The following is a 243,793-nucleotide window of genomic DNA, read 5'->3' on the forward strand; positions in this document are numbered from 1 at the left end:
AACACGCGTTGCAACTTCTTATCTTGTGCCCGTTTTTTATTTTGACAGCGAATGCGCACCTGCGGACCACTTATGTGCAGCCCTGGTTATTTAGCTCGTCATATTGCAGCCACAGAAATTATTTTGTCCATGAAACCATAAAGCTGCCCTTTCTTTTGCCTCATAGTCTGATTTGTCATAACTTTTCCGTTTTGTGGTAAGCTTTTCTTTGGCTGTCACTTCTTCACCCTGACCTGTCTTATTTGGCTCAGCAGAACTAAAATATAAATCCTGCTGCTTTTACACACGCACTCACATAAGCTCAGCGATTCTCTGCGCGATCAACCTCTCACATGTTTAAGCTTGCTGCGGGAGATTTCACTTGTCATGTTTGCATAGTAAGCTAACGATTGATAAGACAATGTCAGAGGAATTGGTGCACAAATTATCATCACTCACCAATCAGTGCTGTCGCTCTCTATACACAGTTCACGCGATTGCAAAGTGAAAGCAAAAAACAAGCGCAAATTCAAACGCGATTTCAATATGTCACATATTGACAGTGGCTCACCGATGCCAATGACATAATTACCCAGCTACATTTCCGAAAGAATGCAAAAGCATTGACATATATTTTTCCTTCCTACGATAGGCCGACGGGCAGGGCAGAGATAGATTTTGGTAGCCCGACTGGAGAAATCGCTAGCCCCAGGACGTCGGGCTAGCGATTTTGCGAGCCCTGTATCTGATTGAGGAATCACTCATCTTTGGAAAAGAGAGTTTATTACAGAGAAATGTCTCTTTCCAAAATAAAAGCTATACTATCCGCTTCTTCTGGGCTATATTCTCAGCAGCATATTAAACATATCAGGTCCCCATAAGGAGAATCATGTGCTAACGGCTGTCTAAATGACTCGGGTAAAGTTTGTAGCATGCGTGCTTGTTGTTTTTGTCTTTGCACTAAGATGATGTCGGTGTAAATGTGCAGTCATATTCGTTGTGTTCCCACTAGTGCTGTCAGCGTAAATCTCGTTGAAATGACGTTAACGCCACAACACGGCAAATCTCCGTTAACGAGCTACGGCGGATGGCCTGTGCATGGGGCTGGACGGCCAACACGTTAATGAGCTAACTGCGCTAACACACTAGCTCCCACCCATGTAATTGAGCATTGCGTGGCACATCCAACATACTGTTTTACTTTAGTCCATGACGCGCTTACCTTCAGGGTCATACGTCACATGAAAACCAAAATAGTTCCAAACGCCAGATCTCAATGAGGGTGGGGGAGGTTCAATTTGCCATGTTGCAAGGAGAGCTTAACTTCTGTCTCGCTAGCTTGCCCTGCGCCCAGTGAATCTGCCTACTCCGCCTAGGCTGCACTGTGGAGCGCAGATCCATTGAGCGCTCAACACAGACAGCATCGTCAGAAGGAAAGTTGATAAAATAAATTAAAAATTTTGTATTGTTCGATACATATGCGTACCGAACCGAAAGCACTGTATCGAACGGTTCAATATCGATACGAATATCGTTGCGCCCCTAATATATATATATATATATATATATATATATATATATATATATATATATATATATATATATATATACTTTATATATATGAATGAAAATAAGGGAAGCACAGTAGGCCCTCTCTGAAGGACATTTTCGCAAAACCAAATCAGGCGGTGTATCCTCAAGAAGATGGAAAAATGATTAATTTTTTCCATGTGGAGGCTGGGCTGCTAGATTTAGAAGAACAGCCACCAGTTAATCAGTGTCACAGCTTGAGCACCATGACTGCAGCACAGAGCTGGTTATATAATGTATGACTGTGGGATTCCCAGCAGCTCTGCCTCCTCCACTCAGCAGTCTGAGAGGAGAGGTGGGGGGCTGCAGAATGGATGGCAGCCAAGGGAGGAGGGCATTGATATTTATGATTGTGGTCATGAGTGTGAAGGCCTCAGATTGGCCAGCAGCTCCTCTACTCTTCAATAATCCAATAATTACAAGCAGCATCGTAATAGGGGATCCCTCTGCTGCCGCTGCAGCCAGGCTTAGCAAATCGATAATGCACCGCATGTTTGTACAGAAACTGAGGGCACAACATTGAAAAATTACTTTTAAGAGACTGAAGAGCAACACATCTCTCTAGGAAGACTGTCCCCGTTAACTCTGGATGACCCACAGAAAACACTGCCTGTTTTTTTCCCCAGCAGAAGCTGAGTTAAAATAACTGCTGACTGTGAGATCTGTGCAGAAAGTAAATGTCAGCTGGTTGGACTCAAGTACCAAGGCTTCATTTTCCCATTCCCTTGAAGTCTTTCGTTGAACCTGCTGTACCTCAACTCCTTCTGCTGTTTGTTCTCATGCAAACACAAACTGACCTCAGACAACAACTTGTGAGTTCTCTCGATACTTTATGACGCCCCGTCTGTGGTACTCAACTTCAAAACCACTGGTTTCGGGTGATAAAATGCATTTTTTTTTTATCTTGGCTCATAAATATAGTTAATTTCCTTTAAAAGATAGCAATTTCCTTCTCTTTTCCGTCCTGCTTTCTTCACATACTGCAGCTTGTCTTTACCTTCATAGCTTTTTTTTTTCTTTTCTTACGCTAGCACAAACTCCTGGCTGGGAGCAAAATGCAGAAGAACTTCTAAAAACAGTTTTTTATGAGGGAAATATTGCCTTATATCATACTCATATTATACAAACAATCTGTTAATCATATTTATCTGCATGTTAATCTGCAGCCTCTTTCTTCGAATGCCTGATGACCCACGCATTTGATTTGGAAAACATTCAAAATGCCTTTCGTGACGTAACCTTCCCATTTTATCCGTGCTTGTGGACACTAGGAGTACACTGCCTTGTGGCTCCCCCTGTGGCCCTGTGGTCCTTTTACTCTGCTGAGTTTACTTGACTGCTTAAATGGTGAGATTGGGAGTTTATTTTTATCCATGAAAATTAGAGAAAAATGGAGAGTAAAATTTAACATATCACATTACCTCAGTGTCTATAACAATATCTCTGCACACATATGTTGCACCTTTTGCCATGAAGGCATGTAGAAACCAAAAACAAGACTCTGGTTTCAACAGCAAACAGCCCAGAGTATGAAGGGATTTACTGATGACGAGCAAGAGTTGGGTCAGTGACTTCTAAATGTCGGAGTGTCAGTGACTGTCGTGACCGAACCATCTAAGAAACACAACCTTTAGAGATGACAAGTTTGGAATTTCCTGGAGTCATATTTCTGCTATTTTAGAACGGGGCACTGAAAGTAACTTTCCAGTGCTGAAAATCACTATAGGCTGTATATCAAATCTGGAAACATTGTCAGATATACCCTTAATGCTTCAATAGAAATTATGGGAGGCAGATGCTGGTGATCAAATGTAACCATATATCACCTCTATAAAAGCAAAAGTTTTGGCAGTTTTTAGGTGCGGTGCATTCAGGTGTGTTAACACAAAGCCACAATCTTCCCAGGACTGGATTCACCCCAAGGTCAGAGAAACTACTACTACAGCACAATCACAACAAGACAAATATGGCTTATTTTTAAAGTTTTTCCAGGAAAAGCCTTTTGTCCCTAAAAAGTAAGGAGGCCCACAAGGGACATGAGAGAAAAAAAAATTAAGATGAACTTCGCAAAAGTTGAATTCCAACAATGGCGGCAACTACTTAGTTGTAATATTAGTCTTTCTGGGTCACAAAATAAACTTTTAAGATATTTTGAAGCGTGAATGTAGCTGTGTAAACGTCAAATATCTGCTCGATTTACAAGACATCACATATTTACAAAAGTGCTCCGACATTTTCGGAGACGTCTGACACCCACCATCTCGAAGCTAACGGGAGGTCGAGACCTACTATAGCCGGGGGGATCACCGCTCTCCTGGCACATCGTGCCTCGACCTCCCGGTCGGCTTTTTTTTCTCCCATGTCCCTTGCGAAGCTCCGTAAAAAACAACATCATGTCATGGTTTGCAAAATTACACTTTAAACCTCAAGACTTCTTAAACAATGATCTTTGGACAGATTAGATCAAAGTGGAGATGACTGGTCATAATGCACAGTGTCATGTTTGATAAAAATCCAAACACAGTATATCAGCACAAACTATGCAAACTATCAAGCACTGTGGTAGAGACTCAATGATTCTGGCTTGTTTTGCAAACAAAAAATAACATTTTTAAAAACGTAATCGACCTCTGTTGGAGTGGACATTACTTTGAGTTTGAGTCCTTAAAAAATGCAAAAACATATCCGCTGTACACTCTGAGTGGGAAAAAAACTGCTTTCTACAGCAAATAATTAAACTTCAAATCTGAGCAAGCACCTGGTACGCTGCCACGGGAATGTGAAATTCACAGACAAACCCTGGGATCTCCCCGCTGACATGACCGCTGCGGCCACCGTGCTCCACAGGCCTCACTCCTGCTAAACAGGTGAAAATAGATTTAAGAGTGACAGGACTTAGTGCCACTGAATCTCTGATTTTATTTATTTTTTGCTGTGTTTTACTTGCATCTATTATGAGTGAGTGTAAACACAAAACATTATTTTATTTTATATGCTGGAATATGCAGAAAATAAGTTTAAATGTTAAACAAATTTCTTCCAGTCAGAAAATGTTGCATGTAATTTAATTTTTGCTTGATACAATTTTGCAAAAGTTAAAACTAATAAAACAAGTTTTAAAGAGAGACTTTTTCATTGGATTCAATTTTTATGATGGATTATGTATAAAAAATAGAACTGGCCTGAAAGGTCTATTGCTATATTATGAATGCAGGTTATCACGTTTTTAAAAAGTAAAAGTAATAAAGTAACTAGTTACCTTTCAAATAATCATAAAGCAACAGTAAAGTAATGGATCACTTTCTTTGAGAAGTAATCAATAATTAGTAACTAATTACTATTTTCAAGTAACTTGACCAACACTGCATATGTCACAACAGAGCCAGAAGCCAGTTGAGTCTAATAACATATTAAATGCCGTGCTGAGGCTGTTATTTTTACATCCTGCTGTAACCAGGTTTTTGTCAGCCAGAGTAAATCAATTTGTTGATCAATTATTAATTCATGTACTAACAGAGACTTAGAAGAGAGAAACCTGCTGATTTCCTGATTTTTCTGTTTTTTTTTCTGGGCACTGACACAGTTGCTAAGGGGCCAGATTTGGGGGATAACAAGAGGAGAGAAGCTGCAGAGAGGCAGGTAAGACTGCAGCTCTGCTTCCTGGTCCCAACTCTGGATAATCATGTTTTGGGAGGGTTTAATCAATTTGGCCAGATTTCCAAAGTGGGTCTCCTAATAAGACCCGTTTTTCTCCTCAGAAAGTGTCCCAAATATATATAAAGCTCACACCTTTTTTTGAACACCACCCAGACGGCCAGCAATTTTAGGAGAACATGCAGCCAAACATGTCACTCCTGGTCCAAAGGCAGGAGGCAAAGGCACAATGCAGTCCAGTTCACTTACTGGAATTACTCCTAGCAGGCAGCTATCAGCACACGGATCAATCATAGAGGCCACACATAAACGTTAGAAACTATAATAAAACCCAAATGGGTGATTTATAAATATATACTATGAATTTAAATTTCACCCCAGTGCAGTGATTCAGGATAAAGCTATAAAGGCTAACACTGCTTTTTGAAACATGAAATAATCATGAACTTTAAACGTGTCCTTGCTGAAAAAAGTAATCACATTACTGTAGCATATTCCTAAGTCATTTATTGCTGTCCAACACTGGTAATGACAATAATCCAGGGTCGGGCGGTACAACGTTTCCTCTGGATTCAAACCTGCTTGGGGTCTTCCTCTGCTGACTTTGGATGTTCTTGCATGTCTGTGGATTTTCTTCACGTTCTGAGGCTGAAAGTCTAAAGACAAGCAGGAAAGAGAAACTTTGACCCGTTTAGGGAACATGTTCTTGATTTGACAATGGGTCAGAATGTTTGCAGTGTTCAAACCATCCTCGGTAGACATCAAGAAGTCTGAACAGATGGAAATTACATATATAAGTAGTAATAACACAGAGGTATCACCAAAAAGCTTCATCTCTAATCCACCAGTTTGACCTCCTTGACGTCTTTTATATCTTTCTTGATCATCTTACTCGCCTTCTTAATGACCCATTTCTCTTTTCTCACCCTCTCTTCCTCTCTCTCGCTGACCTGCTCCCTGAAATCACAGCTCAGTCTGTTTTATTAGGTCCAGGCAAAGAACATAAACTATGGATTTTACAGCCTTCTTTCCTCTTGTTGTTTGTGTCAGTATGAATGGGCAACAGGAGCAGGTTGAATATTTATAGCTGCCTTGAGTCTCACAGCAAAACAAAACAAACAAGGCTCCATCCTGAACAACAGTGTGTGTGTGTGAAAAACAAGAAAGACCCATTTTTATCTTTTGTTGTGTTGTTTATTGAGTAGCTGCCAAATTCACACATCCAGCCCATTTAAAGGCCGTCAAAAGTGCAGTTTGTTTCATTTTTGTTTACATTCATCTTGATTTCCTCGTATACATATGCGTCATCTAAAACCATGCTAATCATCAAATGGCCAATAAAAAGAAAGAAAATAAAGACTGTTTCTGACTGTTTACTTTGCAACAAATTCAAACTTGTTAAAAACCTTTGAAGATTTAGTAAAAATATTGACAGAATTTTAAACAACGACTTCATGTCTGAGGAGATATTAAGTGAAGTTGAACTATGACTGGGCCGTACTTTTATGCTAAATTAAAGTGAGTCAACTAATCGACTCACACTCCGGTTCACAGTCGAGGTCTACAAAAGGTCTGAAGCTAAAGGTAAAAAATTTGAACAAATGGTGGTGGGACTAAAAACGAATCCTGAAACTTAAAGGAGCACTTAGCAAGTTCTAGATATAAAATTCTTGCTAACAACATGCTGTTACGGTATCTGGGTCTTGTGACCCAGTGTTTTTGTTTTGATTATCAATATTCTTTGACTTAGTGTTTCTAATGGTTTAGTCTTTTGTATTTCTAGCTCCTCAAATTATCTTTAGGAACTCTTGGGCTACGTCCACACGTACCCGGGTATTTTTGAAAACGCAGATTTTTCTATGCGTTTGCACCTTTCGTCCACACGTAAACGGCGTTTTTGGTCACTCAAAATGAAGATTTTTAAAAACTCCGGCCAGGGTGGATATTTTTGAAAACTCCGTTTTTGCATTTACGTGTGGACTAGAAAAACAGAGAAAACGCAGCGTCAAAGGTGTGCGCATTTTTTGACATCACACTGTGCGCCACGTTATTGTTTCGGTGAAATGAATTTCTACAATACTGTTACTGTTAATTGTACTCTCTGCAGTGTTTAAATGCTTACATATACACACACAGTTACTGTCCCTCCACACATACGACTCGGTTCTGCTTCTATGCCTCAGCTTTGTTTACTTTTTCCCACTGAGGCTTCTAGTCTTCTGATTGGCCAACATTTCTGCACGGTTAGGAATATATCGCCACCTGTTGCTTTGGCATGTTCATAGCAGCGTTTTCCTTCATTTCTGCCTTTACGTGTGGACGGGATTATTTTTTAGAACGAAAACGGAAAATCTCCGTTTTCAAAAATACCCGTGTACGTGTGGAAGTAGCCTTGGTTTTTAGTTCTTAGGCTTTGTTACGGTGACTTCCCTGTCTTTCTTGTGTCTTGTTGACTGAGTTATGTTTTCATGTCTGTTCTTTCCCGGTCCCCACGTCCAGTACGTGTCTCAGCGTGTGTCTTATGTTTCCTTTTACGTTGATAGTTCCTCTTCTTGTGTTAGTGTTTTCTGTTTTGCTTCCTCCCGGTCTCGTTTCCCTCCCGGTCCTCATCCCCTTGTTAACCTCTTGTATTTATTGTCTGTGTCTTCCTCTGTTCGGTGTTGTGGTCTCCCTCAGCCCTCTCTGTGTGTTCTGCCTGCATACCTATCCGTTCATTTTATTGTGTATTCCTAGTTTAGTTAGTTTTGGTATATCTGGTATTCAGCAATAAAGCTGCCTTCTGAGTTTACTTTCGCCTCCTTGAGTCTGCATTTTGGGTCCTCCATTCCTGCACACACAGCGCCTGACACATGAAAAGCTGTTGAAATGCAGCCAGCCTTATCTGACTTTCCATGAGCAAGCTGAACATTGGCGAAAATAGTGATGAGACATCTGCAAGACAGTCCTGCAGTAAAATGTATATTATAGCACATACCCCTGGATGTACTCAGTCATGAGTCTTTTACAAAACTTAGAGGCCAGCTTATGCCTGTCCATCAGCATAATGGCAACAAAACTGACTTGGATGTGTCCAATGTTCTTCTGCACTCAGCCATCTTCAGATGTCTGCAGACACTTCTTTTATGCAGTTATTTTGAAGTATTATTGATATGACTATGCTGGACATAGGAACTGTGTGTATCTGATTACAAAAAAATAGATGACCTTATCAGGCGAATTACAGCTAGGGTATTTGTGGTTGTTGATTTGTAACATTACCTGATGCAGTAATTTGCAAATGGAAGTTAAGTTAATAAAAAAAAATACCCTTCAGTTTCTATGAATATATATCAAAGGAACAAAGACCAGAGTTGGATTAAATATCAGAACCCAAACAAACCTGCAATGAATTGAAGGCCGTGTTCAATCTGACACAGGTTTTCCCTGATAGTAAATTTCCTCTTCCAGAAATTAGTCCACACTTTGACAGACTCACATGTCATGCACATCTCATTTGTCTTTTAACCAGTCCAACCAACAAGCAACATTTCACAATCATCATTTTTTCAACTTTTTGGACCTCTATTCATTCCAATGAGCACCACTCACTGTTCTAAGGTCAAGATACTCTATAGATATTTTATCTACTTTCTGACCAGTTTACCACTGGTCAGATGACAACACTTCACTGGCACTGGTTAGTTAAATATGAATTAATTATGAACGCTTCTCTGTGCTTGTTGAACTAAACCCTCTCCGACCCTGATGCTCTTTTAAACGTGCATCCCGATTTAGCTAAAGCTTTCAAACCTCAGTTCATCTCTCTGATGTATTTAGACTGAATGCATCCATTTAGAAAGGAAAAAGCAGCCAGGAATACACTCGCTCTGAACTCAGACACACAAACAGCAGCTGATGGACACAACAGCCCAGAATGACTCTCTGCTGGGAGCAGTTTCCTCTCAGCATCACGAATCAATGTGGATTAGAGGAGCTGAGCTGACACATGCAGCAGCACGCAGCGCATAAGCATAAGCATGTGCACTAACAAGGGACGGGGTGTGTGTGTCTGTGTGTGTGTGTGTGTATGTGTATTTGGGGAAGGGTGGGTTATGAAGTGACTGCAGGACTTTGTTGAAGCTAGATGCTGCAATGGACACATGAATAAGTACTGCACCACTCTTTGTAGCACACAGAGAGGCAGGAATCCCCAGCTGAAGCTGTGACAGGATGCAGGCTTTTTTCAGTGTTAGTGCAATACTGTTCTGTAGTCTGTTAGGATTAAATTTGCTCTTAGTACCAAAGCAGCTGTAAAAAATAAGAATGGCAAACCTGAAACAAGTTATTAAAATATGATATAAACCTCCTGCTCTGTTCTTTAGAGCTGCCTTGGCTCCACTGGATGACTTGAGATTTATTGTCAGTTTAAAATTGCAGGATTTCCGTCACTGGTGCCAAATCCAAATGTTTCATAATGCTACTGCTCAGATTAACTGGTCACCATAGTCTGTATATAAAAGATGGGAAGCCACTGTGTCTGTTATTTGGAGCCATAAGTGACAATGTTTGAATGTGGGGGAGAATTAAAGCTTCAGTCACACAGGCCTAGAAGCCAGTCAGCAACCCACTAAAACCTCTGGTCTCTGAGGAAAAATGTGTATCCCACTAAAACCTCCATGGAATTACTTTGGTTGTGAGCAGGTTGCTGCATTTGCCCATAATTGACGTGGAAGATGCTGACTGGTCTGCAAACACTCACTGCTGTTTTTGCACTATATAAATAAAAATTTAACTAATTTGAAAGGATCCTCTCGTAACCACACACCAATCAGTTGGGGAATACATGTTTTACCAAGGCATCACTAACTTTGGCCTATGTGACTGGAGCTTTAGCAGTCGATTTAAAAAAAAGATTTAACTAACAACCAGGCTTTAGTCAGACATAAATGCTTTTGATTAAAACATCTTTTCACAAGATTGAGCATGTAACAAACCCAAACCTATATCTCCAAAAACTTCAACACACATTCTTTTGTTTAATACATTTGCCTACAATCTCATAGCATTTATTTAAGAAAGAATTTTACCAAAGTCTATTGGACTATCTTTTAAGGTAGAAAATAAGACGCAGCTTCAACCAAGTAGATTTATGTATGTGACAAGTCGGAAGTAGTTGAGGAGTATTTAGAGCTCAATTTAGGATGATTTGTCAGATTTTTGCACTACATGCCCATCCATTAATGCATTCGTACTCGTGCTTTTATCTTTCTGTTGATGAATTTTGAAAGATGGTGGGTGGAAAATGCACATGGCAGCATGTTTGCCCAGTGTAATAAAGTATTTAAACATTACATGTGCTCGCCACTGATAGACAGTATTTAAGATGACGAAGATGGCGCGAGGAGGAGGTAGACGAGGTCAGACAGATTCACCAGACTGGAATGAAAATGACAAGTTTTACACTTTTTACTTTTTCAATGTAAATTACAAAATGGTTTTCATAAAATTGAAACTATGAAAGAATTTCATGATTAACAGGTTAAGATCCTGCACGTTAACGGCATGCGGACTGGTTCTTTTACAATGTTTTTCTACTCCACATAAGCACTAAAGACCTTTCTTCGACACCTAGGTACTTTCTGTGTAACACTCACACTTCAAAGAGAAACTCTAGGCTCAGTATCTTACACAAAGGCATTTAGGCACGCAGACGGGAGACCGAGAAGGCAAGGATTGAACCGCCATCCTGTAGGTGACCTATAGCCACCCTGTGGGATGCTCAGCAAGAAGAAGGAAAACCGGTCTCTCTTTCTCACACGCACAGGAAGCCTCAGGAAAGCCCTTCGAAGCTGCCAGCTGATCCATCTGAGAGCAAAGTCAGCAGTTTTCAGTTCTTCTTTTTGCTCTGACCTGAAAACAGCTGAAGTCTTTGTTTTCACAAACCAGAGAGGTCTGGATGAAAAGAAGAACCAGCAAAAGTCACATTTGAGCTGCGTGAACAATTTGCGGAAATTTGTGAAAAGTCATCAAAAAGAGGATCTCGGTTCCTCTTCATACATTTCCACTTTAAAACATGCTCATTTTCATCTCCCGGATTTTGTTCTTGTATTTTGCTAGAGTAGCTTTGCATGATTCACAGTTCACAATAATCCTCATTTATCTTATAATTTGCTTTGGTGAAGCCCCTCGGTTGATCCGCTGTTTCAGCTCCTCTCCCTTTAAACCAGGCGGTCTGAGCCACAGGCGAGTGGAGTTAGTGTGCCTGAGTTGATTGTATTAATAATATCCTATTTGTGTGACATCATTAAAATGAATAAAAAAAACTGTAAGCAGAGTGCTTAGAGCAGTCTAAGGCTTGATATTATAGTTTATTAAGATTATTTGCACATACACTGACCTTGAAAACTTTGGCCATGTTTAATATGAGCCTTCGGTAGTGTGACCTAGTTCATGGTCACACTAACGAACGATGAACTTGTCATGTACTGTGTGCAGGCTGGAATAGTGGACCCAAAAGTGCAGACTCACGCTCCACAGATGGGCTTTGGGTGGTTTCTGGGGTTGATACTGGAGGTTCATCGGTTGTGTGTTGAGGTGATTCAGCAGGTAAGGAGTGTGATGTTAAAATCCCTCTTATCTCTGGAACAACACAGTCCATGATCACTTCTGGTCTTCCCTCTGGAACTGGTGGAGATATAACTGGGGATTTCTCAACAGTTTGTCTCTATGGTAACAGGTGGTCAACATGTATTGTGCATGTTTTCTGTCCCTCTTGTATCATATAAGTAACACTTCCCATTTTCTTCAGAATTGTTCCATGAGTCAATTTTTTTTGTCTCCCCCGAGGTTTTGGATACGGACAGCCTCTCCTTCCGAAAAAACACGTACAGGTGGAGTTCTGTGATGTTGGTGTCGCTTCTGCTCAGACAGTTTCTGTTTAATGTGTCTGGTGAGTTCAGGCTTGAGCAGGCTGAAACGAGTCCGGATCTGACGTTTCAGTGACAACTCTGCTGGTGTACTGTGATACATGATAAGGAAGTTTGCCAATCGACGACTGAGTGACAATGTGGCCTTACCATCTGCTTCCAGCACATTCTTCATCAGGGATGGTTTCAGGATTTCACCTCTCTGCTGCTCCATTTGATTCAGGATGAAGCTGTGTGTCTGATCCCATTTAACTCCAAGAACTGACTGAATTCTTTTGACACAATTTGAGGTCCAATGTCTGAAACAAGCTCTTCTGGGAGTCCATATACAGCAAATAACCCTCTTAAAACCTCAGTGGTATTGTTTGAAGTAATGTATGACATAAGAAACACTTCCAACCATTTTGAATGCCTGTCTATGACAACTAAAAAATACTGCTTGTCTTTTTCAGGAAAATCAATGTGAATCCATTGCCAAACTCTCCCAGGCCACTTCCACAGATGGAGTGGTGCAACTGCTGGCGACTTCTGTACAGCCTGACAGATTGAGCAGCTTTGAACTAGTTCCTGTATGTCACCATCACAGCCTGGCCACCACAGGTAACTGTGGGCGAGAGCTTTCATAGGATGTCTGGATGTTCATGATGCAGGTCTTCCATTACTTTCTGTTGGTAAACTGGTGGAATGATAACTCGTTGTCCCCAAAGAATACATCCTTGTTCTGATGACAAGTCTTGTCTGCGTATAAAATAAGGCTTATCTTGCTTATAACTCAGCCACCCATTCATAGTGTAGCTCCAGACTTTGCTGAAAACTGGATCTTCATGGTTGCTTTCTCAGTGTCTTTAGCTACTATTGGTGGCTCTTCCCCATGTGAGAAATAGAAGATACTCCCCTCCTCTGCAGTATTGTCCGGTGAGAAGTCGAAGGTCTCTTTATACATGTCCGCTTCTCGATGGCAGTGAATGGCATATAACAACAACACAAGCTGAACACGTTCAACATGAGGAATTTATGACACAATCTGGGCATAACATGGAAAGATGGAGAGAGTTGTCAGAACAAGATTACCAACCATGTACACCATCCTCAAACAAAGACTTCGCTGGCTTGGACATGTCGGAAGAATGGACGATGGAGGCATCCCAAAAGACCATTTCTATGGAGAAATGAAAAAAGGGAATGTCCCCAGCTGAGGTTTATGGATGTGCGTTAACGAGACATGAAGAGCACCAAATACCCACTGACCGCTGGGAGGAAACTGCCTTGGACCATGGATCATGGAAGGCTGAAAGTGGGTGAGCTCTTAAACAAAACGAGGAGGAGACATCAGAAAAGACAACAGCAAAGAGGAGTAGCAGTACATAAACAAAGAACAGCACAATCGATCGATTTTAAGGTTCTGGTATCGGAAACTCCAGGTTGAAGGGTCATTTTTGAAGAGCAATTTGTCTGAATAGCCCACACAAGTTGATTTTTAATTTGGTCACAAACCCTGGATGGAGAAATTTAATTACATTTAATTTCAGCCATAGTGATTGGGCAGAGGTGGCCCTCACTGTGTGTGACCCTGTTCTCAAGATCTACAAACATCAGTATACGAAGGGAAAAAGCAAAAAAAGTAAACACCATTATCTGATTCTTCACACCCACATTAAAGCCCTCAGGTTTTCACCGGTGGAGATACAAATTTGTCTATAAAGAGGAAGAATAGGGTGGGGGGAAAGAATGATGGAGAAAGAAATGGGACCAGAGGGAGGTGACAGAGGGAAGAGATGAATGAAATGTGCTGGAAGAGTTATGGCTGCCAGTCAGCACTGCAGGCTGCAGTCGCTGAGCACGGGGGTGAAACATGCAGATTCATTTCCAAGAAATGCGTCAGTCTGTGGAAATGTTTCTGCAAAATTATGCTCTGTTTGCATTATTACTCCCCCGTGCTTTCTGACGGTACCAATATCATCGCGACTGCCGAAGCGTTACCAATTTAGGCGGTGACCTTGCATCTGTTCCATAATACTCTTCCCCTGGTGGTTGTAAAGAAGGTCCACAGCTCATTCGTCTCAGTGTTGTTAAATTAGACATGAAGGTAATAACTTCTTCTTCAGTTGCTGTCCTCAGGCGTAGGGCTCCCCTGTTTTTATTCCGTGTGTGCTCCTTAAAAAGTCTCATCTGCTTCGGCTGATATATCTTTACTCATTTATTTATTTTAAGTAAATAAATTAAACCACTGAAACTTCAAATCATCAGAATGACTTCAATTTCTAATATAAGTGAAAAAAAACAACTGTTTCTAAAAAAAAAAAAAAATCTTTCCTTTGTTGTCGTTTTTTCTCTGTTATATTAGCAAAAAAAGAACGGATTATAAGGAGTGATGCTTTAAATGTTTTCAGAAAGAACCTTAAAACTCAGGGTTGATGGTCTGCTTTGTCAATTTCTAGACACAAAATGATCTTACTTGTTGACTTACACAGATCAATACAATGTGGCAAATTACTCTCTATCCCAAGACTCAGTCTGTCTGTCCTGAAATGTGACATTTGGAAAACAGTGTTATAAATTTGCAGCTGTCTCCTAGATTCAGCTGCAAAGTCAAGAAATTAAGGAACTGCTCTGCCTTGTCCTACTAACGTATTTAACATACACAAACTACTGGGGATTTACTGCAAGAAGCAAATATAATAGCAAAAAATTATAATGACAGCAAACCTTATTTCTAAGTGTTATTTGTAAAGGATATATTATATGTTCCATATTGACAAGTCTGCCAGGATGCTTTGGGTGAAGTAAATTTCATTATTGGACCATTAGCAGGAAAATTAATGTGAATGTCCATGGTCCTGCCTGTTTTTTGTGACCAAGTGGACACCTTCATGGAGAATTTACATTACATTGCACCAACGACGCATGATCCCCAGGAGGTGCACTTCAAGCAGATGTCAAAGAAGTAGCTCTAACAGGCCACTGTGTCTCTAGCTCCAGCAGACTCCAGCAGGGGAGGGGGGGGATTTTCACCCACACGAGACGTGTTCCCATGCAGTCCTCCAATATCCTGACTGTGTGTCGCTAGAAGTGGATGACATAAGCAGCTGCTGAATGTCGACTGGTTGATAAATGAGTTGCAATAGAGAAGAGCGATGGCAGAGTTCACCGGGAACAGGGGAACCACAAAGAATATTCAAAGCTTTAAAAAAGTGCAGCGGACAGCAAATGTGCTACCTTGACAGGAAACACATTTCTGCCACTTGTTGTTATGTTTCGGGGTGGGTTCAAGGTTTTCATTTTCCCTTTTTTCCCCATACTCGTTTCTTTTTCTGGACAGGTGGAGAAGTGGGCTTAAGTTTTCCTTAGTTTGGCCTCAGGTGTAGCCTCTGCTGGTGGCTGTTCACACCTGCGCTGAATCCACTCATTTACCTGAGTAATTAGTGGCTGCAAGGATGTCGGATCTCTGCCTGATCATTTCAGTTACATGCACTCTGTCTCGGAGTAACTCTGCTTACCTGTTCACACAGCGCTTCACTGGAATCCTGCTTGCCAATCTGGGAATCCTCACACTACTTCCATTCGGCCCTTGGCCAGGATTAGTGCACCTCTCCTCTCGCAGATTCCTCTCTTCTGCTGGTGGTTGCCCAAGCACGTTTTCACCCAGTTCAATAAACCTTCTAAACTGGTGCCGGTGTACCAAGTCTAGCTTGTGAGTCTGAACCATGTATTTTGTATCCATTTATCTATAATAAATATGATATTGTTCTTTCAGTCACTACACACAGTTCCCTACCAAGGAGCCAATAAACTGACAGTTGACAAACATCACAGTACAGCATCCACATCACTATCAAAACCACATTCTGTCTGTCTCCTGCTCTACTCTTCCCTCACTCGTGAACAAACCCTATGATACTTCAACTTCCATTTCGGGCAGCAACTCCACCCTTCCCCAGCTGAGAACCACGGCTTCAGACTTTGAGGTGCTAATTCTCATCCCAATCACTTCACACTTGGCTACAAACTTCCTCAGCTATGGATTGATGAAGCCAACAGAGCTGCATCATCTGGGATAAACAGAGACGAGATCCGGAGACCATGAAATGCTCCACCTACAGACTCTTGCCTAGAAATTCCGTCCATACACATTATGAGTAGAATTGGTGATAAACAGCAGATCTTGTGGAGAACTACACCCGCCTGAACAAGCTTGACTTACTGCTGGCAACATGAGCTAAGCTCTTACTATGACTGCACAGGGAACAGATACAACTGAAACACCTGCAGGCATTTAGAGCACATCTCATGGTTTGCTCAGGGCATGCTGGGATGTGACAGGAGGCGCAAACAGTCGCTGCCTTCCTCTTTGTGTTTCAGAAGCAAAGGTGACACCTTTATTGAGTAATCTTATGGTTGAGCGTTGGAAAGTCACACCAGCAGATGAAGGTCTCGCTCACTCCCAGCAGGGTCATTCCAGCTCAAATTGAGGCTTGCAATGCAGCTGTATCTGTGCTCTCCTCTGCTCATCTGTGCAGCTACCATTGATTGTACTGCTGTCTGTCATGACCACAACACTGTTGCAAAGGAGATTTTCTTTAATTTCACAGTGTTATTGTCCTGGTGAAATAAGAAGAGAAACGAAAATGACACAATAGGGACAGGAATCACAGGCAAACTCTCTGGGTGGAGAGTGAGAGATGCATCATATTGTCGTAGTATTGAGTTTTTGTTTTAGCTTCATTTCCTTTTTTATTTTAGTAACTGCTTTTTCTCGTGTGTCTCCTGTTGCTTTACTTCCTGCCTTTGTCTTAACAACCCCATCTCACTGACAACTGTGTTGAATTGGTGGCACCAGTGTTCCCAGCTGTGTATATGTACTACTTGTCTTAGGCCATGTCCACACTAATATGTTTTCGTTTGAAAATGCGTCTTTTTCTCCCCGTTTTGGCCTTCCATCCAGACTGAGACGGTGTTTTCGGTCAAGGAAAGTGCAGCGTTTTGAAAACGCTCTCCAAAGCAGATACATTTGAAAACGGCGTTTTCGCATCGCAGTGTGGACAGCGAACCCGGAGCCTTTTCGAAAACGATGACACATTTTAGTCATGTGATGCAGTTATGCAACCAATTAAACTAAGAGAGAGGAGGGCATTATACAGCAGTTGTTTTGTTTGCGCTCAATTTTCACTGTTACTCGCAGCAACAACTCCACCTCATTGTTAGTCATTTAAAAAACTTGGTGCTTTTCCTCGACATTTTGCTGCGATGTTTCAAAGAGCCGGAAAGTAAATAAACGGCAGACAGAAATGAGGCAGGTCGAACTGCCTTGCGTTTCACGCATGCGCAGTACTGGAACATAAGTGTTTTCTGCCATTTCAATGTGGGCGCACAACTCTGTGAAAGCAACTGAGACCAATAGTGTGGACGCGGAGTGTTTTCAGACGAGTAGTAGCTAGTCATAGCCTTATACTTCTCACTGGTCAGACGGTCTTGTCCCATGAAAGTCAAGCTTTCAACCAATTTTGGGTTTTGTTCTTTTCCTGCCCCTTTCTCTCCTTAGATAAGGGATTTGTAGTTTGTTCTTGCTGCCTTGTACATCCTGAATTAGTGTTTTTTAAATAAATGCTTCTATAAACAACCATCAACTATCAACGACTGTATGTTTCATTTCATAAACAGTACAGAAAAAAAGGGGATCACTACTATCTGGAGATGCTTTGACTAGCTGGGCTACCTGATGATGATGGGCTTCCCGAATAATGAACCTCAGACATGAGATGTGAGATGTATTTCTTTTTTGGCTACAGAAGTATGAGATACTATGAACTATCAACTATACTTACATTTCCAACTTCATAATTTTATTCTTGGATTGTACTGAGGTAGCTTTGCTGATTCACAGATCAGAATAATCCTTATTTATGCTATAATAGGCCTTAGTAAAGCCCCTCAGTTCATCTACTGTCATCTTCTCACAGTAAGAGGGTTATGACAGAAAATGGGGGAACGCATAATACGTGCACTTTCCATCTTTACACTGACAGGGTGTAGGAAGAACCTGCTGTGAAAGGGGGGAAAACAGAGCTGCGAGTGATGAAATGTTTAGGAATTTCTATATGGACATTATTAAGACATTATTAAGATGTGTAACAAAAGATGAGAATATGTTCTTGAGCCATAGGCTTAGGCTGATATCACAATAATAAAAGACTGACATAAAAACCACAAGAGGTGTGTGTGTGTCTCATTTAAGGGAATATTTAACCCATTATCTTCCTTCAACACCATCAGTGTCGTGTTGTGCCAAAGTCAGATCAAACTTTACCCACTTTGTGTCATTACTGAAACGGTGATTTGTAATGATTGTTAAAGGCACAAAGACTGACAATAGATTTTGTCTTGTAATATGGAGGACTAGTAAATGAAGACAATGTTTCATTTTTAGGTGGTGGTGGAAAGATATTTGCTGAAGAAGAGCCACTGAACAACAATAACAAAACAAGAAGAAATCACAGTTAAAGAAGCTTTGTTACGACAGCATTGAGACACAGAGGGTTTTTCATTTTAATTGTACTTTCTGAGACATGCAGACTGATTTGGAGCTATTCATTTTTTTTGCTTTATGAATTTCTGAATGGATTTGCTCATCACAGGTGAAAGATTTTTCTTTAGTAGGGATGTAGCATTGGTCAGCACTGTTTGTAACTAAAAAGGCTTAAAAATGAACAAAGAGCACAACTTGTTATCCCAGAATAACGAGATTAAGTTTTGATCCCAGGTTTAGAAGCTGAAGCGACAGCTGCTGACCCGCCTGTTAAGACTCTTCTGAGGTACATTCTTATTTTTCACACGTGATTAATTTCAGTCACCTTGGCGGTTGTGTGTGTTTCTGCTCTCTCCTTTGCTTCCCTCTGTGTTTTGTCACTAGAAAAACCTTCATTCCTGGTCATCTATTATTGATCAGCTTCAGCGGTTAATTATAAATGACTGTGTCCCTTTGAGAGCACTAATGAATCCTACTTCACATGGCGTATTCCCACTGGCTAACAACCTTCCCAACTAGAGATAGACAGTGAGTTTATAAAAAAAGGAAGGCTATTTTTACGTTTTTACAATGCACGCATCACAGAGGAAGAAATGCCAATTTATTACCAAGGTTGCAATTTTGAGAAAAAAGAAAGCTTACTGCTAAAATAAGCTAAATGAATGTTGATGCTGTTCACTCATAGATGAGCAACATTAAGAGTTTCAGAACTGAAAACAACACCCAGACTGAGGACATGTTGAGTTATCCTTTCATCCTTTGCACTGAATTTCCACCAAATCGGCTCATAGGGAACACTCAATGAGTCACTGTAATAAACATGGAACCTTCCCTCATTTGAACAAGCTTTTTGTCGCCCATCACATTGCAGCTACATCCTGACAGAGCTGATTGAAAGAGCAGCTGGGTTTTTTAAGAACCATGGTCTGCTTTTTCTAAGTCCTTATAAATTCTGCTTCACATATTTTCCCCTCTGACTTCATAATGTTTGCCATCAAGGTCAAGGAAAAGTAATTAAAAAACAGTTTTCGGCATCTGTTCAAATACAGCCATCTCATTTTTCTTGACCCCCCCCTTCTCTGGAGTTGTCTATGTCTTTGTTGCTCATCATGTAATCAACCACCTGCTGTATATATATGGCCTGTCATCCCCTGCTTAGCAAATTATCAGTCAGCCTGCTGTGGTGGACAGCACTGAGGCTATTCTCTTCTATTTTTTTTCTTGTTAAACTCTGCACCGAACTCATTACTCACTTCCTTTGTGCTGCAGACCTCTAGAAAGTGTCAGCTAGCATCCTCTGATTTTTGGCAACCTGTTTCCTCAGCTTCTTTTCTACCTGCCATTCTCCGCTGTCAGCTAAAAACCCCGCCTGCCACGCTCCACCAACGACTCCAGTGTCTACCTCTCATCTCCTCTTCAACCTTCTCCTCTACCTTTGCACGCTAAACTTGGAAGGAAACAAAGGTTGATTATTTTCTTACAGAAAAGTTAAGTGTTTTGAATTTGAGTCACCAGTTTGTTTCTCATTACCCACACTGTATATGGATGCGACACTTCCTACATTGACTGTAAATATTTTCAGTGTATCAGAATCACTGGAAATTGGGACGTTGGGATGTTTTGTCTTGGGAAGTTTTCACAATAGCCAGTCTTCAAATAAAAGCTGGTTTTCAAAGGCCATTTTGCTTTAACTCTTTGCTCTTTTGAAGTCTATTGGGGTAACCTTTTTTTTTTCCCTTGTGCCCGTCCCGTTTGGCTCTTTTGCCATCAGAATTGTTGTCTAAAGGCAAAGAAAGATGCCCAACGGATTTACTTTACCAAATTGACCATCCCAGCCTTGCCGTAATGGTCCATTTGATTCACCTTTTATTGTTTATTTTATTTTCACTTACTGAATACGGGACAGACTTGATGGGGGAAAGAAGGGGAGAAAGAAAGAGGGAAAGAGAAACAGCTGAGAAGAGGGACGGGGGAGAAGGGCAAAAGACAAAAACCAACAGAATGGGCAGAAAAAAAAAGAAAAAAAATGCATATATCGATCACCTGGATCACCTGTTGAGAAAGAAAAAAGAAAACAAGCAGAAGAGAACAAGAGTAATAGAATAAACAACATCACAATGATATATGGGAATATGACAGTAAATACTAAATATTAAACATTATTGTGCGGCACATAAGATCAACAGAACACAGTGTGCTTTGAGGTAGGAGCCAAAAAGGGTGTAGTTTGTGGGTGTGATCACCCGTGTGTACGCCTGTGAGCATGGACGCGCTTGGTTTTTTTTTGTTTTTTTTAAAAGGTTCCTTCATGTAATGATCTATTGGGGTAACCTTTGTTTCTTTCTTCTAAACTGAGTGGTTTCTGTCATATTTCAGGCCTGCTTCAAGAACAAAATGACTGAGCGTGCACCAGAGGTTAGTGAGGGTGGTCTCTGCTTATATAGCTTACTAGGGCTACTTTTGGAAAAACGCAGACCTTATTCTAATATTTGTGAAACCATGTTTTTATTTATATACAGAATTTTTTTTTAAAATTTCCTGCAAAGATTTCAAAATAAGATGTTGAACAGAAACTGTCCATAGACTGTATATAAAAGATAGCTCAAAATTGAAGCCAGTGGGGAAGTGCTTTAAACCTGCAGTGCTTTTTTTAAACAGCCAGCAGGAGGCGACTCCTGGTTGTTAAAAAAGCTGTATTGAATACAAAATAATGTTCAGTTAGTGAATTAGGGAGACCAATCAGAATTCAAAAGGTAAATAAAGTTTGGTATACTTAAGAGATGGTCAGCTACCATATGAGAGTTTAACCACTTCTTTCTTGTCACATCTAGTTTCAAAAACGGTTAGGTGCTTAACTCAAGGCATCACAAAGGCATCACTAATGGGGTGATGCCACTGTGACTATGCCAGTGGTACTTTTAAAGTCTACAGGGGGGATTGCAGCTATTGAGCTGCTGGTATGCCTTTATAGTGTTGTTCTCAGGCAAGAAACCCCATTTTTGGTTTTTACAATGTTTCTTATAATTTGTTTTGTTTTTTTGTTGGTGGTGGGTTTTTTTTTAATGTAATGACACAGCAGTCTCACACCTGTCTAAAGCATTTAGCATTTATTAAACTCTGGCTTTCTCTCCTATAGTTTACCCTTTGCCCTGTCTCTCTTTGCTCTCTACTTTTTCCCCCATCACCAACTTTCTTCTTGTTAAAAGGGAGTTTTCCTTCCCATTGTCACCAATTGTTTGCTCATAGATGGTATGATTGTTGGAGTTTCTAATATTCTAGGGTGTTGACCTGACAATATAAAGCACCTTGAGGTGACTGTTGTGTGATTTGCTTCTATATAACCATAATTTATTCATCATCACTGCAACCTAAAAATAAAAATAAGCATTTAATTATGAACACTCTTAATTTATCTGAAACTCATATATTTTTAAATTCACATTTCCTAAAAGTAAAAAAGTACTCCAAACTTAATAGTTTGTCCTGTGCAAATGAACAGTTTGTCTGGAGGAGAATTACGGCTGAAATATAAGAATGCAAATTTCTAGATCTGTCTTGTGAGCTCTCTGTTTATGCCTCACATCCAGGCAGGTCACCATGGAAACACTTCATGCAACTTTCATGTTGCTAAAAAAACAGTTTATTTTGCACTAAAGTAGACTACAATTTATTTATTTATGAACTGAATAAAGTGTAGGCTATAGCCGTCCTTGGGTCAATACTGTGAAAAGATGCATACAAATGACGAGAGTTGATTCAGAAAAGGAGGATGAAAAGCCAAGCTGTAGGGTCATGTTGTTTCATATGATCTTCCTGTTTATCCCAATTTTCTCATTGTAGATGTAAACTTAAGCAGTAAAACAATGGCCTACAAGAGTTCTTTAAAACACGAAGCCGTGGGCTGTGGAAGACAATGATGCATAAATTTGTACCCTGACAGTATCTGGTATATATGCAGAGTTGGTCATTTGGATAAACTGGCCCTATAAACAGCCCAAAGGAAGAGACCTATGTGTATTCTGTAAAGCTTGAAGTCCCACAGGAAAACAATGATACTTCAATTAATTAATTAATTACCAGGATACCCGTTGCCATGTTTTGTTAGTTACTAAAGTTTAGAGAGGCTACACTTGTTACGATGTATCCTCTGGACAGAGGAAAGAAGACAAGGAGACAAGGTTATGTAATGCAAGCCACTCTTTAAAGGAAGAAGCTGGCAAAGAAAAAGTGGGATAGTCTGAAGAAAGCAGCCAGGAGTCCTGGGAGGTTTGACATACATCAAAATAAGAAGTGAAAATGCATGTGAGTTATGTGAGGCTCGACACCAATGAAAGAGAAAAGGACTTGTCTTGATTGGATGGCAGAAAAATCGACCTTGAAATGATGTGCAGCAGGGTGATTAATGTTAGACAGAAATCAAAATGTACTATCGAGTGAACAGAGTGTCGAGGAGATTGAAGGAGTACTTTTACTTCTCGAAGCTCATGAGAGTGACAGATGAGGACTGATGAAGTGAAAGTTAATGAATCAGGAAGTGCAGAAGATCAGTTAGTTGAAGGTGTGAGTGGGACTACACCAGGGATCAACTTTAGGTCCCTTCTTGTTTGTAGCAGTGACGGAAAAGCCGGTAGATCTTTTGTTTGTTTGTTTTGCTATTTATTAAGGAAGGAACTTTTAGATGCAGTTCACCTGCTGTGCATTGTTGTTGTATGTCTTCCATGTATTTATGTCCTCCACTTGATCAATTTCTTGAACTTTGTTCCAAGAATTACTGCACACAGTGCTTGGATATGTGGTGTTTACAGTTAATACACTTTTAGAATCACCCTATTGTTTGCAAAACTGCAATTTAATATTTGACAAATTGTACTATCTTAATGTGTTTTTGCACTGAATTCTTAGTCCAATTAGTACTAATTGGCTTGAAAACAACAGCAAGAAAAACACAAAAGAATTTCGAGGGCATTACTATATCTATTTGATAACACACACACACACACACACACACACACACACACACACACACACACACACACACACACACACACACACACACACACACACACACTGGATTAAATACTTATTTTTACTTGATCTTTGTCAAAATCAAATTGAAAAAACAATAAAAAATCATGCCACAGAGGTTTATTATATGGAATTAACATCAAATAGCTAAAGCATGAGCAGAACATGATTCTGGTGATTCTAACTTTACAGAGAAAAAAAAGTAAAAATGTTTGGTTATTCTTCACAAGAAAGGGGGAAAAACATGAAAATCAGCAGTAAAGGCCTAGTTGTTGTCTAAGTTAAAGTTTTCTTGTGGGGCAGATCTTTGAAAGAAGTGAATTTCCAGCTGAAGGTCAGCTCTTACTGCAGTTCTGACATGTAAAAGTAGTTATTTAGGTTGTATTTCATAAGTGTCACACGGTGGAAAGGGACAAGTTATCTAGGGTTTTTTACTATGCATGTTTTGCTGTGTTTTACCTTTTTAATGTTTTAATATTGTACAGTTTTTTAATTCAGGGCATTCCCTTGGCTGCTCCACTGCTCCGTCTGTTTTTGAGGAGGGTTCCCCTCCTGTAGTACACCTGTGTTAATTCACAATCTCGGTTACATAAGTGGTGTTGTCGACAGGATGCGGAGGTGCAGTTGGTGATAGCTGGGGGAATAGCAAATATGATGATGTCTGTGTATTCCAGTGCCCCAGTATTACTGTGGTTTAAAGGGATAGGCCAAATAAGAAGATGGAGGATTAACTGTTTGGAGTTTTAGCCAAGGGCCCCCTGAGCAAATGGGTATGGACAGTGTGCGCAGGTATGAGTGTTGGTCACAAGAAGAGTAAATGAGGAACTTCCGACTTAGGTTGTCATGGGAGGTCAGCTGCAGGGTTGCGGGATCTGGGGTAATGGTTTGCTGCTAGGCAGCAGTGCTTGGGATTAAGCACAAAGCCCAGGTTAGGCCTGGAAGTATCCCCACAGTACCAGTTAGGTGCAGTTTAGGACCTTATGGCTTCCGGGTAGCTATGCTATGGGGACGTGAAAGGGATCGCTCGTTGTGGCATTTGACTGTATGGCGCACTTTGTTATATTTTCGCTTGGGGGTAGAAAAAGGAACCGGACTCCAAGAAGGCTGCATGACTGGAAGCTGGGCCTTAGCAGGGACTGCTAATCTTTCAGTGTGGGGGGATGTCACGGGGTGGAAAGGGACAAGTTATCTAGGGTTTTTTACTATGCATGTTTTGCTGTGTTTTACCTTTTTAATATTTTAATATTGTACAGTTTTTTTAATTCGGGGCATTCCCTTGGCTGCTCCACTGCTCCGTCCGTTTTTGAGGAGGGTTTCCCTCCTGTAGTACACCTGTGTTAATTCACAATCTTCTTCACCTCAGTTACATAAGCATTGCAGGGTGACAGAAAGTAGATTGGGATCCTTGTGGTTTGATTGTGCATCGTGGCTACCGCCTCAGGGCTTTGGTAGTGTGGAAATTGTGCTGTCTAACTCAATATAGAAGAGTGAACAGAAAGCAGAGCGCTGGTTTCCTTCAGCTATCTTCCTGCTTTTACAAGGTATTTACATTACATAAAGCCACATAAATAACCCAATGCATTATTTGTGATTTTGTCTTTAATATTTCAGAAGTTATTTGGTAAAATAAAAAGGAAAGGATTGTGGTGTAAATGGTGCCTGGCTATGTCAGTTGATATTTAAACTAGCTGAGACATTAGAGGTAGAATTATAAAACAAAGCATTTATTAAAGTGATGGAACTCGATAAGGACAACACACAACAATATACAACTCTTCATCTGGGAGTTAAATCGATTTCCTGGAAACAAAAGCTGTTTTCTAGCAGTGTTCTACCAATCTCAAACCTCCACCTGGGGAAAGAAGCTGGTGGTTGGTGGAGGAATATTTCACAAGTGATGTTTGTCCAAAAGGATTCTTCAAACTTGGAAAACATATACGAGTCTAAAAAAAATGTCTGTATAAATAGACATAAAATAAGATAATGGCCTGAAGAACAAACAAACTTTATTTTAGTGTTCTGTCTTGTAAAGTCATCGCCTCTGTGTCCAGTGTTTCCCTGTTGTGTTACTTCCTGTTTTATTTTGTCTCCTATTTCCTGTGTCACGCTTTAAATTTTACTTCATCCCAGTCATTGTTTTGATTACTTTCAGCCGAGTCTTGCTGCCCACCTGTGTCTAATTCCCTTGATTAAGGCTACTTCATTATTGAATATTTAAGCCGTGGCTTCCTTTGAGTAAATTTTATATAATAATTATATTTATATAAACCTCTTATTGACTATCTAATTACCAGCAGTGTCTTTCCTGTCTGTTTTAGATCCTGGTTTCTTCTGTCTGTAGATTTTGTAACAGTTTTGACAGGTTGGGCCTAAGAGCTTAAACAACATGTTTCAAATCGTGCAGCTTTTATTTTGAAGGGGAAGGGCCAGTTTGTGTCGCACTTTCTCAAATTTCACTCCCACGCTGTGGTGGCATATTGCACTCTTCAGTTTCGCAACAGTTTAAGAAATAGTAGACGAGTGTTTGTAGTCAAGTCAGCATTTCCCATGCTGCATATCTCTTTGTGACCAGTTTCACCTACCAAATGCCAGTGACCTCCAGGAAGTTAAAATTGCTTTTATAAATCATGAATTGTGTTGATGTCGTTCAACACACAATTTAATCATTTTGGAAAGGTTGAAATTATAATTTGATCACATTGTTTTGTTGAAGTAAAGCAGTGTTCTGGTTTTTGCCTTCATTATTTTGGTCATAAGAGAACAGTGCTTTGAAATTTTGATTTAGCATTTCATTTAACCTCGTCTCTTCAGGTGAAAGCATAACACCAGGATTTAATTTGATCTTCATTAGTACCCATTAAATTCTCTTCTCTGATGGAAACTCATGATTGGAGTGGTGCAAACCGAAGTCAGGAGAGTTTAACATAAATTTTAACTTTAATACATTTGCAGCCATGAAAAAGAAATTATGGCGTGCAGAATAAGTATGTCTAGAAGGGCACTTCTCTCCTGCTGTTTCACTGCTTCTTCTTCTTCATTTCCACCCTCCTCCACTCCCTCCTTCCTCACCCCCTCGGCTCCCTTGATCTCTCTTTAGTCTGTCTTTCCTTCATCCAGAGAGAATCATTAAAGCGCTCAGATATGATAGTTGGGATACATCAGAGGGAAGCTGTACCCCCACGTTGTGCTGCTTCACCTCCTCTTTTCAACTGATCCAGTGTCTTTTCTAATCTTATTAACATTTGACATTTACATTTCGTCTTTCTGCCCCAAAAATGAGCTCTTACTCTGTGCAGCACCTCATCATCTCACTTTCTGAAATAGGCACTTGCAGGTCCAAGAATATAACAAAAACCTAATAAACTTTTAATTCCAGCGTGAATGACTGCTTTCATTTTTACTAAGCTTTCATTTTCAGTGTTTTGCTGTTTTTGGTTGCATCGTAAAATATTTAATTTTTCAAGTTTGGAGTTTGGAAAATATTTTACACTACCTTGGTTCAACATACACTCACTGGCTACTTTTTAAGGCATTCCTGTTCAGCTGCTTGTTAACACACTTCAATGTTTTCTTGGCACTCTTTAGGCCAGTTACGACATTAGCGGCCCCATGAGCTTCTGAGACCTTGATCACTGCAGCTGGCCTATATGATCCTCGCATTTAATGTGTGGCTTTTATTCAAACTGTGAAGCACTTTGTAATTCTGTTTTTAAAAGTGCTATAAAAATAGTAATTATTATTATTACTAACTGAACATCATTTATAAGCCACAGCCTGCCTGAATATTTTTGCTGACCATGTCATAAATGACCACAGTGTACCCATCTTCTAATTACTGCTTCCAGCAGGATAAAAAGCCATGTCACAAAGCTCCGATCAATGGATTTCCATCCATTAGTGCACCTCTGGGATGCAGAGAAACCACAAGACAACATAGATGGGCAGCAGCTGCCATGTCAGATTTTCTGAGGAATGTCTTTTAAATCTATGCCACAAAGAATTGAGGCAGTTCTGAAGGCAAAAGGGAATTCAATGGGTACTTGAAAGGTGCACCTAATCAACTATCTGAGTGCATGCCAGTAGATATCCAAAGGGCATGCTTTCATGTTTGAATCTGAGACTGTCATAATGTTAGACTGGCCAGACCCATGAAGCAGACTTGACATGCAGAGACTTAACTAAGTGAGCTTTATTGCAAGGACAATGATCAAATGGGGGTTTATGACCAGACCAGAGAACAAGAATCACTTCAGTGTGAGAGGGATCACAGGAGCTCTGCCAGAGGAGAGAATTGGAGTTAATTAACTGCCCACAATGTGCATAATGATGGTTGGCATAAATAGAAGTAAGGCAGCTCGAGTTATCACCAGACTGTAGTTAAGTTGATTCTTTAGCGAGCAGATTCCAAGCAAGGCTCTTAAGTGAGCAGCTATAAAGGGCAGAGGGAGAAAAAGGTAAGAACAAACAAGACTTCGAACTGTGAAGAGCCTAAGAGCTGCCATAACAACAGGAGCGGTCAGGCAGGGAACTGTGGCACCACCTGTCCGTCTTATACTCAATGCTTGATGAATCAGTTTGCCCACAGGTGAGGAGGGCTCGACCCACACCAAGAGACGCTGCCCTCAGTCGGAGACCACAGATGAGACCAGCAAGTCCACTTGAGAAAACAGAGGAAGTAGAGAAAAGAAAAGGAAATAGAAACAAACAACTCAAACCCTCCCAGGGCTGCTGAATCATAACTGAGAGATTATGTCTCGATGAAAGTACCACTTCTGTTCAAGACATCCATTAATAAATCTACTCTATGATCCATATCCCATCCAATTTCCCATCTGTTACCACCTTTTTATTCATGTGTCTGTGGGTTTTTAAAATTTGTTTTTATTATCTATCCGTTACATTTTCCCCATTAATGTATAACCCCCCCCCCCCCCCCCCCCCAAAATTACACATTAACCGTCCGTCTTTCTAATTGTAGTCCTTCCATTCAGTTATTCATGCACTTCAACATTCTGATAGCAGCTGGTAAAATATGTGGATTAACTAACAAGTCCTGGAAGTCACTGTGTCCCAAACCTTACCTCCAAAACACCCCTTTTAAAATGTAAAAATATATTCTAGCCCCCAACTCTCCTAGTCGCTTAATCTGCCTGATAAGTAGGATTTACACGAGTAAGCAGCATCATAAATATGCAGGTTAATGACTTATGACAAGTATTTGGAGGCAGCACAGAGAAATTACACTGGCAGTTCACCGCCCTGCCCTTTGGCCTTGACAAGACTTTAATACATGCTGCGAGATATACAAATGCAAATGATAGCAGCATTCGGGGCCACCACCGCTCCACCTTTTTATACCTGTTTCTGAAAATGTACTGACTATATATTAAGCTCACTGCTATAAATAAATAAGTTATTTATTTACTGATAAATTTAAACTTGAACGGTTTTAAGCTTATGTTAGGGTTTCCTCTTTCCTACTATCTCCTGTATTTGAACAGTCAGCATGTTTTCATCCCTGAGGCATCAGTTGGTGCCATTTTGTCAAACTGTTGGTGCAGCTCAAGTTGTGCTTTAGTGTCTGCACCTTGTCACACTGGGATATGATATTAGTGAGAGTGATGGGTAACTTCCAACTTGTCAATGAGCAGGTGTACTGCTGTAAAGGATTGTGTTTCAACCAAAACCATGAGCTTAGGGTGGCTGTAGGTCCAGAGGTAGAGTAAGTGATTTTAGCAGTCAGAAGGCTGGGGGTTCGATCCCTGGCTTCTCTATTCTGTATGTGGAAGATGCAAACCCCAAGTTGCTTTCTGTATTCACTGGAGTGTGAATGTTTGATAAAAAAGCACTTAAGCATGGAAAAAATGTGGCATGTTATGTAAAGTGCTGGACAAGAACCAATTCATTTACCATTTTTTCCTAAAACTACATTTTTTAGTGACTCAATCTGTGAGTGGAAATAAAAAATTAAAAACGAGGGAGGAAAAACACAAACAATGTGCAGAACACAAAGGTCTCAGAGGGATGAACCAGAGTCTTCGCTCAAATTAAGCTGCTATCACCAAACCTTAAATAAAATAAAAAAAACTTCATGGTACTGCATTTTAGTCCATTTGCATGAGTGTTTGGCTAAACAGATTAAAGGACTTTGGGTATGCAACCTACTCAGAGATGTTGACTGTTTGAAATCTTAGCTTGAAAGAGAAAAGGAGTAATGCCAAAGTTTAAAAAAAAAAACCCCAGACAGAAACACACAAATATCATTACAGATGATGGCTGCACTTGAAAGTTTTCATTATTTTTTAACATTTGTTTTTCCTTCACAAAACTTATTTTGCATATTACAACATTTATGTTCTCTGCAGCAGCGTCTGACCTAAAGGACCAAATGCAAATAAGATTAGCCCACAGAAAAGAGGGATGTACTATGTCACCATATTTTAGTGAGCCATGTCAAGCTCAAAGTCAGAGTTTTCTGTGTTGAGCAAGTGGATCTTCTTTTGCCTGGTTAAATCACCATGGTAACTTAATTCATAACCCGATAAGGAGCAGGTTTAAAGTCGACTAGAAACACCACGTTTTCACTAATTCTTTTATTTAGAGCATGTTTTAAGTACATTATAGATTTTATGTAGTAGGAATACATTTTATAAGTTGCCACATTGTCACAGGAATGTGTATGTGATTCAGAAAACATATAAATGCTTAGCTTGAGTCCGCTTTGCACTGCTAGAACCGTAGCAGACGTAATATAAACATTAAAATGTTTATATTACGTCTCCGTATGATAAATCCGAAGATTGAGGGTTTCTGCAGCATTAGTCTCTTGTCTCATTTGCAAAAGTGTTGATTTTACTGTTATATTTCTTATGTTCTTTAGAGATTTTCATCAACAGTTTATTTCATCCTCATCATCATATTTCTAGATTAGGAGGCACTGGTAGGGATCCTTTTGTGAGTCACATGACCCACAAAACACTCATTTTTATGCCTGCCTCAACAGAGGAATTTATTATCATCGTCATGATACCCACGTACGGGGTAACTCTCTGAATAAAAGACAAACATCAACTCAGCACACTCTGACTGTCTGTGGAAACAGGCAAACACTAAAGAGGACAGAAGCCTATAAGTGTGTTGACTCAGCAGGGATAACTGAATGAGATAAATGAGAAAAGGGCTCTTTTGGGGGGGGTTCCCACTGCATTATGTTCCTGTATGAACTGACATCCAGTGCGTGATTTTGCACAGACCTTTATATAAATAAGGTCACTTCCGACATATAATAATGCAACAAGGTTTAAAGTGGTGTATAGAAATTCATCACGATGCAGTAAATGCAATGTTTGAACTTATTAAAACTATAAAAAAACAGCAACATGATAAATAATTTTTCACCAGCATTTCCACAGTCTTCCAGCTGATCAGCACATCATATTTCCAAAGGCCAAAATCCTTTTTTAAACCAATATTTAATAAGAAAACCTGAATAAAACAAAAAGCTCTACAAATATTCTCTTATTTAATCCATTTTAGATGTTAGTATCTCTCAGGGTACTCAGGGAAGTACCTGCTTTCCTAGAGGTTAGTTATGCTTTAGTTGGTGTACAGATTAATGTCAACATAGGCCATTTAATTTTAGTCTTTATGATGCCTTTGGGTTTTTACACACCTGAGTCCCTTACAAGCCTTTTGTCCACCTTGTGTTGCTCCACTGTGTTCAGACTCTGAGGTAATAAAGCTGTGTGTTGATGATAAATAGCTATGTTGTCTTACTGTTTTTTTTTTTTTTTACATAGAAAACAGATCAGAAATCAATGAGGGAATCAATATCAAATTGCACCTATAAGCACAACTGATAATGGCACTAGAGTTGATCCCATCAGGGTGGTCAAAAGCTGAAGAGGCTGACTGACTAAAAAAGATGGTATCGAGTTACAGCTCACCAATTCGGCCACAGAGCTACCACCGTGAAAGCAACATCCAATGAGGCAATAAAGAGAGGCTGCCGTTCAACATTTGTCAAGTGTAATGCAGTTTAGAACAAATGCAGAAGATCCACACTTGCAGGGAAATCTGATGAAACGTCTCTCTCTCTCTCTCTCTCCCCCCGAGCTGCTACCAGCTGTGTATCATGTTCCTGAGAGTGAGTCATCACAGACATTGTAGAGGAAATTATTACAGTCATCTGCAAAGACTTAAAAAAAAACCCCAACTTTGTTATAAAGCATTGAAGTAAGTGCAGTGCCACTACTTCTGTTCAATCTATTCTGAATTTCATTTCTAGACCCAGCAAACTTCTGCAGAGATCTTTCAAAAATGTCTAAAAGGCACAAAACCAACCGATTTTCCCTTAAAGGAAAAATAACAAAGCACAGAAAGAGAAGTGAAGACAAACAGCAACAAATAAATAAATACCAACATTGTATTTCCCCCAAAAGGCTCCATATGTGCATCGGAGCTATTGATTCTTTTGAGATAAATGGCATTTATCATTTAGCTCCAATGTACATAAGAAATGTGTATTTTAATATTTGAAATTTATATAGTGGTTTTTTCCCCCACAGACAGCAGATATAAAGCACTTTGGGAAAGTCAATATAAAAACAATAAATCTTAAAAAGAGATACAAAGTAAAATTTAAAAATTCAGGAAAAAATTAATTCAGCTTGTTTAGAAGCAACAAAAAAACCCACAATAAATAAAATAGGGTTAACGGTAATTTCATTCATTTATCCATTTTCCGCAGCTTGCAAAAATCTGAGTCGCAAGGGTAGCAAATCTCTCTTTTCTGCAGCCACCTCCTTCAGCTTTTCCATGGGAACCCAAGGGGCTCCCTGGGCAGTTTGGAGACATAATTTCTCCAGCTTGCCCTGGTTGTACCCTGAAGTCTGAGCAGGACATGCCTGAAACATTTCACTTAGGAGGCACACAGGAGCAAGATTCACAAACCACCTCAGTTGTTTCCCTCATGCAGCCCACTGAGGTGGCGGTTCAGGAATCTGGCAGTAAGGGAACCAGCTGAGATGTGTTGAGAAGTTTAGAACTTATCCATCTGTCAGTCTCCCACTCTATCCTCCTTTCATTGATGACACCACCCTAAGATAACTGCTGCAGCTGGGGGTAACTCTTCTCCTACCCAGTGCTACTTCTAATTCCTGCTGCTTCACACTCAGTTACAAACTGCTCCATTGTGAGCTGGAAATCATGGATCAGTGACCGAAAAGGAGCTCATCATTTGCAAAAGGTTAAAACATTATTCTGAGGCCTAATTCTGAGGTGTATACCTCAGACTATGCCTAGAAATCCCTTTCACAGTTAAGAACAGAATTGTGTCAACAAGCATGAAACAAGACTAATTACTTAATATAAAACAAGTTCTCAGTTAGGGCTCACAGATACTGAATGGCCTTCAACAACAGGCCCAATCCCCCACACTCCCAGAACACAATCAACAGGACATAATTGATATGTCCTGTTGATTATCAAGGATATTGATTATCCTGGAAAGGTTGCTGTTGTCCATGGCCTGGACAATCACAATCCTGAATCTGAGGTTCCACCAATCGATGGTCTCTCCTCTTCTTCAGCACCTCTCCTTTCATACAATTAAAGTGAAACAAAAAAAAAGAATAATAATTGGAGAAATTTGTTTCTGACAAAATACTAAATAAATAAATAATAAATAATAATAAAATATAAAATTAAGCACAGCTGTTGTGCCGGACAGAGCGAGCAAGCAAGAAAGGAGTGGTTTGGTTTCAGGTCCCCCCCCCCCGCTGGTTTCATCTCTCCTCACTTCCTTTTAGCATGTACAGAACTCTTCCTCATTTTCATTCTGTCTTCAGCTCCATGCCGTTAGCTCTCTCCCTCTCTCTTAGTCATTGTCTCTCTGTTTTACTCACCCAAGGCTACTCTCTCACCCCCTGTCTCTCTGACAGATAATCAACGAGCCAGCAGCCATTGGGGAAGAGGCTTCAGCTTTAGCTGCATGGATTTCCAATTGGGCTGTCGACCCGGTAAAGGGTGGGGAGGGGAGACACCACTGGAGCGTTCTACGGAGTACAAAATGTACCGCTGTGTGTGTCTGTGTACCCATCCCAACATCCACAGTGTTTTAGGACCTGCTAACAACACAAACACTGACACACGTCAGAGGTTTGTGTGTGACAGAGTTGTTAATTGTCAAGTCCCTGCATGATATTTAATGTGATAAATGTGAGTATTAATGTTGGATTCAGTGTCATTATTCTTCCAGCAAAAGATGTGTAGAAGGTAATTTAAACTAGACACCTATTGTTTATAATCAGGGTGGGCCTGTAAAGCAAAGATTACTACTAAAGTGCACAAATAAATCTTCAAAAGCAGTTCGGAAGTCATCACATGATTTATCCATAGATAAATATAAAAGATGGATATAGCTTCCAGCTCGGAAAACCTGGAGTCTTTCTAATAGGACAGCAGGTGGTGAATCCCCCTCGAATACAGACATGTTCATTTTTGTAAATTATTGTCCCAGTAAGAAAAGACAGTGACGCACGGAATGCATCGCTTCTTGAAGATTGACAAATTTCAGCCAAGTTGTGGCTAAAAAAATGAAGAAGTGCCAAAAGAATAGCAGTTCCTCTATTTCACTTGAATCTGACAGCAAAAAAAAGTAATTCCCCAATGCTTGCCTTTTAAAAGGTCCAAATTTACAACAGAAATAAACATGTTTATGGCCAACAAACAGTTTTGGTCTCCATAGCTACAACTCTACAGGGGGTGTACTTTGTTGATGGCACCTCTTTGGATTTTATGAAGGAACTGTAAGCTCTAGCTAATCACCGTTTGCTAAGCCTCATCCCTTCAAGCCACCGAAATGGAGCTTTTAAACCTCTGTTTGTGGTGCATTTTGGGAAATTTTAATGGGATTATCTGACTGCCCAAGAAGTTTGTGTTTCAGATGATGGTACTTTATTGATTTATTTTGTTGTTGCTTGGGCACTAATCACTCGGCACCTGTCTGTGTGCAAAGGCTACTTTTATAGACTCAAATGCTAAAAAGTTCAGAAGTTTTAATTAACTATTTGTCAAGCTGGATGAAAAGGATGAGGGCAAATATGCACTTAGAACCGATAAGGGACTGTTAGTTTGTAAATGTGCAACAGATACTGTGAAGAGTTAAGTATTTAGCAGGTACTAAGCGCAGAGAAGCAAATGACTGGTGTTTTGAGCCAGTAAATATTTCACAGGTTCTGAGAGCCAGTTAGTGTGCAACAGGTACTTGGGCTGGTACGCTAATCTGTGTTTGGGTCTCAGGTTGGGAGTTCAAGAATGAGCGGACGACGCTTCATGCACGTATCTAAACACCAAGATAGCAAAGGGCGATGTCACAGTGGCTACGTGAGTTTAAGCATGTTTACGTTTAAGCCCAGTTTCATGCACTCAAGCTGGAATCAAATTCATTCCTATTATTATTTTTGAGTCTTTACTCTACATTAAAAAGCGCTTTGAAATGACTATTATTGTGATTTGGTGCTATATATATAAAAAAAAAAATGAAATTGATAACCGAAACACACAAATATCCTGCTGTTGGCACAACACCTATTTAAGAAAGAGACGGATTTAGTACAATTTTGTTAAAGAGTGTAGATGCAAAAAAAAAAAGGGAAGAGAAAGAGAAAGGAAGAAATCTGTTCCGGTTTTATCCTTGTTGATAAATGCACAACAAACGGAAAACACCACACCAAATGCTGCCAAAACAATCACTTCCTAAATTATCCATATTGCCTCAGCAAACAGGTCATTCCTCATAATCAGCACTAAATTCCTCTTCAGTCATCTCAGACTCCACAGCTGAGCATCTGACAGATTGAAAAATTCATGCAGTGAAACTCTTCACGGAGTACAAGAGAAAAACATCAAAAGGAAGTTTCTTGTGTTGCCAAAACAGTTTAAGACCGTGTTTCTAAAACCAAGGTAGTGGTGGGAGAAGTTAGTGTAAGCTTGTTTTTTCACTGTTCGTGTGTGATATCCGTCTGTTTTTACGTTAGATTCAGCTAAGACTCTTCATTTGCAACAACTAACATGTTCATCACCATGGCTGTTCACTGGACCGATGTTCATATATGTCTCTGTTTCCATAAACACACATAGCCCCCTCGAACATGTATTATTACGGAGACATAATGAATGAATTGCTACAAATTTACACACAGCAGTACAATATCTGTATAAAATATCTTCACCTGTGGAAGATTATTCTCTGTTATTTAGTTTTAGCATTTCCGTGATTGGAACTTGAAAAAGAGAGCAAGACGGAGCTGGAGACACATCTCATAAGCCAGGATAAAGCACCGTGTGTATGTGTGCTACAGTAATAACAAACTGAGCTTTTCCTACCGATGCCCAGAAATTCCATATAAATCATTTGCTTCCTCTGTTTGAAGTTGTTTAAATAACAGCGATGATTTGTTTCAGTTACACCTGCCGGACATTTAACCAGACAGCTGCAGTCAATTAAAACTGATTAGTGTGCTGAGTGACAAGTGCTGCTATTTCCTGCAGGCCTTTTATTTATTAATTCAGTCATAGGTTCACTGTGCTTCTGCCTGCAGATAACAGCGAGAAGCTGACGTTTGGTGACAGAAATATGAGGTTTAATTGGTAGTTTTATTTTTTCAGTGCATCTGTAAAGGATAAGCATCGTGCCTCCTGCCTCCTTTTATGATACCTCTACGATTACATGTGAACTGTAATGTTTTATTTGACTGGGGCCTGTGCTACACGATTGATGCTAGGGTAACTGAAACCAAATAAGTGAACCATTATATCTGGCATAGCTTACCCTAACACTGAGAATCAGGATAATCAACTCAATAAATCAACACAGGGTCAGTCTAGCTGCAAGAGCATTCACATGAAAGGGGCAGTGTTGGCAGCATCTGACCAGTCACAAACATGGATATTAGAAAAATATGAGCAGTTTAAACACATAATAAAGGCTGAAAGCAACACAGCTGCTGCGGACAAAGCAGCAGAGGTTTAGTGTTAGACTGCATGTGTGCTTTCAGTGCTCTTTACATGCCAACTGTATAATATCACAAATTCCATTAATTCAATGTGTTGTTTAGATGTGCATGAGCTACTTCTGCTCTTATTTTTTCATCTGCAACCCTGGTGCTGTTAAACTAAGAGGAGGGGTGAACAAATATAACACCAAGAATCAGACTGGTAAGTTGCAAATTTCACACAATGTTCAGATAGTGCAAGGCATAGGCCTTCTGTTTTACTTTTCTCTCACTATGGAGGCTTATAGATGAATATAAAACTGCTTTAAAATTGCTTTCATCCAACAGGAAAATAAGCAAGGAATAAAGTTGCTTCTCTTCCAACTTTTTGGCATAATGCAGATACTTTAAGGCACACCTGAAAAACCTAAGACCCTCTAACTACCTGTGCACTGAGCCTCAAAGGATCATCAAAGAATCGTAAGGAGTTGGTGACTGTGCACGTGTTAATCTCCAATCTCAATGATATGGTAGCCTTGAGAAATCAACAGAATGCAACTTACGAAAATACCAGAAAATACACAAATGCTACAAAAGCACACAAAAAACAAATAAACCAAAAAGAAACAACCCACTAATAAACAATAACTTGACAGACAATCTAATAGCAAACATGTATCAACAGTATTATTTGAATCATGCAATTACAACACCTACAACGTGTCTTTGTCCTGCCTTTCTCTCTTCACTCTGATGGCCGCCGCTCCCTGAGCCTGGCTCTGCTGGAGGTTTCTTCCTGTTAAGAAGGAGTTTGTCCTTCCCACTGTTGCCAAAGTGCTTTCTCATAGGGGGTCATATAATTGTTGGGGTTTTCTCTGTATTATTGTAGGGTCTTTACATTACAATATAAAACACCTTGAGGCAACCACTGTTGTGATTTGGCGCTACATAAATCAAATTGAAAAATCAGAGTGAAAATTAAACATTACCTTGCGTTTTTTTTCCACTCACAACTTTTTTAAGCGTGTCTCAGTGCAGTCTGTCACCTGTTCACTTTCTGTCACCTGTTTGCAGCTGTTCCATTGTGTTATTGTGTCCCCAAAAACACTTCCATTACGTTTTTGTGAGATATTGTTTTATTCAACTTCTGTTGTGTCTTGCATGCATTTGCAGCTTTTTTCTATTTGTTGGTGTTATCTTAAGTTGAAGTCCATTTGACCTTTCAGAGCCGCCGTACAACAGCTTCCTGTGATGACCATCAAAATATTGAAAACCCAGAATTAAACTTGAACTTATGTAACTAGCTGCCTACTATTGCTTTATCATACAGGCCTCTGCTGAATATTTAGATGAAATTAAAATGTGCTTCTGTATGTAAATACTCCTGTTAACAACTGCATGTCAGGTCTGTCAGGTTTTGTTGAATATAAAATGAACCCAAACCTGAATAGAAACAGTGCAGAGGCTGATAAAGAGGGAAGACACAGTGCCGTGTTAAAGGCAGTGACAACATGATTGTGATTGATCGTGGCACTGGGACTTAACAGGCATGTTACCGGGCAGATGTGGTTGGATGTGGATCAGCTGCCCCTTGTGAGACCTGAGCAGGACTTAAGGTCATCCTTCACTGTGTCTAAGTTGTCTACATGACGTGTTGCTGTTTTAAAGTTGCTGAATGTAAGAAGATGCTGAGTCAGCCCCCCGTTAGTGTTTTAGTGTGCTCCTCAGGCCTGATAGAGGTCGAAGGCTGTCTAATGTATGACATGTCAACACCTTCGTCATATTTTGTTAAGTGTGATGAGCCGGCTCACAGCTCCTTCACATAGCTGACGGTGCACCTCAGAATGTCTGAAAGCATAAAGTCAAAAAGGACAAAGAGCAGCCAATAAGATGACTGTAGGATTTCTTCTTTTGTGCAACTTTTTACCTCCAAGAAAACAAAACAAATTGATATTCTAGTTGTTACACAGACCTTGAAGAAAGCCTTGAGTGTATAATATTTCTGCTTGCCATGCAGCTGAGGGAGTTAGGTAATATCCAGTGTGGTTTCACAGAGGTTTGTACAGGTTAGTGCAACCTGTTGCTCCGGGTAAAAATCCACTGTGGAAAAACTCTTACAGGTTACAGATCATTGGCTATATCAACAATAAGTGAACAAACCCATATGTACACTCTGGAAACTTTAATGAGCGTGCAATGAGCAAGAAATAAACCATAAATGTTTGTAGTATTGACCGAGGCACGCTGAGCCCAGAACGTCAGTCTAGATCACTTAATTTAGTTGTTTTGCCTCCATACATTCATGTCTGTGGTAATCTTTATCCAAAAATAAACCACATTTAGTCACTTTTAAATGCACATATCTGGAAATGGTGTAATAGTGTAAACATAAGGCATATGTTGTTCAAAATACCCACACTGGTGTTATACAGTACATCAATTTCTATAATATAACCTTGATTAAATCTTATTTGATTCTGCCAGGCTGAAAATCTGACAGAAGTCTGAACACTTTCTAGTCATTTCTGATCATCACAATGTCTGTTACACTTCAATAAATAAAACCCCAATTAACTGATTTTCAAAAGAAAAAAAGTAATTTCATTAAAGCGCTGGTGATTTTCTTTGCCTCTAACAAAAACCTCTTTGAGTGGTGACAAAGTTTCTCTATGCAGTAAAAACCCTGCCCTGGCACACTAGCAAAACAGCTTTAAAGACCTAACAAAGGATTAAATTAAAACTTTTGATTGCTGGCAGTTTTTGTTACTAAGGGCTTTGTTTTGATGCAGCACACAGCGGGCGAACTGGCATTTCCCCAGGATGCACTGAGACTATTTTTTCCATTTCTGTCGCCCACCTGCCTGGAGCAGGCCATCAGCTTAGCACCTGTTTTGTGATATTTTTTGTCGCTTTCCATTGTGAAAGCACATCCATACAAACCCTTGTTTCAGTTCCACCTTCAATATATGTTCTTAAATCAACAAATCACACAAAAAGTAAAGCTTTATTTATTCTAGCTTTTCAGCTCAGAGAGAAAGACTCTGGATAAAATCATTCTTGCCCACTTGGTGGTCTGGCAGGTTGTTTACAACCTTCTCTGCACATGAAACTTGTTGACCATCATGAAGTATTCAACACAATCCAAAGAGTTCTGCCAGAGGAGAAAGGAAATGTTGTGCCCAAGGTGAGGATTTGATTTGGTTTGCAGGATTTGAGACTTGATTCTGGATTTTGACCGTACTCACTGGAAGCGATTTGTGGCAACATGGTGACCAGAGACCATAGAGAGTGAAAGATATTTTGTCAAATAACTGCTAGCTGTCCTCTCAGCTTCACCCTGCTGTCAGCTCCCCAGGCTGGTGATAGATCCTTTGGGCATTATTGATCTGGGCAGCATCATCACCCACACTGAACAACATGTTCACCAAAGGTCAGTGAAAGGTCACAGAGTCAGCTGTCAACCCTGAATACTTTCACATTTTATTGACTTCAACTCTCTGCTCTCACCGTTTCCACCCGCTGGTACACATTCAGATTGCCACCTGTACCGTTGTAAAGACAGCACACAGAGCAAACAACTCAATTCAAATTATGCTAAATCACAACAGCAGGTGCCTCAAGGCACTGTATCTAATAAGGTAAAGACCCTACAAAACTACAGTAATAAAGAGAAACAGTCCCCTTCAAATTGCTATTGATAAGTGTTTTTTACTTTTTGTTTTGTGGATTTTTTTTGGTGTAACCAAGTCAAACTGTTTGACTTTCACTTATCCTGTAACTGCAGATGTAGTGATGCTGAACTGCTGTATTCAGTATTCTTAAGGACAAGCTAGAAAGCAAAAACATGTGTTTAGATTGGAGGACTAACTAATTCATATGCATGTGGTATAACACAGCAATGCTAAATCCCAGAGGCAAAACAGTGAATGTATATTTTTATTCTGGAGCAGAGCTTTGATAAATTCACTCGCAGTAGCACTGAACTCTGTTGCAGAATAGGAGACGGCTGTTTCAGCTCGAGGGGATGAAGTAGCAGCATCATCATCCGGACGACTTCAGACTCCTGAGACAGGAAAGAAAGAAAAAAAAGCAAACGGCTGTAGAGACTTCCAGGCAAAAATGTTGTTCATAAACAAGCAAACAGCATAATCAGGCCAGCTCCCTGGGTCGGTACACAGCCAAAGCGCTTAAGTGGTTGGAAAGTGTAAAATAATTATTCATGAGTGCTTCCCTGGAAGCAGGTGAGTGTATTTGGATGGATGCTCAGAAAAACAGAATTCACATTCAATTGTTCCAGCAGAAGCAACGGAGTCAAACGCTCTGACGCCTGGTGAAATATTTATCATCCCATAAGAGGAGATGCAGCACACTAACTTTTAAAATGACAATAAAAACTGTGTATCAGCCCAGAAGACAACCTTCCCAACAGTTAATACATATTAAGTACCAAGACCTTTGATAGACTTTTAAAGATGAAACTACACAAAGAGGTTTTTTTCCTAAATGAGGGAAGTATTATTATTTGTCTCAGGCAGAATAAAACAGCATGTCAACTTTAGCCTCATAACAAACCTTAAGTTTATCCTCATCTGTGGGTCAGTAAATAAAAACATATGCTATACATATGTACTTTGTTTAGGTTCTCTAGTTCTGTCCATATAATCATTATAATCATTATATATTATACATTATAATCACTACCTATGTGAATGGTTGAGTGTGTCCAAAATTTTGACTGCTACTGTTTATTTGCAATATTTGTATGATGTAAATACACATCACACAAATATTGTCTAATACAGATATTTTAAGTTAAAACACACTGATTCTGACATTATACGAGGAACCAAATAACTTGGTTCCTTGTATAACTTGTATAACCATTCCCATGTTATTACGGTGTATCCATATAAATGGCCCACCCTGTATATCCAGATGTGATGATTGAAGCCATACCTGTGACCTCACCACTCACTTTTATGCTCAGTCAGTTTTAAGTGTTGGTTCGAGTCAGTGTTGGCAGTAGCATGTTACAGTAGATGACTGACAAGAGCTGTTCCTGTCCTTCAGCTCTCCAAACATCCTGCACACATGCTAAGTCTCTTGTGGGTTTTTCTGTTCCCATAGTTCCAAGCAAAACCAACACGGCTGCTTGTTTGCAAACTTCCTCAAATGTTATATGTTTGAGGCAAGAATAAGCCACATGGTTTTTTATTCAAACTTTAGTTTAGACCAACAGTCTGAACCACTAAAGTTTCCAGGGTTGCTGTCGTACTGGATTTGCATGAAGTACCCTGGACTTTAAGTTAATGGAAATGAGAAGCTGCCAAAGCACAACATAACACAATGCAGCACAACCACAGTGCATCACAGAAAAGGTTACATAGACCAGTGGTATCCAAATGGTGTGCTGTGAGGCAATACAGGAACCATGGTAACATCAGAAATATATACAACTAGAGAAAAAGTTATCATTGACTTGTGAATTTACTGCATCACTACTATAAAAGTCCTTAAAAAAAACTGCAGTTGAAGGGAACCCAGTCTGATTATGTAGCTGCAAGATATGGGAAATTATGAGACTGTGACACATCAAAAGGCTTGACTGACACTGAGGGGGTTAATAATTACGGGAAGAACTGATCACTTTCTTTTGCAGAACAACCCAAAATTAACCACCATTGTGCCAGAGCACATAGAGAGAAAAGAAAAGAGCACAGAAACTGCACCAATGGCAACATGTGCATTTGCTGGATTGTGGAAAAGTGTCCAATAAGGTGATGGAGAGAACGTAAATGCTGCTCAAAATAAACTGCAGATGGCATCCTTCACATTAGGTCCACATGCTACAAACAGTGTATCAAAAGCAACTTCAACTGACAAACAAAAGAGAAAGCAACTACATGTCCGAAGATATGGAGACTATTTTGCACAGATATACAGTGGGGCAAAAAAGTATTTAGTCAGCCACCGATTGTGCAAGTTCCCCCACTTAAAATGATGACAGAGGTCAGTAATTTGCACCAGAGGTACACTTCAACTGTGAGAGACAGAATGTGAAAAAAAAATCCATGAATTCACATGGTAGGATTTGTAAAGAATTTATTCGTAAATTAGGGTGGAAAATAAGTATTTGGTCACCTCAAACAAGGAAAATCTCTGGCTCTCACAGACCTGTAACGTCTTCTGTAAGAAGCTTTTCTGTCCCCCACTCGTTACCTGTATGAATGGCACCTGTTTAAACTCATCATCTGTATAAAAGACACCTGTCCACAGCCTCAAACAGTCAGACTCCAAACTCCGCCATGGCCAAGACCAAAGAGCTTTCGAAGGACACCAGGAAAAGTATTGTAGACCTGCACCAGACTGGGAAGAGTGAATCTACAATAGGCAAGCAGCTTGGTGTGAAAAACCAACTGTGGGAGCAATCATCAGAAAATGGAAGACATACAAGACCACTGATAATCTCCCTCGATCTGGGGCTCCACGCAAGATCTCATCCCGTGGGGTCAAAATGATCATGAGAACGGTGAGCAAAGATCCCAGAACCACACGGGGGGACCTGGTGAATGACCTGCAGAGAGCTGGGACCAAAGTAACAAAGGTCACCATCAGTAACACACTACAACGGCAGGGAATCAAATCCCGCAGTGCCAGACGTGTTCCGCTGCTGAAGCCAGTGCATGTCCAGGCCCGTCTGAAGTTTGCCAGAGAGCACATGGATGATACAGCAGAGGATTGGGAGAATGTCATGTGGTCAGATGAAACCAAAGTAGAACTTTTTGGTATAAACTCAACTCGTCGTGTTTGGAGGAAGAAGAATACTGAGTTGCATCCCAAGAACACCATACCTACTGTGAAGCATGGGGGTGGAAACATCATGCTATGGGGCTGTTTTTCTGCCAAGGGGACAGGACGACTGATCCGTGTTAAGGACAGAATGAATGGGGCCATGTATCGTGAGATTTTGAGCCAAAACCTCCTTCCATCAGTGAGAACTTTGAAGATGAAACGAGGCTGGGTCTTCCAACATGACAATGATCCAAAACACACCACCCAGGCAACAAAGGAGTGGCTCCGTAAGAAGCATTTGAAAGTCCTGGAGTGGCCTAGCCAGTCTCCAGACCTCAACCCCATAGAAAATCTGTGGCGGGAGTTGAAAGTCCGTGTTGCTCGGCGACAGCCCCAAAACATCACTGCTCTCGAGAAGATCTGCATGGAGGAATGGGCCAAAATACCAGCTACTGTGTGTGCAAACCTGGTAAAGACCTATAGTAAACGTTTGACCTCTGTTATTGCCAACAAAGGTTATGTTACAAAGTATTGAGTTGTATTTTTGTTATTGACCAAATACTTATTTTCCACCCTGATTTACGAATAAATTCTTTACAAATCCTACCATGTGGATTCATGGATTTTTTTTTTCACATTCTGTCTCTCACAGTTGAAGTGTACCTCTGGTGCAAATTACTGACCTCTGTCATCATTTTAGGTGGGGGAACTTGCACAATCGGTGGCTGACTAAATACTTTTTTGCCCCACTGTAAATGCAGGTGTGCGTTAAAATGTTGGCATGCCCTCTGACGTGTCTTCAGCAGAAAAAGTTTGAAAACCACTGACAACGAATGGAAACATGCAAATAACCGATCCCATGGACGTGTGCCAGTCTGCTAATGAGAAATGATGTAATAAAATGCTGTAAAACCTAGCTACACAGACGTTGCTCTGGTTAAATGATAGTTAACTGAAATGCAAACTTGTAACAACAGTTCATGCCTACTAGAGATCATCTTTGTATTTGCCCTCCAGCAGAATTGTATACAGATGTATACAGATATCTATCCTTCTCCACTTGTTATTATTGTGAATTGTTATAAATTTTGATGAAATAAATCCACAGAAAAGCATCATCAAAATTTGCATGTTTCCATTCTGTTTTTATATTTAACCTTCATTCTACTCTCAAATCCTCAAAACACCACTCGCTTGGAGCTGAAAGAATAAAAACTAAAACTAACTTATGTTGTGTTATATCTAAATATTAATTTCATGGAATTATAATTATAATCCATCAGATGTTCCCGTTTGTTAATGAAAGAGCGTGCCATTGCAAGGAGGTTTGATCATGGAGATTCCAGGAGTTACTCTAGGGAAGCTGGACAGAAGGTCCTCAACCCATCAGCAGGATTTGTATTTGCTCCTTTATGCAAGGAGGAACAGGATGAGCACTGCTACAACATAATTTCCAGCAGGTCACTGGTGTGAATGTTTCTGACCAAACAATCAGAAACAGACTTCATGAGGGTAGTCTGAGGACCCAACGTCCTCTAGTTTGCCATAAAATAACAGAATTGGAAGGTCCATCACTGGCACCTTGTGGTTTTCCCAGATGAGAGCAGGTTCACCCTGTGACATGAAAGGATCTGGAGAAGCCGTGAAGAACGTTATGCTGCCTGCAACATTGTTTAGCATGGCCATTTCAATGGGTCAGTGATGGTCTGGGGAGGCAGACAGATCCCTGCCGGCTACCCAACGACACCCTGACTGCCATTAGGTATCAGGAGGAAATCCTTGGACTCATTGTCAGACCCTACACTGGTGCACTGAGTCGTGGGTTCTACTGACTGGTCTGCATGTTCGTCTGAATGAAATCCAACAGAACACCTTTAGGACATTTTGTTTTGGTCCATCTAACGCCGCAGGGTTGCACCTGAGACTCTCCTGGAGCTCAGCGATGCCTTGGTGTAGATCTGAGAGAAGATCCCAAATTCAGTCCCGCGTAGGTTGATAATTTTCATTTTAATAAAACAATGTCCTTTTGTTCCAAACACATTACCCAGTCCATATCAGTATAGATATCCAGCATTACTTTTTTGTTCTTACCTAGATCTGGTGTGTTTTCATGGCATTCCTTTAATGTTTTTTGGGGGCAGTGTAATTTTTTCTTCTTTGTAAAATCCGCCACTTTGCTGTCAGCAAACCTGTATGTGATTGGTCAGACATCGCCAGGGCCATCCTTTTCATGTGGACTCATTTGCATTCAGACTGATAAACCCTGAGTTTGTTTACTGAGTCACTGAGCATCTTGACCTGACTGCCGATGCTGAGGTTAGCAAAGCGAGCTGAACCAAACCATAAAAGTATGAAAGCTAAACATTTCATTAATACTGACTATAAAGATCCATAATGCTGTGGGAAGCTGTAGATTCAGGAGATAATTCTCTGCAGAGAGAAGCACAACCACCGCTCTCAGAGTCTCCTTTTGTGTCATCTTGTTGTTAACACACTGTCATTTGAGGCATTGTTATACAAATATTAATTGCAGCTTGGATTTTTTATTTTCTTGACACTTGGTGTCGTTTAATAAATAACTAATCAACTGAAGAGGGAGTGTGTGCATATCTGCAGTGAAAAGCAGGGCTTGTGGTGTTTTTTTCTTGGGTCACAGCCCAGAAACCGTACAACACAATGAGTCATGCTGGGTCACATATTTTAGCTGTTTCCTAACATTTAATTAAATTTTCAGCAGTGATTAAGTCCCATCACTAGTTATGAGTACAGCTCGTTACACTGAGGGGGCACTTTTAATCTGGGTAGGAGAGGCCGGCAAACAGTCCCGTTCTAAACATAGAGAGGAATTTGGGTGATTGAGGGACACCTGGACCAGAAAACAAAAACCAGCCAAGTGTCACAGCACCATCAGTCACTGTTGGGCTGAATTTAACGGTTGTAAAAGGCAAAAGGTATTTCCAGGCAATACCTTCTTAATGTTCTGGTCTTTTGAAGAAATGTGACAGCATGCAAGGTAGTTACCTAGGTGCATGTCACTGAAAGCATTTTATCTGAGAATTTTATATAAAGTGTAAGTGGAGGTTCAGTATAAAAAAAAAAACACCTTTCAAAATGAGTCTAATGCTGAGATCACGGTTGTGATAATTGGTTGCTGTGACACATGACAGACATGCCGCTCACTGACCAGTAAGAGTGTGTTGTCTTTCATCATCTGTTTCATGAGGATGGTCCTCCTTTCCATTTCTTACATCCTCAGTTCTCTCCTTACATCTCAGTCCCTCCCACCATAGTGTTGTTTATGTGATTATATAAATTATGGAATGAAAAATTAAACTGCTGGGGATAAAAGTGGTTTATATTTAGCTGGAGATATTCCATGCTATGAGAGTTAAGCTGCACCATTAAAATCGGCCATGGTGCTCACTGGGTTCACCACGTGGAGTCCACGAATTAATGAGTGATGTCATGATGATTAAAATCGATAAGTGTAACCAGAAACCTCTCTATTGTGTCGGTTATGAAGAGAAGATGCCGTGACACGCTGCGGTCTCCATGGAATTGATCCCTGTTTATTCTGACAATGGTAAATGAGAAACATCTCCACATAAAGAAACTGCCCACTTCAGCTCCTACACAAAGTCAGTAGGTTTCGAGGTCCTCACGATGTAGTATGAGACGCGTGAGGCAAAACAGATTTGGTGTAATTACATCAAAGGATTATTAATGACCTGGTTATTCTAGTTTTGCTGACGAATACAGAGTTTTCTGTTGTTTAATAGTAAAGACTCAAAGCTTTTAATGTAAAACTGGAAGTGATCTCTTTAGATTATCAATAAATTATCAGCACAGGCAGAGCAAACAAAGTACATTCAGGATTACAGTGGCTTGTCATTGGGGTTTGCACCGTTGGCAGGGGCTACTTTTTGCAGGGTTGTGCTTGACTTGCTGATTTGCTGATTAGACAGTGGGGCCTTACTAGTCGACACCACACAAACATTCATGTTTTATTAACACCAGCTGGTACAACACCAGTCGACTATGGTCCGTTATTATTAATCCATTAAGATGTTAGGACATCGCCCAGCATTGCCTGTGGCTGTAGCCCTGATAGACGGCTGCACAACTCAAAAACTATCAAGGTGGAACTAAGACAGATAACAGCTCTGTGAACCAGTTTTTCAATACAATATGTACATAGTATTGAGTCTGCACAGCCAAGTGGTAACAAGCAAGTTAACAATAATCTTGTGTGTAGACAGTAATTGTGCAATGCTACTGCAAAGTCATGATTATTTCAGCAGCGTTTACAGTTTGACTTGATGATCAAATAATGAGATTAAAGGAATCAAATGGCTCTTAACTCATTCACTGCCATTGACGTCTATAGCCGTCAATTGCAGTGAATGAGTCAATGGGTTTAACTCATTCACTGCCATTGACGTCTATAGCCGTCAATTGCAGTGAATGAGTCAATGGGTTTAACTCATTCACTGCCAATGGCTGGTAGTGAATGAGTTAAATTGTGTTTTATTACTTTTAGATTCCACTCATATCCTGTTTAGATAACCAGTAAATTAGTCACCAGTAACATCCTTATTATTTATACACATTTATATGCCTCAATCTGGAACCTCTGGTCACAGTTTTGTGAAAGTATAAAAGTGGACTGTTAATAACAAGCTGTAAAATAAGGTATCCAAAAATGTATTTTGGGGTCCTATCCTGCCTGCCTAACACAGGGCACCATGACAGTTAGAGATGGATGTCAGTAAGGCTCCCTTAGTGCACTGTCATTTTGCCTTCCTGATACTCTGACTGACAGGATCTAAACCGAGTGTGCAATCAGACCTGTAGCCATCGCATCAGTTTAGATCCGCTGAGTGCTTCAGTTCCCCAGGTGAGTCTACGGCTGTTTTTGATCAGTTTGTCCTTTCACTCTGAAACTCTGATCGTCCTTATGTAACCACACAGCTTTGTGTTGTTGCCATGGTGTCGATATCTAACACTCTGCTGCAGCGCCTACATGATTTAGGTGGCACAGTCACATCTGAATCAAACGCACACAGGCACACACAAACGAGCGCACACACTTCATTACAGTGGGAGAAGAAAGAAAACAGTATTTAGTATCTGCCTCTGTGAGCTGACTGTATCTTCTTTTAGACGTATCTATACACTGTGTTCATCCAAAGAGATGTATACATGCTGTATATGTGCATACATACAGTTTATGCTTCATGTATTTCTTTAGAAGACATAGAAGTATATATAAGAGCAGTCTGTGCATGCTCTTCTGCAACTATTCCATCTAAAATCGATAGTAACTCATGCTCTGAAGCCCGGTCTAGAACTGCATCCATGCATTTTAGTCACAAAAAGACAGGCAGCATTCAAACTGTGAAAAATATGCAGTTCCTCTAATGTCCACTTGAAGCAGGCTCTAAAAGTAGTTCATGTGTAGCGTGTTTATTGGATAAATCTGGATAAATAAATTTATGTTTGAGAGTGAAATTCTAGTATTGGATTAACTGGATTGGTGATACCTGTGTCTCTGTGTTGTAATCATAAAATGTATGAAGGCAGTTTGGTAACCAAGCTTGCCCAAATATGATAACTTGTGGTTCCAAAGCCAAAATGGCTGCAGCCAGGATGCTTAAATGCTGATTACAGCCTAGCTTAGTGTTTTATATACAGTCTATAGTGCCATAACAAAAAGCTGATACAAACACAGCATCCTCCAGATGATTAACATCTGCCATAACAGAACTGATGCTGAGGTTGTTTTGTTAGAGGGTTATGGGAAAACTTTTATTTTGTCATCTGAGTTTTTACAAAATCTTTTGCTTTGTGTGTGTCATAGCAGCTTAGTTTGCTCCGGATGTTGCATGTAGTTAAGACTGGGTCATACCTGCTTTTATGACTGATAAATGAAGGAATCCTACTTAAATATTATTATATTTAGCTGGCTGTTGTTCTGTTGTGCTGCCTGCTAGGCTAATCAGAGTGTTACAGCTTATCAGCAAAGTTACTTCACCTTTCAGGAAACAAATCTTGTGAAACAGTCTCTCTGTCATGAGAATATGTCACTGTCAGATTCGTCTGGGAACACTAGTGGATACAGACACTAGAAACCAGGACATGGTTTCTCAGAAGAGATACATCTGCTGATTTTTAAAAATGTATTCAAATGTAAGTGGGCTGAGTTTGACTTCATGGCCTAACTCCATGGTTAATTAGAATTGGTAATATATGCATTTGTATTTATACTATATTTATATAGCACTTTTCTACATGAACTGAGCACTCAAAGTGGTCACTTAGGACATTTTTACACCTATACTTCATTTACTCTGGTCTGATAATGTTCTGCTCTGCTGCTCTAGAGTTCAACCAGGCTGAAACCACCTCTGAAAGGTCTTGGTGCAATTGTTTTGGCCCACATTCAGTTACAAATGATTAGCACCAGTTACAATTTAATAGACTAAACGCTGGAAACGCCTCAATGGGATAGGTGCAACGTGTTTCAGTATCTTAGCACACTTCAATATTTGGATTAGAGAAGCCTGGGATAACTCACAAGGATAACTAAGCATGTGATTTAAAGCTCAGGTACCTTTTTATTTACAAGTTTTTATGTAAACTTGAATTTTCCTTGATTTTTGAGTTTCAGATTCACTCTTTGCATATAGTGTCTGGTTTCAATAGACCAAAAATTCCTCTGAACATTAGTCCATAAACCAGTGGGTGACATCACTGATGTTTTGCATTTTGAGGCATGATTTTCACTTGTGTAATTGGGAAATGTTTTATCCACACGGCGTTTTTATTTTTCTGTAAAACCTATAAAGAAGCATTTTCTGTTTCTGGAGCTGATTTTTTTTAACCTGTTTTGTTCTTTAGTGGTTCTATAGTTTAAAAAGCTTTTAAAAAATCCCATTTGACAGCCCTGTTTCTAAATCTGCTGCATTGCTACTGCAGGTATGAAGTCAGACTTCCTCATCACTGTGTCACCGACATAATTCCAGCTTCCGCAGGAAATAAATAAAACATCTAGGCTGGATCCTTGTTGTCTGCAGACAAACCGGGAAACCGAGTGAAGAACCATTTTTTTTGCTTTCTTTGACGTCAGTGAGTGAAGTCAGCTTCAATTACTTAGTAATTACACTGGTGTGGTCATTAGCAATATATGGAGATGTACTCACAGAAGCTGCAATACAAAGATGCACAAACATACAGTTAAACCAATCAGCAACACTCAGGTTCAGTGAACTCTGTCTCTTCTGCAGCTCAGGACCTGTTTTCATTGAAGAGCAGCATCCAGTTTGCTAATTAATGCACTCTGCTCTCATTCCCACCAACCTCCCAAGTGTTGGGAATGTGTAATTAGAAATTACCATCTGTGTTGAAGCTCAGATCAGTTCTGAGGTCACCCACACATGAATCCATTGATTTTACATTATGAAGACTTGCTTTGGTTGCGTTATTACAGGGCTTATCCTGCTAGCTTGGGAGGCTCTCCAGGGACGGCTGTGACGTGCAAAATGAGCTAGCTAATCTGCACGTCTACCCACAGAAAGAGTTTTATTTAAGAGACTGTTCAGGTTTGAGGCTTAGATCCTTGCTGGCAGGTTCAAGTGAGGTTTGCAATGTTTAACTCAGGCTGATGAAGACAGTTTGTCCTCCTGCTGCCCTCTCTGCTGCTGACAGGAGGACTGCTTTGAGCAGAGAGACTGAAATCACTGCTAGACCTCACATGTCATTAACATCTTGCATTTTATGTAGATTTTCCAAAAGAAGCCTGTAAACCCCGGGAACTATAGCTGTTACTCCCCTCGAGTCGTAATAAAGCTCAACTTGTTCCTTGTGTTTTAACTGACATTTATTTCGGACAGGAGGATTCTTCGACATGCCTTAACATGTAATGATGTCCAACCACAGCCGATACAATGCCGTCAGAACTAAAAAGAAATACAAACTTAAATGAATATTCTTAATAAAGCCCCTAAGCATTATATATGGCGAAACATTCCAACAAAACAATCAATAAAATACACATTACACCTCACACTGCGGTAATTGCACTAGAATATCACGCAACACTAGCATATTTACATACAACGAAAATAAACAAAAGAAAACATTTACCTCATTGGCCTCACTCAAAGGGAATAAAACTTTAATCCTTACATCGTGGGGAGGTCCAAAAAAGGCACTCTTTTATTTATCTTACTATTTACTATCTTACTGTGGACGTGCAAACCTCGTGGCTCGTCTCAATTAGCTTGCTGAGTGCGCCAGCCAAAAATACCCTCTTAGCAACAACAGACGGAACTATAGAAAAGGTTCCTATCTAATTGCACAATTAGTAAAAATAACACATTTAAACATATAAATCCAATGAACAAAACATGAATTACTATTGATTTATTTCTTAATATTTCAACTACTAATTGTTTCAACCTTACATATCTAATAAAATGAACTTAAATGCGAGAGTTGCCTATGACGGCAGCTACACTCCCACCAAATCACTTGTGATTTCCACCTATGAACTTATGAAATGTAAACTAATCTGCTTCTAATAGTGTCACAGTCTTGTGTATAGGTCTGTCAAGTAGAACTGGTTTACTCAGTCTCTTTCCATGGTCATCTAACAATGAGTCACTCATTAACAGTTGTACTTTGCGTATACATCCATCTTCACTCGGGTGTATGGCAACAACTTTGGCCAACTTCCAGTCGTTTCTTGATGCTTGGTCATCTTGTACGATCACTATGTCATTGATCTTTGCATTTCTGTTTGTTTTGTGCCACTTTTGTCTTTGTTGTAGGCTCAATAAGTACTCTTTCTTCCATCTGTGCCAAAATTCATTGGCCAAGTACTGGACTCTACGCCATCTTTTGCGAAGATACAAATCTTCCTTTACAAAGTCTCCTGGTGGTGGCAGTATTACTGACGACTTCATGGTCAACAGAAGATTAGGTGTAAGTGGCTGAGGTCCAGTAGGATCGTTGAGTAAATGTGGGGTGATAGGTCTGCTGTTAACTATCGCCATCACTTCATAAAGATAGGTTCTTAGAGATGAACTGTCCAATGATCTGGATGACTGATCCAGAATGGTTGTCAATACACTTCGGATCGTACGAATTTGCCTTTCCCAGGCTCCACCCATATGACTGGCAGAGGGAGGATTCATCACAAACTCACAGCCTAGCTGTTTCAAACTTTCCTGATCCATTTCCTTTACTGCTTCCAGAAACTCACGTCTGGCTCCAACAAAATTGGTGCCTTGATCTGATTGCAACTGACGTACATTCCCACGCAAAGCGATGAAAGAACGCAGTGAGTTTAGAAAAGCGTCGGTTGACATATCATCAAGTAGCTCTATGTGCACCGCACGAGAGCATAGACAGGTAAACAGAAGCCCGTAACGCTTCAGTTCTTTTCTTCCTTCTTTAATGTAGAATGGGCCGAAACAATCCATCCCACAATACGTGAAGGGAGGGGTGGTCTCCATTCTCTCACTTGGTAGGTTTGCCATCTTTTGCTCTTCTCCTCGACGTCTGAATTTCCTGCACTTAATACAGTTGTAGATAAAGGATGATACTGCTTGACTGCATCCTAGTATCCATATTCCGTTCGATCTCAGCTCATTTATCGTCATGCCCCGTCCTTGATGTTTCACCCGCTGATGATAGTGATCAATCAGTAACTTTGCGATATGGCAAGTCTTTGGTAAGATGACCGGGTGCTTGACGTGTGGCTGCAATGTAGAACGCTCTAATCTACCTCCCACTCTAAGAACACCCTTCTCATCCAGGAAGGGATCGAGTCGATAGAGTCTATTTGTTCTGTCCTTGGGTAGATCCTTTCGCATTTGAAGTGCCTTGATTTCCTTGCAGAAGATTGATCTTTGTACAATGGATATGACTTTAAGCTCGGCTTCTTTCCTTTCTTCAAGGTTAGTGGCTTTATTGCTTCTCCTTTCCAAGCCCTTAAACTCTTTCACAAATCTGAGAAGTCTTGCCATAGCTTTGACCAACCTTGACCAACTGGAGAATTTCAGAAAACGTTCTGCCAAAGAATTTGTTTCTGTAGTTGTATGGAGTACAACAACTTTGCGTACTTCTGGATCCTCTGCATCAAGTTTCCCCACCGTGACTTCTTCGTGGGGAAGTTTCTCTTGCCAAAGAAAACTTGGACCACTAAACCAGTTGGAGGTAATGAGGTCTTTGGCCTTCAGTCCGCGTGAGGCATGGTCTGCTGGATTGAGATCTGATACCACAAACTTCCATTGCATCGGTTGAGTGCTTTCCTTAATACGCTGAATGCGATTTGCAACGAAAACATGGAAACGTCTCGCATCGTTGTTGATATATCCCAAGACAACTTGAGAATCTGTCCAGAAGAATTCTTGAATCAGAATCAGATCAGAATCAGAAACTTTATTGTCATTGTCATGAGAACAACGAAATTAAGAATGGTCCCCGATCATTGCATCATCCCTAGCAATATCAAAATATAAATAAAACAATAAAATTCAATAAATAAAATAGATAGAATACTTAAAATACTAATAAGATATAACAGTAAAACATTCACATACATTCCCACACACATGCTTCAGACCGTGCATAGATTAACACAAGAGTGGCGTGATGGACATTTTTTTGTAGTATTCAGATGTGTTATTGCAGTTGGATAACAGCTGTGTTTGAGTCTATTAGTCCTTGCTCTGATTGCCCTGTACCGTCTGCCTGAGGGCAACAGTTCGAACAGGGAGTGGCCAGGATGTGAGGTGTCTTTTATGATGTTTTGGGCCTTTTTAAAACAGTGGGCGTTGTGTAGAACTTCCAGTGTGGGGAGAGGGCAGCCAGTGATCTTTTGGGCGGTGTTAATGATCCCTTGGAGTGCTTTCCTCTGAGCCCCTGTGCAGCTAGTGTACCAGATGCATATGCAGTAAGTTAGAACACTCTCAATGGTGGCTCTGTAGAAGGACACCAGCAGTCTCTGTGTGATGTTATTCCTCCTGAGAATTCTCAGGAAGTACAGTCTCTGTTGGGCCTTTTTCAGCAGCTCGGAGGTGTTCACACTCCAGGAAAGGTTCTCCTCTATATTGACTCCCAGGAAGCGGAAGCTTGCCACCCTTTCTACACAGTCCCCATTTATGAATAGTGGTTGGATCTCTGCCTTTTTCCTTCTGAAGTCTATTATGAGTTCTTTGGTTTTTGAAGTGTTGAGGAGGAGGTTATTGGCCTTACACCATGACGTCAGCTGCTCCACCTCGTCTCTGTACGTAGACTCGTCTCCCTTGGAAATGAGCCCCACCACTGTGGTGTCATCTGCAAATTTCACAAAGATGTTGCTGTGGTGGCGAGGAGTGCAGTCGTGTGTGTAGAGAGAGTAGAGCAGTGGACTGAGCACACAGCCCTGGGGTGAGCCAGTGCTGAGACTCAGGGCTGAGGATGTGTGATGGCCAACTCTGACTCTCTGTCTACGGCCCGAGAGGAAGCTATTGATCCACATGCAGGTGCTGTATGGAAGCCCCAGGTCTTGTAGCTTGGCCACCAGTTTGTGTGGAAGGATGGTGTTAAAAGCTGAGCAGTAATCCACGAAGAGCATCCGCACATAGCTACCATGCTCTTCCAGGTGAGTTAATGCAGCATGGAGTGCTGTGGCTACAGCGTCTTCCGTGGATCGGTTTGCTCTGTAGGCAAACTGGTGTGGATCCAGGCTGCGGGGCAGGGCTGCTGTGATGTGTCTGCGGACCAGCTTCTCAAAGCATTTCATTACCACTGGGGTGAGTGCCACCGGTCTGTAGTCATTCAGGCCGGTGATGTGGGGCTTCTTAGGCAAGGGGACTATGGTGGAGGACTTCAGGCAGAGTGGGACAGTCGCCTGTGCGAGGGATTTGTTGAAAATCCTGGTGAAGATCCCAGCCAGCTGTCCTGCACAATCCCTCAATATTCGACCTGGCACACCATCAGGACCCGCCGCCTTCCTCGGGTTAACAGCCTGCAGCATGCGCCTCACCTCGTGCTCTTCCAGGGTGAGGGTGGTGCTGCTATGGGTGGCGTGTTGCTGCTGTGGCTTCAATACCTCCGGTACCCTGGTCTCAAAGCGGGCAAAGAAGATATTCAGCTCCTCTGCCAGCTCCAGGTCACCGTCCGCAGCTCCGAGATTGATCTTATAGTTGGTTAGGTGCTGGATGCCTTGCCACACCTGCCGGCTGGTATTACTCTTCAAATGGTCCTCGATCCTCCTCCTATAGTCCCCCTTTGCCTCTCTGATGCCTCTCTTCAGGTTGGATCGGGCTGTGGTGTAGTAATCCCTGTTGCCAGACCTGAACGCAATGTTCCTCTCCTTCAGCAGCTGCCTGACCTCCCGGGTCATTGAGCATCTTCTAGCTCCAACTCTGCTTTGAGCATGTCACTAATCCGCACTGCTACAACTGCTGCAGACAGCTCCAATCTTGGCACCGTAGTAACCTTCGTGGGTGCTACTCTGGACTTGGCAAAGACAAGAGCGCAGTGGACTTGTCCTGCTTCACTGACAGCTCTCAGGTACGTACAAACACCATACCCTGAAACACTTGCGTCTGAGAAATGGTGAAGCTCGTACTTCTGAACTGTTTGAAAATCTTTTGGCACGTAACATCTGTCAATTTTGACATCTGCTAGATTTTTTAGATCCAACAACCAGGACTCCCACCGTGACTTCAGATCGCTTGTGAGTGGTTCGTCCCAATCTGCTTTCTCACGACACATTTGCTGTAGTATCTGCTTCCCAAGTAGAACAAAAGGTGCCACAAAGCCAAGTGGATCGTAAATAGAGGCTACTGTGGACAACACTCCTCTTCTGGAAAGTGGCTGCTCGTTCACAACTACTCGAAACTGGAAATGATCCGAGTCGATGCACCATTTGACACCTAGGGCTCTTTCAATTTGTTGCTCGCCCAGTGACAAGTCCTTTCTTACTGTTTCTGCACAATCTTCTTCCGGTAGCGAATTAAGCACTTGCTTACTGTTTGAAACAAACTTGTGAAGTCGCAAGCCTCCTGTGCTGCAAAGTTCCTTTGCTTCCTTCACCAAACGAATTGCCTCTTCTTCTGAGTGGAAACTGATAAGACCATCGTCCACATAAAAATTTCGCTCAATGAATCTTATGGTAGCTTCACTGAACTTGCCTTGACCTTGTGCAGCAATATACTTGAGACCAAAGTTCGCACAGGCAGGGGAAGAAGCAGCTCCAAACAAGTGTACGCGCATGCGATAGACAGATGGAGTAGAGTTGAAGTCTCCATTGTCCCACCACAAGAAGCGAAAGTAATTTTGATCTACTTCTCTGACTCTGAATTGATGAAACATGCGCTCAATGTCGCACATCACTGCAACCGGACCTTTCCGAAATCGGCACAGGACCCCCACTAGAGAGTTGGTTAACTCTGGCCCTGTAAGCAGGTAGTCGTTCAAGGACACCCCTCTGTACTTTGCTGAACAATCAAACACCACTCTTATTTTGCCAGGCTTTTGAGGATGATACACTCCATGGTGTGGAATGTACCAGGCAGGGCCTTTGTCCAGGTCTACAGAGGGAACTCTTTCTGCATCACCACGCTCTATAGTCTCTCTCATGAACTCTGTGTAGTCTTTGTGGTATTGCTTGTCCTTCTCAAATCTTCTCTTCAAATTTTTGAGTATGTGTTCTGCACAGCTCCGGTTGTTTGCCAGACTTGGTCTGTCTTCCTTAAATGGCAAAGGTAACTCACAGTGTCCATCTGCTTTCATCTTCACTCCTTCTTCCATTATGGAGATGAACCTTAAATCTTCTTGTGAGAAGTGTGAATCTTCCACCTTTCTTTCATTGAAGTCGGACTCGAGCACTTTAATTACATCTGCAGATGTGACCACCTCTTTGACTTGTGTGCGACAGACGTATTGCACTTCTTTGACCAACTGCTCAGCTGACTGATTGGGTGTCACTTCCTTGACAATGATCTTGTGGCTACATCCTATGGCATCCCCATAGTCAACACATGGATTAGCTCCTCCAACTATTGTCCAGCCAAGGTCTGTTCTTTGGGCAAAAGGTTCATTATCTTTTCCCGCCACAACTTCTCTGGGTACCAACACTTGTGAACAATTGTAACCAATGAGCAGGCCTACGTCACATTCAATCAGTGGAGCGATTTCTTCAGCCAGGTGCTCTAAGTGTGGCCACGCTCTTGCTGTCCTTTGTGTGGGAATATGACTCAAATTCGCAGGAATAAACTCTCTTGTGTATGTCACAGGAAGAGGAATTCTCCTTGAAGAAGAGAAACCTCTGACCTGTAACCCAGACAGCCTTTGACTTGGTACTAAACTGTCTTTAGAAGACATTGTCGAGAGCTTTAACTGCACACATTCCTTCTCTGCATCCAGAGCATCTGCCTTTTCCTTCAAGACGAATGTCGTGTCACTTTGGCTATCAAGAAGAGCATAGAGAAGAATCTCATGTTCAGGATTGCTTGTTGTGGATAACCAAACTGGAATGATTGTAGATGTGAGATTACTTCTGTCACTTTGAATCACACGGTTTGATATTGCTTCACTTGGTGCTTCCTTGGGTTTGGTTTCTCTACTCTCTTTATTGCCTTCCATCTCTTTCATTTGTGGTTCCTTGTCACTTTCCTTTTCTTTCCTTTTCTTTGAGGTCTTGTCTCGTTCCTCATGCAAACATGTCGGGTGTTTCCCTTTACATGTGTCACACATCTTTCTCTTTTCACATTTCTTTGATTGGTGTCCAAAGCCTAGACATCCAAAGCACAGTCCCTTAGTTTGCACAAACTTGACTCTTTCACTCAAGACCTTGTCCATAAACTTCCTACATGTGTGAATGCTATGATTTGGGTTTTCACAAAACACATTTTTTTGTGTTGGACGTCTCTTCTGCAGCACTCACTAGCACCTTTGCTCCAACACTTCTTGTCTTGAAAGATTTCATTTTCTCTGAGTCACCTGCTTTGAGTGCATGAAGCGATGTTACTGGATTGCACGCAATCTTGGCTTCTCTCGCAATGAAGTCAACAAAGTGGCTAAATGTTGGAAAAGAACCATCTTGTTCTTCAATTTCAATGACCTTTCGATTCCATCTTGCTGACAACCAATCAGGTAGCTTGCTTAGCATTCTCTGATTCTCATTGCAGTCATTCAAAACTTCAAGACCTTTAACCTGAAGCATGGCCGCTTCACATCCTCTGAGAAAATCTGAAAATTCTCGAAGTTCAACGCTATCCTTGTTCCCAATCCTTGGCCATGATGTCAACTTATCTCTGAAAGCTTTGGTGATTACAAATGAACTTCCATATCTTTCCTCCAAAATGTTCCATGCTGAGTAATAAGCACGCTCTGTTCCCAACAGAAAATAACTCTCAACAGCCTTTCTCGCCGGTCCTCCAACATACTTGTGAAGATAGTAAATCTTTTCATTCACTGGGATGTTCTTTCTGTCTATCAGCATTTGAAATGACATTTTCCAATCCTTGTACTTGAGAGGATCTCCGTTGAAGACTGTAGGTTCTGGTACTGGTAGGCGACTTATGTGAATGGACTCAGCTAGAGCTTGGGCCAATGTTGTGGTACTATCTTCCTGTTTGCTTTCTCTTGGTTGTGACCTTAAGTTGGCTTGTGGCATATCAAACGGCTCTGCATTTGCATTAAGTTGCGAATGTGCAAACTGATTCATCGGTTTAGCTGTGACATTTCTCCGTTTGCTCCTTTCGTGCAGAAGGTCTGATATTTCTTCATCTGAGCTTCCTTCGTCATTGTACACTTTCAAACGTGCTTTAGCAGCATTCATTCTCTTTACTGTTTCTAGCCTTTCAAGCTCTCTTCGCTTTTGCTCTAAGGCCTTCTGTTTCTCAGCATTCTCTGCTTCAAGGATTTCAAGTGCCTTTCTTTCACTTTCCAGTTCCTCCATAATCTTCAGAGTTGCTTCAGTAGCCGCAAGCTCTGCAGCTGCTTCTTGCCTCTTTACAGACAACTTACTTGAGCTTCTTGATTGCCTGCTATTCGAACCTTTGGATCTTTGAGAGGCGGCAGAATTGAATGCTGATCCTATATCACTCCAGTGAACCAATCTCTCAGAAAGTTCTTCGTCTTCTTCTGCTGCTAATTTTTCTTGAGCTAGCTTTATCATCTTTTGAGAAACCGCATCACAGGTGTCCACTCTGCGGCGAGTGTCTGCATCAGGAGTTTCATGATTGCGCAGTTCATCATAAACTTGTTTCACTTCTGCCGAGGTATGTTCAACTCGGCCGATAAGCTCTTTAAGTTTTGCACTAACAGGTTCTTCAAGTGCCCTTTTGCCTTGTTTTGCAACAACTTTCCACATTTCATAACTGACTTTGAAGCGAGCTTGAAGCTTGTTCACCTTTTCATCATGTAGTGCTTGGCCCCTTTCAGTGAACTTCTTAACTCTTTGACTTTTCCTCAAACTTCCTTCTTTAGTAGCTTTACTTGTGCATGGTTCTGGCAAACTTTCTTGCTCTTCAAAAGCTTCTTGCTGCTCCACAGCTTCAGTGTCACAGCCTTCTTGCTCCATGTCACAGACAGTCAAAGGTATTGTACTACACTCAAGTCACCTAGGTCAACTTAAATACGTGAATAGTCACCTTATGAAGCACCTAGGACCTTAAATTGCTTTACTTTAAAGAGTCAACTTAAACATATGTCACAAACTCTTAAACCAAAATAGTAAATTGCTCTTCACTTGTAGTAAAACAGAAAATAACCTTCAATGTCAAACAAAATACTATAATGTGACCTTTAAATATCTAATGCAGTCTTAAAAATAAGCAAACCCTTATAATCAACTTAAACGTACCTTAATTACAGTTACTTAGCATAAACAACAATAACATGAGCTTAAACTTTTACTCCAAACCACCACACTTCCACTTTCATTGCTTGACGGAGTCCCTTTAAGATGAGCTAAAGAAATCTACTCTCCACATTTAACTTGTATAAACGTGTTACTTCTTTGTAGCTTAACCAAGCTGCACCGCTGGACTCTGGTTGCTTTATGAGATGTCTGTGTGTGTGTTTGAGCGTCTTTGATGCTTGAGAGAGACGCGAGCTTAATCACGTGACCCGGCGCGCTGTCGGCTCGGCTCGGCTCAGCTCCGCTCCCACTCGGCTCAGCTCCGCTCCCGCTCGGCTCCGCTGCGGCAGACCTCTTTCTCCTTCTCTCTCCTCCAGCACGAAGCAGGCTGAGTTCTGACTGTTACTCCCCTCGAGTCGTAATAAAGCTCAACTTGTTCCTTGTGTTTTAACTGACATTTATTTCGGACAGGAGGATTCTTCGACATGCCTTAACATGTAATGATGTCCAACCACAGCCGATACAATGCCGTCAGAACTAAAAAGAAATACAAACTTAAATGAATATTCTTAATAAAGCCCCTAAGCATTATATATGGCGAAACATTCCAACAAAACAATCAATAAAATACACATTACACCTCACACTGCGGTAATTGCACTAGAATATCACGCAACACTAGCATATTTACATACAACGAAAATAAACAAAAGAAAACATTTACCTCATTGGCCTCACTCAAAGGGAATAAAACTTTAATCCTTACATCGTGGGGAGGTCCAAAAAAGGCACTCTTTTATTTATCTTACTATTTACTATCTTACTGTGGACGTGCAAACCTCGTGGCTCGTCTCAATTAGCTTGCTGAGTGTGCCAGCCAAAAATACCCTCTTAGCAACAACAGACGGAACTATAGAAAAGGTTCCTATCTAATTGCACAATTAGTAAAAATAACACATTTAAACATATAAATCCAATGAACAAAACATGAATTACTATTGATTTATTTCTTAATATTTCAACTACTAATTGTTTCAACCTTACATATCTAATAAAATGAACTTAAATGCGAGAGTTGCCTATGACGGCAGCTACAATAGCAATAGCATTAGCCTCATTACATGTTTGACTTTTGTTTCAATTGTTCTTTTTGAGCCAGTTCCAAATTTTGAGACATTTAAAGCAGCATCGTGTAACCTAAGCAGCAGAATTCCCCTAAATACATGCTAGACCTTTGAATGTGGCATTGACATTATTGGAGTTGTTTATTTAATCTGCGTGGGGTCATAATGTTCTTGCTCTTCTCATTAGATTCTAGTGTAATTGCTGATTACGCACCTCCAAGTCTGAGGGTGAGGTGCTCAGGTGGAAATAATGGATTGCTTTACTTGTGATTAGAACTCAGCTGAAAGAACTAGATTGCTGATGCTAGGAGAAACAAGCAGAGGCAAAGCCGCATCTGTGAGAGTTAAAAATGTCTACAAAAATGTCGGGTTGAGAAAGCCAATCAGCTGATATTCTCTCAAAGACTGTCCTGATGCTGCTGACAACCAGAAATAGAGGAAAGGCTTATTGTTGTGTGTGGTCATCATTCAACTTCACTGTCATAATAAGACTCCTGGTATGTTCTGAAAATATATTCCTGTAACTTTGTTTTAGCTATCACTTACAACCCTCTCCCTCCTCCCACTGGCTTTTGTAATTATTTATGATTTTTCCAATGTGGGATAAAACTCCACTGTGCTTGGCCGGAATATTCCATGACAGACAGGATGAGGAGAGCACAGAGTACAGCCACTGCCCCTTAACATGAAAAGGAGGAGATGGCTCGAATCAGGATGCCTTTCATTAGAGTTATTGCAGGCATTTCCTCGTAGTATGAATACTATGAGATTTTTGGGATCTTACAAGAGGAAATGGAAAATGTTGCCGGGGAGAGGGACAGCTAGACTACCATGCTTAGCCTGCAGGAAACCATAGACACTATGAAAGATAGGAGGTAGTTAACATGAAAACAGCCATTGGTTCAAGAAGTCCTGTTATAAAGCATCAAGATGAGCATTTTCGCCATCTTGGTGCTTTAAAACTGGATGTGACGAGTGAAGTGTGCATGTGACTAACAGTTAATGCTGACTGGCTGATCACTTGTGATTGACTTTAGCCAGCAGACACTGACCAATGAGGATATCCTTGATAATTGTCCGTTTTGAAGCTGAGAATCACCAAAATTTACAAAATGGAGTCGAGGTTTTATGACTAGTCGATGTGACTGAGCTTATAAGCTCAACAGGAAAGTGTTTTGTTTTTTATTATTTTGGTTAAGGGGTTTTTCCAAGATAATTTCTACCAAGCTGTATAGGCAGAGATCACCCTCATTAACTTCCAATCCACACAGTCATTTTGTTCTTGAAGCAGACCTGAAGTGTCATAGAAACTCTTCAGTTCAGGAAAGAGAATAAAGGGTTACCCCAAGTAGATACAGGTGATAGGAAGGCATGAAAACTACTGTTGTGCTCAAACAGGCACCCTTGTAAATAAAGCACACAGAAGACATCTGCAGTGAGCACATATAAATCTTTTGTAATTATGTGACTTCTTTTGGTGCTTCCGTGAATATACTAAACCCTGCAACACTAAACCTTTACCTATACTGTTCATCAGCTGCTCTGAGCCATTATTAGTCCAGTCTTTTATTAGTGGGTTGGGTGCACAGTGAGCTTAGGGATAATTGTGAGCTTTGTGGGTGTTGGTTTGGGAGCAGGTTTGCTGTCTGGATTCATACAAGAGTCTGAAGGAGAGCTAAACTTGCTATGTTACATATATGTTCCTTCTCGTTGTTCTCAGCATGCAGATAACTGTGCTTTGAGACTCTACATGATCGATCAATGTAGACCCAGTGTGTAGACTCAGATAAGTAGTTAAGTTCATTTTTAGTCTAGTTTCTATAGCTTCTGCATGAGTTACATTTTTGCAGAGGTATATGTCAGCTGCGGTGGCAGTTGTGGTGTAGCTCCAGAGGCTCCTGGGATCTGCCTCTGTGCTGTTACCTCCTAATGCACAAGTATAAATCTAGCTCTGCACTGTTTGAATTTGTACTTTGGGAAGAAAGTGAAAAATCAAGAAAACATCCTGAACAGCTGAACTGGTTCTGCAGAGAAGCAGACTGTGTGCGTGTGCAGTGCTTCCTCTGTGTGGGTTGGTAACTGTGTGCGTGTGTCACTGACTGCGTGGGTTGAATGTCAAATGAATACATCTCATTGACATGTACAAAGTGCTATTTCGTCTGCTGTTGTGATATATGAACTGTACTACATGGTCAGAGTGTGCGTGTGTGTGTCTAAGCGTGTGTGTTTGTGTGTGCGTGTGGGAGCTGAGGTTGGGCTGCTGTTTGAAGTGAGCGATGGGGTGCAGCGCTGCAGCTGCTGTTTGCATGCTAATGCTGCGGCAGAGCTGGAGGACGTGGGAGAGGAGGGGAAAAGGCCAGAGCACGCCCCCACAAACACACATACACGCACAATCACAACCTGCCATTTCACACCTTTCCTGGTGGAGAATCAGAACAGGCTGGATGTGTTGATGTGTTGCTGCCTCGCTGCAGAGAATCAGGAGGATCAAACCCACAAACACAGACTAATCAAAAGCTCTGTCAGCCATCGTTGGACTGGTGTTACAGGTCTCCTGCAGATTAGAAAATTGTGTTTTTGCAGCATGTCGGAGTCGTTTGGGAGGTAGCACACTGCAGACTTTCTTCCTGGGCATCTTCGACAGAGAGGGAAGACTCGGTCATTTCAATTATTTGCAAAAAAAAATCAGAAAACAAATCAAAAATTTACCTCAAGGAGGTTTAAGCTCTGTCTGATATTTGTATATAACACATAATTGCAACAGAGCTGAATATTAAACAAGATGAGAATAAAAAGCGTTCAAATGCGAATCATAATGTTCCTGATTTCTACAGTGAGGCTTAATGGCAGACATGAAGCCTCAGTGTGAGGAAATCCTCATTACCAGTTTCTGCTCCCATAAAAGAAACACAAGTCCAAGAGAGAAATGTCAGCAGTAATGGCCTGAGTCTGAGCACAGAGGCATAAGCCGATCAAACTATCTGAAATGCTACTGTGAAAAACATTATGTAGCTGAATGCTGAGAACTCAGAGAAATAGAGATATTTTAATTCTCAACGTAGCTCAAGTTTGAGGCAGTGTGTTTGAAGCATTTATTTATAAGAACAAAATCTTTGCGTATGTACAGTGCATTCAGCTTTTTCTGACTTCAGCTTGTGCTAATGAATGAGATCATTCACTAAATAAAATGTGGACGGTGACAAACCCACTGAAGTGGCTCACCTTCATCCTTCTCTTCATCATGCAGACACTAGCCCAATTCCAGTCCATTCTCTACAATGAGTGTGACAAATGAGTGTAGCTTTGTGTGGCGTCACACTTGCAGCTGCAGAAGGGTTTCTTTATTAAATGAGAATAGAAGAATAGAAAAGAGGACTGTATCCTCTTGAGGATATTCAAGGGTGCAAGGGAAACCAGGGTGTCCTGTTGTGGGCGCTCCACAAGTTGGGGATCAGTCGCGTTGACAGTTCCTACACAACTGCAGTGAGAGTTTGGTTTGCATTCCCGGCAATATGTTAGACTTGTTCTTGGTGGGTGTTGTACTCTGCCAGGGCATGGATCCAGCAGACTCAATGGAGAGGCTAAGGAGAGGGAGGTGACTAATAAAGTTTATAAACTGTGTGACTTGTGGTGGGAGAAGTCTGAGGAAGTGTTGCGTAGCGCCGTGGAGAGGCAGCTGCAGGAAACGCTTCTTAATTTTCCCTGGCTGGTGGACTCTCTCAACCCAGTCGCCACGGACTTCCTGCTCTCCACCCTCCACCTCCACTCTCCAACTCAGGCTACTCACCAGCCTGGACAGCCGGTAGATTCACAGCCTGACATGCCAGCCCCATCGTCTACACGGAAACGATGTTCCGGGAATCCGGCTGCGGTGAGGAGCCGGATTCCCGGACATCTCTACAGCCGGCTGTTAAGGATAATTTTTCATTTCCCACACCATCTGTTTTTGTGTTTGCAGTGGATGGTGACGCTGCTGTAAGCCAGCCGTTAGTGCAGGTAGCATTACCTCAGTCAGAGGTCTCCACACCACTCCCTGCTTCACCATCTGCAGCGGATGTGCCACCATCGTCTCGTCTGCCTGCAGCCACCACTCTGCCATCTTCTCCACCACCTACTGCTATAGAGCCACCCAGAAGTGTTCAGCCTGAGCTGGAGGAGCTCAGCGAGCCAGAGGAGTGCACGCTCCCCGCAGAGGAGTTTAGCGAGCTGGAGGAGCCAGCGCTGCCCATGGAGGAGCTCAGCGGGCCGGAGGAGCCAGCGCTGCCTGCGGAGGAGCTCAATGAGCCAGAGGAGCAGCGCTGCCTGCGGAGGAGCTCAACGAGCCAGAGGAGCCAGCGCTCCCCGCGGAGGAGTTTAGTGAGCTGGAGGAGCCAGCGCTGCCCATGGAAGAGCTCAGTGACTCGGAGGAGCCCGCACTGCCCGCAGAAGAGGTCTGCAACACTGCCGCCACCGAACCCGTGGCACGCCCCCGGAACTGTTTCACCGCTGCTGCCGGACCCATGGCCACCCGACGGAGCTGCAGCGCCGCCACCACTGGACCCGTGGCAGGCCGCCAGAGCCGCGACACCGTCGCAGCCACTGCAGCCGAGGTAAGCCACCTGAACTCTTTTTGTTATAGTTATCGGCCGCTGCTGGATGCATGGTCTGACTTGGGACTGTGAGCTGGAAAGGTGAGCATGACCAACTGGAACATGGAGCAGGCCCCAGAGATGTTGCAGAGATGAAATTTCTTAGATGGCTTGGGAATGAGAGAAGAGCTGCATGAGGTGGCAGGGGAACATCTCTGGTTTGAACGCTGGCCCATGATCCAGATCCAGATAAGCAGCAGAAGACGGATGGGTGGATGAATGGATGGATACAAATACTTCTGTCCTTTCTTGGGAAACAGACACTTACCAATAAGCCTCTATTTCTATCTATACTTCTCTAAAGGATAGAGTAAAATCATCTAAATTTTTATTAGATGTCAAACTATTATATTTCTGTTTAATGTATTTATTAACAACATTTCTGAAATGTTCCCATCTTAATTCCTCTGTTCTTTCTTGTTCATTGTAACTCAATAACTTATGAGATGACATATATCAACAATATAATAAAAAAGGTTGAGACACTTCTCGATTTAATTTAATTTATTACTGGAAAGGCTGTGAAATAATCAAATGGAACTCATATTTTAAGTGTATGGACTTTCCTCCATGTCAGATGGTGCTTCACCATCACAGAGTGTGGTTAATAAACTTGCATTGGTGCAGAGCCTGTGCTGGAGGGCTTTATAATATAGTGCCAGTGACAAGTAGTTGCTTTGAAGTGGCACCTAAAGTGGCAGAACCTCCATGAGAATGCTCAAGAAAAGTGAGGGCTGGACTGGAATTTTTTCCATACTGTGGGTTTCACTTTAACAACACTATTAAGGATGACACTGAGTCCTGGAGTTCACCTGGACACTCACATTGGCATTATCTGCACACTTTAAGAAAAAGCCATTACTCAACTAGTTTAAAGCAGAGGAAAACGCGGCTTAAATACAGAAGGGAGTAATGAGGGAATGGGAAACAGGGGGGAAACACAGCTGGGACTAATATGACACAACAAGACCGGGAGGAAGCAAAACTGAATACACTGAACACGGGAAAAGGAACTCTCAAAGTAAAACAGGAAATACATGAATATACACAGAGATGCAGACTTAACAAGGAGACACGGCTAGCTGGGGAGACACAGGAGATGAATGAACACAGAGACACATGTAACTCAACAAAAAACAAGGAACACAAGAACAGCCCAGAGAACACACAGAGACTAAACACAGGCTGAGGTAAACACAAAAGGAGGGAGAACGAAGATCACTGAGAACTAAAAACCAAAACCATGAACAACAATAATCAAAGAATATAATTCCAGAGTCTGAAACACAAATACTGGTGACAACATGATTCCTTGGTGTGGTACGGCAGGCCATAGGTAATGTCTTAATGTCAGTAAGAACATTTAAATATGTAAGATGATTCAGAACATTGAATGATTTAATCTAACATCATGAAAGTTGGTCACCTGCAACTTGTCAGGGTTTTGGGGTCTTCACACAGGATGCAATATTGCTTTGTTCAGGCCATTGTTCAAGGGAGACAGAGAGGATAGCAAAATATTCAGACTATGCAAATCCCCCTGTCCGAGGTTTCGGACAGGAACACATGATAAGATGATATTGCTGACCTATAAAATGCTACATGACATTGAAAACACATGCTTTATATTGGAACTGGTTATTGGAATATGTCTAAGAAAGACTTTTCCTCCTTGGGTCTGAATAATAACTCCAACTTATGCTGAATAACTCAGACACACAATGTCATGTATGTTGTTTTCATGTTTTGTTCCTTGCCTCCTGCTCGCTGGATCCTTTGTTTCTATCTGCATGTGTGTGTCATATAGCAGTCAGTCTTTAAATTTGTGCAGTTTGTAAAATCACATTTAGGGCTTGGGTTGAGTGTTGTTTTGAAGAAAAAAAAATTCTAAAGAAGTCAATTTTAAGAAACAAGAAAATGTTGCAGTTTAAATTAAGCCTCACACGTTCATTTTGACATTACAGTTTCTGTCTTTCCAAAGCAGGGGAAAAATACTCTGTCCTATGATGATCCCATCTAGATTGGCTGCTGGTGATCTAGTGGATGTCAACAGGTTAACAATTTGCAGCACAATGCTTTCGCATGCAAAATAAAGGGGATTCATGTTCTCAAGTCATCCAGTGGACCTGAGTGAAACCTTTAGTGGGTTGGCTCTGGCCTGTGGACCGTTTGTTTGACACCCCTGCTGTATGTGGTGCCAGTGTGAACGAGTGTGTGATTCCACTTGTCACATTTCCAGTATTGTGGGCTGAGTGCCTCATGGGAGTCTTCTGTGGTAGTTATTTTGCCAGTTAAGGCAAACTAAGTGATGTATACCATTCGTATAAAGGTGGTGGAACTGTAATTTACTGAAGTTCTGCTGAAAAGCTGAGATCAGTCTATCATTAGTGATGTGTGATACTGCATATTTAAATATGTAAATATGGGACAGTATCGCCGATACCGATCCTTTTCAATAAATAAGGTGGATGCGTCATTGAATTGCTAAATCGCAATTAATTTTCATGACCTTAAGTGTTTTTTGTAATGTTTCCTTTTTTATTATTAAATAGTAAAAACTCAGGACATAATTAGGACAAAGTCTATAATTAAATAGAAAATACTTTATTATTGTGGCGGACGTGGACTCACCTGCACGTCATCCACAATCACGCCTTGCCGGCCTGTGCACTGCTTGTGTTGTTGTTGTTTTTGGTGGTGATATGTATGGCTGGCAGCGGGAGAGCTGCAGCCGTTGAATGTACTGTTACAGCAACCGTGTGATTATTGTAAGGTGGACAGCGCGCAGGACGGACTGGCTGGGGGTGAGTTGGAGGCTGGCGTGCCAGCGGGACCTGCCAAGCTGGAGACAGAGGTCGAGGTGCGCGAGGGTCCTTACACGCCCGAGGGCGGCGTACTGTCCGGTCTGGCCTCTCTTCCAACAGAGGCTGGTATGTTGCTCCGGCTCACTTCCACGCCTGCTGTGCCACCGCTGCTTGCCACATGGGTGGCCCCCGGACCAGCTCCGGGGCTGCTGCCTGAGGCGCGGACAGCCCCCGGATCCATCTTGTCAACCAGCGCTGGTTGTCAAGTTAGGCTGCCAATGGTGCACGAGGCGGGCAAGATCCATTCAGACTCCAACTTGCAGGTGTCATCAGAGAACAGGCGGGAAAGAGCATCGGGTTTGACGATTCTAGAACTAGGGCGACAGGATCCATTAAAGTTAAAGTGTCCAAAAAACAAAGACCAACAAGCCTGGCAAGCATTTAATCTTTTAGCTGAATATAACGATTTTTATGGTCTGTCCAAATGATCAAAGGTTGCTCGGTTCCCTGTAGCTAGTGGCACTGAGGTGAACAGTTTAGTTTGGAAAAGGATACTTTGGATTCTGCAGACCAGTCAAATGGAACTTTAGGTGAGGTGAGTTCAGTGAGCGGTGTGGCTACCTTGTTTAGTTACAGACGAAGCAGCGACACTGCCGAATCTGAGGAAGCGTTGTCAGTTTTTCCGTAAGGTTGGGGTGGGCCAATCAATGACGGCACAATTTTGACTGGGTCCGTGTAGCCCAGAAACGAAACAGCTAGGGAGTGAAACTCCCACTACTTAGCCTTCATGTAGAGATGATTCTCCAAAAGCTGCTGCAACACACTGCGGACATAAACACGGTGTTCTAACAGGAACAGAAAAAATCAAAACCGTGTATACATCAAAATGTTGTCAAGGTAGATAAACACATTTAGGAAGCATCTTAACATGTCATAAGCTTAAGCTTTGTGAAGCTCAGTGGAGAGGTTCAAAGGCAGAGTTAATGAAAGGCAGTGGTTATTTATTTTTGACTCTGACTTCATTAAGCCTGCAATATTCTATACACGGTCTGATTGTATCTTTTTTTGCCACAAAAAACCCCTTAGCTCCTACTGGGGAGGAGGACGAGCAGGTGACTCCTGCAGGCAGTGACTCATGGATGTACTTTCCATTGCCTCCCTTTCCTGCTGTGACAGATTGTATAAATGGCTGGAGGGAAGAAGAAGGTCGGCAGCCTGTCCAGAGAGGACAGCGCCATGTTTTTACTATCTCCTATAATCTTGATACTCCTCTGACACAGATTAGAGGTCTGCCGTAGCAGGAGGTGCAGGATCCGAGTTAGTGGGGCCTGAGGGGAGTGCAGATTGAAGACGGTTTCTGGGAAAGCTGTGGAGGCCTGGGCTGTCTGAGCTGAAGTGGGAGATAAAGATGGCATGAATTTCTTGGAGAACAGAAAACATCTTGTCCCGAGTGTTGCTAATGGCTTGACAGTGTTGATCTAGGTATTGTAGCACTTACTCATGTACACCAATCACTGCGCCCTGTTTCTTAATTGCAGAGCAAATTGGGTGTGCTGGGTCCATGTATGGCCAGATCATACTGTCAGAAAGGGCTGAGAGGCCAGTGCGAGAATGAACCCAAAAGTATACTCAGTGCAGGAAGGGTTCAAATTTAAACTGATTTTATTTAAAAAAAAGAATTGTTGCAGATAAAGTGAGGCACTGAAGGAGTTTCACAGGGACAGGCTCCACTGCAATGGGAAGAGAGAGGTATTATTACCAGAAATGATTGCTTTAAGTGGGTCTTGCAACAACAGAGTGAAAGGAGATGACTCACTTGGCAGGCAGGCGAGAAAGATTATCGAGGGACGGGAGATTCTCTGGGGAAGACGGTAAGGTGAGCGGCAGGTGAGGTGGGATGTCCACTCACGATTTCGGTGAGCTGTGGATGATTACGGAGAGCAGGACAGCAGGCAGGTAAGTTTTCCATTTATTCCACAGGAGGTGCAGTCGTGACTGGGAGGTGAATTTAGTTTGGCAGCAGCGGGAGCAAAACGCCAGTTTCAGAGAAATTCAGGTAGGTACAGAGGTAGGTGAGGAATGAACCCGAGGAGAAGGCAGCTGGAGAAGGCCCACGAGATTACGGAAAAGGAAACACTTGAATGAACGAAACGTGTTAGCTGACGATCTGGTGGAGAGTGATGGTCTGCACCAGTCCTGAAAGCTACCACGCTGAATACTGGTGACAAGCTACAGGTGGAGAGAGGCAGCCAAGTAGCTCATGAACTCCAGAAGTCAGCACCACCACATCACCAACACCAGGATCATGACAGTACCACTTTGATAGCTTATAAAAAATTCTGTGACTGAGCAGCAAGACATAACTAGTGATATTCAGTAGTTATGTGAACACATAAAACAGGACTGCAAAATAAAAGAATAAAATTATTGATTATTAAACAGAATTAAATTAAATTAAATAAATACCAAGCGAATGTGTGTGGTATATGTGCAAGAATAAAAATTATTCACAAAAGATTCATTATGAATAAATAATTTAACACTGTTCGTGGCCTCAGTCCAGTTTTTTCTTCCTTGTAGATATTCCAACCCTCAGTCTAACAGACAAATAACTCAAAGAAAGAATAGATAGAAAACTATAAGATCTAATCAGACTTATGACTGCTGGAGAGATGTTCCAGGCAAAGCTGAATACATGCTTTCTTCCTTCTGAATGCATGAATGAATCTAAAAATTAAAAGAAAAAAAGCAGCTCTCTTCTCTTCTGTCCTGGATCAGGCCACTTAGCACAAAATGTCTGTGCACAGTTATGGCTCTGACTTCTCAGCCCACTCATTATGATACATAACAAAGTTATCCACCTTTAATCAGCTGCTCATGCATCTGATGGCTTCTGAAATAAAGGAGTCCTTCATCTACTGATCACTACATATATGTTATATACATATTTTTTCCGTCAAGACCAAAGACCGCCACCTCCAAAGAGAATCAGAAGAAGAGAACAGGTGTGCAATATGCCATGTGTTCTCTGGATAGACACTGTAATGTTGCACGACTTGTTTATGAATGTACAGTTGCAGAAAAGAGAGAAACAAACACCTACTTTGTTCTAAAGAGTAGTTTTTGATTTGACTGATTTTATTCATACATTTTATTTCATTTTTTGTCATGCATAAAACAATATGCACAGAGGCAGCCAGAGTAGAATCACAATTTACAAGTACTGTAAAAATAATACATAATACAAGAAAAAATAGCTTTAGAAATAAAGGTGGGTAATTTATAAACTCTGAACATTCTCCCACATTTCATTTCCAACTTATCTATTTAACATAACACAGCCTGTCTGGGTAATTTTGACAGAGGATTCATCTTCAGTTGTGCAACTAAAAACCGTGACTTCTTGCCAGAAACCTTCTAGATGAATCCAAAATAGTATTAGCGATATTCTGTGTTGAACTCTTAGCTTTATGGTTTAATATCCCTCATTATAGTGTGCAGAGGCCTTCACTAAGGGACATATCTGAGGCGGTGCTTATTCTGGGATGTGAAAAACCGCAGGTTAAAAAGGCTGGATGGTGGTAATTAGTCTTTGTGGGATGGCATAATTAACTGCTAAAATAACCCCCAAAAGATTTAATGACTTAAATATGTAAAAACTGTAAAGGTTTATATTGTTCATGTCATTCAAATGATGGATGAAGCTGCAGAAAGACCGTAGAGTGTGTGGTCTATTTCTTCTAGATGTATACACGGTACATCTGAGAAAGAGAGGGAAGCTTCCCTGAGTTGAAAGCCAGAATGATGTTAATGGTGTCAGCGAGCAACCCCTCCCACCTGGACAGCAATAATGACAAGGTTGGACTTCAGGTCAGGGACCACCAGGAGAGCTCCAAGCCACGAGGGAAACCTCACGCTGCTGTGGGGACTCCTCTGCCTTGTTATCCATCTCCTCATAACCAGCTGCAGGAGCCATGCTGCTAGACTCCCTGAGTAGGTTACAGAGATCAATGTTTAATGTTGCCTCGTATGGATCCCCTCCCGACCTTTCACCCCAGCTGTCAAGGCAATATTTCTTCTTGATCAACTGTGGAAACAACTAAAGACGCAACACTGCATGCATTTAAAATTTGTCATTAAAATAAATGTAAAGTGTAGGCTTGGTTCTACTGAAGTCAATCATAAAATATTAAACAGCCCACCACACAGAACTTTTTTTTAAAAATATTAAATTATGAATAACTGACAATTTATCAGTGAATACAAACAAAGCTAAATAACTCCAAAAACACAGATAAAAGAGTCATTTTGACATTTGTTCTTTTTATTTTTTATGTTTGAAGACCCCAGAGGACCTAATATGCAGACATAACAGGGACTTGCAAGTGGGTGGATAAACAAAAAACTTTAATCTAAAACTTAGTGATAACAAAGGGCATTGTACGGTGTGACACGAAACTCAATAAACAAATAAAATTGAAAAGGCTACAGGAATTAACCAAGAGGGGAGGGAGCCCGGAGAAAGAAAACAAGGACAACTCAGGAACAGAAAGGAAATGATGCAGAAAATCAGGAGGTCTCCAGATAACAGGGAATTTTGAACCAGGAACGTTTTCGATGTGAGACGGCAGATCTCTTTATATAAACAATGAATGAACAATGAAACAGCCTTAGAGGCACAAATCTTCAGGATATCAAATATTTATCATTTAAGACAACACCTTACAGGCAAAAATGTGTTAATTCCACGCACACGCATATTTAAACTGTAATACTAGTTGTTAGAGCCAATCTATAGAGAAATATTTTTGATACTGTTTCAGTTATTTTTACATGTTTAATTTTGTATGATATGTTGTTAGAGAATAAATGCTGCGTGTTTAATTTGTGTCGGGTAAGAAAACATTACAGCGCATGTGTTGTAGCAGGTTAGAGTGAGCCAGGACGGCAATGGAAGTGTGCGCTGTAGCAGCAAATAGTTTTTTGACCGTGACATCTTTTGTTTGTATGTACGAGTCAGAAATAAATCTGAACAGCTCACATTAAGAAGTGGAAGAATTATTTTTTCGAAGCTTGGGACAGAAATTCGCCACTACATAAAAGTCAAAAAACTAGCGAGTAACGGAGGAATGTTTTCCGCGGTGGAGCCACCGACTGAGACATAGAAAAGTCACCGGATCGTCGGCATAAGGACGCCTACATACAACAACACGGCGAACAGCTAAGTAAAAAGTGTTTTGTCAGATGCATCTTACCTGTGGAAGTAGCATAAAGGAGTTTGTGCAGTACACCACCCGACAGCTGTGCCGAAGAAAATCATTACGGCTTAGCGGTGTTATATGATTACAATGGCGGACGACATTAATGACAGTGTGGGTGTAGTTACGCGTGATGGCAGCCAGAGGGCGATGACAGACAAAGGTCTGGAGTTCAAACTGCATCAGCTCACAAAGGTGAGAAGAGGCAAATTAGGACAAGTGACAGCACAAGAAGATGAAACTGAGCGACTTTTGAGCCATGAAATTCTGCCGGCTGTAAATGATGTGAGAGAGGCACTGAAAGTTTACAAGAAGTTGTATGAAGAGTTTCAAGAATGCAATTATGCAGTGTTGCTGTGTATTAAAGATGAGGAGGAAAAGGAGGCTGACCAACAACTTTGGTTTCAGCCAATGTCAGAACGATGTTTGCAGTTCATTAATAGAGTTAATACATGGATTGAAATACAAACATGTGATCAAGAGATAACTCCCATGGACAGTGCATCCAGAGTGTCAAAAACATCTAGAGTGTCAAACAAGTCTAAAGTATCCAACACGTCAAGGGTGTCGACAGCATCGTCGGAGCGCGTCAAGGAAGAAGCTAACAGAGCAGCTCTGATGGCACGAGCAGCGTCTCTGAAAGAAAAACAGGCTCTAGAGTTAAAAGAAGCAGAAATTAAAGCTGCAAAGGAAAGACTGGAAATTGAAACAGCCATTGCAGTGTCTACTGCCAAAGTGAAAGTGTATGAGGAATGTGAAGGGGTTAAGTCTCAAGTGAGTGAAACCAGACTTACGGTAATGCCACGTCGTGACCTCCTGAAGATGAATAACGAAAATGGTCATGGCAACGTAAAACACACACCAGGGAAGCCAACAGAGATAGAGAGGTCTGCCTCTTGGAGGAATCCTGGTGATCCAAGTACTGCAGCAGGGGCCATGCCTAAGACACATAGAACTCCACTGCAGGGGCCGAGCCAACGCCAAGATGGTGTCTCACTTCAGGAGACCAGACCAAGTGAGCTTTATCAAGTTATGCAGAAACAGGCAGATATCACAGAGATGCTTGTAAAGAACCAACAGCTGGCTCGGTTACCACAAAGGGATGTGCCAGTGTTCCACGGAGATCCTTTGGAATACAGGTCGTTTATGAGGGCATTCATGCACGCTATTGACACCAGAGCTGATAGCAATTCAGACAAGCTATATTTTCTGGAGCAGTATACTCGAGGCGAGCCTCGTGATCTTGTGAGGAGTTGTCAGCATATGCCTGAACATCGGGGGTATGAAAGGGCTTTGCAGCTGCTTCAAGATAAATATGGAAATGAGTTACAGATTGCTGGCACGCTAATTGAGAAGGCATCGAAGTGGCCACAAATTAAGGCTGAAGATGGAAAGGCGTTGAGCACATTCTCTGTATTCCTGGTGAGCTGTCGTAATGCTATGGAGGATGTGGACTATATGGAAGAGATGGACAACCCTGCAACTATGAGGGTCATCATTTCCAAGTTGCCATTTAAAATAAGAGAGCGCTGGAGAGTCCATGCATATGATATCCAGGAGCGGCGCTGCAACAGAGCAAGATTCACAGAGCTGGTGGCCTTCGTTGAACGCCAAGCAAAGATCATGTCCGACCCACTCTTTGGCGATCTTGAAACAGCAGTGTCAGACAAGGTTATAAAAAAGCCACAGCAAGGAAATAAGTTGAAGAAAGACATTAGACATGGGAGCAGCTTTGCTATCAAGGTTAACCAAGGTTCAGAAATGGACAAAAGAAGCAGAGTGAGTAAGAACCAGAGTGACCTTTCACTCAACTGCGCCTTCACAAGACCTTGCATGTTCTGTGGGAAACTTCATACACTGCAAGAGTGTTACAATATTAGAGAGGAGACTCATAAGGATAGAGTGGACTACTTGAAGAAAAACGGACTTTGCTTTGGATGCCTGCTAAAGGGTCACATGAGCAGAGATTGCAAAAAGAAGATGGTGTGCGAGGTTTGTTCACTCAAGCATCCAAGTTTGTTGCACTTCTCAAGTTATGAGGAAGAGAAGCCTCCCGATGAGGTCAATATGGGTAGCACTGCTAAAGGCCCAGCAGGGTTGTCTGAAGAAAAGGAGACAAGTACCTGTACTGGGGCTGGAGGCAGCTGCGTGCTTGCCATTGTACCTGTAAGGGTGAAGTCCTGCAAGAGTGACAAGGCTGTGGAGGTTTACGCTTTCATTGACCCAGGTAGCTCTGCATCGTTCTGCACCAAAGCCTTGGCAAGGCAGCTGAAGGTGCAAGGCAGACGAACCGAGCTAACGTTGAGGACCATTAATTCCAAAAGTCGAGAGGAGAGTTATGTGCTCACAGAATTGGAAGTCAGCAGTCTGGCAGACAACAACTTTATCGCACTGTCAAAGGTCTTCACACAGAAAAGTATTCCTGTTTCCAGAGAGAACATCCCACTCCAGAAAGAGGTTGACAAGTGGCCGTACCTACGCGAAGTGAGGTTGCCTCATATTGAGGCTGAAGTGGAGCTTCTCATTGGAACTAAAGAATACACCATATTGGAGCCATGGAAGGTGATCCCAAGTGAGGACAATGTTCCATATGCCGTAAAGACAGCACTTGGATGGATTCTGAATGGACCACTCAGAGAAACGGATACTGCAGCCAATGATGTACAACCATGTGCTATTGTGAACAGAATAGCCATCGACAACGTGGAACAACTGCTTGTACGACAGTATAACCACGACTTTCCAGAGCGTCACTGTGATGATAAAGCAGGAATGTCTCAAGAGGACCACCACTTTATGGAGTCTGTGTCAAGCTCTACTCGTCTCACTGATGGACACTATTCCATAAGTCTTCCTACGAAGAAGTCGTGCGTTCAGATGCCGAACAATCGAAGTGCAGTGTTACAGCGTGCACTGAGCCTTCAGCGCAAGCTGAAGAGGAATCCTGCACTCCATGAAGAATACACTGCCTTCATGAGTGACATGTTGAGCAAGGGATATGCCGTTGAGGTTCCAACAACACAGTTAAACCGCAAGGATGGAAAACAGTGGTATATTCCCCACCATGGGGTATACCATCCACAAAAAAAGAAGCTGAGGGTGGTCTTTGACTGCGCTGCCAGCTACCAAGGAGTTTCACTGAATAGTGAACTTCAAGGGCCAGATTTAACAAACTCATTGATCGGAGTGCTGACACGGTTCAGGCAAGAGTCTATAGCCTTTACAGCAGATATTGAAGCAATGTACCATCAGGTGTGTGTCCCGGATGACGATGCTGACCTGCAGCGCTTTCTGTGGTGGCCAGCAGGGGACCTCAATCGAGACATTGCTGAGTACAGGATGATGGTGCATATCTTCGGTGCGGCGACTTCTCCCAGTTGTGCCAACTATGCACTGCGAAGAACAGCAGAGGAGAACCGCAGCAAATCATCACCTGAAGCTGTAAGCACAGTTCTGGAAAATTTTTATGTTGACGACTGCTTGAAGTCTGTTGCCACGGAAACTCAAGGTATGGAGTTATACACAGACCTCACTGAATTGTGTTCTGGTGGAGGATTTCACCTAACGAAATGGACAAGCAACAGTCGTGCCTTGCTCTCATTCATCCCTGAGCATGAGAGAGCCAAAGATGTCAGAGACCTGAACTTGAACCATGACCTGCTGCCTATGGAACGTGCTTTAGGAGTTCTATGGTGCCCTGAGTCTGACGCATTCAAGTTCAGGATTAACATCAAAGAAAGACCTGTGACGAGACGTGGAATACTTTCCGTCACCAGCTCCATCTACGACCCACTGGGATTCCTTTCCCCAGGAACTCTCCCCGCAAAAGTGATCTTGCAGCAGTTATGCAGGGAGGGTCTTGCTTGGGATGATGAGATCCCAGAACAGCTCAGTCATAAGTGGAACAAGTGGTTACAAGAGCTGTGCCAGCTGTCAGAGGTAACCGTACCCAGGTGTGTGAGACCATTGGACTTCGGTCCTGTCGCAACAGCACAGCTCCACCATTTTTCTGATGGGAGCGAAAGTGGATATGGAACAGCATCATACTTGAGGATGACCAGCAATGACGGACGGGTTCACTGTACGTTAATGATGGGAAAATCCCGTGTGGCGCCCCTGAAGCAAACCACTATTCCACGAATAGAGTTGACTGCAGCTATGGTTGCTGCAAAGACAGACAAAATGTTAAGAACGGAGCTTCAGATGAATCTTCTTGAATCTACATTCTGGACTGACAGCACAACTGTGTTGAAGTATATTGAAAATGAAAACCTTCGCTTCAAGACATTCGTGGCCAATCGCGTTGCGGTCATTAGAGAGCTAACAAATCCCCAGCAGTGGAGGTACGTTGGTACAGCAATCAATCCAGCTGATTGTGCATCCAGAGGGCTTGCACCATCTAAGCTCATGAAGAATCTAAGCTGGTTCCACGGCCCAGCTTTCCTGAAAACCCCAGAAAGACAGTGGCCAGAAAGACCTGACAAGGAAAGGATTGATAAAGATGACAGCGAAGTGAGGCATGCAACCATGGTACATCTCACAAATGCAGCTGAGAATGTTCACACGTTGAACAAGCTGATCAATCACTATTCCAGCTGGCATCGAGTGAAGAGAGCTGTGGCATGGATGATCAAACTCAAAGACTTACTGCTACGACGATGTGAAAAAAGGAAAGAGACGTACGTTAAACAGAAAGAACAAGACAACGAATCAATGCAGACAACACTTACCCTGAAAGATCTGGTGCAAGCTGAGACAGAGATCATCAAGTTCTGTCAAAGTCAACAATTCCAAGAAGAGATCACCATGTTAAAGAAAGGCAAGTGTGTGACAAAGACTAGTCACTTGAGGAAACTTGATCCCGTGATGCAGGACGGAGTTTTGAGAGTTGGTGGTCGCCTCGCAGCTGCTGGGATGCCAGAACATGTGAAGCACCCAGTCATTATCCCAAAGGGCTCACATATCACCACACTGATCTTGCAGGATATACATGAGAAGATTGGGCACTGTGGAAGACTGTATATGCTTTCACGGCTGCGACAGAAGTATTGGATTCCATCCGCTAACTCAGAAGTGAGGAAGTTTCTGTCAAGGTGCGTAATCTGCAGGAAAACTAGAGGCAAACCACTGGAACAGAAGATGGCAGATTTGCCAGAGGATAGGCTTCTACCTGATGAACCCCCCTTTTCTAATGTTGGGGTGGATTACTTTGGACCGTTTAATGTGAAGCATGGCCGCAGCACAGTAAAAAGGTATGGTGTGGTGTTTACCTGCCTTACAACAAGAGCAGTGCACATTGAAATCGCGCACACTTTGGACACTGATTCATGTCTGAACGCCATCAGACGCTTTGTGTGTAGAAGAGGTCAGGTATCTGTCATGTGTTCAGATAATGGCACCAACCTAGTTGCTGCTGAACGGGAGTTACGCGAAGCCATTCAAGAGTGGAATCAGTCAAAGATTCTAGATTGTCTCATGCAAAAGGGAATCCAGTGGGTATTTAACCCACCCGCTGGTTCTCACTTTGGAGGGATATGGGAAAGGCAGATCAGAACCGTGAGGAAGGTCCTGAGGTCTATACTGAAGGAACAGTTGGTCAATGATGAAGGTTTACTGACACTAATGTGTGAAGTGGAGTCAGTACTAAATGACAGACCGCTGACTACAGTAACAGATGATCCAACAGACCTGGAACCACTGACGCCTAACCACTTGCTACTAATGAAGAAAAAGCCGGGTTTGCCTCCTGGACTTTTCAGAAAGGAAGACTCATACTCCCGCCGCCGTTGGAAGCAAGTGCAATATCTTGCTGACTTGTTTTGGAAGAGGTGGGTGCGCGAGTATTTGCCTATGCTTCAAGAGCGTCAAAAGTGGATTCAGGTCAGAAGAAATGTAACTGTGGGGGACATTGTAATGGTGGTCGACGAGTCAGCGCCAAGAAGCTCGTGGATGTTGGGGAGAGTTCTTCGTGTCATTCCAGATGCTAAGGGTCTGGTGCGGCGTGTGATCATCAAGACAAAGACTAACACCTTAGAAAGACCCATTGACAAGCTATGCTTGATCTGTGAGAATGTCATGTAACTTGGAATGAGAAAATACAGTATATGTTCTGATCGGTTACAGGTTTTGTGAAAGATAATTTGAATGACCATGTGTGATACAGGAAGTGTTAATGTTATTTGGCTCTTTTGTAAGTGTTCGCTAATTGTCAGTCTTCACGCCCTCCAATTAGGGGGCTGGAAATGTTAGAGCCAATCTATAGAGAAATATTTTTGATACTGTTTCAGTTATTGTTACATGTTTAATTTTGTATGATATGTTGTTAGAGAATAAATGCTGCGTGTTTAATTTGTGTCGGGTAAGAAAACATTACAGCGCATGTGTTGTAGCAGGTTAGAGTGAGCCAGGACGGCAATGGAAGTGTGCGCTGTAGCAGCAAATAGTTTTTTGACCGTGACATCTTTTGTTTGTATGTACGAGTCAGAAATAAATCTGAACAGCTCACATTAAGAAGTGGAAGAATTATTTTTTCGAAGCTTGGGACAGAAATTCGCCACTACACTAGTACTAGTTTTGAACTAGTAGTCATTTTAAATTGCTCTGACTTCTGTACTTCTCCTTTATTTTTAAAAAAATAATTTTTGCTGTTCTGATTCTAGTACCCTCTAAAATGTCTGACGGTCATTTATTCCGCCACTTTGCTGAAATATCACAGCTATTACATGGATTGCAGTGACATTTTATCCAGATTTAATGGCGAAAAGAAGATCAGCGCTCATAACTTAGATTTTCCCCTGACTTTATCTCTGCTGTCACCAAATGCTCTCAACAAGATTGGGTTGTTTGCATGAAGCTTGGCACACAAATTTGTGTCTTCATCGGAATAGACAGCAATCATTTTGATGGCTCCTCAGCTTTTTATCTTGTGCGATTATTAAAGTCTTGTTAGCTAAATTTGGCACATTAATGTGCAGAACTGTGTTTGGAAGCTGTTATTGGTTGATCCAGACTGTGGATGATGCAATGATTTAAACAGTTCGATATGCCTGGGTCACTTTTACCTAATTTCCTCTCATTAGAGATGGTACTGTATATATTGTATGAGATTAAAGCAAAGCTGTCACAGTTCTGGGTCCTTGTAATGTAGTCCTTGTTTTTCTACTTTCCACATCCTGTTTGTGTCACCTGAACTTCCAGTTTGTGTCTTCCCTCCCTTTTAACCTCCACTTGTGTCTGATTTCCCTTTTTTTACGATTATCTGGCCTGTCCACATTGCTTTCACCTAAATAGTAAATGGACTTGTTCTTATTCTTATTGTTCTTGCACTCAAAGTTTTTTCAGAGCAACTCAGGGTTTAGGATCTTGCTCAAAGGATACTTTCAAAGGAATACTCAAAGGAAAACTATCAACATTTCAGTCAGTAGATGACCTGCTCCACATGTTGAGCAGCAGCCACTTGCGTTCAGTCGCCTCTGTGTGTAGACAGTCTATATATTCTTGCTGCTCCCCTGGTCTTTTGGGTTTAAGTAAGCCAACTGCCATGGTCCCCATGTGCTCTCGGGTTCAGACCTGCTGTCTTCAGTCTCTTCCTCTCTGATGTGTGAATGTGTGCATGGGTGTATCTATACTACACAAGTATGATCTTGTCCTGATGTGCCCGCCCACCTGCTGGCTTTCTATAAAAATTTGCCTGCCCCACTCTCGCCCACAAAGAAATACTTGCCTGAACTCAAATCCGTAGACCGTGCTAACACTTGCCTGCACTCAAGTATGTGAAGGAACGCTTATCTACGTCTGTGCTGCTGTAAACCAAAGGAAACCCACCTGAGACCTTTCCTTAAAATGCAGTAGTTACTTACCTGAACCAGCAACACGTGGGCACAAAGCACTTTTTCCAGCACGTTTTGCCCTTGAAACCTTCGCACAAACTGACACCAGTAAGGTTTTTTGTTTATTTTGCCTGTCTCACTTACTGCTAGATAAAATGCAAATACAATTTCACCCTGAAAGACTACACCAATTGTTTTTGGATATGATATTAACCACTCAGCAAGCCAAATTATTTGTTAGACAAATCCTTTAAAAATTTACTAAAAAGCAAAAACAAAGCCAGGCAAAACTTGTCAAAGTTGGTTTTGGTTTTTGAGTTGTCTTTGTAAATTAAAGTGAAAAGCCTTAATGCTACTGGCAGTTGCATCAGTTTGATGAAGGTGAATACAGTCCCCATATTTCAAGATTCTCACCAAAGCTCTGACTGACAGAAACATTCATTCAAGGAACTGCACTGTTGGTTTAATGCCGCAGCTCTTAAATACCTGAACAGAAACAAAACATTGACTGAAATCTCATCTGTTTGGATGGCATGTCAGACAGCTTTGTAAAACCTGTCTCACCCACACCTTTTAGATGTCAGCAACTATCTGTCTTGCACATTATCTGTAGCTGGCAAGAAGCTGACAGGCAATATTCACACTTTCTTTCTGCAGAGATCGGTTGGCACTGTACTGATTTAGCCCCATATTTTTGTTTTTTACAAAGCCCACTAAGTTCTATAAAGTAATGTTATTTGGCATGTGGGATCAAGTAATTTTTTTTGCTCAAATAAGTGATATTTCAGTCTTGTGAGAACAAATGAATTATCTTGTGTGCTCAAGCTATTTATCTTGAGAAGGAAATTTTCTACAGAATCAGGATATGGTTTAGCAAAAATTCTCAAGACTAATGCAAAACACTATGTAGACAGACAGGTCACGTAGAAACCACACATAAAAATAGGAGGTAAAGTAAATATAAGTAAATATAATATATTTGAGCTTCTTTGAATTTTCTGCTATCTGTTTCAGCAAAGGTTAGGTTACTCTTAGATCTTACATTTACATTGGCCATATGGGGGCCACTAAAAATATTGGGGTGTCACACCAAAAACAGAATATTCAGTTTTATTATACTGTCACCAAATACTTTGAAATCCATAATAATCTGTTTTATTTGATTGATTGATTGATTGATTGATTGATTGATTGATTGATTGATTGAGATTCACACCTGAAGAGTCTGTTTCTTAAACTATGCACAAGAAAGGAATCCTGCCTTCCACCAATGGTTATAAAGCCCCTATGAATGACTTCAAAGGTGTACTTAAGTTTCTTTAGATGGAATGGGCAAAAAAGACCCATCATCATGGCAATAGCACTTGGGACATCAGACAGGATTACTGCCTCCTCAAGGACTACCAACACAGTGATGATGTTTTCTATTTCTTTCAACATTACAATGCCAACGCAACTTTAATCCCCTTGATGAACATGTCTTCATTATCTTAGGAATATAAAAGAATTCAAATAAAGAAAAAGTATCATGTAACATCCTTACTTTACCGGGGCGGTCGTGGCTCAAGAGTTGGGAGGTCGCCTTGTAATCGGAAGGTTGCCGGTTCGAGCCCCGGCTTGGACAGTCTCGGTCGTTGTGTCCTTGGGCAAGACACTTCACCCGTTGCCTACTGGTGGTGGTCAGAGGGCCCGGTGGCGCCAGTGTCCGGCAGCCTCGCCTCTGTCAGTGCGCCCCAGGGTGGCTGTGGCTACACTGTAGCTTGCCATCGCCAGTGTGTGAATGGGTGTGTGAATGGGTGTGTGAATGGGTGTGTGAATGGGGTGGCTGTAGCTCAGGTGGCAGAGCAGGTCAGCCACTAATCAGAAAGTCGGTGGTTCGATCCCAGGCTGCCTCCTGGCTGCATGCCAAATATCCTTGGGCAAGATACTAACCCCATGTTTGCCTACTGGTGGTGGTCAGAGGGCCCGGTGGCGCCTGTGTCCGGCAGCCTCGCCTCTGTCAGTGCGCCCCAGGGCAGCTGTGGCTACAATGTAGCTTGCCATCGCCGGTGTGTGAATGGGTGTGTGAATGGGTGAATGACTGAATGTAGTGTGAAGCGCTTTGGGGTCCTTAGGGACTAGAAAAGCGCTATACAAATGCAGGCCATTTACCATTTACCATTTTTTCAGAATAAAGCATCCACCCAAGCTGCAACTCCATTTCTTACAGTGATCATATTTAAAAATTTAAAATGATAAGTCACAGAGCATTTCTCTAATTGCACAATGTGAACAACAATTTACATAAGTGATTCCATAATTTTGTATTTTTGTCTAAAGAAGAATTTGAAGGTTATTTTTTTTTTATGTGCTAAATGTTAGAACAGTGCTAGTTACATTAAACTTAAATATTGATCTTAGCCCCAAAGATCCATATTTGGACAGAATCAGAATGTGCTTCCTTAATGGAAACAGTTCATTGTTTTTTCCACACATTCACAATAGTATGAAAAAATAGCATCTAGACATGGTCGGACAGGATGCATATCTGGCACTGAATGAAAACATCTACGTTGATCTTCATCCAATATTCCACTGACTCCGAGCCAATGCCCTTAAATCTCTTCTCCAGTCTACAGAAGCCCCATGATGACAGGGCCAGGTAAGATCTGGTTTCTCGATATTCTGTCACGGGCTGGGTCTCTGATCCAGCATTTTTGAGTTAATATTGTGAGCTTCTCATGCTAGGTTGTGATATTTAGTTCTTATGTTGTCATGTCTACGTCTCCCTGTTTCCTGTTTTATTTTGAAAGAGTCTTGTGTTCTTTGTTCATTAGTTTCACTTCCCCCGTGGTGTCATTATGTTTATTTCAGTCAGCTGTTTCCCCATGTGTTCCCACTTCCCCTGATCACTTCCTGTGTGTATTTAAGTCCTCTGTCTAGCTTTGTTCATTGTCAGGCCTTAGTTTTCTCACATTCATAGTTCTCTTCTAGTTCACAGTTAACAATTCATAGCTAATAGTTCGTGTTTTCCAGTTTTGTAATTTTGTTAATCAGTCACAATTAAAGGCTCTTTTTTTGTTGAAAACCTGCAGTTCCTCTCTCAGCGTCTGCTTCTGGGTCCTGTTTCCAAACACACCAACAAACTCTGTCGTAACATATTCAAATAAAAGTTAAGCAATTGCGTAACTTAATTGGTGAGTCAAATGAGTGTATACAGAGGAGACGTGTCCAGATGAAACATTTTATACAACGCTCCAAAAAAGCTGGTAAAATGTAGGCACAGTTGGAAAATCTGAAACCTCCCACACATTATTTTTACTTCCATCTTAATTTTAGAGGAAAACAAACTTTAAATACATCACAAAAAAATACCTTCATGCACAAGAAATGCTCTCAGCCTCTTAAGTGTGGTAATCAGGGTCTTTTTGTAACACCTTTATGAACTTACCTCAATGTCCTTTTCCCTTGTTCTCAGTGCCTCCCTGCTGGTTAAAAAGTGATTTTCTTATATTCCAAACCAACCTGTGTCTACTGAGCTGGTCAGCTTCCTCATAAAGCCTGCTTTGAAACATTCACATCGCTTCCCTGCTTGCCTGCTCACTATCCATCATCCTCCTTCCCAGGGAGAAAACCGGTGGATGAACCCCACCCACCCCTGAAGATGCAAAAAAAAAAAAACCCTATTGTCCCTCACAGCTCCCCTGGGTCCCTCAGTTACCAGTCCCCACCTAGCATTCAGTAAATACTTTACTATTTTACAAGTTGCCTTTCATTGTCTTGCATTCTGCGTTTTGAAATGAAATGAGATTAGTGTTTCAGTGTTTAGTTTTGAATTTCTGGCGTGGAAACGCAATCCTGTCTTACTCATTTTGGCATCAAGGTAACACAAGCTTTCCTCTGTAAAAGTAGAAAATGCTCTGCAGTTCTGAGTTCCACAATATATTTTGGGTACAGAATTACATGATTTTCAAGTGCAATATCACCACAACACCATCAATTAGCAGTGGTGGCAATCTCAGCAGTGTTCAGTTCACATGGTCTTAACAGACCAATGCTCTTTTCACAGATTGTCACAAACCAGACTTGAAAGAATCTAACCACGGTTTGTACAATCAGTGGTATAAATCAGTGTATGGGTGAAGAAATGATACATGCGATGTTGTTTAGTTGAAAAACCCAAACCAAAGCACAACCAGAATCCAAAAAGATGTGTCAGGGAGGAAAACCACAGCACAGCTCTGAGGGTTTTTATGGAGCACTTTAATGAGCCAGGTCTTGCCAGCGTCACTGACCAGAAACAAGCCACACAGCTCATCAGTGCCTTCAAATTTCATAAATCATCACAGTACAGAAGTAGTGTTAGTGAGGGTCACAAATGACCTACTTATGGCCTGACAGTAGGTCCATCTCTGTGCTAGCTGTCCTGCCAGACCTCAGTGCAGTGTTTAACATTGTTGACCAAAATACTTTCTTACAAAGTTTAGAGCAGATATTAAATGTACTGGGCTGAGTGAATTAAATCTATCTAATAGATCAAAATTTGTTCATGTAAATGGGGAGTCTTCTTCACATACTAAAGTTAATTATGGAGTTCCACAGGGTTCTCTGCTAGGACCAATTTTGTTTACATTATACATGCTTCCCTTCAGTAGTATCATTTAAGGGCATAGCAAACATTTTTATTGCTATGCAGATGATACTCAGCTTTATCTACTCAAGAAGCCAGATGAAATAGCAATTTGTTAAGCTGCAGAAATGTCTAATTTCCCGCTTCTGAATTCAAATAAGACTGACATTATTGTATTCTGCTCTTAATATCCCAGAAATAAGGTGTCTATCAAAAGCTACAACATAAACTGGAGCCCAACACCAGTCAGACACAGGATTGTGAAAGTAATACTCTATACCTGTTTAGATCATCAATCAAAATGCCAGTTTCAAAAACATCACTGATTATTTCCTGGTTTATCAATTCAGAAATAAAGATGCAAGCCTTTCCTGAATTTTGTCATTGGTTTCATGGTGCATGGTGCTCCATGTCAGAATTATTTAACATCACTGTCAGTATTTTTTCCCTGCAAATGAACAGCTATTTCACATTCTACCAATTCTTCAGTTTCTTTTTCTTGAAATCTTTTAAAGTACAATACGGACGAAAACAACTTTTCTGTGACATAAAACTGGGGTAAATGTGTGATTTAAAAGGACACAGATTAGAACAGCAAGTAACAGTTTCCCTATTCCTCAGATATTTACCTTGATGGACAAAACAGTTTAGTAATTTAATCCAACCGGCTCGATAAAGTCGCTCAATGGGCATTTTAGTTCTTCATCTATGACACGGTGATCTCTTAAATGGACACAGAGAGCTTTCCTTAGATTTGAATGCTGCAGACAGTCTGGTGTGTGTGCAGGGTGGTGGACAGTTTTTTCAGTAATGTCTGTGAATGTTTTTATAATGTTTAACGATTCCCACAAAAACAGTTCAAAGTTTCCAAGTCCTCCTCATTCAAAAAACACAAACAAGTGTGGTCATATAGACCTGGGAAAATAACTGAATGAAAAACCTTCAGCTATAAATGCTATTATAACCATGATGATGTAAACATACTGCACTGCTACTGTTGATGAATAACTTGCTGGTAGTATATCTATTTATTTTATGTCACCTCCATGTGATCATCAATAGCCCTATACTACTACTTAAGACGTGCCTTGACACTATAACCTTCATATCATTTATTCTACAGAGCAATTGAACTAAGCTATAATCGAGTAATATGAAAAATACACAAAACCTAATTTACCATTTCATTTCTATGAAAACATAAAAATACAAAAGATCCAGCACCAAGTTTTGTCACACAAACATAAAACAAGAAAGAAAATATAAACAATGTTATTTTTATTGCAGCACAAGGGATGAAGTTTGCCAAATTATGCAACAAATCAGTGAAACAACTCTGGGGATATTGCAGTATACCATGCCAAAATCAGTTTCTTCTATCACGTTAGCTCTTTTATTATGGAAACTTACACAGTTTGATCATATTGACTGCAAGAATTCAAACACATATTAAAAATAAAGCTATTTTTCTTAACTGTCAAGTATTTCAGAGAGAAATATATTTCTACTTTTTAGAAGACGCATGTATAACCTGCAACCATGCATGACATATTACCTGATGTATTTGTCAAACATACACAAAAGGAAACTGAGTGTGATTTTGTGTGAACAGGTTATGAGGGAAATTACTACCTAACATTACCTGGTTAGTGGCAGTTCAGTGTGTATCTCATGCTGGCAAGGTCATCAAAACTAATTTAAGGCTAGTCAATAGACCATGTGTAGAGTGCACTGTTGATGGCTACAGTAAATAACAACTGAAGTGATTACGTGTGGGAAAACAGACAGGTTTATTACAACACTTAATCTGCTTTTAATTTGGTCCGTGCGCCATAAAAAAGGGTGTCGGGATCATCTTATGTAACGGTTGACTAGTATTAACATAGCTGAAACAAACTTTTTAGTAAAGTTTGCAGTCTCAAGAAAACCACAGTTTATACCTCAGCAAACTCAAAACGCGTTTCAGCTTTTGTATCTTTTTTCCTTGTAGTTCTAACCAGTTTTACTCGCCTTGAAAACAGCTTCCAGTGGTGATGATGATGAAATGTCCACGTAATGTGAGCATGCCCTTAACCACCAGTTGTTCATGATGCACCTCGATGACAGTCATGGAAATGTAATGCCATTCTGGTCATTTTTGTGTACGTTTTTGATTTTAGCTGTACATGAATTTTCAAGTTAACATTTGCATACTTGAGACATTTTAAACTTGTAATTCTGTCACGGCTGGGGCAGCAGTCGTGTGGTGTTGTGAAGAAGAACCCAAAGTGCAGGCACTTGCTGTGATGCACGGGAGCTTTATTGTGGACGGTGAAAATAACAAAAGCGAGGACAGAACTAAACATAAACCTAAACTGGGGAAACTAATAACAAACCAAACCCAAAACCATAACTCATGGAATAACACACAGGGAAACATGTGGAGATGACACAGGGGATGACACAGGGGATGACGAGCAGGGGATGGAGAGCTGGAATGAAGAGCAGAGAGACGCAGTGATTACCAAGTAACACAGACAGCATGACGACGAGCAGAGGCAAACACACACTATAAATACACACCAGGTAATGAGGAAATGACATGCAGGGGTGGACACAGCTGAAGCTAATGTGCATAACAAGACACAGACCTTCAAAGTAAAACAGGAAATTCACAGACTGTTTTACACAGACTCAGAGACACGAACAGAACACCGGGAGAGGACACAGGTAGGGATAACAGAAACACTAAACACAAGACCCAAACTCTAAGAACTAATACAAAAACAGAAGAAACTAGAAAATGATAACAATAAACTCAAAACACTGGGTCAGCGACCCAGGACCATGACAAATTCCATGTTATAACAATAACTTTGGTAATCTATTGTTATCCTGACATGCTAAATTACATGTTACAGTGGAAAAACAACAGAAAAGAAGATCATGAAGGTAGGGTTGGGTATTGAATTTTTTTTAGAGTGTCATCTGAATTAGAACAAAGTTACACGAAATAAGGCGATGCCAAATTTAGGCACCAGAGCATATCTGGTTTAGCAGAGTGTTAGACAATGAGACAATATGACGTGTGCTTTCAATGCACTGAGGAGCAACAAGTACACACAGGTCAAAGGTGTGGTTATACTTTTCAAAACTCTATGGAGCGTTTGTAGTACAAAATGTAGAGCAGATCTAATCTGAGGAAACACCTGATCAAACGCAAAACATATCTAAAAGTTGAAGTGTGCAATGACTTTTGATAGCCTGAAAGCCAAGTCCACTAAAAAAACCTGCAGCTGACTGGATAATGACGATGGAACTTTTAGTGGGACATTTTCAGGTAATTAATCAGGTAACTTTGGATGTACTGGCATTAATTCAACCATGAAAGATATCTCAGATGCAAAAGTATTTCTTTATAGTTTACATTTTTTACAAAATCTCCTCAAAATAAGCCAGGAAGTTCCTGGACAGAAAGACCAGAAACACAGATAACAAAAGGAAAGCACAGAAGTCACGTGAAGAAAATAACACTTGAAACTATTAAAAGCTAATGGATACCACAGGGCACGAAACGAACGAGTCTCTAACGACCTCAAATGCACACCGTCATCATATAGTGGAGAGAAGGCTGCTAATAAAATTTTATTTTACCCCAGTGAAATTGTTGCTGCCTTTGCATCTCGACTTGTCATCAGGAGGAATCATTTTCCGCGCATACTAAACAGCCGTATAGCAGATGACTGGAGAAATTTTTATAGTAAATCATCTTGTGTGTAAAATGAAATATTTAAGTGGCTTCTTTCCATATTGTTAGAGGTGCATATGAATTTATATTGTATTACAACATGCATAATTTGTGTGCATTAGATTAAAAAATTATTTTTCCCAGGGGAAGTTTAGCAGCTTCAGAAGATCTCTCGCCTTAAAATAGAGACAGAGATCTTCTGAAAATGAGAGGCATTATTCATGTTTTTAGAAAAATATGATGCCTCCACCTTCCTCCCCCTCACTATGATAGCTGACTTTTCACTCTGAATGACTGTGAATATATTTGATTTCCAGTGTAGTCAAATTGTATGTCTTAAAAACTTCTTCTGAGAGACATTAACACAGCCCATCGGCTACTCTTGATTGAAGAATTTGTCATCCTGGCCCATACAGACGCAGCAACAAAATACTTTTCATCCTTAGTCCAGAGGAAAATGAGTGGGGAGAAAAAAAGTTATATTTCATTGAAAGGGTCTGTAGGCGCAGCTCTACGCCTGTCAGTTGAAATGGAAATCATTTCACCAGTTAAAGGCACACAGACTCCAGTTTGCTCGTACTGATCACACCCTCCCTGTGTCTCTCTGAGTCTCTTCGGTTTAGTTTCTTCACATATAGAACTGAATCTGTGTATATCATGTTACCAGGAGGCTCAGGAGAAAAAGCAGGACGGCTTTTGTGATAAAAATAATGCAGATTACGTGAGGAGGTAGCCATGGATACAACATCCAGTCACCCTTGTCAGTGCATATATGGAGAGATTTATGTGTTTCCACCTCAAGTAGTTGTCTAAATGCTGTGTGTTGTCAGATAGCTGCCGTGTAGGTGGATCCTGACCCTAGGAAGTCACAGCGTTACATAAGCCTGATGGATTTGAATCACAGCTTCCATTTCATAATTAACATTAATACTGAAAAGTTTCTCTGGAAGACTGCGTCTCATTCCAGCAGGACTGCTGATCCGCGATTTCATGGTATCAATGGTTTCTGATGGGTTCCTGCTGTTTTCACAGAAAACTCCCACATACGACACCTCATAAAACCCTCCAGCTGAAGTGTAAACATGTTAGTTTAAAAGCCGAACACGTTCGAGTGGAATATAAAAGGACAATTCAGCTTTTTTCATTTTTTTTAAACAACCTGTTTGATCCTTTGTTCATTCTCAAAGGTGAAAGATAAAATTGTGAATCATTTCACTCATTAAATTGTAGTTTATTAATTTTTTACTAAGCAAAGATTTTATTCAGAGACCTGTAAAACCACTGATTATTAGGGATGGGAAGTGATGTGAAGAATTTACCCTTTCTAATTCCGTTATCGATTCTCTTATTGATTATCTTATCTCATTGTGTTCCCACTGGCTCTGCTTTAGGATCACCACCTATCACTAAGCAGCATATCAAAGACATTGCATCTGTGCAAATTAAGTGCATGTTGCTTGGTCACATTTTTTTAAATGTTAGATATATTTCCCCTCTTTTGGTGTCATTATGCAAACAAAGGAATCTATTACATAAATACACACGAGAAAGTAATTTGTTACACTAATGTTACTTTAAAAATGTTTTCCGTAAAATGACCTGAAACACATTGTTTCGTGATTACCATTAAATAATATAAACCTAAAGGCTACAGTCCCACACATCAACACAAATCCCTGTCCTAATGCGGACACACATGATCCTTCTCTTTCATATTTAGGTATGAACAAAAACCTGATGACACAAAGCAAAGATGAAAGCGATCGCTACTTTAGAAACGTGAACAGGTAAGAACGAAGGCTGCAACCTGACTGCTCATCCCTTTGTTACCTGTGTGAAGTTCAGGGTCTGGTTGCTGGCCTGGAGTCAGCACTCACTCAGCTTTAACATCACTCTGGGTTCTTGGCTAGCTTGGCGTTAGCATGCTATCTGCACGAGCACTTGCAAAGAGTTGTGTTAGCTGCTTAAAAATGGAGCTGTTAGGCAGGAGGAAAAGTAGAAGACCACAGAAAAGATTCAGTGATGTAGTGAAGGAGGTGTGCAGAAGGTTGGTGTGGCAGAGGCGGAAGCTAGAGGTGGAGGCAGATGTGGCGTCCACTAAAGGGAGCGGCTGAAAGAAAAGAAAGAAAAAAGCAAAGGGAATAGTAATATGACTCAAATTATATCTGTAAATGAAAGAAACAATGTCTAGGCTTTCACAGAGGATAGGAATGTCAGAATAAACTTGTTCATTCTGTGCAAATGCAAACATAAACAAAATTAAATAGCTATTTATTTTGGTATTTAGATCATTCAGGTAGGCACATTCAGGGCTGATTCATGTTTCTTTTTGCCTGTGGATTAGTCAAAGGTGCTGCTGTTCTCTCCCACTCATTGAGCACAGTCAATCTAGAAACCTGCGAGGAGGATGAGTGTTGATTTCTTCAAGGGACAAAAGTTAAATGTCCCACTAAGGCTGCCGGTTTATTTCTATTTATTAAAGGAAAAGAAAGCTGCTCAAGGAAACTTAAAAGTAACTGAAAGTACAAGTAAATAAAAAAGTTTGTATATCTTCCCCGGGTTGTGTCCTGAGGGGGCTGTGGTGGAGTTTTGAAAGCAGAATTTGATATGCTCTGTAGAATTTACTTTAAAGCTTTAGGAATTTATTGTTTTGCAGATTTGAAAATACAAATCTTGTTAAGCTGAATACATCCCCCAGGCAATTCTGTGATCCTTTTTACTTCTGGTGACCACCAGAGTACTATGACACCACCATGATTCAGAGGTTTTCACATCAATTTCTAAACCTGAATCATGCATGGCCGTCATGTGGGCACCTAAGATTTTCTTCTTCTTCTGAGTACCTTGGAAAGCAACGCTACAAGGAGCAAAATAAAATGTGTTTCTGGAACTGTATCTGTACAGAAAGTTTAAACAGAAAATATTATGAAGAGAAAACTGCTATTATAAGTCTTAGCAACTTAGCTAAGGTGAGGAGAGTTAATCTGGAATAAGTGATAAAGCTATGTGCTTAATGTAAACAGCTTTTTATTTGTTGTAATACAGCCGAGAGATTTTGTCTAGTGAATACTTTTACTTTGTGTATATTTTCATGTTTAAAACTTTAATTCAGCAATATCATTTGAAGAAGCTGAACATTATTAATTGAAATACAGAGTTTGGGTAGTAAACTTGAGTAATGCTCCCTACATGTTTCTCCAATTATTATATATATAGGCCGCCGCCTTCTTTCAGCTGCTCATTTTAGGGGTTGCCACAGCAGATCGCCTGCTTCCATCTATCCCTAGCACCCTCCTTTGTCACACCAACCCTCTGCATGTCCTTCTCTGTGGTCTTTCTCTTTTCCTTTTTCTTGGCAGCTCCATATTTAACATCCTTTGCCCACTATCCCTCCTCTGCAAATGTCCAAACCCTCTCTACCTTCCTTCTCTAATTTAGTCTCCAAATTGCTCAACCTGAGCTGTCCCTGAAAGTAAGACGATGGGACACGCACTAATTTCAGATACTGAGGAGTAACCAGACATTTGCACAAACACTGCATTAAATGCCACACGATTTATCCTCTGAGGATGCTGAAGATCTGAAACTAACTGTATTTTCAAACAGGATGCACAAGTTTAATTCTGAAGCACTGAGTCTTGCAGTTATAAATAAACACAAAGTATAAAGTTACATTTCCATGAAATTCACCACAGCTGCAGGACTGCAGTAACTCTGAGCCGCAGGTGGAATCAGTCTTTTGTATCTGTGAAACTGCAGGGCAGAAGCACCAATAACACACCACACAGTGATGTATGACGCTATTACACTACAGACAACAAGATCAGTCAGAAGCCTGCTTCAGTCTGTGCCGCACTTCTTTTTTTTTTTTAAACAACAGCTTTCAGTGATTTCTACCATTAATACATTTTTAATTAGATCATCAATTTATGGTAAACAATATTCTGGTTATATTGTTAGTGGCTGTGGAATGAGTCAGAGCAACAATTTTAAATTCCAGTTAATCATAAGCTGACGTAATGGACGAAAAGATTAAAAAGCAAATTTAATATGTTTAATGTAATCTGAGTCATAAAGAATGAGCACGGCTGGGTAGACTGCACCGGTCAGACAGGAATCCTCTGACTGAGAAAATGTCCAGGACACAATCTGCATTCCTGGCTGCTGTTCCATTGAGGCTGGCTGAAACACATAAATCCTATAAAACGGATACTCAGATATGTCGAGGCTATGTTGAGGCTGTCAAAAGGACATTTTGGGAAATTACAAGTATCCCTTCTGCTTTGCCTCTTCGTGTGTTTGTATTACTCATCTTGTGTGGACATAAATTTGTTTATATGGTCACATTGTGGGGACACATCTCCCATTGTAAAGCAAAAGTTAAGTTCCTATAAAGTAAGCCATTGAATTATGGGGTGAAGGTTTGGTTTAAGGTCAGGGTAAGGTTTAGGCAAGTAGGGGATATGGTTGTGGTAAATCTCCAGGAAATCAATACAAGTCAATGAAATGTCCTCTGAAGTGTCATAAACACAACTTTGTGTGTGTGTGTGTGTGTGAGTGTGTGTGTGAGAGCTCCTGCTGCCTTTGCAGCCATGAGCAGATGGAGAGGTGACTTTCTTGCCCTGAACTGAGTCTCTTGGGATGCTCTCCCTCCAGGCTGTGGACAAGCTCCAGCAACTAAATAGATGCCTTGAATGGTTTAGGTTATGGATCAGGGCCCCCGCTTAAAAAACATTTGCAAACTAAAATATGCTAAATTGCAAAGTAAGTCAGTTGCAGGTACAGTACTCTCATTGCGATTCTTTTGACTGCGCATCACTCTCAGCACATCCTTTTGGATGTGACTATGATATGAATGAAGTCGTCTGACACCCCTCAGAGCTTTCCGTAAGTCTTAAAAAATTTTCATGAATCAGTTTATATATTCACATGTCTCTGAGTCAAATCAAAAGTAAACACAGAAAGAAGTTCCCACCATTAGAGGGCATACAGCAGGCGTAGTGTGAGCAGCATGTAAGCAGAGCAGCAGCTTCACTTCTTCATCTGTTTCTACACAGGAGGCGTTCAGGCACAGTTTAGAAGAGCCCAAAAACATGTTGACTGCGGCAGTAGTGCATGAAAAAGCAGGAAATGGATTCATTCACACTGTTTGTTCAGATTTTATGCCTTTAAAAAAACACAACAACAAAAAAAACAATTATAGTGCATGTTTTCATTTTGAATGCACAGTTTTTTCCATATCTTGGAAAAGGTCTGTAACTACATTTTAAAAGTGCTGTACAAATAAATGCACTATTATTAAAGCAAAAATATATGAAAAGAATATATATGATTAAACTAGGAGGATATGTTCTGTCAGATGGACACGAGCCAAACAGCTGTCTGTTCATCAACACATCTGTTTTCTTTAGCTTGTTTCGGTCCTCATCTCAGAAGGATAGTTAAGGAAACAATGTGGAGAGCCTGGTTAACCCCCGTAGTGCATTTCATAAGTGCAAAGTTAGTGTAACCCATAGTCAGAACAGCCCACAATTATGAGCATAAGATTCAGCTTGAAAAGCCTCTAATTTCCTTTTTAAGACTCTCAGGGTTTGTGGAAGAGCAATTCAGAAAGCACTTAAGCACTTAGACGACCTTGAGTATAGGGATGGGTTCCAGGAGGTTATTTTAAATTATTAAATAACCTAAATACCTGAATTTGTTAAGCTCAAATGATAACAAATCTCTTATTAAAGTTCAAATTTCTTTTTGCTGTGTTTTTTTTAACCACAGGACACGGCAATGTAAGCAGCATCTCTCTTTTGTCTTTTGTTTTTTGCCATTGATGAATGTTTTTGTTTCAAGACTGCCACTACTGACTTCACCATCATCTCCAGCTATTTAAAACTCAACCTGATGAAAAAGAGGTTGATCTGATACAAGGTTATCATGTCACAAATCAACCCAAAGTTTTAACAAAATGAACAGCATGTTGACCGTAAGAGGCTTGTACTATAAATTTAGCTTAAAGCCAGAGGCAGTCAAGAGGACACTGAGGACATAAAGACCCTGTCAGATTCAATGAGTCCATTGAAACATCCCTCTATATTTCAGAACACTGAATTTCCAGAACCTTATCAGCTTAATTGTGTTCGGTGTAGTCCACACCAATGCAATTACTGCATCGAGAATGAGAAACACAATGTAACGTCAGAGATGAATGGATGCTCCCACTGCTACAAAAGGATCCACTGGACATGGTTTAGGTGTCTGACCAGGATGATGCCTACAGGCAGCTTGGTCATGCTTAACTGGGAAAAGACCCTGGAGCAGAACCAAGACATGCTGAAGAGATTATGTCTCTTTTCTGACATGATAATGCCTTGCTTTCCCCAGAGGAGTGCGAGGCAGTACAATCAAGCTGTGCTTGTCAATATGTCAATATCATGTCAATATGGATCAAAAATCTCTGAGGATTGTTCACAGCACCTTGTTGAAGGGCCAGAGTTGTCTGTATTTTCTGAGGCGGGTGAAGTCTTTTAACATGTGTGCAATGCACAGGATTTTTTTACTGTTGTGGCCAGCGCCATCCTCTATGCTGTTGCATGCTGGGGCAGCAGGCTGAGGGTCGCAGACGCCAACAAACTCAATAAACTGATCCACAAGACCAGTAATGTTGTGGGAATGGAGCTGGACTGGCTTAAGGAGGTGTCGGAGACGCGGATATTGTCCAAGATATGGACAATACTGGATAAAGCCTCCCACCCACTCCATGAGGTGCTGGCCAGTCACAGAAGCATGTTCAGTGAGAGACTGAGATTACCCAAATGCACCACTGAACGACACACCCTGTACAACTCTTCCATCTAATGCACACTACAAAGTACAATAGTTACACCCTTTTACTTATGCTCTACAGTAAAATAACAAATAACAAGTTTTACAGTTTAGAGTAAAATGTCAATCATGTATATTTCACCTTTGTAATATTCTGGATATTTATAATTGAACTATTTGTATATATTAGAGCTATTTCTTATTTGATTTTGTTCAGTCGGGTACTGACTGTTTTGGAGCAACTATAACCACATAATTTTCTTAGGAGTGAATAAAGTATTCTGATTCTGAACACTGACCTTTCAAAATAGGCTAACACCCTCAAAATCTCACCAGGACTACATCCATCAGAATCAGAATCAGAATCAGAATGGGTTTATTGCCAGATGTTGAGGTTTACAACATTAGGAAATTGCTGCGGTGCTTCAGTGCAGACAATAAGAATTAAAGTGCTATGTAGAAAGAAAGATAGATAGAAAGATATGTGCATGAGATATACATGAGATATATACATGAGAATAAGAATTATGAGTGCTACGTAGAAAGATATATACATGAGTGCAGGTGGTGATCAGTGCCAAACATGAAATGATGCAGTGACACAGCGTAGGGTCATGTGTTAGTGGCGGGGACAATCATGTGGTTATTGTTCATGTGTCCAACAGCAGAGGGGAAGAAACTGTTCTTGTGGCGAGAGGTTCTGGTGCGAATGGACCGGAGCCTCCTGCCTGAGGGGAGCAGGTCAAACAGACTGTGTCCAGGGTGAGAAGGGTCAGCTGAGATCCGGGCTGCACGCCGCAGTGTCCTGGAGGTGTACAGGTCCTGCAGAGATGGGAGTCTGCAGCCAATCACCTTCTCAGCAGAGCGCACAACACGCTGCAGTCTCTGTTTGTCCCTGATAACATGCAATATTATGAGGGAGAAAGAAAAAGAATCCGTGTGCATGTATGTGGACCTGGGTCTGTATGCCACGGACTGTGAGTGGCAGAATGCATCCTACAGGTAAGAGTGACAGTCGCAGCTGGTCTGTGGATTCTGAAAGGTCTGTCAACTCACTCCCCTTTGATACAAAACCACAGTTAAGCTGACTGTTCGTGAGAGGACAAATTGACCCCTAGTTCACCAGGAAGGGGGGGAACCAAAAACCAACAGATACAAACTTGTCCTACAAGTTTTAATACTTTGTTTTTATTAACTAATCACTAAAATATCATCTTAACCCTCTTGTACCCTGCATCCCTTGTTACACCAGCATTTTACATGTCATCTCTCTCTCTCTTTGTCTTCAGCCAACAGTAGCACAGTTTTCAGCAGCATCCAGTTGGCAAACAGCACCAGAGGTGGTTGCTGGTAACCTGGGCCCCCGCTGATCCAGTATGGAGTTCTTCATGATTCGCGTGTTTTGTTTGGGAACAGGACTAGAGGTACAGTGGATTGTGGCCCACCCATAGCTAGGTTACAACAATATTATCTACAATCGATAAGTAAATGTCAGGATTACCTGTTTTTTGACGTTATAGATGGACCACACAAAAAAATCAGAGCCTAATACTTATCGTATTTACAGATGCTGGACTTCCGATTAAAAGTTCTTCTTCCGCCTGTCCTGCCACTGCAGGATATATTGACCTTAGAATCACGGGTGTGTTGTGACAACAGTATGGTACAGAGGGGAGGTAAAGGACTGCAATGAATCAAGCAGGTAAGTCTTGACAAGGCACATTATTTCTATTTTAGTTATAGTTGAGGGGTCGGGTCTAACATCAACACTGACATGTTACAAGGTGTAATGAGCACCAGTATTATCAGACAATGTTTGAATTTATGGGGAGAATCTGAAGTCTGAAGTTCACTGCAAAAACTTTCAATTTCATATCCACATTTTAAAAAGTAAATAAATAAATAAAAATACTACCCCCTTTTGCAAGTATGTTTTCCTTTTATGACACTCCAACAGTCTGAACCAACAGTGTCCAGCTTTGATTTATGGAGAGCTAACAGCAGGACGATCAGTGGCAGTTTGACTTCCAGTAAAACACTCCACTCACTGATATCACTTATTGAGATTTATTAAATAAAAATCTGCGCCTTTTTTTTTAAGTTTTAAAAACATTTTGAGACAACCCGCTCCAAGCCCTTTGAGTTTACTAAACTGAGGTGTGACCTGTTGTATCAACTACATCCACCATGAACTCTGCGTCCTGACACAAAGCTCAGTAACTTGTACTGTAGTTACAACAAGAAGACACTTCTGAGTTTGGGCAACATGAAAATATCTATCTTCAACACCACAGTATCTTAAGAGGAGGGGGTCTTTATTGGCCCACTGATACATAAATGTAGAGCATAATCTGATAGCATTGTTTTGTTGCAGTGACATAACGATCCAGACCATACCAACAGAGATCAGCAAAGAAATTCACTAAATGATGGATTTCCAGTCCTATAAGCACATGTATTTAGCTCTCAACTCTAAAGGTACGAGGTAGGTGCTATTCCTATCCAGAGCTCCTTGCTGCTATACTTTGGAACCACTTCACTTTCACTATGGAGCAACTTCTATGACAAATTGACTCGACTTTAGTACTGAGAATCAGCCGTGGTCATTAAAGTTCTCTTCCCAAACCTAAATAGTGTTTTTCAGCAAAAGAGTCCAGAGTGACCATGCCAAAAACAGGGATGCCTCCAGAATCCCCGCCCCCATCCAGGTGGTGGCAGATCAGCTCAGGGGAGTGACCAGGAGCAACCCTGTTGTTGTTTGTTTATTTATTTATACATTTGCAGGGTTGTGCAAAGACAGTTCACTGAAACATCCTAAGAGATCTGAGGGACACCATATGTTGTAAATAAACTAAACTGTTGCTCCTGCCAGTTATCTATTTTGACCATGCTGAAAAGATGAAAGGGTGGAGTGTTAAGGTGCTGGCTAATTCTAGCAAATGAAGTAAGCATCTATTAACTGTATGGATGCAAAGCACAAACACGGACTGGATTGCATCAGTGCAAGAACATGAATGGATGAACAGATGGGGAAGAATAATGACAGCTGCCAATAAACAATAATATAAGAGAACTTATTGTAATTTTGGACTTTATTAAAGTAAAATGATAAAAGCGGATCGACTGAGCTAACTGTCAAACTGTTAATGCTAAGATAAAAAATTCTGATATAAAGAAATTTGGATATGCATTCTAAGTACATTGGCATCCATTACTGGTGCATATTATTGTGCTATATGTGCATTGTGGTGTGTGGATTTTATTGTATATTCCATATCTGCCATGTTAAAGCTTTGTAATTTGATGCTATTAACTGTTTTGAGTGTCTTATACTATATCATGCTATCTTTTCCCCAAATCGTTTCTGGCATCAACACCAGAATAGAAGGATAAGGTCACCCCCTCCAAATGCTGATAATGTTAAGTTCAGAATTTTGCTTTTACTTTTTTATTATACTGTACATGCATTGCACTCTAAAGAATCCTTGTAAAATGACATGCCATGTTACTTTTTTGTCATTTTACTTCAGCCAACATAAAAGAAATATTAAACTGGTATTATTATTAATTCATTATAATATTTTTAACATAATGGTGATGAATCTGGTTGGAGGACTCCTTGTGAATTTTTGAGCCTCAAACAGACTCTGTAATAGCTACTGCTCACCAGCAGTTCATTCATCTGTCTGTGGTCAGCCAGATGACACTAGTTGCTGCTAGTCGCTTCCAGTCTGGACGCCTGTTATACCAACGCTGCGAATGGCCTTTTCAATTCTTGTTGACATGAAACACAAAGAAATCTCTGAAACTGTAAGATGTGGCATGTGTTAGTTTACAGCTTGTTTCTACAGCCCACCAAATCAACATTCAAGATCAATGCCTAATTACTAATTGACATAATAAGCTTATTATTTATGTTAGAATGAATACATAATGTCATAATATTATTAGATGTCTTCCTATATTTTTCCACAGAGTATTGAAGTCAAATATTACTAAATGGTATGCTCATAAACTTCTTGGAAAAAACAAAACCAGGCTGTTTTCCATTTTTTACAATGTGCTTTTCCTGACTATACTAACAATCACATTATATCATATCCTGTCAATTAGACCCACCCACCCAAAAGTCTTTATAACCCCACCCTTGACCCCCTAACCATTGGAATTAAAACAAAGTGGGTCCTCTAAGTTAAACGTTTGTGAATTTATGTTATTAAGATTTAATGTTAAAAGAACTGGATGGATGGATGGTTTAAATATGCACATAACATCAAATGTTCTGTTAACCAATGGAATCCATTTTTATTCAAATATTTAAAAGAAACTCATCTGGATCTGCACCAAAATGCTCCTTAAATCCCCTCTCCACCAAGTGTGATGAAATATCTGCTTGGCAGTCATTCGTATAATCTTGCTGACAAAGAGACAAACAACTTGCAATGATCCTTTGCCTTGGAGATGGAACAAAAAACAATACAAAATATAAGTCAGACAAATTCAAAAATTCAAATAAAAAAAAAACCAGTTTCCTTGTAAATATGCTATTTGAAAATTGCTTACTTGAATGTACAACTTATTTGCTGAGTTTTAAAATACAGTATATTGATATCTCCAACAATAACTGGAAGGAAACTGTGTAGTGCAAAGGTTATACGGTGTTTCAAGTGTAAATTGAGACTAATAAAACCAACGTCTCACAAATGCACACAGTAAGAATGAGATAGGGACTGGTGAGGACTTTGAACATTTCTGCAGCTCTCTTTCATCTGCAGTCAGTTTTTTATCTAAAGTGAGGCAGTGTAATGTGCTGTTAAATGGCAGCTTTAACCACCTCTCTGCCTCTCTGTCATTAGCATAGCGTAGGAGGAAGAGCTGATTGAGTGGCCAGTTGGCAGTCAGAGAGAAATTTCTTTTCAGAATCTTTGTTCAAGTTCTGCATTTGCACGAGTAAAATAAATAAATAAATCACCATCTCATCAACATCCACCTCCACCTCTGATTTATAATGATGTGGTCTCTGATTTTTTTTTTCATATCTCCATATTAAACAGATGTGCACAGGAGCTTGGAGGCTTAAATAAATCATTTTCAGGGAAGAACTTCAATAGATTTTACCCAGAACTAAACACAACAAAGAGAATGAAACCCAACCAAACCCCCATAATAAAGGAACAGATGACGCAAGAACAATTCAGTAGACTGCTATTTCAAGCAGACCCTTTGTTGATTGTTGGAGATTCAATTAAATTCAAGACAGATTAAATTTAATGTCTTTTAACTGAACATAAATCAAAAGAAGTGCCCAACCAGAGGGTCAAGACTCCTCTTGGAAGTCCCCAAATAAATCTGAGTAAAAAAAATATAACTACTACTCAATAATATTGGCTTTTTCTAATTTTTATTTCATTCACCAATTCATCTTGTACTTGTACTATGTCTGGGTCTCAGGGACAGATGTCCAGACCTCCCTCTTCCAAGATGGTCATACCCAAAACACCTCACCAAAGAGGTACCTTTGTCATGTTTTAATGTTTAATTTTACTTTAAAAATATTCATAATAATAAAAAGTACCATCCATCTACCAACCTGTCCAGTTCAAGGTCACAGGAGGGCTATCACAGTCATGGGTTGAGAGGTGGACAGGTTGCTAATGTGTTGCAGCATCCACTTTCTTATTGTTTGTATTTACTACAAGGTAACAAAACTCAGGAACTTAATGTAACACTTCTATCCATCCATTCTCTTCCGCTTATTCTTGTCAGGGTGAAAAAATTATGAAACTTAATTGATGTTAAAATAAATGTCCTGAGAAAGGTTTTAAAGTATTTTACCATGGATCTTCTTTGTCTTCAGCACAGTGGTTAGATCATGGTTACAAGGGTGGAGTTGTTTAGACTCTTGGGTGTGTCCAACAGATGGACACAATATGATGTAATCTGATAACTGTGGTTCAATTCACTTCAGTTTTATTTGTATAGTACCAAATCACAAAAACAGTTTCCTCAAGAATGTCCTTTACAAGTTACAAGTTAAAACCCTACAATAATAATAAAGAGAAAACAGAAAACCTCAACAATCAGATCATGTCCTATGAGCAAGTGTTTTGGTGAGAGTGGAAAGGAAAAACTCCCTTTTAACAGGAAAAAAAAACAGGAAGAAACCTCCAGAAGAACAAGGCTCAGAGCAGTCATCTAATGCAGTTTCCCAACCACTGTGTGTGAAATGATCAGGTGTGCTGTGGAAGATTATCTGGTTCCACCTGATTAGTACTCGCGATTGTGAGTAACGCACAGAACAATTACATTCTCTTCCACTAGAGGGCAGTACAGCTACCTGCTCTAATTAAATGGGTTGCCAATCGCCCGTAAAACAGAAGAAGACGAAGAAGAAATTACATACTAGTCATGCTGTTGGAAGTCGCAGCATGAAATAGCAATAGATAAATATTTGAAAAGAAAAAGTAGTCAATCTGAACTGGGTCCTGCAGAAAGTTCCGACCCAGATGAAGGCCCTAGCATGAGTAGTGGTCAGAAGAAAGCAAAAAATATATATTGTGGACCAGTGTTGGTCAAGTTACTTGAAAAAAGTAATTAGTTACTAAAGTTTTTCCTTTATTGAAAAAAATTAATCCCGTTACTTTACTGATTACTTATTTTCAAAAGTAATTAGTTACTTTTCAAAAACATGATACACAACCTGAATACATAAAAAAGCAATAGACCTTTCAGGCCAATTCTATTTTTTATGCATAATCCATCATATAAAATTGAATCAAATGGAAAGCCTTTTTCTAAAAATTGTTTTATTAGTTTTAATATTATAATTTTTTTTAACGTCATTGTCATGAGACACTCTCACAAACAAAATCATGACAGTTTAGTAACGCAGTAACACAGCGTGCTTACAGGAAAGTAAAAGTAATCTAATGTCTTTTTTTACAATAGTAATCCCTTACATTACTCATTACTTGAAAAAGTAATCGGATTACAGTAACGTGTTACTTGTAATGCACTACTGCCCATTTCTGTTGTGGACAAACCGAGTCAATTTCACTATACCTGGTGCATGGGGAAAAATTATCAATATGCTTTTTGTGACATTTTTGTTTGGTGGTGTGCCGTGTGATTTTTCTAACGTGAAATAGCTCCAAAAGGTTGGGAAACACTGATTGAGAGTGACAGGATGGACAGGATAAAGACTAGCTGTGGAAGATAGCCAGAGATTAATAATAAATAATGATTAAATGCAATGTGGAAAAGGTGATTGAAGAAGAAACACTTAAATAAGTTTTTAAATATTTCCATAAATGGTAAATGGCAAATACTATTCAATGCCTAACTAAAGAAAATACAGAAAACATCCAGTTTAACATCACAGGAGGGCTGGAGCCTCTCCCAGCTGTCACTGAGGAAGAGGCTGGATACACTCTGGACAGGCTGCCAGTCAGTTGGTAGGCATAATGGGTAAATGATAAATTTTATCAGATTATATCAATCACTTTTATAATTTTATATTAAAAAAATATGATTTTCATCTTTGAATTGTACTTTACCTTTAAAACACTTTTTAAAGTAAAAAGATTACAATTTTATTAATTAATAATAAGATCTCAGATTTAATCTAGAATTTTCAAAAAAGAAAAAAAAGTTTTACATTACAACTGGTGTTTTCCATTAATTTCCCCCCAACCTTTGTGACAAAATAAGCGAATACAAAAAAAGAGGTAAAGGGGGGTAATTCATGAAGAAACTTAAAAATATTCTGAGTTTATCCTGAAACTTTAGCCTTGAATTATTTTGGAATTGATATGATGGCTTCAAATGCACACCAGTATAGTGATTATTTAATATGACTTTTGTTGTGGATTTTGCCTCAAACTATACTTCTTCTAAAAAAAGGGGGAAAAAAAATCATATTTTGGCTTTATTATTTTTTGATTCAAATTATTACTGTTTAGTAACAATTTTTTTTATTTTATTTATATATTTATTTATTTTTTACCAAAATAGACTTTTTGGTAAAAATTTGACTTTTTCTTGAATCAGGGCAGGGTTTTCTGAAAACGTGAAGTAACTATGGCTTTAGTCTTTAAAAAGCTTTATCTCAAAATTAGTCTGACAACAGTTTTTCTAAACGTACTATCTCTAAACGATTTGTTTGGCTGAAAAGAGACTCCATACATCGCTCCGGGATAGATCCAGATCTGGATTTTTTTTCTCTCCCCCCCCCCCCCCCCCCCCCCCCTTGAGTTTCCAGACTGCATCTGTGGCCCGGGCTGTTCTCGAGAGCAGGGCTCTGTTTCTGCCTTGTTACCTAATTAATTCATAGATCCACCTTAAAAACAGGGCAATCCCGGTCTGGTCCCTCCCCCCTGCTCGCCACCACAAGCTCACCTCCTTCTCTTTCAGTTTCCCAGCTTGGCAGGAAAAGATCTGATCCGGACTTTTGGTGTTTCCTCTGGTCTGGTTGAGTGTGCCGGACCCCCCCTCCAGTTCCACCCACCGCTAAGCAACACAAACACACCACCAGTCCTCATTTTCTGGATCTGCTCTTTGTTAACAGAGCCTTTTCCCTCCTCTGCTTTTATTCCAGGAGAGGGAGAGAGTGAGTGAGCGAGAGAAAAAGAGAGGGAGAGAGGGTGAGTTTATCTTCTCCTTTTAAAGGATTCGTTTCTGACTGAATCTGGATCTGGTTTGTTTTCCTTGCTCGGGGCTGCCGCCACCACTGCAGGAACAGAGCTGGTGCCCCTACTGATGTATTTAAAAACGGTTTAAACGTCAGGAACGGTTCAAGGTTTTATCCACCAACCACCACCCGGCCTGTCAGTCATTTTTTTCGCCACTGCAGTTTTCAAGTTGGAGCTCTGCTGGGAAATGGACAAACCCCTCTAAACTAAAGACGCTTCCCAACCGTTCCGACTCAGCCACAGGACGTGATTTGGACGAAGATCCACGGAGTGGAGGTAACGTCTAATCTCAGTGTTTTTTTTTGCTTCTTAATTAAACTTAACTCACCACGAGTCTGTACAATCTTTCAATTCACTTGTGGCTGAAAGCCAAGAAAGGCTCGCTTAGTCTGTCGGAGACCGTGAAAGTGACATTTTGCTGTGTTTTAAGGGGTCTGTCGTGCCCCCCCCCCAAGTTGTCCGCACTGCTCAGCATCCGGGTAACGTTCATAACTGCCGTTTCTTTACCTTGACACCCAATTATTAGCAACTACAGGGAGATTTTTGGGATTTTCCACAGGTGTGAACGCACAATTATCCCAGTCCGACGCACTTTAATACGCATCTTGGCGTATTTTCCTCCCTAATAGCAACAGTGTCTCTCAGAAACCCCGAGTTACGGTTTCTGTCTCTTTCACCTCGCCAAACGTCCCGGCTGTTAGCTAGGTTACAGCCCCGATACGTGCCGTTCCCTCCCTGCAGTCAACGCAGTCGGGTCTTCATTCATAATGCGGACTTTAAAATCCAACTTAAAACGCTTTTCGACAAACTAAAATACCCATAAAGCATACACTGTGATATTGTGCAATAGTTTCTAATCAGACACCTGTAAAATTTACAGACGATGACTCACTTTTGGTGAAAAAAAACAACTTTTGAACTGGATACGCACTGCTAGTTAGTTTGCCGCCTGCCAAAGTAAGGAGCCTGCTGGTAAAAGTTGTTATTTTATTCTGAATATTACATTTTTACGTGTCATTGGGGTATGCCGAATTGAAGGGTTGTTTCTAAAAGGTCTGTAAATTGTTATTAATGGCTACAAAATTGCGTTTTCACAAACCCAACAAGGAGATGTAGATCAAAAAGAGCAGATTCTTAATGGCGCTCTGGTGCCAGGTCTCCCCGGGCGACAGCGAGGCACGTATCTGCTGGTGCATTGGCTGCGAGGCAGGAATCAGACCGCCCGCGGATGTCTCCGGGCGCCTGGAAACAATTTGTTAACAGTCTCTGGCTTGAGTGTGTTGCTTTCCGAGTGATATTTCCAGTGGTAACCGGAAAAGGCGCCTTTTACCATCAGAAAAAACACAGGACCTGTGGTAAGTTGGTTAAAAACAGCTCTCTGAGCAGCGAGCGTTGGTTGCTGCGGTTGTTTGTCCCTGTTGTGATATTAATTGTGTATATTTCTGTATCACTGTGGTGTCCTCACACTGTTGACACGAATGTGGCGCCTTCAGGATGAGCTTGTTAAGCTTGTTGGAGTGGTTCCCCCATATTTAGCACTCGCACTGTAAATACTACTTCTGCGTTTTCAAGGCTGCCGGTATTGAACAAGGGTGGAAAAATCGTTACCGACTGCGCTTTATTTTAATTAAGGAAGGACCATCCTTACGTCATCGGCTTATTTGGGCGGATGAGGAGGAGCAGCAGCAGTTCTGCTTCTTTTTCCTCTCTTCTCATTTCATCCATCTCCACCTTCTCCTCCTCCTCCCCTCTGTAGCTGGGTGTGTCCTGCCTTATTGCGTTAGAAAGGAGGGGGGGATCCCGCATCTTGGCTCATGAGGTGACTCCTCCTCAGCTTGTGACCTCCAAAAGAGGGCATTGCTCCTTCTGATTTCTGCTGCTGCAAATTATCGGAACATAGAGGGTTTTTGCAAAATGAAATTAGTAGAAAGGGAAACTTTGAAGACTCTTTGCTGAAAAGGGTTGAATTATAAGTATGACAGCAATGACTTTGCTATTTGCTTGATTCTAAAGGGAACATGGCTAGTTTTTTGTATTCCACCGAAGTCTGTACAGTTTATCTAGGTTTGGAATGAAATCTGACTATGTGGCTTCCAACCATTATGATAACACCAAGCAAACATTTCAAATTTGAATAACCGTTGTCTCTCAATTCTGGTTAAAGATTTTAACTAGTCCTCCATTCACAAGCACAGCAGGTAGCACTGCCTATTTGGTTTGGCATATTTTGACACCAGATGCTCTTCCTGGCAACCTTGAAAGGTTTTGTGTCTCCCCCCTAGGGCTAGAGAAGGGATCATTTTCTTGTCAGGCAAATGCATTGAGCCACTTTTTTAAGGTCTCGCTTTTGTTTAAACAAGGTTTTGAAAATGACAGTTGAACAAGGGTCGTCTGTTGGACGTACCTCCTTATCACCTAGATGTTCTGGTTGGACTTTCTAACAAATTAAGTCTCTGATAAGGAACTGTTGTATATTATCCTTTTATTTATGGACTACAACAACATAACAAATTTAAAAAAAAAATACTATGAGGGAAACTCAAACTCCTGACCTTTTGACACTGCCAAACTGCCTACTGGCTGTCTTTTCTAGTCAACATCTAGCCTTGGATCAAGCATGGCTCCAAAATAAAGGTTGTGCCAATGTTGGAGACAAACATTTACTGTCTGCTAGGCTTAGTCAAAGGAGCTTGCAAAGAAAGGCGTCTGGACTTCTTTAAATTACTTGAAGACGTTTCACCTCTCATCTGAGAAGCTTCTTCAGTTCTAAGGTCAAATGGTGGAGAGTCCCAGATATATACCTAGTGGGAGTAACCCCCCACAGAGGGACAATAGGACCCCCTAATGATCCTCTAATCGCCTGAGCCAAGGTGTGAAACTGGGTGTGGGTCCCAATCAGCCGGAGTTTCGGGTGAGTTCATTGTGAAACCTGGCCCCACCTTATCATGCGAATTCCTGAGATCAGATGGCCCAGGATGTGAGTGGGCGTTAAGGCGTCTGGGAAGGGATCTCAAAACTGGATTATAGATGGAAGAGAGTTGGTGTCGTAAACCACCGCCTCTGTTCAAAGATGGTCGCTCACAGTGGACATAGATGGCTTCTTTCACTCCTCTTTCAAACCATCTGTCCTCTCTGTCCAAAATGTGAACATTGGCATCCTAGAAAGAGTGTCCTTTATCCTTAAGATGCAGATGGACTGCTGAGTCTTGTCCTGTGGAGGTGGCTCTTCTGTGTTGTGCCATGCGCTTGTGAAGTGGCTGTTTGGTCTCTCCAATGTAGAGGTCTGAGCATTCCTTGCTGCACTGTACCGCATACACCACATTGTTAAGTCTGTGTTTTGGCGTTTTGTCTTTCGGGTGAACCAGTTTTTGTCTGAGCGTGTTGCTGGGTCTGAAATGCACCGGGATGTCATGCTTGGAGAAAACTCTCCTGTGTTTTTCTGATACACCGGCTACATAGGGGATGACAATGTTGTTGCGTCTGTCCTTCTTATCCTCCCTCGCTGGTGTCTGGTCTTCTTTTCTGTGCCTCTTTGCTGACTTTAAGAACGCCCATTTAGGATAGAAGCATGTTTTGAGGGCTTCCTTTACATGTGTGTGTTCCTTCTCTCTGGCTGATTGGGACCCACACCCAGTTTCACACCTTGGCTCAGGCGATTAGAGGATCATCAGGGGGTCCTTTTGTCCCTCTGTGGGGGGTTACTCCCACTAGGTTTATATCTGGGACTCTCCACCATTTGACCTTAGAACTGAAGAAGCTTCTCGGATGAGAGGGGAAACGTCTTCAAGTAATTTAAAGAAGTCCAGACGCCTTTCTTTGCAAGCTCCTTTGACTACGATGACCTGGATGACTGAGAACCTTCACAGACATATCTGCTAGGCTTACTTTTTCTTGCCTGGGTGTCTTTGTTAGACGTTACAGCAAAGTAAAGTTTATGTTAAACCACTGTTTTATGTTGGTGTCTTGGTTGATATGTGGTTCCAGAATGAAAGTTGAAGACAAAATTTTGCCATCTCTTGCGTGTTATCTTATCAACATCATCTGGACATCCCTGTTGGAAACCCAGCAAACATGGTCAAAAAGCTAAGCTGGTGGTAAACTGGTGATTCTAAATTGTTTGTAGGTGTTAAATGAATGGTAGCATGAATAGTTGTCTGTCTCTGTGTCAGCCTGGAGGCAGGGTCCAGGAAGTACCCATCTTCTTGCCTTTCTTGTGATGGACTCTAGCCCTCCCCGCAACCCTGAATTGGATAAGCAGAAGAAAATGGATGAATGGTCAAGAGAGAGGTCAAGAGTTTGAGTCGGATTTATGGCGTGTTTTCAAGACTAGACATCAAGAAAAGATGGACAGCCAATGGTTATTCAATGTCAAAATGTTTTGGGAAGTCGATGAAAGAATTGTTTTATATTAATCTTAATTGAGTAGAAGAAAATGTGACAGAAAACGTTATAATTCAAGATGAGCATAAGAATGCCAGGAAAAACTCCTAAGGACACCCCTGTGTTCACATCATAGGGTCTATAAGGACCCCTTCAATTCACCATACAACAGATGAGACAGGATTCACGCCTAGTTATACATAAGTGGCTTAAAAGTAATGATGATATTTTTAAAAATGGCCATCTGGTAATACTACTCTATATCTATGGAGTAGATGTTATGCAGGTACCTTTTTACAGTCATTTGGTAATCAAATTAGTTGCAAGTCAGTGAATTAGTTGACTAACTAACAAAACATGTTCATTGAATGTCTTCACTGGATAGATCAATGCTATTTCCATGTATAACAATGGTCGTATTAGACCATCTCGTACAGTTTACAGGATTATTTAGATTTCTCATTAAGTGGTTCAAATGAAGTGGTCCTGCCACACCTATGTTGGTGCATCTTGATGTTATTTGTTGCTAAACCTTAACAGCAGCATCACTGATTTTTGCCGCTGAAGGTTAACGCTGTATTTTTGGATAAATAAATTATGAGGTTAAATGGGCGCTGTTTCAGGCAAGGTGGCCTACATCTGATCGAACTAGAACTGAACAGATTAGTTGATTGATCGCTTATATCACTCTAAACTGCTTTGGGTGTCAAGCTGCAGGCTAGACAAATCACCCCAGGCTGTGATTAAACTGTGATGGACATTTTCACTGTTTTCTCACATTATCTATACTCATCAGTTAATTGGGAAACAAATGAACCTCGTTTTCATAATTTTACGATAATTTTAGAAATGTGTCAGGTATGTGAGAGACAGGCAACCTGTTCTGGTAAGTCCAGTGGCAGTTTTATGTGTAAATTGGACTGTTGCCTTTATTGTAGTGGCAGATTGGTTGTAAAGCACTTGGCTGAAACTGTTCTGACTATGATTTCAGTATCTGATGATACTGACGTGTCATGGATTTACTTTAGTGCTTCCCACACACAGATCTTACCTGCAGGACTGGCCAAGAAAATAAAATGATCTGTCTTCACTTTTTGTACCTGAAGATTGCACCGTTAGGCTGACCATCACTCAATCCACATAACACCAAACTCCCTCTCTTCTCCTGGGAATTGGGACCCACAAGAAGGCAAACCTATGGTGCAGGAACAGTTATTTATAGTGGAAAAGTTTTTAATGACCAAAAACTCTGCTCAAGAAAAGAGATTTCTATTGAATTAGCTGATGCAGCATCTCACCCCAGTCAAAAGGTTTTTACATTTTATCTTTTTTCTTTAGTACATTACATTATTTCATTATCAGCATACATCAGATACGACTTGCTGGGTTTTTCCTGCGTATAAAGTATTTTGTCCTTCCGCCACAGAAAACTCTGAGATACAGAAAAATCCAACATGGTGATGTTTTTGAGGCAGAATTAAAATCCATTTCTTTGCGTCTTTGAAACCCTTTTCCTCATGTTTTTTCTGTTTTACAAACTAAGTGTCATCTTAGTAATGTCACAGCTGTTCAGGCTTTTGCTAAGTTCATGTAAAATAAAGGCATTCGTCTAATTTTTATTTCAGCTACAGTTGTGGCTTGCAGTGACTATTAAAACAAGATAATCTATATAAAACAAATTAAGATATAATTAAAATCCAATTTTAAAAGAAGAAGTAGAAAAAATATGTGCAGTTTTTTCAAAGTCTTAGAATAATTATTTTTAAATAACCATCATCTCAATAATTACCAGAGTAATTATTAGGGGTGCAACGATACTCGTATCGATATTGAACCGATCGATACAGTGCTTTCGGTTCGGTACACATATTTATCAAACAATACAACATTTTTTATTTATTTTATCAACTTTTCTTCTGACGATGTTGTCTGTGTTGAGCGCTCAGTGGATCTGCGTTCGACTACTCCGCCTAGGCTGCACTGTCGAGTGCAGATCCACTGAGCGCAGTGCAAGCTAGCAAGACAGAAGCTAAGCTCGTTGCAACATGGCAACTACCTCAACGCTACCCGAAATTGAACCTCCCCCACTCTCATTCAGATCTGGCGTTTGGAACTATCTTGGTTTTCATGTGAAGCATGACCCTGATGGTAAGCGCGTCATGGACAAAAGTAAAACAGTATGTCGGATGTGCCACGCAATGCTCAATTTGTGGGAACTAGTGCGGTAGCGCAGTTAGCTTGTTAACGTGTTGACGCCGTCCAGCCCCAAGCACGGGGCGATCCGCGGTAACTTGTTAACGGAGATTTGCCGTGTTGTGGCGTTAATGTCATTTTAACGAGATTAACGCTGACAGCACTAGTGGGAACACAACGAATATGATAGCCCATTTACTCCGACATCATACTAGTGCAAAGACAAGTGGAAGCAGACAAAACCAACAAGCACACATGCTACAAACTTTACCCGAGTCATTTAGACAGCCGTTAGCACGTGATTCTCCTTATGGGGACCTGATATGTTTATATGCTGCTGAGAATATAGCCCAGAAGAAGCGTATAGTATAGCTTTTATTTTGGAAAGAGCCATTTCTCTGTAATAAACTCGCTTTTGTATTGTTGTATCGTTGCACCCCTAGTAATTATGATTGTTTTTCTTCTCCCTTAATGGAGCAGGCCTCATACTGCGCTGCTATTTATTTGGTGATGCATTTTAAGAGCAGATCACATTCAAAATTAGGACCTTTGTTGCCCAGCCTTATTTAAATAATCTCCTGAATAGATTTCTTGGTTATAACGGTGTATTACAGAGCCATGTAATGGGTGCTACTGCAGCAGGGGGTGTATATCTCTTGCCTTTCTGTAACAGACAGGTGGAGCCAGTTGTGCTCTAAAGCAATACAAAGTAGCTATATTACATGCAGTTGAAGTGATGTTAATAAAATTGTCTAAAAATAAAGTACGTTGTAAATTCCAGCTCTCATGCTGATCATTATTATCTCACCAACCTCGACCTCGTCCCCACTGAAGACACACGGTCACGCCTACCTGCAGACAGTCGAGTGTTCTGTATCTGTCTCAAGCTGCTGCCGTCGTCCTGATGACCACAAGAGACGACGTATGCTGACTCAGTGCGTCTGTCATTTGAACGGCCTGCATGAGGCTCTAGCTCCTTTAGCCTAAGAAGAATTAACCAAGGCTGTGGTCAAAAAGTCCAAAAAGTAACCCCGTGTCTTTGTCTAATCACTTTTCCTTGACCTTGATGCCGTTTTCCATCAATGCGAGAGAGAATTTAAGGACTTGGGAAATGGGAACCACAATGCACAAAAGATTCATAAGATTTAGCTTCAGAATACACAGGATTTACAGGTGGGTTTAACATGGCTGAAGGTGAAGGTTCAAAACACATCCTAGCTTATACAAAAACACACTAATATTTATTGAACAACACCATCAACATAACATTGACAACGCTGTTTACGGATTGTTCGCAGGCATATTCTTTGCTAAAAGTGGTAATAAAAAAAGCAGTATAGGTATTCAAAGAATTTAACCAGCTTTTTTTATGGCCACGCAGATGCTTTCCGGTCGTGTCAGTCAGTTAAAAGCATGTTATAGATTCCATGTCTGTGAGTCTGCTTGGCTCTGGTTGAGTCAGAGGGATATGAATTTCATAATCAGGCCTGATTTAAACTTCTGCAGTGATTTACTTGTAGAGCCTAAAATGTAACCGATTTAAGTGGCCGCCGTTGCTGTCAACATTTCTCGTGCGAGGTGCATTGTGTTAATTACCGTGTGGTTGTGTCCCTATGTTTTATGTGGGGTACCAGCTGATAGAAACAAATAAAATGCTGCAATGCTGGTATATTCCCTTGTATCCATTTTGATAGTTTCAGCAATCTCCCTCCATGAATTTAGATTTTTTTTTTTTTTAAATTATTACTCCTTATATTTAAATTGATGAAGGGTATTCTTAAAATGAAAAACTGCAGTGTAAGAGTAGCTGGATATATACAGGCTGTGAGTTGTGAGCTGTGTCGACGCCACAGTTTGCGGTTACAACTTAGCTAGATTCCCCACTGAAGCATAAATGTCCAGTCAGATGGCAACTCAGAAGCGGAGACTTCACATTACAATGTAGCAACTAGTCAGACTTCTAAGAAGTATAACAGCACTGCCTACCCATCCGTGTCTGCAGCAGAGTGTAATTGCTCCTTCCATAACAGTTCTTAAGAAGACTATTTAACAGCACCACATGCAGCACATAGCTGGTATCTTTGTTGTGAAAAATTAAATTGTTATTAACATTAATAGTTCAGGGGCAGGCTGAAGGTTTCATCATTCAATTAATGTTTGTTTTAGGTTGGATATTGAATATCAGACAGTAAATGTAAAGAGGTGTGACTCGTATAGTGGCCGGATATATATTTATATTAATTTTAACCAATGTCCGTTCTGTATGGAAGAGCGGCTCTAGCATGTGTTTTTATTTTTGTTCCATTTGGTAGATTGCTGTAAATCAGCGCTTCTCCACCAAGTGGACGGAAAAGAGGAGCTGGTGCTTCATTCTGCGTCTGTGTAGTTGTTGAAGTACCAAGTAAAACTGCCATACATGTTGTTGTGTGGTACATGCTGTCTCACTGTGTGTATTCAGCTCTGCTTTCAAAATGGTGACTCGATAAAAAGCCCTCGCCCTAAGATTCTACATGTACTGTTTTTACTTATTAAATTGCAGCACTGCATAGGAAGCGTCTGTTTGTTGCAGTCTCATCTGATTCTGTTTTCAGTCTGTAGACACTGGCTTAGCAGCCATTTTTGCAGTAAAAGTGAAAAACAATTGTGGCTCTTACTTCACTTAAATGCAAGCTGTTCCTTGGCTGCTGTGGGCATTAAAACAAGAGGCGTGACGCAGATGTACATCGAGACATTCGTGCTGGTTTTTATCCATATGCCTTTTTCGTTGCAAGTGTTGACATCTCAGGCTGACCTGCTACACTGACAATGAGACTGCAAACAAGTGTGTTGTTGTGATCTCACTGAGTCAGACCTTCAGACCCCAGATGGAGTCTAAACCATCTGGGACTTGATTTACAGATCGATGTGATCTGAGTCACCCCGAGGCAAAACCGCTTCCTCCCTTACTGCCGAACTTTGAACCGCTGGGTGTTCATTCTTCTGTATGTTAAAGTTGCTGTTTGTGCTGAAAATACTTTTTAAAAATGTATTGCCTTTTTTATTACATTTTCTTAGCGGAGCTCCGCTTCCTTTCAGCTTCCTTTCAAGTATTAAAATAATACAAATATATATCTCATCTCATCTTTTGACTCTGTTTGGAAATTATTTGAACAAACTAACTCTTTTATTGCTTTCAGGTTGTTTTTATCTTGGAGCTTTTATTTTCTTGTCTGACATTTTATAGTGTTTAGACTTTTTATTGTAAAATGTAATTTCAGCTTTTTACCATTGACACTGGTACGAAGTTTGTGATGATCTGTTCTTCAAAAGAAAGGCTCTTTTATGGGTAAAATCCATTATCGTGTGTGTGTGTGTGTGTGTGTTTTATATAATGACAATTGGTTGATTCCAAAACAACTATCAATCTAAAGACATCAACTCTGGGATATTATCATTGTCATTTTTCTCATTTTTGATACAGGAAATCATTCTATCACATTAAAGTACTTTACTGCACATAAATTAAGAAAATGCAATAATTTACATATTGCTGTTTTGCTGTTACAAGGAGACATATAAAGGCATCAGTCTATTGTTAAAAAAAAAAAAAAAGTATAGCAACATCTTCAAAGGTGGACATGTTTATACTGTCACTGTCATGACACCATCCACCTCACAACCTGTGGAGATTCATGCTCATGTAGCAGTCGGTATCATCCATGCCTGTTGCATCCAAAAACACCATCCATTACACTTGTATGGACGTGGTTTTAAGATTTAGTGAAATGTGGAAACCCCTCTGCAGGCGGAGTCCCTGCCTGTAAGACAGACCCTGCAGCGCTCACTTTGTCTCTTATGTAAGTTCACATCAAAAATTAATGAATGCAGTGCAGCTTTGAGAAGCTCAGGCCTATATTTAAGATATGCATGCTCTCTGCTCTGCAGAGCCTCAGTGATTGTGGTTATAATAGAGCCATTGGCCTTTATCATTTTTTCATATCCCTGCTGGCAAAAAAAAGAGGTCATCCCACTGTAATAAAGAACTGCTGAACTATGACTGCATGCTATCCATTTTATTCAATTGTAAAATATTTAAGCAGGAAATCCTCACTCAGGCAGCAGTACCCATGAGCTGCAGATACAAAATACGCCACGAATTGGAGGTTAACAAACTGAAATTATGAATAACATGAGAGCTGAAGCCCTTGAAAAGGGCTCAAATGTTCTTTTTTTGTTTCTAGTGTGTCTCACAAAGGGAGTCTTTGTGGTTGACTTGCATGCTCATGGTTGGGGTTAGTGTAATATTTGCATTAGCTCACATTTTTATTTGAAATTGAATCAAATAACAAGATACACTCAAATGTACCAAAAAGTGCATTTCATCTCATGAACTCTTGAGGCTGGTTCCAAAAGTGATTCAATCCCCATAGACTCCTGTGTTTCCCAGCTTTGAAAAGAACATGTTGATGAATTCATTAAACTGAATTTCAACACCAAGTTTATTAGGGTTGCCACGATTAGTCGACTAGTCACGATTACGTCGACTATCAAAATCGTCGATCACAAATTTAATAGTCGACGCCTCATTTAAAGCCTTGTGAGATCCTGAAAGACAGGAATAAGTAGTAGGATTTCAGAGTGTAATAACGGACTGAAAAAGAAGATGGCAGCACTGACTGCACAAGGATGCCAGCTGCCGTTAAACCCCGAAGAAGAAGAAGCAACTCCGGTATCGTAGCTGTGTCCAAATTCAGGAACCGCATCCTTCGGAGGCAGCATTTGAAGCCTGTCCAAATTCGAAGACTTCTGCAAATGCAGCCGACAAACGCATCCTACTTTTCCCCTGATTTGAAGGATGGGTCGGGCGTATGACCAAACCTATCCCAGAATTCATTGCACAGCTCAGCCAATTCCTGTTTCCAACAATGGCGGTAGCTACTTAGTTTTAATATTACTTTTATTACTCTTTCTAGGTCACAAAATAAACTTTTAACATGTTTTCAGGAAATAATGTAGCTGTGTAAAGTTCAAATATCTGTTCGGTTCGGTCACATATTTGTAAAAGTGCTGCGACGTATTCGGAGACATATGTTAGGATAGCTAGCCGGGGTTCAAGGCTCACTAGAGCCGGTGAGAACAGTGGACTCCCGGTAAGTCGTTTTCAAACCCCCTGCGGTCTTTCGCTACTCAGGTTAAACATGATATATATATAAGTCACTTAGATAACTTAAAAATGTTATTGTTTGGCTTTTTCAGTCTTTTATTTGTTCCTAAGTAAATCTGTTTGGCTGAGATCAAAGTTCGTTTTCACACAGCTGAATAAACGTCAAACAGAAAACTGATTAAACAGAAGTGTGAGATAGTAGAGAATTTACTCCAGTGTCCTGTTATATTTTAGATAGCAAGGAGCAGACGGCTGAGTTTATTAAACTCCACTGAGACAATCTGCAAAATTCATTAAAAGTTTAAACTATCATTTTTGGTTTATTTTTCGTTAGCACATACCTTAAACACTTCAAGCTGTAAGCTAATGATAGTTATATAAGCGCAGACGCATGCTGATGCAATAAACTACGTTTTACATCCAGTGGATGCATGATCTGATTAGTCAACTAATTGCAAAAATAATCGGTGACTAGTCGACTATCAAAATTAATTGTTTGCCTCACCCTAATATTTATGGTGTAGGTGGCTTTTGAGTAATTTTAATGAAAACCTCTGATGATCCAAGAAGTTAGTGCTCTATGTTTATTGCAATATTTTATCAGTCTGCTATTTAGCACTAATTAACAAGTATGTGTCTGCACATTGTATCCATATGGTTTATGGATACAGCTTGTAAACCACGTCTTCTATTTTTAGCTGATAATTTTTGCACTCAAAGCTTTTTTTCCAAATTTGGTCACTTTTGGCTCCAAAAACAAAATAGTGGTGCCCAAAACTAACATTGGGGAATGCACTTTGAAAAGTGCACTAACCAGTGAGCTACATGCGTTTTTGTTTTTTGTTTTTTTTCTTTTAATCATTTAAATGTTTTCTGATCTGCTCCAAGATATACTGGACAAGCTCATTTCAAGGTCTGCAGGTTGCGTGAGCATTTTTTTTTTTTTTTTTTTTTTTTTTACTTTCTAAAAATAATATCAAATGGATTAGAAAACATTTGGTTTCTTTAAGAAAAAACTGTTTGAATTCTGGAGGCACTGAAATACAAAGTTGAGATCCACTGCAAGTAATTTAATGGCGAAAACCCCCCAAAAAGTAGGCTAAATAAAATGTACGTTATGCAGAATCTATCATGAGCCTCACATTGGTGATAATTTGGTCTTTGTTTCAATCCAACTCACTTGCACCAGCAGCATGTGCAAGACATGGAAATATCAGACCTGTTCTTGTATGTTCAAGTGCAGGTAACCATAGCAACAGTACTGAAGCTTAAGGCTTCTTAGCGTTAGACTGGTGAAACTAGTCCAGTGGTAGAGATGACGGATTAAAGTGACTACAAACACTCTTCAAAGCATGAAGGAGGATTCAGCACAGTCGACCTTTGTTCCTCTGATCAGCGAACATGACAGAAGACGCAATAATGGACTCACAGTTGTCCAGAGAGAGCAAAAGCATGCAGCATTTTTCTTCTGAGGGCCAGACTGAATTGGATATAATAAATGAAGCGCCACACATTAAATGACTAAACAGACACATGAACACATACAGTCCTGAAATATGTTAAAATCCCCACGTTTTTGCAGACATAACAAAAACGTGGGGATTTTACACCTGGTAAAAAAAAAATCAAGAATTTTCAGTAAGAAACCTTTTTCAGTGTCTACAATTCATATCGATGCTTAATGTGTTTAAGGATAATTTTATTCATAATTATGATTTAATTAAAATTAATTTTTTAGCCTCTGTTTTAAATTTTGTAGGTAACTCAGATTTTCAATACGTTGCAGTACCACCACAGGCATCACTGAGCTTAGCGTATGTTTACTATTTAATAACTCTTTTTTTGGGGGCGGGGAGATACAATGTCTTCCACATGCTATATTACTAGTCAGCCAAATATATTTTTCATTTAATTTTTTTTTTTTTAACATCCATGATCAGTTTACTATTGGACAATCCCTTCTGTTATATTGAATGTTCATTCACTAGCTAGCTAGCTCCCATCTTGTGTTTACCCGTAGAGTTATCAGGTCACAGCTGTGGTGGTACCAAGACTCTCATCCCATGGTTCAACAGACTCTAGCTCCCAATATCTTGGACTGCAGTCCTTGTTTTTTCTTGGATATCGATTGTGACCAACTAACAAGGGTCATTCTTACCTGAACCTGCAGCATGCAGAGAACTGGTTGGCTATACAGAGGTCACCGAGGGCAGGAATTACAGCTGCAAACTGGAGTTCAAGGCATTAGAGTTTGCCTGCCAGATGAAACGTTGCAAAAAGACAGCTGATACCTGTTATTTATTATCACAAAGTATTGTATTTATTAATGTGTTTTGAAGGCTTGGGTGTACCTGCTTTTGCATGCTCCCTGCCCCAAGCTAAAACTTTTTACATTTTTTTTTATTTTGGGGACGTGTTAAATTCTCCCTTCAGGATGTCAGGGGGCCGGCATCTGGTCCACAGACCATATTTTGGCCATGTGTGAGTCTAGTATTGGATGGGAGTCTGCCTCCACCTCACTGCAGTGGGTTCACTGTCCACCTGCTTTATAGAAATATCCACACAGATGACATGGAGGCGTCAGCAGGATTGATGATTGTAACTGGACCGTCTGAGAGTGTCCTCCTGACACACACTTACATAACGCCTGCGTGTGGATGTGTGAGTGTGTGTGCTGCTTGGCAGGTGTTTAGTGGGTGGAGATGTGGGTGTTTGTGCATTTATGATAGACAGGAAGGTTTGAGCAGCAGGAGGAAAATTCAGAAACAGCATTTTTGTCAACACTCTTGAAATGAGCTCAACCAAAGAGTCAGTCTCAGTAGTTGGCAGAGTTCCTGAGATGTGATGAGCATTGCTATTTTATCAAATCTGCTCATCCAATGTAATTATGCTCAGCTTTCATCACTTTAAAGTAACTAAAGTTATGAGTCAAATATTGAATTCGGATCGGTAATCACCTTTGTGCGTTACAGTTTATATTAGTGCCATAATAAACATCGGCAGCCTGTAGCCTGAACCAGAAAATTAGATGAGCAGGAGATGATATGAAGTGTTGATTAAATATGAATCAGATTCAAATAATGGAGGTCCTGATTCACACTGTGAAGCTGATAAGAAATTTATATTATACCCTTAGAAGTTAAACTGGGTGGTTCTCCTGATATTTATCTGATACGAAACAGCGCTCAGTGTCAGAGTCATGTTTCTGTTTGGCTGTAGAGACCGTTTTCACTGGACAACAACCAAAACTGTAATTTTAGCTGTTATGGAATCAACATTAATTATCTGCTGCTTGTTGAAGCTGCTGCTTTTGATGTTTGTCATGTTAATCAACAACCTCAGCGAGGGTCACAGCAGCTAAAATTAAGATGCCGCTACCTGCTGTGCATGCTTTTATTTTCTAATACTTTAGTAATAAAAACATAATGATTGGTGATAAAAGGTTCATTTAAAGTCTGGAGTCAGAGCTGTTAGCTGCTAACAAATGCAGGATATATTTCACTAAACTCTTTTATGTGATGAACTTCCGGCAGCCTGGATAGTTAGAGGTTTTCATTGACAGTATGTGAGTAGAAGACTACTAATCGAGGCCATGATCGCTCCTCCAGTGACCTGGATTTTATTTTTCCTACATCATCCCTCACTGTGCATAATGCACAAAAACTCAAAGTTAAACTAACACTTAGACTGTCAATAATCTGTTTGTTAACCATTAATAATTTGCTTTGCTGCAGACGTGAGTGAGGGAACGTTTTCAATTTGAGTTGGGGATGATCATAGTGACTAATTAACAAGTTGAGTTTTTTTTTCTTTTTTAAGAAAAAAGTAAGAAAGAAGCAAAACTAGAAATTTAGCTGCATCTCAATTTTTTTTTCTTGACATGCTCCATGCAGTAGATTTTTTTTTTTTAGAATTAAATAACAGCTCCATCTGTGCACAATCTGAGGTGACAAATTAAATTCAAGATAAAAATAAAGGACTTTGTGTCTTTGGAGGTAAACTGTTGATTATCAGCCTAATTAAAAGTTACAAAAGGCACTGCATTTTCTGTATTATAAGCAGCAAAGATTCCCACCAACATCGAGCTTTGTCCTGGTTTCCAAGTCCTAGTGCACACAAAACAGCTGTAATCACACCAACATACAGCAGAATGAGACGTGGTTTAGAAGCAACATCGAAGAAGAAGTTGCAGTATAAATAAGGATTTCTTTTGCTGACTCATTCAGTCTGTCCCTTACTCCTGAAAGACTGGGGATTGTACTGTGGGTTTATGGCAAAAATATTTGTAGGCAGTCAGTCTAATTATTTCCAATCTACATTATGTGGCGACAATGATTAGATTCAATCTGGGTAATAAATAATTTTAATTGTCTGCCACCAGCTTTTACCTTTCTCTGCTGTTTGCCGCACCGGTGATCCATTTGAATTCCAATTCCTTTTCATTGTTCGTTATTTATTCATTATTCTGACAGTGCTCATGGTTTGAGTTTGCTTTTTATCATGTTTTGTAAGCTGAAATTCAGAAAGCAGCACATACTCGTATTTTTTCTGGCTCTGGGACATGAAAATGTTGTCCTTCCACCCACAAAGGCTGTGATTGGCTATTTGTTTTTCCATCCATGGAAACGCTTATCGATTAGCACAAAAAGAGACCTGTTGGAAGCACTGAAAAAAAAAATCAGATATGTGGACAATGACTCAGTGGTTCAGATCAGGCTGCCGTTTGGCATACAGTGGGGCAAAAAAGTATTTAGTCAGCCACCGATTGTGCACGTTCACCCACTTAAAATGATGACAGAGATCAGTAATTTGCACCAGAGGTACACTTCAACTGTGAGAGACAGAATGTGAAAAAAAAATCCATGAATCCACATGGTAGGATTTGTAAAGAATTTATTCGTAAATTAGGGTGGAAAATAAGTATTTGGTCACCTCAAACAAGGAAAATCTCTGGCTCTCACAGACCTGTAACGTCTTCTGTAAGAAGCTTTTCTGTCCCCCACTCGTTACCTGTATGAATGGCACCTGTTTGAACTCATCATCTGTATAAAAGACACCTGTCCACAGCCTCAAACAGTCAGACTCCAAACTCCACCATGGCCAAGACCAAAGAGCTTTCGAAGGACACCAGGAAAAGTATTGTAGACCTGCACCAGACTGGGAAGAGTGAATCTACAATAGGCAAGCAGCTTGGTGTGAAAAAATCAACTGTGGGAGCAATCATCAGAAAATGGAAGACATACAAAACCACTGATAATCTCCCTCGATCTGGGGCTCCACGCAAGATCTCATCCCGTGGGGTCAAAATGATCATGAGAACGGTGAGCAAAGATCCCAGAACCACACGGGGGGACCTGGTGAATGACCTGCAGAGAGCTGGGACCAAAGTAACAAAGGTCACCATCAGTAACACACTACAACGGCAGGGAATCAAATCCCGCAGTGCCAGACGTGTTCCGCTGCTGAAGCCAGTGCATGTCCAGGCCCGTCTGAAGTTTGCCAGAGAGCACATGGATGATACAGCAGAGGATTGGGAGAATGTCATGTGGTCAGATGAAACCAAAGTAGAACTTTTTGGTATAAACTCAACTCGTCGTGTTTGGAGGAAGAAGAATACTGAGTTGCATCCCAAGAACACCATACTTACTGTGAAGCATGGGGGTGGGAACATCATGCTATGGGGCTGTTTTTCTGCCAAGGGGACAGGACGACTGATCCGTGTTAAGGACAGAATGAATGGGGCCATGTATCGTGAGATTTTGAGCCAGAACCTCCTTCCATCAGTGAGAACTTTGAAGATGAAACGAGGCTGGGTCTTCCAACATGACAATGATCCAAAACACACCACCCAGGCAACAAAGGAGTGGCTCCGTAAGAAGCATTTGAAAGTCCTGGAGTGGCCTAGCCAGTCTCCAGACCTCAACCCCATAGAAAATCTGTGGCGGGAGTTGAAAGTCCGTGTTGCTCGGCGACAGCCCCAAAACATCACTGCTCTCGAGAAGATCTGCATGGAGGAATGGGCCAAAATACCAGCTACTGTGTGTGCAAACCTGGTAAAGACCTATAGTAAACGTTTGACCTCTGTTATTGCCAACAAAGGTTATGTTACAAAGTATTGAGTTGTATTTTTGTTATTGACCAAATACTTATTTTCCACCCTGATTTACGAATAAATTCTTTACAAATCCTACCATGTGGATTCATGGATTTTTTTTTCACATTCTGTCTCTCACAGTTGAAGTGTACCTCTGGTGCAAATTACTGACCTCTGTCATCATTTTAGGTGGGGGAACTTGCACAATCGGTGGCTGACTAAATACTTTTTTGCCCCACTGTATGTAGCTACGATAATGCTGGCCCACATGTAGCTGTTTGACATTGACGTACTGTACACGTGTGTACTAAATGTTTGTGTCTCTCACAGGATATATACAATTTTAAAAAGAAATCTTAGCAAATCTAATGCACATTTATCTGTCTTGGTGCTCTCAGTTTAACATTTCTCACCTCACAAAGGTGAAGCTGCCGCTAAGACACACTCAGGCGTGTGTGTGTGTGTGTGTGTGTGTGTGTGTGTGTGTGTGTGTGTGTGTGTGTGTGTGTGTGTGTGTGTGTGTGTGTGTGTGTGTGTGTGTGTGTGTTAATCCTGATGAAGCCATTGTTGCAGAGAGGTGTTGAAGCTTGTTGTGAATGTGATGAGCTGCAGTGAGCCAGGCTGTGTGAGTCTGTGTGACTGTATTAGCATAGATGGATAAGTGTGAGTGTGTTTTATTTTTTTTGCTCTGTGGGTTGTTACAGTTGATGTCAGGTGATGCTGGATAACTATGCTGTTGCTATGAGGATAAGTTATATTCACAACAGTTAGTTCATTTAGTAGAAAATTATACACCAACTATTTGAATTATGCTCTTTTTTTTCTTCTTCTTTTTAAATTTTCAATCAGAAACGGCAAAAATGTTTCTGTTTTAAAATGTGAGAATTTGCTGCTTTTCCATGTCTACCTTAGAGCAACTTGAATATTTCAGATTTTGGACTGTTGTTCAGACAGAAAATGAAATTTTGCTGGCGCTGCTTTGTGCTCTAGAGAATTCCGGTTGCCAGTTCTCAGTTTTGTAATCTTTTGTAGACGAGACACTTGTTGCAAAAATAATCAGCAAATTAATTGATGATAAGAGCAATCTGAGACCTCCGTTAAGAATGAAAATTCCCTTAACAGAAGGAATCAAGATCCAGAAGGATATTTGGATCAAGACTAGTTTTGGATATTTTTCTTGAAAATCAAGACAATTCTTCCAATATCCTGAGGTGATATATAGTTTTGAACCTGTCTCACAATGGTAAAAAATAAAGGAAAACCGAATAACCCTAAAAAACAAACAAACAACAGAAGGCAGCACTATATTAATGAATCTAAACATGAATGACTATAATGAATCTGTGCCTTTCATGACTTTTGACTAATGTAACTTTGCTAACAAAAAGACAAGCACAATAGTCACCTAACCCTAGTTGCAAATATAAATACACTTTTATATACGTTTTCTGGATATCACAGAGATTTTATAGATCTAAAATAGAGATTAAAATGGAGCTTATTTGCTGTAAATGACCTTCTTCAGTCCTATTGCTCCTAATTCAGAGAACTCAGACAGCTGTAAAAGCTGCTCGTGCATCCTCTTCCTGTGTGCTCACTATTTAAAAAAGGTTAAACCATCATCGACTCTGGCAGAGTGATAAGAAAGGCCGACTCTCCAGCTGGAGTGGCTACAGTCCTGTTTACACCGGTTCCAATAGAGGCAGGTACAAGAGCCACTCCCTTCCCGAAAGCTCCATAACGCTCACCTTTAGATGTTGTATATTAAACAGACTGCGGTAATCTGACTCAGCTCCTTGGCTGAGCGGCTGTGTAATTCAGGTTGGTGTCTGTGAAGAGTGTGCAGCCCACTCTTGTGTTTGGGTGTGCATATATTCAAGAGGGGCAGCCTACTTGGCAGCCCTCTGCTACATGTTACCAACTGATAAAGACGAGGGAATAAAAAGACCGAAGCCACAGGAGAAAGTGTCTGTCCAAGACCAGAGAGGTTTGAACCAGCTAAAAAGAACTCCAAGTGAAATGACTCAGAGGTAAATATTTTAATCTGTTTAGTTGTGTTTTTCCTGAAATTTGTATTTGCTCTTATTCCCAAAGGGAAATCATCAGGATGGGCAGAAATGGCTGGAAATAGGAGGAATTTGAACAGGCTTCTGTTAAGGATGGTGACGCAGAGTCATTGCCTTAAAAATATGCAGAACAATAGTGCTTTTGTGCATACCATAGATGGTATAAAAGGGGGATGTGGCTTTACTTTGGGAAAAGTAAAGCCAGTGAAATCTGATTTTTATTTTTTTTTTAAATTGACAGCATTGGGCGACTCCTCTGGTTTCTAAAAGACTTACTGTTTTATAGAAATCTATGGGGAATACGCTGTTGGCTCCCCTGACCTTTAACCCCAGTAAACGCTTTCCTGATGCTCATTTGTTTGAAGTACAGTTCTGTAGGTTATATTGCATTGGTTAGGAAAAGGAAAGCAAGAAAATAGCCTTCTGGGTCTTCAAGGCCAAACCAACAAACAGACCCCCACCCACACCTATCCACTTTTTCTAGAAAGAAGAGAAACACCGAGCTGTAGGTTTAAAAAAAAAACAAAACAAAACAAAGCAAAGCAAAACTATAAAACCTAGGCTCCCTGGCTAGCCACAAAAGAGGAGAGAAAGTGTTTAAATACTGTCAGAAAACTCCCACCAAGCTTGCAGCCAGATTTATTCAAACACAAAAGAAAGCATACTGAGGTTTTACAGGTTTGCCACAAGTCTGTTTCAAAGGACAGATTTCTAGTGAAACTAAACACGACTAATCCTAGCAACCATACAACAGAGAGCCCAAATGGCAAGAAGCGCTTTGTCGGGGGCTAGATGTGCACTTCCACTACTGACCAGAATGCTGTTCAGCTGCAGCACGTAGAGAGAGAGGGAGAAAATCTCTGTTTCAATAAAAGGCTAAAGAGATGCAAGGGATATAACAATGTCTCACACAACAGTCCACATTCTGCTTGACTTGGAAAATGCTGAACCTCTGTATAAGTCTGTAGAAAACCCACAGGATTTTTCCACTCAGGTGGCTGAAACAAAGTGTGCGTGACGACCAGGTTTGAGGTGAAGGTGATGTGGGTGTGGGCCTGGTTTTTTTAAGTGACACCCAAACACACACATAATGTTTAACACTGAAAAATATTTTTATACGCAACTTTTCTGTAGTAAAACATCATCATGCATTTGTGACAAAGTGTGTGGAAGTCAGTCATACAACATAGTTTGAGGTAGGCATCAGACTCTTCCTCCATCTCCTTCTCTCTTAATTATTATTGTCATTTATTTTATTTTTTTTCAATCTGGTACTTCATGACTTCAGAGGAGCTTCTTAAAATTTCAGATGTATAGGAAGATTCTGTTCTCAGAGACGGTCCGAAAAAAAGGCACCAGTCAGAGGAGGAAGTGAGCAGATGGAGGGCACATGGAGAGCCAACAGGAAGTGAAGGCTCGGTGGTTTCCTCATGTTGTGTTGGCAACAGTCAAAATTTCACTTCCCTCTACTTACACTCCCAACAGGTGCTGTTTCTGTGTGTCTGTTTCCTTCCTTTATTTGACATGTTGCTTTTTGACCTCAGAAACTTTTTTTAAAATTCAAAACAGTGTTGGTGTTGGTGCTTGAACCATTTTATTTTTCTCCATAAAATGAGCAGAGGTGGAGTATATTTCTTTCTTTTTCCCCCCACCACCAGACTTCTGTCTTTCTCTGTCATCTAATCCTTTGAAGCTCCACTGGAGGCTGAGTACTGTAAAAGATTTGGTGGAAATATCAGTGTAACCTACATAGTTCCTTATCAGATTTGTTCTCACATGAATGCAGTTGGAGCATCGGCTGCATCATTTTAAAGACTCACAGAGAAGAACAATAAGGTTTTTGGCCATTAGCATGATATATGTTGCCATATTTTGTTAATTATGTGGTTTGTTCCCCTTGGAAAAAAACACCTCATTAACCACTGGATAATTTTACAGAATTTTAACATATGAGTCATCTTATTGCAGAGCGAGTTTTACAGTTAAAGGGTACTTTGAACACTGCTGGTGTCAGTACCATTGTTTAATGGGCCAGCAACCTCCATTTTATTATTTGTTTTAATGAAGGCATTGTTAGGGATGCATTAAGGCAGCCCCGGGCCACGGACCGGTACCGGTCTGTGAATCGTTTGGTACCGGGCCGCGAGAGTTGAGGCTCGGGTGTGAAATGTATGGTTTTCAGGGTTTTTATCGGTTTTTAGCGTTATTTTGTTATCGTTTTTATCATTAACTCGGTTTTCCTGGGTCTTTTCACGTGTGTTATGAATAAATCTTCTTTTTTTCGGTACCGGTACTAGTTTTATTTTGCTGTATTTATCCGCGACACCTTAAAGGCCGGTTTGTGAAAATATTGTCGGGCATAAACCGGTCCGTGGCGCAAAAAAGGTTGGGGACCGCTGCATTAAGGTATGTTTGTGGCAACATTTAAATTGATTGACATCAAATGAACGCATTTCACATCATATATGGTAAATTTAGATCAATATTGTGCGCACTGTTTATGTTTTTAACCTTCAAGTGACCATTTGGAGTCCAGCTCATATTTATGTGCTGCTGCAATATTTTTTAATATTTGTTACTCATTATGTTCACATTTCTACCGGAAATGGCCCGCTAATGTGGCAAGGATAAAGCTAAACTGTGCTGGAAATGTTTTATGTTTACTTTTTGAACTTTGATTTTGATATCATTTTCCACTTCTTATCACTACTTTGCAATTGTTTGCAGTGATCCATGGGTAAAAGACCTTTCAAGGATATTTGAACAACGTTTGCAGCCCAATTACCCAAAGACTATGTCCCTGCAGTGCATCCCAGCTAATCCAGCCAAGTGTGGCAAAAAGATTAGTGTTTTATACAAGAGGTGTCCAACCCTGCCTTAAATAAACAGAGCCTTCTTTTATACCTTAAATTTAGTGAATGTATAACCTCAGCACAGCATATCCGATGTGTGGGATGAGATGGGGGTCACTATAGTTTAGGCGGTGTGGCCATGGTCTGTTTTTACATGAGCTGTTTTAGGATGTGGGTGGACTGCACTGTTCTGTGGGGGAATCCCTGCCAGTAGTCAGTTCAGTTCATGTTCAGACTGCAGACGCTGCAAAGAGTCCCCGCTGTGGTTTGTTTTCTATCCTCCTGTCAATGTGTTGTTGAGCTGACCGGGAGCTCTGCCAGCAGGGAACTCTGCTACGTACACATCTCCTCTGCCTACCAGGTGGGAATCCCACTCAGGCCTCATTCCTGTTCCCGGTCTGTGACTGGTGCAGAGGATCGGTGGAATGCTATGTTTGTTTTGGAGAGCTGGGCGTAGCTCTCACAATCAGCACGCAGGCATTCATCACAGCGTGCACGCACAGACATGCAGGGCTCCGATCTGAACGCACACACTGCCATCACAGCCAAGATGCTCCAAACTGGGACAAGATGAAATCTGTTAAAACATAAAACACATCAGAGAGGAACAGGGACCCGCTCGCTCCTCTGCTGTTTGGGAAAGCAGAATAAATAAGTAAATAAATTCAAAGGCTGAATTTATTCTCAGCTGTTCCATTTCTGTTTCTTCATCTCCGGCTGTTGTTAACAACTCGGTGACTTTCTGACTCTGAGGACCAGAAACTGCTCTGGAGGTCTGGTCCAGTGACCTGCCGGTGCGTTTTTGTGTTTTCCACAGTTTGACTCTGAGTCCACTGAGCGAGGCCTTTGGGCTCAGCTGTGTAAGATCATGTGCTCAATAAAACCGAAGTGGCTTTTCATTTCAAAGTTCACCAGGAAAAAAAAAACAAAAACAGGAGAGGCACAGAACATTGTCCACACAGAACATTCTGTGCATGCTTTCATGTGACTCTGTGTCATATTCTTGGATTCTGCTTTCACACACAGAATCTTCAAAATGGAGGAATTTAGCCTTTTCAACACTATGGGGGGAAAAAAGTGGATGAGTCCGTAGAACTGGTTGTAAATTAACTGCAGAGTTGGTGGTTTCATCTGTAGCTCCTCACGCCTAGAGGCTGAAGTGTCCTTGAACATGATACTAATCACATACAAGTTTCCTGGTCTGTGTGTGTGTTGGTAGTGAAATAAATTTAATTATCTTTGCATTCAAGTGCGTTTGGCTTTGGAAATGTTTACGTGGCAATAACAGATGAACTTGAAGTAGCTGGCAGCTGATACGGAGTTATTTGAAGTACACATACTGATGGGAGTTCCACTGAAGGTGGTGCGCATATGATTAGCTGAATAACTGGTTAGTTGCCAGGCAAAAGAACACTATCCTGAGACTAGTGAATTAAACACACTTGGAGGCCTGTGATAATTCTGACACTGAGTGTTGTACAGATGGCAACGCCTTTGTGAAGCAGGCAAGTTTTAGTGAAAGCAGATTCAAAAACGGCAGCAGAATAATGCATTTTTCATTCATGATTTAAATGATGATCTCTGGTGATTTTTTTTTATTTTTCTTTTTTTTTTTTTTTTTTTTTTTTACCTGCACTGATATCAGTGCGTGTGTGTCATTAACTTACTTAATAGGTATTTTGGTTTTGAGTGTCTTTGAACTGGTTCTCCAACTTTTTTTTCCCCCTTTCTGCAAATTCATAAATTTCTGTACACTCAGTCCACATTCATTTGATAGGAGCCACCATATAAAGTCATAAAGTCAAAATGACAAGGGGAACACAATTTGTGTGTAGTTTTTGCCACACTTAGTATTTGTTTGTTTTTTGTTTTTATTGAATTGTTTCATGTTTTTTTTACTTGTTTGTCCAAAGATTATTGCTAAATTAGTTTTTTAATAATGAAAGTTAATTTAGAGGCCTAAGCTCTACACAGGGTAACAGGTTCACTCAGTACCAAACCACACCCATAACTGTAAGACCAGTACTTGTGATTAGATGAACTTGAATCCTGTTTAGATTAAGCAATCCAGGCACAAGAGTGTCAGGATAGTGCTGAGGTCCAATGCACAGTTTGCAGTACTAAATGGAACTTTGGGGGGGAATGCGAAATGGGAGCAGTCAGTGTACTTTCAATACAAGCGTGAGGACATCATTCAATAGAGTCCTTGTTGTCTCGGATGAAGGAACAAATATGTCTGAGTGGCCCTAATCAGTAATGTATGTGCATGGGAAATGGTGTTAGCTGATTTTCTTGATTCAGTGATGCAGGTCTGTACTATGATGGCCGTTTGGTTCAGGTATGCACCCTGAGTCATATCCACGACTATGATCATGTATTCATTCTTTATTCATTCATTGATGCAAACATGCATATTAATACATGCATTAGGCATTTAAGCGGATTTCATAACAGCCTGACAGAGAAAAGTCAACATTCTTTGGCTTTTACAGTTTAAAGCAATCTATCAAGACTGTCAAAGTTAATTGAGTGCGTCAGTGCAATAGCATTAAGGCTGACTATTTATTATTTGTCAGATTTTTGTCATTATCTTCTTCTTATTATTATTATTCTCCTTCTTCTGCCTAAAATTCAGATCCATGGATCTTTTAGCTTTTGGGAAACTCGAAAATAACTTTTATCAGGATATTAACATAAACAATTAAAATCTGTTTCTAGTTTCCAGCTGTCTACATTTTCCTTACAATATTTGCTGCAATCTCTGCAAACCTATTTTACACAGAAATAGGGACACTGGCACATTCATAATTTTTTCAGGAATTTTCTAGTGGATTTTAAGCACTTTGTTTCCTTCTGCTTACTCTATCTAACTCAGTCTGGCCCTCTGAGGAAAAAATGTTGCCAACACTGCCGTGGATACTTGTCCTGAACACTCGAGACAGAAACATGTTTCCTTGGTCACATTCCTCTTGTGAATTTGACCCTGTCACACATTCAGCTGCTCACCGATTGGACTGTTAGATACACTCCTCCCATCCACTGGTATGAATGGCAGCTTGTGTTTTCTGTGTTCAGACACTCTCCACTCTGTCAGCCTGAACAGTTATTTTTCACAAAACCCAGGAATGTTTGGTGTCACATTGTCCAGCTGGTTTTCAGCCCAACAAACAGCAGACTGTGAGGATTTTTTTTTTTCCGCTCTGCTCTCAGTCACAAGATGCTCCACCAACAGTCATCTGAGGCTGAGTAATGTGCTGCTTCACTGATGAGGGCTGAAAGAGGCTGATGGGTTTGTTATAGAATAGGGGGGGGAAAAGTATGATTAAATGTAGGGCTGTTCGATATAACGATATATATCGGATGACGATATAAAAACGTCTATCGTTTCATTTTACGCTATCGTTTGTTTCGTGGTGTCGCAAAATAAACTTTACGGCAATTTTTTTTTTTCATGGTTTTGATGGTCACTGTAGTGGCTACAGTATATTAATTTCTTAAAGTTCTCTCTTTCTCTTATATTTAATATAACCACACTACGGACGGACAAGCGCCTGTTTTTATGCGCTGTCGTTAGAAACAACGACGGTAAAACCATCACATGTCCTCTTGTTTATTTTCCACATAAACCTTTCACAATAAAGCTCAAGATCATGTGGAGACTTTTCAAAATAAACGGAATCACGTGAAAAAGTATGCAGAGTATTGACGGATGAGAAGCAAAAAAGAGCCGTCAGGTGCTAAAAAATAAACCTTAGACTCAAACGTTAGAACAGGCTTTTCCCCGCAGCACGCCGTGTAATAAATACTCACAAAGAAAACGGCGGCTGTTACAACCTATGTCTAAAAATGTGTAGTTTCATGCATCGGTTAAAACACTCGACTCCAGCTACACGACGCCCAGCTGGAAACACTTCACCTACCCGAGATTCACAGAATTTACAGAAAATATAAATTTTTTTGTGATTTATATCGTTATCGGGACGATAGATGTTTTATATCGGGATATGAGATTCTGGTCATATTGCACAGCCCTAATTAAATGCTTGGACCCCAGAATTTGCTTTTTGCTTTTATTGTGTTGAAATATTGCAAAACTGTTGCCCAGTTTTTGGAGATATCGGCTGTAGAGATGTCTGCCTTTCTCTATAATATACTGGGATCAGATGGCGCTTTATTTGCAGAAAGGGGGAAAAAAAACATGTTCACAGTTCATATAGGAACTCATTTCTTTCTATCAGACTACACCCACCAAATGTAATGCTGTGAAGAACAACGCCTCCATTTACTCGTGAAGAGAGACTCGTGACAGAATACCATAAATGCTTTAAGACACTAAACTGTGCCCCTCAGCTGCCTCTCGAACATGTTTCTCACCCCGTGGATGGACTCCAGCTCTGTCATCTTGTGCTGTAGCTGGCGACTAAAGTCCTTGTTTTGCTCTGAGCTCAGTGTAGTGGTCCCAGCTCTCCACCTACTCCAGGTTGTGGCGAAAGTGGCCCCTCCAGCTCCAGTTCCGGGAGGCTCTCTAGCATACTACCGTCGCCAAATTGGAGTATGTCTGACAGTGGGATAAGGCACAACAAAAACAACCTGAGCAACCTGCAGAGAACCATTAGACAGGAGGGAACTTTTTTTGCTTTGGTGTGAATTACAGAGAAGAAAGTAGGTCATTTTGATTTGGGGATGAAGCTGTTAAGCTGTTTTTAAACATGAACTCGAGTACTGAGTTGCCAAACAACAAGTTTTCCTCTGACTTGTTGTTTCCAAATTTTCCCCACAGCTGATAACATCACTGTTAGGTCCAGTCCAGAAGTAAACAAGCTGGCTGCTAACAAAACTGTTCCATGAATACCACTAAAAAAAAACCAATCTAAGTGGAGGCAAACATCCCTGTGAGGGGGCTGAAATCTCTTAAAACAAAGGGTTGGTTTCACATCTATGGGCTTTATATTCCCATCAGACGCCTGATGTCAGCAGGGTTCGACTGAAGTGCCCGTTTAGTCCACATTGACTCCAGCCTCAAAGTTAACATCAGACATTTTGCTGGACAAAAATAGTTTAACAGTAAGTTCCACGAGGAATAAACGGAAAGAAAAATGTATTGTTTTTATTGACTGAGTGATTGATTTTTTTATTTCCCAGCCCACAGCAGCTCTATATGCCCACAACCACACTGGAAAGCGCAGTCTGAAACTAAAGGCCTTAATGCATTAGTGTTGTGTATACGTTTTCTGCGTTTGGGATTTATACATGCTGCCTGTGGAAATTATACTTGTTATGCTCTTCAATTTGAGACACTTTGCTTTGGAGAGACATGTTTTTACACACTCTTAACTCATCTGCATTATTAAGATCATTCTCCCATTAGATAAAATAGGTAAAGTTTTATAAACTTTTGATTTAACAGACTGTCTGTGTTGCAACTGTGACCTACAGTATGGTCATGAGATCTTGGAAATGAACTAAAGAATAAGACTGATTACAAGCGATTGAAATGAGCTTCTCCTAGAAGGTAGCTGGGCTGGCCTTAGAGAGAGACGTTGGAATAGGGCTGCTGCTCCTCCGTGTTGCAAGGAGCCAGTCAAGGTGGTTTGGCCTGGGAATACCTCAGGATCTCATAAGGAACTGGAAGAAGTTGTAGGGGAGAAGGATGACTGGAACATCCTCCCCAGCATGCTGCCACCACAAATCAACTTTGGATAAGTGGAAGATATTGATTACACAAATGGAAGTTACACAATTGAATAGAGAGGAGACTGTGTTGTTGTCGGTACTCTGATGTGGTATTTAAATCAATATTTATGCTTAAATGCAACTCTTTTCTGTGTCTTCTAATTGAAATTTGTCGCTTGCAAGGTGCTTTTGAACTCCATAGTCACTGGGGAATAACTACATCCTCGGGATGTGTGGGGTTTTTTTCTATTTGGGTTTGCATTGCCAATAGGAACAGTACTGTGACATCCTGGAGATATGAAAAAGTTCCTATGATGTAAAAGGTTACTGACCCAAGTTGTAAAAATCTGCAGTGCTGCTCAGTTTCCCTGCAAGAAAGTGTTACCATTAATTTTAATATCCTCTTTTTCTTATAAAGGAAGCTGCATTTGCATTATTGTGATGCAAAAACCCCTGCACAAGATGCTTTGATAAGACTGGTGTGAGTCTCAACTGTTGTCTGGTCTGCTGGCTCTTCAGTCGTGCATGTTATGAGAAATTGAAACTGGCCCCTATTTTAAAAGAGACAGTGGACACTGGAAGACTGATAAACTAGGGTTGTGTCGATGGAGGATGATCAAAGGCTACGTTCACACTGCAGGCGAAAGCGCATCAAATCCGATTTTTTTGACCCTATGCGACCCATATCCGATCATGGTATGACAGTGTGAACGGCACAAATCTGATATTTTCAAATCCAATCTGGGTCACTTTCGTATGTGGTACTGAATCCGATACATATCCGATGTTTCAGAAAGCAACTGCTGTGTGAACGGTCAAGTCGCATTAAATCCATCTTTTACGTCACTGACACGAGACAGACGCCACAGACGCCAAGCTCCTTTGACTACGATGACCTGGATGACTGAGAACCTTCACATACAAGACAGACGCCAATTATCAGCGCCAAAGAAGCGCCCGAGAAGACATCGCGAACGCTTCCTGGCCATCCGGTGAAACTGCTGGGAAGACAACGTTGGAGAAACGTGAACATTTTATTTGTACTGCATAACCTGCAGATTCTGACAGAAATCTGCAACTATCCTTTGAAGCACCGCTCCTCTAAAACAGCAATAAGGATCATTATTAGGTTATCTACATTATTATGTAAATAACAAAATAACTTAAAGCAAAAATTGGAAAACATGAAGTCCGAAGTCTTTATATTAAGGGCCATCAGTCAAACAATATAGTTTGCTCTGGGTCTAAACAGAGCGCGTTGTGTGTGACGTCTTCTTTTGCGCATGCGGGCCGCTTTGAGCGTTCACACTAGAGCGCGTTTGCTGTCGCATTTTATTTGTAGTGTGAACACGCAGACAAAAAAATCTGATTTGATCAAAAAATCGGAATTGAGCATTAAGACCTGCAGTGTGAACGTAGCCTAAAGGTCAGATGATCGTTAGAGGGGATTCAAGGGGATTTTTTTTCCAACTCATCTTCTTGTCAGCGTATTAATTGAATGTCATCATTATAATTAGATTGATAATAAATCTAATCAGCCACGCTAGTTTCATGTTAGCATGCTGGCATGTAACCGACATGGTTATGTGCAAGTTAATGCTCGCAACTCTTCACACTTTGAAATGAATGTATGTGTATCTGGAGCGAATATACTCATTTCTCATCATAGAGTAAGGAAAAACTTTAACTTGTGTTTAAAACTTAGTGGCCTCTTTTCATTCTTTTTCACAGGGCTTTGTGTTTGCTGGTGAAAAGAATCCGCTGTGGAGGAAACCAGCGAAGGACAAACAGGTGGGACACATTAACCCTCTCGAGGCAGGCGTTGCAGATTTGCAACAGTTAAAAACTAACAACCTGATTACCCCACATACATATTTTATGAGTTTGTTTTTTTTTTTTACTCAGAAGTACCACTGCAGGACTTGGTTGTGCATTAGCAACAAAAAGTTTAATTTGAGCCTGAGATGGTTGAAAGGAGACTGTGAGGGAGTCAAAAAGAGCCAAACAAATATGATGGCCTGGTATCTTTTTAGCTGTTTAACTGAATCTGGGTGGAGCACATAAGTTGATATTTCAGGGAAATGGTTGAGAATTCGACACACGTGTCAGGATGGGCATGCATACTCTTTTGTAATGGTTGTTACAAAGAAGTGTTTTGTTAGCCATTTGAAAATTGATGATAACAAGTCATTTTTTAAGCATCAATTAGATTTGCACTTTTTGAATGATATTAGAGTCTCATCATCGTTGGCTGCATAGAAATCCTGAGCCTTAGGAGTAATATTTTTACATTATTTTCAGACACTGGTGCTTATATTTTTCCACAATAGCTCCATCGTGTCTGGTGTTTTTTAAATTCTTGTTTACATGTTTGTTTGTTTGTTTTTTGTCTAAACTGAGGCCAAGTTGGGCATTTAAATTCCCCATTGTTCAAAAACGTGCACATAAAAAAAAAAAAAAAAAGAGTATGTTTCCCTAAACTGAAAAATTGTGGCCATTTAGAAAATTCAATGCCTTAAGTTAAAGATTCAAAAGTGAGAAGCATAAAAACATTAGCTGTGGTATCCAATGATTATGGTATGTAGTCTTTGTCAACATACTTGAAGTAGGAAGTAAACACTCAAAAGATCTTGTAAACACTCTTACACTCTCCGCAGTGTTGTATTGTGTGTTTGTGTGTGCGTGTGTGTGTTAAGGGTAAAGGTTAGTCATGATGTACTTTTGACTTTTGGAATACCCAAATGGAAAACATTTTTAAAAGGAAAACTGTGATGTCAAAATGAAAACATGACACTTCACTTGAAAGGCAACATCTTTCTGTTTCTGAGAATTTGACCATTTTCCATGTGGGGAAAATAAAAACTAACCTTAACCCAAGACCAATCACCAATGACCTGGCAGGTGTTAAAATCTTAACCGCGCAGTGTTAAACTCATCCAGTGATTATCTCACTTATTAGCAATGACACTGGAGTTAATAAATGTCTGTTGGACTACAGAGAAGATCTCCCAGCCCAAATAGAAACGGAGAATAACTGGCAGCATTGAGAAGCTGTAACACTGGTGTCAATGAATTTTAGTGAAGAAGAGACATCATCATGTGTGTTGGCTCGGCTGCCTTAAGAGGTCTACTCAGCTGGCTATTAGCCGCATTCAGTGGTGATGATGACTAAGAGCTGAGTGCAGGCTCTTATGGGGTTTTGCTGTGTTTCTGTGTTAATATGCAGTCAGCTATGCGAGTGATGGCCTGAAAATGAGACTGATGGAAGTTTGTGAAACAAAGTAGGAAGGAAAGAAAGTGATTGCGGTGCTAACATTTCCCTCTTGATAAGCAACAGATATACAGTGACTTGTAGCTGTAGCTGTTTATCCAGAACAGGAAGCTGCTGTCGTCGCGGAGTGTTCTAATTGCGGTGGGTTTGTAGGCTTTTGGCCTCTCGATATGTTTTAAAAGAGTGTGTATGTGTTGAGACTGACACAGAACTGATCTCTGTAGTTTGAAACCATCGAGATTAGGTGCTTCACACAGCTGTTTGTGAATGACTTGCACATTAGAGGCTAGTACTTCATGTATACATGTGAAGCAGCCCAGTGAGTCAGACAGGCTTTCACTGACATATTCATTTATTCATGTGTTTATTCATTCAGGTGCTGCATGTTCTCGTATGCATTCAACCTGCTTCAATTTTTCTGCTGACAAAGATTTCTCCATTTTTAAACATTTGCATTTTCTGTTGGCTGAATTTTATTTTTCAGAAAGATGCAAAGAAACTGAATTACATTCAGAGTAGACCCAGCTGTTAAAAGAAGAAAGAAATATTTCAAGATCCACTAAGGTTTTGTTTGTTTGTTTTTTAACAAATGTTTCATCTACTGAAGCATAGGCATATATTAATGAATATAACAGGGAAAGACATACACTGTATTGCCAAAGGGATTCACTCACCTATCCATGTAATTGAATTCAGGTCTTCCAGTCACTTCCATGTCCACAGGTGTATAAAAATCAAGCACCTAGGCATGCAGACCGCTTCTACAAATATTTGTGAAAGAACGGGTTGTTCTCAGGAATTCCAGCGTGATACAGTGATAGGATTCCAAATACGTGACGAGTCCAGTTGTGAAATATTCCAAATTCAACTGTTAGTGGTATTATAACAAAGTGGAAGTTATTAGGAATGATAGAAACTCAGCTACAAAGTGGTAGGCAATATAAAACCGCAGAGCAGGGTCAGCGGATGCTGACGAGCATAGTGCACAGAGGTCAGCAACTTTCTGTAGATCTCTACAGACCTCCAAACTTCATGTTGCCTTCAGATTAGATCAAGAACAGTCGGTAGAGAGCTTCGTGGAATGGGTTTTCATGGCCAAGCAGCTGTATCCAAGCCTTACATCACCAAGCACAATCCAAAGCTTTGGTTGCAGTGGTGCTTTAGACCACTGCATCTGTCTGAGCTAATTGGAGGGTCTTCACTGCATCCTTTTACTAAGTTCCAGTGAATGGAGCTCTTAATACTTCAGCATACCAAGGCATTTTGGATAGTTTCATGCTCCTAACTTTGAAGGATGTTTGAGGATGGCCCCTTCGTGTTCCAATGTGACTGTGCACCAGTCCACAAAGCAAGGGCCATAAAGACATGGATGAGTGAGTTTGCTGTGAAAGAAATTGACTGGCCTGCACAGAGTCCCGACTTCAACACGACAAAACACCTTTGGGATGAATTAGAGCGGAGACTAGAGAGGACATCTTGACCAGTATCAGTGTCTGACCTCACAAATGCGATTCTGGAAGCCCATAGACATGTACTCGTAAAACTTGTGAAAACTTTTCCCAGGAGAGTTGATGCTGTTATAGCTGCAAATGGTGGGTTGACATCATTTAAACCCTATGGATTAAAAATGGGATGTCACTCAAGTTCATATGCATGTGAAGGCAGGCGAGCGAGTACTTTTAGCCTTATAGTGTGTATCTCTGTCAGTCATAGCATATCCAAATGTTGGCTTTAGTAGAGTCAGACTTATTACCAAGTCTCTACAAAACTTGTATTAAATCACAAGTATATAGTGCATATGCAGTAATTTATTGCTCACTTAACACAATAACTGCATCTCAACTAATATAAACTAAGTGGTACTATTTAAAACAGGAAATGTGCTTTATTAGCAAGGCTCCTTCCGATTGTCAAACACATCAATCTTCATAATTTAGTCTGTTATAAAATATTACATTTTGGCACCAAATCACAACAAAAGTCACCTCAAGGCACTTTATTTTGTACTGTAAAGACCTTACAATAATAAAGAGAGAACCCAAGCAATCAAACGACTCCCTATAAGCAAGCACTGGCGACAGTGGGAAGAAAAAAACCTCCCTTTTAACAGGAAGAAACCTCTGGCAGAACCAGGCTCAGGGAGGGGCGACACTCTGCCAAGACAGGTCGAGGGTGAGAAAGACATTTGCTGTTAAAGGCAAACTCAAAATAAGCCCTAGATAAGGTTGTTTTTTTTCCCAATACGGAGAGCGCATCTGATTTCAGAGGTTTTTGGTAATCGTTGCTTTAGAAAATCCTAAAAACACAAATAAAAGAAAGATGTATTGGGGTTCAATTAAATTTGCATTTGGTTGTCCAAAGAAAGATCTGCAAAACTGCTGCCCAGAGTGAGCTCAGCTTTTTAGAGAGGGGATAAAGTGCACAGTTGTGAAGGAAAGGGTTGCACTGGAGAACGAGACCACCAATATTAGTTTTATCTTTAATATCTTGTTTTCTAATTGTAATTGGAAAAATAACTGACACGAGGAGTTGAATTTTAAGTGGAGTGATAATGGCAGTTTTCTCATATCCAAGCGTGTTAAATGATGCGCTTCGACATGTGTGATGTCTCTCGTCAGGATGTTTGTTGTCTGCCGCTGTCGTATTTTTAGCTGCTTCTTCTTCTTCATTTACCTCTTGAGGAAAATGCTGCCATGTCCCGCTCGGTGCGACCTGCTTATCAACGTGCTGCAGACAACAGCTGTTATCTAACATGTTGGAGATGCACTCCATGTCTCATTGGCATGCCTTGGCTTTCACTCTCACACATCAACATAGACTCATGCACTTTGTGATGTTCTTTAAGAAGGAGAAACATGTTTTTTTTTTTTTAGGGGTGGGAGGGGGGGGGTTCATCTTTATTGAACATTAATATCAACAGTGAAAGAGAAAGAGAATCTATATCCACTGCATAGCTTATACAAATCAGTTATTCCGGCTGGCTTTTTCTTGGATACAAATCTTTCAAAAATGGTCCCCAAACTCTCAGTCTTTGAGAATATATGTAATTCTTTGTAGCGGAAAGTGTGGAACATTTGGCCTGTGAGATTTTGCCCTCAAAACAATACAATTAGCATTTAAGAGATGGAGATTCATCAGCAGTTTGTTTATTTGTTTTTAATTTAATTCTGTCCCTCTGGCTGCCAAACAAAAGCTCTGGTTCAAGACTCATTTCCTTTCTGTATATTTTTATTATATTGGTTTAACTTGGCCCAAATCACAGATGTTCTGATTAAGCAGTTATAGCGTATTCACAGTCCAAGTGTGAATCACAGCACAGACTGATTTCCACTTTATTTTCTCTTTCTAATTGTTATTTAAAGTTTTTTATGCACCCTTTTTCCTCTTCTTGTGGAATCTCATCAGTCACGGACCACACAACTCCACATTTATCTGGGAATTCTCCACATTCCGCTCTCGCACTTTTGTTCGAATATTGTGGTAACTTTAACATATCTGCTTCCAAATCTAAATGATGCGTTGCTCTTAAGGTTTTTAATGCTTTCTTACATAAAAGGATGCTGTGGTTCCAGTAGGGACTCCATGAAATATTCATGTTCCTAATGTAAGGATGTGTGTAACATTTCCCAGAATCTGTAAAACATACCTCTTTCAAAAAGGAGAAACTGTAAACAGTCACACCATCACACTGGTTATCTCTGTGGTTTTACTTGCGGACTAAAGGTTAAACGAGACACAATGTCCTGGGAAGGGTTATTATGGGTCAGAATCTGGCAACCTCATGATTTGATTACATTTAGATTCTTTTGAATCACATTGATCCAGATTTGATTTAATGATGATGATTTTGGCTCCACTGGGGTCTCAGCCTCGGGATTTTGCTCACCTAATTTAATCAACGAGTGGCACAAAATATTGTACATATTGCTCTGAATTACCAGAGAAATAAACTGGAATTGAACCCACACTGTATTTTCACACTTTTGTAGCTTGTTAATATATTACAATATGTGTTAATAGGATTATATACATTTCAATCGGCCTAATTTTGATTATATTTTAGCTTGTTTTAAAAAAAACATTCAAATGTGAAAATGAATTGGTTTAACAGAGTACTATCAGTACTTTGTCCTGTGATTGTCAGAGTCAGAACAGCTGTGTGGCGTGACGTGAGGAGAGAGATGGGTATTTAAACACTTTGATTTGATGTAATTTGTTAGTATTTTGGTTTTTAAACATACCTCTGTGACGTTGTGGCGAGCTGTGCAGGAGGTAAAAACGTGTGGGCTGTTAAGTGTTGTTTGTTTGTTTGTTTTTGTTTTGTTTTGTTGAATAGTTCTTGACAAGCGGCATCTAGGTCTTTTACTGTCTATCACAAGGCTAACATGGAGAGACAGATAATCATTCAACCTTGCAATCACACTTGCAGCCAATTTAGAAATACCAGTTAGCCCATTATGTGTGTCTGTGGAGTCTGGAGAGAACCCACACAGGCACAGGGAGAGCATCCAAACATCCCAGCTGGTGAATGTGAACCGGTTGTAGCTTGCTATGAAGTGACCACTGCTCCAACTTTATTGTTTTCACAGTTTTTTAGCTCTCTCTAATAAGAAATGTACATATAGATTAATACAATCAATAAATGGCTTTGCAATGCTATTATAAACAAATATAATGTGTCAGTAACATGCATATAAGTAGCTCTTTGTAAATTCACCCTTTCTAAGGCCTTATAATGGCCTTATATACCCATTACCTATTTAGGACCGAACCCATAACAAAAACTCATGCTTAAAAATGATGTTTAAGAGATGGATCACAGATGATGATCGGCCTCTGAAACAGAGCACTCAGGCAGCAAACACATTCAGCCATCACGCGGGCTTCAGATGACATTAATATTCATAGAATAAAAGTGTGTGTGTGTGTGTGTGTGTGTGTGTGTGTGTGTGTGTGTGTTTGCGTGTGTGTGTGTGCCTGTGCCTGTGCCTGTGCCTGATGGGATAGTACCTTTCTCATTACTGGCGGTGCTGTGGTAAGATGCCCGGCTACTTTAGCTACCAGACAAAAGCAGTTTCAACCTAATCCTCATTCAGTGATTTCATTTCCTCTTTAAGCACTAAATGGAAAAACAAAGACGAGAGAAAGGAAAATAAAACCAGGATTTTCTGTAAGAACTGCTCTCTGTAGACCTCACCATCACCATCCCGCCGGTTCAGTCAAGCGGTGTTTGATCAAAGCCTGAGAGGACTTTTGGTTCGGGCCTACAGCTGTTAGCATGCAGCCCAGAGAGGGTCAGCTGTCTGTGACCCCAGCTGCAGGTACTGTCATCTGTATGGAGCCGCCCTGTGGAGCTTGTTAGCTGTCTGAGCTAATTGGAGGGTCTTCACTGCACAGATGCTGACGCACTTCAAAGGAGTTCCCCTTCAAAGAGCAGACAGGTCAGAGAGGGAATAGAAGGAGGATATGAATAAATGCATGATTTCATTTCTCATTTCAGAGTGGAGAACCTGGAGTTTCTTTGTATAAATAATTTTCTGTTGGCTTTGGTAAATTTGTCAACATTTCCAATCTGCATTGTGTTTGCATCAACAAGCTTGTGCAGCCATAATTCTTTTGCTGTGGCAGCCTCTATATTTTCTGGAAAGACTTCCCAACAGGTTAGTGAATGGGTTCTGTGACTTTCATCAGGCCTGGCTCTTCATCTTGGGAAGACATTAAGAGAGCCAAAAGAGAATATAACCCCCACTCAAGACAATGCCTGTAACTCCACCAGATGTACCAGAGCACGTTTCAAAACTTGTCTCGAAGAAAATCTGTTTGGGGATAAAGGACTGAATTTGGTTTCCAAAATGAAAGAAACTGTGCAGGCTAAACACTCAGCTTCTGAAATGTTTGCGGCGTGAGTTGAAGCCTTGGAACAAAACTGTATGAGACGCCACATCAAATGGAAGCACTCGAAGGGTTTGGATGGGGCTGAGGAAGACCAGTATCATCTTTATTTTTACTTATCTAGGTATCTGGAAAAGCTTCCCAAAACAACAGAATAATCTTTGTCTAACGCATGAAATGTAATTTTATAGTTAATACGTAAAACAGTTTCACATATCTCTTTCTGATGTTTGAAATAATCAAACACTTCAAATTCAAATTTTATTTGTCACTGAGTAAACAGGTTTCACTCAGAGTTTCTTTGAAGCAAAGTTTGAGAATCATTTACCTGACGCACAAGGCTACAGGCCACAACCCCAACTAGAAAAAGGCACTACTGGGTACTCAACTAAAGCCATGAACTGTTGTGGATTTTATCCACCTATTAAAGAAGTGACATTCATTTGACTACACTATATGGAGTATATTTTGATATTTTCCCCACCTTACTCGCTTTTTTGTTACAAATACGTGATTCTGTTACACTCCATCAGACTCCAATGACAGACACCAAGTAACATAGTTTGAGGTATTTTCTGACTGTGGTGTCTCATTGAGTTAGTTCAGATCCTAACACATAGTGAGCTTGCAACTCGTTTCCTGAGATGTAAAAATCAGTATTTATGTCAACGTCTCACATGAGACAGGGGAAAGCCATTTCTTCATGGGCAGGCCTTTGACCACAGGGTGTTGGAACAGGTCAAACTATAAACTGCTGACACAAAGCTAAGAAAGAACATGGTGCTTTATTTAATTCTCTACTTCAAAATTCAAATGCATCACTTTTCAAAGCTTACAGAAGCTCCTTTGTCTTCTGTAAGGTGATTTTCATCCAAACGAACCCAAAAACATGCTCTAATTATGAGAAGGATTTGATTAAAGTCTCGGGTATGACTGCGTTGCTCAACGGTGAATGCGGTGTAGAAAGAGGTGCAGAAGAGGTGCAGAAAAGCTACTGGGCTGTAGAGGACTGTTGTCGTCCTCCCAAATTTCTCTTTTTGCCAAGATATCCCCACTCCTGTAATATCACTCTGGTAAGCTGTGATACATGAGTGATTATGCATTTTTATACGGTAAGCAGAGCCTTGAGCTGCTGGCCCAAAATCAAATTACATGTTATACATTTACAGTATTTGCCCCCAAGTTCAAGATGAGTCATCTAAATCTTGTAGTGTTTCACAGAAAGAGGAAGAAAAATAGGATAATGTAATTTGAAAAAACTATAAATACCCATGAATCCACCATTACCAGGAAACCATTGATATACTATCTCTATGATAGTATATCAATGGTTCCCTGGAAAGCCTTCAGCTGATGCAGAATGCTGCAGTGGGCGTACCGACAGGGACTACACCCCCCCCCCCCCCCCCCCCCCCCCCCCCCCAATGTTGGCTTATCTTCATTGGCTTCCTGTGAAATCTAGAATCAAATTCAAAATACTTCTCACATTTTGAATAATCAGGCCCCATCTTGCTACAAAAGCCCCACTTTACTCTTAGACTGCTGGTTTACATGTGGTTCCTAAAGTATTTAAAAGTAGAATGGGAGGCAGAGCCTTCAGCTTTCAGGCTCCTCTTCTGTGGAACCAGCTCCCAGTTTGGATTTAGGAGACAGACACACTATCACTACTTTCAATATTAGGCTAGAACTTTCCTTTTTGCTAAAGCTTATCCGGTTGTTCAGTCTGACGTCACTAGTCGTGTCTGGACCTAAACTCCGCTGCAGGTCAATATCAAACGATCACTATGGCATTACTGAGAGTTGAAAAACTGTCTAAAGTCTTTCATCTTTAATAAAATGATCAGCGTTCTGCTCTACCAGGTGTAACAATTGAGTTTAACATCCAGGCATCCATGAAAACAGAATTTATGACATTTAACGGAGTTAGAAGTTAGCAGGGAGTTAGCTCGCTAGCTTCTATCTAAATACAACATAGCATGTCCTGACTGCAGGGTTTTGGACACAAATTAAAACGTACAGCTCTGTTATCACTTCCAGCATAAATGAAGACAGAAAACTAAACAGCAGTGACGTTTGTAGGGTTACTGAAGTTGGGCTAGCTGGTATATAATGATGTGCTACGTGACCGCTAGCGACACAGCTATGTTAGCATAATATAAACAAGCTAACTTTTTTCCCACTCGATAAAAGTTAACGTGAGTGTTCTCGGTGGTCAGGAACAAATGTAATCACATGGCAGGATGCTGTAAAAGGACCAAACTTCAGCTAGGAGAACAACTGAGATAATCCATCCACAATACGAGGTTAGTCATTCATATACTGCTGCATGTGTTGGGCTGTAGTTACTTCCTAAGGTTTTAAAAACTGAGCTTAAATAAATGATTAGCGGTAATAAAAGCCGAGGGAGGTCAACAGTGATCACTGACTGTTTTAGGAGCTTTTTGAGATTAAATAGAAGAAAATACAAAACATTAAACATGTTAACAACACAAAAGCCATATTAAACGCAGACTACTTTAGGCCCGGAAGTAGGATTCGTCACGTCATCACTTAACAATTGGATAGTTAGGGCTGGATCAGGTGACCCTGACCCCTCCCTTAGTCATAGGCCTGATGGTGCACTGAGTGTTTCTCTTTTCATCACTCTGTATTTAATGATTAGTTACTATCAATCTCTGGCTTCCTTCCACAGTGTGTCTTTTGTCCTGTCCTGTCCCAAACCCCTAAGAGCCCTTCAGTGAGCCTGGTACTTCCTGTTAAAAGGGAATAATTTTCACCTTTCTGTAATGGAGGCAGTACCTTTTAAGTAAACACCTAAATAACCGATAGTTAGGATTGTAAAACTAACATTTTCTGCATCTGCATTTAGCACGACACCTGTAATTTGGTCATTGTAGTTTGCTCCATGCAAGAAAGCAAGAAAAGTCTCTTCTAGCTCCCCACTATGAATCGGGTCCTTTGATATCTACTATTGCAATGAGTTTAAATCTCATTTATTATATTGTATTTGTACAGTTGCAAATATGAAGTATGGTTGAGACAAAATCCAAAAGTGCATGAGTGTGCTGTTTGGGAATGTAAGGGTTTGTATCCACCTAAGCATTTCTTACCAGCTGAAAACAGCAGACATTTTAGCCAATGAAATAAATAAATAAAATGACAAATAAACAACTGAAAATGATACAACAGGGAGCTGAATTGGTCAAAATCTAAATTTTGATGTAAGATTTTATGGCTGAAACATCTGGAAACAAAGATGTGGGCTGAAGTTGATAAAAGATTCTTTTTTTTTTTTTGGTCCAAGTGTCTGGATACGTTTATGAAAACCAAACTAAGAATCAAATCTGTTGGATCAGAAATGGCTGTGGCGGCCCAGAGGGGCAATATTGTGTCATGCAAAGGACAAACATTAAAGGGGCAGTGCTCTAAATCTTTCAGCTGTGCGGCGTGTTTTTAAATTTTACAGCCTGTTTCCCTTCATCTGCGGCAACAATGGAGGCCTTTATCAACCTGCTTCTCAGGCAGTCACACCTGGGGACTGACAAGCAGCAGCAGCAGTGTCTGATGTTTCCCTCCCCTCCTCAGTGTTTTTGGGTTATGATCAGCGTGGATCAGGATTCAAGTGATGAACAGCTTCAGAGCCTTAGGCTGTAAACAGGATTACTAAATCTCTGGATGCTCTCCAGATGTTGCTGCTTTGTTTGTTTCAGAACTGTCTTCTCCTCTGTGTCATTCTTTGGGCTTAAAAAAAAGGACAATAAGGTCATGTCCTCTTTAATGCTGTGTCTCTTGTCCCTTCTTATTACTTTCTCTGTGACAATTTGCCTAATCTAAGTGCAGGAAATAATGGATTCATTTACACACAGCATGCTTATTATCTCACACAAGTGTCAGGCTGCAGCTAATGAATAATTTCAGTTGTCATATTTGATTAGCTCGCTTAATTCCTTTTAGGATTATTCAATTGACAATTTAATCTATAGAATACTGTGCATTTTCAAAGAAAAGTTGACATTTTCAAATGTTTAAAACAATAAAACGTTTTTCATTCCAGTTGAGGAAGAACAAAACAAACAACAGAACCAGTAATTTTCTGATTGATTGACTTAGCAGTAATCTTTTGGCAGGAATGCTTAAAATCAAAGCGATGGTCCAAGAACACACCAGTATGCTTCAGTGGAAAATAAACTTGACAATTGTCCACGTAACAATGAAAGGAAATGGCATGTTTCCAGAAAATATTACCAAGTGGCAGCAGGTACAAAGAGAAAAGGAAAGGTCCAAGAACATAGCCTTGCGGTACCCCCAGGGGAGGGCAGCAGGCACAGAAAATTCTAGTATTATTTTGGTCTTTTACCTTAGCATTAATTAGCCAATATGTGTGTTTGTGATTCCACAGTTGTTATCTGATCACAGCCAAACACAAGACTTTTGACTGCAAGAAAACAACACAGCCATAGCTAGAATGCTAATCCTGAGGATTTAAAATGCCACTGGTTAATGTTATGGTAGCAATATTATTGTTCTGTGGCTTTAATACATGCACTGCAGCCCTGACATTCTCAAGGCATTACCCAACAAAGGTGCATATCAGAGCTCAAACATCCAGGTGCAGTTTGACTGGATATAAGCTGCTCTTTAAACTGCCAGTGTGCCTGCACAAAATCCATGTGGCGTTGGAATGCTCCGGTGTGCGAGCATTCCCTCTTGCATGCTGTCGTGGTACCTCCCTCGCCTAAAACATCTGAAGTGGACTACTTCCTACTGTGTGCTACATCTGTGAAAAGACAACTGTGGAAATAATCCTGATGTGATTCTCCAGGAGGATCCTGTGTGAAAATGGTGAACAGTTTGTTGTTATTCATACAGTTAATGGAGGATTCAAGTCTTTCTATACCAAGGCTTCAGGAGACATTAAGGACGAAGCTCAGCTCAGCTAAGACAATCAGACTTTTCCACATCATCACCAATCACTGATCGACCGAGAGCCTGATTATTCAGGATTTTCTGAGGGTCACAAATTTTAGTCTGCTGCCACTCAGTTTTAGAAGTTTCACAGTCTAATTTCCCTTATGGCGGCTGTTACAAGATTAATATAAATTGTAGTGAGCTTTTCAATATAACTGAATTGGATTGTACCTGAAGCTGTAGTCTTGAGACTTGTGTGATATAAAACTGCACTCAGCTGCAGAACAGATTGTAATTTATTTTTATTTCCTTTATCAAACCTTCTGTTCGCAGTACAATTTCTGCCCTTCTTCCAAAGATATCTGGTCCTAATAAAATGTATGGTTGACTGGGGGCTTCCTCCTGATGTACAACGCAGCTTAAGGTGCAGACTAAAACACATATAACCAAAAATATATGATCAATAAAATCTTACAGTGGCTATTTGGGATTTTTTATTTTTTATTTTTTTTAAAGGTCAGCCTGCAAGCTGTACGAGATGGGGATCTCTGATGCAGTTAGAGGCGGCTCATTTTCAAGTATGCTATGGATCAAGCTGAAAAGCTAATGATTTATGTGAAAGATAAAGTTCTTGTTAGGCTGAAGGGAACTTGGGCTTTTTGTCCTTTTTAGATTCTATTTTGTGCAACTCCCAAACCTACTGATACAAGGGGAAAAAACTTTGCAACAGGAAATTTATTTTTAACTTTAAGTCTCCATAGCAGCTTCCAAAAAGGCACGAAAATATCAAAGAGTGGAAATAATGACACTATTATGCAACAGTTGCTCATGTGGATGTGCTTGTTGGTGCTTTCAGCCTGTGTGGTCATGAAGTTTGGACTATATTTACAGATGTCACATGGGCCCCTGTAGCCATTTAGATGGGGAGGAGAAGACCTTCAGACAATGTCATCATAGCAATAGCAATGTCTGATATTGTATAGTTATTCCTAAAGGCTCAGTTTGAGACAGGAAAAACCTGGAATAATAAAATGATGTTGGGTTTAAATGTCTGTCACTTATTTGTGGCACTCAGTAGATTAAATTCTTTTACCACAGGACCACAGTCTGCACACTACCAGCTCTGTTAAAGTTTGCCTGTAGATCTTTTAACAGAGCTGGTAGTGTGTCAGAGGCAGACTTGACGTCTTACAAATGAAGAATTTTATGTTTTTGTTTTCCAACCAATTGAAATAGGAAAGTTTGAGATCTCTTCTGGTTATTTTTGTGTTGCTTCTTTCTGAAATTGCATGTTATAATCTTCAGAGTTGATTACCAACATGCCTGATTACACTCTCTCTGGCCTATCCATGACAGCAAAGAGGTTTCCACTTGATCCAAAATGAGCCCTCTGTAAATCTATGGGGTCTCATATTTCATCGCCCTGATGGATTGGATTGTCTAGGATTGCACTGACTCTTTTCTAGAGTTAATAAAAACACTTTTCAACACTAGAGCCCCTAGTTTGGTTCTTTTGGCACAGATGACAGCTGTAGCTCAGGAGGTAGAGGGGCTTGTCTACTAATGGGTCGATTGTTTGATCCTATATATTGAGAAGTCCTCGGATGAGATAGTGAGTCTCAGATTTTCCATGCTGTGTCCATTGATTTTGAGTATGTACATAATGGATTAAAAGCAATTAAAGCGCCAAAGATAAAAGTGCTCTATAAATATGACACCGCCTCCGTTTCCCGTGCAGTTTAAGACCATCTCCAAAGATTGTAAACACAAGATAATTGGGGTAAGAAGATTCTTGTTTTCCCTTTATTTTTCTATTTTTTCCCTTTACCTTTTTTGCCCCTGACTAAAAGCCCAGAGTCATTCTTTAGGTGTAAAGAGAAACCTCGTTTAACAAGATCTATCTAGCGGAAGTAAAACTCTCAAAGTTTTCATAGATGATGATGTACAAAGACTTTTCGTTGCTGCAGCTGACTGTCTCCAGATCACTTAAGGTCTGTTTCCTGGTCTGCTTTTGGCGAAACACAGCAACTGCCAGCATGCGTTTCCAGTGGTTGCCCTGCTGCTACAGTGCAGGTCAGTTCATCTGTGATGGAGGTGATGTGGGCAGAAACCCCAGGCTCTCTTTGCCACCTTCTTCACCCCAAAAATCACCACCCCCACCCCTTTCCTTCATTTATGCATTGGTTTATTTGTTTTTCATATTATTTATTTGTTTTAAACGTCATGGGAGTCATCTGTAAAAAATCTGAATGAATTAGCCTACTATCTTGGCTGTTGCTTCACCACGTCAGCAATCCTTAATAGGTGATACTTGAGACATGTGTGACAGGTTGTAGACTTTGCAGTTTTGGGAAAGCTGGGCCCATTTTCACCCATTTAAGAGTAAATCTTAGCAGGTATCATAGCGGAGTGAGTGTGGCCTGTAGTGTGAAGTTGCTTGGAGTTCTCAGCAGGAGTAGAAATTATATATTATATATCTTATATATTAATATGAATCCATCCACCATATTTGCTGTTTCAAATGAAGGACAGTGATATTTCTAAATCCTGCTTTTTATCTCTTTGCACAGTCACTCCTAGATAAACAATCAGCTGACTACCTAAACTGTGGTTATGGTTGACAGATTTGTCATTGTTCATGCAGACAGAGACGTCAGCAGCTCGGTATCCATTTATACTCTCACAGCATCTCAGTGCGGTTTATTCTAGTCCCATCTTCGAAAATAGAAGTCAATATAGGAAGCAAAGCAATGGCTAAGGTTTCTTCACTGTTTTATGTAGAACATCTCATCTTTTCCAACTGCTGCAACAAACTCATCTGGGAATTTCTGTGCTTCTGCGTTGTGATAGAACTTGTGAAATCTTGTAGAGACAGATTCCTGCTGTTAGGCATCTTGGTTACAAAGAATGGAAGGCGCAAGGCAACTTGGCAGTATCGTCATGAACAATAAGTACCCGATAACCTGAAAATATTAAAATTGGCCATTTTTGACTTTTAGACACATTGTTCTCCTAAGTCCTGATCACAAACATGTAAACTGACAGACATCAAAACTATTCACATATTTTTCATAAAAGGCTCTTTTACTTCCAAAACATAGGTTTATAGATTCAGGTTTCGTAGATCTGACTGGTTAATGGCAGTTTTCTGCTCTGTGATGGGAAGATTAAATTAAAGGGTTTAAGTTGATGAGCCTCAGTTTGTGCTGACTGCCTTAAAGTTTGAAGGGTTAATTGCACAGCCTGAAATAAACAGACAAACGGGAAGCTGGCACTGCTTGCACACATGTCTTGCTTCCTGTGATCATGAGTCATTTACAAACCAGTGAATGAGTGTGCTTGTGTGACTTTGAGCCTTGGGAGCTTTTTTTTTTTTTTTTTTTGCAGTGGAAAACTGTAAGATGAATCTTGCTAATTGTCCATATAGTGTCGCTGTGTGAGAACATCATTAACAGACACAAAGGCAATGTGTGTGGGTGTGTGTCTGTTTGTGGCTCCCTCCAAAGATGTTTTAGCTTTCCGCCCCAAAGAAAAGTCACCAGAGTTGTAACAAAATATGTTTCTCATATTTTACGTTAATTATCATTCATACAACCATCAAACTGATAGAAACAAGAATATGCATATAAATATGGGCATATTCCTCATGTTTTAAATAATTTGACAAGGTCAGTGCATGTACAGCATAACTTGTACATACCCTGACCTTATTATTTGTAACTCTGGGCATATTTAATATGAAATTTACCACTATAACAGTGTATATGTTACATAAAAGAGGGGACAAATAGTAATAGTGATAGAATAGAATATAAATATACATGTACTGTTCAGTAAGGTAACACAGAAAACACATTTGTGTGCACTGTAAGGGACCCAAATATTTTTAGCTGCATAGTCACCCAGTAAAAGCCTATTTTGTGCTTTAAAAAAAACACCCCCCTGGTGGGTGGGTGGGTGTGTGTGTGTGTGTGTTAGCCATGCTGAGGGGCCATAAATCTATAGACACACTGTGGGGACTCCGACATGGGGTATGATTTGGGTAAGCCTCAACATAATTAATGCAAGTCCTTCCATTGTGAAGTGATGGAAACATGACTGTGTGTTTGTGTGTTCTTGTGTATATGTGACGTTTCTGTTCTCTGCAGTATGGGGATTTCCTTTTTCCACTCTGGTCACATGACTGCAGATATGGGTGTGGTCTCCTGCATTCCTGGCCTCTTGCTTTGCTCTCCTTAGGCCATCTGGCATCCTGCGACACACTCTCTCTCTCTCTTACTTACACACACACACACACACACACACACACACACACACACACACACACACTGTCGTCTAGACTCAACTCACACTAGCTCAGAGTAACGTGTCCTGCATGTGGAAAAGCCTGTATGAAGTCACTGACATGATTCAGGACTCAGGACTGTATGTGTGTGGGGTGTGTGTGTTTGCATGTGATTGGTTGTTGAGCGAACCAAGAATCAACTTCTTCTTTGTGTGGTGGGTGTGGGCAGCAGTGAGGTTGAATAGTGTGTGTGTGTGTGTGTGTGTGTGTGTGTGTGTGTGTGTGTGTGTGTGTGTGTGTGTGTGTGTGTGTGTGTGTGGAGGAGGGCGGTGCAGGCTTCTCCTTTAGTATGCAGAGCAGGTGTGTCTGCAGAGGCAGAGAACCGAGATGGAGGAAAAGGAGGGAGGATAACAGCAGCTGAACAGCAGACCGGTCTGATGGAAGATAATGAAAAGAGAGAGATGAATGAAACTGTTTTTATGACCTGTTATTGTGTGTGTTTCACTGCGTGTTTGGAGGAGAGAGAGAGAGACAGAGAAATTTTAAAATTTACATTCAAATCAAATTTCCTTATGCCAGCAGCCTTCTCATAGCAGGCAAAATAATATAAGTGACAGCAGCTGGACTGTGGCTGAAACATCAAATAAAAGATCAAAGTATTTAGGAAACAGTTTGTGATTAAATATTCTAAAGACAGGAAGAGAAGAACTGTCTGACAGGCTGAGCTGTGATGAGGTATTGATCCTGTTTCCTGGTCCAAGCGTCTCCACCATATGAGGAACCCCCCCCCCCCCCCCCCCCCCCCCCCCCCACACACACACACACACACACACACACATACGCACACAAAATCCCCAAAAAAACTGTAGAGGCATATGATTCTCGGTCCCTACAGTTTTGTGTTTGCACTATTCGTGTGCAGCAAGGCTTCAATTTAAGTTTTAAAAACTCGTGGTGCACACTTGAGCCTCCAGCCTCATGCTTTTTCCAAATATTGATTTTTGACGCTTCAGAAAAGAGTCACTCTTAGGCCGTCTAAGATTTCAGTGTGGACTTTAAACGCAGGACCAGGGTTTCTTTTTTTTAGTGATCAATCCAAAGCACACAGCATCGATTTAATGGCTGTCCTCGTGTTGTGAATGGACCCGTCTCATATGTTCTCTCGGCTGAAGTTTAATCCATTAGGAGCGTTTTCTTCCTGCCATGTGTGATGGCATTCCTGTGCCCATCAGGGACCCCATTATTTTATTTTTTAAAATAATTTAGCCATCATCAGTACATCTCGTGTAGTGATCGGTTTATATTATTAGCCTAGCTCTGTAGCTAGCGACCTGGTAACAGATCATTAAATGTCAACAAGGCCAGGGGTGTGAAACACATTTTACTTCACGGGCCGCATACAGCTCAATTTAAACTCACAGGAGCCAGTCAGTAAAGCCATATATTCTAAAAAAGGAAAGAAAACTCAAATTTTTTTCATTTTTATTGTAACTCTATAAATGCATGACAAGTGTTGAGAAAAACAAATGTGTTTTTATGGCTTCAAGAAAAGTTGTTCTAAATGTATAAATATGTGGAAAGTTCCAGAAATGTTCACTCCTACGTAAAAAATGCTGGAATTGATATGTCACACCAGAAATAAATAAATAAAGCTGATTTGGACCTGCTGGCAGGTCTGTCACGGCTCCTGGGCCACATGTTTGACCCCTTCAACTAGCACAGCTTCACCGACCCTCCAAACATTTTTATAGCTGCTGATGACAGTGAAGCTTTTGATAAGAAGCTGAGTGATTTACAACATTAAGAGTTACAGTTGCTAGCTTCTGGAGTTTACATTTACAGCCCTCTGTGTTACTTCCTGTCCTCCACCCGTGTGTTTAGCCTTGCTGCATGATTGCATTTCCTGAGATAAATTGTGGTCTGCCTGCAGCTTAGCTTAACTTTCAAAATAAAATGTAAGCAGGGTTCCTTCCTGTCTTAGCTTTGGCCTTTGGTGGGTTAATTTGTGTAAAGGGAAGCATTAAGTCTAATTAACAAATCTGACTGCTTTTTCCTGTTATTTTCACTTCACTGCTGATGATTTCAGACCTCCGGGCCATGCCAAAAATTTCTCTAAGCAGGAAAAACACTGTAAACATCAGCATCATTTTGTCTAAGGCCAAAGAGTAGCGCACAATGACTTCATTAAACTGCAATGAAAAACATTTTTCAGACGAGTGTGTTAAAGTATTATGATTGATTGGTTTTATTTCTATCTATAGGCTCAGAAACTAGATGTGCAAAAAGCTGTAAACAGAAAGGCACAGTCCTGTAAGATAATCAATATCAAAAGAGTTAATGGCATTGGCTGAGACAGAGCAGGCTGAAAACAGACTTTACTATAGAGCCCTGCTTCTGAATGGATATGCTTATCAGCCTTTGTCACAGCCTTTAGCCATATCCTCTATCATTCTCTGACATGTGATATGTCCTTTTTCTAGTTACCTGCTTGATCTTTGACCTTATATATTATAATATTCTTGGTAATAAACAACCTATAATGATACATTTTCTAATCTGTGTTCTAGCTATTTCATCCCCAGCAGCCTGAATGGGACCTGGCAGCAGATCGAATCAAGCATAAAACATTTGTGTATTTTCTGCATCACCAGCTGAATGTCACTTCATGTGATTTTGTAACTTGTACTGTAACTTTATTGCGCAACTTCCTTCTCTAGTGTTATATGGCTCAATGGGCTAAGAATATAAAAAAAAACCCCAACATTTTTCTTCTGCAGAGAATCCGTTTCGCTCACGGAACGTACAGAAAACGAAAAAAAAACCATCAGTGAAAATGTGGGAAAAACAAAACTCTGAACATAACTGGCTTCAGATCAGGTTATAATGAGCATCAGCTGCTTTGATAATTAACCAGGTAAAAGAGATGCAAACGTGACGATGTCTGTCAGTTTATCCTTTACCTGACTTTGATTAATGGCGGCATTTCAGAGTGACCCCAAACGCCTCATTAATGCTAGGGGTCAGTTTTCTGAATTTGAGGTGACTTGTTTTATTTGTATCAGTTAATTAAGTACGTTTCAGAAAATGGTGATACTTGGTGGAGCTCAGATTGAGCAAATGTCTTCCACGCGTCCAACAAACACAGTTCAGCATCTGCACTGCAGAAGTCTGCAGTCCCGCCAATAATTTATTCAGGAGTCGCGCTGTCTAGATAATTGTGTCATCTTGACGGTGTTTCTGACGTTTTAGGTGCCTTTTTGAACATTTTAACACAACTCTATTGTGTTAATGTCCCGCAGGTTTCTTTATAATAACAATGTGATGTCAGTGCGTGAGTCATTGTGCACCTTGGTTTTGTTTAGTTTAACCAAATGCAGTTAGAACTGCCAAAACATGAATCCAATCCTCTCTGAGGCAGAGTGTGTCTGCAAACTGTTTACATGTGAAAAGACGTGCCTACATGTTTATGTTTTCAGTTGTTTTCCAAAACGTTCTCAGAAATGGGCTCCAAAGCGAGACTCGTTTATGAGAATATTTATTCATAACCAGCTCTGCAGTCTTTCAACTGCCCTCAGTTTTTGAATAATACTTACCAAGTTATAAACACGGCGCTTTCTCCATCTCCACATGATGTGAAAGTGGGATGCCTCGCTTCTGTAACAATTGGGTTCTTGTACTATAAAGTGTTTTAAGGCTTCTTCAAACCACACATATAATCCAAAATAGTTTTTTTTTTTTTCGCTTTCCACACACACAAGCTTATGCTATCGCACATGCATATAAGTTGAGTGGCTGGCAACATGGCAACTACAGCATAATTTAATCTGCAGTAAGAAATAGATAAGACAGACAAAGAACAGACACACTGCCTCTCATGCACGGAAACTGGTTGTCTTAATGCCACGTTGATGCTCCATCTATATTTAGATGTCTGCTCAAAACCTCTTGGGACTTTCTTATCTTCTCTTTGTCAAATATTGAAACACGAAAATGTTGGATTATTTCAGCTGACAGCATTCCCACTGCATTTCCAGAGGAAATGTTTAGTAAAGGTTCTCCACCAAACACTGGATGTTAACACCTTTTAAACCTTTAACTTTCAATGGGAATCGGCCCATTACTGTGGCAAGGAAAGCTGCCTGGAAATGAATGCATGTTCTCTCTCTTTTTTTTTTTTGTCTTGCAGTGAATCAGGGCTCACAAACATACAGAACAGGTTTCAGAGATATCCTGCGGCTGCGTTCAGTATGCAGACAGACATACTATAGGCATGCCGCTGTCATGCATATATGAACAATGTTTGTTGCCCAGTCTCTCAGATACTATCTTTCTATGAATGATCTCTGTGTAGATGAACAACTTGCAAGGGCATGTGCAGTTTTAGCAATACTCTCACGAACACATCACCTGTTTCCAGTGTAGCATTTGGTCATAATTTGGTTACTACCAACAGGTGACGTCTTGGAAACTTTGCTCTGTGGTTTCAAGATCACCAGGCCTTCTGCAGTGTTGCAGAACAACATAAAAACTAACATATCTGTGACATCATATCTAAGTCTGGGTAATGCTATATCGAGTCATCAAAAGTAACATTTTTAGAACGTAAAAATAACGCATTAACATCATTGTTTCTTTTAACAGTGCTGCCGGGTGTTCTTGGCCTCACGTTAAGACTAAAATCTGAATAGTACTTGCATAATGAAAGTAATTCTTTGGCCTTTGTACTCAGTCAAAACTTAACTTGTTAACACCTGCAGTTCTGCATTTAAGGCAAAAATCATAACAATTATAACTTGAAAACTTGGAAAGACGACTTAACACTTTTCCGTTTTTAATCAAATCCATGACGTAGTTTGGATGTCTAGGAAAGTCATCTTTCAACTAGTTCTTGCCCAGTGGGTAAATTTCCGCCTAAATAACCTGCTTTTCCTTTAGTGTTGATGTGAGTGTCATTAGATCACTAACTCTTGCTTACAGTTTTTAATAACTAGCTTCCACCTAAAAAGATTTAAAAATGTACACTATACTCAGTAGTCTAAATTAAGTGTGCGTTTTCTGTCTGTGTGTATTTATACTTCTATATTGTAGATGTGCTGCAGCCTCCAAAATGATCTCGCAGTAGAATTAACACCTCTTTAAAACTGTTACTCATTATAACCTTCATGAAAGGGCATTTAAGAGGATTGTTGCATTAGTTTTAGCTAATAATAAACCGGCACACAAGTGTATTAGAAAGCTACTTCTCATTCCAGCTGGCACTTGGCTAGTGGAAATATTTCATCACCAGTAATCTGAGAAAGAACTGGTTTGTGCGAGTGATATGTAAGTGTGCAGGAGGATTAGCTTGTGTATGTTGACCTGATCGGACCTGTCGGTTTTCACATGTACATTATTCTGTGCAGCTTGTTTGTAGTTGTGATTACACATTGGAGAATTTTCCAGCGTTAGCTAGTTGGACCTGTGTTACAACCTTGTGGTTTTGTGATTTAGATTTTACAAATATATTCCATTCCCATTCGGCAAGTGGTTGTAACATGTTAGGGGCGGGCTACTTTGCTTTTGTAATCTATTGTTTAGGCTACACGATATCGATGTAGGGAAATGAAAATGGGTTTCATGCAGTGACTCTCACATCATAATGGATGGAAGCTAATGCTGCAGCTGCTCGAAGACTTTTTGGTCGTCCACGTGTTTCTCTAACCAGCTGGTAAGGTTTTTGTAAGTTTTAGTGATCGTTTACATTTTTATAATTCTAAAAACAGAGATTGGGTATTTGTCAGGCATTGTAGTGGAGGACTTACTGTCATGTAGACATGCTAGTCTAATAGAATAATACACTAGTTTGAAGGAAAAAAAACACAAATGAGCTAAAAAATAAAAATAAATACAATACTAAATAAATTGCCTTTTTTATTTTAGTTTGTTTTTCAGGACAGAAATGTGAAGTTTTTTACTTCACATTTCTGTCAGTTCACTTAAAAGTTTCCACACTCCTGCTGCCCGCCTTTATGTTTAGTTTAGTTAAATTTAATACACTTAGTGATTTCCAGGAAAAGAAGATGTTTACACCAACTAGCAACTCAGCAGGAGCAACTCTGTAATCTGTAACACCTCTCATTACAGATTACAGTAAGAAAAAAGCAGGATTTTATGACTCCATAATCGCCTAATCTTACACAAACACTAACGCAACAAACAGAAAATCATGTAGTTTGAGCCAGGCATTACATAATTTACTAACCCTGAATTAGCCCCAACCACAAATGCTTGATTAGTTTGTTTGTTTGTGCAGCAGCAGAGAGCAGATCTAATCAAAACTGAAAATGATCAAAAATGAACCACCAGAAGAGGATGCAGCGTTTCACTGGCTCTCATCTCTGTATTGATTTGTGTATGTGCAAGTCATTTTTCCTGTCTTGCTCTCAAACACAAGAGGTGAAAATCCCATTTCTCTCCTGACTGGCATGAGGATTCAGGAGGATTTTTTTCTTGTTGTTTTAAAAACTTTCAGTTGTTATTATGTTCTTGATTTCATTTGAAATCTTAGATTTTACTTTAGATTTGGTTTCCAGAGAGAGATTTTGTTGTTAGCGATAGATGAATTTGTCAGATGCAAGATGCTATAAATTAAGAATCAGCATTAATTATACATGTGTGTATTGACATATACACATCTCAGTAAATTTATATACCAGTGCTTCTGCATACTGCATGTCTTTTGTAAGTGCCCAGTATTGTTTCAGTTATTTTTTCCATTTTTCTATTCTAGTTTCTATTTCTATTTGTATTTTAACTGAAATGTGTCTCCCCACCCAGTTTTAGTCGTCAGTGACAATAACATGGTTTCTGGCCAAGTTCTACACTAATATTCAGTAGCAAGCTGACCTGCACATGAGCTTAATGGCTCTGCAGCTTGTTATGTATGACAGTTATCAGATGACAGCTTCTGTGGGTTTCAATGCCTTTGCAAAGCAGATGAAACAAACCTATTTTTTTCTGCACTGTGACAGTATATGCAACCTGGTGGTGTATCTTCGTGTCATCACTTTGTTCCCCCACTTATGTTTGTGATAAGGAAACAACTTGTTAAAGCCTGACAACCTTGCAAACACTCAGTGACCTGACAGGCTAGAAAATGTGTGTTTTGTTTGAATGAGCAGGTGTGTCATTAGGGTTTAAGGTCAAAATGCTTACCTTCGAACTGAGCTGGGTGTGGTTGTATAGTCAACAAACAGAAGGTGTATGTTGTTTGTGAAACTCCACCCAAAATATGTGGGTTGTGCAGTTTTGTTTTATTTCCATTTCACATTCATGAATGAGGGACTTTTATTAAGTAACAAACATTAATGTTCTGACTAATGTTGCTGATTATATCCATGCTGATAAGACGGTCATAAAGCTTCTGAAAAATACTGCTATTAATAGGAAATTGATAAGAAACTGAGCTATGAATTGCACACTGAAGCTCTGCCCATGTACATCAAAACACACTAAAAGCACAACATGGTAACTCATTTGGTTTCTTTAATGCACATCTGAATAATGAATGTAAACGTAGATATTCGATCTTTTTTAATTAAATAGTCGCACATTTCATCCTCTTATTGCCTCTGTAATTAAGTAATCTCATTATCCATAATTAACACATTCCATCACAGTGACATCATCAACAATTTCTTTAATAACTTAGAACAAACAAGCATTCATTTTATTACCGCGTTCTTATGTTGCGACTAATGACTCAAAAATAGTTACTGAAAACATGAAACCGACTTACGGGATTGTTAAATTATCTGGGAGAGGCCAGTGCCGTGTGAAACTGTGGCGGACATTAATATAAAGCGTGTAAATACAAAAAAAAGAAAAACACGAGCTTTTTCTTATTAATATTTTCCAGTTAACAAAAAGACCAAAAAAAAAAAAAAAAAAAAAAACGAGAGATGGGGCATAAAACAAACTCATCCAGCTCCTCTTTTTTACTTGTAAAAGTGCAGCAATCATTAATAAACGTTGACACAGATGTTGACACAGATAAATCTGTAAACTCTTTACGGCAATTATTTACAATTTATTCAAATCAACTTTGCAAACATGTTAATGTAATTTTGTTTATTTGTGTAGAATGACCCGATATTCTACTTTGTGAAGGACTGCACAGCATCTTTATGCGCCACGTTATTCTTTTTCATTAGCTCTGTAATATTCAACGCTGCAGAACAGAAAGTTTTCTCAAATCTGTCACTGATCAGTGGCTGTGACGAAAGCGGGGAAGGCCCCGTCCCCTTAGGGGGATGTCGATCAAACTGTGCGCACACGGGTTCAAGCTCAGGCTAAGCTGTCACTGTGAACGCTGGCGTTGCTCTAAACGGGAAGAATTTGGAGTCAACCCAAAGTTGAACATTACGCAGGACGTGGTGAAAACCCTCACAAAGAAAACCATCACACAGACTGGGAAAATGTTTATTTAATATGAATTATCTGGTTTTATTCCATCCATCCACTCTTAATATTTATTTTGGATATTTTTTATTGAAATAGAGAGTACCCCTGGATTAAGGGGTACTCTTAACGGCTACCCTGAGGTACCCCTGAGCAAGGTACCGTCCCTACACACTGCTCCCCGGGCGCTGCACTGGTGGCTGCCCACTGCTTCACTGGGTGAATGGGTTAAATGCAGAGGAACTATTTCCCTATGGGGACTAACACGCACACTTTACTTTACTTTACATGTCGAGAAAGAAAAACGTCTTTGATCCTTGTGAGCTCTCGCTCGTACCGCCACGCTGATGTGGAGTGAGTCTCCCTGTGCAGTGTATTTTGTTTCAGGTTGGAAAAATTTGCATTATGTAAAGTCATACTGAGATGGCCATCAGCAATTCCTGTTTGAACAACAATCTCTGTCTTACATTTGATACCGAGCAAACCATGTTAGGATTATTATAAAGACTTCAAAGCAAATTTCTGAAGAGGAAAGCATCACGAATTTTTTTTAGCATTTTTACACAATAAACATTTAACTGTCTCTGACTTGGGAGTCCAGATGCCATCGAATGTAAATGAGGTCTATACTTTGATTAGACGTTCAGTTGGTAATTTCTCTAAGTGAACCAGGTGCCAATTATTGCACAGCGAGCCAGCTGAAGCTCCCACTGTTATATTAAGCATTCACCAGAGCTTTGAAATTGTTCTGTCTGTCCTCCTCAGTCTGAGAACCACTGACCCAAGCATCATCCTGCAACACCTGTACCAAAAACCACCACTCAGAAAATGCTTAACCCCGGCAGTAATGGTAGTACTTCTCTAACAGGGTCTGTGTGTGTGTGTGTGTGTGCACGCGCTCGTCCATCAAAGAGCGCTAAACTGCGAAAAATGGAGGACAGCCTTTGATGTGCACTTACATAATCTGTAGCGATGGGCTGGAGAGTCAGAGTTTGGCCAGACACACATTTTCACACTCTGACCCAGTGGATATCCTCCATCTCATTGTCTCCTGCTTGATGCTGATTGGCTCTCAGAGCTGCATTGCATTTACAGTGACCTCTGGCTCTTCATCTCTTCATCTAGTTTTTCCTAAACTCTTGATTATGGCATCTAATCTTTTCCTGATTTGTAGTCTGTAATTAAATTTGCTGCCTGATATTGTTTTCACAGATGCTTCAGTTAATGAATTCAGAGGCCAACTGCTGTCTTCAACTGCTGTGTTTTATTTCACTGTATAGCTGTGCTTTTGCACACATAGTAAGGCTGAGAAGAAGAGAATATGTGAATAAATCAAGGCCTGTGGGCCAACTCAAACCCTTCAAAATGTTTATATGGCTCACATATAATTTCAGTGTTGACCAAATCTGATCCACCCCGTTGTAGCTGTGGTCTACACACACCAGTGTAACCGAGGGGGGTGAGTCTTCTTCCACTTTTTTAAATTATTTCTGCAGGAATTGGCCAGTTGGTGTGGCAGAGGAAATGGAAAGCTCTTTCTGATAGTAATGAGTAAATGTTAACTAAGGTGGAAAAATTGCCACTTGGGGTTCAGGATTTGCCCTTGGACCCTTTTTCAATGACACAGTGGCAGTTCTGTAGCATCAGATTCAGAATACTTCATGAATCCAAGAGGAAATTATGTAAATTATGAAATTACTATGATGGTACTACACCCACTGGCAAGCAGTAGTAAGCCTACCATACAATGAGGTATTTATTTTATATGGCACAGGTGTACTACGTGATCTTGACTAAATGTTATAAAGGCTAATAAATGTTTTTGTGTGGCCTGCTTCAGGGCTTTAATGTGAAGAACTAGCAGAAGACATACATTTTCAATGAAGGTAAACCTTGTCAACAGACCGTATCTGTCCAGCACTTGATTTCGTTCTCATTTCCCAGTGTGGTTGTTAGTAAAACTACATTTGACACCCTTGATTTTGAACTCAATCCACAGCTGTTTGCAAGGAAATAAACTATGACTCCCTCATAAATACAACAAAAGACAAAATGCTGCTTTTTCTGACCAGAGTGATAAACTCACAGCATATGGTTAATGGAGAGCAGATATTTACCAAATAACCACAAGTCTCACAGGAGCTGCGCAAACTGATAATAAGTTTATATCATAACGACCTCGGTGATTCAGGGGACTCCTTTAATAATCTAAGATGAGAAAATCTCTTCTCTAATTGGGCAAATTAGTCTCTCTGCTATTAATTAGAAAGATTACTTCAGGAGTCCCTTTAATTTATTTATTTCTTTATTTTTTATGTGTGCTGCTTCTGATGCTGGGCTGGTACGTCTTTAGACAGTTTCCACTCTGGTTCTGGTTTCTAAACAACTGTTTTCCTGTTTTCTATTTTCTCTGCAGAGTAAAACCAACAGAACATGTTTACTCCACTGTTTCCATAGTTACTGAGAGGAGCATGCACGTCCAGAGAAGGCTTTAACGTCACAGTTTGTCTCCTCCGACTGCCATCTAAAAGAACTACACTACCCACAATTCCTGTGACTAATAACATAGCCAACGTTTCGATCACTACAAACAAAGACAGTCAGAAGAACGACACTGCTGTGAAGAGGACCACCATGGCAAACAACCCTGCAGACCACCCTCCGGGGAATTCGGTTGCTGAGGGCAACCATGAAGGGGACTTTGGGGTGAGCATGGTGGACTTGAGGACCGTGATGGAGCTGCGGAGCACTGAGGCCGTCAACAAGATACGGGACACTTACGGAGATGTGCAGGGCATCTGCCGCCGCCTGAAAACATCCCCTATAGAAGGTAAGACCGGTTCAATACACACAACCAAACCATTTAAGTCAGTGGATCTGAAACAGTTCACAACCTACAATTTTTATTAGTCTGTGACAATAAAAACAAATGATCCAAGGTGAATTAGATTGGCAGTGGTCACCGTTATATCATCAATAAATACTTTTGGAAAGTTTTCCCTCCAGAAATCACATTTATTCTGCTTAACTGCTTAACTTCTGTCAACACGTGTTAGCTGGGATAGGCTCCAGCCCACCTCTTCATGACCCCATATATGGTGTTATGTACTAAAAAGTCTGGAAGTTTTTTGTTTATTGGAGCCTTGTGTACAGTCAAGAAAGTTTGCTTTTGGTACCTTAGAATGATCTAAACAGTTTTAATGAAGATACTTTTTTATTTCAAACAATGTCAACAATCATGGGTGATAGTGTTTCGAAAGGTTGGCTCTGGATCTGAACAACAGGTAGTTAAAGCCAGAAGGTTGTACCATTTTAATTGACTGTACGAGATTATTTAGTATGCTAAAAAAAAAAAAAGAAGAAGCAATAACTACACTTACACCAGATTAATCACACCCAGAGTATTACGCAACTACGCTTCACGTGGTCTGATGAATGACACACCCAGGCCCAGTACATTTCTGCTCTTATGTTTACCTTGAGATTTGGCAGCACACAGCTGAACCTGCTGTAAGCATGAGCACATGAGCCAACACAACCAGCTCATGTACTTGTTCCTTGTTGGAGTGTTGTGGAATCGCCCTTTAAAGGTGGGGACGGGGCAACCTCCATCTTTGACATTCCTAACAGCATTTAAGTCAGACAACACAAATTCTGGGATTTTAGGAGCCCTAAAAACAAAGACTTGGAAACTGCTTACTCTGTTAAATTGAAAAAACGCAGGGATTGTGTTTCAGTCTGGGCAGGTGGCAGTGGAGATCTGTACCATACACGCTTGTTCTTCAAAAAGGGCTTCTTGTCCTTGCCTTTCACAGTAAAAATCCTGGAAATACACAGTATGTGGCTGTCTTAATACACCATATTTTGCTGCTAAGCAACTGAAAGACATGGGTCACATCTTCCTATCAGATAAACCGAAAAAGAAAAAATGTTGATTTTGTAATGCATGTACAAAAATGACGATAAAACCTTTAATTAGTAGCATTAAATAGATGGAAAAACATACATTTAAGAAATTATTTATTAATTTACAGGAGGAATAAAATCTTAATCTGTAGCTACTATTTTCATGACATTATGCACACTAAACATTTTTTATTAGTACACATTTATAAAGAGTGATTCTAATTGTGAACATAAAAATTGTACTTCAGTTCAAGCTTTTCTTCATAAATCTCTGCATTTAAGAAACACAAAGAAAGAAGCAAGCTATTGCAACAGAAGAAACCAACTTTAACAGTAGTGCACTAATTAACAGCGGTGATGGGACGTGGCATTTTTGCTGTGTACTATTAGGATTTGTTGGGTTTACGATTGATTCGATGACCTTTCCATTCCTAATCCATTGATTGATATTCTGGTTGGAATCCGTAGTCTTTTTTTATAATCCTTAGTTAGGATTAGGCAATAATCTGTGGTTATGGTTAAGAAAGATGTTAGTTGTCCAAGTTTTCTTAAAGCCAGAGTTATGGTTGTGGAAATTCAGGGGAGGTCTGTTCACACTGCCAAAAGTAATGGATTGGACTGAAGGCTATTATTGCAGCACTTTTCCCCTCGTGCAAGTAAAGCTAGCGATTGTCAGACCAATGAGAATTTAGTCTGATAAGATCAAACATGATGAGACTGCAGCCTTATTCAGCAACTCTGAAAGTGACTGTAGCTGGCAGGGCAATAAATAATACTGTTTCTCAAAATTCTTGCTCAGGCATATTGATGGAAGTGCATCAACAGTTACATTGACAACACAAGTAGAGCAGGAGATAAGTGTGTGTGAGCCACGCTTGTTTGGTGAAACATGGATACCCTCGTTATTTTGTGCTAAAAGATGATCATTTTGGAGCTCTATGTGAGACCAGAAAATGGCCGACATGTGGCTGTTTGTTATGTCTCTCTCCCACTCTCATCCTTTGATCCCTCTGTGTGTGTGTGTGTGTGTGTGTGTGTGTGTGTGTGTGTGTGTGTGTGTGTGTGTGTGTGTGTGTGTGTGTGTGTGTGTGTGTGTGTGTGTGTGTGTGTGTGTGTGTGTGTGTGTGTGTGTGTGTGTGTGTGTGTGTTTGTTTGTATGTGTGTGAGTGTGTTTGCAGCCACTGGTCCATTCCAGGATTGAAATTAGTTCCAGCCCGTTCCCCTAATGGCTCCATAGATCATTGCTCCGTTCCATTTAGTAATCAGAGGACAGCTGTAGTCGAGTCCTCCACGCAAGAAATTACTCACTTTAATGAAGAAAGTGTAATTATATTTTCACTGCAGAGGGGGGAGGGGGTAAAAAACAACAACGGGGAAATCTGGATGTAAGATTTAGGGCAAACACGCATGAAATGAGACTGTTAGTGTGTTACACTGTAAAGACATCAATCCAGGTTTATTAGTAACATCATGTCCTACATGAGCATCTTTTTGCCATCTAAAGGGCTCCTGTTTTTCCTGTGGGGCAGGGTTATATCATACATGGTCAAAGTTTCTTCATAAATGCAAATAATCCCCCTGAACCTAAATCTCAGGCTTCAGCCTGCTCCTACTACTCACTGCTACAGTGAGAGCAAATATACTTAACCATGTAAATCATGAAATAATTGACAGTAAATTCCTTTTTTTTTTTTAAAAAAAACAACAAAAACAAAAACTGAGCTTTATGACAATTTAAGAAAAAAAAAGGTCAATTGTCAGACAACATTTTTGTGTATTTATTGGTCAGTTTGTTTGTCTTAATCAAACAATCACATATAAGGGAGTTAGAGTTAAAAAACTGACAGCACATAGCCTGACGGTGAAGTTGCTAAGCATACCGGTTGGTCGAATGCCTGTTGGACAAAAGGGGGCAACAAAGTTCATCAAAAGGGGAAAAAGCACAAAAAAGACAACAAGGGATAAAAAAAAAAGCATTAAGAGAAGCGCAAACAGCAGCAGCAGCAGTGGACAGTTTACATTGTTTTTAAGACTGTTTAACTTCAAGATGGAGAATTCCTTTATCTGGAAACCAAAACTAGCACAAAAGTGGATAAGTGGATCCCACAGACTAGTTGTTTTTGACGCTGCTTCCTAGACACATGATTTTATCTCACACTCATAAGATGTCCAAGAAAATCTCACACCAGATACAGGAAAACACTCAAGGCCTGTACTTTGTGAAAACAGTGATAAGTTGAAGTGGCGTTTTTTCTTTTCTTTTTTTTTCTGACATCAGGCTTCTTTTGCACCAACAGTAGTCCATAAACATCAGGAAGCACAGAATAAAGTTCATGTGCTTAATTTGCAAATGTGCACGAGCCTGGTTAATAAAGAGACTTGCCAGTGAACGCAGCCTAATCCTGGTTTGACAAAACGTTAACAGGACACTGCACACATTTACGCGTATGGCACTACAGCAGTGACTGTTATTTATTCAATTATTCCTGACACACAGAGAATATAGGTCAGGGCCTAACCTTGAATCACAGCCTACTAAACCTGAAACAGGTGAGCTACAGCACAGAGTCACCGTGCTACTGTTGAGTCCTTTTACACAGGTTCAAGAGTCCTGAGACTAAAATGAAAGACAAATCCATCCATTTAGTGCATTCCACAAATGACTTTTATTTATTTATTTTTCTGTTACACAGTCAGTATTTGCATTAGTGGCTGTTGCATCTATAGTGTTGATGGATGTTTACGTAACATGACTTCATAAATCATAAGGCTTTAAATTCAGTGGTTTAAAGCCTTTGGTTATTCAATAAAACTGATAAACCGGTAAAACATTTATGAGATTTAGATTCATTTATATCAATTATGTATGATTGTTCCAGTACATCATATGAGTTTCTCTTTGTGTGTGTGTTTCTGTGTTTTTTTTTTTTTGTTAGTGGCTAAAATGACACAGGAAGTTCATTGATACCAATTAAAATACATTTAGATTCATCGTAACTGATATTTGAAACCTGCCTTAATATGTTTATCTCAGATTCACAGCTCTGATTGCAAGTCTTTAGTACAAGTGTTATTTGACAGTATACGCATGGTTTAAACGCCAGTTTGACTGATTACTACAGCTGCAAGGTGTACAATGATATATATAATATGTAGCTCAATGAAATCAACAATTTATGACAAAACAAATACCTTAAAGTAAATATGGTGTTATTTCTAATTATATAAATGTATGTTGTCAAGTCCCTTCTATATATAGTAACCAGTTATCCAATCCTTATTTATTTATATACTCCGCACCGCTGCATTGTTGCACATAAACATCAATATGACATATGTCCTGCTATTGTCTGTCATGTTGCTGTTTTTGGTATTATCTGTTTTCCATGCTGTTAAGAACATTGAGAGCAAAGAAAAAAACGATCCCGTTTCCTTGAATGTGTCCACCTACTTTGTCAAAAAAAAGCTGATTCTGATGGACCAGTTATTTGAAATTGTGGTTCAATACAGATGCTCACTTTTAACATGAAAACAAAGAAATCTCTGAAAGTCTCTGTCCCTGAACGTTTATTCAGGGAAGCTGCGCTGACAACAGATAAACATCGGCTACCTCATTTGTCGATACGTTTCTTTCTCTTACCCAGGCTGATACAGGGAGGTGCTGTTATGTGGCTGATATATCACCCCGTCCCTACTTTTTAAAAATTCAATAAACCTATAAAATGTAGCCTAAGTAGTGAAAATGTTTAAGCTATGAAACAGAAAAGCCCAAGCCTAATCATTAAGGTGGCTGTGGTAAAGGCAATGCATTACTAAAACTGTTCTCTGAGATGGACCGACCCTAACTAATCTGATAATTTCACATGTTAAACTAGTGGACTCACCTACTAAATGTTGTTTGTGTCACGGTTTATGGTTGTTTCAGTGCAGGATTTAAAGTTTAGTGCTGGATTTTGACAGCACTGCTACACTGGCTGAACGTATCACAGTTTCCATCCTAATAATAAACTCCAAATTGATTTTACAGTCTGCATGGCAGGCACAGAGTTTGCTGTGGGAGTACGCTGTATTGATAAATCCTCTTTTACCGCTCTCCTATTCTCCATCTAGAAATGTGAACTATATACCATAACCATAGTTTGTTAGTTTACATCGAAGCATTCAGCTACCCAAGTGGTAGATGATGGAAGCCTGTTTTCTGTGACTCTAAACCAAAAATGAAAAGCAATACTGTGATATACACCAAAAACATATACAGAATTAATAACTTACCACGCATAGTAAGTTAGAACTAAAGGGAAACTGCAAGCTTTTTAGGTTAAACAGCATTTTATTTGTTAATATGGGTTTTGTTCCATGTCAGGATGTTGTAATATCAATGATACAGTGGATGCGCAGTGTCAGAGGTGAGGAGTTAAATAGTGAATATTGTGTGTTTTTTTGCCCCTCAAAGCATGTACATCTCATTTATTGTGTCTCTGTGACAGAAGGGAAACCTGCATGAAACCTGAGTCACACACAGGGGTTGTCTGTTTCTCACCTTAAGCTAATTTTCTCACATTGATCGCATGATTTCTTGTGTTGATGTAAACAGATCTGGAATGAGCCTCAGATGAATCATGCTTCTCACAATAGAAAACCTGTTCCTTCTCTCTGATAGCCCACTGCCATGCTAACTAACCTGATTAGCTCTGTAACAGCTCAGTTCGTCGTTATGTTAGCAGTTAGAGATTTCACACAGTTATATTTAACCACATGCGAGGCGCGTCTTTAGCAGCTCTCTCTCGATGGCTATGATAGATAGTTAGATGCTTCAGTCTGTAAAACCAGCTCATGAATGGACACAGACACAGACCTCGTCATCCTGAGTTGAACCTGATCATTAACACACACAGACACACACACATCCTAAAACCGAAGGCTCAGCTGCAGCTGTGCATCCTGTTGGTTAATGTGTATTGATTAATCAAAGTCTGAGTGTGTTTCATGTTGCGATGACATGCAGCTTTTGAACATAACACACGGAGCCAGATGTAAACTTTATAAAAATACACATGCGGGCCTTAAAATAAGCCTCTATTTTAGGAAAGTGCCACTGAGCAGCAGCGTTTTCTGTCACTGTTCAGGTGAGAAGAAGACAGGAGATAATTCCCTTTGTATTTTGTGTCATCGCTTTTTAATAGCTTCAAGAAATTAGAGCTGAAAGTGGCAGATAAAAATGGATTTAAAGAGTTTCTTACTGTGGCATCAGCTAATGATCAAATGTTCAGTTTCATGCTAATTTTGAAGCGCAAGCGGCATGGAAGTCACACAGATGTCTTCCTGTTTATCTTGTGTACAAATATCGGTCTCATTTGAGAGCCAGCAAAGGCGAAATGCAGTTTATGGTGATGTGAGACAGCTGGAGAAAGTGGAGCCAGAGAAGAGCTGCCGTTGATGACTGATGAATGACTTAAACAATTAACTTAACATCAGAATGGCTTTCTGATTAGTTAACTGCTTGTCAAAAGCTCCGATTGGTCGATTTGTGCTGCAGTGAATCAGTCACGTCACTTGAAGTCTATTCAATAACAACAGAGATGGGGTTTTGGAATGAAACAAATTGTTCTTTTATTCCCGCTGTTAGTGTTAATCTTTCTTGCACAACAACCCATTCCCAGCTTGTCAGTTGATGCCATTTTGTCAAAGACCACACTAGGGCGGCTCATTTATGCACACTCTGCTCTTTGGTAACCAGGTAATGATACTAGGGAGATGGTTCTGTCACACCCGGTAGTCATTTTTAAACATGCATTGTTGCTCTCACCATTTTCCCAAAGCTAACCAAGAGTTTTTAGTGCCTAAATCTGACCAGTGAATGAAGCTGAAAGTCTATTTATGTGATAACCTACACAAATCACCATTGCCAGGATTTGCAATTGTACGTGTTGTGCCTCCAATTTGCTGCCGAAACACTAGCTGGGGTTGTAGTTTCTCACTTCCAGCCTATTAACAAAGATTAAAGGCAGCAGATGAACAAGTAGCTGGATTTTCATGCAGAATTTAATGATGGTACAGGGAATGATGGCACTGAACAGTTGTAAGTAGTAGTTCTTGCAGAGTAAGCTTTTAAAGGGTTTGTCTTTATGATGTTCCTGTGGTGTAGTTCAAGTGCAGAAATGTTAGTGGGTGCTTTTTTTTTATATTTTTGACTAGAGCAGGGTGATATGGCCAAAAATATTTATCACGATATATATTTGAAAATTTGCGATAACGATATAACCGACGATATAATTGATGCGAGACAAAATACAACTCCACAACATTACTAGCGCAAAAAGACAACCTTCCATTTATTTTCACTTAAACAAGAAGCTGGTTTTTATGTACATTAAAGCTTTATAAAAATGTAACAGTGCAAATGCAAATTCCTTGCTGAAAGTTTAACCAAAAGGCATTTCCAGTAGAAATGGGCTGGCATATCCTGAGCATAACCACGTATAATATGGTTATATGGTTAAAAAGAGGTGCTTTGCAACATTAAACTGCAGTGTGCAGTACGCATTTTTCGGACCATAAGGTGCACGGGATTATAAGGCACATTAAGCGAAACAAAGCAGTCAGATAAATCAAACTTTATTAAACTCATTCTTCTTGCTTCCTCCACTTCTGTACCCTTGATTCATTAATGTTGAATTCTCTGCAGCTGCTCTATTCCCATGTTGTTGCAGTATATTAATGACTAACCTTGTATTGTGGATGGATTATCTCAGTTGTTCTCCTGACTGAAGTTTGGTCCGTTTACAGCATCCTGCCATGCGATTGCATTTGTCTCTAACCATGAAGAACCTTCACGTTAACTTTTATAAGTGGAAAAGTGTTAGTGTTCGTCCTCCAGCTTCACTGTTTATGTTATGCTAACATAGCTGTGTCGCTAGCGATCACGTAGCACATCATTATATACCAGCTAGCCCAACTTCAGTAACCCTACAAACGTCACTGCTGTTTAGTTTCCTGTCTTCATTTATGTTGGAAGTGATAGCAGAGCTGTACGTTTGATTTTTTTCAGAAATCTCTCAGTCAGAACATGCAATATCATGCTTAGGTAACTAGCGAAACTAGCGAGCTAACTTCCGCTAGCTTCCTGCTAACTTCTAACTCCGTTAAATGTAATAACTTTTGTTTTCATGGATGCCTGGAAGTTAAACTTTATAGTTACACCTGGTAAAGCAGCAATGCTGATCGTTTTATTAAAGATGAAAGAATTTAGAAAGTTTTTAACTCTAAGTGATGCTGCAGTGTTGTTTGACCTGAAGCATACGGAGTTTAGGACCCAGATTACTCCCAGATTTAAGAGCATCTTAGTCCGACAAATACGACAATAACAACGGCCGCTTGCATGTTCTGCAAAAAAATGTGCTTTGTTGTGTATCTGATGGACAAACACCAAACCAGTTCCACATCACGGAAGTTGCACCATTTTTACAAACCAATTCTGGTTCATCTGTTTCACTCAACAATCGGCCATGTGCGTATGAAAACAAAGGCACTGCGCATGCGCGTTTTACTCCCATTCTATCGCGATATTTCATTTTCCTATCGTTGCCTAACATTATACCGGTATTACCGTGAACGGTATAATATGGCCCAGCCCTATTTTTGACCATTTTATAAACAAAAATGTGCTTCAAGTTTGAGAACATTGAATCATTTTTAGAAAAACTCGTCAAAAATGTAGTCTGGTGATGGGAAAAAAAAATCACCTCTAGGTCAAATCCCACCGTGTTTTGGCCAAATATATATATATTTTTTAAAGTGTCTTTAATGTATTTTTCAGTTTCAGTGTGTTATTCTGCACTCATGAACGTGTGACCTTTACTGTTGGGTTTTTCAGATATAACTTAGTAGGAGCGACAATAGTGTGACCTTGACTGGTTCCCAAATAATCTGATTTCCAGAAGCTTGTGAAGTTTACCTAACTGTGGTTTTAGATGACTTATCACTCAATGGAAAGATTTTATTTTGGGCTCATGAGCTGTAATCAGTTGGTTCCTCCACCCTCCCTCTCACATACAGTGACTGAGAGCAACTAGAAATGGAAACAAAATGAAATAAAACTATATCATGATAAATAAAGTAATATTTTTTGTATTAGTCCTATTTATTGACTTTTGTCCGTTTCTTTGGCTTTTGGAGCTGCATGGGTTTCTCTAATCATAATCAAAATACTGGCACTCATCAAAATAAACCACCAACTCCTGAGAAGATAAGTTGGAAACCTAAAATGTTTGGTGGGTGCGTATTTCCTGTGTTCACCTCAGCCATATCCTGTTTGCCGTAATTGACAAATGAACATCGACAAATTCAGAAGCCACCCTCTTGCAGGGCAAGTGGATCCAAACCATGCCAGGAGAATGCCACACTAGTGCAGTCAGTTTTATTTGTAAGACCAAAAAAGTGGACCACATCAGTCCAGGTCTGAGGTCTTTACACTGGCTGCCTGTCCGTCAGAGGATAGACTTTAAAGTTCTGATGCTGGCCTATAAAGCTCTGAATGGTTTAGGACCAAAATACATCAATGACCTCCTGACCCAGTATGAACCATCCAGATCCCTCAGGTCATCTGGATCCGGTCTTTTATCAGTTCCCAGAGTCAGAACCAGACACGGAGAAGCTGCATTCAGCTTTTATGCTCCTTATATCTGGAACAAACTCCCAGAAAGCCTCAGATCAGCTGAAACACTCAGTTTATTTAAATCCAGGTTGAAGACTCACCTGTTCTCAGCTGCATTTGAATAAAGCACCAAATCCACACTTTAAGCTTAAATTTCAAAACTTACATTTAACTACTGATTTTATCTACTGTTCTGATTTTATCTGTTTTGATTTTATATACTGTTGTTTGTTTGTTTGTTTGTTAATTAGTTAGTTAGTTTATTTGCTTGTTTTATTCAATTTTAAATCATGCTTTTTATTTGTTCTTGTTTCTAATGTCTCTGTAAAGCACTTTGAATCACCTTGTCGTTGAATTGTGCTATACAAATAAACTTGCCTTGCCTTGCCTTGCCTTGCCTTGCCTTGCCTTGTAGACCTCAATCTGACATGTGAATTTCGAAGAGCTTCATGGGGAAAAATAATAATTTAAAAGAATAAAAGGACATAGGTTGTAGGGGTGGGGGAAAAATCGATACTGTGTAGTATCGTGATATTTTGTTTGCTAATAATGTATCGATACAGGGACAGCAGAAATCGATATTTTGTTACAAAAAAGGTTTTTGTGGACTGGAACTCTGACTTCAGAGCATTTTGATCCTTTTTCTGAGCAAGAATCCTGACATTCCTTCACTGTCCAAATGTGTTTAACTTTTTTTTTTGGCAGCAATAAACATGACAGTTTACTTATTTTAATTTAAGACATGTTTTATTTTAATTACGTTTAAAACTTTTTTATTTAATGTAAAATCATATTTTGTTTTAATTTACTTTCAAATTCTTCAGTTGCTGAATGGGCTGCATAGTTTTCATAAATTGCATAGTTCAGAATAGCTATAATTGTACCAGATGGTTGCATTCAGTTAAGTTGGACTAGACTTTAATACAAACCGTTCAGTTTGTCAACAATAAAACTGACTGAAATGAGAAACTGAGTGCGAGACTTTGATACTAGATAAAATGAATATTGATAAAGTTTACCTTTATGTACAGAATCTGAATATCGCAAAATATTTTTAAAAATTGCAATAATATCGTATCGTGCGTTAAGTATTGTGATAATATCGTATCGTGGGATGTATGGTGATTCCCACCTCTAATAGGTTGTTGGAGTGGACAAAGGAAGAGCGATGTGGCAAGAGAAAACAAACTCAGAGATAATAAAAGTAGAAAGCTGACGTGATATTGACGTTGATATTGACACAAATGCTCTTTTTGACCTGAATACTAAATATGGGAGAACTCACATACTGGTTATTACAAAATGGACTTAATGGTTTATTCAGTATGACTCAAATGAGTGACTGAGCAGCTGAAGGCATCAGGAAAGTGTTTACAGAGGTCGAGTCCAATGGTTTTTTCCATAGACTTGTATGTGACAGGAAGTTGTTTCTCTTGTGCAGGTGTCACCCCAAGGTCAAATAATTCATTTTTAATAATGCAGATTTAAGGTCTTTCTGGTTTGACACAATTTGTCAGACCCTAAGCTATGTCATCTTCTATGATAGTCTGCGATGCAAACACTAGTTAGATGCAAGATTAAAGAAGTAGATGTTTAAGAGTTTTTTAAATTATCAGTCTAGTTTGAGGAAAGCAGCACCAAATGTTGGGGGCATAAACGGCAAAAGCTGCATCCCCAGTTATTCTCCTCAAGGAATACCAGATCTCTAACAGTTCAGTCATGGAGGATTAGGAGTGCAACTTTGCACATGAAGTGTCAGACAAACAGAAATGTTACATAGCCTTTAAATACGAGCAGAAGTATTTTAAAATCACGCTTCCAGATCCCCTCATTATGGTGTCACCTGTCTGTGTGTACTGTGAAAGGGCTAATTATCAGCCACAGTTCAGTTCTGAGCTTTATGTAAATGAATTCCCATACACACACACGGACACACAGACTCACACACACAGTGTACGTGTTTGTAGGTTAAGAGGTTTCTCGGCCTGCTGGTCTGTCAGATCTTTTTGAACTCTTTGGTGCAAGAAGTCAGCACCCTATCAGAGTTTCAGTATTAGCTGCATGACCCGAGTCCTATTCACTGTCTCTCACACACACACACACACACACACACACACACACACACACACACACACACACACACACACACACACACACACACACACACACACACACACAGCCTCAGGACATCCATGTCTTTGCCAATTCAAGCTGAACGCTCCTCTAAGCAATCAGCAAGAGGAAGAAAGCTACAAAGACACTCTTCTTTCTTTCTTTCTTTCTTTCTTTCTTTCTTTCTTTCTTTCTTTCTTTCTTTCTTTTAGTTGAGACGTACACATTTAAATACAGTGTAAGTCATTTTGCAGCATACCAGGTCTCTGGTTTTGTTCAAAGAGGATAGACCTGAGGACTTATAAAGCTCAGCCTTATGTCATTCTGCAACAGAGGATGCGAGTCTGTGTTAAAGAGAAATCTATCTCCTGTAGACACTCGTCTCTTCATACCGGTGATATGGTCATCACGGTCATCATTCTCCATCTCTGGCTTAGCCTGTGAATGAAATGCTTCAGGTGAACTATTGGTCCTCCGTTCAGCCAGGATGCTTTTATCTGTCACACATTACAATTTATTGCTCTCATTAAATTTAAAAAAATGTGTTGCTGACAACAGCAGGTGGAGTTAGTTTGGGCAGATATTGGATTAAGCTATAACCTCAGGAGGGTTAAAAATGGCATGCTGAAGTGCCAAAGAACTTTTTCAGTGGCCACTTGAGGCTGGCTTAAATTATATTGAAGCTTAAAAATGTAAAATATTAGGGGTGATGCAGCTTTCAGAGACTGGTGGGGGAATTTCCTCTCTTAAAACACAATACAATTTTCTTTAATTATCTTATTAATTTTTTAATAATAATAATAATAATAATGGATTGCATTCGCTTTGAGGACCTCGAAAAGCAATCGAGGCCCTCAAAGCGCTTTACAATTCCACTATTCATTCACACACTGGTGGAGGCAAGCTACAGTTGTAGCCACAGCTGCCCTGGGACAGACTGACAGAAGCGAGGCTGTCATATCACGCCATCAGCCCCTCTGGCCATCACCAGTAGGCGGTAGGTGAAGTGTCTTGCCCAAGGACACAACAACTGAGACTGTCCGAGCCGGGGCTCGAACTGGCAACCTTCCGATTATAAGACGAACTCCCAACTCTTGAGCCACGATCGCCCAAATTAGCACCCTGTTTAATAGCCTTTCACATTAAATCAGACGCACCTTATTAATCAAAATGGTTAGCCAGTGCTAACAATAGCTGATAGAAATACCACAGCTGTACAGTTTTAGCTAATGTTTGCCATGCAACTGTTTCCAAACAACAAAGAAGTAAACAAACAAAACAAGATGGTGAAAGCATCACAGCTGAACTCTAGACATCTTGACATAGTTGCTCCTGTATTTTATGCAGTCTGTGTTAAATGTTTGTTCTGCATCCACATCTGTGCCTGTTTTTGCTAGTGTTTGCTGATGTGCTTTCTCTTTATCTAATTATTAAAATAGGCCTCATTCGGTCACCAGGCTCCATTTAAGGTGCTGTTGGCACTGAAAGAAAAGTGGTTCAGAGGATGCTTGAGGCCTCAAACAATGAAAGAAACATCCAGATTAAACAGGGCTTGGTGATGGCTTTAAATAGAAACTTGACCACCAAATAAAACTGCATTGTACAGTCAACCGATTGATATCTATTCCTGCTCTGTGGCATATACAATATGAAAAATGCTGAGCAATGACACAAATTCTGATTTTACTTCTAGATAGCAAGAGAAAAGGAAAATAATAGCAGGCATTACAGTAGCAAAGTCCTCAGCATGCTTGTATTTCTAGAGGAACAGTGACTAAAGAGACAAATGCTTTAACATCTATGGAAAAGACATCAGTAAAAACAAATTTTATCCATGTTTTCACAGTGACCAGGGTTATTACCTCCTCAATTCTTTAAAATGTACTTACATCCCACTATAATAACAATTTCTCACAATATGAGGCCCTTCTCTACATTATATCAGAAAAATGTGTTGGTGTTATTACGCAAGGAAACAAACAGAAGGTAAGTTCTTCATCAGAAGAGAGAAGATGTAAGAATCCAGGACATGAGAAAACAAGACGAGACAATTACCTAGAGAGGGATATTATAGCAGGGATGCAGTGAATAAACACCTCGTTACAAAGATGAATGCAGATTTAAGAGTTCAGTAATGTGAACACTACCGGATCTGGTCTAGAGGGATGTGGGGGGAAAGTGATGTAGTCATCCTTTACCGCTCATGCTCTCAGTTTTCAGGAATATTATGGAGACCAAGAGAACAGGGCCGTAAATGCTTCATCCCGATATCAAAAAGATCTTTGTGCTGTGGGGGGCAATTTAGTGCCATGGTTACCAGAAAAATCCCCACATATGGACAGTTACAGCATGTGGAGAGAACAGTGTAGTGATGACTGTTACTTTACAGCATGTTTATTTCGGGGTAGGGTAAATCTCACATTTATCTTCTCATATAGAGTTTTCACTCCCAACTGTGGGACTAATAAAGGCGATCTTATCTCATCTAATGCATGACAGAGGGCTGGTTTGAAAGCTGCCGTCTTCTATTTTTTGAAAGCATCTGTGTCACTTGTGGTTAAATGGAGCCTCAGCCCAACCCTTCCACTCTGTGGTTCACCGATGACCTGGTGGAATTTCAGAGGTTAATCACTCTTTAACGAGATGGTTCCCAATTTAGGCCCGTGACATCATTTGAGTCACTGTTCGTAATGTCAGGTCACATCAGTGCAGCATGCATATCAAACAGGTCCATTTAAATGAAGAAGAATATATTTAGCTGGCAGTTGTAACTTTTTAAAAACTTTTTTTGTAGGAGATCAAAGGTAGGAAAGATGTCCGAGACAAATTTTAAGTTTTAATAATTTATTTTATTATTTGAAACTCAAAAACTGTCTTCTTTTTTTCCACAGTAAGGTGTTGGAAAAACCATCGTCGATAGTCAAACTCATAGGCTTGCCTTTTTGCATGGACAAAAGGTTAAACAGCCTCAAAAAAAAGTAATTTCTGTTTCATTTGTTGTTAAATATTTGTCGCCTACTGACATGCCCTGCAGCTCGCTGTACCACTTCTGCATGAACTCTCTGTTCAACAGTTTGTCTTATCACTATTTAATGATAACATTTTTGTGTGAGCAAAAGATGAAACAAGCGAAGCCCTTTGTAGAAAAAGCCTTGTACCTTGTGTTGGATTTTGTTACTTTATACCTGTTTCTTTTCTCAGCTTAAGGGTTTTGAAAAAATATCATCAGAGGATCTTTGACTCTGAAATGTAAACCGAGAAATAACTGTGCAGTTTCTGAATTTATAAGGCAAAGTATAAGAGAACTATTCTCGCACAGCTTAAATCAGTGCTGTGCTGGATGGGTTTGGCTCATTTTTACAATACAATATTTGCTTCGTTAATACTAACAGTGTATTTGTATCCATATCGGAGTATACAGGGGGACACTTGACTTAAATTACTTCAGGCTCCGTGTAGACGTCTGCACGACTGCCAGTTTTTAGTGATTATGTGGATTCATCCAAGACACAAATAACTTCTGGATTTTAAACCAGCCGTTAGTGCAGCGCCTCAGTCCATCAGCTTTGTGTGTTCCTGAGTGCAATTGTTTAAAAATGAAGCTGTAGACTGGTCTCATACAAACTCATTCGTGCCCTACTGAAATGAAAGTTATTTTCAAAATCTTGCTGATGGTTATAAAAAAACTTGACAATTAATATCCATGAACACAAACAAATAAATTGCTTTTTTGTTTCTAATCCACATTTTTGCAATGAGAAAGGCTTTTGGGTCAGCAGATTTACCTGCAGTTACACTGACTTCATTATTTCAAACAGTGGCCATGTTTATTATGAGTGTTCCCCACTGTATCTCTGACAGAAAATGGGTAAAAGCATAATAGGTTCTCTTTTACTGAATGAACCTGTTCTTATATATAGCACTTTTCTACTCAAGCTCTTAAAGCATGTTTATACAACATGATGAGCACTTTCTTTCTACGTTTAAGTGATCTCTATCAGACATTCACATTCTGATGAACACATCAGGATTATTGGAGTTCGGTATCTCGCCCTCTTATTTTTGGCATGCAGAGTGGAGCAGCCAGAGATTAAACAACCAAACTTCCGATTAATAGATGATCTGCCCTACCTCCTGAGCCACTCCTAAACTAAATTATCAGTACAGGGTTTGTTATTTTGTTATTAGATCCGGGTGTGCGACTTCAGCATGAATTGTTACTGCTGCTGTTTTTCTCAATAAGTCCAGCTGTGGGATGGTGGTGAAAGGAAAAAAAAACAAACGACAAGGTGGAAGAACCACAGAGAGGATGAAGGAAACGTGAAGTGGTTTTGGCAGCATGGAGGACAGAGAAAGGACAAATAGTCCTCAGTCTCTGTAGTGGTGTCTTTTTGTAGTAGAGGAAGAATGAATGAAAGTGAGAACTGTGTGGTGGCTGATAAAACTGTAGATTGGAAGAGTTCTCATTTTGGATCGAGGTAGCCCATTTCTGCTGGAAGCTGAAATTTCCAAACATCTGTGACTGGCGAGTGTGCGGCGGTCTGCTCTTCTTTTACTGGAACGTCATCTTAGAGCTTTATTGTGCATCTCCATGGGGACGCTTGCTAACAGGAAGCTGATGCCAAGCACTAGATGAAACATGATTTCACAATCACAGCATTAAATGGGAAAAAAACAGACTCATATCGTTCAAACCTTCAGTAAAGGTGCTCTGTGATTGAACTCATCTTTATTTTAATCTGACAGCAGCTTTCAGTGACAATCACTGGCCTCAGCATGATCAAACTGGACTCTGCACTAAACCACAGTGTGATGAAACATGGCCGATGGTGCCTGTGACAGAAAGTGTATTTTTAAAATATCGGCGTGTGTCATAGCTCATCATGAAGATATTCTGTCCTCAGCTCTGTTATGTTGTGTCAGAATTACTGTATATTTTCTTATCCCACTGCATGGTAGGGTGCTCTCATTTTTATATTTAATATGTGTCATGTCACCTTTAGTTGCTAAAAATAAAACTATAAAAAAAAAAAGGCAAAAAGCTTGGAAATGATCTGTTCAAAGAATGCAAATGGTTTGCAGCATGTAGAGATTTAACAAGTGCCACATTAGACAAGGATCATTAAGAAGTATCCAAAAAAAACTTCATTCCTTATTTTCTCATATTTATACTGGTGAACATTAATCCCTATGAGCCACAGATTCAGGGTTCAGACTGCTGTAAATGCCCACTTTGGCAGTTTTGTGGGGGGTTTTTTTGCTCTTGGGTCTGTATTTCTAAGCAAGTTTATGTCGTGGTCATCTCAGGCACAGAGCTCTGCCTGCCTTCTGATTAAACCAACAAAAGACAGCTAGCTTAAAGGCTAAAGCTGCTTGTTTTAGACAAAAGATGAACTGAGGTGCTGTACCGAGTAGGGCTGGGCGATATGACCCAAAATTCATATCTCGATATTTTTTAGCTGGATGGCGATATAAGATATATATCTCGATTTTTTTTCTTTTTAAAGCCATAAGTTAAGAACAAAAAGAGAGTTCTAGTCACACTGTGTCCCAGATGTCACACGGGCACTTTTATTTACATACAGCGTAGATGTACATGAAGAAATTACTCAAAAATAAATTATCAGCATTTATTAAATAATCATGGTCCATAAATAAAAGAAAACAATGTTGTTTTTGTGCATAACAAAAAGCTCACAATTGTGCAGTCAAAATGTAAACTAATAGACGCTGAGCATAATAACAAAGAGACAGATTTCACAGCTGCACCACGTCTCTGAACAGGTGCCATTTGTGGTCCTTATACACACACAGTACGGTAATATTACGTTGAAGCACAGTACTATCACTCTGCGAGGCTCCTCCCCGGTAGCCGTAATCCTCCAAGACAATCCATCAAGCGGTGCAGCTCCGTAGCTTAGCAAAGTCATATTAAAACATTTTTTGACAGATTGCTGAGCGCTGTGTACCACATAAAATCGGTTCGCGGTCAGTAAGCACAACCAGAATTCATACATAAGGCGCACTGTCAAGTTTTGAGAAAATGAAAGGATTTTAGGCCGTGCAGCCCCTCCGGGCTGCATGTCGTTAGCGCGGTTAGCTCGTTAGCGCGGTTAGCTCGCTAACACGTTGACGCCGTCCAGCCCCACGCACGGTAACTCGCTAACGGAGATTTTCCGCTTTCGTCTTGTCATTGCCTGCAGGTGAAGCTATGGGGGAGGCGGAGTTGTGTTCAGTGAAGGAGAGGCAAGGCCGAGTAACGTTGCGTAGAGACAAAAGTGGACGAAAGAGAGGCAAACCTGCGGCTCCACGAGTATAATTATAACGTAACATAGACTATATCGATATAAACGATATTGTCACATCTTATATCTCGTATGAAAATATATCGATATTTTTAAAAAAACTCGATATATCGCCCAGCCCTAGTACCGAAGCTGATGGAGATTTAAAAAAAGGGTGATTTTGAACCGTGAATTATGCAAAGCGTGAGTCCAATGATAACAATTTACAATTTGTTAGCATTAATATTAACTCATTCATTGCTATTGACGTCTATAGCCGTCAATTGCAGTGAATGAGTCAATGGGTTTAACTCATTCACTGCCAGCCATTGGCAGTGAATGAGTTAATATTCAAATATTTTTTTAATTGTCAAAGTTTATGTTTTCAGATCAGCTTACTTGATTCAGAATTAGCTCATGCTATTTAAGGTATGATAGTATAAAGTCAGCTCACTTAGTTGATTCACTACCAGATCGCAGTCATTCTCTGACCTGTTGGAAACGATGAGTTTAGCTACAGATACTTGTACTGTCAGTGGGCTCAGGAGCATCCACTGTCTGTGGGACAGCCAGTGTCTGCTGATAGATTTTTGAGACACAGAGTGAAAATGTGATATATTTAACATCCACACACAGATTCACTTCTACGCACATCCCCTACTTTGTGTCTTTGCATAGGTTTTGATTGGGTTTGGTGTGAATATGCCGTAGGATCACCTTACTTTAATTTTCTTTAATCACATTTCACCTCTACTGTCTTAAGCCGCCTCACATCTCATTGATCTCACTGAACTTATTTAATCTCAACTTGTCTCTTCTTATCTCTCGTTGTGTCCTTTCTCCTTATTTTATTCCGTCTAACCTTATATCATTACACCATCCACACCCCATCTCTTCTTCACTCACCTTATTTGCCCTCCTCTCATCTCTCCTTTACCACATCTAATCTCTCACCTTATCTCGGTCAGCCTTGATGTGGAATATTTCTGCCGCTGAAGCTGTCCAATTAAGATTAGATGGCATGAAACTAGTACATCTGTGTGTGCTGTGTGTAGGCAAACCCTCAAAATGGCAGAAGCTAGTGTCTCATAGTTTCACCTCATTACTGCATCCAAAGAGGAGTGTGACAGACGGGGGAGAATTCACGAGGAGGAGAGGAGGAACTCTTTTTTTTCGGTCCGTCTGGACAGCATCATCAGAGAGAGCGAGAATAAGAGTCCGTTATTAAAACATGTGACGGCAGAGACATGGCTGAGCTCATGTTCATGCTGACTTGGAGGCTGTCTTCATGAGAGATCCTGGCAGTGGGGTCTGTTAACATTCAGATCACGTTCCACTGCATACCTCCCGATTTCTCTAAGAATCCCCAGCAGCCATGTTGGTGCCCGCGTGACCATGAGGAGGACGTCTTTGATGATCAGACTTTAGTGGAAAAATACATAATTAAACAAGTGGTTACACTATTTTTCCATTCAGTTGTATGTGTGTGTCATTAAAGTTGCAGCAAACACCAGTTAAAGTTAACGAGAACACGTGATTTTAAAGAGCTAACTGTTGAGATTCTTCCGGTGAATGAAAATCAATACAGAAACAAGCTGCTGATTATCCATTTTTAATTAGCAAACTGCAGTTGGTGTTTTTAAAATCTAATTTAAGCCCAGTTTCAATAAAACCACAAGTAAGGAGCTCTGAAGATGGATGAAGCCCTGGTGTCTCCGTCTTTCTGAGCATCTGGGTCGACTGGGAAATCTTTTTGTTTGTACTATCTTTATATGGAGAATGAATGAGCAGCGAGATATGAGCCACGGCTGGAAAATGACAGTCACAGTTCTGGAATCAATAACTCAGTGATATTGTTTGTTCCTCGGTAAGCAGAGGTTTGGGAGCAATCTCTGCAGAGTGATAAGAGGAGAAACATTGCCATTTTTCAATTCGGTGAACTCATTGATTAGTTGGAGAAATCCAGTGACTGACATTAGCAGAAATTTGATGCAACTCTGCTAGAAGGGATGCTTCCACAAAAATAGCAAACACCATCTGCAAGTTCTAATGGTGTGTTTAAGGAAAGTGTTTTACTCTTAAACAATAAGGTTAAGTAAGGTGAGGTTTGACTGCAGTTACAGAAGGTGTTTTCAGACTGTTTTGAGGGGAACGTTATGAAAAGTCCTTCTAGAAAACAGTGCTGAATAAACATTTACACTGCAACATAGAGCAAATGTTCCTGTAAAGCAAGATGACATTCCTTGTACATTCCTCCGCCTCTGACTGCCACCCATTACAAGCGGCAACAATGGGTTTCCTTCTCCCTTAGAGATGGGGTGTGGAGCCATTCGAGAGGGCCTCGGCGTGCAGCTGCTGCTCCTCCACATCAAAAGGAGCCAGTTGAGGTGATTCAGACATTTGACTAGGAGGCCTCCAGGATGGCTTCTAGGTGAGGTATTCTGAGCCTGTCTTACCGGAAGAAAGCCCCGGGGTAGACCCAGGACTCTTTGGAGAGATTTAACAAGTTCAGTCAGTATTATCCTTCGCTCTCATTGGTAGTTGTTTCAGGTGCTAATCTCAAAATTTGCTGAAATTTGTGGACCTTTAATGGTCTGGTCAGTCTCTTCCTGTTGGAACGCCCCTTTAGACACAAAAACCCAGCCACTTTAGTCCACCAGTAGTTTTTTCACCTTAAACTGGTTGAATGGTAAATGGCCTGTATTTGTATAGCGCTTTACTAGTCCCTAAGGACCCCAAAGCGCTTTACACATCCAGTCATCCACCCATTCACACACACTGATGATGGCAAACTACATCTTAGCTACAGCCACCCTGGGGCGCACTGACAGAGGCGAGGCTGCCAGACACCGGCGCCACCAGGCCCTCTGACCACCACCAGTAGACAACGGGTCTTGCCCAAGGACACAACGACCGAGACTGTAACTTGTGTTTGCGTGCTCTCCCTGTCAGGTTAATTGATGATTCTAGACATGCGGTTGACTGCCAACTTATCCACAGTCTGCTGCCTCTTGCCCAGTGTCGGCTGGGACAGGCTCCAGCTTTAGTTTAAGGTTTTGATAAGCCTTAAATCATGATTGCTGCAGTATAAAATGTGTATCATCTGTCAATTTGTTCATTTAGATTTCAAATTTGATTAGCGGGATGGTTCATTAGTTTCCTGTGAGCGACTGGGCTGGTCTGAACGGGTGGTGCTGTGTTGACGTGGAGCAGATTGGCTCTGGTGGAGCAGCAGATTGCGTGTTCAGCGGGAGGGGAACTTGGGTCAGTTCAGGCTGCTTTGGTTTCATCGCTGCCGCACACACACACACACACACACACACACACACACACACACACACACACACACACACACACACACACACACACACACACACACACACACACACACAGTGGAGGCCCCTGACCCGGTGACTGTGATCAACACGAGGGGCCACAGAATAAAGCTGAAGGCTGGCAGGATGACTGCTTTCTTTCTGCTTTCCGCTAATATTTAGGTTTCCTGTGATTTTCAGTTCATCGCCCTCTAAAAGTTAATTACATCATTTCTCTTTGGTTGAACTAATTGCAGCCCGTAGACGGTTGTAACTTTGAATGAAGGGTTGTTTTAGAGGTCGCAAGCCACAAAAGTTCAGCCGCTGTTACAAAACAAAGCGAAACAAAAAGAAACGTTCAGGAATCGTCACTGAAACTTATAAAACAACACACCCCATCACAGCTGCTTATAATTCACCCTTGATCAGGGGAATTATTTTTCCAATCTTTGTAGCTGAACCTGAGTGTACCAGATTTCTGACCTTTAGGTCATTTTTTTTGTGGCGGAAATGATGAGTATGTCATTGCAGATGGTTTCTGGGTGGAACAGGTCTGTTTTGGTGAATTGCTCAAATAAGTACTGTGTGTGGAAATGCTGCAGTCTGCAGCAAAAGGGGGCTGATCGTGACTTTCTATTACTAAAGTACATCTTCTGCCCTGTGTGGTGAGTTAACATAATAAAGTTTGAAGACAGGAGTTAGCCTTTGACCCTTATACACAGCTGCTATTGCTGCTGCTGATAAGCTGTGGTGGAAAAAGCATGTCTTGCAGAACAAGATTGTAATAGTTATATTTCAAATTCATTGAGATATTTAGGGCCGGTGAACTTTAGCACTATAAACAGCATTGCTCTAACTAAATATTAACACAGCAACACACTTCAGTCTGACTGCAACACTCATTCACCTGCAACACAGGTACACACAGAGAGACGTCACAGAAATACTGAAAACGGAGTAAAGGTATATCTCTGCACAGTTCTTTAAAATATTAAATAATTTCAGTTAACAGAAATAAAATAAAACCCAAGCCTTAAAAAAAAAGTGCAAAAACTAAAATAAATTGATATAGAAAAGTCCTTGTTCTTTGTAACTGTGTCTGTATGTCTGCACTCTTTGTCATGTTGCTGGATTCATTTGACATTTCTCCAAGTTTCCATCCACATGTCAGAATAATTACTGTTTTACTAAAGAACAATAACTAATGTTGATGTCAATATTCATGACCTTTCGGTTGTGTCTGCAGGTCTGTCTGGTAACCCTGTCGATTTGGAAAAACGTCACACGGCATTTGGACAGAACTTTATCCCCCCAAAGAAGCCCAAGACATTCCTGCAGCTGGTGTGGGAAGCTCTGCAGGACGTCACGCTTATCATTCTGGAAATCGCTGCAATCATCTCACTGGGTCTGTCTTTCTACCATCCACCTGGCGGTGACAGTGAAGGTCAGTGTAGATCGTCGTAGACGCTGTGTCTTTACCCATTGCTTTCGGTACACTGAAGACTCAACCTGAGCATTTTAGCTGCTGCCAGCTGGTGGTTTTTCAGAGCCAGAGATGAACATATATGGAGAGGTGGCAGTGCTAAGTTATCAGTATACCAAGCTGCACACATAGACATAACAAAGAGGGTTGTTTCTCCAGTGGAGTTTTCCTTCCCACTGTCGCCAAGCGCTTGTTTGCAGCGTGTCGTCTGGTTTTTGGAGTTTTTCTCTGGATAATTTTATTATTTTAAACGAATTAAGTTAAATTAATTAAGAAATGAAATAACTGCTAAGACAAAACTACCCGTGGCTTAAAATAGAGGGAACTCCAACATTAACCAAAGCAAGTGAAGCTAACTTGGAGGAGAAAACCACCGTTTTATTAGACTCCCAGGAAGAGAAATCATTTCCTTTGTGAGGTGGAAGGCAACATGGGTTAAACACCTGAAAAAGGCAAGCCCAGCAATCAGGTGACTGGCTGGGTTGGTCACAGCTGAATGGGTGTCATGCACAGATGCAGATTAATTAGAGCACTGTTATAAAATACTAGAACTTGATGTGGACACTCAAGTTTGTGAACTCTTGTGAAAGAAGGCGACATGGGAGTTTCAAATGAATACCATACATGTATCTACTAAGGGGCTGACGGGTAGCACCAGCGGCCACCTGTATTTTTTTTCTATATCCATGTTGTTTATTTTAATTACATGCTTTTATCAGGTATGTTTTTCTGGGTAAATTATAAGTGGATTTATTTACTTTCATTTTTACGTAATCCACTTTTATAAAACAAGAAATCTGATCATTGATTTGTTTAAAAATGTCAGTAGTTACTGGGCTAGTTTCCATTACTGTCAATTTTTGCATTAAAATGAAGTAAGAAAATAAAGTGGTGCAGAAAACAAACATCTAAACGTGACTTTCTTCAAGTGTTTACACGCAGATACGTTTTATGTCATGCAAATAATGAAACAATAATTGTGGCAAGAACTTCATTAGCTCGGTGAGCCTTAATTGAGTTGGCTAAGAGAGGTTAAGAACTGCCATCAGGAATTGTCACTTGATGACAATTCAGAGCCTGATAAATTATCTGAGTCTTTAAGCCTCGTGGTAACACTCACACATTCACGGGCTCCTCTAATCAAGTGAGTGAGAATCTGAAAATGAAGCTGATGCCTACGAAGCAGGGAAGGCTATAAAAGGAAATCAGAGCACTTCCAGCTTGCTGTCTAAAATGTCATTCAGTAGTGGTGGTTGATGGGAGCGCCAGGAATCGAAACAAGATGTCTGCAGAGGAGCAGCAACGGGAATGTTTAGCTGACACAGAAGTGATGCTGCACTGTTTCGCTGCGTGGGGTTCATTCACAATCAGGGCCCACATCAAAGGAAAAACCTCACCTGCTGCTGCGTCACAAAAGTCAGTCTGTGTGGTCAGCAAAGCAGCATTTGGATCAGAGTAACAGCTGCTGTGTGCAGACTGAGATAAAATATGTTTTGTTGGCCTTAATTATCAAAGCTCTGTTTGCTGAAAAAGGGAGCAGTATGTTTGTGGATTGTGAAGATGCTTTGCATGCAAGGGAGTCTAAAAATATCTAGAAACAGGAAATTATCTGCTAGTCACGAATTTCTGAAAGATGACAAATTAGGAGAAGAAACTTTTTCAGCTGATTAAAGGTTAAGGTTTTCCAAGCTGTGATAATCCCATAGGGGTTACTGAAAGCCCAAACCTTTGCACGTCCCACAATTACTGCATCTATTCCAAAAGTAACATGTATTTATTAATTATTATTATTTATTTTCAGTATTCTGATATATGTAGGTAGTTGGTTTATATTTTAATTTATATTATTATTTATATGGGGATGTATATATTATATGTACTGTAAATAAAGTTGTTTAAGTAAAGTTTTTGTTTAGCTTTTGACAGTATTCCTGACTGAAGGATACAGGTCATTTTTGCTTTTTGCTAATTTGAAAGACGGCTGAGCAATTAATTAAATTTTAATGATTTTACAATTATTAAAGCAGGATAACTGAGATACAGTTGTTGTGCAATGTTGTGTTTTGTGCCTTAATAAAAATCCAAAAGAGAAAAAATTATAATGTGATGATGTTATGCCTGAGTGGAGCATATTCCACTGGTCTATGGTTGTCACAGCAATTTAAGAATTCAGATGTGGGTTTTTTGTTGCGTCTCCAAATTCTAAGTAGAAAGTCTGACTTGAGAGAGCATTCAGATGAAAATTGCAACTGGAAACTTGGAATTTCAGGATTCCCACTTTAAATGCACAATACAATACCATATGTCATCTTAACCCTCTCCAGGCAGACGTTGCAGATTTGCAACAGTTAAGACATAACAACCTGATTAACCCACATACATATTTTATGAGGTTTTTTTACTCAGAAGTACCACTGCAGGACTTGGTTGTGCATTAGCAACAAAAAACTTAATTCGGGCTTGAGAGGGTTAAACCCCATCACAGCTTAGAGCTTCTTGCCTTACCTGTTCATTAAATCATTACACAGTCAGCCATTATTGCCTAACCTTTCCAATAAGAGCTCTCCATCTCGCCATCTGTCTTTGCTGTTATGATGGGATTTGATTTCAACATGTCCTCATGTTTTCACAGCATGCGGCGCAACTTCGGGTGGCGTAGAGGACGAGGGCGAGGCCCAGGCTGGCTGGATCGAAGGCGCTGCCATCTTGTTCTCAGTCATCATTGTGGTCCTGGTGACGGCCTTCAACGATTGGTCCAAGGAGAAGCAATTCCGCGGGCTGCAGAGTCGCATCGAGCAAGAACAAAAGTTCACGGTCATCCGCAAAGGTCAGGTCATCCAGATCCCTGTGGCCGAGATCGTGGTTGGAGACATCGCTCAGATCAAATACGGTATGAAACGCAAACATTGTTATTGGTTATTTCATGTGATGTTTAACTGTCAAGCTTTTATGACTACAGCAACAACCTTTGTGGAGCTGCTTTACAATACAAAATTTAAATTTAAAAGGACTCTGTGTAAGATCCTGTTCAAACCCTGTGGCTGATGGGGGAAAAAGATTCTGACCTATCTGATCGATCTGCTTGCAGGAGACCTGCTGCCTGCTGATGGTATCCTGATCCAAGGCAACGACCTGAAGATTGACGAGAGCTCTCTGACAGGAGAATCTGACCAGGTTCGCAAGTCTATGGAGAAAGACCCCATGCTGCTGTCCGGTGAGTGCCTGGAAAACTGTTCTCCTAAAAAAATCAGGTTCACGGTGTTTGACTGAAAGATTGATGTCCTGCTTATAACACAAGAGCTGTCTGAGACCCCGCCAAAGCTAAAATTTCCCATGTATGAATTCAATCCCTTGATTCAGAAGGATATCTGGATGCAGAGTAGGGCTACACAGGAGTGCAAGACTATTTACCTAGAAAAAAAGCAACATAAGTAAAAGCATGTCATTTTAAATATTCAGTAATGCGTCTTAAAATGAGATTAGATGGATAAATAAGTGCTTTGACATTGATTTAAAATGAAAACAAATGACAGTAACACAGTAACAGTTTTAAAAAATAAATAAATAAAGCTTCTTTTTTGACTCGTAGCTTTTTGAATATTTCCTCAGGGACCCACGTGATGGAGGGATCAGGCAGGATGGTGGTGTCAGCTGTCGGCCTCAACTCTCAAACAGGCATCATCTTTACTCTGCTGGGCGCCAGCGAGAACGACGAAGAGAAGAAGGTCAAGAAAAGTAAGACATGAGACAGAGCCTGTCACACATGTCAAGAAACACAACATATGTTGAAGTGTGGAAGGTCATACGAGGACAGTAAGTCTGTGAAGTGTGAGGAAAGTTTGGCTAGAACGACTGTCACCGTGTCAGCTTCTGAATATTTCTGAACAGGCTGATCGGAAATATTTTGCCCGTTTTTATCAGCTGGTGTTGATTTGACGTTTCTCCTGTCGTACCAGCCGACTCTGTCAGCAGGTAGAGTTCATCCAGTCTGAGCTGATAACAGCAGAGCTTTTTGAAGGGTCTGAATGTGATCTGTAAGCTTAATTTAACTTCAATCTAAGCACAAAAACCTTCCATAGTGAATACACGAGACCAAAGATGAGTAATATTGTGATTGTACCGGCCCAAAACAAGTGAAATAAAAGTGACGTCTACAAAGGAGCTCCCACAATCTTACCAAACTTAGCTTATCGTAATTTTAAAGTGGCATGCACACCTTTTTAGTGACCGATTCCAAAGAGTTTGTAAGATTATAGTTCATTTGCTATGACCAGGTAATTAGCTTAAACTGTATATAAAAGATGAATTAGCAAAGTCCTGTTTTGAAGTCTTGAGCTGACCTTTTTTGGTATGACAATCTTGGTGATTACAAACAGGATATGATGTGAGGTGGAGCTGATTCAGAAACATATCGCGATGTCATAGGCTAGAAATGTTAAATGTGCTTCATCAGACAAGTACTGAGGACAAGTACTTCCTAGACGTCTGCAAACAGTCACCTCTTGCTGGACATTTGAAAAATGCTGCACTAGCTGCACTTTTCTGCTCTGTCCTTCTTTTATATACAGTCTATGGTTGTACCCAAAGCTACATTTCAAAGAAATGCATGTGACCATGTATCCTTAAGGGGATAAATGGCTATTATATCCATGGATCATTATAGCCTACTTCATTCTGTAAGTTAAGCAGACAGCCCCAGTCCTTCAAAGGACTCAGTGCTGCCCACTAGATGAATCTCCAGAGTTTGGAGGCTGTTGAGGAGTCAGACATAATTCTCAAAATAGCTTTGCATGATTCAGTTAGAAGATAACGCTTATTGATATTTTAATGGTCCTTGGTGCAGCACCTCAGTTCAAACAAGCTGTTTTAGCTACTCCATCTGATTGGCTGCTCATTGAACAGGTTTGAATAGCGGGTAGGTGGGGCTTCCGTGCTCACAGGTGGAGCTGTGTGCCTGAGGAGACCATATTATATATATCTTCTCTTATTCACATCATACAGATCCAAAAGTAGAAAAAATGAAATCAAGCATTCAGAGCACACTGCAGCCTGAACTTTTGGCTCACAGAAATTACTCAAGGATATACTGACCTCTTTATTTGAAACTTTTGCCATGTTTAATAAGAGAATCCACCATTATGTGACATATGGCAGAAAATATTTTCAAAAAAGCACAATAGGTTCACTTTCAGTCACGTCAAGCTGTCATTTGTAAGTGGATGGTTCATTAAACAGGAAAGTGTGCAGAATGTACTTCTGTACACTAAAAGAAAGGGAGCACTTTAGGGGTTGTTATGCAATGGTTTGCAATTGCCCACTTAAGATCAAATCAAGCTGTATGTGGCCTACGAGCTAAAATGAGCTTGACACCCCAGATGTAAAATTTTAAAAAATACTTGAATTTTTAACATTATTCAGTTGTTATGTTTAAGTGCTTGATGGGAATCTTGATAGGCCATTTAAACTTTTGTTCTCTGTCGTGGGCTTGCAAACAATCTTTGTTAATATTTCAGTAAAGCAACACTTTGAACTGTGATTTCACAAAGACTCAAAGACAGATTGATTGGTCACCTGAGCAAACACCTCATCGTGGTCTCATTTATTCATGTAAATTCATGGCCACAGTACTGAGTAAATTGGCCAGTTACGTAATATCAATTAACTGTGAAACACAGTTGCTTCTTTTATAGAGGGACCCTTCAAAAGCCAACGTCCAGATGATCTTTGTACTATGTCAGAGCAGATGTAAAACAACAGGCTTCTGCAGTCGGTCTCTATTGCTTTTGATTTGCTTGTGATCATGCTAACCCCCTTTTACACATGTATCCTTTTCCTTTAGTTTGTTTTTGTCTTGTCATTTTGTTTTACTGGCTAAAGTTTGAGTTTGTCAGGCATTCATTGTGAACTGGCTGAATGTACCAGCTCAGCGGAGAGAGACGCTCAGGTTTGCATTTCGGCCTCCAGTTTCTGGTTCATAAAAAATACAGACAAACAGACAAAAACAAAATTGGTGCTGGCTTCCTAATGAGGAGAACCACAAAACAGATTCAGCTAAAAGTAAATTCTAAATTTTAAAGAAAAGAGCCTTTACATTTACATCTCATACACAGGCCGTTACTTCCATGTTTACATTGTCAAAGCTTTAATCTTAATCTTAAAATGTGTTACTAATCCTTATGCTGAAACAAAGCACAAACCCTCAGAAAGTCTTTGAAGTGAGAAGTGTCATCACTTTTCAGAACAAGTCCTTGCTTTGATATTTTCAGACTTTTCAAAAGGGATCTTAACTTAAAAAAAAAAAAAGCCCTTATTTTCCAAATTGGAAGTGAATCCTCGCAAAGATAGAAGCGCGCACACAAACACACACACACGGAGGCACTGTCATGAGGTTCTTGTGTTCTTTTAACAGCAGACACACAGCAGACTTCACTGTCACACATGGCTGCATCAATCCGCCGTAAACACGCACACATGCACTGCACACATTCATGCATTCGTGTCAAGTCACAGCCATCAGTTATCTTGCGGGGATAAAAGCCTTCAGTGTTGCAAACGCACACATACACACACATACTCGAACCAGTTCACTCTCGATATCAAGCCACCAACTGAATAACAAAGAGGTGTGTGTGTGTGTGTGTGTGTGTGTGTGTGTGTGTGTGTGTGTGTGTGTGTGTGTGTGTGTGTGCGCGCGTGTTGTTTAGCTCTGACCTTGCCAAAGTTCCTTTCATAATAAAAGCAGACAGCTTAGTTTTACTGCAGCAGGAAGGTAACTTCCTATGAGCAGGAAAACGTACCTGACCTGCACTTCACCTGTGATGTGCTTTATTGTGTCTAATCAGTACATGACACCTCGTTAAGATCAATTTCAGAGACAGCATCAGCCCATGTGTTTAGCTTTTCAGTCATTTTTGGGGTGAATAAAATCCCTTTTAGAGATTCAGCAGTCCAGTTCAGACAGCCCAGTTTCATCCACAGGGCATCAATTAGTGCTGTTTAGTCAAAGCCACTGGAATGGCTCGTTTACACACAAAGTGTCCGTTGGCATGTGTTTGGCATGTGGCATGTGGCATGAATTTGAATTTGAATTTGAATTTGAAGTGTCCGTTGTCATGTGTTCCCTGACACACTGAGTTTTAGCACTAGTGAGAGTGACTGTAACTCTCAAGTCATTATCTTTACATGTGCACGGTTACTTATGATAAAGATGCAGCTTCTAACCCAAACTGCAACGCTTTCCTAAGCCTAAATACTTTTTTGAGGATTAAATCTGAAAAAATAAATAAATAAACAAAAATATACATATCCAGCAAATGAAAGCAAAAGTAAAAAGTCAATAAAAGATTAGAAAAATCAATGCCATACTGCTATCCTCTAAAAGTCTTCTAAAAGGGGACCATTAGGGATATAAAAGGGGAACATTATCTCCAAGACTGCCTTGGCTGGCTCTTCGGGGCACCAACGCCACAGAACATCATGCACATAATGAGGATACACAGACGGCATCTTGGCAGGAAGTGAACGCATTGTTAGTCACATAAAAAAATCAGACCTCAAGAAAATCAGCAGACAAAAATAAAATGATGTTTTGATGCATGTCAGAGCATCTCACAACCACTCTACAAAGGGAGTGCCCTAAAAAACAAAGCTTTCTGTTAACTCTCACTTTCTGCTCAAACAAGGAACGAATTTCAAAATAAAATGTAAACGTGGTCACTGTTTATCACAGCGTCTGCAGCTGTGCTGGCAGCCTTTTGAGGCAGTACTGAAACAAATCAATGCGGTGAACGTGCTAACATAGATTTGATTATTCACATCACACAACCTTCAATAATTGTGTGAAATAATTGAGTCTTAACATTTTTCATTACGTTCCACTTTAAAGTAAAAAAATTTTTAAAAATCCACACTCTGATAAATAAATGACCATAATATCAACTTATTTTTTTATATATATATTTTTATATTTTATAATCTGAAAATAATGCAGCTTACAAGAATGTGTCAGAACAGACCAACATGCAGTCTATTTAACGATGTACATAATGAACAAAAACCTCAGTAAGCTTAGATAAAGTATCATATTAACAATGTTATGTACCATGTGAAGCATCACCTTTTAAAAGAGGCCACAGTGTGCTGGTACAGATGAATTCACACTGCATAAAGTGAAGTGAAATACAGAAGCGAGCACACTAGTGGGTCTTACATGTTATTGTATTGTAATGATCAATAACATGAATTCAGTGTCATTTCAAAAACAGACAGACAACTTCCTGAAAGGTCTACCTTCTCACAATAAATGATAGAAACAGAGTAATGCAGAGCTTCAGGAAAGTACAAATAAATCGATCGCCTGATTACTTTTAAACCACATTTTAAATTTCTGATGAATATTTTTAAAACTTTAGATTTCGTTGGCCATCGGTTCTCCGCAGCGGGAAGTCGTGTGTCTCTCTCCTCTGATTCGTCCATTCCTGCCCACGGCACACACACGACACACACACACCTGTGGGTTTCTATCAGTTTGAACTTTGTGTTGTCCCTCAGTTTGATTTGATCTTATTTTTCCTTTGAGCCATCTTATCAGCATTCCGCCCTCTCTCTCTGTCCGAACAGGTAAAAAACAAGGACCCCCCGAAAATCGCAACAAAGGTAACCCCTCCATTCATCCATCTGTCCCGCTTTGTCCCTCCATCCTCCCTGTTACTCACCCACTCCTCACCCTTCACCCAGCGGCAGGAGGGGAGTGTCCAGTCCATCTCTCTCCCTCTCTCTCTCTTTCTGCTGTATAAAGGGGGACGTTCTCTCGCCTTGCTTTACCTGTCCAAGGGTGCAACTCTCAACCTTCAAGTCTCTAACAGCCGAGTCTGCGGTCGCCCTGTAGAAGTGCATTAATGCCTCAACCCTGAAAGCAGGGCATGTTTTTTGGAAGCACATGATTTATGTTTGGGTGAGAAATCAGCCACAGGGAAATTTTTAAAAATGTGAGTGTAGTGGTTATCTTTGTGTAAATCACGTTTATTTGCAGCACTCAAAACAAAAATAAGACGTGGGTTATACAAGTCATTTATGATCACTTACAGGAAGTTCATTGTCGCACTAGCCAACAGGAACGTGTACCAAAAGTGACATCACACCCATTGGCATGTTTTTGTGGTGACACCTGTTGCTAAGGAGTACACAGAAGCGAGGCCTGCAAGCTTCAGGTGCACGCATACACAAGAGTCAACAAGAAACAGAAGTATATAATGTTAAAAACAACAATCAATTAGTAATCATTCAGATTTACTTAATATATTATGTCTATAAGGAGACACACTAATGGTTAATCGCCTGCAGAAGGCCTGTTATTAAATATTTGCCAGACTAACGAGCTAGGACTTCAAATGATGATTAATTCTTGTTTGGTCAGCAAATCTTTAAATGTCACAAAACATTCAACAGACATTCACACTAAAAAAAAAAAAAAAGTTAAATTGCAGAAACAAGTTAGGCTGTTTTCATAATATTCAAACAAACATGGAAGCACTACTGATTTGTAAATGTTATCAGTGTGCACTTTGCAAACTAACTTATGCAACTGTTGGGATCTTTATCGCTATTTTCTGTTTGAAAGAAAAAGAACAAAACATTGAACGGTTATTACTAATCTCTTAAATGTAAGTCATGTGCTTGCTAAACACCTTTTTTCCCCTCATCAGAGTCTCTCAGTTCACGGTCAGAATTGGGCTGCGAGACCATCAGTGAGGGTTACTAACTCCTAACATACTGCTCTGACCTCTGAGGTGTCCTTGTTTAATGGGTTTAATGACTGTGTGTGAGATTGCTGATGACGTCATTGCGGCAACCTCCAAAATCAGCCAAATGCCCTCCATGTCCTGGGTGTTCCAGCACATGGCCAGCTTCCTCTGCAAGCTGTCTCAGCAAACACACACACACACATTTAAACGCACACACCGACACACTCCCCTCATCCAGACCTCCCATGGTTAAAGCATCTGCTGCAGACAGAATGCTTCTTCATGTACAGAGAAAGACGCACACACAGCTTTTGGATGCTCATCACTGTTTTTCACACGGAAATTATAGTCAGTGCTGCAGTCACAGCCGACCTCCGCTGAAAAACACAAGCTGGACAACATTTCTAGGAACATCTTTGCTCATTTTTATGAACCTTAAAGCCCTGAATGCATTTGTCACCACCTTTTTTAGCTCCAAGTTTTGCAGCACATTAACTACGTGAAATAGCCCCAGTTCTCCCATCAGTCATGTTTCCAGCCGCTTATTTTTTCCAACCATAAGTTATGAAATGAACTTCCTGTTTTCTTCAGTGTGACCTGAAAGTAGCAGTGGAGCCATAAAGTCATATGGAAAGTTTTTACTGAGGTCAGAGTGCGAGGAAGCGGAGTGTTGTTTTCTTCTAGACAACCTAAAGTCTTATTGCAACCAGAGGAGGCACACCCTACTGGCCATTAAGAGTAATGCATGTTTGATGCACTTAGGCACTATTTAGACTGGTCAGCTGCTACCATCTTTTATACTGTCTATGGTGGTGACACCCTATACTGCAGGTGTCTTGGGAGGTGCAGATTCCACAAATGGGCTGACAAAGGTGTCTAACCCTTGTCTTTTGATTAAGTATCCCATTGCACGTTTTTTAAAAAGCCCAAGGTCACATCTCATAATAGCTTGTTTCTAGTTTAAAACCTAAAGATTTAATTTTTAATATAGTTTATTTATCATTTATTTAATGATTGCTTTTCCTTTTTTTTTTTACCCTTTGTATCACAACACTTCCTGCAGATGTTTCACTTTAATATCATGTGGGTGTTTGTCCCTTGAGTGGTTGGAAAGCTTTTAATGTGAAACATCTGTGCAGGAAGTGCAGCAGCAAAAGAAGGATCTGAGAATCTGATGTTTCACCTTTAAAATACCCCACAGTTTGTTTGTTTTTTAAATCACATTTTAACATGCTGTGGTCAATGTAAGCTTCTCTTGGCAGTATTGAGGGAAAACAGACATGGCCGGGGGGGTTTGCGGGTGGGGGCGCTGAAGCGAGGATGTGGGAGTTGCACCCTTGCAGTATCAGTGGGCTGTGGGCTGTCGTCTGTTCTGTTTGTGTATTATCCTCAGTTTGTTTTCTTTTTCCCTTTTGACTCCTCTCATTTCTCTCACTGTTGCCTCCTCGCAGGGCGTTGCTCAGGACTTCATGTTGTCTTGTAGGCACTGTTTGATTCTCTCCTCTGTTCCTTTTTGTCTTGCTGAAGTCTCCTGCAGCCTCCATAGCTCTGCAGCCTCCACTACCTCCTCCTGTCTCTCTCTGTCGTGGTTCTGCATCGCTGTTGTTTTTCATTTTTTTTGGGGTGATCCTTTGAGTTCATCTTCTGTTTGTTGACTTGCTTTACTTTTTGATTGTCAGACACCCCCTCCCCTCTGCTCGCCGTGCGTTCTCCCATGGTTCAGTGCTGCGCCTGTTTACACTTCTGTGGTTGGTCAGTGGGTCTCAGTCCTGTTCGTGTGAAGCTGTGTCAGTTAGTTCTATGTTGTGGCTTGTCTTCAGAGTGGACTATGTGCATAAGGCTCCGCAGCTTCCCGGTTTAACACCGACCCATCCCCACATCCAGAATGTTAAATGTCTTGTTGAGGTCGTGCTGTTGTGAAATTACTTCCCTTCTGGAAATAATCTGTGTCGGAGGTTTCTCATTAACAACCTGATGAAACTCAGAGCAAGGTGGTGGTACTGAGGAGTGGATAAAAGTGGTCAGACAAAAAACATGTTAGGGCGACACTCCTGGCTTTGTTGAGCATGCAAATTCTTTCATTTTACCCAGGTTAGAAGGCAATATAGCCGTTAAAGACAAGGAGCCTCATGCAGGGACTTTTTTAATGTTTCTATCTTAAATCTTCAGTTTTTTTGTTAGATTGAGCTCAGATTCTCACTATATACATACAACACATTTCAAACATCATCTTTTCTCACCAGCTAATACCAGGATTTATGTCAGTCAGTCATAAGAATTTCAAAGTTAATCTGCATAAACAAAAAAGGAAAAAAAGACTGTTGCAGGTTTCTACAGATGAGACCAAAATGGAGATGTTTGGCTGTGAATCACAGCGCCACATTTGGACAGATCAGCACAAACACCTCATACCAACTGTCAGCACAGTGGTGGAGGGCTGAGGATTTGTTTTTCTCAGATACCTTGCAGTCCCTGGGTCGACTGTGAACTCCAAAGTTAAATCTGAGGCAATCAGTCTGACAGCTAAAGCTTGACCAGTAAATTTACAACAGAATGGCTGAAAAAGGAAAAACTCAGGTTGCCGCAATGATCCAATCAAAGTCCAGACTTTAACCTGACTGAAAAATACTTAAGAGACGTGTATAAATACATGATCCCAAACATCAACTTCAGTTCATAAACTGAATAAGTGCATAAACTGAAACAACATTTTAAAGAAGAGTGGGCAAAAATTACTCCACAATGATGTGAGAAGCTGATAAAGTCACACAGTGAAATGCTAAAGCTGCTGGGTTATAGGGTGTACTTCACAGGACTGCGCAAACTGACTGTATATTTGACAGAAAAAAGGAAAAACAGAATCAATTCCCTTAAAAACATTTAAATCGGTTCTTGCTTGAGGCTCAGTATCTCAGTTTGATTTAATTCAGTTTCTTTTAAACTTATTGCTGAAACTTTCTGCAAAAGTGAAGCAAAACTGGACAACATGGTTTTACTCCTCATTCCAGTTCACGTTATTATTATTGGATTGTTTTTTGTTTTGTTTTTTCCTTTGGTTCATTCCATTGAATATTTTTTTTAACTAAAATTCAGAATTTGAATAAATGTTATGTTTTCACAGCAGTAGAGCTATAACCTTAGCAATACAAGAGTACTTGTTACTTTCTGGTCATCTGTCTAACTTGCTTTATATCCACGATTTGTTGGAAATGTTGGTTCCATATTTGATGTTGAAATGTTTACCAGCAGTCAGTCTGAATAGCTTTAATGATGTAAATTTGAGTAATTTTGCCCCAGTTTGTTGACCCAGCAGAGCATTTCCAGTATTTAATTGTGAATAACATGACATGGAAATGAAGGAATTTTCAGATAAAATCATCCAGTCAGAGTTGTCAGCTCAGTCGTTCATGAGGACAAATATCAAACCTCAGTGTGTGAGATTAGAGAAGCTCTGTTTTGTTTTCGTTCATCACCTGCTCATATTTCTTTGGTATGGAAATACGACAAACAGCGGATAGAGCGAGCGGAGCTGAATGCGCTGTGAGCAGAGATCAAACAGATCACAAACTCTCCACATACATTACTACAGTCCAAACAGGATCACAGCTGATGAAGTGAAATGCAAATACACAGTTTGTTTATGCAAATGCAGAGCAGAGCCGTCGAGCAGGACGCGAAGCTAGACTGCACATCAGACTTCAGATCTCAAACTCGGAGCTCTGATGTCAAACAAACTGTATGTGTGCGTGATTGTGCGTGTGATTGTGTGTGATTGACAGCCCCGTGTTAAATCCTCACTGTTGTATCTGCTGTTTTCTGTTCTGTCTGCTGCACTTCATTATGAACTGCTGCACCCAACTCGTCTGTGACACTCTGAAAGCTACCTGGACCTTTTTATCATGAATGTTGTGTGATCATAAAACGATGAAATGCTGCTCTCTGCATTCAGCCAAAGGTTCACCATGTAATGATTAGGAGTCAGAGGTGTTTCTGTTTTCTGAGAAAACTCGTCCTGTCGTTTTTCAGCTTTCCCTCAGACTGATTCTGTAACGTTTTCTCTGCCTCTCTTCCTTCATCCCCTAACCACTCCTGAACCTTGCATCCTCATTGTGTTTTATTTTGTTGCCAATTAAACATCAATTTAATTCATTCAAATTTTATTTTGCTCCCATCCAAAACCTTCCTCCTTTTCCAACTACCATCAATTTTCTCCATTATTCTGTCTGTCCTCATCTGTCTTTACTCACCACCTCGAACCCTACTTCCTTCCTTCTGTCATTCCCCGTAAAACCTTCCGCTTCCTCCTTTTACCGCCTCCATCCTAACAGCCAAGACCCAGGATGGCATTGCTCTGGAGATACAGCCTTTGAAGAGTGAAGAGGCCGCTGAGTCTGAGGAGAAGGAAGAGGTCAAACCAGTGAAAAAGGTCAATGTTACCAAGAAGGAGAAGTCTGTGCTTCAGGGAAAACTGACCAGACTAGCTGTGCAGATTGGGAAGGCTGGTGAGTAGCTCACACACACGCACACACACGAACAATCTTAACCTAGCTTAGAACAAAGGCTGGCGGTTGAGGGGAATCTGCTGGTCTAGCTTCAACCTGGGGTAGAGTATTTTTATTTTTTTAAATTCACTTTCCAAAAACGTAAAAGTCGAGTCAGCACAGTTTTGTAGACCACATTTAAAGAGACATGCCAAAATGAATGAAGCTAATAGTTTTGTAAAAGATTTTGAGGTTTAACTTTAACTGATTATTAAGAATACTTTAACAGCCACAAATGAATGTCAGTAATTTGAGTTTTTAAACTACTGTGAAACTCTGATGGGACCTCTCTCCTTCGTCTTCTTTTTTTTTTTTATGCTGGGAGCCTACAACAGGGATACTCGCGCTGCTTTGTCTGAGGACCACTTTTGCACAATCACTGGAGACCAGAGGCTGGTTAATAAACATTAAACAAGCAAACAATCTCCTCCACACAAGTGTTAGCATTACTGTAATTTAATTCACACTGATTATGTGTTTATCAGACCCTGATGAAAGCTTACAGTTGATATGCAGTGGTCTGTTTTGTTTTTTTTTTGCCATTTAGAAGAATAAACTTAAAGTGTTACTTCGCCAGGAAGACAAAGTGTTGTGGTAGTTTTCTGTATTCACATAATATTTAACATTTTCCTATATTTTCCTTATTTCTTATCTATATTAACTTGAATACCCGCCCAGAATGACAAGTCATTCATTTTACCATATTTGGAAGCAGCTGCTGCTGCTGCTGCGTTTTAGCTGCAGTTGATTGAATTGGTTACTTTTGAAGGACTCTGTACAGCATTAAACATAGCTGGAACCCCTTCAGTAGATTTTATTTAGTGAATTATAAAATGTCTGTGGGCCAGCCAACGTCCTGTGGCAATCCTGAGTTGGTTCCTGAGTCATACGTTAAGTATTACTGCTCTGCCTCTGAATGATGGTGTTAAATAAAAATGTAAGAGATTGCCAGAGTTATTAAATCAGCTCTGTTGCCAAAAGAGTTCAGAGTGCCCTGAGCTAAGTAAACATTGTGATCATGTCTGACGGCATCGCCTTGCCAGCCTCTGTGAAGGCTAGTTAATGTTATCAGTATATTACAGCTATAAGCGGTGAGTCTCCAGCTGCAGTTCAGCGCAGTCACAATACCAAAGGATGTCAAAACTGATAAATAAAGCATAAAATGTACAGAATCACTAATAAAATGAACTGGCTGTTTTATTATGTGATCCTACTCATTATTAGGTGCCTGAATTTGACTGTACTGTTAGTTCAACCCAGATATCTACAGGATTGATTCAACATCAGACATATCTGAAGTTATTGGAAAGGCAGTTTTGTCTCTTTTTGATTACACTAAGAGGATCTTTGCAGTTTTATTTCTTTACAGGCTAGTAGATCCTAAACAAGTCTCTTTATTAGATACATAGAAATGAAACTTATGCTGCTACATGACTCTCACAAAGACGACATTTGAGAAAAAGTGTGTCTTGCCCTCTAATAGCACACAAAGTGATCAGGCAGCGCAGGGACGAAGAGGCTGAGGGTCAAAATGCACTCAGTTCTATTGGATGGATGTTTTTTATTGGGGACACGATTCATCCCGGAATTGAAAGCATTTTCTGTGTCATTTCAATTGACCTTAATACACCAAGGGGTTTTCAGGACATCATTACCGAACAGAAATAGAATTTGGGCCAAACACTTTGACTGGAGGTGACTGACAGGAGAGATGAAGTACAGAAACACAAACGGGAATTTTCTGTTACTTCCCCTCACCTGTTTGATATTCAGGATGTTGTCTGGTTACAGGCATCCAGACTTCACTGCCTTATTAAATATCATAGTTTAACCACCTTTCAATTTTTTACAAGCGAGACATATTCAAGTGTTGGCAGTCCGGAATCAGTGCAGTTAGACACCAAAGCGTAAATAGATTAAAGATTAAAGTGTATTTTCTTTTGGTAGTTGACTATAGAAACAGAGACATGGAAAGCAAAGGGGATGACATGCAATCAAAATTATTTTGTAGTAGCATCAGACTGGGGACAGTGTGGTTAAATATTTCCCAAAGGGCTAGATCACAGGGAGAGTTTGCCAGCAGGTCTTCAGCAGGACTGCTCATCAGATCATCTTTAAAAGCACCACAAGAGATCTGAAAAGTGCTGCCACAGCACTGTGAAAAATGCCAGGTTGGTTTTGCTTAAAAAATGCTAATTTAAATAAAAGAAGGTTTTTAATAACTTGAATGTGACTGAATCTGCAGTACTTAATGTGGACAAGTCACGTAAACCTAATAAACTAAGCCATAGTCTCCAAATGTCCTCTGTAATGGACATTTGGTTTTGGTCTATATCTTTTGACTTATTTGAGCTACCCTACTGATGTGCTCAATAGAGGACATTCCGGCCTTTCCAATGAGGCAGGAAATCAGAAAAAAAGATAGTTTAAGTTAAGGATACTTTTTACGTCAGTTCTCAGTGGATTTTTTTTGAGCAAATAATGGGGACTACAATCTGAAAATGCACTAAGATTGACCAACTTTAGAAAGCTGAAGTTGAGCAGCTGTATTTCCATCATGAGTTAAGACACACTGCGTTCCAGGAACGCTGGTTTTATTAACCTTAACAACCTTGAATAGGTTCACTGAACAAGTGTCATTAATCGCTGCAGACACAGTCATGGTGGGCTGTTAATAGCTAAGCCTTTACAGTGTTCTTCAACACACAAATGTCGTCACTCAAATAATGATCACAATGTCATTAAATTAAGCATTTAAAGGTAAACATTAACAGTCCCGTGCACTTGTCACTGCAGACGTGTCTTCTGCTTAGAAAAAAATGTGTAAAAGTATGAAATGTGGACAAGAAGTGCAGATCAGTCAAGTAAGTCAATTTAAAATGTGAGTATAAGTTGCTGAATACAAAATAAGATAATAGGTATTGGATCACCAAGATTATAACATCATACATGACATAAAATGGTTAGAGAAGATAGGCATGCTAACAAAAAAATTAGCCTTTATTTACTAACAGCTGAAAATGGTAAACATAATTCCCAAAGGAGTAAATAAAACAGGAATCCAGATGTCAAACACAGGATTTATGGAAAGACAAGATTATATACAGACAGAGACTGATTACATGAAACAATGGAAAGTAATTAAAGACAGGTAAAACTAATGAGTGCTAGAAAAACAGTTGCAAAGGAGGAAAGAGCCGGAGGTAAAACTGGAACCAGGTACATGAAAAACTTGAAAGTAAACTACAAAATTACATGAAGACAGAGACTAAACAAGTTAGCAGAGATGGAGGAACACAGGAGTCCATAGAAACTGGGAACACAGCAACAAAAGAACAGCCTCAGTCCCAAAGGATTGAAACTGAAGGTTTAAAGATACGTGTTGTAGAAACCTTAAAACCCTTAAAAAAAGCTTACTTGACTTTAATGGAAAACTGCTCTTGTTCCACCCAGGTCTGATCATGTCGGCGGTGACAGTTATCATCCTCATCCTCTACTTTGTGATCGACACCTTTGGGGTCCAGGGTCGGCAGTGGTTAGCTGAGTGCACCCCCATTTACATTCAGTATTTTGTCAAGTTCTTCATCATCGGTGTGACAGTTCTGGTCGTCGCTGTCCCTGAGGGGCTGCCGCTTGCTGTCACCATCTCTCTGGCCTACTCTGTCAAGGTGAGCAGGAGGGAATTATGTAAATTTAACATTAATAGAATCCTCTCAAAATCATGTCAGAGACGCTGAGGTTTTAATGAGTGCACCTTCATCGTCCATCCCTTAGAAAATGATGAAAGACAACAACCTGGTGCGTCACCTTGACGCCTGTGAAACCATGGGCAACGCCACGGCTATCTGCTCCGACAAGACGGGTACTTTGACTATGAATCGGATGACAGTGGTGCAGGCATACATCGGCGATACGCACTACAAGACTGTCCCAGAACCAGATGCTATCAAGCCGGATACTTTGGAAATAATGGTCAACAGCATCTCTATCAACTCAGCGTACACCACCAAGATCCTGGTGAGTCTTTAACTATCACATCGACAAATAGTGACACTCAGGTGTTCCAAATGCAATTATTTGGCTCTGGAGCATCTATAATAATAAACAGAGAATATTCAGTTATTTATGGGCCTAACATTTCATTTATGTTAAAGAAAGAAGCTGTGCTGTGATAAATGCTTTATTAATGGAAGTCTTCACTACGCAAGTTATGAGTATAGACTGACAAGCATATAAACTGCAACATGAGTGCCTGCCTGAGGCAGTAACTATAGTTGGGACAATGTTTCCTGATGATTACACAGGAGAAAAAACATCTAAGCAAAGAACATACCAGAAAAATCTGAGCACAATCTAATGAATGAGATTCAGCATCATCCCTTCTTATATTGAGTGTATATTTATGAGCCAATACAAACTGTTGATCGCATTCTTCACAAACATACAACTTTGCCATACTCTGAAAATTTGGCCTCAGGTGTGCATAAATGTGAGCAGCATTCGCTCCGGGAGCTTTCTGTCCTTCTGTTTATCGTCCACACCCCAAGCAGAAAGTGGTAACGCATTACCTACATACAGTAACCATCTATTTTACAGATCAAAGTACTGTATTCTTATTACAGTATGTAGACTAGTATGTAGTGTTATTAGTGTTTGGTAGTCCATAGTTTTATTATAGCGAGTGTCATCATGACAGAGAAAACAAGAGGTAGTCAGATAATGAAAATATCTCAAAAAAGTAATCTCTGATATATTTTGTATATGTTAGATATAAAGCCTTTTTTTTAATTTCATTTTGATGATTATGGCAATACAGAAATGTCTGGTGTCTGAAAATTATGGTCATTTACACACTGGATGCTTTTCAAGTTACGAATTACAACATCAGTGCGGTGTGGCATGGAGATGATCAGCTTGTGGCACTGCTGAGGTGTCACTGAAGCCCGCAGTGCTTGATATCAGCCTTCAGCTCTTTTTATATTGGACATTCTTCTCCCTGACAATATCCCCGTAGATTCAGAGTAAGTGGAGTTGGCTCGCTTATCAAACAGAGTAAAATTATGGCCAACAAACCGTTTGGTTGCGGTTTTGGCACTGTGTGTAGGTTTTAACTCCTGCTGGAAAAGGAAACTGTCATTTCCATAACGCATGTCCTCACATGGAAGCATGAAGTGCTCTAAAATCTCCTAGTACATCGCTGTGTTCATATTGGACTTGAAACCCAAGCTAACGCTGGCTCATGTCAAGTCAAGAAAAATGAATACTAACATTTTAATTAAAATCATTTATCTGATATAATTTATTATATTAATTTATTAGATATGTGTCACCATGTGTGTTAAGTGATTTTAAATTATAGTATTAAACCTGTTTCATGGCACCAACATGACTGACAGTTACTGTTAACCTGCACATGTACCTGAATTGCAGCTACAGAAGCGTTGTGTTCTTCAGATGGTCTTGTTTTGTGCGTATAGACCCAATGAAATGATTAAAATTTGATTAATTCTGGAGCCCAAGCTTCTCTGATTGAACCAGCAAACATCAAACAAACCTGAACCGCTGGATGTTCCTAGTGACCCGCTTTGCTTGTAACTTTAATCATGTTTAAGCACCTCCAAACTTTTTCTCGCTCCTCAGCCCCCGGAGAAAGAAGGCGGCTTACCTCGCCATGTGGGTAACAAGACTGAATGTGCTCTGCTGGGCCTGGTGCTGGAGCTGAAGAGGGACTACCAGCCAATCAGAGATGAAGTCCCCGAAGAGAAACTCTACAAGGTTTACACCTTTAACTCCTCCCGCAAATCCATGAGCACGGTGCTAAAGAACGCTGACGGAGGCTTCCGGATGTACAGCAAAGGAGCATCAGAGATCATCCTGAGGAAGTAAGAACAAACAGTCTGAGGAAAGATGGCTGCTTGGGTGGACACAGTAACCTTTTTGGTATACCTTTATAATCTCCCTTCACTTCCTCTGATTCTCTCTCATCTCCCAGATGCTCTCGTATCTTGGACGCCCAGGGCCAGCCTCGTGTCTTCAAGCCCAAGGACCGTGACGAGATGGTGCGAAAGGTGATTGAGCCGATGGCGTGCGATGGGCTGAGGACCATCTGTGTGGCCTACAGGGACTTTCCTGCTGAGGCTGGAGAGCCAGACTGGGACGCTGAGAATGACATCCTCAACGAACTGACCTGCATCGCCGTGGTGGGGATCGAAGATCCCGTCAGACCTGAGGTACAGCACCACCGATCAAAATGCTCTCTGTAGTTAACAGCTCATGTTGGCCAATGTGCCGTTAGGTTTCAAAATCAATGATGTTACCTGCTGAAGAATCTTTATACAGCTTATTTATTCTTATCATTTTCACCTTTCCTCTTTGGGCGTGTTTATGGCCAAACATCCCAATCTTTATTTCTGTAGCATTGTTGAAAACACTGTGTTGCAAAGCAGTCATATAAACAAAATATTAAAGTCATAAAAAGAGTTTCCATTCATCGTTTTAATTAGGCTAGAGCTTATCCCAGATGTCATAGGCTGAGGAAAAGACTTCTCCTTGGACAGTTTGCCAGTTCTTTACAGCGCTTACACAGAAAAGCAGACAAGCATTCTTTCACATCTGTGGCTAATTAACAAGCATAAATTAACCCGCATGTTAACATGCATTTTTGAGACTCTGGGAAGACATCAGAGTACATGCAATGTCCTCTGAAAGCCCCGAGCCAATCAGAGGGTTTGAATCAGGAACCTCCTTGCTGTGAGGTAACAGTGCTAACAAATGCACCAACATGCTTTCCATTCCACCATTAGCTCAGAATGTGTGCAGTTAAATATGAAGTTAATGCACATTTCTTGGTCCAAATTACTTCAATTGAATACCACTGTGGTAGCTTAGCATGATTCACAGGTGAAAATAATCCTGATTTATTTTTATACTGGACTGTGGTGCAGCCACCATTCCTCTCATTGGCTGCCCCTCATAAACGGTAACAGGTGGATGGGGCTTCATTGCTGACAGCCAGATCTGTATTAGCTCATAGGCACTACTTGCACATAAACTGACCTTGTTGTTGGAAGAGTATCCATCGCTTTGTGTATATATGACAAAAACATTAGGACAACCATAGAGGGCCCCCTTTACGAAGATATTTAAAGAGGACTGTGCGACTGGCCAGACTGCTACGAAACCCCAAGGTGAATGGTTTCAGCGTAGCCATGTTGGTGTTTTGAAATGTGACAGGGATCTTCTTTTCTGATTCTTAATGTGATCAGCATAATTTGAAGCTAGTCATTGAGACCATAAACTTATCAGGAAACTATACTGAAGTCACAGAGTAAGGGATATGAGGACCATTTTTCCATAGATTTCCATGGCAGCTTCAGTGGTTAGTGGTGGTTAGTATGGAATTGCATGGGCTTACCATTTCACGTCTTATATGGTTTTGACGTTTTTTTGTTCAGATTTGTTTGTGATTCGCTGTTTAGATAAAATCGTGGATCTGTTTTAACCATGCAAAACCGCAGCTCCGAATAAAAAGGCTGAACATAAAACAATGTTCGCTGTTCACCAAAAAGACTTTTCTATTCACGATGTGTCATTTCCTCTTTTGACCTGAAGTGTGGATAACCTAACAGTCAGTGAGAGCAGCGAGGAAGAGACCATGATGTTATTCAACAAGAAACACACTGTAATTATGGATTACATAATTACCATTCAGTCATATGTCACATCCCAGTGCCTTGATAAATATTGTATTTTCATGGGAGATGAATTTACATAATTTCCACTTTGCCTAAAAAAAAGGTAAAAGGACTGATAAGCTGTCTATGCATGCAGACTGACAGATAATCCAGTTGTTTCTACCTCCCGCTGTCCTCCTCCCTATCCTCTCGCTAACAGCTCTGTGCCATTTGTGTGTGTTTTTGTTTCTCACACTTCCAGAAGGTCCCTATTCAAAGACGTTCATAGTGTTGCAATCAGTTGTTCACATGAAAAGCGCCGGAAATAGCTTTGTTGCTTTACTAAACAGCAGTAAGAGGCTGCTGCTTCTGTTGCCTGCAATAATCCAGACTTCACGCAGGGATCAGTAGATCTACGGGATAATCAGAGTTTGTGGTGTGCAGCTTGTTTTTTCTGATGATGCAAAAATAAGTTAAACAGACCAAACAGGGAGCTTAAATTTTCTTCATTGAGATTGAAACTCATCTGAGAGGCTGCTCTTGACTATATTGTTATATTTGTGTAAGCATGCCATTAACTTTCTCCTAACATGAAGACCGAAGTTTGTCCTAGCCAGATCTTACAGTCCGGATGCTCTGAAGTGTTAAATGAGGCCTGTAATGAAGCTGAGAAAGCATCAGTGCTGCTGCCTGCTGCTTTAATGTCAGAGCACAAAGATCACCAACAGGATGGAAATAACCGGAGAGCAGCAGGAGTCAATCAGCAGCACAGTGTTTATCTCTTCACAACTTGTGATGGGCACAAGACTGAATATTTTGGCTTTGTGCTACAAATAATTTTTTCTCCTCACGTTCAGAAAAAGTGTTTTTGTAACTGCAAGTAACCCCAAAATCAAGCAGTCAGTGCTGAAAGTTAAGGAAACACAAGGATCCCCTTTTAACCTGATTGGTTCATTAACTTAAAGGGTAATGTATGCAGACCATTCATAGAGCATTTCCTACAACATTTTACTATAATTAATGTAAGTGTCCGCAGTGTTGCGCCAAAGTCCTGACCCACCCATTATTTCTTTACATTGTGCTACAAAAGGAGCCAGACTAATTTTAAAAATGCTCTTTAGCAATAGATCTCTAGGCTTTCTGAAGCTCTTTTAACATTTTTCTTCGGACACTGGCTGCTTTTTCACTCATTTTCAGCCCAGCCCTTGTACATAAACCTTTGAGAGAATGTTTTTTTGTTTCTTAAGCAATTTAGCAGGTGCATTTTGATGCTTGAATGATTCGTAGGTCACTAACTCCAGGTAATGAACCAGCGTTGTGTCTACACATAGCAGACAACTTAGCAAAAAAACAATTTTAAATTGTGTCTTTGGGAACTTTGTTACTCACAGCCTGTAAGAAAAACACATCTGTACCTTTTCTTTAGCCAAATCCATTAAAAATCCCAACGATCTTATAGTTTGACAGCAGAAAATCTTTGCTCCAACAAGTTGATTCCCAAAGAGATGAAAACTCTGCATATCTTGGCATGTTGTGTAATATGTCCTTAAAATTATGAGGAAAAGCAAGACCCGGAAGACAAAAAAAGAAGTGGGATGCCTAAAAAGACCTGACACAGGAATAGAGAGATGAAGCTGGCCGTTCAGGGGATCCACTGTTTACTTCCTCCTCAGAAATGGTCTCAGTGGAAGGATGGCTGTTAAGAAGCCATTCTTAAGGAAGGGAAACAGTATGCTGCACCCTGGCTGAGGCACTTTAAATGAGAACTGTGCAACATTTGTATGTATTTGTAAGCAAAAAATGTGCCCTCTGTTGGGTTTTGGTCATATCAGTCGGACCACCTGAGGAGCACAAGAAGCAGTCAGCACCTCTCTCGTCTGTGTACCTTTGTGTAGTCACTATCACCTCTCCCAGACCGAGATGAATGAATCTCAGGGTGGGTTTAAGAACAACGACGGTGGTTCTCATGTAAAATCTGCTGCTGCTGGAATTGGACCTCTTACACACAAGCTCTGCTGCAGTATAAACTCTTTCTTTAACATCTTTTAAGACCCTGAAGAAACAACCAACAGAATGTTTGTGACAGTTTTTTTATTTGGGTTAAAGGCAAGGGGTCCTTCCTTATGTTTCAGACTCAAAATCATCTTCATCTTTTCTGTCACTCTGCATTCATCTTCAAGGTTTTTTGTTTTTTTTTACTGTGAAAATGCTCAAGTCCCTTTGTTCTGACTCTCCTCCAGGTACCCGAGGCTATTTCTAAGTGCCAGCGTGCAGGCATTACCGTGCGCATGGTTACCGGAGACAACATCAACACTGCTCGTGCCATTGCGACTAAGTGTGGCATCCTGCTGCCTGGGGAGGACTTCCTGTGTCTGGAGGGCAAAGAGTTCAACCAACAAATAAGAAATGACAAGGGAGAGGTAAAACGACTACAAAAAGAATCCAACTGCAAGCAACATTCATATGAGCATTTAAGTTTAAAAAAAAAAAAAAAGAAGCTTTGACCAGAGAATGACTCTGAAATGAACTCAAAACAACCACCAAATTAAGTCAATATGGCCCAATAAGTCTTTGTTGCTAATGCCAGATTTCCACTAGCCCATTACATCTCTGGTGGCCTAACGGCCCTGAGTTAACCCCCTTCCAAAGGCTTATGTACAAAAGCAGCAAACATTAAGTTTCCTAATGTATCTTATAGGTATCTTATTAGAGCGAGGGAGATGTTGTGTTTGGTAGTGTTTTACCTGTTCAGCTGATACCGTCCACACAGCACTCTTTACAACAGTATCATGTTAAACTGATCTGTCTGCATTAAGCTTATATCAGCTGATTTTTGGGGGTTTGGGAGGTAGAGAGCTTTGTTTACTGATTGTACGGATAGTGAAGCTTAAATTGCCCCTGATGCATCCATCAGTGTGTGAGTGTTTGTGTACATAAAGTGCTGCATGAGTGTGTGTAAATGGATGGATGCAGCTCATAGCATAAAAAGTGCTTTGAGTGCTCAGTAAATCTAGAAAAGCTTATAGAACTATCAGTGCAGCCCATTAACCAATTAATCAGTTTAACTCTTAAGCAGTTGGCTGTTTCTCTCACTGCCTGTCCTGGAGTTTCGGACATTGTCTTTATTTGGATAGGACAGACACAGCAAATGGCCTCGAGGCAAATTCAAACACATGCATTAGGTTTATGACTTATGCTTTGCTTGCTCTGCCCAGTAAAGTGCTCAGATTTGTCCAGTTAAAGATGAAGCTCCAAGTCCCCATTATTGCTCTGTACCCAACTGGGATGGTTATTTTTATATGCTAGAAAAAGATTATTTGAAACTTAAACATGTCATTTCTAGGTGGAACAAGAGCGTCTGGACAAAGTTTGGCCCAAGCTGCGTGTTCTGGCTCGATCATCACCCACAGACAAACACACTCTGGTCAAAGGTGGGTTTGTTCTGACAGGAGACTGTTGAGCTGCTTTAAATCTGCGTGTATATGTAAACCTTTAGTCAAGCTGCTGTAAATGGATCTACTTTTTTCCCCCTTCTTTTTTTGAATGATCATGCACTCACTAGGTTCTTGTTGTTTCACTCTGCTGATCAGGCATCATCGACAGCACAGTGGGCGAAACCCGACAGGTGGTTGCAGTGACAGGAGACGGTACCAACGACGGCCCCGCCCTCAAGAAAGCTGATGTTGGCTTTGCTATGGTAACCACTTCTTCATTTTTTTTTCCCCTCGTCCTTTTCTTCTGTTGCCTTTGTTTCACGGCTCTTCATTGCTTCACTCTTCTGCTACTTAAGTTTCTCTGCATCATTACCTAAAGAAAAAAATAAGCCTTTCAGTTAATTATGTTTCTAATGCAGCCATGAAATAGGTCATTTCTCTAAACGTCATTGACAATAACTCTTCAGTTTAATGCCGCGGATTCATTAAGATAGCTGTGAAATGGAATAATAAATCAATAAATGTTGAGTTCGGTGCATTCAGCACAGTGGGGCCCCACTCTACCACCTTGTCACTGCCTTTGTTTTCTACAGATCAACTCACAGAGCGTGAGACTAATGCTGTTTCTTTATGTTGTCTGTTTTATCAACCAGAGTGCATGTACTCCGGGGTGCATTTTTGCACATTTTTGAGGGTATTTGGACAGATTTTCTCAAAAAGGAAAAAAGAAAAAACTGAAATCACAGTTTAATTAAAGAAGTGGTAAGAGCAGAATGTGTTTGAGCAAGAAAGTTAACACTTTTAACTAAAGTTAATAGATAAAAAGACCGACCCAGCCAAAATTAATTGCTAAAATGATTAAAACAAATAAGTAATGGTCACGAAGTGGAAAAAAGTTGAATTCGCTTAACAAAACAGTTGAAACTGTTAGATTGTTCACCCATTTACAAAAACATGTTATGGATAATCATTCATAATGTGAAGCTACAATGCTGAATTATTAAAATCTGGAAATATTAGTTCAACACATGTATGGATAAAAACATTATGGTTTTAGCTAAACAAACTTAATGAAAAAAATACAATAGCTGGTTAAAAATATGTGGACTTTATTAGTTAAATGTAGTTAAAATATTCAGGTAAAAGTAAAAATGAACAAACAAAATAGTTTAAAAACACATTTAGATAGAAAAATATCAAGCTCTGTTTCATGGCGAGCGTTTGGCTATCTTATCCCACCTTTCCAGACCTCACAGCACTTCAATTTACAGAGTCAGATATCGCCCCCTTTAAGAATTTTATGATATTACTTCACCTTGAAAATAATCACGAGAAAGCGTTTAGAGACATCACTAAAATATTTATCTGTAACTGCATATTAGCCACCTAGCTTAATTGTTTCTGGCATAGACTGATCCTGGAGTTACTTTACACCTTCCTGGGTCACGAGCAACATCTTGGCTTTTTAGATATACTATGTCCCTCTGCTGGTAATGCAACTTCACCTGTGCATTTCATGCTTTGGAGAAGCAAAGCATGACATACACATGATGGACCGCCGTGTCTATTACACACTTTGCCCTGATATTGGGTTCATGAGGCTACAGGAGGGTCAGTCTGAGGAAAAGTGGAGAGATGGTATCTCCTTGAAATGCCCTTCCTATAACTTAATTTCATTATATCAGTACTTTTTTATGATTTAGATAGATATTTCCTCATTAGGTTAATATCCAAGTATATCTGGTTACTGTAATTTATTAAGTTTGTTTGTTTTTTCTTTCTCTCAAACATCTCATGCTCTGTTTTCATATTCTTTAATTAAATAAACAAAAGCAGAAGAATAACCATAAAGAGGAATCGCACTAGAAAGCTGTATAAGCAATGGTGACTATGCATATTATTGTTGACCAACTGATTACTTAAAAAAAAGAAAAAGAAAGTTAAACAAATGAAATTGGTAGCTGGAAAAACTAGATAAACAGTTATTATAGTAGCTAAAATTATAAATTAAAAGAAGGAGCTTCTTGGCTAAAAGTGTGACTAGCACTTTATCAAGACACAAATGTGGTAAATTCATAGCTGAAAGTGTGTAATAACAGTTAAAGTAATGATGTTGAGAAATGCCTGAAAGTGGTCACTAAACGCGAAGAATAGCAATCAAAAGGTAGTGGGTGGGTGGCTGAAACTCCCATTTGAGTTTTATATATGACCAATAACAATCCTCTGGGCGATCTGGGTGTGTTTTATAGATTTAAGTGAAACGACATTTATTAGTTTTTATTTTTCGTTAACAAATTAATTTTCAGACTCCTGAAACTTGAGTTGAGTAATCCATCACATGATGGTTACATTTACTCTGGTAAAAGTATTGTTAATGCACATGACTCGCACATCAACAATAAATGAAACACCTCAAGCAAGTTTTAAGTAGGGAAATTGATTTTTTCTTTTTTCTTTTTTTTTGGAGACTATCAGGAAATACATTTACAACCAGTGGCATGCTGTAAGGAAATATGTCTTGGAAAATGTGCTGCTTTTCAGGATACATTTGAAAAGGGTCAGCAATCATCATTATTTACAATATTTATAGCTTTCTTCCAGGTGGCTTAGAAAGTTGTTACTATGGAAAATGAGAACATGAGACGTCCAAGTTTGGACTTGAGCTCAGCCCGGATAAAATGATCATCTTCCCAGTAGAACCCAGTGTTTATAGCACAAAGCTAACTCACTAAGGGGAAACATCGCACTCCTTATTTACATCACCTAAAAGTTTCAAAAGTTAAAACCATATTTATCTTTGGAGGAAATGGAAAAGAGATAAAATTGCATAAACATGTTTTTGTTTGACATATGTCAAAATATGTCTCAGTAAACTTTCTCCTACAGCCACTCATAAACATTTGTTTGCTGTGTAAATTCAGTTGTTTTCACTGTCCCAGTTTTATGATTCCCAAGCGCTGCACCTACGTCAGCTCATTTGTTATGTAACACTTTTGACGCACCAACCGAATCTTCATCATATTTACCTCAAAGTGAAGACTGTTTTAAGTAAACTTGTACAGGAGTTCAGGATGGCAACTGCAACTTGTAAAGTAAATGGTAAATGGCCTGTATTTGTATAGCGCTTTACTTAGTCCCTATGGACCCCAAAGCGCTTTACACTACATTCAGTCATCCACACATTCACACACTGGTGATGGCAAGCTACATTGTAGCCACAGCTGCCCTGGGGCGCACTGACAGAGGCAAGTATTCCAATTCTGCAGGAAAACCACAGACCTGGCAACCCAGTGCCAAATGGTAGCATTTCTTTGTATCGTGCAAGTTTGTAAAACAGAGACAGCCTGCGAGTGAAGTGTTTGTAGATTTAAAGGATCCAATTCTGCTGTATTTGAAACTGAATGAATTAACACTGTGGCGTCATAACTCTCACCTCTAAAGAGTAACACTGAACAGATGATCAGCTGACAACTTGCCAATGTGTATCTGTTTAAAAACAGAATACATGCATGTGGACGAGTTCACAGCTGACTCCTCTGTGTGTTGTTGTGACCTTTATTTACTGGGGAAAGTCATCTGAACATCAGGCTCTCCTGCAGGGTGCTGAGCAGCTGCTGTGCTGTCAAACAATTCCCTGATAGTAGCTACTGTTCCTAAACACATCACAAAAGCAATTTGTGGATTTAAAGCAGTGACCTTTCAGCGCTTATATGTCCCATTTGGAACATTTTCAGTTTCAACTCCAGCGTCCCTGTTCAATTATCGCCTGGTTAGCTGGGAAACTGAAAGCGATTCACCTCCATCTGTTTGAGCGAGTCTGCCTGCGTAGAGAGACACAGCAGCTCAGAACTTCTTTAGAATTGCTGTTTAAGACAAGGCCGACCCTCCTGTTTTATTTTTACTTTACTGTCAGTTGAGCAGCATAAAATACTCTCTGTCAAAGCTTTTCAGACTTTAGATGAAAGGGGGTTTAAAAATTAAACGTCCAGCTGGCAGATTGTTCGCATCTACAGGAGATGAGAAAGAACCCAACAATAAGTCGTCGCTTTATCCATAGTGAAGCTGAACAGCTGGACTTTCTCCTTGTACCTGTCATACTGCTCTGCCGTTACAACCTCGGCAGCATTATTCAACTGTGCTTGTACCCTGCGGATGAGCTAGGAAGCAGTAACATTAAACTCCACAGAAAGATAATCGTTTATCCATCTCTGAGGAAACTGTGGGCGCTCCAGCTCAACATTTTGGTGTTAGATGAGCTTCAGTAAACCAGAGTTCTCTTGCTCACAGCTGAGATGTTTATGCACAATTAGTTAGTCACGGTTCCAAGGCTTTTTAGGTTGTGACTACTGGGACTCATTAAGGTAAAGCAATGTGTTATCTGTGACCGCTTACCACAGTTTGTCTAGTTGAGTGGTGATCAGTCAAGCATTGGGAGAAGATGGCAGTAAATGTGGAATTTGCATAGCAGAAATACTTGTTTCTGTCTTCTTACCTTATTAATCACTTTACAGTCCCTCAGATTTATGTGTTGTGCACTTTGGGGATCTATAAGTGCGAGTCTGAGAGGCAGTTTAGTACAAAGCCAGGCTGATGTTTTGACTTGGTCTCCACATTTTTTGAGCCTCAGTTAGCTTGTTGGCCATCTTGTTATATGGAGCTTGTCAGGATTGTCAAGTCAACTCAGATTTATTCATAAACACAGAAGTAGCAGCTGCGGATGAAAGTGCTATACTACTAATAGAATAAAGTGACCATAAAGTCATAGACCATTAATAATATGCCACAGGAAGCCATATTATTTATTGGATAACTGCATGAAAAGTGCTCCAGAAGGCACCAAAGTGACAAACACAGCTGAGAGGGCCGGTTTCATTAATTAATTTCGCTAACGGTAGCATTTTTAAGCAAGTTCAGTGTCCAGTGTAACAATAAAATCCTGAGTTTTCAGTTGTTTGGTGTAGCCTGCTTGTAACACTCAGCACTGTCTTACACCTGCTCTGCTCTCTGCTTTGTGTTCCAGCAAAGACAAATTGCTGCAAGTTTTGCTTTGGTTGATGTTCAAGTATGTGATCAATGTCGTGTCCACGGTATCTAAAGTGTTTTCTTTCTTTTGGACTGCTTGATCTGAGCAAATCACTCTTCAGCCGTGATTCCGAGCATCTTCCATTTCTGTCTTTGTTCGACAGTTTTTGTCTTTGCACATTATGTTTAAGGCAAACTGCGCAGTCTTTATGTAAAATCACATAGCCTGTGACAAAAAATCAGATTGGAAGAGAGTGCCAGACTTTAGTCTTTTACATCATAGGTCTTGTAGTGCTCAAGGGGGAAGCCTGGTTATTGTAAACATTATCTTCATGACTGAAGTTGGGCATTTGAACACAGGACCTATGAGCATTGAATGGATTTTGGAGCCAATGGACTTTTTGGAGGAACGATTAGAAATTACCTTAAGCATCAATAAACAGCAGCAGGCCCACACCTGGTGCTTGGGATGGTAATTTACGAGCAGTGTTTTAAACATGAGGAGGAAAATAGAAAAATTCTGATTTTGTACCCGGAGATGTCATTTGACTGAAATCTAAAAAATAATACTGTAGTTTGTGTCTCTTCCAGTACTTTATGACTCTAACTCACCACCCTAGCTCCAAATACACCGTTTCTCACAGATTCAGATATTTGAACTTTTTTATAAATACCATAAAAATACAAAAATGTATGTATAAGAAAGTTTCGATGAACACTTTTTAGCAGAGTTGATTCATTGCTTGTGTGGATCTTGTGTGAACAGAGTTTCCGTATTTGTTGGAAACTTGGCATCACAGAGGCTGTTTGCTCTTATTCAAGGACTAATGATGCCTCTCTGCTTCCTTTCAGGGAATCGCCGGCACAGATGTGGCCAAAGAGGCATCTGACATCATCCTGACTGACGACAACTTCACCAGTATTGTCAAGGCCGTCATGTGGGGGAGGAACGTCTACGACAGCATCTCCAAGTTCCTGCAGTTCCAGCTGACCGTCAATGTGGTGGCCGTGATTGTGGCGTTCACAGGCGCCTGCATCACACAGGTAAACCGCTTATGTCTGAAATTACAGCTCATTTAGCACACCAGTTTGAGTCTGAATAACGACAGACGGCTCAGTGGGACCTCCTGAATATGAGCTGAAAAAGCTGGAACGAACACGTGTGAATGAGAATTTTTGAAAAAATCTCACATAATGTTTGTAACTACACAACCCAAAAAGAAAAGGACGTCACGATCACTGGATTTTTCAAAATCTTCTGTTTAAATTCAGTCTCACAGTTTGATATTGTTTGCTTGTGTTTATAAAAAGAAAGAAAGAAGAAGTTTAGAGTACGAGTGGGCAGAAAAAACTGCGGAGGTTCTATTTTTGGTTGTGTTTGTGTGCGTGTGTGTCATCACTCTGTCTGTAAAAATGATAGCTTGAAAAGGGGTGTAGTGTGGGGTCATGGAAGCAATCCATTTAAATTTGGCTTCGATCCACCAAAGTCTTAAAGGTGAATTTATTGTGGTGAATACAATAAAAAAAAAAATACAATTCTAGTAAGAACTGCCTAGAGAGTGAGTTGTTTGGCAAAGGTTTGTGTGCTCAGTGTGCTTCTTCTTTGTAGTGTTTTGCTTTAGATTTTTTGTTTCCAAACATCATTTCAAATTTTCATTTTTCACATGTATGTTAATAGCAGTTTGTGAATGCCACAACCAAAAAGCAGAGTACCAGTGTGGCTGAATCTTAATGTCAGATGTCAGATTTGGAGCACATACATACAGTGGCTTGCAAAAGTATTCAGCCCCTTGAACTTTTCCACATTTTGTCACATCACAGCCACAAACATGAATCAATTTTATTGGAAGTCCACATGAAAGACCAATACAAAGTGGTGTACACGTGAGAAGTCGAACAAAAATCATACATGATTCCAAACATTTTTTACAAATAACTGAAAAGTGGGGTGTGCGTAATTATTCAGCCCCCTGAGTCAATACTTTGTAGAACCACCTTTTGCTGCAATTACAGCTGCCAGTCTTTTAGGGTCTGTCTCTACCAGCTTTGCACATCTAGAGACTGAAATCCTTGCCCATTCTTCTTTGCAAAACAGCTCCAGCTCAGTCAGATTAGATGGACAGCGTTTGTGAACAGCAGTTTTCAGATCTTGCCACAGATTCTCGATTGGATTTAGATCTGGACTTTGACTGGGCCATTCTAACACATAGATATGTTTTGTTTTAAACCATTCCATTGTTGCCCTGGCTTCATGTTTAGGGTCGTTGTCCTGCTGGAAGGTGAACCTCCGCCCCAGTCTCAAGTCTTTTGCAGACTCCAAGAGGTTTTCTTCCAAGGTTGCCCTGTATTTGGCTCCATCCATCTTCCCATCAACTCTGACCAGCTTCCCTGTCCCTGCTGAAGAGAAGCACCCCCAGAGCATGATGCTGCCACCACCATATTTGACAGTGGGGATGGTGTGTTCAGAGTGATGTGCAGTGTTAGTTTTACGCCACACATAGCGTTTTGCATTTTGGCCAAAAAGTTCCACTTTGGTCTCATCTGACCAGAGCAGCTTCCTCCACATGTTTGCTGTGTCCCCCACATGGCTTGTGGCAAACTGCAAACTTCTTATGGTTTTCTGTTAACAATGGCTTTCTTCTTGCCACTCTTCCATAAAGGCCAACTTTGTGCAGTGCATGACTAATAGTTGTCCTATGGACAGATTCCCCCACCTGAGCTGTAGATCTCTGCAGCTCGTCCAGAGTCACCATGCGCCTCTTGGCTGCATTTCTGATCAGCGCTCTCCTTGTTCAGCCTGTGAGTTTAGGTGGACGGCCTTGTCTTGGTAGGTTTACAGTTGTGCCATACTCCTTCCATTTCTGAATGATCGCTTGAACAGTGCTCCGTGGGATGTTCACGGTTTGGGAAATCTTTTTGTAGCCTAAGCCTGCTTTAAATTTCTCAATAACTTTATCCCTGACCTGTCTGGTGTGTTCTTTGGACTTCATGGCGTTGTTGCTCCCAATATTCTCTTAGACAACCTCTGAGGCCGTCACAGAGCAGCTGTATTTGTACTGACATTAGATTACACACTGGTGCACTCGATTTAGTCCTTAGAACTCATCAAGTAAATTTCTAAGGGCAACTGACTGCACGCAGACCAAAGGGGGCTGAATAATTACGCACACCCCACTTTGCAGTTATTTATTTGTAAAAAATGTTTGTAATCATGTATGATTTTCATTCCACTTCTCACTGTGTGCACCACTTTGTATTGGTCTTTCACGTGGAATTGCAATAAAATTGATTCATGTTTGTTGCTGTAATGTGACAAAATGTGGGAAAGTTCAAGGGGGCCGACTACTTTTGTAAGCCACTGTATGTTCACTATAGCAGCTGCTAGCATTTGTGCTACAGTATCTCTAATCAGTGATCAATGAATCACATGCTTTTGAATGTATAGATTTTAAAAGGTTTTGAATGTAAAACTATTTAAATGAGTGTGCTATTTGCGTATAAACAGCATGTGAAATTGTGTTTGTGTCGTTGCTGGTTTTCATCTCAAATTCAAAAACAGTAAAAACATCGCCTTCACTTATGCTTTTGATTAACTCGTGTTTTGATTCGATTTTGAGGCTGGCTGGTGTGTTTGGTGTACCTCGTCGCACGCTGTGGAAACATCTTTAAATCTCCGCTTGATAAAATATCCATAGAAACAAAGAGTAATTTGTGATTTCGATGTGACCGTCTCAGTGCTGCGAGGAGGCGAGTTGGCCGTGTCACATTTTCTTTGTTTCATAATGTGCCTGTAATCAGAAAGCTGAACCCCTGACACAATAAAGAAGAAAGTCTTGGGGCTGTGTATTAATTGAAAGGCTCACAGCTGGCAAGACCAGATAACTAACTCGACTACAGAGCGAAGAACACAAAGTAGGCTAAGATTCAGCCTGAAACCATGGCAACACGTCACCATCATAATCCTGAAATATAACGGGGGACTCAGCAGGTCTGTGGTCTCTGTGCTGTGATTTTGCTCACTGATCATCAGGCGCTCGGTCTCTGTTAGTGCACGGAAAAGATCATTAAAAGGCGATTTATGTGTTTGGTGTGTGTACAGAGGAACAGAGGCAGGACCCAGAGGCGTAAACTGGGTTTTAGAAGTGGAGGGAGTGCTTTGAAATGTGTGTGTACTTTTTTCCTCATTTTTTTATGCAGTTAAATTACTCATTTGATGTTAGACGCACTAAGATTAAATCAGTTCTTACAGTATGGTTCTCACAGTGACAGCAGTATAAAAAATGCCCATATATTTGTTTCCTAACAATGCAATCCTAACAATATGTGGAAGTTCAAATATAACCATAGACACCATGTGAAAAATGGGATGTGTCCACCATGAGGTCCCTGAACCTTCTTAAACAATAACTTGTGTATCAGTGGCAACATTTTTTGAATCTCAGAGATTCCATATTTGTTCCAGACAGCAGGCCACTCATTGCCCTGTACCGTGTCAGAGCATGCTCCCTGAATGATCAGTTCTTCTCAGCATCTCAGCTCCTCTGTCAGTAGTGGTTACACTGTCCTCTCACATGTTTTATAGGTTTGTTATTTACCGTGTGTGTTACTGTGTCATTGAGAAAGCATTGGAGTTCAGTCATCTAGTATGAATACACGTTTATACTACATTCGAGTCCAACTGAACTGAGTCCATCTTTTCAAGCAGGTGGCATTTAACAGGGTCTTTTGATCACGAGATACCTTTACAAAATTTGAAACCAGTCACACCATTCCAGTTGTCACAATAAGGAAAATTAGACCAAAACAGTTTCTCATGCTGTAAACGTGGGAATTTCAAAGCTGTAGTTGGGAGTAATGCTCTTTGCTGGTCTGCAAAGAGTCTGCTGGTTTCCCTGTTGTTTGGTTGCTGAATCATATTTGTATTCTGTTATATACCTGATGTTATATTCTCTTCTCGTAAATTAAACTCCTACTCCTTCTCCAAAAGGACTCTCCCCTGAAAGCTGTCCAGATGCTCTGGGTCAACCTCATCATGGACACTCTGGCATCTCTCGCTCTTGCCACGGAGCCGCCCACTGAGTCTCTGCTGCTACGTAAACCCTACGGTCGGAACAAGCCCCTCATCTCCAGGACCATGATGAAGAACATACTTGGCCATGCTGTGTACCAGCTCGTCATCATCTTTACCCTGCTCTTCGCTGGTGAGTCTGACTCCATCCAAGTTGGGTGTAAACCTGGTTCTGCAGTAATGCATTGATACTAAGACGCTGATGTTTGTTAATCATTGTCGAAACAGTTGAGATACATTTTTGGGGTATTTTCCTTCATCTTTTATCAGGTGAGAACTTTTTCGACATCGACAGTGGGCGAAACGCTCCCTTGCACTCCCCACCATCAGAGCACTACACCATCGTGTTCAACGTGTTCGTCATGATGCAGCTCTTCAACGAAATCAATGCCAGGAAGATCCACGGAGAGAGGAACGTGTTCGAAGGTGTCTACAGGAACCCTATCTTCTGCAGCGTTGTACTGGGGACCTTCGCTCTGCAGGTAACACCTTCACCATCCTTTAGTGCTACCAAGGTTTTCCTGTTATGTTACCGCTCAGTCTGGATGGATTCATGGTCTCAGTAGCTGCAGCTGCATTTTTGCTCCACATAGTTTGGTTACATTTAAAAGAGTTTAGCTGAAACCTTCTGATGGTTTTTTTTCACTGAATTAGAAATGGTAAGAAGACATCAGCACATCAGGTTAAGACCTTAACAGTAGAACTGGTGGTACGATGAATCACACATCCAAAATGTTGACCAAAAACAGGTGGAAGATCACGAGATGAGCAGTTGCCTGTGCTGTGTGGGGGACAAAGTGTCGAAAGGTTGTCAATAGAAAGGTGGTGGTCGTGTTGATTCTGTAGTTAGCTGGCTAATGATTACAGTAAATGACAGAGAAGTTATTGGCAACTTAACTAACATCGCACCTTGGTATTATTTAAAAAGTAGTGCCCAAATGGCGAAAAACCTTAGTACCTAATAATAAGTTGTGTCGTTTCTGTCTCTTTTGGGTGCCAGTGGTCAGTGCAGGTGTCACTGATTCTCCCACCTGTAACACTGGAAATTGGAGTTTCCTCTGTTACCCTGTCATCTCATTTATTTGCCTTAACATTAGCATTGGAATAATGTATGAGTAAAAGTATTACCAATCTCACACTATAGAATAGTCTAACATAACTTTGTTAAACCACCAGATCTGCCGACTAAAAGTTCACACGGCTGACATGCCGCTTGCTTGTTTCCTTCCCAGATCGTCATTGTTCAGTTCGGAGGAAAGCCATTCTCCTGCACGGCTCTGACCATCGACCAGTGGCTGTGGTGCGTTTTCATCGGCGTGGGAGAGCTGCTGTGGGGACAGGTGAGACGAAAACCTCAAGTGCACAAACAGCTGAGCAGAACAAACACCAGCCCGAGCTGTGAGAATAAGCAACGTGTACCCAGGAGCTGATGAAGAGGTGGATATGTGAGGTTTATGGCAGAAAACTGTTGCCTGTCACACTCGCGCTGCTGCGGTGTTGCCATCACGACCATCGCCATGGTAATGAGCTCAGCACATGAAAGCTGTGCGACTCCTGTTTACGAGGGCCGAGGGAAAACAAACCCGGCGTGTCAGCGCCTCTGTGGACGCGCACGAACACGCCATCACACGCATGATCCTGTTAGCATGCAAACACACAGAAAAACTGTTCAGTCATAGCTAGCCTGCTGGGTTCAGGTGGAGGGCAGAGAGACAGAAATATGCTGACAGAAACAGAGTCATCTGAAGTCTGTGATTTATTTAAGAGGTAAAAACACGTTTTGTTTCTAACGGAGAGAGAGGAGGGTGACGGAGATATAAAAAGCTGATGTGCAGCTCCAGCAGGATGCTGGGTGTCTCTCCGCTCTCTTTTAACAACCATGAACAGATAGTTCACCAGCAGAAGGAAAATAATGATTGCATAACCAAGTTACAAGTTAATTGTGCTTCATTAGTTTTTGTATATTATGTTTTAAAACTGAGGTCAAATCAAGCTTCAGTGCAGCTTTAGCAACATTTTGCTTGTTAGTAAAAAAAAAAAAAATGAAAGCGCTAATAAGTAATGAGTTCATTTGTTAGCTTTTTATTTTTTAAAATAAATTTGCCAAACTTTACCCAAAATACTTCCTACAACCTCACATAAGTCTTGGTCCTAGATTGGGAAAGCACCCTGCACACCATGCTTTTTTTAATTTTTGAGTCATTATACACTACACATATTAATACGTGAATTATTAACTTCTGTGGACTTTAATCAGTCACACTCCAAAAGATCCTACATTTCCCATAATGCAGTTCGACCATCGATGTTATCGGATATTGTCAGCTGTTTTCATCTGCTGATTTGGCGTAAACACCACCAGATCTGATCTGCTGACGATGGTTTTCTCTCAACCTCAGCTGATCTCGGCCATCCCCACACACCACCTGAAGTTCCTGAAGGAGGCCGGTCACGGTATCACAAAGGAGGAGATTCCCGATGAGGAGCTGAACGAAGGCACGGATGAAATCGACCACGCCGAGATGGAGCTGAGGAGAGGCCAGATTCTCTGGTTCAGAGGTCTGAACCGCATCCAGACACAGGTATGCTCGCCACGGCTCCTCGACATGTCTAACTTTATCACCTACTTCTGTTATCAGTTTCCCCCTTTGATGGCAACGGCTGAGGGCTTGTTTTGTTTTTGGTCTATTGTCTTATCTGAATTGTTGTTTGAGAGGCATTCTCTCATCAAGATGACAAAGAGAGACTTTAATAAAAATATTTTTTCCAGCAGACACCTGAATGCATCACAATCGATGGAATCCAACAACCGGGTCCATTTTTGATCTGGTTCACAATCAACAAATTCCTTACCAAAGTTTTTATTTCAGATCTCTCGAACATCATTTGTGTTTTTCAAGCAGAGCATCACCTCAAGCATCGGCTTATCACCACTGGTGACCAGCCAGACTCTGTTGCAAAACGACAAGTTCACTTTCATTCAACATAAAATGCTCTACACATTTTCTGCGCTCTCACAGTACAGTACATCTTTTTTCTTATTGACGTTCTCTTCTCGTTGCAAGAAAAGAAAAAATGACCTTTTTTCAGATACATGGAAATCTCCTTACCATCTCTTACTGAGATAAAAGCAGTAAGTGGTAAACTGCATCAAGCTGCTTTACGGTGAAATTAACAGCTGGAGGGTGTAAAAAAATCTTTGAAGTCAAGCTGACCGCTGCTTAGGAGAAAAAATATATACAGAAAGCACAGTATCTACATTTAACGAGTGCGTGGAGCTGTGCCGCAAAGCCTGATTGGCTCTGCAAACTTTCCATGTGGAGCCTCTAAACTCTGTCAGCAGCCATCTCAGATCAGACACCAAATGAAGCCTGTAGAGTCTTTATCATATGTATACTGTACAACATAGTGCAGTCAACCAGAACTCTCGATAAAAGTTTACCGTAGCTGTATCTCCGACTGCAGCTTCATGTCGGCACCTCTGTGACACACACTGTGTGTCTGTGTGCGTGTGTGGAATTGAACTGAAGATTAAACACACACACTCAACTGCAGATGTTGTCCTGTCAATTTCACACTCTGCTGCAGAGCTTCGGCACAGAACCACTTTATTAAAAAACAGAAATTAAAGACTGCTACAGCGGCACAAACCTTCCTGAGTACTTTCATTAGTCAGTAAATTAATCAGTCATGTCAGCAAGCGTGTCTCCATCCACCTGTTTCCATCCGGACTTTCAATTCCTGTGTAACCTGAGGGAAACCACAAGAAATAAAAAAGTCACGCTTTTTGAAAAAATTACTGATTAAATAATAACAAAGCCAGATTTAGTGAGCAAATCTTTAGGAATACTTCTAAGAACCGCAAGGTTGACCCAAATACAGAATCACGGAGACAGACACGCAGAAAGGGTAAAGAGAAAGTTAGTTAGAAAACCTGCAGCACAATTAGGCTGGTTAGTCCAAAAAAAGCACTGAATCTAAAACATGGGGTGAATCTAAGGAAGACTGAGGAACAAGAGGAAGTTGAAAATGCAATAGCCTGGCAAAGACTGATTGAAATTCCGACTAAATTCAGACAGCAAGGAAGAGAGAGGGGTTAAAAAGAAAGCAATAAGACACAATCAAACCAATAACATGGGTCAGGGAAAAAAAAGTCACAAAATAAACCACAAAGTAAACAAAAAGAGCGACCGAGAGCAAAAAAAGCACGGACAAAGAAAAAACAAGAGTCAACACTCCTCTAATCAAAGGAAGAGATAAACCGGATTTTAAAACACGAATGCTATCATCTTTTTCTTCCATCAGAATTGGAGAGTAAGTGTCATTAGTGAATTATTATGTCAGTAAACTAACTTCATGCTACATTGCATTTGGATTGAAATCTAGCTGGTGTTCTTAGTAGTCGCTGTTTTCGTACGCTGGAACTTGTCTGTGTTATCCTCCTCCTACAGGACAGCTCACTGAGCTTTAGCATGTCCACGGGCAGTTCCATTCAGTCTCTGTGGGCTTCATTAGCCTCCATGCTAACGCCCACTTACAGTAACAGCAGTCATCGCTCCGCTCCCACGCGCACACACATGGAGTCAGCGGGGTCAGGTGTTTTCCTCTTACCAGTGGGCTTGCTTGTACTTACTGAGGCCAGAGGGTAACCAGGTCTGAATAATAATAGCGAATTTTTTCTGGTTTGTCGTCTTGAGTTTCTCAGTTTGACCTCTGCAGAAACACTGACTCTCTGCTTCTTCACTCAATTCTGTAACTGACAGAAAATAAGACTTCATTTTAAACCAGACCTCTTCCAAATAAAACACCAAAACAAATAAGTGTAGCTTCTTAATCCAGAGCTCTGGTGCTTCTCCATCATTTGTCCTTTTTATTATTGTGTTATACATTATACCTTGATTAAAACAGCAGGTGATGGCCAAAGTGTTCAACAGCTGTTCAGAAAAAAAACTGGAAAGTAGACTATTAAATATCCAAAATACACTATCTATCACACAAACAGACTAAAACTGTAAGAATACAAATGAATTATTTAGTAAGTCGGTGGTTTCATATAGAAACTGTAGGCAAATCTGGTAATATCAAATTTAATAAATGATACTTCATTTAAAACGTGCCTGTTTTGCATGAAGCTAAAACAAAACCCTAACCATCGATGTGTTACCGGTGAGCTGGTAAATGTCTAGAGGTTAAAATGCTCATTCATCACATAATCTGATTGAAAGCTTCAGAGCGGGTACAAATGAACAGGCGAGGGCAAGTGTGATTTCAGGTGGAGCGGAAAACCCTGATCCACGTGTGCGGTTTACGATAATCTTCACCCGGTCCACGTAAATCGGTGTCGTGAAAGGCGGATGTTTCTCCTCCACTTCTCTCTGTCTGCCATCGGATCTCCTGTACAGAACTGAGGACGCTCTCCTTTTTCTCTTCGGGGCTGTGTATCTGTAATATCAGTGTTGTCCTCTCGGGATGGGAGGATGGGAGGAAGCGATGATGGAGAGGGAGGCGACGAAAGGCTGCAAGCTAATTAGGTTCTTATCTCTCCACGCTCCTCTTCCTGTCCTCTTCCTCTCTAATCCTGGTGGGCAGTGTTGTGCCGCTCAACGCCTCAACAGTCAGACACAGTGGGGGAATAATTGCTACATGCAGCACCTCGCTGCAGAAACTTTATCAGTCATTCCAAATGACACATTTCTCTTTCTCCTGTCTCAGCTCTCTCTCTCTCAGAGTGCCGTAAGCCTGATTCAAAAGCTCTTTATTCACTGTTCCATTTCTTTCTTCATCCCTTCGTTCTGTCAGAGGATTTTCACATTTTGACACTAAATGACAGCTCTCAAACTTCTCCTTGCTGTTACAACTTCTCCTCTGTCCTGATCTCTTTCTCATCTTTGTTTCTCCTTCATATTCTAGTGTCTCTACCTGCTAAAAGTGTCAGTAGCTCAGTTTTTCTGTATTGCAGCAGCACAGATAAGGACTGCAGAGGTTATCCCATTGGAAGATTTGATATTTTATTTTGCTTTTTCTTTAACAAATGTACTAAATATGCAAGAAATACCTCAATGGAAAAATCAGAAAGTTTCTTACTGCCATAATGTCCATTTGCTTTCTTTCAGTAAAACTAACTGTTGAATTTAAATGCTGGATACAGTCTGTTCAGTGTGGGGACAGTAGATACCCAGCTTCTGACAGAGAAGCGTTCCATGATTCACAATTCAAAATCATCCATTATTTGAAACTTTGCAAAGTTTAAAATGACCTTTCAGCATCAGTGTATACATACATGACAGAAAATAAGGAAAGGATCCACTTAATAAAATCTGTCTATTTCATCGGCACTGATCTTGATGAATGAAATTAAATATTAGTTGGTTTTGATCAGATGATTTTTTTTACAGTTTTGATATTTGTGGTTGGATGATTAATTCAAGTCAGTATGAGAGGGAAAGGCTCAGAATCTGTGCCAACTTTCATTGAAAACATAGCGTCACCCTTTTGTCAGGACAATTTAAAATCTTACCACTGAATGTGTGACATATTCAGACTGATACAGTCCCAGTCACGCTGTTAGCAGCAAAGCATGACATAGATGAGTCTCATCGTAGATTGATGCACAACATTTTATCAGCTAATGCCATTGCACTGTTTCCTGCCAGCTAACACTAAATGTAAACTACCCTGAAATTGAGTAATTTAATCAGATGTGCTTGTCTTCATCGCTGTACTTGCACTACCTCTTCTTTACGTCCGAATGAATTAAAAGGTCAGACTGCACTGTCTCTAACCTCTGCAGAAGTCTGTTCCTCTGTGCTGTCTTCTTGCTCTCTCTGCTCTCTAACAGTGTGTTGTGACTGTCCTTCCTTCAGATGGATGTGGTCTATACCTTCCAGACGAGCCAGGCGGCGGTGCCCGGTGCCCTGCGCCGCCAGCCGTCCGTCGTCAGCCAGCACAATGACGCCACTGCTGCCAAAACTCTCTCTAGCCCCACCCACATAGGGCTTAGCTCCTCCTCCTCTCTCACCAACTCGGGTGGGGCTCTGCCCCCCGCTGCTGCTGCTTCCTCCTCCACTGCAGGCAGTGAGTCGGTGACTGGAGGCCAGCTAACAGCACGCTCCACCAGGCTGGACTCTGTCTTTTTTTTCCTCTGTTTGAACGTTGCATGACTTACCGACACTGAAGCCACTGCACTGCTGCTGTCGTAACTGGGTGTCTGCACGCCCTGAACTGATCTGGAATTTTTCATGTGAAGAGTGTGTCTAGGTTATTTATTAACTGCTCACTAAATAGAAACTTTTCTTTCTTTTCTACTTTCCTTCCTTCACAAGGAGCATAGCTTAGAAAGCTCTTCTAATCACACTCGTGGCTAAGTTGTATTGTCTACCGCAGCTTTACAATAAAAGCCCCCCAAAGGTTTGGTGGAGAGCTTTAAATGTAAACCAGCAGCGAGGTGAAAAAGCTCTGTTTGCAATCGCTGCAATTAAAACCGCAAATAAAGCTGTGATGCTGCTGCTGAAATCTATAAGTAAACAAGTTTGAAGATGTGAGTATAGTAAGAGCTGAACATCACAAGATATTAAAAAGCATATTTGGAGAAAAAGTGAACATCTTTAAAACTTGCTAATTTGCTTCATGTTACCCTGCTTCATTCGAACAGTGGTGCGAGTGAGAAACAAAGGTTTAAGATTCTTTTAGATGATTTGTTGCAGCATTCAGATGTTTCTTTCATTCAGTTCAGCATTTCTAGAACATTCAAACATTTTCAGCTCTATTGTACAGAAAAAAATTACACTGAATGTGTTTTATTAAATCCTTCTAAAGTGTTCAGTATGTACATTACGGCTTTGAATAGACACCAGTGTGAACTGCAGTTTGACTGTAAAAGCCAGAGAAAAAAGTACTGAGAGAGCCTGCAGACAACCTGATCTGTTTCCATCTCTCTGCTTCCATGTGCTGTCCACTTCACCTTCCTGTGCTTTTATATTCATCTTTTTTTCTTGTTATTACTTCCATCACTTCCATCCTGCATGAAGAATTAAACTCACCATGCATCTATTAACCCATGATGAGACTTGGTGCCTGACAAGTCACTAAAGGCACGTGTGACCTACTAGAAGAGAAAGAGACGATGAATCGCTCTCATTTCCCCGTCCCATTTTCTTTGTTGATTTTTTTTCCCCCCTCTATTTCTCTGAGGCAACATCCTGGTCATCGAGATAATTTTATGGGTTAATCCTGTGTAGGGTTAAATCTGTCAGGCTGAGCAAGTCTCCCTCGTGGTTTAACAGCCAAGAGCTTTTTAACTTGTGAGCTTTGTGTATGCACGAGTGTTTGTGGTTGTTGCATGCATGCTCTAAGCTGCAGAGCTCAGCCTGCAGCTCTCTTGTGGTTCAGTAATAGAGAGCTTTGAACTGCAGGGTTATTAATTATAATGAAGAGTGTCTACTGGTGCGTATAAATCAGTGTGATCAGCTGCAGCCTCTGCGGATTCATCACACAGAAAACGACTTTAGGCCGAGAGAGGAGAGCAGGCCGAGGACAAAACGATTCTCACTCGGAACGTGATTAGAAATGCTTAATAGTGAGATTGTGTTTGTTATGTGTGTGGTGTTTACTGGGGTCGGGGATCGGCTGAAATATTTCGGTATTCTCGCTGACGCCATCATAGCCGAGTTGGTAAAACGTGCCCTCCAACCAGCAGTGACCCCAGAAAGTCAGTTTGCTGCAGGACAGTTAGTTTATGGTATTTATATCTTATTTGCATAGACGAGATCATGCATTGAGGTTAAATTTTAGCCAGATTCAGATTAGACCTCCCAGTCACAAGCCTCCAGATTTCACTTTCCCAGGTAAGCGCTGAGAACTACAGATGGTGCAGCTTCCAACAATCAGGCCAAGAACTGGAGTGGCTACAAACCACAGTCGGAGCCCGTTTTTTGACTCAAAGTAACCCTTTCATCCACTGGGGAAATCTTTTAACACGCAGGAACCGACTCGGGAGGATAAAATTTAATATTAATTGTTGGTTTTAGTGGCAAAAATGGTTTTATTACACTTTCCTGGAATGCGGACACTGCTTTCACAGTTTAAAATTTAAAAATCATCCAATGAATCTCTCAGAAGAAAATGTTTGGGGGTTTTTAGGCCACTGTTGCTGTCACTGTTACATTGTGGGACATTCCTGCTAATTAAACCTTCTTTGTAGACAAAGAAGACAAATCCGATCCAGGCTTTTCCGTTTTGGGACTATAATCATGCGAGGCGATGCTGTATTGCCTGAACCTGAACCCCCCCCCCCCCCCCCCCCCCCCCCCCGCCACCCGTCACTCATTGTCCTTACTGGACATATTTATTAATTAGTTATTGATTGGAAACATATTTTTGGTTTGTGATTTCAGGCTGCCCAGTGCAGGGAAGCGCTGTGATTGGTTCATGGCTTTAAAAAATAATACAAATTTACTGAAACTGAAATTTTAATCAGCTATTTAAGCACCATACAAATAAAGACACTTCTGTGTTCGTGATTATGCCTTTTTTTTTCCCCCTACAGTATAATTTTTATTTAACAAACTTGTCATCTAAAACTGGGCAGCAGAATAAGAGTTTTGTCTAAACAAATAGCTCCACAGATGCATTTCATACTGTGCTTAAATTTTTTAAGGTTCAGTTTAGGAATTCATTCTCAGAGACTGATCTCTTACAAATGTAACGAAAGACTTGCATGTGTTTTTTGAGTCATTTTGGGTGATCTCTCATCAGGTATGAGATCACGAAGGCTGGGTGAATCAAAACCATTCACACCCTTTACTGTATTATGTAGTATGAGTGCGTTTGTCCTGGTGTTAGCCCCTGCTTTCCAGTGAGAGAAAATCTGAAAACAAATATGTTTGTAGTCTGTATTACGTTTCAGGTAATCCTATTACTCTTTCAGTGTGACACAATGTGACGATTCCCCAATGTACAAAAAGAATTATTAGTAAATATTTTTCCAGTTTGGTAGAAAAGAAAGGGGGGGGGGGAACAGAGCCCAGCCCCAATCTATCCACTCTGGAAAGAACTACAACACCCACTGTGTGTCAGGCCTCATCACCCAGCGCCAGCATCCGTCCTCATTAATACTGCAGTGGCTGAATGGGAGCGCATACAGCTTCGACATCTGGAGCTAGACGAGTGGGGGAGCGGGTTGATAACATGCAGCGTCTTCTGTCAGGAAGTTTTGATGACTGAGTGCCAGCTCAGGGATAAATGAACACATCAGATAAATTTAGTTAACATTGCTAATTGTGAGATCTGCGCTGGTTTAAATGGGGTTTTCGAATGTTAGTGAAGTGACGGTTACAGTGGCGGTTTTGTTAAGGTTAAGTCGGCTGTGATGGCTAAAAGTTAACTAGGCATAAGTTCGTGTGTAGAAAGATAAAACATGTGATGATGCATTCTTTTGTCGATGTGCTCATACATTAAGAACCCAGTTTAACTGTAACTAAGGTGTCCACAGACTTTTGGACACATCGTATCAATATTTAACTGTCAGATATTAAAAAGCAGAATTATAGATGTAGAGAAAGCATCAATCGAACTCTCTCTGCAGACGTGTGTGCTTGTGTGCTTGTGTGCAGGTGTGCGTACTGTGGTGATTGTGATTCAGTGCTTCTCCACATGTGACTCCCTGATGATGCTTTTGTTTTTGTTGTGTGTTTTTTTTTTGATGCACTTCCTGCTATGAGCTGCCTCCAGCATTGACCTTTTTTGCGTTGATGTTTTGTGGATATTTTCAGCTTTCCAACCGTGTTCTCATTCAGCTGTTCCACTCGTTGTGTTTTTTTTCTTTTCTCATTTCCGTGCCCAGATTCAGACGCACGACCGCCACGTGTCCCATCAGCCCCTGCTGCCAGTTTTGTTTTTGTTTGTGTAGAAATGGCTGCCCACCTACGAGACCTCCTCTGACGTTTGTTTCCTCTCTTTGTTTCAGATTAAGGTGGTGAATGCGTTCCGTAGCTCCCTGTACGCGGGGCTGGAGAGCCCAGAGTCCCGTAGCTCCATCCACAACTTCATGGCCCATCCTGAGTTCGTGCCCTTGTCCGAGGAGGAGGAGGCTCGCATCCCCACCATTAAGGAGACTGGAGACGAAATCGACCCCCTCCCCAGCTCCTCATCATTGATCCGGGGAGGAGAAGACTTGCCCACCACCTTCCCCCTCAACCTCGATTAATCCATCTGAGTTCCTCCTCTCTCCTCTTCATCAGCATCATCTGTCACCCCACCAACCGAACTGTCACACCGAGGAAGGGAGTCATGACTCATTCTGCACACACACATGCTTCACATCGTCTCCACCCCCCCCCCCAGTCATTCCTGCCACGTTGTGTTTTTCATACTGACTGTGGCGTCGTTCTGCCTGTAAGTCTGATAGAGTCTCCACAGTGGAAGGCCTCTTCTAGTCCATTCATGTTTTGTTTTTTTTCTTCCTTTTTTTGTTTTTTTTAACTTGACATTCTTTTTGAAAAGCTTTTAAACTTTATTGGATTCGATCCTTGCAGGACTCGCAGCAGCAGCAGCATGTTGTGTTCTGTACTCGCTTCATTCCTGCGTTCTCAAACGGCACCGAACTTTTCAAAGAGTGCAGTGAATCAGATGTACATACGCTTCCGCTCTTCTACACAGCTATAAGCCGGGTTTGTTGATCAGAAGATTTTTAGGCAAATGCAAAAATGTAACCTTATTATTATTATTGTTGTTTTTTGTTTTGTTTTGTTTGTTTTTTTAGACCTTGATCTTGATTTCTTTTTGAAACCTTCTAACGAATGTCAATCGATGGTTGATTCAGACTCCTGAGAATGTCTTGTGAGTGTGACACTACAGCTTTCAAGGTTAAAATAATGTTTTTCCCTTTATCGTGTCTGTATGTGTTGCTTTTTTTTTTTTTTTTAGCTGCTGTGTTGCATGTGGAAGAACAGAATGTTTACTACCCAAAAATACTGAAGACGGCAGCGTCTGGAGGGGGCTCGCTTTGTGCTCAGTGGGGGTTCTGACCTCATCTCATCCAGTCAGGGTTCTGGTTCTCTCTGCCCCTCCCCCAGTTTGTCCCCTGTGAGGATAGGAAACGGGAGTGTGGTTCATGTTTTCCGTCTCTAGTAGGATGCATGTTTTTGTTTAATTCGTGTTGAGTCGCATGATAACGTACAGTAGGAATGAATATTCGGGATTCTGTTTCAACTTTGTGCGTCTGCAGCAGCGTCTGTTCAGAGCTCCATGAGCTTCCTGTCTGTAGGACTGAACCTCCTGTTACCACGGCAGCCTCATCGATATTCTGGCAGAGGAAACCATCAGGGTGTTTAACACAATCGATACCCCGGCGTCCGCGTGTGTTTCAGAGTAGGCGAGTGCAATAAAAGTTTCGGTATCGGGGTAATGCGAAGTCACAAAGCCCTGAAATCCAATGTCTGTCTCGGTGTTGTCACAACACAGGTATCGCTGGTAAGATGAGGTCGCCACACACACGGAAAGCCCCGAGGGCCAACGACAACAAACAAAAGCTGCAGCCTGTTTTTTCCACTGCTCGACCCCCACCGTGTCGCTCGCTCGCCACGTGGCTGCGACCGGCCCACTCCAATCTCATGTCGGCAGCTGTGCACAGAGATGCTTTCAGCTAGGAGAGGTTGAATACAATCAAAATAGTAATACATGGATAGAGACAGACTAAAACACATGCATTCTCATCTCTGGTCTTGTAATACTCGCACCTGGACACCGAGGTTAAGTCGGTGCTCTTCCTCTGAGAGGAATCACGGTTGTCCTCTCGATACACCGGGCACAGGGACGTGACCCTTTGCTGACCAAATTTATGTCACTCCCAAGCAGATGTTTGCATACCGATAGGTGTGAAAACTGTAACTCTCGTTTGTGTCTCCTCACTCTACACTCCGACAGGCTCGTATTAGACAAAACCCGCCCACCATCAGCAAGTTACAATTGATCACAACTAACTTCTTAGGGTATTTGCTTAAAGAGTAAACATTTCCTTCAGAGGATGAAGGAGTATTAACCTTTTAGTTTGTTCAAGGAAAAGTTTAGGTAAAGCATTTCAAATCTTATTTAGTCTTCTACCCATTTCTTAAAGATCGTCTCTGTCAGAGGTCAGATTGTACTCTTAGTGCTTCATGTCTGGACCCATGAATGTCAATCAATCAATCAATCAATCAAGGCTTTATTCGCCACGTGCAGGTTGCCCTGCAGTGAAATGGGACCCCCCCCCCCCGACCTTACACACACAACACAGACATCACATGGGGATACAGGTCGATACAGAATGTAGGCTTGCCACAAAGTTTAGTTTTGCTATCAGTGAATCTGAAGCATTTTAAGCCTACGGGCAGCTCACATCTGTTGGTGTCACTCACATTTTTGCAGTCTGACTGTGGCGCTGGTAAAAGAAGTGAGTTTAAACGCGTGTTAAACAGAAAACGACTGCACCGCTGACAAGTCTGTTTTTGGGGCAAAGACAGGAAGTAAATGGAGCTTTAAACAGCGTCTGGACCGTCTGCCTGTGTTTAAGACAAATCTTAGCTCCTTTCTCAGACTTTATAACTTTATAACATAAACTTAAATCAGCTGTCAGTGACATCACACAGCCAGGAGCGGAGAAGATGTTTGATCTTCACCATCAACATCATTGCTCTCTTCTCTGCTGTGTCTGATTGGCAGGCATCAGTGTGGCGGCCATGCTGAGGTTTACGGGAGACTGATGATGTCACCAGTCAGCCCATAGATTAAAATCCACTGTGTTCCTGCTGCCGCTTAGTACTTCCTGCTTGTCTGCAGATTACTGTCTTAAAAGAAGAAAGACTCATCCTCCAATCAGAAGCAGCGGTGCGTCTAATCCCCTCTTAGTCTGACTAGCAGCCATCAACCTATCTCTGAACTAGGACACGTTATTGAAGTAATGTGCTACTACTGCCATATTTCCAACTTTTGTCATGACTAGGTTTCCCCACTGATGAGCTTTTTCTATGTAACTCAGAGCCATATTTTATAGGTTGTCTGTATTGATTTTTTTTTTTTAAATCTCATTGTTATCGAGGTTTGCTTTGGACTTTCTCACCCCTCACCCTTTCTAACCCCGTCCCAGCACACACCCTCTCTCCTCCCCTGGCCCTTTTACTTCAAACACGACCAAAAAAGAAACAAAAGAAGAAAAAAAACAAGGAGAAAAATCTTCAGTCGTCACTGCCGAACCAAGTTAAAAGGACCTCTACAATGTTTACATGAAAAGCGAGTCGGTGGCAGTTCGTCTGCGCTTCTCTCATCCGACCACTTCCCTTTCACTCCCTTGTTTTCCTGAATCTTAGAGTTACTATTTAACTAAATGGGGAATCTTTCTTGCATGGTTTTCATATAAAATTCAATGTTTTGCTCATTTTTTACAATTCTTCTGTATTTTTATATTAAGTACTTTTTAATATTTTGGAGATATATGAATATATATGTATAGGCTGAAGAGTTTGGTGACAGTACCGTACATGAATGAGATGAACCTACCATGGACTCTGTCTTTTTACAGCTCTCTAAATATTTCTGCCACGTGTGTCGTCTTGGTCACCTGACGTTAGGGCTCAGAAACCTGCAGTGACTTGTTTACTTCCTGTCGCCCAATCAATTGGAATCTGAACAGTCTAGTCCCATCAGCCCCCTTTTACATGAGTATAATCACTTTACCTGAGATGTTGTGACACACTACACCTTAAGTGATTTTTCGCAGTTATCCAACTCCATTAGAGTTCAGAAAATGCATCAGCTAACTGTATCAAACATTAAATGGGAGTGTATAATTATTTATCCAACCTCTGGGTTTGTTTGTTTCTCTGCTTTGAAGCTACAGCGACTGATTTCTTTGAATGAGTGGATTGATGCTGTTTTCCAGCTTGCAGGTGTCGGAGCTGATGACTTTAAAGAGGATCAAAGCTGTGTCCCACGTCATGCTCCGCCTCCGTTTTGAAGGGGCCGTGGTCCGTGAAGGCACGCCCACCTTTGTCCAAATTGACTTCCCAACCCCTCTGCGAGAAAAACCTCCGAAAGTAAGCTCCATGTAGTTGTAGTCAGTACAGAGACAGACCAAATCACAAAGCAAGCTCTGACCTCCCAGACTCAAGGTCAAAGGCTTTAAGCTTAATTTGAAGTTCTGCATTGAATTGCCACAAACCCCAGAGCGGCCATCTTTGCTTTTACTAGCTGAGCTGCTCACGTTGGACTCTGAACAACAGTTACTTTTACTTTAAAGCAGGAAGAAGGGAACTGAGCTGTAAAAATGAGAAAATGCCATGTACACTGGCAGAATACCAGCCATTGCATTAGCATTGTGATCGCACTAGATACAATCACAGCCTATTACATTTGGTTCAACAGAGGCATTAACAGAGTGCTAATCAATGGGTTTTACAGTGTATGCACAGCAAACACAGGCGACAGAGAGAGAAAGAATCGTGGGACAAGTCTAACTTCTTTATTGAAAATCTTATTCTGGGGCAAAGTTGAAAAATGACTTTTTAAGCTGTTTTTTCAAAATAAATGCCCATGTAAGGGCTTGCAGGATAACGAGTTCTGTGAGTTGCTTCAAGAAAGACTTTGGTACCACCGAGTAGACCAATCCTGTGTCGTGCACATCAGGATGGAGTGTGGATTCAGTGCTGTACTCTAAGTCAAGCTTTAGGTAATCTTAGTGTTGCTGTAAGTCTTTGAGCCCTCGTCCAAAATTGTCACAAGGCGTGGTCTGGTTAGCTCTAAAATTTAGCGCTCTGCCCAAACCAGGTTAGACTGAATGTATTTGAGCCCACAGCGACTTGGCTTTGTGTTCAGGACTCGGTCACTGGTTAAACTGATAAAGGTGAGGCTTCACTTTGTAGAGTTAATATTTATTACAACATCCAGGTACAGCAGGAGCTTTATGAATTTACTTGAGGCATTAATGTGCATGGTTACATATTGGGGGTAAAGGGGGACTTGTCTGTAAGAACCCTAAGAAGTTTCAATCCGGCCCTGGACCACAGTTTGTTTGTTTTTGTGGTCATGAAATTCAGATCTTGGAGGAGGCGGAGCCTGTGGAGGGACACAGCTGCAGCTGTGGAGGTCATCACCGTTTTATATGCGACTAACAGCTTTCAGAAACTGTTTCCGGGAAGAGAGAAGGAACTTAAGAGCGCTGGTGACATCACTTCCTCTTCCCGACACGTGTCCGTTGGCTGTAAACGAGACACGCCCTCCAAATGATGACGTGTTTCCTCTTTGTTTTGTCTAACTGCTCAACACCTGCACTCCTCCTTAGAGTCAGTACAGTGTAAATATTGTCAAATAAGTGAATGAAGTGTACCTGCTGTCTGTGTCGGTGACAGGAAATGGGAGAGGGGGCAATCAGCCAATCATCACCCAGCAAAGCTTTAAGAATGTTCTGCCAAAGTCGTCTTTTTCTTCTGCACAACTTTGTCACCGCCTCCCCTCGCCTCGCTTCTCCTCCCTCCTGTCTGGATAAGAGTGCTCCCCCACCCCCACCCGTGCTCTCGCCATCGCCTCACTGTGGCCGCGGTGGTCATGTGTTGGACTGCTTGGACTGGTTGCCCCTCACGTCTCATGCCAGCTGCACAAGCAGAGCCATGCAATCAGAGACTCTGCGGCGGCCTGTTTGTGCTACTGGTTTCAGCCACGTCGCAAACAAAAAAACAGTCCACACGACACTCAGCAGACTGAAAATCCTCACCTGGATTTAGTTTTTCGAAAGTTCATTTCTGGACTAGATAAAATCTCATTTTGCCACAGATCTTCTTTTTTTTTCTTCCTTCATTAGGACTTCTGTATGGAGAAGGAACTCGCGTCTTATCCGGTCACTGTTGCATTTTGACTGCGTTGCTTCTTCTTCTTCAGAGCACTGCCTTTTTTCACAACAGGAAATCTTTAAAGAACCTTCACAACCACATCAAACGTTAACAAAGAAAAAAAAGGGGGTTCAGTCGAACTGGAATATCACAGCTGGAAAAGTCATAACCATTTAACATATATATCTATATATTTATATAGTATATCTATGTATTTATATCTAATATATATTTGTATGTATATGTGTATTAGATATAAATACATAGATGTATAAGGTTTCTCAGTTGAACTTCATTGCAAAAAAGACTGAAAGTTTTTTTCTGTAATTACTATGATACACAGTAATAGGCGTTGGTGTTATTTTTGTATAAACATAATATCATCTATGTGGCATGCATGACATATATACAAAATTTGGTGGTTTAAAGCAATATGTCCAACCTGGTGCGATTGGTTTCCGTCGTGTTCTGTGTATCCTAAAATCACTCTGTACGGGAAAAAAAGATAAAAAAAAAAAAAAGATAAAAAAAAAACCAAACAGAAAAAAGAGAAACTGCATTTGGATAAAACTAACTGTTCAGTATATGTGTTCAATGTTCTGTGTTCTGCATGTTTTAGTATGGAATGAAACATCCCAAATGTTGACTTGTTTTCTAAATGAATCTCAGTTACGCGGCCCCCAACACATGCAGCATTACACACACACACGGGTATGTGCACTGTGAGGTGAAACACTGAGGAAATTAAAACTGTGCGACTTCTGGTGGATGGATTGATGAAAGATGAAGGTTCGTCTTTTTTTTCATCATCTCATTTAACACATAAGTCCACTCATCGCGTCTCTCCTCTCCTTATTCTCTTTCATATCACACAAACACTCACTTTTACAGACCCTACTGAACTCATCACCCTCTTGTGTGCAGTAAGAGGAGGAGGAGGGAGGAAGGTGATGGCAATTAAACAGGCCTGAAACATTCAGCATGATGTGGTTCAGGTGGGCGTCCATTCATCCCACCGATCACATTCATCGATCCATTATCCTCCTGAATCTCTCTACAGGCTACGCTGGACAGAAAAAGGAGGATAATGGAGTCATCATGTGATATGATTTAGGGATTTGAACTGTTTTTTTTAGCTGTGAAATGTGGGCTCTGCCTTGTTTCCCCATTTTCATTTACCCTCCATGTAATACAAAGAAAAACAGCCACGTTCCCTATTTTAGTGTTAAAATCTCAAGCGGCACCTAATTGTGTCGAGCAGCGTGCAAAATGCCATAACGTTTCCTGTTTGAAGACACAAAATAAATCCTTTAGTCCTTCAGTTTCCACAAAAGAGAACGTTTTACTTCAAGCCTACATTAATAAACAGCTGCAGCTTAGATACAAACAATTATGGACTCAATGTTTATTTATTTTGTTTTTATCAGGCTGTAGAATTTAGCATCACAGTGGAAAGGACTGGGTTAAAGTGCATGAAGCATGAAATCTGACAGCAGGGTCGCTGACAGGATTAAAGCAACACTGAGGTCATGAACACAATTCAGCCCCCAGCGCAAGCAAAGATAAAATGTTTGTCTCTAATTATTTTGATCCTTATTAAGTCTGCAACTCTGTTATCAGCGTTCTGTTTCTCAACATCATCGAGTAAACTTGAAACTTGACATTAATGCCTAAAAGTAGTGAAATGTACAAGTTCCAAACTGCATTTCTTCCTTTCTTGTAAAACACTGTTTATGTATCCAAGTTGTAATACTTTTCAGCTTTAGTTGAATTAATATGAATCAAAACAATGTTAAAAAGTGCTTTACAAAAAACACGTGATGCGACGAGATTAAACAAAGATAAAAATCCCAAAATTCAACCGTGCTCTATCATCACAGCTGACCAGTGTTGGTTATCTGGTCGGCTGCTTTGGTCCAGACTAGAATATCGGAGTAACCGTTGGACGCTCTGTCAGAACTGAAATCTCTGCACAAACATTCGTGATTCTCGGACAGGGAATCTTCTCCCTCTGGGATAAAGGAACACCGTGATAGATGAGGGAGCCTGGCTGGCTTCGTGGCGTCCACAGATCTGGTCGGCCACAGTGGCGATCAGACTCCCTAAAAGAAAAATCCTTCACACTGACTTTCCCTTCAGTGCTAACACGAGGGTGACATTTTAGTGAAATATCTGGACACTTTATTGGACGGACAGACATGGAGTTTAGCACAAAACATTTGGTGTCCCCCTTTGAATGAGGTGTAACAGCTTTGGTGGTCCTTTAGCTTTCCATCAGCTGAAACGCAGAGGTCGTGACCTCTGTGTCTTCGGTCCTGTCTGCTAGACTCTGAGCCGCAGTGGTGGTTTGTTGTTTGAGCCAAAATAAAATGTCCTGTGCTTCCCTGAGTGAGTGTGTTCGTGTGGATGTATTGGCTCGACAAAGGTGTGTTTCCTCAGTGCGTGTGTGTGTGTCACCTTCCCTGTTGTTCACTCCCATCCTGTCCGTTCCTGTCAGACACCCTCCTCCTGTTTGCTTCAATCTATGCAACAGAATCCTTCAGTTCGCCTCCAGTGGTTCATCCGGTTTCTCTCCCTCGCGCTCTCACTCTGTCCGCTCGTCTCCGTCTTTATCTGCTTTTTGTGTTCCAGTTCTTTGTACAGACAGAACCACGACACCACCTGTACACTGATATATGTCTGTGTGTGTGTGTGTGTGTGTGTGTGTGCACGCGTGTGTGTGTGTGTGTGTTTGTGTACAGCAGCTGTGTGCACACAGATGCACATACACGCGCGCACACGTTTTCTTTACTCTTTTGTAAAATATGAACATGTGGAATGCCTTGGTCTTAGTGTCATGTCGTTTGAACTTAAGCTGAACAAAAGATGATAATCAAGCAACTGAGTACAAGTTGTTACATAAAGATATATATATATATCTAATATATAAATATATATATATATATATATATACAAATCTATACACATAAAATAAAGCCATTGAAATTTGAAATAAAGCTGTGTCAACTTGTGATTTTATTTTATTTTATTTTTTGTCAGATTTTGAATGTCAGGTTTTTTTAAAAATAAAACTAGACCTGAACCTGCTGGGGGGGATGAAAACCAGACTGTTTTGTAAGAGCTCTTATTTACAGATGTCCCCTTAATGCATCACACGAAGGCGATCATAAAAAGCACCGCAGGGGTCATAAAACCTGAGTGAGTTTGCATCTTTCCACATCTGGTTGCCTTTTCTTAACCTCAGTGGCTTTTAGATAAACTACTACTCACTACTGTATACAGTGTGTGTCATTTCACATCGCTGCCTGCATGAAAGTATCTACAAATTAGAGGTTTACATGAGGTCATCGTTGAAGCAAAAGCATTTATGCATTTATCTCTGAGTGCGCATGTGTGTATTTCAGTGTGTGCGCAGATTTATGTGCTTTTGCGACCATAACAGTCTCAAAGGTTTAGTCCATCAGAGTTGCCTTTGTAAAAGCTGGAACTGTTTGGCTAGCCTGCCCCTTCAAAGGCCTATTTGAAGGCAACACTTGGTTTTAGAGATAACGGTTGGGCTAGGTTGGAGTAATGGTGCATTCACAGACTCAGGGGTATTTAATAATCCTGGGAGAAGATAGAAAAAGGAATCTCAATATATAAAACAAAAATGAATAAAAGCAGTCAAAGTGATGTGTTAAATTAGAATTAAATATTAGAAATACTACATGGATAGTACAGAAAAGTAAAATTAGTCCAGGTATCACAAGAAGGAGTTATAAAGTTTGATGGCCGCAGGCAGGAATGACTTCCTGTGGCTTTGAATTCATCTTTTGCTGAACAAAGTCTACGGAAATCAACCTGACTTCACTGTTTAAACCTTGGAGAAAAATTTGGGTCACAAAACTCTTTTAGCAGAGACTCTCCCAAAGACTGGATTCACCTGATGCCACAGACAGTGACTGACTCTTTATGTCCAAAATAATCCAAGGTCCACAGAGAAGCGTTGTTGCCAAGATTAAGCAGTATTAATTTTTGCAATAAATGCAAACATTACCAAACTAAACTAAAAATAAGGATTTCAAAGACTAACTAAGGATTGTGTGAAATAAGGAGCAGTGTCTGTAGAGGTCTTGATCTTGTGAGGTCAAAGACTGTCTTCCTGCTCCAGCAACTAGTGATGAGATTTCCAGCTCTTTTTAGAGAACCGGCTCTTTCGGCTCGACTCACTAAAAAGAGTCGGCTCCCAACCGGCTCTTCGGGTTGTTTTGTTGCTTTAATTAATTTATTATTAACAATAATATAAAATTATGCACAAAAGGAATTACTAATGTAAAAAAAAGTGGTTTTATTTATATATGTTTATTAGGGGTGCAACGATACACAAAATTAACGGTTCGGTTCGATACTTTGGTGTCACGGTTCGATATTTTTTCGATACAAAAAAAATGTTCATGCCTTTTTAATTTGTCATTTATTAAATTTTCATGGCTCATTCTGGACCACATCTCTGTGCGTTCATTTGTTTGAAGCCAGCTCACCTCCTGCAACCACTTTTCCGAGAATACGCGCTTCTTTTGTGGTTCGGACTCCTGACATTTCTTTGGAGGTGGAGGAACATCACAGTAATTGCTTAAAGGAGCTTGCTTCTTCGACATCTTTAAGAGTTCTAAACAAATGTCTGTCCTCCTCCTGAAAATCTTATGTACGCAAACACGCGTTG

General features: G+C 40.5%; 1 protein-coding gene across 5 annotated transcripts; it reads left to right on the top strand.

Annotated features, from left to right (window-relative positions):
• The first annotated feature begins 105,410 nt into the window (after positions 1-105,410).
• Positions 105,411-239,661, top strand: LOC146670329 (plasma membrane calcium-transporting ATPase 1-like). Of its 5 annotated transcripts, none has more exons than XM_085407183.1 (23): positions 105,411-106,085; positions 135,942-136,001; positions 162,400-162,464; positions 163,422-163,835; positions 186,521-186,718; positions 189,390-189,647; positions 189,846-189,971; positions 190,367-190,492; positions 195,377-195,412; positions 200,829-201,002; positions 204,495-204,709; positions 204,816-205,058; positions 206,682-206,923; positions 207,034-207,271; positions 210,955-211,134; positions 212,058-212,145; positions 212,305-212,411; positions 218,023-218,214; positions 222,158-222,371; positions 222,509-222,720; positions 223,471-223,578; positions 224,638-224,820; positions 229,102-231,511. In XM_085407183.1, exons 4-23 carry the CDS (start codon positions 163,640-163,642, stop codon positions 229,396-229,398), a joined length of 3,633 nt encoding a protein of 1,210 aa, XP_085263309.1. In that variant the 5' UTR covers positions 105,411-106,085; positions 135,942-136,001; positions 162,400-162,464; positions 163,422-163,639; the 3' UTR covers positions 229,399-231,511. The 5 variants fall into 5 exon arrangements, with proteins under 5 accessions (XP_085263309.1, XP_085263308.1, XP_085263307.1 ...); XM_085407182.1 differs by lacking the exon at positions 162,400-162,464 and having other exon boundaries at positions 105,411-105,761; positions 105,971-106,085; XM_085407181.1 differs by lacking the exon at positions 162,400-162,464.
• Positions 239,662-243,793: the final 4,132 nt, after the last annotated feature.

The sequence above is a fragment of the Rhamphochromis longiceps genome, linkage group LG5, assembly GCF_057381845.1.
Source record: "Rhamphochromis longiceps isolate RC_006_pf linkage group LG5, R_longiceps_female_GT1.1, whole genome shotgun sequence".
Taxonomy (NCBI): domain Eukaryota; kingdom Metazoa; phylum Chordata; class Actinopteri; order Cichliformes; family Cichlidae; genus Rhamphochromis; species Rhamphochromis longiceps.

Coding starts and splice junctions, on each gene's coding strand:
- LOC146670329 (XM_085407183.1), top strand. CDS start 163,640: ATGGCAAACAACCCTGCAGACCACCCTCCGGGGAATTCGGTTGCTGAG. Junction 212,412..218,022: donor CTGATGTTGGCTTTGCTATG/GTAACCACTTCT, acceptor GCTTCCTTTCAG/GGAATCGCCGGCACAGATGT. Junction 222,372..222,508: donor CTTTACCCTGCTCTTCGCTG/GTGAGTCTGACT, acceptor ATCTTTTATCAG/GTGAGAACTTTTTCGACATC.